Source organism: Cygnus atratus, chromosome 3 (assembly GCF_013377495.2).
Source record: "Cygnus atratus isolate AKBS03 ecotype Queensland, Australia chromosome 3, CAtr_DNAZoo_HiC_assembly, whole genome shotgun sequence".
Classification (NCBI taxonomy): domain Eukaryota; kingdom Metazoa; phylum Chordata; class Aves; order Anseriformes; family Anatidae; genus Cygnus; species Cygnus atratus.
This window is the reverse complement of record NC_066364.1, coordinates 47,365,248-47,630,769: the sequence shown is the minus strand read 5'-3', so window position 1 is coordinate 47,630,769 and position 265,522 is coordinate 47,365,248. Positions and strand designations below refer to the sequence as shown.

The window sequence follows — 265,522 nt, the reverse complement described above, 5'->3', positions numbered from 1 at the left end:
CCATCTGGGCCAGCTGGCCAAGGGAAGAGTTGCCAGATATGTGGGGAAGTGACAAGCATCCCTGCAGTGGAGGAGTAACTGTCATGGTCTACCATCACATGACAAAGTGCAAATACAGTGACACACAGTCACTGGTCAGCTAAGGTGTAATTTCTTTATCAACAACTATGAGATGTATTAGATTAACTTTGTGTCTATTACAAATAAGCAAAACTGTAGTTAAATGAGACTTTATAAGATTTTACACATCACCATAGAGCATCCCATATTCTTGTGTGGTTTCTCAGGTCCTGGCAATGCTCCTTGATTTTTTTGGTCCTGATCTTCTCTCTTTAGTTTTCTTCTCCACTGAGCTCTCCCTATCAATCACTCTTTACGTGCTACTATGTGCTATACTAAACTGCTTTTTTGCATCCTGTCACAGGTTTTATCACATCTACTCCAGATATTTGACTCTCACTTGGCATTTCTTTTTACTTGTTACGGTCTCCAAACCGCCTCGATCCAGTTTAAGTTCTTACAGAGCTAGGTTAAACACAAGCAAGACTTTTTCTGTTACAAGGTCAGCTTTTTCTCAGGTCCTTGCACAACAGTTTATCTGGCCAGGTTGTTTTGAGACCCATAATACTATCTGAATAACAATGCCTCCCTTTGCAGCTTGCTATGTACTGCAAAATCTTCTTTAGGAACCTCTAGGTACAGACTGTCCTGCAGATTTTGGTGCATTGGCCAGAAAGGGTAACAGACCCACATGTCCCCATGAAGTGTGGGAGGACACCTGATGTACACTGGCAGGGGATTTTTCACAATTGTTTTGTCTGAAAGGAGTCTATTTACATGCACCAAAGCTGTGTGCAGAGGATTAACTTTCAGAGCATGTAAGGGCTCTGATTTAAAAAGTAGACTCTCACAGTAATATCCTTAGACCTACTCCAGTAACCCCCCACCTGGACCAACACAAATGTAAGCCATTCTCCACCCTGATAATGCTGCTATATTAGGCCAGCAGGCAATATACCTAGCTCCTCCACCTTCCATGCTCTACGTTTGAACCTTCCCTAATTTATTAGCACACGGGGAGCAGCAGCATCCCTCCTGTGAACAATAAGTTTTCTCCTTGTCCTAGCTGTCCATGTCCCTGCTGTCCAGCCCCTCTTACCTTTTGCTACCCTGACAGGCAAATAAGCTCTGCTCACACCTGAGCTAAGTTGTAGCCCTCACACACCGGTCTTACTTTAGTCTTTGAGTTTTCCAGGATTTGGCTCTAAACTTTGGACTCTACTGTTGGTAACTCTTATCCTTGTTCAGCCTAAAAGCTGAAGTTAAACCTCCCACTCCATAGACTATTCAAATCACTTTCTCCTTAGCATAAACCAAATTCTTCACTCCCTGCTTTCCTAAATGCTAACTCTAAACTTAGCCCTAATCCCAGTGCAATCAGTCATCCTATTACCCCAGCCTGATCTGGTGCTGGCTTTATGCCAAATGACAGTGAATGTTTTTGGAGCCTGGTGCCTAATTTATTTATTTTTTTATTTTTTTTAAAGTACACTGTAGCTCATTGCATTCAGTGCCATTTCTTTTCTCATTTGTTGCCAATTCTCTTGTTGATGCTAATGAGAAAATAAAAATCACACATGATCTGGTCTAACAGTCAAGTTATGGTTGTGAAGGAACTAAGGTTTGGGGTGCGTTATACTTCAAAGCCAACGGAACCAGAATTTAGAGGCACAGTTAGGTGTCAAAAGTAAGGCTTCCACTACCTGGTGTCCAGATCCCATCCCATTTTGGAAGACAGTTAACCTAGCTGATGTCCTGGAAGATAGCCCTTCCTCCTTTCCCAACTCCTTATTTCCTTCTGGAGAGGCCCCAGCAGCTTGGTGACGCTACAGTATTGCTGAAGGAATGGGATGTCTGCATATTGAACCACTCACTGAGAAATGCCAAGGTGTGACCAGAACTGTGGACCAGATGAGTGGATGTATCTTGTTCCTTGTCACAGCCACGGCATGGTCACCACTGCAGCCCGCTACAAATCCCACTGTGCGGTATTTTTATTGCAGAATCTTGTCTAAGAGCATGTGAGGTGAACACTCCCTCAAGAGACACGGTAGCCATAATTATAATTTGCAGATTAATAATCTTTATTCCATGGTAGTGTCACAAGTGAAACATGGGCCTGAACAGTCTTCTTTCCACGAGGCTGCAGAAAGTTAAGGTACAAGGGCCTCCTTCATACTCCCTGTTAATTCAGCTGAGCACCTGAATCATGCATACCATGGGGTAGACATGAGCCAGCATAATGGGTGCTATTTAACATTGCTGTGGCATATTGTTTAACCTAAAAAACAACAGAACCTGAAATTTTCCTGATGTGGCAAGAGGCTTATTTTGCTGAGCCCAAAGGCAAATAGGTAGGGGTCCTGTGACAAAGAGAACCTGGCATCTGCAGTAACGGATGTCCTTAAAAACAGTCCCTGTCTCTGCTGGGAACTGTGTACAAAAAATTTATACAAACATATTAACATGATACCTTTTAAAACTGAATGCAAGCCTGTTGAAACATGTCATGTTGGCAAGGCTAGAGAATGAATTCACAAGTTATGTACAGCTAGCAGTAATTTATTTACCACAGCTTACAATGCAAGCCTGTGTGAAGGCTGAATTCGTCGTGGTGGGCTTAAAGGGAGCCTGCACACACCTCAGGAGCAGTTTGGTTTTTCTGAGTGATGACGAAACCAAGGATTTAAAAGGCAACTTCCATTTACGTTTCTATTTTTTCATATTTGCATTTCAGAATCCCTCCGCTGTTGATGGAGAGGGGGCAGAAGGCCGTGCTGTGAGGCTGGGTTTCAGCCGCGTGCGGGGTGTGTGGCTGTGTCTCAGCCCGAGACATTACATACAGTGTCTAATCCCGTAAACCATAAAAATCTCACGTGAATAGTGCCATTGATGAAGCTTGCAGGTAAGGGGCTGCTTGTGTGAATGGCTGCTTGAAGGGCAGAGTCCTCTAATTTCGCTCTATAGGAAACTTTCCTAGCTGTGTTTTGTGTAAAAACACCTAAAAATCAGATCCTAATAACATTCCTGGCAGACTTGCACTGTGGCATAGGGGGTCTTGCTGATATATAGCTTATCATGAAAAACGATGAAGTGATGAAGGTCCTGGCCAGGCTCCTGTCAGAGCTGATTGGTTGCTCCTGGAGCAGAAGCCGCTCCTAAATTTTGCTGGGCATGGACCCTGGGACTAGAAATAGGAGATAAAGACCATGCCTGAAAACACTGTGAGACACAGCAAAGCACACCTTCCAGTCCTAGTATTGTGCCCAAGGGAAAAGAAGGTGGGAGGGGGGCAAAGGGGAAAGACTGTTGTTAATGAGGTTGTCTGTTAATGACGTGAGTCATTCCTCTGCAAAGAAGCACTTAATTCATCTGCCAAGAATAAATTAACACTGTAACTGCTTTGCCACTCTAATTACCTTGTGAGCTGAAAGGAAATGAGGGTTTGTTGTTCCTTAATAACCTTTTCTTCAATGAACTGCTTCAAACATTTTGCACCAAAATTAGCAGGGCTGTGGAGGTGTGCGTGGAGCAAGATCTGTGTTTTGCTGTGAGTAGCAAGGTTCGTTCATTCTTACAGAAAGTGGAGGAAGGAAAGTTTAATTCTCTAAACTAAACAGGTACATTGGATCTACGTTGCAAACAAGTGTCTCAGGATAAGATACTGGGAGAAAATAATTTTCCTTGCCAAGACTGCTTTGTTCCATACAAGGAAGATTTTGTTTTCCTAAATATTTTAAATGAATATGAAATACTGATCATTCAAGACCAAAGATATAGATGATCTTTTATTACTATTATTATTATTAGTAGTAGTAGTAATAGTAGCATTCATTAACTTCTTTTGTGCAAGGCACAAGTACAGACGTAATTCATGTAATCATTGGGACTCATATTCTAATATAGCACTAAAGTTTTTGTCATTGAAAACTTTTTCTAGTGGCCTAAAGAAGGGAATACGAAAAACAATATATTCCTAGGAGAATGAATTTGAAGGATCCAGATATCCAAAACTCAAATTCTGTGTCTATTTGCTCTTCTCAGGAAGTTTCAAATGATGCCACAAGTGTGGTTGTGAACACTAACTATGGAGTAAGTCCCATAGTCTTGTCTGTCTGGCCATAGCATATGCAACTTGTTTTGAGGAAAGTTGAGAGGCAGTTGTTATACAATAACCTTATTCCTATAGGCTTCTCAGGGCAGAATCAAGCTCTTTATTATGGTTATAAAGACCTACGAATGCTCTACAGGTGAGTATTTGTGGGATTTCTTTTTCTAGGCTGAAAATGTCACAGAACTAAAATGCTACAGTGTACATAAAGGAGAGATGAGCTTATTTGGAGACAATAGTTGAAGAAGAAAGAATCAAGAAATGCCCTGTGGGAATATTTGTACCTGCAACTCCCCACTCAAAACTAGTATTTACTGTGAACAGGCTTTCAGAGACTGCCTAATGTGACAGTTGGTTGGATTAAGTACCAATTATTCATTACTTAGTCACTGAAATGTCTGACAGTACATCAGTTTCTTAGCAATTGTACAGCTGGTTAGGAAAAAAAATCAATATAACACCTACTCAACAGAATTTATTGACTTTTGTCAAAATTAAAATGTTATGTGGAGATGCTTCTGATTCAGTGGAAGCTGCAAACAGATATTCTCTCCCAGGACCACTGTGCTTGATGAAAAGGGCTGTTGCAGCTCCTCTGCCATGTGCTGCCTCCCAGCTGAGCTCCTGGCCAAGTGCTCCCTAATACCCTTCCTGCAAAATCTGTCCTGGCAAATTAAAAGTGTGGATGGGGATAATGAGTTTGATTGCTTAAATATGCTTTAAATGAATGAGAAAGCACTTGGGGAAGAAAATGCTAGGAAACAGTGGCCTCTTCCACATCTATGGCTGGGTTTGGTAAGGACTCCCAGAGGCATGAACGTGCCCGTGGTGCTTGGGTCCCCACGAAACAGATTTCCTCTCAATCCTCTTCTGACTCCAGACAGCTTGTTTTCCTGGTTCATCTGGCAGGTACCCAGGGCTTGGAAGTTTCCAAACTGCACAGCTCTGGGGCACCTGACCAAGCAGAGGCTCTTTGGTGCTATTTGGTAGATATTAAATATTTTGTTACTAACAGAGAGTTTTAAATTCTGCTGGGGATGAAACTGTTTTGAAAGGCTGAAGTTTTCTTCACAGAGGAGTTTCATATTTTAAGATGTCTTTGTTTCAAAAGTTATTTTTGGACCGAAAGTATAGGAGAAGACAGGCTAAAAAGTGCTGAAGACTGAGATATAAATTTGGTTCCCATGCAAAATGGGCAATTCCATTAGTTGACACAGGGCTGCAGGAAACTGAAAGGATGGAGATTGGAAACTCTTTTCAGGGACATATTATCTCAGTGGGCTTTTGAAAAAACCTATAGGCATTTAGAGTAGTCTCTATCACCAACCTTCTTTCCTTGTTATGTCTCCAAAGTAGAAATAGTAGGATAGAAGAAGGTTCAGTATGCAGCAGTCTTCATAAACCCTAGATGAAGAATTTACGTGAGGTGAAGAGTTGGGTGGAAGCGACATAACCTAGCTGATATCAGAATGGCTGGAAATATAGTTGTGTTACTTTCCTGAACAGCCCTTTTACTGAAAAGCCTGTTTGAAATATGAGGCTTTCTTGTATTATGACAGTAAGGTAATGAGTCTCCTGCCCCAGGGTCATATAGAGTGGGGATGTTGCTCAGGAAAACTTCTCAGTGTCTTGTCTTTCCCTCTTGTGTGTGGTTTCTATACAAAGACAGCGGTATATCACATATAAGGTGTTTTGTAGACCTTAGCGTTCTATCAGAAAAACAATAAGGCCAAGAAAATATCATTCTATCCTAAAATTTTTTATTCTTGACACTAATTAAGAAGGTTAGATATGCAAAATTTTGTAATTCAGATTAAACCAATTTGAAATCCTGAATTGCAGGGTAAAATTACTGGAATCTTTTAAACAAAATATAAAGAAAGAGCTATGTAACTGAGTATTTATTTAAGACTGTGCTTTCAATATGTGTTTAAAAACATTAAATGTTATCACCCAAGAAAACGTGTTAGTTTCATAATTGTATATTTTGAGTAAAATAGTGGTCTTGTTTAATATGTTTTGCTTTTGTTAATTCTCTTTCCAATTATTGGTTCATGTTCCTATTTAATAGGTTTTTACATACTTTCTAAAAAATTGTTTCTTGATTTCAAGACAGCTGACTGGAAGAGAGTAAAGTATCGCAGGAAAAGTAAGTTTTTTATTGATGGAGAAAAAATATTTTTGCTGTATTTTCTATAAGAGAGCCCCAAAAGTGAGGAGGGGATGAAAACTTTTCTTTGTAGTTAGAATTTTAATGACAATGTTCATATGCATTGGTTTTATTTCCCGGCAAATTGTACATTGGTCAGATATGAACTAAATTATCTCGTGTTGATACTGAATATGCTGGAGATTTTTAGTCATCCTTTCATTTTGAGGTGGGGAGAAGAAGGTAAAGTGCAAGAGAATTAAATTATAGTTGAGTATGATTGATTATGTCTGTATTTTTTTCCTTATTTATAATGTATTTTTCTCTTAGAATAGTTTGTCTTACGTGCTAAGATGTCAGGAAGATATTTGTATAGTAGTTATAAATCTTATTTTAAGCCTAGAGAAGGAGATGAATAAGTAATACCAAATCTGTCTTAACTTTTTATATATCCTCTCAGTTACTGAGGACTTCCATAAAAGATTAGATCTTCATATGCCTCAAAGATACATTGGTGTGTTATACTTTTAACCTTGTTACACGTCTTTAGTTCAGGGGTAGATGCTCAGTAGTGCAACTCATGAACAAGCATTTCGAAGATTGCTCTGCAAGCGTCAGACCATTCTACTCACCTGTGGAGCTGCTGTTTGTGTATGTTCAGGACCTCATTTCTCAGAAGACAGGAACAGTCACCGACTCCAGAGCATAAGGGAAGAACCACTGAACCGACTGCTTAGTGTCACTGAAATCCAGTTTCTTGGTCAAATGTTTTACCTTTGCAGAATAGGCAGGAATAAAGGTTTGTGTGTATTTATGTATTTTTTAATGACCGGAATGTGAAGAGCTCTGGATAGATATGCTGGGTTTATAAGGTGATACATTTATGAGCAGAATAGTTAAATTTTGGATGCTGAAGCAAATTATTTCCTCAGCTGCAGATTCATATAAGCTAAAATGAATATATAGGCTCAAATGAGGGCAGAGACTGACATGTAGGTCTCTCATTAGCTATGATGTAGAATAAAAAAAAAACAACAAAAACAACAACAAAAAAAAACAGGGTGAGCTTCTGTGATTCCTTTGCAATGAGCCCTAAAAGGCCGTCACTGTTGCCCGCAGGCAGAGCTCTCTCAACAACATTTGCCACTAAACCAGGGCCAGGCAGCTCCAGAAAACCTCAGCTGCATTTCATGCTGGAAGACAACTCCTTGCCCTCTTGGAAGAGGAGGTTGTCTTCTAGTCCACAACAAGGGATATCCATGGGTCCTCTGCAGCAGCTCCCTTTTGTCAGGAACCACCTTTGTATCCATTCTAACATAAGGGCAAAGATATGCATCAATTGATCAGTGTTCCTGGGAGAACAGAGGGAGTGAAACAAGAATTGAATGAACCAGAGAGAAAACATTAGTGAAGTTAGTCAAAACTTGGTAATTCATTACTACTCTATACAATATTGGTGGTATTGCACCTGGCACACTGGTTATAGCAAGTGTGTTGTCCAGAACACCTCATTACCTCATGGAGAGAAATTTTCTTATAATACACAGTCCTTCAGCTTAGAAGGTGGTCATAGGAAGGTCTAGTGCTGAAACTAGAAGAATTATACCAGAAATAAAATGTGTAGGGCCATTGAAAATGCTTACATAAGCATGAGTGGTTATTCAGTTATAAAAAGTCTTTAATTTAGTAAAATACCTGCTGTTTAGGAAGGGCTGGAATTCATATAAAGGTTGCTCTGGGACTTAAACTCTATTAAAAAGACTTGTGAATAATTACTTGCAGTAAATGTTACTGACCTCAACTCATAAGGCCTGAGGTACATTGGCTAAATGTTCCTAATAACAGGTCTTATAAATCCAGATACTTCTACTTTCAAATGTCCATAAAATCCTGAGAAATTAAGTTTTAGATTAAAACTTTGTTGGATTAAGATAATCCAATACAGGCTTTAGAATCTGCGTGATTCTTATAATAAAAGGCCAAGTACTTTACTCTTTACTTTCTTTCTTTCTTTCTTTTTCTTTCTTTCTTTTTCTTTCTTTCTTTCTTTTTCTTTCTTTCTTTCTTTCTTTTTCTTTCTTTCTTTCTTTCTTTTTCTTTCTTTCTTTCTTTCTTTCTTTCTTTCTTTTTCTTCCTTTCCTTCTTTCTTTCTTTCTTTCTTTCTTTCTAGAAATCACTCCAGAAAACTCATTAAAAATTTTGAAATTAATGTTGTGTTTTGGAAGACAGAAATAATCTGTTGTCTTGCTTTTCTATGACCTCTAAAAAATGGATTGGTTTGTCTTCTTTGGGCTTTTCCTTTCTTCTTGTAGCATCATCCCCTCTTTGTTCACAGATACGATATTGTTGTGCAGAGATGAGTGTGGGGTATTTGTTTTAATTCCTGAGTCTTTAGTGCAGTGTATAGACAGCAGTTGTTGCAGGGCATGGAGACAGCAGAGCAGGACAACCTGGCTGGAAGGGCTCAGACAGGGACAGAGGACTGCCACTGCCAGACAAGTTTCATGAGTATGTGGTGCTTTCTCTGTCACAGAGAGAGAGGGCATGAAAGACAAACCTTGTAGAAAAAGATATTGTGCTAACTGCTAATGTGATTTTCCTGCACAAGGAACAGTGCAGTAAACAGAGGTCCTCAGCACAGTGAGCACCGGACAGGCCCCTCACATGTAGATGACAGGTGAGAGATAGACAGGCAAGTTGTATTTACACCTCGTAGGCAAGTGGGTTGATCAGCCCTCTTACATGCAGCTGAACAAAAGTCAGAGCTGAGTGAAGGGAGGGCTTGCAGAATCTGCTAGCTCTGATCTGTGCTAGTGCTTCCCCACTACATACTGGGAGTGCGTGACCAGCCTCTGCTTATTTTCAGGGGCATTCCTTGCTCTATTTGTGTGTGATGTAAGTGGTAGTGGGCCAATTCCAACTGTGAGACTCCAGGTAAAGCATGCTCTAGTTACTGGTTAAGGATCTATCTTCAGTGTGAACTGTCTTCTCTGAAGACACTTGTCATCAGCATGAGGAGACAGTTTTTGGATAAAAACAAGAAAAATCTGTCTTCTACAGAAAAAGCTACTAAATCATGACTGAGGATGTCAGACTTTACCCATTAAATATTATATTATGCTACGCATCAGGTGTTGTACCTGTGCCCCCGGTAAAGAAATCTACTAGGAGGAAAACTTCTGAAAAGTTATATTAATTACTATGTAAATGGCAAACATAATATGCTTTATTGCAAAAGTCAGTTCAGTATTTCATGAAGGGTGTTGCACTAGAGTGTGATAGCATGCCAGTTCTCTGGCATGACATGGAAACTTCTGTGCAGAAGTCATAACACGGCTCTCTGGAAATGTTCATTTCGCAGCCTATAAATAGCAGAGGCCTCCAGCCCATAAGGAGTTACTGTGTTGCTGGCACTTTCTGAGCTCCAAGGGAAGTTGTAAAATGAGAGTTTAACAATTTAGTCATGGAACTGGAAAGAGAAAAACATTACTCTCGGAGCTCAGGAGAAGAAAGGAGCAAGAGTTCAGAAAAGACACGAGGGACAGGACGCCTTCAGAAGACCTGGAGTAGAGACTCCCTGGACGCTGTTCAAAGGCTTGTGTTTGAGCATGGAAGATCTGGATGGGCAAAGGTGAAAGTCTGGAAAAGATAGGTAGGGTTTTACTGCTCTGGAAAAGTTTTCTTTCTGTCAGACAGTGCCAGAAGGCCAGGTACCCCTCCTTGTTGTGACACAAAGTTCCTTGAGAGAGACCTTATTGCTCTCTACAACTACCTCAAAAGAGGTTGTAGTGGGGTGGGAGTCAGACTCTTCTCCCAAGCAACAAGCAATAGAACAAGAAGGAATGGCCTCAAGTTGCACCAGGGGAGGTTTAGGTTGGACATTAGGAAAGATTTCTTAGCTAAAATTGTTGTGAGGCATTCAAACAGGCTGCCCAGGGAAATGGCTGAGTCACCATCCCTGAAGGTCTTCAAAAGACATGTAGATGTGGCGCTTAGGGACATGTTTTAGTGGTAGACTTGGCAGTGCTAGGTTAATGGCTGGACCTGATCTTAGAGGTCTTTTCCAACCTAAATGGTTCTTGATTCTACAATTCTATGAAAAGGATCTGAAACTTCATTGATCTCACACCAAAGTATGTTTTAAATTGACTTTTGTCTCCAAAATAGCTATAGCCTATGTAAAAGACTAGAACCTGTGATTATGTTTAAATGCTTGAACTTCCAGGATCTGTGGGTGACTTTAATCCTATCTCTCAAGATATATTGATCAAGTAGAGTACTTCCATAGAGTGCAGGCTGATTGTGAAATAACACCATTTTGAAAAATCAGTGATATGTCATTGGTTTCACTAGTCCCTGTGGATCATGCCCACAACTACCACAGTAACATTTCCCCCAATATGTCCATTCATGTCTGTGTGGGAAGAGATGCTCTGCATTGCATGATACTATCCACTCTTCCTGAGCAGAGAAATTACTTTGCAGTGCATGTGCATGGACATAAGGCTTATCAGCATCTATAGAAAACATTTCTTTGTGGCTGTTGGGGTCTTGTCAGATGTAAAAACATGGGAAAATGCAATAGATCAGAAAAAAAATAATTTTAATAGCTCCTACAAGCAAAACTCAATAGGTTTTTAGAGAGAACAACAAAAAGAAGCACTGTAAAAGCAACTAACAACAATAGTACTCTGCAGCCATTCATATAAATCTCTTGATTATGACAGCAAATTCAATAACATTTTCTACCCATTTCTGAAGCAGACTAGCTTTTCAGAGTGAGAGCTTCATTTACTGTGAATAAGATGATCTTCTTTCAATTTAGAAAACAATTAAATATTGTGACTGCTGATGCCTCAAATCCCTGGAAATATTCAAATGTTTGAAATGTTTATTGTTGGGTAGGTAGAAAAGAATAATCTGCTCTGTAATTGAGTGTTTTCAAGACCTCAAAGAAACAGCATTATGAATATCTAAAAATTAAAAAATGTGATACAAACAAATTATATGGATTTTACTGATGTACTATTGCTTGCAGTTGCTACAGCTAATGTCTTATTTTGAAAACACCCTTTTCTCCATAAATTAGTGGTCAATAAGAAGCAATACTTTCTTCCAGCTAATTTTCTAGATCATAGGCAGCATAAATCAGGGGACAAACTTACTCCTGAAATTGATATAGCAAAACCGTTTTGATTGCTTTTCTGGAGATCCTCAGAACAAAATTTCAGAATCATTCTGTCAGCCCTCAATGCATGGAAACATTGAGGTACACCCTACTAAGATGTTTATCTCTCTAACCTGTAATAAACAGGATCTTAAAATATTTTACAGATCCTGTAAGTTATTTCTGCACATTAAGTAAGACTACAATAATTAAAGTTTGTTTATTAAGGATGATGAAGAGCTTCTTTCACTGATTGCATAATGCTTCTCTTTAACAGCACACCAAATGTTTTACGATAGCTTTAAAATTAAAATAATTGCATCTTGACTGTGATATGTTAGAAGAACTTCTATAAATGCATTAGATCATTAAAGAACTGATGACAAATATTTTGAATATGTGTACCCATACAAAAACACATCATTGCCCAGTAAGATACAAACACATTTTATGTGATAGTCTACGCTACCTCTGAAATATCTGACTTCCTTTCAATTTTAAGAAAGCACTGTCTTAGTTTAATTCAACCACTTTCTCTGGAAAAACTGTGTAGAGTTCAGAGGCAATTCTGCTGGTCACTAATGCATACAAACTTGACAGAAATTTGGGTACTGTGTTTGTGTGGTGAGTACAACATGCTGAGAGACTGGGGAGTTTGTGTTTACATGCTGTGGGAGTATTGATGTAGGAAATACAATAATTTCTTATCTGTTAAGCCTCATTTTCTTGGTTACTTAATAAAGTCTATAAAGACTACATTTGTATCTACTCCTGACCTGGTAGTTAAAAGAATATTTCCCCTGGGTAAACTAATTTAGACATAACCTGATAAATAATGATCGTACTGAGGTTAACTTTGAACTAATTTCTATTGCATGTATATGGAATAGATTTTTTAAAAATCTAAAATGGATAACTGTTACTTTAAGTAATACATATTTGTATTTGATAGCATAAAACACACACTTGCCAGAAAGCTACCAGATCTGTTGAGACACATTTTCCTAAAATCCCTCTTAAATAGAACTTTGTCAATGAGAAAGACTTTTGCAAAGGGAAATGAATGTTTTATTCTGTCTGGGGGAGATATGACAAGAAATACTTCTCAGATTACTGCAAGGTTAGGCAATGGAAAAGCTTTCCAATGGTAAAACTAGTGAAGTAGTGGAGCAGATTACCTGAGAGGTCTGTCAAAGTTTCTGGACTTCCAACTGTATAGAACAGATTAGACAAGTAGCAGGAATTAAATACATAAACTGGGTTTAACTCTGGAGGAGAACAGTCAATTATTTCCTGGGATCCTCTTAGCTTTCTTTTTTTATTATTATTTTTTTTCCTTCTCCCCCCTCATGTGGTTGGTCTTTACTCCTTTTCAGAAAAGACTGTCATCCTATACCACTTGCTTTCTACAGAAAACCCTGTGAAAACCCTGTGGCACTTTGGTTATAGCCTTGAGGTTTCCACATCACTAGCAATGAGTCAACTATTTAACCATGAGCTAAAGCACCTCATAGAGCTGTACTTGTTGTGGCCATTATTCATAGACATGCTTTCCTCATGCTCGAAGACTGAGTGTGGAAATCCCCAAATGGGGGTTTTCCTCCACAGTCTTTCAGCAGAGTCAAAACAGCTCTAAATGGGGCTTTTACCCTTTGGAGTAAGTAAACTGGGCAACTACTAGTAGTTCATTCCCAAGCAGTGCAGGTTCATAAAAACAGCCTTTATGGGCTATCTGGACTACAGATGGGTCCAAATAACCAGGATGAATTTAGCTGCTTCTTAAATACCAATATATAATATATGAAATATGTATGCCACAGAGCTATGTGGAGTCTCGTGTGCTCTTCTTAAAGGAACTTGTCTTCATGTGATTGTAATTTCAAGTGGAGAAGGGCTCATGGCTGAAAATGAATGTCTTGTGTTGAGAATTTCACTGGTTTTGGCAATATATCATTTTTAGAGTCATGGCCTCCTATCTCAGGATCAGATTTTAATCCATTTGTTTCTCTCTTTCAAAGCCCACCCCATTTGGGGTAAATGGGGCAAGCACAGTAGTTTTAAAATATGTTCTAAATAATTTTTGTTATTCATCAGTAAGAAGCCCTGTTCTTTGCCTGTGCTTCAACAGGTGGCATCTAGCTTTAGTGATGTTAACTTCTAGTTAGTTTGTGATTTGCTTTGACACTTCAAATTTTGAAATTATGTGGAGTGACCTATAACTTTCTCGGGTCATACCTGTCAACCTTCTTTAGCAATCAGGTAATTCACTTGCTTTCTGTGTGTTTTCTGCAGATTTTGAGACTGCTCTGTGCTTATCTAAACAGTGATATCTTGATGTTCCTCAGACTTTGTTTTAGTGCTTTGTGCTTGTTGCTGTTGCTGTTGTTGATGCTGTTGCTGTTGTTGCTATTTAAGTGGCATTTAACTAGTAGTAAATGCAAGCTTGTCTTTGCTCCATTATACTGTAAGTTAAGTCCCCATTACACCAGTACACCTGCACAGACAGAAAAAGGACAATCTCTTTGAAAAGACCAGAATAAGTGAGAATGAATGGAAGTTTACCAATTGATTTATAAGTGGGGAATTTATAGTTATTTTGTAAGGGCTTACTTAATTTCTAACTGAATGTAGTCAGTAACTTTCTAATAACAGCAAATATATGTATTAATATAAAAGTTAACAAATATAGTACAGGTGTTTAGGGATTTGTTGGTTAACCAGTATATTTTTTCACTTCAGGCTCAAAACAAATAACAAAATAAATGTTTTACAAAATGGCACTGCTGTAGGACTATTGATGATGGCAGCAGAGTGCTTAAAGAGATCAAGGGAGAAGATGGTTTTGCCTTCAGACTGGCTGCAGTCTGTGGTGTGGGTAATGCAAGGACTTTGGCAACTACTGCCAGTGCAGTCTTAATGGGAGACTATACTGGAGCAGAAATTCAATTCAGTTTGAATGTATATTGTATTTTCTCTCCCTCCTGAATATCCATACTGGAATCTGGCACTGTGTCTGAGAGGACAGACTCTGAAGGACTCAAGATACATATTACGGATCAATCAGATAAAATATAGGATGCAGATATAATTCACTGAAAATTAGTTATTTGAACTACAGCCATGTCAAGCCTTTCCCCTTCTTATAGGCAACCATAAATCTATAAAAATTAAACTATCCTTCCTTTCTCAAGTTTTGCCAAGAACTTTGCCAAGAAATTACACTAAACTTCCTGATCAGCATTTTTCTCAATGCTTTTCGCAAGACTTGGTGTTATAAGTCATCTTTATGTAAGCCTGGAACAGTGCCAGAAATGGGACTGAAGAATTGTACCTCGGTCATTTCGGGAGCCTGGCTGGCCTTCAGAAGCAAATGGCAAAGCCTGGCTTCTCCTGCTCCTCTCCTCTACTACCTCCTGCAGGTGTACCTGGATCCTTTGGTATCCTTAAAGTTAAAGGGAGCTTCTGAAGATTTTGCATAGGACTTTCCACAGTCGTCTTCAATGATTCTTGCAGGTCATTATAGTTAAGATTGATAACTGGGTATTCCCTGGTTTCATCTATTTTGATCAATGTAATTGCATCAGAAACTTCTGGTGCAGGAGGTGTGTAGCTGGGTGCGCAGCCAAGCTTATAACACTTAGCTGTGTGAAAAAATACAGCAGCACTGTGTGTCTGGGGTACACAAACCCATAGAAAAAAAGGCTAATAGTGTTAAAAAGGATCTAATTGTTGAGATGTGCAAGCCAAACAGCTCCACAGCTTTTTGGAGGTTATGTTTTCAAGCCCTTATATTTTATGAGTGATGCTTAGGCATGGTAGAAGTGGCCAGGATGTGAAAAGAACAAACAGTTCAATGTCAAAAGCAAATCATGTGGCTGCAAGTCAGCCTGCTCACTCGCTGCAGTAAAAGCGCAGCCAGCTTACAGCTGGAAATTCCCACTTGGGACATTAAATTGGAAACTGTTTTGTGCTGAAAACAGTGAGGCAGCAGGGGTACAGCCATCCATTACAGCAGGGGAACTCTCATGTTCTTGAGAGGGCTTTGAGAAGACAAAAAGCCGGGTTTGGGGATGAAGTTGAAGCAGCGCAGGCACCTTGAGGCTTTGCTGCAGTCCACTGAAAACCCTGAGCCTGAGCCAGCCATTGACTGCGTGGCTGCACCGTGCGGCCTGTGCCAGGCCATCCAGGCATCTCCCACCCAGGCACCTCCAGGCAGCTGCTGGCACACCAGGGATGGTCACCACGGGCCCTGGTCGTGCAAATTTAGTCGGGCCTGGCTGCAGAGGCCTGGCTCACATGGGCTCATGCAGGCAGAAGAAAGCCACAAAGGCCCTGAGTGGGGGTGGGGTTGGGGTTGGTGTAGATGTGCCCTCACCCTTCTTGCTTGTTTTTGGCAGAGGTGTCCCGTACGCTCTCTTTAGCAAAGGACTGATGACGTGTAGCGATCCCCTTCTGACGTTACGCCGTTCTCAGGGCAGCGGGACTCGTTTCTGCTTTCTCTCCCTCTTTAACAGTTAATGATCTGGAAAGAGAAACGAGGGGTAAGGTGACATTGGCAACACCACAGCTCCTGGGGCAGACAGGCAGGAGCTCGCACTCGGTCTGGACATGGGGGGCTGCTCGGGAGCCCCATCAGGAGCATCATGTGGCGAGGAAGGGGCCAGCACCCCAGGGCACCTGGGGGTGCTTGCAGCAGGATGCCTAACAGGCTGGGAGCTCTGTGGGGCTTTATTAGGCACAGCAGATTAATGAAGGCCTGGGCTACAGATCAGATCTTGCTGTTATTGTAATGCCACATACAGCATGATTTAATGTCGATACTCCTTGGGCGAAATCCCTAACGTAAACACAGCTGTTCTAGCACAATGTTGTATATCAGTAGGGCTTGGCCTGATGTTCCAAGGCATCCACAGCAGCACTTTCCAGCAGAAGTAGTCTTCAGTGCAGCCACACCAGAGGAAGCTTCAGCCCATAGAGGGCTCGGTCTGTGTGTTTTTGCCATCAGAAGAAATGATGGTAGCAGCATTGTAGAGGCAAGGCAGCTGCTCCCATACATGTGACCTCTTTTTGCTGTCCATGCAGTGGCAAATGTGGCAATGGCTAGAGGGGAGACTGGAAGCAAGCAGCAAAATGGCGACTGCTGAACTTGCTGTGGTAGCAAATAGCTATCAATGACATGCTGATTCTCATGAAATTAAGATACACTGGACACAGCTGCTTGATAAAGTTTCTATCCACTTTATGGAGACTCGGAGCTGCTTCAGGACTTGCAGGAAGAGCTGCCAAAAGCATGCTGTTTTTTGCAGTGAAAGACAACTCAGGACAGGTCTTGGGGTGTGAGAGGAAAGTCTCATGGTGAAGCACCAAATCTCAACACAGCATCTCTCTTGTCCAAAACAGATGCCAAAACTTTCAAACTCCAGAGGTCCAAATACATGTTCTGGCATGTAAAATGGAATTTGAATTTTAAGATCATATTGGGTAGTCAATAACTCCTAATGAGTGTATTTAATTACTCCTGCCTCACTTTTATGCACCTATGCTATCACTTTAAAGCAGCTGCTGGTGTTTCCAAAAAACAGACAGTTCCCATTGCATTTTTTATCCCTGAGACTGGGATGGGGAAGCAATACTAGGAATTGTAGAGTATCCACTTTGAAAACCATTACTGGACCAGGCTTGATTTTTTTGGCCATCCTGGACTTTCAGACGATCCATTTTCAGAGAAAAAATCTACATATGTTTATGAGATATAAACAGCCAGCTGTTGTTTTAAAATTGTCAGCACATCACAGCTGCTCAGGTATCAAGAATGTCAGCAATACAGCAGGATGATAGGAGCAAGGCACTCCATCTCCTGCCTTCGACAGAAACACCACATGAATAATCATACTTGTAATATTCTGATCCTTCAGTTTGTAGCTGAGAGCAGAATTGGAGGTGGCAAGGAAGCATATTTCAGTTTTACACTCTCAAATATATTTCCAGTGTATTTCTATTTTTGAGTTGGGTGAATTGCTGGAAGATTAAAGGCTTTCTTTCTTCCCTGAATCCAAGTAAATGTTCAGTGTTAAGTCAAGATTAATATGATTAATAAGGATTAATCCCTTTAGTCATTGTCACTTTAAAACTCACAGTGGCAGTGCTGCTTGGAGAAAGTGAACTAAGTATTTTACTGGCTTTTAAGTTGTGCAGCAGGGAAGATGAAGCTCCTCCTGCTCATATTCTTGATGGTGCACTGCAAAATGATATGATAATTACATCACACCAAATGCACGTTCACAAAGTCAGCAGCTCAGTTTTGCTTAGCTTGCAGCCTGCTGTGGGCATTTAGGGATGCTTTTCTATTTGCAGGTGGGACAGGATGTTCTGCTTTGGGACTTTAGTCTGGAGATAACCAGAAGATAACTGCATGGCATTTTCAGTTAGATCTCTCTCTACTCCTTCAGCCATATCATACATGTATGCTCTCAATGCTAATAATTTTGTTTTGGTGTCAGTCGTTTTTGTTCTCAGCTTGTTTCTGTGAAAAACAGTTCTACTGCATTTTTTCAGAGGGATGATCAAAAAATGCGGGTCCCCAGGTTCCAGAAGAGTAAAAATGTCGTTGGTTCAGGAGCTTCACTTCAGAAAGGTGAAACCATAGCAATCCAGGCTTCTCGTTTTTCCTGCGTCCCATCATGTGAGACACCTTGGGTCATGTTATTTGATCTGGAAGGGCAAAATGCTTGCACAACTGATCACGTGCAGGAGAACACAGTGAGGACTGCCTGGGCACAAGGACACACGGACGGGTATGCTGGCTCTCTGCAGCCCTGGGGAAGGGCCCGGGGCTCAGCAGCTCTTTCAAAACCATCAAAAGCTTCAGGAAATAAATCACCCTGTCTGTGGGTTGGCCATGGAAGAGGCAGGCAGTAACTTTTGATTAAAATGCAGCTCTGAAATGCAGGAACCTGCTCTAGTTTCACCTTTCGTGCTCCTTAGGACATGCCTACAATGTACAACTTATTCTGTTATGGCATGTCATGGCAGATAAAATGGTACAAGGTGGGTACAATAAAACTAAAGCAAGGTTTGCAAAGAAAAGTAACAATTCTTGTTATAGCAACTGGTGCACTGGAGAAAACAGACAAGATTTCAAGCACTTTGTTTTGTTTTGTTTTGTTTTTATGACAGACCAGTTTACACATGGCAAGTACACCTGGGTCCTTGGTGGCAAGCAGGATCTGAATGGTGCTTCAGGGCTCCTGGCTGCCGTGACACCAGGTTGGGGTGGGCTGGAAAGTCCAAGCAGTCTTGCTGAAAACTGATGAGTTTCTGCACAGTAGTAAAGAATTCATTCGTACATTTGCTACCCTGATGGCTCTCCAAATGCTTCTTGTATATTTTGTGTTGTGTCTAGGTTTTGTGCTTTCAGAAATGTTCACATTACCAGTTCATTCATGTGCCACAGGAGCTGTGAAGGATGAACCTGAAGGGTTTTGACCATTGACCAAAAAGCAACTGGCATGTAGAGAGGATACATTATCTCAATGATTTTAGTGTCATGACCAGTGATGAGACAGGTGGAAACCTCGTTATTCAAATGGTTGTCCACAGTTATGAGACCAAGCAGTCCATTGAAATGCGTGAGGCAGTTCACGCTTTCGGAACACCATCGATTCAGCCACTCTGCCAACTTTGGGAATTAGCACTGTAGCGATTTGCACTTGTTTCATGTTTCCATAGCCATAGATCTGGAGACTTAGATCCAAAAGCATAAAGAAGCCCTTAAATATTGGAGGATTTGGGAATCCTGAGCTCCATGGAGTACTGATGAAAGAGTATAAAGTCCTGGATCTCATTCAGACACGCTTGTTAGTGCAGCCTGTACATTTGTTCTTGGTGGCTATTTTCTAGTACTTTTTGTTTTGCCTTCCCCCCCCCCCCCCCTTTTTCTTTCTTCCAGCAGACTCGTAAGGAGATCTTTGAGACCTGCAATACCCTTGTGGCAGTATTGGCTTTGAATTAAATCAAGTTTCTTGAGGCATTTGAAATAATAAGGAGATCATTAAATGTGAGTTTGTATCGGGCTAAGCAAGCTGAGTAAGAAGTGGTTGCAGAGAATGCAATAAACATCTCCTAAGTAAGAAAATGCTTCAGATGTGGGAGGAAAAAGAAATTTCAGCTTTTAAAGTGACTGTATAGACAATGGTTCCTTTAGGACACTCATCTGAAAAGTTGCTTTTTTGATCTCCCAAGATGATGTAAGATCTCTCAACACAAAATGCTGAGCCATTAGAAGATTTGGATTAGGAAGGAATCATTTCTCCTCTGAGTGTAAGAGAATACTGCGGCTGAGATTTTTATTCTGCGAAGACATATAAAGGGCTAGAAGTAGAACATTGTGCTACTGTATTGGCAGGACGACAAGACTTCAAAGTGGCAAACATTAAATAAATAGGTGGAAGTGCAATTACTTTGAATAAATTGCTTTTTCTCTCTTTTTCTTTCACCATTTTTCTCACTTTCTTTTATTATTGCTGTTAAGTACTAATTACACTACGATTTGTATTACAGTCTGCAAGAATAATTGGTCCTGTTTTAAAGCACATCCTGTAAAAGAACCATTCTACAAGGCATTGACAGAAGATTGCAAAAGCTGTTCTCGTTCAATGTCCAATACATCTCAGACCAGAGGAGGTACTGATTCCAAGAAGCATGGGCTTCTGCAGCTTTGACTAATTGTGCAGGACAACCATCCTGATAAAATTTTGTATAATACTAAAAATCAAGGGACAAAACCACACTCATTAAAGACTGAATTTATGCACAATAAAACAATTTTATCCTTTAACTGGCCTCCAGTATTTCTAGGGACACTTTTCCTATAAAACAATGGAAACTAAGAGAAGCAGCCAGGATATGGAAACATACAAAGAATGGTTTTTGCTTCAGAGGCTCATTCGTGTCTGCTCTCCTCTGAGGTGCAAAACTACTCATGTGGCAGTGTGATTTATTTATTTATTTATTTATTATTTTTTAAGAGGGGAGGAGGAGGCAAAGCATCACATTGTCAAGTATTAACCAGAGTAACAACAGAAACCACTTGTGCATGCCTAAGAAAGCCTGCAGGCACAAATTCATACCAGGCAGAAAGGAGCAGCTATAAAATGGCTTCAAAGAGAGAATTTTTCAAGCAGTACCAGCATGAACCCTGGGTGTAGTATTAGAGTTGTTTTTAACGTCTCCTGGCTTTGTTTGAGGAAGAGAACGGAGGCTGCTCTTCTCTTCTCTGAGGTTTCTGAATGAGCAGGCAGACCCTGAGTGGGCCGGGGGAGAATCTGCTCCTCATTCCTTTTTGGGGAAGGGACCCACGGCTGCCAGCATGGGATCTCTGACAGCTCCAGCATTTGTAAAAAGTAAAAAGGGGAAACAAATGAGAACCCCCTTAGCCCCTAAACCATGCTCTGGTGAATAACACCAACCCAAATGCCCAAGGACATGATGAGGAGAAATTATTTAGCTGTTAAACTAATGTGAGGAGCCTAGATAATAAACAGAGGAACTGGAATTGCTCATTTATGAGCATAAATTCAATAGAGATGGCATTGCTGAAACTTGATGGGAATTTTTTTGTGACTGAAATCTCTAAATCACTAGTTATAACCTCTTTAGAAAGGTTTAGTGGGCAGAAGGAGATGAGAAATGGCATCCTGTACCAGAAAAGAGAAGAAGCATGATTTATTTACTAGTGACAAATGACAAAGAAATGATCTCATGGATTGATTTCCCACCATGAAAAACACAAAATGGAGTATTAGTTGCTGTCTGTGAGAGAACAGCAGTTTTTATGGAGGAACAGACGACTGGCTCCTTGAAGTACCATCTATAATGTATAGTAGGAAAAGGAAACATGCATCTTCGTGGGAGATGTTAATCCAAATGATATACACTGGCAGTCTCATGTGGCTGGGACTGAAGCATCTTCAGAATCACTAAATAGCACTCTTAATTTTCTTGTTTAAAAAGTATTGCACCAGAGACCAGTGAAACTCTAGGCTAGACTTTTGACTTAGCAGAGGGAATGAATCACAGTAAAAAATAATGGTATGAAAAGCAAAACTGTTCATAATTTGATTACATCTGTTGAAGGCAAACACAATGCAAATAAGTAGCTTCAGATGATGTAATTTCATAACGCTGAAAACAATTCTGGGCTAAGTCAGCTGGGAAGGAAGAAAATGTAAATGGTACTTAGAAAATGTCAGAATATTTTACAGGTTGCCTAATAAGCTGTAATTGAGGGGAAAAACAGGGTATGCTAGTTTCAACAAAAACAACATCCTGGCTGAGAGGGAGCTGTTAAAACAATACTCCTCCTCTCTGTGAATGCATAATAAATGCAAGAACAGGAAAGCTGATACTGAAAAACATAAAACAGAAACTTGTAACTGAAAAAGCTGATCCAGGTCTTTCCATAAGATAAGATACAAAACATCTGAGATAAGGTACAGCATTAAATACTTGAACCCTAAGCTTTCTTAAGAACAGAAATCAACCTTCCCTTCTTAGCCTAACCGAGCTCCTGGTTGCTTACCGGTGCCATTGGCAAAGTGGAAGTCAGTAACAGCAGGGGAAGGACTTAAACATACTTACAAATACAAAACAAGGATGCTATAAACTTGTCACATGACTGTGCAGTATCTTCTCTTCCTGTAATAATTTGGGAGAACACTAAATATGAGATAATCATTTAAAAATGTGCAGCTTCCAGAAAAAAGAGAGGCTTTTGTGAGTGTTAGTGTGGTCACTGGGGAAGTTGCAAGGAAGGAAGGAAGGAAAGAAAGAAGGGAAGGAGGGAGGGAGGGAGGGAGCTAACATGTTATTTAAATAGACACAGTCAGTCATAACCCTGTTGGGTCTTAGTCCCAGGAAAAATAGTAGAAAGCATGATGTGGGGACTGGATGGATATAATGCTTTAAAAATATTTAAAATTAGAAAAATACTTCCCATCAAAGTAATCTGAGACCTTTGTGATCTCATTATAAAAGGTGGGTAGTAAAAATAATGCTGCCATAATATATTTAGACATGTACAGGGATTTTTTTTTCTTGGATGGTATTTGACATGCACTAAAGTAAACATGGCTAGCTGGCCTGCTTCAGCAGGATGGTAAGAAAAATTATTTATCATGAAGTGATGCTGGTGTGGCTTCTGGGTGTTGTCCTTGTCTTTGTAACATTTTCATCAGGCTCCTGGAAGGCAAGCTGAAGTCTGACAGCTGATCAAGCTTTCAGAAGGGTGCAGAGAGGAGGACAACTGCTGATAGAAAGCAATTTGGATGACTTGGGAAAGTTGCAAACAAGCAGATGCTTTTGTTTGCCTTTTGCTTTAATTTGAATAAACATGGGTAGAAATGCAGTGGGAGGAAACTTGGTTTCCATAGGCAGAGGAGGAGGTGGCACTGACAAAGGATCTGCTGGATACGCTGTGCTGTGAGTGTTAGAGGCACCGTGTGTCCCCGGGCAGGTGAACAGAGGGAGATGGGGGTGGCCGTGTGAGGCTGTCACTGATTCCCCCTGTAGTGGCTTGGCACAAGAGGGGCTTTGATGTATGGAAGCTCCTCCAGAGCCAAGCTATGAGAGTGACTGCAAAAGAAGAACACACCTGCTGTGTTAAGGCAGATTTTGTAACAAGTCTACGAGGTGACGATCATTTTATGCAAGGAACAGGGCTAAAAGCTGTGACTGAACAATGGATCCCACAGGTGTGGAGGTGAGGTTGCTTTAGGGTACAAGATCAGGTTTGTATCAGAACTGCTATAATAGGAAATCAGGGCTCAGGTAGGGTCTCAGTTGCCATCTGTAAAATCAGGAATGAACTACCATATCTCTTTGAGCAAAGCACTGAAATGGGAGCCCCGCTGAGAAATGTCACGGTCTCATAGGTGAGACGACGCTGAACAGTCTTAGGACTTCTGGCCTTCTAAAACCCAGTCACTGAGAAAAACAGAAATAAGTACAAGATATTAATGTCCTTGCATGCCTGCAGTTGTTGCAGTTCAAAATGCATGTTTGTCGGTGAATGAACAATTTATCGAGCACATGGAAGGGGGCAGAACAGTCCTTTGCAGGGTAGAAGGTTATTGGATATGACAGTAAATTGCTCTCTTCTCCTGAGAAAGGACTGAAAAAGTAATGAATAGAGACCATCTCCCAATTTGGGACACTAGATTCAGTGCTTGGCTCTGCCACAGGCTGTGCAATTAATTGGAGTAAATCACATACCGACTCTTAAAACTCCTGCCCTAAGTACAGAGCTAAGTCACTTCTGAAAAAGATCACTTTGAAAATGGTATCTTTAGTTTCTGTGCAGCTGCTCTTCCTCTATAAAGCTGAGAAAAATTAGTGCCTCCCACCTATCCATATATTGAATAGAGGTATCCTGGTGTTATAAAAGTGGTATATAGGTAGGGACCTGATAGCGTTAGCCTTATTGAAATAGGTGGATATCTCCAAAGGCTATTCATGAATAATTAAACTCATTTTCAGATTTCATTTTTATGTCCTGAGAGTTTATAATTTTTCAATATTATTTAATGCCAGTGCTCCTTGATGGTAATTACAGATAAAGGTTACAGCTTGCAGCAGGTTTTAGAAAAAAACTTAAAAATGGAATAGATCAAAAGAGTAATCAAGCAGTATTTAGTTTTCCTGTTCCCCACCCATCCACTGGGCTGATAACTTAATATACTTAAGATACTTAAGGCAGCAATTTCTGATTGTGAGAAATGGAGTCTGAGATGGGTTAAATTCTTATATCTTAAATAATGTGGAAATACATTCTAAAATGGCTCCAAAGTGGTGTTAACTCATTAGCGCATTTACATTAGTAATACTAGGTAGTGTAGAAATATGATGTTCATTTACTGAGTTTGGTCATGAAAGCCAGAAGTGATGGTTTAGGGAATGTCTGTACTTTCTGTGCTTTCAGGGAGAACGGCAGGAGGAGATTTTTGGACACCTGTGTTAGGCGAGCACATACATTACTATGGTTACTGACTGAGAGACGTTTTGTCTTGTCAACAGCACATCCAGTTTATTGACAGTAAGTAGAACAAGTTTTCTTCTCACTTCTTCTCCACCATCTTGTCTGTCAACAAAATCCATGTTTATTGGCCAAATTCATTAGGAAATCTTATTTTTAAAAGGAATACACTTATTGGCAGTGAAGTGTCAGAGTGGAAGAGCAGTACTCAGAGATGGTCTACTTGTAAATTGCAGCTGTCACCCAGAGCAAAGCAATAGTTCCATGAAGATCATTGATGCTGTAATTTGTCAAAAGGTTTCACTTTTAAAGAAGAGGAAATAATTTAACCTGTAATATTGACTTTATTTTCAGTTAGGGTGCTAGTTCAGTGCAGGTTCAGCTCAGCTTGCTGTTAGCAGTTCATCTTAGCAACAAGGCTCCATTTTGTCTATAGGAGGTTTGGTTTTAGTGTTTCAGCATTTCCATTGTTCACAGCCGAGAGTACATCATTCAGGCTCTTATGTTTCCAGTGCTGTGGATACAAAGCAAACAGGCAGCTCTTGTTCAGAATAGTTTATTATCCTGGGTGTTTTATTGCTGTTGTTGTTATGGGTGGAGTGAGAGAAGGAGGGGTTGGATAGATGCACAATAGATGGAAGATCTTTCAAAAGGCAGGTTCTCAATATTCTTGAACAATGTTTATCACAGAGGGGCTCTGTTTGCTTGTAGCCTTCAAAGCAAGTCATAATGAAGTAGAGAGAGGACCAAAATTCAAATTTTTGTTAAGGGTGGTTGGAGCTCCTCAGCCTATAGCTAGGTGTTACCAATAGGCAGTGCATTGTCCCAGTCCATCAGGGCACAGGTGACACTTACAGAGGAGAAACTGAATTCCATTGTCCTCTGAGTCCATCGGCAACAATGGCTTGGAAAGTTATTGCAATGAGGTTAAGTTTACGGTGATAAGTAAAAGTGATTTGAAGGACACGTTCTTTGTTTCTGATGACATGAAGCTGGGAGTTACTGTCAAAACAGTGGAGAGTTGGACTCTGCAGGAAAAACTGGACAATGCTGTTAATATGAACAGCATTAAGGAGAAAGAGTGCAGGGTCGTGAACCTAGAGGTTTAATAATGAGCTTTCAGCTCATACCAGAAATGCTTATCCATTGAAAGTTGTGGAGACAGAGAAAGCCCTGAGTGCGCTGGTTAATCATGAACTTGCTTTGGGCTACTGGTCTACAGTCTCCCCAGTTTTCTGGGGAGGAACTTTTCAAGTGAGATGAAGAAATATTAAGGCCGTTGTGCTTGTAAAACTGCACCTGGAATCGTCTTTACAATACTAGTCACCCATGTCAGAAACAGATGAATTCAGCTGGAGCAGGTGCAGTGAGCGGCTATGGGGATTAGCAGGGGGCAGTCTAATACACAGGAGTAAACTGGAAGAGCTTGACTTATTCGTCCTAGCAGAATAAAGGCTAAGGAAGAATGCTACTGCGTTCTATAAATACAATAGTGAATTAAACACAAGGAGTGAGAAGGCATATTTAAACAAAAGAACAATATTGCCTTGAGCAAACAGGTGTGTGTGGCTTGGCTGCAATCAAAGTTTTTAACAGAAGGTTCTGGAAGGGAGAAATAAACCAGAATACTCTTTAGATTAGCCAAATTTTGATGAATTTATGGAGATGACTGCAGGAAATAGTTACCTATAAATGGAAATTTGGTTCACAGGTCCTTTTGCAGTGTGTTCCTAGGCTTCCTACTGTTGGCAATGTTTTCATTTTGATTTCTGTTAAGCAGATATTATGTGTACCTTTCTCAAGACAGTAGCACACCCTTTTGGACTAAACACTTGCAATGCAAGTCCTAAATGCTCTGTTCTTGGAGTAAATCAAGCAGACTGTAGTTCAGAGAGGTACAATTCAAAAACGTACCAACCTTCAAAGGTTTCAGCTTCGGAATGTGAAGCCAGGGAACCTCCTTCACCAGAACACTTCTGCTTCCTCATCCACACGCCCTTTATTTCTTCAATCTTCCTGTCCTAGGTCTCCAGCTTTGTCCCCTCTTCAACATGTTTTCTATTTCCCTGTGTTTCACAGTGTGCCTAGACAACTTTCTGTGTCTCTCTGTCTCCTCCTGAGCTGAAACGTCACATTTTGGGTGGCACAATGAAGTGCCTAACGCTTTTTACTCAAGCTCATGTCCCTGTTGGGATTAGCATTGACCAGTACAAGTCACAACCCATCAGCTGTTGCAGCCACAACACAGGACAGGAGATGCCAGCAGGTACTCGCCACCTTCCCACCACTGCTCCTGCTCCTCACTGCTGCACCTTCTGCACCTGCCTGCTGCGGAGCGGTGCGGCGAGGCAGGACACACCATTCCCACCACCAACCAATGTGTTGAGGTACAAGGACAGCCCTCCTGGCTAAACAGCCTCTGTTCCCAGAGCTTTGAAGGCCATTTCATCACATACTATGCCACATTCGCTTGCAACTCTCGACAGTCATACTGTAGACAGAGCTGTAAAACCACATGCAGGATAAGTCAAAGCCCCCTGGCTGGGTTCCTGCTTGCTCCTCTGAGTGCCCTGCATGGCTGAGCTGAAAAATCTTTTTACCACTGTTCAACAGGAAGCATAGGAGGATGCCCATGCTGGGTGGGGAAAAAAAAATCTTGTTTCAAAAAAAAAAAAAAAAAAGTTAGCTTGGAATCCCTTAATTGCATCTGGACATTAATCAGCCAAAGGTGTGGTAAGCTAATTAAGATGATTATGAGTGTTTTTCATTTCCTGCCTCTTTCTAACATTCATGTAATTGGATCCCTTCCTCTTTATTTGAGAGACTTAATGAAAAATAACAAATGTAGATAACCTTTTTTGCTCCTCTGACTTTTTCGCTTCTTTTTCCTACCGTCTCTGGTAGCATTCTGGTCACTAGTTTAAAAGGAAGTATGACTGTCATATAACCCTATCAGGGTCTCATATTTTTAGACACGCTGTGCACACCTCTTCATCCTTTTTCAGTGGCCCATATCCTGTATGAATCCAGTGTTATTGCTCTCAAAGGGAATAGTATTCTGGGGGGCCAGAGCTGAAGGGGGAGCCCCTGGGATGCCCCAGGCATTGGTGCTGGCAGGCTACAAAGCCCATTTCTCATTGTAGTTTTCCAGACCACGTGAGTTCTTAGGTGAACAGTAAAAGTGGAAAAATGATTAACAGTATGTAAGGGGAAGCAACAATGAAGTTGCAGTAACTATTAAGTGACCTACATCTCAAAACTGAGACATGTAGTAATAGCGAAATAGCTGCAGTCATAAACTTGTTTTGAATTTGCCCTTACTGTGAGCCTATTAAGCAGAGTGAGGAGAAAAACAGGTATATGGAAATTGCATGAACTGCAACACCAGATTGCAGTTGTATTTAAAAACACCTTACATGGAAAGGTCTTAATTTTCTTCTCAAAATAACTTCTCCACTATATAATGCCCTTACAATTTCCCATTGCCTGGAGGAAAAAAAAATAAAAAAAAATCATACTCCAAACATTTGAGCAGACTGCTTGTTTGTTAAAGTTCTAGCTTTTGTTTCCTTCAGGAAGCACTGGAATTATCCTCTAGCTACAAATCCTTCACAGTGCTCCCTGTGTGATAGAGCACCTGCTGTGGCTGCGCTACAGTGTCATAAAAGTTTCAACTCTATTATTTCAGCAAATTGTTTTTCAAGACAGCTGTAGGAAATGTTCACACAGGCCTATTTTTTCTCCCCAGACCTTCCTGTGTTCTAAAATTCCTCTATTTCTGTAACAAGGGTTTTTGAGCTTTTAATAACCCATCATAGAAACTTCACTGTTTATAATTCTGATGCCATGACTTCGCACTGGTAGCAGCTGCAGGAAGATCTGCTCAGAGATACTGCTCACAATCATTGCGTCATCTAGAGGTAAGTCAGGGTGTTAAGCTACTTCAGGAAATGCTGAGGGGCACAGCTACTTAGAGATGGTTTTCTAACACAAAGACAGCAAAAGGCTCTTAGACACCATGCAAAACTTGAGGTACTCACGCTTACATCCTGAAGCTCCTCAACCATGCTGGTTCCTAAGCTCTCACCTTTGGCTTGGTGAAATCCCAATATTCAAGAGGGGAGTGCAGAAAAAGCATCTGGCACGTGGTCCCCCAAACGACAAAACAGCAGGGAGTGGGAGGAGGACAGAAGCCTCGATGAGGCTGCCTTGAAATGAAAGGCCCAGAAATGTACCAATCTAACCAGGAGTTCTGTTTCCAAGTCTTTACAACGTCTAATTCAAAGAGATAGGTCTCAACCACTCACAAAGTTATACATGCCACGCTATTCAGGGTTGTAGGATGGATGTCTGCCTGACTTGTACTCTGCTGCATACTTCTCTGTATAGTTTCTGTATAGAAGAGTTTCCCTTCACCTGCCCCTCCTCTAGCTGCCTGGTGCACATAGGGTGAGGAATTTTGCCTTGATCCAGTTTTTCCATCAGATTTAACTTCAGGAGGAGCTTAAAGAGAAAAATTGTCTAGTATAAAAAAGCACTTTCCGCTGGGCCAGAAATCAGTCCAGAATTAGTTTCTCAGGGAGATCACAATTTCTTCTTTGCATGTTCTTTTCCACGACACTCCAAGGCTCCTTGTGTCCCTCCAGGAATACCCTCCGCAATCAGGATTTTATCTCAATCTCTCAGCAAAAGACACTGATCCTTGCTTTAGGAAACAGTAAGTAGGTGGGAGATCTGGGTTTAGGGCCTGACTGCAAATCAAAGAACAGGGATTCCAACTTGGATAGTGGATAATCTCACTGAAAGATCTGGCTCTTAGGCTGCTAGAGGATAAGACATGTACAGTGACAGAACAATTAAAACACACCTAAATTATTTAATAAGACAGTAGTTAAAGTAGTCTTTTGGGACTACCATTTATCATCACCCACTGAGGAAAAGCAATTTCCCTGAAGACTTTTCTATGGCAAGAAGAAAGATAGCACCAGACTAAAAACAAAGCATACCTTTTTAAATAATGTTTAGTATATACATATAAATTATTAATCACGTGGGAATTTTTTAATCATTCAGTACTTAATTGTGTGGGAAAGGTATTGGCAGAGCTGATGTTGGGGTTTGGAAAATACACCATCGTTTGTGATTTTTAGAAATGGAATAATGTTTTTTCTAGCTGTGACAGTATGGTATAAGGCCAGAGGTAATTCAGGAAGATTCTTTATGTTAGCATATTACAGTTATTTTCCCCTCAATCTCCACTCTGTGAAAGCTGTAAACTATGACTGAAAACAAATCTGATGCAAAACCAAATCTACAAATGTAACCCTCCATACTTTTTCCAACTTTGGAAAAATGGAAACTACAACATTGACAACTTACTAGTTTAGTAGATCTACCAGTATACTAATATTATGGTTTGGAAATCTATTTCAGACTACTATTGTGTTGAATAAACATCCATGAAGGAATAGCTGGTATTACCCTTATGGAGAATTACACACCAGAAAATAAATATTAAGTAAGAAATTAAGTGCTGATTACAGAGAACAGTGATGAAGAAGAAAATAGCTAGCCAGCTAATCCTTGACATGTTTCCCCAAAAGAAATCTGGAATTCATCCCTCTTATGATGGAAGTAACCAGAGTCATCTGCAAGATCCCTATACCTGGAGGTGACTTCCTCTCCTGCTAAGAGTTTGCTAGAAGAAAGGTGGGGTTGTTTTTTATTTTTATTTTTAAATGAACCATCTACATGTGATTCTCACAATTCTGTTGGTAAACGGACCCTTGATAACTTTGTTCCATTACAGCTTGTCTGGTTGTTTCCATTACAAAAGCCCACGTTCCAGAGGGAAGCCAAGCCCTTTGGCAACCATGCAGTTTTCACACGAAAGTTCAGGTTAGTCCTTTAATGAGCCAGATACCTTACATGCCCTCTGGGGATGGAAAAAAGCAGCTCCACAGACATAAGATAATTTCAATCTGATGTTTTTAATATCAGTTAGAAATGGCTTTTAGTAACACAGACGTGTACTTAATGATTCACTTTGCCTTAATTACACAGAAACAAGCTCTCATGATTCCATCCTGCATATGGTCTTCTCAAACTGAGTTATTATTTCTGCAGAAGACAGTTAACTGCAGAAGTACATTTTTAGACCATCCCTACAGCTTTCTTGCTTTAGCTGACCAGCAAGCCTCACGTTATGAAAAAGAAGCAGATTTCTGATGCTGAAAGACACCATAGTCATGCCCCTTTCACTTCTTCTAGCTGGATCATTGGGAATTTTACTTGTTTTTCAAACCACTTGGCTACAGTGAGAAGCTGCTTCTCCTGGAATGAACGCCCAATGAACTGGAGCCCAACTGGCAAGCCTCTCTCTGAAAGAGCTGTAGGAACATTTATGGCTGGCAATCCTGAAACAAAAGAAGTTATGCATACAAAGATTTACTATTAAAAAAATCCAGTTAGTCATTTTTGTAGCAATTATGAGAGAACAAGAACAAAAGTTACGCAGAAGAAAAAGACTAAAGATCATTTGAGTAAATTAACTACGGATACTGTCAGGTGGTCACAAAAATGAATTAGATCAACTGAAAGAGTCAGTATCCTCTCAAAGGAGAGCCAACTTTCCACAAAACGAGATTTTGGTCTCTGGTACCTGAATGAATTCACCTCATCTGTGACCCCTTCTCGGCAGCATTTTATAATCTAGCCTTACGTTTTAAAGCACTTTATAAATAAACTATACCTACCTGGTTATCCTTGGAAGATAATACAAGAAAGGGATGAGATATCTTAATTCTACAGAAGAGGTTAAAAGCTGAAGGGAATAGACATTAAAACTGACTAGGCAGGAGAAAACAGTTGAATTCCTGTCCCTACTCACCAGCCATATTTGCAGCCTGTGTTAGGATGTCATCTTGCGTGCTGCGGGTTCTGTTGTCTTCTTTGATGAATTCCATATACGGGACTGCATCGCTCAGAGTGGTAGGAGTGAGTAAAATATCAACACCGCTTCCAAAAACCTTCACAAAGTCATTGGCAATGAGACGTCTGACCTTCTGTGCCTTGACAAAGTAATTCTCATAGTTCCTAGAGAAAAAACAAAAACAAAAACCAGATGTGAGAGCAGGGTGATTTAATTCTGAAAACACTGAACATTTTCTCAGTTACCATAGAAAAGACAAGCCCACTATTCTGCCTGGTTAAGAGACTAACATCGATACTTGAGTTTTTGATATACCACTGTGCTAGTCATCAAATTAAGAAGTTTAGTGTTTATGCTGTCATAGCCATGAAGCTGTCAGGGAAGGAAGAGACATGGAAATTCTATTGAAAAAAGGTGAAGGGAAAACAAAACTCTAGTTTTAAATGCTCAACTAAGAATCAGGATAATACTTGCATGGCCTTTCTGAAACCAAACCGCACATTGAATTTCACAGCAGAACAGCACAACAAAGCCTAGAAATAATACAGAAATAAAGCAGGCTTTCAAAATAGGCATTAGTCATTTACGATTCAAACCAGCTAGAGCATTTGAAAGAGTCCCATCATCTACGGAGGTCTCTGAATGGACTGAGAACCAGGCATGTATTTCTAGCATACTTCTTCAGAGACCATTATAAAGACCTTATCTTTTCCTGATTTTTTTCCTCATGTAAATATGTGGTTTATGGCTTTCTAAACTGTCCTTATACAATCATGAAACAGAAACAAACTAGTTAGCTTTTATGTTTTCTTGGCCTTTAAACTTCACATGCAAAACTGGTAAAAGTGCAATGGAATCCTTAAATTCAGATAAGTTTGGTTTCAAAAGCAATCACCATCTACACCAACAGCTACTCTTAAAGAAAAAAGTGTGGGGGGAAGGGATATTAAAAACTATACCCTAAGAAAGTAGAAAAGTCAATACATACCAACATGTGTGTAGATAGAATAAATGAAAATGACCAAAAGCTTATTTCTCAGCGTAATCTAAAGATTTAACTTTCTGAAATACTGTAATGAAAATGGTTGCAATGAATAAGAGTCAGCAGATTCTAGTTAAGAAGTTACAGTATTGAAATTAGCCATTCTTCTAGAGTAATTTCTGAGGTCATCCTAGCTGTTAACTTTAGGAAACAGTAAAAGGAAGAAAAAGGGCCTCAAATAATACCTTAACAACATCGGAAATACTATTTCGGAAGTTTGAAAGAAGTGAAAAAATACCAATAAATCAAACACATCGTCTGTTAATTCTGATGCAATGTTTAGAAGCAATGATTATTTCATGAACAACCACCTAGTTATTTTATAGATTCCAAAAGCAAGACAAAAATAATCTGTAAAATGCAACATTTGCAGGAGACACAGATGTTTGTGCTTTACTATTTATACCAAGAATGCTTTCTGAACCCTGGATTACTTCAAAAGTAATTTACTGTCAACAGGAACAGGACTCTCTTGTTCAATCCTGATGGAAGCCAATCTTACGTTCCTTCACAAAGAAAAGTGAGCTGCGTGAATTTTAAAGCAGCCTTAGGAAAGTTGATCTGGACAGTTGTGACCAGAAGGAACACACTTGGCAAGAACATCAGCATTCCACAGAAGCTGGTTATTACATACTGACTGACAACATTCCTGTCTCTGAGAGCAACCAGAAGTCACTTTTGATGAATACTGTTGCTGACAGAGTTCTTTCTGTGGTGTATTTGTTTTGAGACCAATTACACGACCAGTTTTTCTGTTAGTACCTAAACAAATTAAGTATGACTCCTATTTTCTCTCATAAATTAGGACTGTTAAATGAGGGGTGAAAACTGAGAAAAAAATCAGAGTGATCAGATTCTCTACATGAGCTGGATAAAAACGTATTATCTATAAAAACATTAGTTCAGTACCTCTGCCAGTGCCTTTGCTTCCTTGTGTACTAATGCAGAAAGCTATAGTTAATTTAATTGCCATATCATCTGGCTTACTCTAGAAGATCTCAGTAGAATGTATCAGCAGTTTTTCTGTGCAGCTTTAATGAGATTAACACCTACAGAACTTTTAACTCTACAACAGGGATGGCTGCACTATGACTTCAATGTCATACTATGGGATAGATTTTTCCTTAGTTTAACTAACAGGTCACAATCTGTTGGGGAATAAAATTGCAAAGCTGTTGTACTTAATTCAGAAGGGTCACACTGGTATAACCAAGGGAAAGCATTTTCAGTCACTATTAACAGTTCACTAGGTATTACATAGGTAAAACAATAATTACATTAGAAGTAGCCACTAGTGTGAGGACATTAATTTGTTAAGGAAATGGTGATGAATTGCTCATCAAGACATGAAAAAGTAACTTAATAGATTTGGTTTTCAAGATGTGTTCCACTTACTGTTTCAACAGGAAGTAGTTTCCTGATAGAATTCTTCCTCTTACAACATCATTAAAGCCTTCTCGTCGCGTTGCAGCATACATACTTTCTGTAGACTTGTTCACATCAGAACGATGTCCTGTAAAGAAAAAGCAATTTAGAAGTTAAGATTTGTGATCCTTAATATTTAGTAACATAAAATAGTGATGCACTTAATAATACAATAAGCCACTGTTTGCTGCAGTCTGATATGCTACTGTTCTGGAAAACCATCAAAGCATCTTCCTATTTTATTATGGAGATATTAAAAAGATTTTAACCCCAAATACTCATGTGTTTACAAATGAAATAAAATATTTATGTATTTACTCCGGCTTTTATTTGCATTGGGTTTTTATTCTATTCCAACCCAAAGAAACAAACATTCAACCATGAAATGCGTATCTATCAAAGCTATACTTTTAAATGCCATTCAGCAAGGTTTTTATTGTCTGAGAACAACAACAAAAAATTCGAAGGCCTTACCATATTCCAGTCCATCAAACCTGGCCATATTTGATGCGACTTCTGCTGTGCACAGCACATGATAGCAGACAATTGAGTAACGAGTGTGTGGTAAACTCACTTCAATTACTTTAGCACCTGCATTCTTAAAGAGGTCAGCAGCTTTTGACCAAACAGACACAATTTCACTAGAAAGCCCTGGTGCGTTGTACTCCTTAGAGAGAAACAAGAATTAAGGAGAGCGATTTTATATACCAGTTTACTTTTACTGACAACCAACACAAAATATTTTTGCTAAATATTTTTGCTAAAAATACTTTTAAACTATTCACTCAGCACTATACGCTTTTTAATACTTATTATAGACTTTTGTATAATCCATTCCACACTAAAATTGCAGAAGTTCTTTTCTGGAGGAGATTGCCCAGTTATCTACTTGTTCATCTATTAATAGAGACCATTCTGTACTGCCCTGCAGTTCATGGGTAGAAACGCTTTGGGTTTAAACCCTAATACGAGGGCCATTGTAAGCAGGAAATATATTATATTTTCCTACGTTGTGCCTGCAGTACATCAGTTGCAATTAGCATGCCTCAGTTAAAGAAAAAACGACCCACCGAAGAACTACAATCACGAGGTTGGGATAAGACTTAGATAAGCTACACTCCTGTTTTAAGAGCCAAGTTAAAGACATAAAAATTCTCTACTTTTGAAGATATTTGCTTAGTTCTAACTCTCAATACGTGGGTCAAAGTACTGTCTGATCTCTGAATAGCTACAACTCTTGTTAAAATATGCATCTACCTATTTAGGATAATCTGTAGCAACAGAAGACAGCTGTCCAAGAGATACGAATAATTTATCCATGCCACTATTTTAGATTTGCCAAAATCAAAACAGTATGCAGCTAACTAATTTTCTAAAGATACACTGTTTGCCTTTCACAGATTCTGATTAATTAACTGGTCAGTGGGCATATTTTTACCATATTAAGTCTTTTGGTTTGATAAAAAACATTAATGGCTATGATAAAGTTCTCCTTCAACACCTCTTAGAGCTCTGTGAATCATGGCTCTTTGTGCCATTCAAATGCCTTTAAAATTATGTTTTAACACAGTGCCATGTAGACAAGGATTCAAAACACTACACAAACCAGGACTAACCTCATTGTATGAGAAGTCACCAAGAGCAACTTGTGGGAGGCTATATAAGTGACTGAAGAAACTGCCAGAGAGAGAAGCAAGAACTGAAGTCCCCTATTTCCCCTGGAATTTCCTGACAGTGTTTTCCACAACAATGACAAAACATTTTAGATGAAGCATTAGTACATGCTCACTCTGAGTTACCTACACAGGCAACAGAGCACATACTGCTCTTTTCCTGGAATTTCTCCTACTATCTTCACTATTTTAAATCATGAGACACTGTGAGGTGATGGTCAAGACACACAGATTTTGTTTTAGAAGTAGTGCTATTTGCTGTTCCAGTCCAAAATTGTTGACAGGATTTAAATGTTACCTTAGGAATCCCTATACAGAGCTTGCTGACATCAGGCAAACTGGGCAGCTCAAATGGCTGAAAGACATCCTGAATTGTGGTAGAGTCTTTAGGATCATGTCCAGCAAGTGAACCTGAAATATGACATGACATATGAAAAACAGGAAAACTTACATTGTCTCAAAGCAAACTGTATTCCAACTACACAATCTTTTGAACAAAGACACGTAATATACAAAGACATAGGTAGCAGTAATACCTAATACAACTGCAGCGTCATCCACACATCTGGTTAAGATTCCTGGCACATCCATGGAGTTCACTAGAGGAATGAGACCATGGCGAGATATCAGTCCATATGTTGGCTTTAAACCTACTACACCACAGTGAGCAGCAGGGTTTCTGGTAGATCCTCCTGTGTCTGACCCTAAAGCTCTATGGTTTCAAAAAGATTACCATTAGTAAAATGATTCAGAACATTTCCAAAAAAAATAATATTAATGTCTTTAAGATGCATAGATATAAAAATGTGTGAGCTCTTCCCAGACTAAAAGTCATAACCAGACAAACCATATTTTAGTCAGCTCCATTTGTCCACTATTTTTCATCAGTATTTTTCTTAGGTCCTCTGAATTAGCCATCAGGAAAGCTCAGTCCTCTCCACAGAGGTAAATATGGGGAAATTTAGGCACTCTGAATAAGGCCCTAAATACCTACTTCCTGCTTCTCTGTTGGTCTCTTCCAGTTCTGTGGTCTCTGAAAGATGCATCTCATGATGTAGCGTACAATTTCCAGATATTCACGTTCACTTATTCAGTAATCTACACACTATGAAGTAGCACATTCCAGCATACAAGGAAACAGTGACACAGTAACCTTTTTACCCCTAATAACAAGACATGCTTTCCAAGGTCTAGGATGCTTTTCCTGTTTCCAAGCCTACAAAACACAGCATCAGAACTCCCAGTTTAGAGCAGCTCAAGTGCAATTTTAGAACACAGCATTTTCTTTCCTTTTTTTTTTTTTTTTCTTAAGTTGGCTTCTTTTATTGCTCTTTCACAGGTGAAACCTTGTCCTAAACTGAATTTTTTATTTCAGAAATCACAATGAAATTGGAAAGCCACACTGAAATCAAAACTATTCTTTTGTTTTTAATGGACTTTAAACTCAAACACCATTTTAAAAATAAATCTGCATTTATCAAAATCTTTGACGAATCATCAAAATCTTAGCCAAAATAAAAGTCAGGAAGGAGATATAATTTTTACTAAGGTTGGTATGAGACTTTTCCCACAGGCATCCATTTCTGAAATGGCTGAACCTACTCCATTGACTTTGATGAAGCGGATTTTTTTCAAAGCTTTTATACTGATACAAAAAAAAGAGTCCTTGTTTTTGTAGCATTTCTGTATATCCAAATCTAAAACTGAAAAGAGAAAGACTGGCAGCATTTCTGCTGCTTGAAAGAAATCAATAGAGTGGATATACAATAGGTTTTAGGCAATAAAATAGCTGGACAAAGAATTGCCCTGATCTGACAAAATGCTGAGCAGTGCAAAATGGAAGTTTTGTTGCATACCCAGCAACATAAGGGAAGATGCTAGGCCACCTCAGGATCAGGCCATTCTGGCTCACAACAGGGACCAGCAGCCCTCAGGAACGGCTGCCCCAAGTTCAGTTTAAACAACATTAAAACTTTGAGCAGACTGCATCCCAGTGAAGGGCAGTGAGATGTAGAGAGGTATCATGGAAAGAAAAAAAAGGCAAAAAATCAGGTTTTGTATATAAAAAAAGAAAGCTGTAATCAACATGAGCAAAAGTCTTTTCATAAGATAGATACATATCTGTGATATAATATACATGGGTAAATGAAGACATAGTAACTAACGAGCATTTTAAATACCTTCCAGTTAAATTCACAGAAATGAAATCATCTTTTATAAAATGCACCCTACTATGTAGCTCTCAAAACTGCATAAAATGAAACATGTAAAGTTTTAAGTAACAGATTTCTTTTAACAGCAGGATGGGGAAGACGGCACAAACAACTGATTTGTTAAAGTGTTCTGCTCTTCCATGTAGATAATTGTTGTAAAAAAATACAGTTTGTTTATATATTATTTTAAATAAACTAAAACTCCACTCACTTTCTTAAAAGCTGACAAGTTTCTTAGTATCCTTGTAGTTGGCTTCCTTTTGTTAAGTCAGAGATTTGAAAGCTTTTAGATGCCAAATCTCAGGTATCTGTATTATTACATACTCTGCTATAAAAACAAAGGTGGGGAGGGGAGGAAAGACTACTATACTGTTACAAGTTGAGGGATCTCATCATTTGCTCAATTAAGTTTTCAGTGTGTGTTTGTGTAATGCGCTTAGTGAGGTACAGGATGTGTCTCAAGCCCCATGTTATTTTTAAGAAAGTACACGGGAATAACAATGAAATCGTCATTCCTTTACTGTCATTATCATTTTACTTCATGAAGTGCAAAGTGGTCATATCAGTATGCTGAACAACACTTAAAATGAGTAAGCCTCAATTTGCCTACAGGGAATTATGCTGGCTTCGTGCTATGCCATGAATAAACTAGGGATGTTGAAATAAATTCCTGCCTGCCAGTACAAATAACACTTGCATTTCAAACAAGATCAACATCTTTTTGAAAACCTGATCTATACGCTACATTATTAGAAAATTATAAAAAGAAAGCTTTGCAACATATTTCAAGACATTTAATTAAAAACAAATCTAAAAAACCTCTTACGCAAAACACGTGAAAGATGATACAGCAGCCGCACTGCCTCCCGAGCTCCCTCCTGTTATTACCCATTTGAACTCTTCACGCTCAGAATCAGATTTTGGTACAGATTTTTCCTTGTACTGTCTTGAATAACTCCACGGATTTCTGACTGGTCCAAATACCCCATCCGTACTCCCAGATCTGAAACAGCCAGACAGGACAAACACAGACAGAAGTGACAGATGGCACATTGCATTCACCAAGCTTTTCTTTATACAATTCTTCATCCTTCACCCTAATAAATCTGATCTCAACACAAAAAGACTGGTGTATGTACATCCTTGTGCAGTCAACTTCCACAATGTTATAAACTGTAAAAAGGGATCTTCATCCTTTTCTGCCAGAAAACCTCAGTTGTTCTTCTTTCTAACCTCTGTTAATGCTGCTGGAAAGAATGTGATCACTAAAATATAAAACCGAATTACAGTACATAACAGTAAATCTGCAGGTCTGCTACAAAACACAGGCCTTCTAGTTTCCCAGGCCTGCATTTGGAAAAGGCAAAAGATGACCACAGCGATGTGGGAAAACACTCCGTTAGAGGTGAGGGGAAAAGCTCCACAATGGCAGAAACAAGCACTCTTCTGTAAATAACATACTATTGCTTTATAGCCTTCTTCTGAGACCACAGTCCGTTGGTTGGGAGTGCTAGCCTGGCTCCTCAGAATCTGGTTTCAGCCAGCCTGTGGTGTGGGCTAAGCGTGGGCTGCCACCAGAAGGAGGGAGGGACTTTCCACCTTCCTCACAACTGCCACCTCATGTTCCCTGACTCCACAGCGTCAGTGTTATTAGCCAAATCACCAGAGCTGGCAGTTTACACAGCTGAAAATTAACCTAATTGAGACATTACTTCTAAGCTGGATCAGCTCCCTGATCAAGCTTCATGGCGCAGCCACGTTGGTGCTAGCATAAAAGAACAAGCAAACACACAGCCCAGAGATGAGAGGCCTGGGGTGAGAAAATATTTAGCAGAATCCGGTGCTTTAATGAGCTTAGACTACTTGTAATGCTGCATGATGAGTTTTCTTCCTGTGCTTTTTCCCTGCCCTTCCTCTGAGGCATGTCTCTGACTTTACCCAGAATGATCCAAGCGAAGTATTTTCACCCAAATATATCTCTTTGGCTTTAGCACAGGCAAATTAGTGTTGCTCTAAATTATCCTGTACACGGCAAATCAGAGAGTACTCATACAATACCACTCCAGCAGATGACTGGTCCAGCCAGTAACTGGCATCACGGGCATGCCGATAATTAGCTAAGGACAGAAACCACCAGTAAAGAAAGAGAAAAAGGCAACAAATAGCTGGTGTAGTAACCAATTCTAACAACACACTACTGGATCTGGAAGTCCACTTGTCTGTGGCCTTCTGCTAAGGCTGTGCCACTTCCTCCCTCTCAAACACAGCCACAATTGAACATTACGTTCATAAAAATCAACATTTATATCATTTATACAACAGTCTAAAAGTTTGTGAAACATTTGAGAAATTCATGGAACACTAAACACTTTTTGCAGATAAGCATTCAGCATTTTCTAACCTGATATAAAGAGGAGTTTAAGGACTACAGATAGATCAGAAAAGATGATGTGAAACCACATGTTGAAAATAATAAACGTCACTCACCCCATTGCAAATTCATCTAGGTTTGTTTTTCCTAAAAGCACAGCTCCCTGATCCTGTAATTTCTGAACGACTGTAGCATTGTAAGGAGGAATATAACCTGAAAACAATCAGAACAGTTAAGGGAGTGATTGGTGATATATGGTTGATTTTTAAAAATAGCTACTCCTCTGAACACTTCAACCTTGCCATTATTAGTGTACAAGAATTGTCAAGACAGTGCCCAAATTTTGCTTCGAGACAATATCAGTAATTCTCAAAATTTAGCCAAAACAAACCAACTACTGTTTTGTCTCCAGTGTCTTTATTCTTCCACAATTTATCATCCAGTAATTCTGAATTATACATTTCTACATTGCGGAGCTAAGACTTCACGCAAATGAGTTACCACAAGGTTAGCTGAATTACTCCATTCAGGCAATTTGCAGGAGCTGTCTAAAAGGAGGAGAAATGAGAAATAGCTCTTTACAGATGAGTGCTAATCTATCTTGAATTATTCCCATTATCATGAGATATAGGTGCATATGGTTAACCACAAGCTGAAATACTGACTATCCTGTGAACAAATGTGTACCCTTTAGCACTTTGACCTTATATAAACTACTAGGAGAATTGTGTCACTTACATGAAATCCTGGGTAGCAACCAATTCCTTTTGTGAATAGTGACAGGGATTTCTCCACCCCCACACTCAAATGGAACAAGGACATCACCACTCCTGATACTCTCAGCCACGACACTACAATCAGCCACAAAGGGTCTGAGAATATGCTTAAGGAAAAGCATCTCAGGTAATATAACACTATTTAAATGGCAATGTCATAATTTTGTTTCTTCTGCTTAAAAAAAAAAAAAGATAATAGACTTTTGATTTACTTGAGCTAATCCTATCTTCCTCAAAACTTGCCAGTTTTACTTTGTGCAGAATAAAGCTGATATAAGAAATGTTTTCTACTTTTCTTTTTACTATGGAAACATTAGAGTACCTTGAAAATTTTCATGGAGTGCTAAAACAAACAACAAGCTTAGGAAATTTAAAAAAATTGAAGTCTTACAGAACACATTTATAAGTCAGGAATGTAGAGAAAAAAATGTTACTATCTACTGTTCCTTCAGCAATATGAAAACACTATGTAAGTCAACAATTATAAATAGAACAAAAAAAATTGTCTGCATTTTGCTAGACACAATAGCAGCAAAAAGTACTGACTGCTCTTCTGTAAATCTAGAAGCAACATGAAGCAAAGTGTGAGCTATAGAATAATTCCATTTTAATATATGGCCTAGAATAAACATTGCACTGTTAATAACAATGGAATGATATGAAAGGAGATAATACACAAGAAAAAAAGATGTATCTAATACTAGATGACCTTGGCAGAAGAAATCAGATAAACACATTTTCTGAAATCAATTCTGCTTTTTTTTTTTTTTTTAAATATTTATATCTCTGGAAGACTCTATTAAACCTGTAAGGAGAAGAGCTAGAACTCTGAAATGAGATTCAATTTTACTTTAAAAGCTCTACTGTACCTTTTAGCATGTTTGATGCACATGTTGTCTCAATGCCAGCGGTATTAAAGTTGTCCTTTACTGCAATAGGAATTCCATCTAAAACACCAAGTGGCTGACCTGCATTAGGAATTAATGCAAAGAAAACAGAGATTAAATCACTGTGCTACATGCATAGTTGTCTCATCACTTACAATTTATTTTATGTGTCACTTCTGGTGTTTTTTGGAAGAATGCTATCCACTTAGCATTTGATGGTTCTCTATTACATTTTCAAGACCCATCATCTAAAACTACTATTAAGAATTATGCCTGCCCAGACCAGACCCGTCCCTGCAGAACACAGCTCTGCAAATGTTTCTATGCCTGCAGGCAGCTGCTTTTGGATAGGTTAGCTAACTCAAAGGAATGTTTAAATGTTTACTTCTTCAAAAGTGACCACACAATGCTTATTTCAGCCTTACGTGCCCTCTAAATCTACTCCATCCCTAGGCAGTGAGCCAAAAGTTCTGCCTACCTGACACCCACAGTAGATTTAACAAAAAATAAATAAATCCTGAAGCAGAGAAAGTTTTCTCTAAGTGATTAATTATCCACCATACAGGAGAAAAAAATACTAGGAAGCTAAACTTCCTGGCTGGCAATTTTCTTAAGCTGTCAGGGGATAACAAGTGTCAGGAAAAAAAAAAAAAAAAAAAGTACCCTATCAGGTGAAAAGTTCCCTTTTCTATCTTCCAGGAAATGCAAAGGAAAATGAGGATGGTCAGTGTGGCACCTCTCCCTCTAAATGCTGCAGATATCAGGATTTAATGCTGTTCTGTTTACCCAACAACTGACATTAAAGCTGCTTTCCTTTCATTTGCTTTTTTAATTTAAAATCTGCCAGGCTTAGGTGGATGTTTGTCTACCTCAGTCCTACAAAAGGACTACACCAGGCCTACAGAAGACCGCTGCACGTGCCTGCTCATAGTAATCACTGGCTACCAATCTAAACCAAACTTCTGAAAGGAAAGGCAACCAGTGGCAGTGCTGCCTGATAACTACAGAGCATATTTAACCTGCAACACCTGCCTTTGAACTAAGCTGCCTGCTTTGGAGCAGGTCTCACCTTTGGTTTTTGAACTGAACATGCTACTGGGTGCCAAGCATACACCCCCCACAAACACCCACAGAAACCTCAGCTGCAACCCCTGTCCCCTAACAGCCAAACAAGCTGCATAAACACCTGCGTTGGAAGGAAAAATCACTTTATCTACCACGGTGAGCTGCCCCACAAGAGCTTTTTAAAGAGTTGTACCAGCTGTAAACAAGCCAACGTACCTCTTCGGTATCTTTTCTCCGATTCTTCAGCCTGCTTCAGGGCGGTTTCTTCTGCTACAGTTATGTAGGCATTAAGCAGCTTGGTGCTTTTGATGAGAGAGAGGCACCTCTGGCAAAGCTCCGTTGGAGTGACCTGTCCTTCCTTCAGCGCTGCCGAAACCTGAAAGGATATTCGCCCTTTTCAGCTGCGCGCTGCCCGACCCGGGCTCGGCGTACTGGGTCGCTAAAACACCTCCCAACCACCATCATCGTTACGATTATTATCATCACCACGACCTCCCCGGGCCGCTCACCTGGCGGAGGGAAGCTCGCAGCATAGCGGCCCCGCTCCCAGCGACCACCCCTCCTCCAGCTCAGCGCCGCGGCCGCCGCCGCCTGGGCGCCGCCATCTTGTGGCAGCCGGCAGCGGCGCCATTGGCGGGGCCAGCGAGGCGCCGGCCGCGCATTGGGCGCGGGCGCTGCCGGGGCGAGGGAGGAGGGCGGCGGGGCCGGCTCCCGGGCGGGGACCGGGACAGGGTCGGGGACCGGGACCGGGACCGGGACCGGGACCGGGACCCCGGGGAGGATGGGGCGGCTCCCAGCTATGCTGGCGCGGGGGACACTGCGGGGAACGGGCGGGCGGGCGCCGGTGCGCGGCTTCGGCGGCTCTCCGCGGTCGCGGTCCGCCATGCCCTCCTGGGTCATCGACCGCTACGGCCGCAACGAGGTGCTGCGCTTCACCAGGGAGATGGCCTTCCCCGCCATCCAGTTCCCCAACGAAGTCGTTGTTCAAGTGCACGCCGCCAGCCTGAACCCCATAGACCTTAGCATGAGAAGTAAGTGACGGGGACGGGGCCCGGGGGGCCCTGCCCGCGCTGCTGCGGTGCAGCTTCGGCAGGGCCGTTAGGTAAAATGCCCTCGTGTGTCGCCGAAATGAAGCTCCCCAGGCAGCTCCCTCTGCTTCCCAGTGGCATCGTCACGGTGCGACTGGTTTCCTGGTTTTCTCCCCCGCCACCGGGGCGTTAGCAGGTGGTGGCCTCTCCATGGAGGCACAGGGCCTCCTCTGGGAGGCTCCCAGTTTCCCCTCTCTTTGGGATCAGTGAGGCTGAAGGTCAAAAGCACCTCAGTGTGGGTGAGCTAACCCAAACTGCGTTGCCTCTTCCCGTCATCCTCAGTTGGCATCTGAGTACCCACCGTGAACTTACCCAGGAAGCCCGTAGTTGTGGGTGAATTTGTACTTGACACGTTTCACCAGATTTTTCCTTAGTTTCAGGCTTCAAATTACAGGAAGGTTGCAGTGCAGAAGACCTTGTGCTTCATGCTGAGAAGCATGCTTATTAAATTAGACTCGGCAGCACGTGCAGAGATGCCTGGAGGAAGCCCCTTGATAGAGCTGTAATGTGTGTTTTGGGTCTTTAATAAATGAATTTTAAGACATCCTGCTATATAATTGTAGTTTTCTTTATGTGACATTTGCTATCTGAGGATTCCAGTTGTGACCCACGTGAGCTACTGGGATGCAAGTGGTATTTTGAGTTCAATTTAAATTATTTGGCAGAAACTACATTTTCATCCTGCTTCGCAGGTGTCAGCTTTTGAACCCGTTTCTTTTCATTTCAGTATTAAAACACTTTCTAGCACAATAGGTCACGTAGGCAGACTTTTCCAAATAACTTGAAAGGACATACATGCCCAAATGCAGATTTTTTTCATTTTTATTTGTTTAAGGCTGAGAGGAGTTACTGGATGTGTAGTTTCTGGACACCACAGCATTTAGCTATTGCATACTCAATAGAAGTTAAGATTACTCATCTTAGTATATGTTCCTTAAATTTTACAGTGGTGTTTATGTTGCTTTGTTTACAGTACTCTACTTGAAAAGGTGAATTGAAAGTTTGGAGTTCTTTTGGATTCCTAGCTACATGATGTTGTTGGAAAATGGAGCATGTCCAGCAGAATTTTTAGAATTTCTGACTGTTACTGCATATTAAGTATTTTTATAACAAAAAGCCATTTTGTTTACAGTGATTAAATCATGACAACAGTTTATTAAATTGTTATATGGTGATTTGTGTTCTAGCATGTACTGTGTGCTCTTCATGGGGGGAGGGCAAATAGGCCATAGTTGGGGTTTGCTCTTTATTAGTAAAATCTGTAAAAATACTGAATATTTTGTACATGCTTAAGTCTTAAAAGAGTGTACTGAAAATGAGGCATATTATGTACAGGCAATGCCTTCTAAACTGAATTGTCCAGTTACTGAATTAATTTCATGTTTTTTAGGTGGTTATGGTGCAACTGCATTAAATATGAAGCGGGATCCCCTGAAAATCAAAAGCACGGAAACTGAATTTCCACTAACGCTTGGTCGAGATGTCTCTGGTGTTGTCATGGAATGTGGACTAAGTGTGTCTTATTTCAAACCTGGAGATGAGGTGATGCCACTAATCTAATGTTTACTACAAGCATATAGTTAAAATATACCATGAGCTGTTTAGCTTTCATTTCCCTCTTATGAAAATTATTTTCTTATGTTGTTGCACTCTGAATGAGGATGGTCTTGCAATAAATTTTTAGAATGTTTTCTTCCTAAATTCTTTCTCTCAGAAACATCACCTTTCCCTGACTTGCTTCTGCAAGCTAATTTCCCTTCTGATTTTTAATTTTTGGTCGGTCTCAGTGGAAAAAAGAGAGGAATTTAAATATTTCTAAGTGCACTCAAGGTGTGGCTTCAATTATTTTTTTTTCACTGAAGTTGGAATTCTAAGAGGAAGGAGTCTTTTTTTTTTTCTTTTCTTTTTCTTGATTAATTTAATTAGTAAAGATAGGAACTCTGAAGAACCACTTCCTTAGTTCCCACACAAACACTGGTATTACTTGCTTTCACCTCTACCAGTTGTTCACCTTTCACCAGTTTTATTATAGCAAATTCTGCCTTCCTCACCCCTCCCCCCCCAGGCTTTCCTGCCATGGAAGTAGTTCATGTGTGTTTTTTTTTTTGAAAAAGTGTATTTTATACACAGTATAGTTTACTTATATAACTCAGCAATCCTTTCTTGACTTGCTCTTTTGATGTTTTTTGTTTAAAGAGTAAGCTAAACTGGCATCTGATAAGCAACAGTGAAGACATTCTGCAAATTGGAGGAAAAAAAAAGATTTCTGTAATAAATAAAACTTTTTGATATAGGTATAATCTTTTGCTAAGTCACAAAAGTTGATTGTTCTTTTTCTGTTTGTTTATAGGTATGGGCAGCAATTCCTCCGTGGAAACAAGGCACTCTCTCAGAGTTTGTGGTAGCTAGTGCAAATGAGGTAAACCTGCAAAAATGTGGCTAACAGACAAAAAGCCCGAACGGTGAACACTGGTGTTCTTTTCTTTTTTTCCCTTTGGTGCATAAATAACTGTTTCTTAATGCTTGGATTGATCTTGATTCCTGCTAGTTTTGAATCTTCAAGATAGTTGAAAACGTGGAATACATGGTCTGCAATTCAGTAAAGCTTGTTTAAATATTTCAGTGTCACAGAGGATGTACTGGGTGACTTAGATAAGGTTGATTTTATTTCAGGTGTCTTTTAAGCCAAAATGTCTCAGTCACACAGAAGCTGCCTCCTTACCATATGTAGGTCTTACAGCGTGGTCTGCCATTAACAAAGTTGGAGGACTGAACCAAAGTAATTGTAGTGGGAAGAGGTAAGTAACTGGTTTTGGTGCTAAAACTTAATGTTTCGTTTTTATACTGATTAGCAGCTTGTAAGACGTGTCTGACAGTGATGAAGACTGTTATACCGTGACATCCACAAAGATCAGATGACCTGAAGATGCTAGGGTCACTCTGTGCAAATGCTAAGGAAGGGGCTACTGTAGAGGGAGATTCAGATGTGGAGCCTAAGTGAAGTTTTACTAGTCATTTGGTGGTGCAGCCTCGCTTCCCCTGTGTAGTGACTTTGTACAAGTAGCCTAATGTATATGAACTGTTTATGACTATACAGAGAATTTAAGGATGGTGTCTTTAGGAATGTACCAGGACTTTGCCTTTCTGCTTGCTAGCACAGCTATCCCAAAATAATTCTCTCTCAGTTATCTTGACAACTCACAAAAGGCCTTCTCAGTCACAGTGCGGTTCACTCAGTTGCTCAGTTCCTACACGCAGGAACCGTTTGGGGCAGACTGTTTTTTCAGATTTTTAGAAAAGAACAGGTGACTGGGTCTCATTTGACCTGTGGGGCAGAACTTTAAATGAGGTCAGGAAGGTATAAGAGGGGGGGAAAACAGGCAAGACTAGCAGCCGAGTAGAAGAAATTGGCTTTGTTTATCAGCCTGTTAATCTGACAATGGCAGATGAAGGAGCGGAAGAAAAATGCATTGAAAAATTGGAGCAGGTACCATTTTTCTCCTGATAAGGGAAGTTTGCTGCTATTTTGGCCTTCAGATGTTTGTGTAAATAGATAGCAAAATGTTCTGAACGGAAAGAAGGGCAAAAGTAAAAGTACTGAAACTGAAAAATAATCATTAAAACAGCCATGCTGCATCAAAAGGTTAAGTCATAAAAGAGTAATTGGGCAGTAGGAGTCTAGTTATCTGACCTTTTATCTTGGGTGTTACTATTGTAATGCAACACAAGGATACTAGACTTACTGAAATTCTTCACCCACCTCTTTAGAAAGTAATGGAGGGAGGGGATGTTCATATATCACAGTAAATTTCATCGTGAAAATATAAAATGATCGTTTGGTCTACAGATAAGCAATGTTTTGAGAAAATAAATGGCAAAATTTGAAACAATTTCAGAGACATCACTGAAATTAACTTGAGCTAGTGATAAAACTCTGAATGTACCATCTCCCTTTTTATTTCTTAAGTATTTAGATTATTTTATCTTTCATGTGTAAATAGAGTTAACGTTGGTAGGCTAACCTTGTTTAAAGTATCTTTCCAATCTTCAGATAAGCATTTTGATTATTCAAAGTGAAATGCAAACTTCATTTACATCACGTCTTTACCCTTAACATTTACTTTTATGTTCCCAGTATTTAAACATTCTGTCAGCAAAAACATTTTTATGTACTTAAAAAATTATGGTGTTTCTCATCTAGAATTTTTGAGTTGTAAAAGCAGCAGAGAATGACTTACACGATGTTTTTTTTTCCCTGAAAAGTTTCTTGTAGGAAAATACATATAATGCAGTAAAGCAGCTATGCAGAAATGTATTTCATGAACTTTATATTAATTAATCTTGCAAGGCAGTAATCTTATAAAGCAAGAATTTACATCATGTTTCTTAATTTCTCGAAATAATTGAACATATTAGTAAGAAGTTACCTACATAAGTAATTTTATGTTGGTCTTTTTGTCTCCTGTAGGTGTATGTAAATAGCTATGTAGAAGGGTGTTTATGCACACAAGAGTGTGTCTTATATTGAAAGAGCATCTGTATTCCTTGATGAAAGCTCCTTCACTGATACTTTATTGCAGTGTTAAGACATCTTAAAACCAGCAAGTTTTTCTATTGGTGTGTATTGTTTTCTTTGCCTCTTTAAGGTGGAAGGGTGGGCTAGCTAGAAATACTGGTTGTCAGTTCAACACTGATTGTATTTTGGTCTGTCAGGATTACCTTCTGCATCTGCACACGCTTTCACAAACTCTTACAAGTTTTTACAAATTACCTGAAGTGTGCTCACATTGTTCGTTGTGTCTCCTGCTTCACTGCAGCTCTAGTCATTTCTCTATAACTTTTATCTTAAACCGCTGTGATATATGTAAATATTCTTGCACAAGGTAAAAGTGAGTGTGCTTGTTACCCAAAATGTTCAGAATGACTCTGTTGTTTTGAAGTTCTCTGTGGATAACAACCTGGAGAGCTTCTCGTGTGTGTGAGGGCCCCGTTTCAGTAGAAAGGAGATACGCTTGTCAGCAATGGCTGCTAAATCTTGCATGCAGAAAGCACGATAAAAACAAACCTGACAATTTGAGAAGTCCTGGAAAACTTTATGTTGATATGAAACAAGAGTCTTTATCTAAAATACAGAGTCAACATTTCATACATGTGAGTATGATGGGAAGAGATGCATTAGGATTCTGCTTCTCTAAACTATTAAAGTTACACTCCTAGTTTATATTTTTACAGTGAAAAAATGAATAATATAATACTCCAAGAAAATGTGTTTTTTTTCAAAGGCTTTTTGTTATTTCATCATTTTATCTGTTGAGAAGTACAAAGTGAGTGTAGGTTGTAATATTTCTTGATAGGGTGAATGCTTCTTAATACAAGATTAACTGTTAGGGAGATTTTGTTGGCCTAACCGAATGGAACTTGATTTTACATTGTAACAGCTCCTGCACCTTCAAACACTTCTACACGTCCTTAAGTTATGCCACGCAGAACGCCTTGTCCCCAGCACTGTAAAAACACTCAGCTGTTGAGCTGTGGCACACGATCTCCTGTTTTTACAAGGGCTTTTGAACTGAAAAAATCCCTGCATGCAGATGTGTGACAGCCACAGCAGCGCACGCGCAGGCCAGGGCAAGTGCTGTGGAGTGTGCTGACAGTCTCCTGCAGGTGACCTGTGAGCAGTGTGGGTGGCAGTCACTTGCCACTTGGCCTGGAGGGTGCTAGATTGCTCTGTGGGGTGTAGGCACAGTTTGTCTTGGAAGTAAAGAGCTTTTTTAAAGTCACTATGTTTGAGGGAGTTTTAATAATTAGAAATTTTGGTAGGAAATAGCCCATGTAATGTAGGAAGAAACCAAATCTGGACCAGATTTCTACCTCAGGAATCTCAAGCGTGTCTATTGAAGTTGTAGCCAAGCAGCTCCCCACAACTGTAACTATTCTTGCTATGTAAATCCTTGAGCAGAATGTATGTTTTGAAATTAGAGCTTTGGAAACACAGCTTAACAAGTTCTGTTTGTTTTGTTTGTAAGAAGTTAACTGTGACTGTCCTTTGTAGCATCCCTGGGTCTTTTCAAGGATAATCTGAACATAAATGTTGCTTCAGACATCTGTTGTTAGAAGCGTGCTTCTGAGCATAAGTACATTTTGGCACATTTTAAAGTGGCAGGCATTGTGGTTTCAAATTCGTAATCTGAATTTTGCAGTTTGGATCAGTGAAATAGGGAACAGAATCTGATGAGTTACAAAAGAGTATCCCTTTTAGAGTGGGTATTGTTACTAAAGCCAAGTCTCTTAGGTTACTTCAAAGAATTTTTGTAAACTGAAACTCCGGATTGTATAGCGCAATTTTGACTGTAAAAGCAATTTCCCTCAACATCCAGCACAGTGAGATTTAAAACAGGAACATCACCAGCTTTTGAAGGTACTGAAATTTTTCTGGCAAACTGAAGTTAACTGAGCAACATGACGCTTCGCCGTCCTATGCCAAGACTCCATCTTGGATGTTTCTTTTGTTCTGGAATTAGCAAATGGGTCCAAAGTTGAAGCACTATAGTGTCATCTGCAAGGCTTCCTTACTAATTCTCTGTCTGAAGTTTAGTTTATAAATTAAAATATTAATGAAATTTTTGAGCAGTGATTAGGCTGCTAACAGTAAGTTTCTCACACCCCTAAAGTTACATTCTTATTTATGAAATTTCGGATAGTATGTTCGGTTAAAAGGAACTCTCACTGGATAATACCTTGGTAATAAATGCTTTATTTTCTTGCTTGTGTACCTATTAAAACAAATAGGCATTTTATAGTGTCGTGTTCAGGTGTACTGAACTAGAAAAATTCTACTGCCTTTATCTGAAGAAAAAGACAGACAACTTAATAGAACTTGTTTATGGGGCTTCTTCACTATATTTTGTCTTTCTTCGAGATAAATATTCAGTGATACTGGAAAATTATGTTCCATATATTCTGAAGTCCCCAGTCCCTCTAAATAATAGGATACTAAACCAGTTTTTCTGTTAGATAACATCAATTTATGTAAAATGTTAGCAAATCTTTTTTTTTTTTTTTTCTTATTTAGGGAATATGTCAACGGAGTCTGGCGGATGGAAACATTCTTACTGACTTTGTTCTAAACTAAGGAATTATTTTTGGGAAAGTGTGGATGGGGACAGGATTTTATGGTGATAAATGTTACTGCTGACAGCTCCACTGCCTGAATTGCGTGGAAAGCATATATGAGCAGGTCTCTTTGGCTGTGCTGAGGTAATGCTGATGGCACAGGAAACAAGACCAGAGACATTAAGTCACACTACTAGGTGTCTGAAGAGTTCACTGTTAAATAATACTGAATGAAAAATACCGTCTTTTTGAATGAAAAATATAATCTTTTCCTTAGAGTAATCTTGGAGATGAATAGGAAGCATTAGAATATGTAGTTACTATGCCAAATATTTGAACTATGTAATAAATTTTAATTTTCTCTTACAGAGTGTTGATATTAGGAGCTTCAGGAGGAGTCGGTACATTTGCTGTACAGGTAATAGAGCACAGCGCGCACAGGGTGCATCTTCAAACTATTCAGTACAAACAAAATTTAACAGAAGGGAATTGAGGGAAGGAAAAATGAAATACCAAGCTACCGACTGATCCATCAGATCTCCAAAAGTGAAATATCTTGAAATTTATTCCTTTCCCTTTGTTATATTCTATTAGTTTAAAATAGGAAGCAGGGAGTTTCAAAGAAAGGCATTGTGAGTGTAGGCAGTGAAAGATTGCACTTCACAGTTCAGGAAAAGCAAATCTCTTGATTTGTGAAACTTGAACTATGTAGCCTGTTTTCATTATCCTTCAGTCAGCTCTGCTCCATAAATATGAAAGGAACTGGATGTATGAGGAGAAAAACGATGGAGAATGTAGATGATTGCAGTTGTGATTTTCCGTAATATCTTAGTATGTGTAGCTGTTGTGGGTGGTCAGACGATGTAAGGGCATGAGGCTTTTATGTGCAGTGTACATAATGGCTTAGATTAATGTTCCCTCACTCTTTGCCCTCCTGCCTTTTTGCCTTCCTTCATTCCAGTAGTCCTGAACTTTGGAGAGCCAACATAGTCTTGTATTGATCCATTAACTGTGGGACATCCTCTTTTCATGCTCCCATTTAACTGGGGGATTTTGATTCTGAGTGGTGTCATCACGTGCAAACATCTTCCTCTTGAGAATATGGAAAAAGTGTGGGTTGTGTGATTGCATCACTGTGTTCTGTGTTACTGGACCATAAGCAAAATGGTTTGAAGAGGCTCATAAGAGAATTTTTAGCGGTATGCTATTTGCCTCATCCATGATGAAGCAAGTGGCAGTAGAAAAGGCCAACCAACCACTGACTACTTGTGATTTGTACCTGATTAATGCTGGTTAAACTATGTAATTAATCCAGAGTAAATAAAAAAAAAAAATGATTACTGTGAACGAAAATGAGAATTACAGAAGAGATAAATACCTAGCAAAAGTCCTTACTCTGCTTTAACTTTGGGAGTAGGAGATAACCTGACATCCACCCTGTGGTAAATCAGAGATGACTATTTCTTACTATTAAAATTTTATTTATTTACAGTGAGATAGAGGTATGGAATACTTAATGAGCAGGTACAGAGATGAAATGTTTTAATCCCTACAGTGGTTGATCTGCTGACAGTTTTATAGACTGTTAGCTATATAACTGTATACTAAGAGTTACTGTCTGAGTTATCAGATTCAAAATGCGCACTGAGTATTTTATTTGAAGTCTTACTTATTCCGAGACCTAGTATTTTCAAGTGAAATAAAAAACCCTACCCTCCTCGCCCACACCAGCTCCTCACTCCTTAAAAGTGCCTTAACTATCAATAAATTCTAACCACATGAGAAGTCACCCCGTGTTGGAACAGCCCCCCCACTCCCTATTAAAACTACTCACTTACTATACAAATATAATGAGGTTTTGTCTTTGTAAGTTGTTTCATTGTTTCACTAAATTCTATACTTTTCACTCTTTTTCTCCTTCTTGTTTTTAGCTGGTGAAGGCCTGGGGTGCTCACGTGACAGCGGTTTGTTCTCACGATGCTAGCGCACTGATGAAAAAGCTTGGAGCAGATGATGTGATTGATTACAAGTCTGGAAATTTGGAAGAGCAACTTAAACCATTGCCCTTGTACGTGTTTGCATTGCTTAATACTGAGATGAAGGAACTGGCGGTTAGTCTTTCTGCCTTTTGATTTCTTGGCTCCAGTCTATCAGGACTCCTCTTTTCTGTTCTGTTTTTTTTTTCTCCGTTTCTAAAGCCTTACTTTCTAAAGCAAATTTATCCCAGCCCTTTTCAAATGTAATTTGCCAAGTGGCTATTGCAGGCACAGATTTCATTGTAAGGTTAAGCCAGTTAATTGGGATTGTGGAGGCAAGCTCACACTTTCGCATGCTTCTCTTCAAAGACTGTGATTTGAACAGTTCTGTCAGTTTCCATTCTAGGATCTTGGAGCACTTAAAACGCTTGAATAAATTAAAACAAGTCTCAGGAATCCTGTGTGATGTTAGTAAATAGCAAAATTGATCTTGCACAGGGAAGAACTGTGTCATAAAGCAGTTAAGTGACTTGCCTGAAGTCCTCTAGCCACTGCGCTACATAACTGGGAGTAAATTTCTCCCTTGTAACGTTGAGTACAGCTGCTTCTGATGAATAATCGCATTTATCTTGTCACAACAGTTTCAAGTAGCTGGGGGGTTTCTCTAGAACTGAAGCTTTTTTTTTGCTTTCGTAATCTTTCCATCTGTTTAAACGTAGTCTGCTGTGGCTTTTATTCGAAAATGGTACTTACGTTGCTGTTTTTAGCTAGATGGAATTAATTTGGGAGGAGAAATAGAAGTTGTTCAATCTGTGAAAGAATCTCAGTAATAACTGTGCTGAGAAGGCCTGTGCCCTTTATCTACAGTGTGATTGTTGGCAGGCCTGAGATCAATCGTGGGGATATTGGCGCTGTCCGTTTGGGCAGAACATGCAAAAATGAACTTAGCAGTTTGCAAGCAGTGCTAAATTGTGCTAGTCAACGTCTTAAATGCTAAACACCCGATCTAGCGAGCAACCGCTTTTAGGAGCTATGAACAGCACTTTATCAGGGTGCAGTTTTACAGTACAGCCAAGCCCATCGGTCACGTGTACTGTCGGGGATGGTCCTACAACCTTTCAGTTGTACTGACTCGTCAGGCTCCGTGGCAAGCTGCTTTTTTTTCTGGGGCATTAGTTTTCCCTGGTTTAATAGCTCTTTTGTTGACAGCTGTCAGGTTGACTGAACAATAACATGAAATCACACCCCTGGAAGACAGGCAGGAAAACTGCCTTTCCAGAGATAAGAACTTTTCTATTTATTTACATAAAGGATTTTTCCTCATGTTTGTGGGTTAGTTAAACGAGATATATGTGTACACACAATGTGTTTCTAGTCCAACCTGGAGACGGCTGGGCATTTACGGATGAGAATGAGCTGTGCACCTAACAGAATAGGTGCATAGCTCCCAGTCGCCATATTCAGCCTTTACAGGTTCGCGTGCTGGGATGGATGAGAATGAATGCTGAAACTCTGGCTTGTTGCCAGAGGCTGCGTATACCCGTTCTGTTAAGAGAAGGTTTGTTAGGTTTGCATTGTTAGGTTCCACTTCAAATAGGTAGATGCAGAGAAGAGAGCTGTTAGTGGAGATGAAATGTCAGTTGATTAATTTTTTTATGTAACTTTGGCCACCGCAACTGACTTCCATGTGACGGCAGCATGAACAGGAGATGTTCCCGGTCAGGGCAGGAGTCCAGACGAGTGTTTAGATGCACACAGCGTATCACTGAATGGCAGGACCAGACCTCAAGCCTGTTCCAGTGGTCTCAGTGGGAGGGATGAAGGGAGAAAAAGCTCTAGAGGGCTTCAGAAGGAGTGCATCTGTGCATCTAAAAGTCTGCTTTTTGGAGTTTAAGGGCAGTTTAATTATCTAAATAGCCTATATCTGCTGTGCAGTGAACAGGCAATAACCTGCAATTTTAACTCCCTTTCTACAGTAAAACTGGCATTTAGTTGAAGTCTTGAGACTTTCTTGCTACTGTCTTGCAGGCAGATTGTTTTAATGTATTGCAATGGCAAGTAGAAATGTAACATCTAATTTCTGATATGCCTTATTTTAATCATGATTATTTTCCCCATATCATGATTTTAAGCCTGTTCTTTACGTGTCTACAGATTCGATTTCATCCTAGATAATGTCGGTGGATCTACTGAGAAGTGGGCTCTCAATCTCCTGAAGAAATGGTCAGGAGCAACATACGTTACCTTAGTGACACCTTTCTTGATCAACATGGACAAACTTGGAGTAGCTGATGGCATGTTGCAAACAGGAGTCACGATTGGTTCCAAAACTGTAAAGGTATTTGACAAACTCCTATGTACTTGAATGTTACGTTGTGTCCTCATGGCTTCCCTTGTGGCTTGGATGCTAGTGAGGTGGTTCATCTGGAGGCATCTACCTTATTTTCCTCATATATCTTTAAACTACGGGTGCATTTTTATTCTTTCCTTCTTTCTTGCACCAAAAAAAAAAAATTGGGGATGGTACTGATTGGTATATGTGGTAGTTTGGGGTGCTTTGAAGTTCTGATTCCTTGTTGTGCTTTTCATTGTAGCCTTTTCCGTATGGCCTCCTAGTGAGTCCCGCTGGCAACTAGTGTTTTATAGTAAACAGAACAAATCCCTGCCTCATTGAAGTGAGGGAGGGATTTTGCTCCTTGCTTTAGGCTGGTCAGGGTTTCTCTCAAACATTGTTCCATGACTGATTCTCTTCATCCTATTCCAGCACCAGCCAGTAATAAAAGTGGTTGAGGGTGGCTAAAAAGTCTTTCATCTCTTTCATGTTCATGTGTCTGGATGGTGATATTGATTTTTCTAGTTTAAAACATTCTCCCAGTGGCCAGTTCAGCGAGGCTTTTTAGAACTTTTCCCTTTCTTCTCTCAACATGCGTACTTGCTCTCCAAATGAATGCTTTTCAAGCTGTTGCCATGGTTTTCCTGCGATGGAATGGCTGAATGAGATTCTGGGTCCAGAACCAATACTTTCAAAGGAAAGCTCAAAAATAAAATGAAAAGCCTGGAAAGAAATCATACAATGTAATTTATCATTTTGCATGTTTCCATGACGAGGAGCATTGTATGCCATTTATTAAAATCAACTCTCTTTGGTAGATGAAGACTCTTACACCTGTAACAACTTTCTCAGAGGAAGTGCTCTTGACTTGCGCTCGTGTGATCTTCCTAAAACGCTTTTCACGTGAGCTGCCATCTGTCATCAGATGGTGATGGCTTTGGCAGATGTGATGGAGGAACATTTAATCACTGGCACTGAGGTGGTATTGGAGGGTTTATTTCAACCACTTTCTGAATGTGCATAAACATAGAGCACCGTTTCTCTGTTACGTAAGAAATAATGCTATTTCTAGCTGTGGAGACAAGGTCGTTGTTTTTCTCAACTAGCTGACTTGTGCAATTGGACACAAAATTCACCCTGATCCTATTGCGGTAATACAACATCTCTGTCTGTACATTTAATCCATATGCTTAGGTAACATGGTTTTTTCAGACACTAGCAAATAATTTGTGTTTTTTTTTTTCCTTAAGTTGTTTCTGTAGTGCTGCTGTCCTTACTTCTAGTTCCCACTTCTGTTTCTTCTCATGATTTTTAAAATGTATTTGTGATTTTTCTTGCAGCATCTCCTTAAAGGAGTCCATTATCGGTGGGCATTTTTTATGCCAAGTGGCCCGAGTTTGGATGAAATAGCAGAACTAGTTGATTCGGGAAAGGTATGTCAGTTATTTGTGGTTTTGTGCTGAAAGAGGTACTGCTTTGACTCAAAAATGGTGTAATTCACAGTTGAGGAATAAAACGTTATGAGTCACAGTGAAGAAAACTAGTTAACAATTGATTTGTTCCAGTTTCTAATTTCTGCCTTCAGCAATGAATTTAGGTATTTATAATCCCTAAGGGTGTTCTGCCTTCTCCTTCTCCATCTTATCCTTTTTAAAAACACAGGAAGTTACAAGGAAAGAATGTCCAGTGATTGGGTTTAGTGCCAATGGGAGTCATTTAGCATGAACTGTTGAAAATTAAACTCTCTTAGAGGCCCCATTTGGTTCTTTTGGTCAGGCTGAGCATGACTGTGCGTATATCTGCATATGCAAAGTTCCCTAGGCTGGATGATCAGGAGCCTTGCGCTTAATGTGTGCAGAATGAGAATATTCAGGTTATTTCAGGTCATAGCCGATCTGCGTCGGCAAAGTGGTGTTGAATTATCCCAGTGCTTCGGAGTATAATGTTTGTGGTGATTCAGCACCTGAAACCTTGCGAGTGTTGGTAAGGTTTGGGGGCATCTCAGTGTAGTGGACTTGGGGGAGAGGCATGAAGTGGCAGACAGATTACTGCTTTTCTGATCTTTTCAGGTTTATGAGCTTTGTACAAACTGTGTGTGTGAGTGAGCACTTTATCACCTGTTCCTTGGAACGTGTGGTGCGGTCGGTCCTGGCAGCGTTCTCTTCTGGAGGATTCCATGTTGGCAAAATCTCTAGAGCAGAGAATATGGGCAATTGCTGGTAATGTTTTTATGTGGTGCCTAAGTAGAGGAGGAAGCGGAGTCTGCCCTGACAGCTAGGAATTCCAGTATGTGAACTGCCGGGCCAGCTTGTGCTCAAGGGCTGTGCATAGTTAGAAAAATCTAGCACTCTTGAAGACGCTTTGAGTTTTGATCTCCCTTTTCTCTATGCATTATGTTCCCAAATTTCATACAACAGTAAATATATTTCTGTTGTACTTTTATGACCTGTTTGCTTCTATCTCCCTCTCAGCACTGCTGGTCAGAGTGAAAATCCTGAATTCAGCCACTCCTATCCCTCTGTTGTGACTGGGGTGCTGCTGGAACCGCCAGAGAGTCTGCGTTTCATAAAAAGTTGCCTACTCATAAACAGAGGCTATAGCAGCAAATAAGCTGTGGTGAAGTTGATTCTGTTTAGTTTTACACAATTCTCCATTGCGCTCTGAGCAGTGCCTAAGGCCTTATTCCATAGTCTAGAAAGAAGCCCTGGAAGATGCTTCTCATCCTATGATCTCATCCAAACACACACTAAATTATGATTGACTAAGAAACAGAAATGTCCTTGTCTTCGTTCTTACCATTTGTCCTGATTCTTAGCCAGTCACAACTTGTTTTGTGTTCGGCTCCTACCTTGTATGCAAAACAGAAATGCAGAATATGCCCATGAAAGCCTCTTGGAAAACACCTGTTTATGCAATAGAGATAGGGCTTAATCAGTGTTCGTCTGCCTAATAATCTGGACAGGTGAATTGTAATGCCTTTTAAAATGTACGTCATACATACATGAATGTCCTGATGTACTTTTTGTTGTAAGATGATCATGAGGATAAAGATGTTTGCTTGTGTTTTTTTTTAATTATTTTTCTGGGTCTGCTAGAACAGGTCATAATGTCAGGCTGTTTATCTGCATAGCCATTGCTCTACCAGTACTTTCCTCAATTTTGTAAAATATTGTGAACACCTGTGTTGTCAACAGTCTCGTATCTCCCAGATGTGTTCCATTTACACACATGCTAGCAAGACTGAGTTTTATTGTCAAGAGACAAGAGTTTTCTTAAATGGACAGATCATCCCTCCAGAACAGCAGGTATTTGGAAAAAGGGGAGGTGAGAGATGTTGGAAGGAGCATACCATAATTTCCTGTAACTAAGTGATGAATAAATGTTTGTGTTTGAATTGGAGCAAAATAAATGAGGATTTTAGGGAAAAAAAAAAATAAACTGTTAGAATGTAGCAAGAAGACTTGGGAAAGCCAGCAAAGTGAGCTCCTGTAGTTGGACCTAGTTTTGAGTGAGTATAGACTTGAGTATTGCAGATTGGGTTATGTTGAAATTTCAGTGAATTTTCCTTTCTTCTGTTACAAACATCTTAATTTTGGGATTGTGTGATGTCTGAATAGGAGAGCTTCTGAAAGAGAGGCGTTTTTCAGGACAGCATAAATCATGAGGGAGGATTTGAATGAAGGAAATTGCAAAGAGCTGATGGTGTAGAGAGATGATGTTATGGTACGTGAGGCTTTGAAGAGCATACCCCTGAAGCAGCTGCAGATATCTGTCACGTTCTCTTTCTTTAGTCCTCTTGCACCAACGCAGATTTTTAGTTCTGATGTGTTCCATCATCTTCCTTTGTGAAAGCAAAAGGAATCCCTGTCCTTCAGAATAGGCACAAAGGCTGAAGAACAGGCACAAAGGGGGTATTCTGTTTGAAGGTACTTGGGTTTCACACAGGTGATTTTTGCAATAAGGAGTGAGAGATTTGCAAAATGCCAGCTATGAGGAAGAGTTCTTTGAGCAGCCTTTTTTAATGGGGAGGAGAAGGAAAGAACTTGATGAGCTGGTAGGGCAAAGAAGGAACACCATTTTCTTTTTTGTAATTTACCTGCACATCAGCTCAGTTCTGGGGATGGTAAAACCATTTTCAGCTTATGAGCTGTTTTCTCTGCCTTGCCGCATAACAGCTTGCCAAGAGACTGTTGTGAGACTGATGGACCAGGAAGTTGTTGCAACGGCAGTGGGCACGCAGAAAATCAAATATTTTCTTGTCAATTTTAGAGATACTGGCTACTTTTATATCCATTGAGATGTCTCTTCTGTGGGTTAAACTCAGCCAGTTAATTACAAGCCAGTAAGGATTGGCTTAACATGGGGTCCACCAAATCAATTGATGAAATGAATGTCAGGAGCTGGGGCTCTCTTCCCATGGCAGAGCATTCCTTACAAATTGCGAGGTTCTCAGCTCAAGACAGCTGAAATCAATAGAGTCTTTGGTTCAGGACGTAGATTTGCTGGCATACCATTCGCTGAAGCATTGTCACTGGTCTCTGCTGGCACCGTTGTCACTGAAAGGCTTGTTAGGGATTAGTTTGATGCATTTGTGATTAGTGTTGTGGGTTTGACATTGACAGTCTCGATTTTTGCTGCTTAACTTCTTGCTCCTTTCTGAAGTTGTGCCGTTTAGTCCCCGGAGAGGATATATCAACCTCATCTAACTATAGAAATTGGTAGAAAACCTGTAACTTATAATTGAGCGCTTACTTTGCCTTTTGTAAAGCTTGATGGAGGAAGGCAGGCTCAAGAGACTCATGAGTGTAGTAAGGGGAAAGTAGGTTGTTAAGTTCTTGCTGGACGATGGCTGAGTGTGGGTTATTCTGATTTCAAAGAAGGAAGGCTAAAGGAAGAAGTAAAGTCTCAGATCAAGAGAGGATCACCCTCTGTATTGTTGCCTTTCCAAATAAATGTTACAGCACAGGCACACATAAGGAAAGGAATTGCTTGTAACTTGTGTAACATGGGTGTGATACTGCGTATACTTTTTGCTACAGAGGCTAGATGTGTGACTTAGCAGCCTGCTTTTGTGGATTGAAGGACAGGATGCTCGCTGTTCTTTGGCCCTGCTGTGCCTCTTCCAGTGCAGTGCTGTACACGCTCATTCCAATGAGCATCCTTCTCCATGCTGAATTGCAAAGCTTGTAGCGTTTTCTTTAATTTTGTGTTTTCTTGTTGCAGTGCTTTTGCTTGCCAGGGTGGGTTGTTGGCTAGAGCCCAGAGTTGATAACCAAGGAGAGGTTGCCAAAGACTCTGTTCAGTCCTGCCTCTGTCTGCATTTAATTATGGCCAACAAAAACCGGTGATTTTTATTAAGCCGCATCTGCTTCTCTGCCTACAAATGATGTGGCTTGCTCATACTCTTTTTGAAGGTGGAGTGTGATTATGTCACAAAACGTCTGTGAGGAAGACTAATGGAAATCTTGCAAACTGGAGAAATAGCATTTGAGTATGTGAGCTCACATAAACCATGAGGAGGTCTGGAAAAAATTCAGCTGATACCTGGTATTTAATCAAATGTGCTGTCTGAGCCTGATGTAATTGTATATTTTGTAGAAAGTGAGTACCGGTGTTCTGGGCTCTCATCTCCTAGCATAGAAGGGAGCTATGCCCAGCAAAACAGTGAAATACAGGGTCGAGAAGACAGCTCATGTCTGTTGTGAGTTTAATTTGCTGAGGCTAAGGAGATGCAGGTCATAAGGGAATATTTTTATAAAATCTGTAAAATACATAAAATGCCTTTCTATATTTCATACAACTGCACTAAAATCTGTACTGTCTCATTCATATGGTGGCGTTGCCCCAGATCAGTTTAATTAGCAGCATAATTAGCAGGACACCTACTGTGAATGTGTGCGCTTGGGGATTCCAGAAGAGAGTTAATTTTTCCTTTAGTTAATGGTTTTTCAGCACAGCTCGGTAGTAACTAGACCTAGAATTGTCTTCCTCGCTTCTGCTGATTTAAACTTGGACTAAGCCGGCAAGCACGGCCCTCCTGGGCTTGTTCCAGGTTCTTACTGCTCTTTATTGTGTTGTGTAGAAGCTGTTGCCAGGGCCAGGTAAGGAACTAGAGGTTTTTAAACCTCTTCTACGCTCTGAACCATAGCCTGCTTAACTAGGATTCATCTTCTGGTATTTTAATACTTGTAGTTGGTACTCAGAGTTACTCTGGGCTACTGTTGAATGTTTGATATTAAAGAACCTTGGCTTGAAAAACTAACAAAGTTTGGTAACACAGTTGTTGGTAAGACGACTGTGGGAGCAGACCTCAGGGCACCTGCCTTCCACTTTTGTCTCTGCACCACCTCACCACCATTCTCCTTATGGGTGGGTGCCTGTGACAACTGTGTTGGCTCGTTTTTGCTTCTGTTAAGCATTTGTGTAAATATGCCCGGTGTCCTTAATGTGCTCATGGATGCAGGTGGGTGTTCTCTGAAGTGCAATGTAGTCAAACCCAGCGCTGGCTCCATGTAAAACTGCTCCTAAAACTTGTGACCAGAGTCAGCTGTTCCAGAAGATAGGAACCTCCTTTGATCTTTGTCATCAGTGAGTGTTGACCCTAAAACCTAATGAAGGCAAGCAGTATGGAGCTCAGCATACACGCTGTGTACCATTTTAGTGGGAGGGAAGGCTGAAGAAAGGCGTAGGGCTGACACCCAGAGAGCATGGACTGAAAGTACGCTAGGGAAGGACGTGCTCAGCTAAGGGAAGAAAGGCCAGGAACAGCAGTTTCTGTCAGAAACAGAACTCAGCATTTTTTTCCATGAGATGGCAATGAAGTATTGCACAGGTAACTAAATGTTTAGTTACAGGACAGGGGCTGCTCTTTGTGATGATTCAGGTCTCTCATTGACATTGAAGGGAGACTCCCTGAAGGCCAAAGCAGGTTATCAGCCTTTGCATTCATGCCTTGGCTCATGCACCACGTTTGGGCAAGGTAATTTCTTTACCTTCCTGCTCAGTTAAGTCAAAACGCCAGGCTGGCCTTTTCCATTAAAGGACGCCCTGGAGGATGTTGAGGTCCAGTGGAGCGCATCGCCCGGGCCATGACCGGAGCCATGCCAAGGCACAGCTCGTGTGCTGGGGGACAGCAGCTGGAGGGAGGCACACTGCTGAGCAAGGCTGCCCTTCACAAACCTGGGGAAGAGCCAATGCTCCGTCATTGCCCTTGCAGTCAGAGGACTTCTGTCTTTTTGTTTCTGAGCTAACCTTGCTCTGTGGGTCTCTGGGGGTTGGTTTTTCCCTCTTCTGAGAAGTTCAAGGCTCTAGGTCTCCCTCCAGCGGCAGGAAGCAGCTCCAAACTGACGAGCAACTTGTTAATAACGAGGGTCAAAGCCTTCGTCATTCCCTTCGTGCTTTCTTGCTTTTCCCCTCCTAATTAATTCCAAATGGGGCCTTGCTGGCACAGAAATGGAGACCTCCAAGGGTGGGCTTGCCTTTGCCATTAGGTGGAGCGTTTCTGCTGACCAGTCAGCTCCTGCAAGGTCTGCTCGCAGCCTGCTGTGTTCCCAGGGGGACTGGGTATGATACCACATCGGTTGTCTATGTAGGACAGCCTTAATCAGCATCAGCAATTACTCTGTTTTTCGAAGCACGTGAGTTTGTTTCAAGAGACCTAAGATTTATTCCTATAGTATGTTCTACATCAGAGAGAATGAAGAGGAAGAAAACACCTTTCAGTCCCAATCTGTTTTCAGATAAACATTTCAATGCGTGTGTGTGTGATCCTTTCTCTCCCAGACTTTAGTTTAATCCCTTTTCCCTGACCAAATAGGTGTCCTCTGGCAAGGAACTGATGTGTGGCTGTAAATAGGCAGTGTTTTTATTATCCAGTTAATCTCCATTTTTTATCGCACATTCAACAAACAGCAGACGCTTCCCTACTTGTTTGTCTGCTCACAGGAAGAAATTTTATCTTAGTCAGGGGATTATGGTAAAGGCTGAGTGAATCACTGTGCTGCAACACGGTCAGCCCTTTCAGGGTTATTCAAACAATGGGACTGAGCAGCCAGCCAGATAAAATGTTTAATGCTCTAGATTGTCAGGATCATCAATTCAGTATTCATGTCTCTCTATAGCATTGCCTACAGCCAGCGGTTAAATGGCGCTAGGGGTTACATCAACGTAGCAGATGGGCTGTCAGGGTTTGGTGGCTGCAGTGCGCACGGTGTTTTGAACTGCTGGGCTGAATTCGGGGTGCCTCTGAATCCCTGTGTCACCACTTTTCAGAGGTGGTGCTCTGAACTCTGCCTAGCACACAGAGTGCTCTCTGGGTTATAAGCTGCAGCCCACAGTAAATGACTGCAGGTAGCAGAACCCTGAAGCTGAATGGTCGTGTCTTTTTTCTCAGTTCCTGAACGTGTCTGAAACCAAGCCTCTCCCCCTGCAAGGGCTGCCTGTGTCCGTGCCCCAGCAGGCTGAGGTCCTGGATTCTTTTTCTGAAGTGAAGCACGGCTTTGTTAGCTGCCATTGACAATAACTGCTTGTACAGGCACTGCACTGGGGCACGGCTCCACAAGGTTATGAAGCGAAGGGTCGGTCTTCTTCCGAACAGTCCCTGCTGAGCAGCACGTGCCTCCTGCTGATGGTCATGGCGGTGGCAGCTGCCGTTCACTCAGATGCTCAGCTTACCCAAAGACATTATCTCATCCAAGTGTTTTTGCTGCCAGGGGGCCCTGTCCCTGACTTTGCTGAGGCCTGAGATGACACACTCTGTGCTGTACGCTGCCTAAACGGGATTTTGTCTTGAACTTAGTCAGCTCCCCCCCCATTTATTCTCCAGTTGAGCAACAGCAAGCATTAAACAGCATCTTTCTGGCTCCTCTGCTGCTTGTTCCTGCGCACTTTGCTAGCGGGCTGGCTGTGTGGCTGAACAAGGGGAAGAAACTTCCCAGCCTTGTGCACTGCAGCATGGCAGATTTGAGGCATGTGGTGAATAGATTTGCACAGTTGCATCCTTCAGGAATCAGGTGCTAATGCTGACTTTTTCTTTGACGGGATTCACGCCTTCCTACTGTTCTGCCACGTGAAGTTGGACATTACTGCTACGCATGTGTTGATGGAATAAAAAGGAAAATCCTAGAAATCAAATTAGGAGACATTGCAGTATCACAGTTTGATTGTTGTTGTGGAATACCAAAAATAGCAGCTGTTCTAGTGCAGTAAGTGGACTTCAAGGAAAACGGAACAGAGAGGCGGCACTATGTGAGCATAGACAACTACTAGATTGCATTTGTTGTGCAGCCCGGGGACTGCTGGGTGCTCAGAAGAGCTAGCTGCGCACCCGTCTAGCATTAATGTGTTCCTCTGGTAAGAGGATTAGGATCAGTGGCTCAAAGCAAGAGCATGCGCTGGGCTGATATTGGGGGGTCCGAGGTAAGAGACCCAGCTCTGGGTAGGGGCTGCGGGAGGATGTACGGGAGGCAGGTCCGTATACAGATCGTACGTTGGCCTCTGGAAGGATGACTCAGAACCTGATGACAGCCTCTTCTCTTGGACTGGCAGTGACAAATATTTTTCAGCAGCAGCTGGGATTTCTTCTCTCTCTGTGGGCGTACTGTGGTATCTAAAGAAAATGCTGGTAGGGTTTTCTGGCTCCTTAGTCAACAATGGGCACAGCGAATATGGTAGTTTCACCTTCATTATTAGAGATTGCTCTAAAACAATCCAGAAAGCTACTCTACAAAATTAATGCCAAAATAGCAGTTGATGCAAGCTGGGCTTAATGATCTATGGATCTGGAGTACACAGTGGCTGAGTTTTCAAGTGTATCTGAACGATTCAGCAATAAACATTAGTGTACTTTTTTTTTGTACTTAATTTGTGGCCAGGTCTTTTGAAGATACCAAGGCACGTACTGATGCAGATGGGCACTAGCTTCACAGGTATCTTTAAAACATCTGACCCTTTGAAAATTCTTGGGTTTAACAAGAAAACCATTACAGAAATATGAGTTTAAAGCCTTGCATGGTGACCTTAGAGTCCCAGGGTAGGGCTCTGAGCTGTGCTACTAAAGATGTTTCAAAACTTTGGCAGAGAGGGGGACATGGAAAACAAGTTAAAAGCTACTGACTACATCAAGCAACTTCTGCCTCAGATACTATTGAGAAACCTTCCCCTTTCTTTATACAGTTTTGAAGTGTGAATGTGCTACAGGTATGTTATTTTATTCCTAACGGAGTGACACTTTATTCTGCAGATTCAACCAGTTATCGATCAAGTCTTCCCTTTTTCTGAAGTTCCCAAGGCCTTTCTGAAATTGGAAGAAGGACATGCACGTGGAAAAACGGTGATCAATGTTGTTGATAAAAAATAAAATCTCTAATCATTGTACTGCCTTAAGTCATACTTAACTGGTAAATGACACTTGAACAAGAAGTGGTTTGTAGCAACTGTTCTTTCTTACAAAGCTCTTAAAGGATGCATCGTTTTAAAAAAAATCACCTCGTTTTAGAAAAGTCTCTGGTTCCTTCATACTTTGTTACTAACTGTTAATACACAGACCAGAAATACTGCCTCTTCAGGTGTTTCTACATGAAAAACATGTTGCAAATGTAGTTGTGACTGTTGCAGGACATTCCTCATTCTTGGGACATGAGGAGTACAGCAGCACTTTCAATTTGTAGGTCCCTGGAGCTTTTGTTTTCTAGGTGTTTTCAGCTAAACACTGAAATGGTGAGACACTTTCATTTGATTGTCCGTATAAAACTTGTGTTGTCTTTTTTTTTTTTCCCATTTCCTCACTTCTGTTCACCTTTGTTCATATATATAGTAATATACATTAATAATCTGTCCAGTTCATCCATATAAGCTTCTGTGTGAAGTAGCCATGTTGCTGTCTCAGGACTGTACTTCAAGCTTGATGTACTTGGACCAAACCTCTCATGACGTAACTAATCTGAGTAGAAGCATGGAACAAAATCAGTCTGTAACTGATAACTATTCTCGCGGTCTGCCTCACAGTACAGATTCAGCTGACTACAGTGTTCACATGGGTATGGTAGACATGATTTTGTCAGCAGTCAGACCCCGTTCCTTCCATGCCCCCTATCACGGTTGGTAGAGCTGAAGTGTTTGAGGGGTATGTGGTCATTGGTCTGTTTCTAAACTTACCTTCTTGTCAGAGATGGGAGTTACTTCCGTGCAGCTGTGCAGGCAGGTCAAAGGGAAGCGGTAACATCTTAGTTGAGACCTGCACATTTAATGTGGTGCAGCGATGACGGTGGAAAAAACACGTCACGCAGTGCTTCTACTAGGGGACAGAAGCAGCAGCCATGCGATCTGCAGCCCCATCTGCAAGTGCACTGAGCACCTGTTTGTGTAAGAGAGGCAGCCCTTCCTTCCTCAGAGCCCGCAGTTATTCCCCACCGTGTATTCATGCCTTGGTAGACAGCTGCAGGAGAATGATTACAGCCGGAGAAAAGCAAGAGCCAGACGCAAAACTGTTGAATATAAGTTTTTTAACTTAAAAATAATTTCAATGAAGTATTACCTAACTTTTATTTATTTATGAAATGCTACAATATATATATAGCAAGAGCACATCCATATGACAAAGTGCCACTGCTTGGAACCAATAACACATTTTCTATGAAGAACTAAAAGCAACACACGAGAAGGAACAAAACTTCTGTACAAAAGGAAGAAAATTAGAGAAGCTCTTCCTCTGTGGTGGTAACAATGAAAGCACCAGTATCCTTTGAGGCAACAGTAGTCACAAAAGCGTTACTTTCAAACAGACTTATGCTAGACAAAGGCCTGATGCTCCTAGGAGCAGCATGTAGTAACACTGGTCCAAGCCAGAACAAAACACAGCAGCGTGTACAAAAGTTTCTTCGTATTTTACTTTTCTGTCAACATTACTAAGGAAAACTAACAAACACAGGTTAGCGCAGGGCAACAGAAGAACGTCCAGGAGCCACCGAGTATCTCTCACTTGCCACAAGTTCTTTACTACACCTGCAATGCTTAACTTTGAACAGGCGCTGCCCCTGTACCCATGACAAGTATCCAAGCTTGGCGGTCTGAGGGTTCCTTCCCAGCAGAGACTGGGAGCCAGCAGCACACCGCAGGCACTCTCCAACACCACCCGGAACAGCAGGGAGTCTGGCATTCTCCACAGTAAGCCAGAGCACAGACCAAAAGGTGGTGGCTAAAAAGCGTAATAACCACTGTGCTTAGATGCTTTTGCAGTCATGTTTAATGATAGTTTCCTTAAGAACTCTTTTTTTCCTATATGGTAAATGATTCTAGAGTTCAGGAAGACTGCATTTACTGGAGGTGTTTTAAAAGGTAAAAATTTGACTTGGCAAAGTAGTAAAATACTTGTAACAAAAAAATCAGGCAGCCTAGGAAGTGGGCAGGCAAGTTCTTCACATTCTTATAAATTATTTTGTCAGCCCTGTATTTTTCTAAAAAACATCTACTCATTTATATCTTCTCTCTACATGAGAAAATTAGATTTTTTTTTCTTAATTTAGGACTTACTATTTTAGCATACTATTAGCAAAGATTTGAAGGCATATGTTAAAAATTCTTTGGATTTGCTGTGTGCTAGAAGTCTTTAAGCTTTCAGTAAACATAAGCTTGTTCCAGTGAAACAAATATATTAATTTTCAATAGTGAATATTCCTCTATACTACAGCCCATAGGCCTAAGTTGCTATACCCACATACACATTGCACTCCTGTCCTTTATAAAATAAGCTTTAATTATTTTTTTTAGCCCTTCTCTCAGTTAAAAAAGAAACTTTAAAAAATAATTTAAAATTACACTTACTGACTATTCTGGATTAACTACTCCCTGACATGATTGTAATTTGTGGGGTCTCTCCCACCTCTAGTTCTTCCACACCCGCCTGAGGCACGCCACCATTCTCTATCTCACTTTGCATTGTGATGATTAAAAAAAAGGTTGAGAGATACTCAAGCTTTCGTGGGGTTAATAATCTTAGCTAGAGAGGTGTGAAGTCATTCTGTTGCTTGTTCTTTTTAACTGCAAAGAAAAGACAGAGCTCTCGTTGTTGATCCTGCATCCTTCAAGGATGGCAGTGCCGATTCTAGTGTCCAGAATAGCGCCCGATCTGCACGTCATCGCTGCTCGTTTGGAGTTACACAATGAGTGGTTCCCAGCACTGCGTTAACCTTTCTTCGTTGACTGTGTTGACAACAACATGGTTGCGATCATATTGTGTGCCCCCTGCAAAGGAAAATTCAAAGAGTCTAGTCTGTCTTTGAAATAAGAGGCAGATCGTACTCTTGGTTTCAGGGCTGTTCTAAGTGCTGATGCAGACAGCTTCTCCCTCTCCCCGAGGCACTATAAAAACAAACTAATTTTTCATCGCCGCCTGCTTTTGGCATTTCTTTTGAAACAGGGAAGCCTGCCTGCTCCTCTCCACCCCCCACTTCAGAAAGTCAGCACTTCAGCGTCTTCAGCCTGAACAAGAAAGGAAGAAACCACTAATACTATAATAGAGTCAGGTCTAACTCTGTTAAGACTGCTGCTTCCCAAAAGTCAAAGTTCGGTTTCCCCACAACAGTTGTCACTTTGCTCTAAAGATGATGATTACACCATGAAGGAAGTCCTGCTGTTAACAGGCAGTATGAGCAAAACCATACAAAAAAATAAATACAGAACAAGCCAAGGGAGGAGGCCTGGTACTCATTTATGCATAACCACTGTAACCCTGCATTGTGACCAGCTGCATCACAAGTTGCTGTACACGGACTATCACCCAATGTCCAGCTGTTTCCACTGGTAGCTGAGCATACCTGAACGCAAAATACATACATTTCTTTGATGGTCTTAATTTACTCATTTTATGCAATGCCAAACATGTTCCCGTAGAAGAGCGCTGTTAGTATTCTGACTTCCAACTCAGAAGCAAAGGAATGTTAAACTAGAACTGAAAGTCAGAGGTGACCTTTTTTGATCTAGTACGTACTGCATAAGGTGCATACATCTTGCACGTAGTGCGGCGCAACTGTTGTCACTGAAGCAGCCGTCTACACAGAACACCAGGACACTGCCACAGACACCCTCCTTCCTTCTGCACCTTCTCTCCCGTGCCTCCCTATAGCCTCACCTTCCCAGAATGAGCAAAGGATGTGCCCGGCAGCTGAAAGCCTGCTCTGAGCATCACAAATACAGATTATAGCAGATCCCAGAGACATAAGCTAAGTACTGAGAGTCCTACTTGGTCAAGCACATTTAATAGCAGCTCTTCTGTGCGAAGGAAATGCCACCTCGGGCACCTTAGCTGATCTCCCCTTTAGGAATCTGGGGGAGGATTCCAAAAACATCACCATCCCAAATCATGAAGGGTCTCTGAGAAGGTTAACACCAACACGATTTGCCTCCTTCCCATCACCAACAAATTATTAAACAGCAGTAGAGATACATGGCAGAAATATTTGAAAGCTCCTCAGGAACAGGAAAACACTTTAACCAGCAGCTATAAAAAATAACGTTAGTTATGTAGCTCTGTTATCACTGCGAAGGCAAACAGTCTGTTGTAAGCAGTATCTGGTAGACTATAAACAGGTAATAAAGAGAAAAGATAAGATTTCTTTCAGTGGAGCGCCAGGTTCCTTTGATAGAGCCGTGCTCTGGGCAAGCCACTGCACGATGCCGAGTATCCACAAGGTGGCATTGGTAACGCATGGTCGAACACATTCATTTGGTGAAGAATTCATCAAAGCTCAGTTTGTGGTCAAGAATGGATCAGCAAAATTGGCAGAAACAGATGAAGTTCCTACTACGCTTTCTCACATAAAAGCTGAATGGAATGATTAGCAAAATTATGATCCTACATAAAATTAGGTTCCTACGTAACTCTGCTGAATGCATCTGTACTTTTGTCATCAGACCTACCCATTGCAAAGTCCTTCAATTAGTGCGGAATGTGTAACGTGCTTTTAACATGATTAACCAAAGACAAGTCGGTGCAGCAGTACTCCTGCTTTTTGGTGCAACTCAGAACTGACTTTAAAAAAAATTCATGCAGAATCACTGTGAATCCAGACTCTCCTTTGAACTGGAGTCTTTCTGATAAATTTAAAATTAATTGTCACTAGCTTTATATGGCAGTAAAGAGAATTCATAAGTATTAGTGTCAGTGTTATATCACAGTCAGACATCATACAGCCCTTGTCTCACAGTTCTGCCAGTCCTGTCCCTGTTAGTCCCAAAGTGCTGACTGTTGACTCTGGTAATTTTCTGTTATGTTTTGTTGCTGCTGTTTGTTTGTTTCTTTTGTAATTGTTATATTTTGTAATTGTTATAGCTAATGTCACAGCATCAATCCAAAATTAATATTAAAATTGCTAAAAAATTAACAGCTATAGGAAATGATTACTCTCCCCAAAAAGCAGAGTTAGGTAGGAACATCTAATCATAATTTTGCTAATCATTCCATTGGCTGCTTTATCAGACCTATGAAATTATGAAAGCCAACACAGTTCAGAAGCAATATCTACATGAAGCAAATTGCTGTGACAACAGCTACAGTAAAACATGCATCAAGTACACACAGACACTAGGCTGCTACGACAGAATCTGATGTTGACAATAAAGGTATAGCCATTAATGAACAAACAAAAAACTTTTTGCATCTAATCACATCAGCGTACAAGCCTGCCTTTGCTTTCCTAATATCCCTTGGCTATTGCATCTACAACTACTATATACGAAAATTTGCTCTACACAAATTAAAGTTAATGAAAAGCTAGGTAAGAGAAGCCTAGCTTCAGCATTTTTCAATAATTTAATTATATTCACATCACCCAGTGCCAAGTAAAATTAACTGAGGATATCTACCCTGAGTGGACACCAGGAATACAAGATAAGCAAGTACTGTGAGTTACTAAACTCTGTGTAGGAAAAATGAGAGTAAGTCCTAGGGCCTGTATAATTCAGGAGGTTAGACTAGCTAATCGGGTCTTTTCTGATTCTAGATTAAAGTAGCTCTAACACCATCCTTAATTTATAGGCACGTTTAGTGCCTATCCCACTGTAAATACCATGTAATTAAGAAACAATGTAATGAGATAACATATTTGCTTACCTTTGATATCTAAAACCAGCTTAGGCTTCATCTTGCTGTAAATCCTGCCATCAGGACTAATATGCCAATATTGTTTGTCTTCATTCCGCTCAAATGACAGACCGAGTTTAGAGCCAGGAGTTATAAGGTTTCCAACAATTGTCAAGCAGCAATCCTCTGCCATCTATATAATCAGAAAGGCAACAGCAATTACTCAAGAGCCCTTACTTCTAATATTCACTGGTTTTTAATCAGATAGGAGAGAGGGATGTAAGCAGGCGAGAACAGAATCTAAGAACTACTTTCCCCTAAAGGAATGTATTTTTCCCCTAAACTCCAGACTATTTATTTTTCCTTTTGTTCCTGTTTCTGCTGACATTCTCCACTACATAAGAATATTCAAATAACCATGTTGTATCAGATCAAAAGGTGCAATTAGCACCTGCCTCTAGCAGTGGCCAATAACAGATGCTATGGAAGATTACATTCACTCTGTTCTTGTATGTTATGTATTCGGCTATACTCTCTGTCTGCAGCAATTTCTAGCCCAGAGACTTTTCCGTGCAGAGCCGGTATCTTTAATACCTGGACGTTTTCTGTCCCATGTACGAGTTATTCACTACTCACTGAGATCAACATAACCCTTTTACCCATACACTTCCGTATCATAACCCTTCTGTAGCAAATAGTTCCACATCTTTGCTACTGCTATAAAAAAGTCATTTCTTTGATACACAGCTACGGGCTTTATTTGATGGTCTCCTTGCTGCACCGCCCCTTATTTTAAGGGATGGCTTGTCCACACTATGTGTAGTCATAGGTACTTAGTCTCTTCCTCGCATGGAGGCAATCCATCTCCTTTGATCTTTTTGTTACTGTTGTCGTTTTTCTTTAATCTTTTCTAGTTCTGCAATACCCTTTTGAGGTAGAGAAAGGACAAAACTGGGCACTGTATAAAGTGTCTGAATTTCAGAGAACCTCACAGTGGTATTTTATTTTTTGTTCTGTGATTCTTTTCCTAGGCATCTGTGCTACTGGATGTCAGAACTCTGCAGATTTCTTTATTGGCTAAAAAAATACTGGCAAAAATCAAGCTTACTTGACAAAAATGTTAAGGCTGTATTAGTAGTAAATTGTAGTGAATTATTTTATGGGAACTGGGATCTTCAAGGCTTCTCTTAACTTCTGAATTGACTTTAGTGGCAGTTTTAAACATCCAAGTGCCATTGTCAGTATGGCCCTAAATTATTAAATACACAGTTTTGAGAGAGCAGAACTTCCTACTGTCACAACCTAGAATTGAAATACAGCTATAAAGTAAGTCAATTTAGTTCTCATCTGTATCTAGAAATTTTCTCTACCTGGAGGACTCAAAGCTTGCACCTTACAAAGGTTCGTGAGGTGCCTACTTCATGCATCTCTAAGAAACTCATCATGAGTGAGGAGACCCGAATTCTTCCCTGCTATTTGTATCTGATTCTAACAGATGAGATGAATGGTTTTGATATCCTGCTTACTTGGTTACCCCACATACCTAAAAACGTCAGGCACACCTCAAGATACAGCGACCCCAAGTCGGTAAGATGATCTAACTTCCAGACACAAAGGCAGAAGTTCTTCCAATGATCTGTGTCTGCCTGTGTGCATGCACCTACCCTCCCATGAGCTTAATTTTTCCTGAAATGTGGTAAAACCACCTCTTTGTGCAAAATATGAAGATTTTTCTGCCATTCAACAGAGAGATGGCGGAACTCTGTAAGTGTTTGGTGATTTAAGATCAACGTTGCCATCCTGCACTCCATGCTCAGCTAACAGGACTGCCATACAGCACAAGCCGTGTATTTTCTGTGCACAGCAAAACTACACTATGGACTACATCTACAGTGAAAAGAAACCAAAGAGCATTTACCCACAATCATATAGTATCACACTGTTGCGATATGAATATACTATTTCCAACAAAATGTTTGAGAGAGACCATCACGACAGAAGTCTTTTTGTATGTGATATTAAAGCTTTTAGCTTACTGAGCACCATTTCACTGTCTGCATAAATCCCTTTCACCACTGCCTGTGTCCTGTAAACATGTCCAAACAATGCCTTAGCTTATTAACAGCAAGATTCTTCCCTCCAGCATAGATGACGTGGTTATAAACCTCTCCTTTGAAGTTATACAATCCTATAGAAAAAGTTCACATGATTCTTTGCAGTCAAGCTGTTTAACAGTATTAAAGTAACTTAATTTTCTTTGGCCTGCATCCCTACCTAAGACTGTTCATGCTTAAACATTATGAACTGCAAATACCTCTGCTCACCTCAATGACAATTCACACATGATTAGTTTTATGGACTGTGAGAAAAGTCGGACCTCATTTGGAAACTTGCACGGAGGAACAAAAAAAGGGTAGAATTTGACAAATACAGAATTATGAGCAACGGAGGGGAAAAAGTAGGATTTGATCTTTACGCTTACTGAATGCGGAAGAGGATATAACCTACAGCAGACTAATCTACCCACCACAAAGTACACCTACAGGTATGTGTAGTTCAAAAAGATTATTAGGAAGGTTCTGAATTTTAAAAGGTCTCCCTAGCTTTTATAAGTTTTGTGATATTTTCACCATGGAGAAAGTAGAAGGAGCTTGTGAAAAGCACAACAATGATCTTCCAGTGTTGACTGTGTTTATAAAGCTACAGTTCTTTTCGGTAAAAATAAATCACAACTAAAGTCTCAAAATTTCTATTACATCAAACAAAGGTATCATACAACTAGTTTATGTCACCTGAAAAAGCCAGAGGTCAATGCAAATCAAAACAAAAAACATGCCAAACAAGAACAACCAAAAACTCCATTAAAAAAAAAAGAAAAAGTTCTACAGCTGTAACAGAATAAACCTAGAAAAATTAAGATAATACAATGATGCAGTAATAATTGAATTCAGTGAGTCCTGTTACTGAAGAGCAAAAGAGATAATTCACATTGAACTTGAACCCTACCCGGCATCTTATGAATCCATCCTGATAAACCCAGATTTGATCTTCTGAGTCTGTATCTTCTGCAACCTGTATTCTGAGAAGATTCAAGTTGTCTAAATTTCCATCCGTTGACACAAATTTCCCTGTTTCCTTGTTACGGAGCCTGAAGTACACACGTTTCTGCATAGAAAATAAATAAATAAATAAACAAACAAAACCAGAACTCTAACCACAATCTCTTTAGAGCAGAACACATCCTGCTCTGGTTAACTTCAGAGCAGTTGCTACTCAGTTCTAAGCCTGGTGAGTTTCTTTCACAAAGCTTAACTTTTCTGTTTGAAAATGTTATTATTTATTACTTATTTAATTTTTATTTAATTACTTTTATTACTTATTTATTTGAGAATTTTATCTATTATCCTTAACTGTCTAAGGCAAGTCAAGCTTTGATAATCTCCCATTCTGCTCAGACACTTAGTTCTAAGCTTGCCTATACACTGGGATCAGCACACAGTGGAAAGCTAAGAAAGTTTTGAATTCAGAACAGCACCCACTTTACTGTGTTAAATTCCTGTGAAGTCTAAGAGCATCTATCTATACAAAGGGTGCACTTGTGCAGTGCTGCTTATGTCACTGGCAGCAGGTATTAGACTGCACATTCATGCTGCGGCTTGTTTCATATTCACATTTCTGTTTAGACAAGCTCTCAGCCAGGGCAGTCAAAATACATTATTCCTAACTCTGCTTACGGCTATACAAAGACAAGTCTGTGACAGTAAGCAAATGCCTTTGTTACCAGTGTAAATAATCTGTGAGTTATAAAAAGTTGTCTCCTCAACAAAATATAGCCCAGCAAGAACTTCAAATGTTAAAGCTCAGAGTACTGCCACAGCATTTGGACCAAATCACTTGGTCTCTATTTAGAGAGCAACACAAAAATAACAACACGAGAAGTTTTGCATTAGATTTGCAAATTGTTCTGCTACATAGTAAGCACAGAAGGACTTTTCATCCCCTAAATCAACGCTATCACTACTAATTGAAGTAATCCAGTATTATTGACCAATATTCTTGTTGCTCCAAAAATAACGTAGATAGTACAGAGAGTATGCCAGTGACCAGTTTGGGAGTTAATTATAAAACAACTTAAAATAATTTTTATGAAGTAGTTATATCCATTATTTGTTCGTTAGTTCAAATTATTTAGCCAATCCTTACATGCTGTCTTCAATATTTTGGTTTAAAGTATGCTTAATGAACAGTCTAAGCAGTAGAAATGCAAAACCATGTAGCATAATCAAATAACTTTTACTAAAACAAAACTGTAGAGTGATTTCTTTATACAATTGCCATTGCTGAAGCTTGTGACATGCATTGAGATTTTAATATTGCTTTCATCTGCATAACATCCCCTCTCCCCCATTACTAAATATAAATCAGTACTTCACAACTTCCCTTCAGAGCCTACTCACCTGCAGTAAAGGTCTCAGAGAACCTATCTGATGACAGCCACTCAGTTTATACCAATCTGGAATTTCATTTGGTGATAAAAACATCTGACGCCCCCTGTAATTACTATGCTCATAAATTATCCATCTATGAAGGGGGAAAAAAAAGAAAAAACAATGCTTTTGCTGCCAAATCCTGCTTTAGAATCAATAAATAGATGTAACAGAAATCTGTCCCAAAAGATAGTAGTTTTTAAGTATTTAAGCCAATGACCCATGGGACATTCCTTTTTAACAGGTCTTCAAAATAATAAAATCATGTTCTGATTTAGATCAACAGCATTAAGATGGGTACACTGGATTTCACATTTTAAAGTCTTGTTATTTAAAAATTACAAGTTGAATGAAATAAAACATTTTCTTGTCTTAAAGGAAGAACACAGATTTGAAATTTCATCTGCTTTCAGGAACATGCTCACCTTAATTTTGGAGCTTTTTCATGGCCTACTACACATCTATCGCCATATATGAAATTAAGAGAATTACAAATGGATCTCTCTTCACTAAGAGATCTCTCCCCACTCAAAATGGGGAGAGACATTAGGAACAAGGGCACTCGAAAGCCAGATAAACTCCTCCAGAGGTCCTTTCCAAACTAAACTATCCTGTGATTCTGACAGGAACTAGTCCAGCAACTGACACTACTATAATGAAAATTTTGATTTCATATCATAATCTGTACCTTCACAGCGATCAAACAAAAAAGACTTATGTTGACTGGACAGGAAGCATGCCCAATCCACAACTCCATTACCTGGAACCATGGTAACCATGTTCTTGGCAAAGAAACAACCTGATGTTTGACTTCATGTTACTTCCCCTTATGGAAAGTGAGAATCAACTACATTGCGGTTATGGTGAGAGATGCAAAAAATCTCGAAAACATAAAATCAAAAAAAATATATAATCAAAAATATCGAGCATGCATCTTCTGCACAGCTTTTCTCAAGACCTTTACGTTTCAAACTTCAGTTCAGTGAGCTAAGGAAACCCTTGACCCATTTATCCAGATGGAGAAAATGGTTTGTGCTAAAGACCTGGTATGAACTATCCACTTGAGGGCAGTATTAAGCTATCCAACAGCATCTCTCTTGCACGTGTTTCAGAAATTTACCTCTTCAAAAGAACACATTTAAATGCGAAGCAACATGAACATAACATGAAAAAAAGAAGCATGATTCTTCAAGTTAGAAAAAACTTACAGCAAGTATCCTGGAGGTAAAGGTTTGCATCAGAAAAACACAAGAAAAGAAATTTAACAGATCTGCTGAGGTATTAAAAGAAGCTAGCAGAAAAGTTTTCAAAATAATTCCAGACAGTTTTTAAATATCACAGATAGTTTTCTTAACCTGATTTTCTGGAGTAAATTTAGAGAACAAATCTGCTTTAAAACTGCTTATGAATTTAACTGATAAATATATAACCAAAAGTTTGACTCAATTCCATGAACTGAAAGGGATTATTACTAATGCCAAAAAGGGCAGGTCATGATCAGTGTCCATAACATCATAACATAACATCTGTCAGTATCAGTGTCCATAACATCTAGGAAAAAGAATGAATACAAAGCTTATTAAAACATTTTGAACTTATGACGTAGGATACAGATCATGAACTGCATTATTTGGTGTGATCAAGACCTAAACCAAGAGCACAGAAGTTGTTTTTAAGGTTGCTACCTATACAAACTACCTTTTATAACATAGCAGGAGAGATAGGACCAGTTCCCTTGTGAGCTTTATTCTAATTCATTGCAGCTTCTTAGAAAAGCACAGGGCACTTTCTTGTGAGTAATAATATGTTGTAGAAACAGGAGGAGAGTTTCTTGTAGTATGATGCGCATTAATGCACTGAGCACATTATCTTATTCCAATTTTATTTGTCTTAGTTTCTAACACCTGTTTTTTTCTATGGAGTAAGCACATAATTCTAAAGAATCAAGAAGTGTTTTGAACTTACATGCCACCAAGAACTTGAACTGAAGCTATTCGAGGATTATATCCCAGGAACTGCAGATTTAAGATTTCTGTACTGAATTCGATTTTCTTTCCTTGGAAATGCACCTTTTCAAAAAGAGCTATGCATGGCTCAGACAGCTCCTGTAAAAAGAAGATGAGCATTTCTATACGATGTTAAAAGTCCAAATGGTGACTGTGAACATCATTTCTCCATGCAACCCTTTTATATTAGAGTTTTCTGCTCGATTGTTTCAGCTCAAAGACCCTAAAAAATACTTTTGCTCTTCAATAGATTACTTAAAGGAAACTAACAAAAATGTCACAGAAAGACCTTATACAAAACACACAAGGATTCTTCTTCCATTCAACATAAGACTTCGTTATGACGACACATAAAAATGTCTCCATGATCAATTCTTGCATATCTTAATTATATTTTAAAACACATTTAAATTAATGCAGTATCCCTTTCCCACTGCACTAACTTCCATTCACTGTAGGAATTTTCAGCTTCACATCTGAAAACACAGTCAACTAATACTGATTTCTACAGCTTCAAATGATGACAGCCTTGTCAACACTGCCTATTGCAGCTTTCATTTTTAACTTTTATAGTGGGCTATGCCATATAAATCTCTCGCTAGACAAAAGCTTCAAGATTCATACTTCTGAGGTGAAATTCATGACTCAGGCAAAAACTAACATCTGAATCTTCCCAATGGCTCAGGGGTGATGATTCTTCTCCCTCTCTGTCAACATGCTTCTGGTTTCAGAGGGGTCCTATCCACATGAAACTCCCTGTATCACTGAATGAATCCATTTTAAATGCCTTCTGGATAACGAAACTGGGATTCTTTTCTGTGTGGCAAGTATCTGTAGTGGATTGGAAACAGACTCTTACAATTAAGGCCCTTACTTTGAAGCTGGGAGGTAAGGGTTTGAAATCCCTCAGGATGAAATTAATTAAGCTTGAGTGTCCTGGTGTCACAATTTACAGTCATAGATAGGGAGTGGCAGGGTCATTTCTTTCTCACAAGTCTTCCAGTCACAACTGAGTAAATCCAATGGCATAGCCAGAATAGCTCCTAACTGCTGGCATGTTTTCGGCATGCTTGAAACACATCAACTACATCAGGAACACCCAATGTGAAGCAAGGTCTCAGACTCACAATTGGCCTCACGCATGGAAACAGGCCATGCAGAGGCAGGGATGGATCCATATGCACACAGCAGCGGATACGTGTCTTTACCAGGAAAAATCTCATGTCAACCAATTTCTAGACATTGCTTAAATTCCTCTTTAACCTTCCTTTAGACGGCTAAGGGCTCAGCTGATAATGCTACATTAGCATCACCATTATCTCAGCAGCAGCCCAGGTTATCACACAGCAGCTGAGCTATGCTCCTGTTTGCGTGCATGTTATTAGCTTGTGGAAAATGCCAAAGAGGCCTTTTAGCTTACTCCAAAATCAGAGTAGACTAATCCCACCATCAAAGGTTAATGCGAGTTAGACTATTAAGCATCATCATGGGTAAAAAGCCCAACATGAACTATGATTATGTCCCAGTGTCTCTGAACCCTCAGCACCTGCCTTCCGTGATAGAAAACTGGTCAGACAGCAACCCTTGAGCCATATTCAATAGTTCAGAAATAACCTACTTAAAAAGAAAGCACAGAGACAGAAAAGGAAATCCTCCAATTTTCAACCACACCTTCCACTCTGGGCATTTTTTAAGATTCAGCAGTAAGACTTATATAAAAGCATTCCCCACAGCAAGAAGTGCAAGGTCAGCTTAGAGTTTTCTAACTTGCAGTTCTTCCCATGTTCTGTATTACACAGAGCTGGTTCTCACGTATATCTACATTTAGCTATTTCACAGAGTTGCTCATTAAAAAAGAGTATTTACAGCATGACTCCAAGTATAAGCCACACCCACAGTTGTTTTTGCAGTATGTTCAGGGAAAAGAACACATAGCAAGTTCAAGAAGGAAAAACACTCTTCCATCTGCAACACAATTAGTCGGAGCATGCAAAGCAAGCATAACGAAGCAAAGATACTGAGCTTCTGAACAAAAAATGTGCATCTTGTATAGAAATGGCACAAAGAAGTCATGGGAAAAGTTGTGGGACCAGCAAATGGTGTGGAGGAATTGAGAATGAGACTGCCAAAAAACAGCCACAAAATAAATAAGACAGGTGACAATGGTATCTAGAATAATAAGTTCAAGCTTCTGTTAAATCATGAAAAAACCAACAGTATAACATGACCATTTCCATCTAAATTCTTACTCTCTGTATTCTGGTTTGCTACTAAACCACTGAGCAAAGCAACCCATTTTCCTCTTCTCCTCAGGTTAAGAAGCCTCTGAAAAAGAAAGCACCAGCATATGACTTGCAGACAGACATCTCTGCACTACTATGGAAATGTGATAAATTGTAGGGCTAGAACAAGTTTCAGAAGCTTTAAGATCTTCAAGAAGCACAGAACTGACACATTTGGCTGTTTTACCACAACAGTCTCTGTCGCAAATAAATTTTCCTACAGAAAGCTGATCCTTCCAGCATGAAACAAGCATTTGAAACCCAAGAACTTGATAACGTCATGTACAGAAGAGTCTGTTTTAATACACGGTGATCACCCACCAAGTTTGGCTAGAACCACTTCTATTATTTTTAATATGATCTGTCTACTGGACAGACAAAGAATTCAGAAGGCAGACATACTTGATGCAAATGTTTGTTTACAGTGTACATCATAATGCTCCAGAGACTTGAAAGAGGATGACACATTTTAGTTCTCCTTCGTCAACTGCTACATCACTGACAGGTTACCAAAATTACAGTGGAGTGCAATACAGTTGCCAAATTCAAAGGAGAGAGTCAATAATGCAGTCTTCCATTTTTAAAATGAGTACCACCTCTTTGCATAGTTGTACTAAGTTCCTGGATTCTTGACTACATTTTGCTAGTAATTACTTGCAGATTCCATAAGCGATCTATCATAATGATTGGTTAAAGGCTTGAACAGACTCGTTTCTGACCACTGACGAGTTACAAAATATGTAAATGTTGCTAGATTTGTATCCACTGCACATAACAGTGTGTCTGATTTTGCCAAATGGCATTTGGGCGTTGCTTTGCTTTATCTAGAAGGGTACATTATTTCATGAGGAACACAAATTGCGTTTCCCTGATGATAGCAATAGCGTTTTATAATTACCTGCATTTCATGCAAAACTCCTGAGTTGAAGCCTGCTCTTTCTAACATGCACTTAAAAGCATGGACTATAGTATAGATATTACTTCACACTGTCCTACTGATACTTCTCAACCTATTCTAAGTGATCTCTCCTAATGGGAAATAAAACTTCTGACACATCCTTAATTTGTTTTACAGAAGTCCTTTTGTAAGCTGTTGTTAAGAAGAGCAATGACAGGCAGCTGCTTCTATGAGGTCCTCTCCTTTGCAAAAAACAGTACAGGGGTCCAAAACCTGACTGCAGATAGGACATTTCACTGCTACTGCATAGGAAAAATAAAAAAGTACTGCTCTGTTGTCTACCCGTCCCTATCATTTTTATTGTTACAAAAAAAAAAATGGGGAGGTCAGAGACATTGTACTGATCTGATTTACTTACAGTATTTATAATCCGTAAAGATTTTAGAACTGTTTGGGGTGAACAACCCATTGCCATCAGATCAGGATAGATTCCTTCTTCTAACACATACTGGTTACCAGAGAATTCCTCCTGGTCAAACACTATGCAGCTGCAGGAAGGAGAAAAAATTGTCTTTTAAGAAAACTGTGCAAGTAAAATGATGTTTATATTTCCCAGTCTTTGATAACAGATACTGACAGAAACAACGTTTACAACTTTCTGTCCTGACAAGCTAAAGGTTGATGTATATACTGCAAAGCACTGTCCTTTGTAATTCCCCATAGATGAAACCATTTCAGATGTTAGAAAGCTGTTTGCTTTTTAAAATCTTTTCCCATTTTAGTGATTTTACAATATTCATTTGATATAACTTACCTGCCACCTAAAACTTTTGAAGACTTCACTGCAAATGAATCAATACATCTTGTGTTTTTTCCAAATATTTGGCAGTTACCCTTGAATTCAGGCTCTGAAAATAACTGGACCTTTAAACAACCACAAACATTTAAAAACATTTTATTCTTTAACCTTCATTAGCATGTCTCTACCATTACTTCAATGACTAGGTTACAATATACTTAATACCCAGATTCCCTCAGCGACATACATTTTTTGTTACACCTTCAGTGTTGTTACCTTGGTATCTTGAACAAGGTTTGCAATACCAAAAGCTACCTCTGGATGTTAAATCGTTTAGTAAGATGTAAAATAATTCCAAGAACAATAACAAAGGTAGCTGCTTTGACTATCTTCTGGAGATTATTTTTAAATCCCCAGAGAATGGTCATAATTGGCACATCATTAGTAAAGGGTGATAAACTGTTCTGTTTTAGTTTCTTAATCCATTTAATCTCCAAAATGCATTCTCTTTTCACTAAATGAAAGATGTCTGTTTCTCAGAACATAAATGGTGCATAATCTTGGCAAAATACTCTGGAGCATGCCAACAGGTGTGGTATATATTCCCAGGACTGATGTGCCTGTTATAACTACAGTTACAGTCATGTCAGTTCTTTCTTTCTGTATTCTGAGAATGAGAGGGTATGAAAGGATAAGTCACCCGGAGTCTTTTGTCCTTGTTGAAAAGAAGAAAAAAATTCTGAGCAGCAAACCTGCTAATTTGGTTAGAGGATAATTAACCCTGATCACACAGAAGTCATTCACATTATCACATGCCTACCAGCTTTATTCACTCTTAACAGAGATACAAGTGCAGGCATGCACAGCACTTTCCAAAGAGGAACATGCTGACGAAGGATACAGTCTGTTGACTACAAGCCATTACTTCTTAGTTTCCTTAGGATAATGTCTTAATAGGAAACATAATATATAGATGTAAATATTTTTTCATGCATACAGCAGAAAATAAGCAGCCTTGAGATTTTTATTCCCCATAGTTTATACATCCCTATAAAGGACATTCCAGTGAGGCATGCTACTAATTAAGAATGCAAATTGAGACAGCCAAGGCTTTTCTCCTTGGTTTTTAGTTCCATGACATTTTTCTCAATTTGACAGAAAATAAAAGTAACTTTGCGCAGGGAAAAAGACAAAAAGGAAGGGAATTAAGAAAGAATGAAAAAAGCCCCCCATTACTCTCACTGTCAAAAAAAAATGTATTAGTTCTTGCACATAGGAGAAAGTCTAACATAAAGATACATTAACTCACTGAAAAGACAAGTTCTCTGTCACTCCCTACACTTCACTATGGACAAATACAACATCAACTTTTAAGCACACTCAGAAAGCAGTACTTGTGACTGAATGAGATTCACTTCAAGTATAACCACCATTAGCAGAACTGTTAACCAAAGAACTAGGTTCAAAACAAGTTCTCAACTGCACCATGTACAACAATGTCCAACTTGCAGAGCCTTCACCTCTGTAACAGACTCCAGGTACCTTCAGCTGGACACTGAAGCTCTGCATAGACGGGTGCAGACTCCAGCTCCTCAGAACAACTGCTGATACCCCCTAACAGCTAACATGCAGACCCAAAACATTGCTTGTGCCCCTGAAAGATACTGGGGACAGACTAGTTATTAAATCCCAGCTTTCTTGGAATGTGCCTTAGTTATGAGGTTCAGAAAAGCAGCTTTCCTTCTTCACTTAGGAGTTCTCACTCTTTGTCTGACTAGTCAATTATCTGTTCAAAAACCTGGGTGATAAAGTACATGAAAAGCCTGGTGCAGTTTATTTATTTATATGTTACACAGTCACTACTACTACATAGTACATTTCATGCACTTACAGAAGTATCTTACCTTGACTTTACCCCTTTCACTTCCAACAATATCCTACAAAGGTTTGGAGAACAAAAGAGAAAAAAATAAGAAAAACAATTAAGAAGCACTAAATTAACAAATACACAAAAGCTTGTTATTAATTACTGTTGAAAGAATATACATAAACTGGATTTGATAGAAAAGACTACCTAGAAATACTTCAGAGAAACTTGCAAAACAAGAATAAAATGAACTCCTTACCATAACAATGGGTTGAACTGAAGATATTTTGCAATTCTTCCCCCCCCATGCCTCGATGCTGGGATATAGCCCTTTATCCAGTATGTACTGCTCCCCTGTAAAGTCAGGATTCTCATATGCCACCCACCTAAGAGAAAGAGAAGAGAATAATGAGTAAAAGTTATACTACTCTTTCCAAAAAAAACAGAAGTATATATTCATTATTATCTTAATATAAGAATAAATTTCTCCCCTCAAATGACAAACTGTGATGCTATTAAAACCCTAAATAAACAAACCCTGATTGTTTACAAACATCTGACACTCCAGAACTCCTGCAAATTTCACTTCCATTAGCCCCACCATGTCAATATGAATCAGAGTGAATATGAATCATAAGCTAAAGCAGACCACCAGTGCAATGCATCATCATCTAGATACCTTTAAAGCATACTCCAGGAAGAATATTCTGAGATGTTTCACAGTTCTATTATTTTATCTAGATTAAGTTCTTCTCTACAAAAGCAGATAGATATCAGAATATAACTGTTCTGGATAAAATTAAATTTTGAAGTCATCTATACAATAAGGATATGTACAGGCAACATTAAAAAATAGTATTCCTAAACTTCAGTTGTTTTTAAGCAAATGCACAGAACAGAAAGTTAAGCTGCAGCAAAAGGTATATATGCTCATGAGGGCAGACTGTTCCCTGCTAGGGATCACAGACATCAGCTGGAAGAACATCCTTGACAGTTAAACATTAAAGCCATCAAAAATTTAACCAGATTAATGTATATGAATTCAAAGCAATTACTATGACTGCTTAGACCTCATGCCTGACATAGGCCACAAACTCAAGATTTCTGCATCAAACCCATAACTTCCATCTCAGCCAGTATACGCTTTTCTGAAAGATACTCAACTTTTGAGATAAACACTCTAGCTACTAGAAAATCAACCAAATCACTTAAATAAGTCTCTCCAACATTCAGTTGCCCCTGCAATGTTTTATTACTACTCTGAAGGACCCACTATCGGCTAGCCTTGCTATGCATAGTCTGCTACATTTAAGAAACCTTCTCTTACAGAATGCTTCTAACCCAGGGTCCATACTATAAGTCCAGATAAAGTATTCCTGCATCAGTACTACCTTTGCTTTTGCCATAACCTACAGAAATTCTGTTGCCTTCCACTTCTAGACTTCCCAAACGTTCCAATAATTACATTCTGTATCTTTTGGAATCTTTTTTTTTTTTTCTTGAGGAGTGTACAGACATCAGAACTGGCCACAGTAACAGCTGAGCTTCATTCACTATATTTATGCAGGGATCAGGACATCTTCCTGGTTCTATGAGAACAGCTGGTTGAGTACGAATAGAGTAATTTAGCTAATGCGTTACATAAGGAGTTATCCTAAGTTATGCCAAAACTCACTTTCAGCGGGATCTTCATACAGAATGTCAAAACTAACAAAAAATTGACATCATAAAGCAGTTGAACGATACTGAATTTAGAACGTGCAGTGTAGGCTACCTCTCACCATCTAAATTCACCACAAAAAGAATTACATGTGCTGAGCAACTAGATTCTATTAAGCTGCAGTTTTAGTCCAAGAACAAATGCTGGAGTCTCTGCAGATACAAAAAATGGGATAACTTCAAACTGAAATAAAGCTGCATCACATGTACATACTGCAAGGATCAACTTCATATTTGTCCATGGCAAGCACTCATATAGTGATTCACATTTATCACTACCCACATCTCTTGGTTTGCCTCAGATATAATCAATTATTCCAAATTGTTATGCTCTAATTACTTAAGGCATATTTCAAGGCACATTTCAAAATCACCTCACAGTAATTCATTAAAGAGACACTGGTATGTACAATAAATTAAGCAGAAAGTTCAAGTGTCTCAGGTATGTTTAGACCTGTATGCCACACATACCAAAAACTGTGAGGTTTCCTTAATCAATTTCTTGAGCAGATGCTTATTAGATTTTTCAGTGCACAGACACCAAGGTATAACTACAAGGCATGGCAGTTTAACTTGATTAACGTCTATGAAAATAAGTGTTCCTGATTTTAAGCGAATGATAAAACATGCCAGATCCCTCCCCTTAGACTCTCTCAAAAGCAGGAATTTATTTTCCTCCTACCTAAAAAGGACCCTGAATACAGAAGTAATGAACGTATTTCACTTTAAGCACGTTTCTGCTGAAAACAATGGGATTTAAATTAATAAGTACTGCTCTCCCATGCAAGTCAGCCCATGTTGGAGCATTGCTAGAGCCAGGGCTTACTGGTGAAATACTTGTGCTTCTCCACTTTGTTCAGAAGCCCATGCAAGCTGCCAAGAGTACTGGTAATGACGCCAGGGACAGGAAGCCGAATTCAGCAGCAGCTGAACCTGTCAGACCTCAAGACTATCCCCAGGATGAAGCGTTGCTTTAATCCAGCTTCTGACTAACCGCGAGGCCTGGAGAGCAAGAGGCAGCCTCCGTATCTGAGAGAAAGAGTCGCACCCCAGCTGCCAAGTACCACAAGAGCTCAAGTTTTACGCTGCAGTGTGGCGGCAACCTCCCTACCCCACAGGGAGCGACTTCTCTCAACACAATAATTTTGTAACCCCCAGCCCAACAAATTGCCATAGTCAGGCTTAGCAACAGCCTCAGCCCAAATCAATGCCGGAACTGTGCTAAAGGCTTCACGCCTCTGCACCTTCCATGCCACTGGAACTTGAGATGTAGAGAAAACTGTCAGTTATATACTGTAAGTGACAGTACACAGAGTATCTTTACCCAAAGCCTCTGTATGTGATGTCTCCTAAGAGCAACTCCAAACAGTGCCTGAAAGAACAGCCAAGAAGAAAACCCTGAGACAGATACCTTGCTAAAAGACAGCTTTTCCCATGGTCAGCTCAGGATTCATCTTACCTAACTTTGTCTTTTAAAACATTGGCTGTTTCTTAGCACATATGCTCTTCCTAACATCAGCTGAGAGGACTAATCCCACTTGTTGTGTTGCTCAGACTCGTCCTACAATAGGACAGACTACGTGCTGGAAGGACCTACTCTCTCTCTCTCCCCCCACCGCTAAAGACGAAATGGCAACACCTTCATTAAACCAAACGGCATAGCTGTAAAAAGTTAAGCTTTCAAGCACAGAAGCACTCCTTTAGGTCTGAAATAGAATCCATAATATTTAAACCTTAAATACAACATGGAGACAACAGATTTAAATCAGCCTACAGTAATCATAGACCATGTGAGGCCAGGGAGAAAACTGGCACTTGCAGACTTTTAGCATGACTAATAGGGAGGAAGAGGTAATAAAATTCTGTTCGTAGGAAAGAGAGGAAACAGGTTATTTACCGTACCCCTTTTTGCTTGTGATTTCTAGTACCACGGACCTGTGAACTTCAATTTTGTGACTCCTTGAAAGGTTCTCTTCAGTGTTAGCTCAGCTCAGTTCAGACGTGGAGGGAAGGAAGAGGAAGCTTTGTTTGAAATGTTCTCCTGCAGGGTACCTAAGGGCTCTCAACCTTTTCAAGCTTCTCAGTGGAGGTTTGTTCTTGTACACAGCGTCTCTTTAGTTTCCCTCACATTACCCCTCTGTGTGTATCTAGATTCAACACATTACATTCTGGCTCCTGAATAAGAACTACTCATCACCTAATGCTTTCCTCAATATCACTACAAATATATGCACTAGAAGCAGACAAATCTGCACTATGGACTAATTACTTGAAAATTGGAAGGAAACCAATAAGAATTACAGGACCACAGCAAAACAAACACCCAGGAAGAACACATATCTGAAATGTTCTTCCACCAAGTTAAAAAAACATTAAAAGACAGGGGCTTTTTCAGTATTTTTGGCAAAAGCTTTCTATGTTTACAGATAAAGAAAAGGCACATTTCAAAGCATGCAATTCCTGTGATTTTGATCACTACTAAATATAAGCTTGAAGAATTATTAAGAAAGAGAAAAGTCAAAATTGTACAACACAGTTGCTTTTAGTACTTGCTTAAACTTGTAAAGGGTGTTACCTGTTGCTACTAAATACTTTCATTTTCCACCAACAGTTTGCCAACCTTGGAGTAAAGATCAAATCCTACTTAAGAAAGGCCTCTCCTATTTTCAAGCAGTCTGAATTCCATTCTCCCGCCCCAAATGGTAGAAGAATAAAATACCCTGGGTTTTGTGCTCGTCCAGTTTCTGAAGAATGCTCAAGAGCAAGTCATTTATCGATTTAAAAGGAGTCACTCACCATCTTTGGATACATTTTTCAATGTGTCTTCACAATAGATTAAGCAAAGGCATTAAAATATTGCTTGGAAACATTCCTCATAAACTATAGCTGAAAATTGTAATGCAGCTAGGTTTCCATTACCCCAAAACGGAATATTCATTCCCCAAATGCAGAGCTAGGCTGGCTTCAGCATACAGTTTAGAGATGCAGTTTACCTCAGAACTTGTTCAGTAATATCTGTGTTCTGCACTGTAAGCTTTTCTTTTCTTTGATATACCCTTTAAATTACAGAGCAATCAAATTAATTATGTGGGAAACACAGATCATGGGTTATCTGTTACTGCTGTAACTGCTTACTACAGATACCTGTAGTTAAAAAAAAGTGTTATGGAAGGTTCGGTGCTTCTTGCAGTTTAACTTTTTTTTTTTTTAAATGAAGTATTTTCAATATGATACCAGGAAGGTTGCTTAGGACAAGCTTTTATTGAACCTGTAACAGTTTGCTATGACATCATATATGTTCTAGTCTAAATAGCTCTGGGAATTGCTCAATGGATTATTCATCACTGTATGACTGATAGGAAGGGAAGATATAAAATTCTTCTACCTGAACAGTTACTTATCACTTAAAATAAAATATTTTATTACCAAGCATGACTTAACATGATTCACTCAACTACCTGACACACTAGCATTTACTAAGACCACCACCACAAAACTCTAAAAGGCTCACAACCTCTTTGGAAACAAAAGGGTTGTACAAGACTGTAAAAGCTGAGTGGCGGTCACCGGTTACGAACAATACACCTAAATAAAAAATATTTTTAATGCTACAAATTACACCTTTAAGAGACTAGAAGGTGAGATTACGGGAGCAATTGCAGAGTCTGTGGGACAAAGATTTTGTTTGTAATAACTTCTAGCCACTTTTACCATCAAAGTATGGGAGTCACACTTAATTACTAGAATACTCATACTAAAGTACGATTCCTATCTCATCTGCAACAGTCACATTTACTAGAACAACTACACAAAGGGTGTGATAGGTGACCCACAATTTGTTTCCCAACCTTCGGAGGTGACTCTTTCCCATGAATCTCCCTTGCATATTACAGAAGACAAAAGGGCACACTGGCTTCAAAGGTCACCGTGCAGAAAAAAACTGCTGTCACACCATATTGTACACAAATCAAATGCATTCCTTTGGAATGCACTGAGCTTGATTCTGCAGTCTCTACCCAGGCAAAATTTGCAGAGATATCACACAGATAACACACAGAAAGATTTAGGGTGTGGCTGGGTAAGGCAGATCTTTCAGCAAGTCACCTGCAGTCCAGACAAGGAAAGAGACTGTATATCGCATACTCTTAGAGTTTGTGTATTGGGAGACATGATTGCTAATATTTGTTTATATTTCCAAAATACTTTGATGCAGTCTATAAGGCTGTGGAACTTAACCTGCAATTGATGTGCCCAACAAATCAAACATTAAGATTTACCAACTTATCAATTGTATGTGACAACGCAAGAGGCACCAGGAATAGGAGTAGTCTTAATCAAAAGATTTAGGAACCTCAATGTAAAAAAAATATATGTATACATATATATATATATATATATATATATATATATATATATAAATAAAAGGTTGTAGTAAAAAACTATTAACCTATGGGATTCACTGCAAAAGCAATGTTGCTTTTCAGAAGAAATCCATTTTACACACAACTCTGAGAAAAAGCAAGGAATTTGCCTCAGGTCAAACACGCCAAGCCTAGAATTAGTTCCATAACAATTTTGCTGTTATGGAAATGCTTTTAAAAACACAGCCACAAGAACAAACTATTTTTACCTCTCTGATGAGATCTTATCTCATATACTATCATACTTTGCAAGTCAGCAAGCCAACATTTCCATGTTGTAGCCAACATGCTGCAGTCAAGGGCAGGAAATTTAATCTGAAGTTTCCAGAGACATTAGATGTCTGAGCACAGAAAAACATCTTCAAACACAGAAATCCTAAAAAGTATACAAGAATATTTAAAATTAAACAACAGTTAAAAATATCACTTACACGCCACTTAGCACATTTATAGATTGCGTTCTCAGCCCATATCCAGTGTCTTTCAAATTGGAAATAATTCCTAACACATTAATATTGGAACCCTTTGATCCAAAGTCTTTTTCACTGTACATTATCATATGGGAGCTTGTGAAGTCCTGTTAAAAAAAAAAAAAAGAGAGAAGCACCATAAGGAAAATGCAGTTTCAATGCACTCAGGAGATCTCTACTACATGTTCTTGGAACTTACACCAACAACAGGTCGCAGTGACTGCAACTCTTCATCATAGCCACCCCAGTCCGTCCAATCCTGATAAGCTCCTTCTTCCAGCAAATACTGATGGCCTTCAAACCCAGCCTTCTCATAAGCAACCCAGCTAAACAACAACAACAACAGAGTCTGTGTGAAAATGGACAGTTGCCACTATGTCTTTTCAGGGAACAGAAAGATTTGTAAAATTTGTTCTTTTCCTCTCTTCTATTACGTATATAGGAGTCTCCTAAATACTTTTTCCATTGATGTTAATATAATTACATAATCCTTTCAAACAGGAAAAAAAGTCCACTAAAAATACTTGCTAGACTTCCCAGAGGTAAAACAAAAAAGTGAAGAGTGACATTATGTTGACCACTCTGGTAGAGAGACAAGGCACAAAAAAAAAAAAAAAAAAAAAAGCACACCACACCTTTCCTGGCTTGTTATGATAAAGAACTTCAAGTTAATTTGAGAAACCTTATATCCTTCGCTAACCAAAGCCAAATGAAATTCTGTAACTAATCCACACCTGAGGTTTAAAACAGTTAATCATGGAAACAGCACTACAACAGGAGAGACGGAAGTTAGCTGACTTAGGCTGCCCTGTCAGCTTGGCAGCCTTTCTACCCCTTCTCTCACAACCGTGAAATCAGGGTGACAAAGTATTGTCCAGAATGCAGCCATTGTTGTGAATATTTGCAAATTTAACCCAGACCCCTCCCTAAAAAAAATAATAGGAAGACAAAAAAGTAAACAGGTACTGAATTTATCCACTGCAAATTCCAATCTATGGAGTTACCACTTCAGCTGAAGGAGAAATATTGCTGGTGGTTTCGCACACTTACATTCCTCCCAGTACTTTCATGGATCCCACTGATGTAAGTGGAAGACTTGTCTTTTCTTCTGATTCCTTGTCACTGAGCATAAAGATCTCTGATTCTACTTCCACATGTCTTCCTTCAAAGAAAGGCTTCTCATAAATGACTACCTGTCACAGAAAGGAAGTAAAAGAAAAGCTGCAGAGCGTGATAAATTCTGACAACAGTCGGTTTCTTTTGTATGGGTGCCTAGAGGAAGAAGGCAAGATGATGAAACTAAGTAATGGGGTCTCTTTTTAAGACATCTTCCCTTAGACATGCAACATTGGGGCTTAAATGTTCACTACTTGTCAGCATTATCCAGACAGCTGTTAATACTGTCATGTACATGTGATAGATGCAAAAATTTGACAGAAATTACAGTTTCATGGTGTGGTCACATGCAGCATGACCAGCCGCTAAGCCCTCAGTAGTCAGTACACAATCAAGACAGATTTATCCACCCACACGTAGTTCATGTGTATGTGGATAATATACCTTTCAACAATCAAATAAATACTGATTTTTACCTTTGGCTCTCCAGCACATTCAACTTTGCGACCACCCTGTTGGCAAGGAAAGAAAAAGAAAAAAAAAAAAAAAGAGAAAAATAAGTAGTCACCTATACCAAGTTGTCATCAACTCTTCACAAGAAGCTGGAATTAGGATGAAATCTTTTTTGTAGACCACAAATGGAGAACAAGAAGATTAAAAGCAGAAATAGATGCAATCAGATGTTAAAAGTTCAAGAATTTTATAGGCTAAAATGTTTGTTTTTTAAGACTTACATTTCTGCGAGTCTTGAGAAATTTAGTCATCTTAACACACTATTTCTAACACATAAAAGGTGATGTAGCTTGCAAGTAATAACAACATTTTACCATTTTCAAGGGCCTCATGGACCTAATATAGGCTTCTTTCTTCTCCCAGAAAGCCAAATTAGGATATTCACCAGGCTCCAGCATTAAAGGGACTCCCTGGAAACCAGGTTCTTCATAAATTAGCCATCTAAAGTAGGGGAGGAGTGGAAAGCAAAAATTAAAATAAAAACATTTCTGAACAGTAAAGAACAAGACAAAGTGTTTACTTCAGAAAAAATATCATTGTACCCCTAAAAAAAAAAAACTTTGTTTCTTTGTCTTTACCACCAAAATTCCCAACTACAAGCTGATTTACTGGCAAACTTCTGTTTGTGTCTGTGCAGGAATCACTGACAATGCATGTTTCGTTTGAACAGGCTAAAAAAAAAAATCAAAAAAAAAATCAATACAGTGAACAGGCAGTTAAGAATTTGACTGTCTTATCTGGGGACAACATCAGTTTTAGACTGAAGTTTCAAGATTTAAAGTTACTGTGTATTATTTTTAGAATAGCTTTAAAATACTCGGAATAAATTTTCTAGAAGTTGAAAGATCTCTGCTACCCTAGATTTGGATTTATTGCAAAATCTGCTCAATATAGAACTCTAAACTTTTGTTACTAATTAATATGTTAAAAAAAAAAAACAAACACAGAACACCAACTTCTTAGAAATCTGCTTCCTTATGGTTTGTACCCACTTTTGAGTCTGCTTTGAGACACCATTTTCCAAATTACTAAATGGGACAGCAACAGAAGTTTTTCACAGGTCTTTTACCCAGTAATCACTTAAGGCATGTTCTGAGCTGATGTTAACTGGCATGAGTTAGCACAGTTTCATTGCAGACATATGGTTCCAAGCAACAAAGAACTTTAATTTTATTTGTATCTATAGCCAAATACTAGATGCATTATGTGCTTCATAGTTGCCCCCTGCTCAGTAAGCCCTCAGCTTCACTGCGAGAATTTAAACACATGGGAGACCACGGAGAGAGTACAATCAGAAGATAATGGTACATTGCCTCATTTTTGTTGGCAGCTTTTAATAAACAATAATTAAGCACACACACTGGGAAACCTTAAGATACAACCACACCCACATGGCAAAGTGACTCAGAATCAAAGCCTGCCTCAACTGCCAGTGCAGTGAACTATGTCATGCTTGTAAAGTAAAGGAAAGAAAACTTGCTGCTGCTTTTCTGCATTTTGCAATTTACTGAATTTCTCATGCAAGCAATTGGCAGAAGCGACATTTTGCTACACTGGACTAATGGGCTAGTACCTGAGAGATCATTTTCCAACTATTTCGTTTCCTGATTGAAATACTAGTCTTCTTTCCCTCAAGACAGCCAAATGCAACAGAGAGAAATTAAGACTTTAAGAGTTTACACAGATTTAGTGCAAAAAATACTCTCACGCTGATATAAAAATCAGAAATAAACTTGAGAGATAGATGAAAGGCTGAGAGGTAGAGGAAATCAGTTGATAACCAACCTCCAAATAACCTATATGCCAAGAGCAATAAAATCAGATACGTAATTTGCTTGCAGTTCAACACAAACTTCTGCCAGAGAACCAATTATATGAACATCTTAAAGTTTTCCTACATACCTGAGTGCTCCTTTTTTTTCCCCTCTTAAATCAAGATGTAAAAAATTAGTTAGATAAATGTATTTTATCTGATAACTAAAATGCCTCATCCATCGTGGGGCGTATTTAAATACATCTCTGCAGCAATTTGTAATATTTGTCTTTAGTCAGACAATTTTCAATAGTTAAATAAAACATCTGCAGAAAGACAAATGCTACCAGAGCCCAAACACGACACAGCCGACAAGTAGCAACCAATGTTTACACCTAGTAAATTACATTATAAATACATTATATATATATTATACATATATACACAATATATAAATTACATTACATTACCAATGTAATACACCTAGTAAAATGCTCTGCAGGAGCAAAGATTACTGGAAGTGGTTCCACTCTCTTTTTCTGAAAGAAATCTACCTCTCCTGCATAGGTTTGCCCATGCCACTTTGAGGGATATTTTCAGTACTGACTTACAGGTTTACTTATTAAGTTATCAAAATTGCCGCTTCTGCAGTACCTGTATTGCTTTTAAAGGTCTCTTTTTAACATAAAAGCTTGCTTAGTTCATGGTACACATTACACTCCTGATTTACATGGCTAGATGTTTTCAGGTGATATAACATGCATTCTTAATCATCACTATAAAAACACTAATTAAAATGCACCGTGAAATAAAAGGATGCTTTCTTGAGTCCACACTTGACACTATACCTTATAACATAACAGCTTAAAAAAATTCTTTTAGTACAATGAGTTCAAGTTTAGAGATGGAAGCAAGTAGAAAAGATGATTTTATCATTTCATTTCATCTCCCTCCTCTCATTTCTTATAAGTTTGCCTGAACAAGAAAGAGCAGCAGAGAAAAACTCATTCCTTTACTACAATTATTTTTTTTTTTTTTTTTTTTTACTCCATGCAAATAAAGGAAAAACTGTCTCTAACACAAAACATTTTCAGAGGTCAGCCTCTCCAAGAGTGAAGCATTACAATGATGTACTAACGTTACTGTCAACAAAAACTACCAAAATATATGACTGGAATTAAATATAGCCTGCTTGAACATCTGATAGGTGTAACCTGTGGTTTAAAACCAATTCCTTTCATAGCAGTACATGTTCACACAGAACTATGCACTTACATGCCCCAGTGTACTTTGATAGAACAAGTCTTCTGCGTGGTGCCAAACACCCCTGTTTCTTCGGTGTCGTCAAAAAAGGAAGTCACAATTCCCAGCCCTTCAGGTTCTGTGTACAAATCAATTCGGCTGACCCTGTAATCCTGACAAAATGAAGAAGATCGCAATAATCACTTCATCTGTGCTGTGAGTTCTGTAATTAATGTGGATAACTAAATCAGTTTTGTAACTCCTGTTTGTTTTAAATCGTTTCCCCTCTTGTCAATTACGGCTATTATCAGATACCTGTCATAAAAGGAAAACTAGGCCAGTTGCCTGTCTCTGTTTGGACAAAGACAGCAGTCAGTCAACCTTTCAACCAACATGTACATTGTTTACTTTCTGCCATCTAGGCAGGAATGCACCTTCTTTCACCACTTAGTACCTCCTCTAGCAAATTGAAACCTAACATAACACCAAGCAAGGCATTCTTGAAAACAATTAATTTAAACAAGAATTGTAATTACAAGCAATGCATATTCCTCCTTTTTTCTTTCCTAGTCAAATACCTTTATAGCTCATGCGTACTTTGGCGACCTGCAAACATACTTACTGGTAGGTTAAAAGTGCATGTAGGAAGGCTGCTCCACCATGTGTGAAACTCCCTGGTTAGTTTGTGCATATACGTGTATTTTTTGATATCAAAAAAGCTTTGTGGGTGTTTAACACTAAAGTTTTGTGTTGGGTGTAAGTTTGGTAAATACACTAAGAAAAACATGAGCAAAAATCCCTCACACATGCTTCTGAAATTAGAAGTCTGTGGAATTACTGATAGTTTTCTAAAAACCTTTTCCTACCAAACTAAAAAGCATATACTGTATATTAAGTTTCCGTAGCATTTTGGAGGCTATTCTAATGAACAACACTGCTTTCTTCCCGATGTATCCTTCTAGTTAGTTTTACCAGAATCTCTATTACTAAACAAACAAAACAACAACAACCACCACCCCCATCCACCCACATTTATTTTGTGATTACACAAGAAATTCAACCTCGAAGACTGAATTTTTATATCAGTATAAAACTTCACCAAAAAAAACTTCTCTCTTTATATAAGATTTTCTTCAACTACATTACTTGCCTTAACAACATGTCTTATTGAACCAATCACCACAGGCTTTAGAGATTTGCATTCATTTTGCTCTTCAGAAGTACTCGCACCCCAGATATCTGAGAGTTCCAGCTCTCCTTCTTCCAGAGGAACAGAGGGGCCTTCAAAATTTGGTTTCTCATAGAGTATCCAGCTTAAAATAAAAAAAAAAATAATCTCATGTCATTTTACCAAGTGCGATTTCCAAAATCATGCTCCCATTTAATAACTTTTTTTTTCCCCACAAGAAGTAGTATTTCTAGACCCTCCATGCCACCCCAATACAGCTAAATGACCCAACACTGCTGATGCAAGTCACTTCTGGTCTCTGTGATATTTTTAAAAGCAATGATAAAAACAAAAGATGCCTACTGCTGACTTTGTAATTTCATCAAAAACTCCTCCTCCACCCTCTTTAAACTGATGATCTGGGGCAGCAGGAGTGCTGTCTATGTATACCAGACTTTTGCATGAGATATTAATCAGAACCAATTTGTAGGTCAGAAAATGTTGACACTGCAGACTGCTGTGTCATGTATAAACAGACAAGATACTTGAATCCTGTGAACAGCAGCCTGGAGTTCTACACAGGCTGGTATAGATGTGCAGAAGGATGATAAGACTGTTCAGAAGACAAGTACAACTTCATTTTTAGCTGCAGGTTTCAATAGCTAACTAGATTAAAAAAAAACTATATCCATCTGCAAATATAAAACACTCCCCTAGAGCTCTCAGTTGCAGGTGAGGAAAAAAGAAATAAAAACAGCTCCTTAGTGAAACTGAAAACCATGCTGGACAAGAAGAGAGTCCTGGTTCACAAAGACCAAAAGACTTTCGTTCAGAAATCAGCACGCTTCCTAGTAAGTATCTCCTACTGCAGCTGGCCCTTGTTTCTCCAGCTTTCTATTGGATCATTCCTTTTGAGAACCTGCTGTTTGACTGTATTGTAGCCTGGTCACAACTTAACTTGCCATGCTATCATCCACGCCAGTAATGACTGTTCTTTAATTCTGCAGAGAAAGTAGGAGATGAACTTGTTTTGAATTACTCTCATACAAACTAGCTTTTAGAAAAAAAATCCCTCTGGACTCACCAGAGAAATAGTCTGTTATCTTTACAGCATCATTTCATACCTTTGCACAAGGAATTCATCTTCTGCATCCAGATTAACACAGCCCAATCCCACATCAAAACCTTTAAAGTCCTTTGCTAGCCTTTTACACCAATTCAAATACTACCCTGGAACCGCTAAAGGAGAGAGGAGTCAAAGGGCAGCAAAGCTGAACAGATTCTGTCTTTTCATCCCACCAGGGTAAAATGTTGCACTCCTCCAGATGGTAACACTAAATCCAATGATCAGCACAGTTAGCTAGCACAGAACTTCTTATTGCAGGAGAAAAAATAAATACCACATTTACTTTTCAAATGTGTCTACGTTACATTGCCATCTGCAAAGTAGGCCTATTATGAATTACTACTTGTACTGTTCCAAAGGATTTCTGGACAGATCAATGATAAAGAGTTAAAATTTATCTCTTACCATCCTCTGACGACTTTAACTAAAATTGTTGGTGACAGAACCCAAGAACTGCAATCCACAACGTCATGGAAAACTTCAATACCATTCTCTTGATAGTCTGATTCACAGTATATCACCAACTGTGTTTGAAACAAAACAAAACCAATAACATATAATTCTATCTTGGTATGCTTTTAAATAAAGAGAGGAACAGTGATGATCATAAAATTGATCTTACCTTTCCAGGTCTGGGATTGATTTTAGTTTGTCCATTTCTTGAAAGTGCCTAACAGACAGCAAGGAGAGAAAAGTCACAAATACAAAACAAACCATAAACCTATTCAATAAAGATGCTCAGCTATTAAAATAAGTTAGTGCAACAGAATAAAAATTATTCTGAACAGTAAAAAGTTGATAACACTTCACCTACACCTACTTCCTCTTCAATTCCTTCCTTCTGAAGAGCTATATATTACTATGAATTACACACTTCTTAATTTTTTTAAATAAACTCTGAATTATCATCTCACTGGAGACAAGTAATCTCAGATTTGAAATGTTTTAAAATCCTTTTTATCAGTTTTCTATATATTCCGGAAGCTTCAGACAAGAGTTGCAAGGTAAGTATTCTTCAAAAAGTACGAGACTCTATGCAACATGATAGACTAAAAACGCTGAGAACAAATAAAACACACTCAGGTATACAAAATCTAAAACAACAGTTTTTCATCGGTGGTGAACTATACGATACAGAATATAGGGAAAAAGTTGTGGTTGAATCATGTGATCTCAAAACAAGTAAATAAAGGGTTCCAATTATGTGTCCAGTTTTCTAGCAAAGACTGGAGTGCTCACTCTTGGACAGGGTCCTGCTCTGCTAGATAATATTCATACAAATGAAGAGAGAGATCCTGCCCCCCAAAGAGCTTACAGCCTAAGATAACCAGCAACACGTGCAGGGAATTAACAAGAACATTTTAGCCACCACGCAGGGCAAGGCAGCGGTCCCAGGACAGAGCTCCTAACCACCATCAGATTTTTGTAGGCATCATCAAGACAAGTTGAAGCACGACTGGTTTTTCAGCCTGTGCTTCAATTCCAGTTAGAACTTGCTCTGTGTTTTAAGGAACGCCAGAGTCATTGTTTTAGGCTGCCCTTACTTTTTTCCTTCACACTACCCCTTAGCCTCTTCATCACCATCATCTTAGTCAGTGGAAGATGTGCAGTAGGCACACATCATCCAAACATTTTTGACTCCTGTGTAAGTTGAACAAGACACTTCAGTGTCAGCAACAGTGCTGCAGAAGTCCTGAAACCCTACAGAGCCTAATGGGTTTTTCCCAAGAGTAGTCCGATGTGTGGATACACACCCTTGCCACATCAGGCCTCCATATTCTAATGAAATATTGCAACTCACTCTGGGACAACAATTTAAGTGACAAAATATCAGTATTAGTCATTTAGTTTCAAATTCAGGTTTTGAAATCCTAGCAGCACCATCCAGAGTAGGAACCCCTTTTTAACTGGCCGCATAAGCCACTGCAAGTAAACCCCCTAACTTAAATCCCCACATTAATTAAAAACTTCTCGTGACAGAAAATCTACATCCTCAAAACTGCAAGGAAGTATGGCTGATTTCTATCTGCAAGGCAAAGGAGGTAGAATTTATTTCTACTTCCCCATGCATTTTAGTAGAACTGTAACAGCAGATAACCATTTGCTTTGGGAAAGTATTTCTCAAGCTTATAATATGCTACTTCAATTCCACAAAATCACATTAATATCACTATTAAACTTTGGAGAACATATTTCTTCCCATGGTTCCTCAATCTCCTCATCGTACTTGTCCTCTTAGGCAACAGCAATGACCAACATCCGCAAAACCAGTGAATACTATAGCATGTTGATTCATAATTCTGAAGACAGAAATCAGTTATCCCACATTAGGGTAAAGTTGCCTCTGAGGGAGAATGCAGGTCTGCCTCTACTCATGACGAACTGGTGCTCAGAGTCAGACCAAGGGGCATCCCTCCATTGTAGCAGCACTTTCAACAAGCACTACTATTCAATTCTTAAATTACTCCTGTAGAATATATATCTTCTACCAAGTGTATGGGAATACTGGGAGCAGAAAGGATAGACTGAGAAAGTTTGCTCTGTTACTCATTTAACGGTGCAATGACTGAACGTCTTACTGGAGGAACAGAGGAATTAGTGCCAAAAGAAGTAGTAGATAGAAGTTTTCTGAAGTTTGCAGAAAGCATTCTAGCAATTTACAATAAAAATAGACAATTTATACTTGTGAAGAATCTCAGAATAAGGGCACCACACAGAAACATAATTCTGTTAACAGATGCCATCACATGCATCGCATTTTCATGTGTAGCAAACATCAAATAAAACTGCTACTATACCCATGCTCATTCTGTCTAGCTATAATCTATGCCTATCCCACTAAAAAGGGAAACAAAACAAAAACGACGTACGGACATTGTCTACAGAAAATATGTAAGTTGTTAACTTTACAGACAGACTTTAAATGACACGATACTTACATCCACATCTAATAAACCAGTGGGGACATTTGATTCATATCTGCTTGTCCCTAACCAGCTGGAAAAACTTTTCTCAGGGTTCCCATAATTAGGCATTGGCAAGCTTAGTTCTTTTTTTGTGCTATCTGGTTGCATGTACTTCTCCACATAACTTGGAAACTTCATATCTGAAAGACACTGAATTGCAAAATCAAAATTAACAGCTATCCAGCAGCTAAACAGAATCCTACATGGGTGCATTTCACGAATGATCTTTATTACCTCCGATTTTTGAGGCATGCTGAAGGGCCCAGGAACATCCTGTTGTAAAGAAGGCATCCCTGAGGACTCAGCTGTAAAAGCTGTTGTGTTATTTACTGAAGTCACAGAAGGATTAAGGAACTTTTCTTTAGATGTAGATGACAGCAAGCTTGAGAAGAGTGAGCTTTTTTCAAGACGGGATCTCTTAACTTCACCATCTGTACCATCATTGATCTCTTTTCCGTTTATTTCCTGAGTAAAGGCAGGTTCGTCTCTATTACATGACTGCAGGGCTTTAAATATTATGCTCTGCTCTGTCGATGCACGCTTGGGCCTCACTCTGGCTATCGCTTCCAAACTTTGCATTTTAATCTGTTGGGCTGGTAACAGATCCTGTGTTTTCTCCCTTCTCAGTCCCAACCCAAAGGTAAATACACTAGGATCAAATACTTTCTCTAGGTTGTCTTCATGAATTGGAGGCATTGCAAAGTGGGGTGCTGGGGACTTGGGAAGCTTCGACCTTTTCTTCTTCTGTGGTAAACAAACTGAGCTGTCTAAATTTTTTATTGTTTCAGCGAACTTCTTCATGTCAGTTGGGGAATCAAAAATACTATCATCTTCAGCAGAGCCATTGTAAGTTTTGCCTGGGCTCATTTGTGCATCGTTGTTGTGCTCTGACACCAATATATTACCTAGACTGCTGTCATCTTGCTGCAGTGCCTCAAAGCTCAAATCTCCAGGCTTTGCCTTTTTATCTCCATTTTCCATCTTCTGAGGTTCTGATTTAGAAACCTGAGGAGATTGTAGAGGACATTTATCATCATTGCTAGGTGATAAAACCTCTGTGTCTGATAGCACCTTTTCTTCATTTCTGGGGAATTCTGAGCCTGTGTTATTTCTCTGAGAGGAATTGTCTTGAGCGCTTTCACTTTTAACAGGTGAGAGCAAAGACAGTTTAAAAGGTGAACTTTCTTTTTTAGCTGTGGTTAATTCTGGATCAAGATGCTTCAGAGAGACACCGCTAGCATCAATTTTGCTATTTTGGTTAAAAAGGGATATTGCAGCCTTTACTTTAAGTTCTGTTGCCTTCCCAACATCCTCATGAGATGCAGAGACTTCTTCATTTTTGCCTTTTAATTCCACAGTGCTTTCTTTCTCTGATGTGCCATTCTCAAATATCTTCTGGCGACTGTTTTGCTTATTTAACGTTTTATCAGGCAATTCACTTTCCTTAGGTTGCTTTCCAAATTTCAGCTTTGCTCTGCCAACAAATGTGCTTGGTACAGTACTATTTTTTGAAGCAGAGATGTCAGGAGGCCTCTGGCTCTGGTTAGCGCATTTATTTTCAAACAAGGAGATTTTGTTGGCAATGCTGCTATTAGTTTTATTAACTGGTTTTTCAAGAGTATCCTGCTCACTTTCTAAACTGTCTTGATTTGTAGGCGCTTTAAAATTCAGTTCTACGTTCTTCGGCTTGGCTGGACTACAGGAAGCAAAGTGATATAAGTTTCAGTAATCTTGAAAAGACTTTTAACAGTTTTTAAAACAATAAAATGCAGCATTATAATGATTTTTTCCGTAGTCACATTCAGTTTAAATTTCGTTATCTCAAAAGGAATTTAAAAAGGAGCAGCTACGTGAACAACAGCAAAAATAAATTAGACGCTAAATAAGAATACATTTCAAACATGCACCTAATACTTTAATGCTCTGTAAAACAGAAACACAGCAGCCTACAGCATCTGCAAATGAGGCAGAGAACTACTTATGACTGACAGACATTAAAATTTAATAGTGAATAGGCAGAATAAATTATACACATGCAATTCCCTACAGAGCTTAGGAAACAAATCCCAATTCATTAAGGTGATAATGAGTTGGTTAACATTTGAATATACCTCTCCAACAAGTTCTGAAGACATCTGCTCAGATTCTTTGCAGTCCTTGTCCTGCAGAAGCAACCTTAAATCAAGTGAAAGACCTCTTCCGGATTCATTATTGCTGGTGGAAAAGATCATAGTCCCCGATCCACTGCAGGTGCTCAGCACTATTTGGCTAAGCCAACACTACATGTGAGGACTCTCCCATTTCCTTCAGGTAAAGTCAGCTAACAATTTAAATTGTGTAAACTAACCCTGCTGAATTTACAAGAATTGAGTTGGGAAACACTTGTAGAGACTTCTCCACCAGAGTGGCTGGAAAATGAGGGCACAGCGCAAAGTACTTGCATGCTATGGCAGAAGGCTGCTGATGCACGGGTGACCATTTTAAACCTCCTTCATCTGAATACCTAGATCCAGGAAAAAGCATTCCACTTGTCTGCGTCACCTGCTGCTGCAGGAACAATATGAGCAGCTGTGAAAAAGCAGGACATGTCTTCAAAATTTATCAGTCCGATACAAGGAGTGCCAAGCAGCCCACTGTCACCTCAAAGTCAGAGCTACTCTCCAAAAAGGAAACTGGAGGCATTCAGCAGCAAGAGGATATGCAGAAACAAAACTAAAAACAGTGGGAGATGATTAAAAATCAGCTTGCAGGGGCCTGATAAGCTCTATCAATGATTCTGGTATTCACGTGTTTTGTTCCTTTTTTTCCAGCACAAACTGTTCACGGAGCTGCCAGACAGCTCTTTAGCCTAATGAAGTAGGGAGGTACGAGTGAATTAACACAAAAAAAAAAATAGTACCGGAAATACTCCTTTCTCCTCTTTTTTGAGAAACGCAGCCCAAGCAAGAAATAAATCCTACCATTGCACAAGCTTCTTTTCTTGGGAAAAGCACAAGGAACAAACTTACCACCACACCAGGAGGAACCCAAAAGGAGCTGCCTAAGAAACTATACAGAAAGTAACTGTTACAATCTCCAGGTATTTTAGAAGACTTCCTGACAGCGCTCACTGTAGCTACCAGCCTGCTCCAGCTGGCAGGCTCCCATGAAGAACACGAGACCAATAAAACAGGAAAGAGCAAACTTACAAGGTGACTGACCGGCCATACCTCAAACAGAAGCTAATAAAAATCACTTGGAAAACTGAAATCATCCTTCTGAGAGGAGGAAGGTATCACACAACATAAAATTTGAGATATTTAGACCCTAAGTTTCATTTCCAATACGACTGTTTTTCCCTAAACTTTTCAAAGTTAAATTACTTTATGGTGTTTTTTTCTTTTCTGAAAACGTGTACAAGAAAGGGACCTCTAGAGGTCATCTAGTCCAGCTTCCCGCTCCAAGCAGGGGCAGCTTCAAGGCTACCGATGCCTTTGTCTGACCAAGTTCTGAGTATCTCCCATGATGGGTACTTCCCAAACTCACTAGAGGAGCACTGCAGCAGATCGGCCCCTCTGAACTATTCTTGCCTGGCATCCCACTGAAAGAGCATTGTTGCAACTTGCAACCACGGCCATTGTCCCTTCAGTGCATGCCAGAGAAGAAGCTGCTCTGCCTTCCTGATGCCTGTGGAGATAGGTAGAGACGATGGTAGAGTATGGTACCCAAATCCTTCTCCCCGCTGAACAAACCAAAGTGCTCCAGCTTCTCCTCACATGGTGTACCCCAGTGCCACCACCTTCTTAGCAGCCCGCCACCAGGCTCACTACAGTTTGCAATCATCTCTCTTGTGCCTGAGGAACAGATTTGGAAGGGGAGAGAAGACAGCACTCCTCAATGCGGCCCAAATTCAGCCTCACGAGCACCAAACCCCGTCTCCTTCGACCTGCTGGCTGTGCTCCTGCCAGCCTACACTTAAGCCTGCCAGTCCAGGCTTCACCTTCACCCGCCGAACAACAGACTACACAACGGTGGTACTTCTCCTTTCCTTCTGCCTGTACTTCAAGGGGTGTCACTAACAGCCTGGGGATCTGAACAGCCTCATTCCCACACCATCCTTTTGTCAGCCCATCACTTGCACCAATACACGTGTTTCAACGGACCAACACGCATCTTCCTAATAAAATCCTTCTTTCCTTGTACGCCTTGACACAAACAAGTGCAACAGTTAACACTGATAGTTATCAGCCGCACCTACAACTTATGGAAACGAGCAGCTGACACCTCAAAGGTATACTTTCGAGCTTTGCAAATTTACACTAACAACTGCTTCGGCAGCCTGTACTTTACGCGTCAGTATTTCTGCACAGCAGCAGACAAACAGCTGAGCCCGAAGAGCAGTGGAAAGCTCAGCCTCGGAGCCCCATCCAGCAGGGCTGGCCTCGTGTGGCTAAGCCTTTCATTACACCTCTCCCCACGCTGAACAACGCTGATTTACGATACAGCTGAAGGATGCATCTCTCAACTTCTAAGACTGTTTAAAAGGAGGGCAAGCTGATTGAGTAGCCTTTAAGTCTCCCATCCAGTATGGGGGGAAAACACCGAGAGATGGATTCAAGTAATGGTACAAACACTCCTACACACCTCCTGGTGTGGCTGATTCCTGCCACCCATTGCTGATCTGCAAACTGTTTGCTAGCCAGGAACAAGCAAGAACAAGAGGAATACCAATGTCCTTCTCTTAGGCTATACCTTGCAGTTTACCTGTGGAAGCAAGCAGCTAACCCTCTTCTAACACAGTCAGAAACGGAAGGTGACTCATATCTGAAGCTTTCTGTCCAAACGACCTTGTCAAGCATGTAACTGATGCCAGAACATCAGATTGAGGCAAGCAAAGAAAAACGGCATGTTAACGGAGCAGAAAAATTCAACAAGTGGGCATAGACACAAAGGCAACTAAAAAAACATGTCTGAAAATCAAATATGACAACTAAAGCCAAGAATTTCGTGAAGCACATCAAAGTAACTACTGCCTGAGGTTTTATGTGCTGAATAAGAGGTAACACAAACCTAAGTTTAATCTCAGACCTGGTAAATTCTGCTTTCAAAAGCTAAAAGCAAAGCATCCTGTGACTTCCAAGTCCCACTTTACACAGACATAAAAGGAGAAGAGAGAAAATGCTATCACTGCTTGCAGAGAACCGGCAAAACCAACTTCTTTTGAGAATGTCCCTAAAGTATTTTGATGCCCAGAATTGGCACAATGTCATCAGTAACAGACATTATGTATTTTTATTTTAAGTGAAAACTACTTTGGTTATTCCATTTTATAGGAGTCAAATGAGCCCCTGAGTAAATCAGTGTTTTTCAAACTGAAAAGGTGTGGAGTATCTAAGGGTAATTTTTAACCTTTAAAAATGGAAAGAGCAGCTGTTCTCTAGTTCAAAGCAGTAAGAAGAGAACACAAACAAACCTTCTAGTAACGGCATCATTACACTTTTCCTTTCCCATTTTATAGCAGTTTAGTTCACATCCAGGTTCCTAGTTCATGTGTTCTCAGCAATGACCACAAATTACACCGGGTAATTGGGCCGTATCAATTCCTCTGGCTAAAGAAACTGCCAAGTACTGTGCAATAGTATCTACTGGGCGCATCAGGAACCTTGAAGCGCCAGGGCAGTCCCCACCCTGGGCTAAAGTTCTTGTAGCAGCAGCTGAAGTCAGGGCACCAAGTGCCACACAGCCCACAACACCAGGTGAAACACAACAGGCTGTTTGTTCATCAGAATGAAAGCTGTCAGAAGGGGTACTCGTCTATTACCTTAAGAGCACAGCAGAAGATAATTCCCTGTACAGCAAGCCACGCAGATACTCAGGAAAACAAAATCCAGCTATGCGAGCACTGGTAACTTTATCAGCACTAATGACAGTGACACAAAGAGAAAAATATGCGGGCTACTTTCCTTCAAAGCTGTAAAGGTACACAACTTCAGAGATTAAGATGTGTGGTCTCTGCTGCCAGATGGCAAAGCATCACCATGCACAAAAGTACCACAATTAAACCATCAGAATGAGGTGGTTTTAATTCAGTTAAAAAGGAGCAAAATAGATGTAGGGTTTCACAAATTGTGCAAAGAATATGTTCCTATTTTTCCTAAAGCTTCTATACTTCACAGATGTGAGAAGCACAGCTGGAAGCCTGTGTGCTTCTTAAGCTCTAACATTGAACTCTCCTGACCCTCTAACACAAGAGGAAGACGATTCTGAACACTCCGTGTCCCTCAGGTGGACTCTGACAGGACCTACAAATCAATACAGCAGAGAGAGGACAGCAATCCTGCTATTACGTACCCATGAAAGTCAAACAACAGAAATAACAAACGCAGTAAGATGATTCACCGTAGAACCAAACTATAATGAACCCAGGAAATCAATAGCTGGAATCAGACTATTGATAACAGCACAAGCAACAAACACATCCGCCTTTTTGTAACACTAAGGAAAGCGCAGATCACATCTGCTTGACAGAGGACAACCTCTTTAAAACCAAGTTCTGCAAACTAACAGATGCATAATTCTGCAAATACCTGATGTTATGCCCATGCGTAAGAATTTACATGCTTCATCCTGCACATCCATTTAGTCGCTGTCATAAGTATTCAAATTTCTGGAGTAGGATTTACCATATCATTTGAAGTACCAAGTAAGTTCTACATTGCATCCTACATTTCTTCTTAAAATAACAGCTGAGCAGACCTGCTGCTGCTTCAAAGCATAACCTGAACACATTCCTAATTCGGGGATTTTAATGTACAAAATCTTCAACCGGATCCTCAGTTGACTGGAAACAGCAAAACCACATTAAGGTCAATGAGAGCTGAGCTAATCCGAGCAACAAAAGGGGCAACAATGACGACAGCGCAGCTTTTATGCTTATTACATTATTCCATATAACAAAACTGACATAAACTGCCTCTACATGAAAGAATTATTTTTCTAACACATGCATATTACAGTGTTTGTTAAGTGGTAACTGTAAATATGATCCAAAACAAACAAACAAACAAACCCCAGTTTTTAATTAGTTGAAAATAACCTAAATAGCAAATACATAGCCAGTGCTCCTATGCAATCTTAAATACAAATATAGGCAAAATTACAGCTACGGTGAGAAGGTAAACTGTAGTTTATGTTACTTACAGGCTAATTTTTGTCGTGACTATTTTGGAAGCATCCAAACTCTTCAGCTTCAAGCTGTCTAAATCAGAACTTGTCTGTCTCTCAGCTGACATACATAGGTCTCCATTTTTAATCCCATCGGTACGCGAGAAAGCTCTTCCATCAGAATCATTACCATGTTTTCCTGTCTTGGTTTCATTTCTGCCTTCAGCAGACGCCAAGGCATTGTTTTCTGTCTTATCGGCCAAAGAAGCTTTAGGAGACTCCATGCTGTCTTCCCCAAAAGCCCCAGGTGTAGTTCCCTTTTCCACTGAAGTTCTTTTTGTCATTGGGGTACTCTCCGTTGATGCTAAAGGTTGCCTTTTTGAGGAGTAATCTTTCATCTGACTCTTCAAACCAGTAGGGGAAGTGGGAACAGCATCCAACTGGTTCTTTTTATATGATCTTCTTCTTGCGGGGGTCGTGGTTGAGATCTGCTGTTTACATTTGTCAGTTTCGTTTTTGGATGTGCCTTTGTGAGAAGATACAACTTTTAGGTCCGGGTTATTACCTGGGGAAAAGGAATTCCTTTCAGGAGTCTGTTGAGGAGACTTCAGTTTTCTTTCCGAGTTTATAACCTTGTCTGAAAACACCTCAGAAGGGACATCATCCTCAAAAACGGAATCTTCTCTTGCAGTATTCTCAGTCTGGTTTCTCTCTCCATTTGGAATATCACTAGATGACTGAGATTTTCTTCTTTTTCCAGATCTTTTATTAGCAGATTTCTTATCCATTGTGTCTGAATCACCACAACTTTCTTCTGATATAACAGTCACAGGTTCATTAAGGAGTTCGTCTGTTTTTCTAAGATAGATATCAACTGTTAGCACTCTAGCAGAATGTGGGCGTTCACTTGCCACAGTTTCCAGCTTGTATGGCAAATCCTTTGACGTTGCATGCCCAGGCTCCTCAGACACCCACGTGTTCACTAGCTGCTTGTGGCTTAAGATACTCTTTTCTAAATCTTCACTAGACAAATTCCTCAAGCTTTTTATAAAATCTGGAGTTGTGGAATTATTTATATCTGTGACAGACTCCTTCTCTGGTTCCAACGTTTCCACATTCAGGCTACTCTCAAAGAAAGAGTTTTTAATGGTTTCACTGCTGCTGCTCCAATCTGGCGACCACTCGCTGTCAGAAGAGACTCCTCTACCACTCCATTCTGAAATCGTATCGTGATACAGAGATCCTACTTCCCCACTGAAATTATATTCCTGTGTCTCAGAGACGCCACTCCCGTTTCTCACTTGCTTCTGTACTGGAAGAGCTTCAGGTCCTTCTTTTATATGTCTACAGTATATTGGCTGCACTTTGTGAGGCAAAACCAACCTCTCCCCTTTCCAATGTGAAGTGTGATCTAACGAACTTTTGACATTTTTCCTTTTCCCTGTACCAAACAAATTTCCAAGTCTTTCCAAAACCGGTTTCTTTTTGTGCTCTTCTCTCGAACAATCTGGAAATTGTGAGGTGGACTATAAAAACAAACAAACAAAACATTTGGTTAATGCCAAACGCGTTTCTTTAATAAGTATGTATGTGTTAATACCACCTTGAAATTAAAAGGATATGATAAATGGGAAAGCAAAACAAACAAGAAAAAAACCTACCTGCTTACTGAAAAATATGAGTTCTCAAAACAAACAAGCCAATTCAAGAACAGTTAGAATCCCAAGATTCAGTAGGTTTTAGCCTGTGCTTGTTTACAGGTATGCTCACCTTGCCTTACAACACCAGCGTTATATGTCCCAGATCTCAAACTAATGCACAATTTAATTAATAACATGCAAAGTAACAGAGGAAAGCATCTCTGAGTTTGCAGGATTTGGGACACATAACGCTTGGTCAAAGTTTTACGTGTCGGAAAAAGAGCGGGGAGCTTAACTTTTCTTTCCACGCTGGCTGTTAGATCTGAGGCTTCTGCTTATAGACAGGAGTTTCAAAGGTGTAAGCCGTGTTACACTTTTTTCGTTTTTCCTTAATGAAGTCCTGTACGCATTTGGTTTGTGTTTTGGGTTAGAAAGCCGAAAACAATAAAAGCCACTGCATCACTCAACGCGCATTACTGGGTCAAACGCTGCCCTGCATTTCTCGCAGCGAAGTTTCCCCTTACAACTTCTAATTAACGCGGTAAACAGGAAACACGCAACAGCCCAGCCGAGCACACAAGGGCATTTGCATTTTAATACATTAGCACTTTTTAAACGCCGCCGCGACCAGCACCGCCTTTCGAGCCGCGCATCCCCAAGCAGGGATTTGGAGAACCCCTGCAGCAGGGGCCGGCCGTGCCTCCTGCCCCGTGCCCGGGCTGCCCCAGCGCCTTCCAGCCGCCCCTCAGCGCCCTCCACACCCGGTGTTAGCAGGGAAGGCTCCCCCCGGCTGCCGCCGCCCTTCCCCGCCCCGGCACGGAGCCTCGGCAGGCTTCACCCCCTCGCAGCTCTGCCTCGGCCGCCTCTCCCCTTCGTCGCCCGGCTCCGAGGCGGGTGCCTGGCCTCGTTGAGCCGAGCCCCACCACTCACCGCCCGGCCCGGCGCTGCTGCCCCACACCGCGCCGCTAGCCCGGCGCCGGCCGTCTGCCCGCTCCGCTCCGCCTCGCCTCGCCCCGGCCCGCCCCGGCCCGGCCCGCCCCTACGCCGCGGGCAGCGGCTCCACCTGGCCGGGCACGGCGCTGAGCCTTCGCGGCGGGGCGCTGCCGAGCGCCTGAGCCGAGCCGGGCCGGGCAGGGCCGGGGGAAGGGACACCTGAGGGCGGCCGAGCCCGGAGCGCCGGGGGCCGGGCTGCAGGGGGTGGTGGCGGGGGCGGCCCCGGCCCGGGCGGCGTGAGAGTGACTCCGCGGCCTCGTGGTGCCGGCGCTCTCCCCGGGCGCTCAATTAGTATTGAATGTTTAATGAGGGCTGAACTAGTCGTCTTCTAATTAAAGCTTAATGACTTCTGTGAAGTGGAACAGCCTCGACAGGAAGGACCACGCCGCTCTCACGCGGGCGCTTCTGAGGGCCCCGCGCGGGGGCGGCGGAGACAACAGGTCAACCGCCCACAGCGAGTCTGGGCCTCCGGCTACTGAAGAAATCGGGCGTTTTTTACCTTCCTCCTCCGGGTGAAAAAGCAGCAGGTTATTTATTTTTGCATCATCAGCAGGCCAACGACTGGCCTCGAATAAAAACTCCTCCAAGCGGGAGTTATGAAACGTGGTCTCGGTTCCTGGGGAGCCCCTATCTACTACTGGCGAAGCGATGCGGAGCAACTAAGCTTGCCCAAGCACATGAAAAAATGCAGAAAACCTCAAACGAGGAAATTCATATGTATAGTTAGCATATCATACTGCAACCAAACAAAAATACCTGTGATCCTTTGTCTTTGCCCACCTTTCTTAAGCGTTTTGCTCATACAACTGGTAAGCAAGTGTACCAGCAACAACATCTTGAGTCTGCACGTCAAGGTCTTGTCCCCAGTGCCTGTCAAATAGCCAAATCAATGACCATAACCCCGACTTCAAGGTTGTTTCTCCTAATTTGTTTTTGTGTGTATGTGTGTTTAGAGTTGATGAAATAATCTGCAAATGAGAAAATTTTGTGTCGTTTGTTTCCCTCCCTTCACTAATTTCTTTAAACCAGTAGAACCAAAACACTCCAAGAGGGACGTCAAGGACTGCATAAACTTCATACAGCTCAGACAGTTAAAGTGCTTTTGTGATAACAAAAACAACTACAAATTTCCCTATATCTGATACAACTATCATGAGTAATGCAGCCCAATTACTATCTAATTTCTTGACTCTACGTATGTATTGCCAGTACTAGCTAATTATAGAGAAGGCATAAAGAGACAGTAATGAACATTGCTAGCTAAAAAACAGTAATAATGTGAAATTTGCACAAACACTTAACGCAAGCCAATAAGCAATGAGTAATACTGTCTGAAAATTCATAGTAATTGCAAGTGTGAGGAGGATGCACTACGTTAGTCATATTCAAAACTGCTAAAAATACCAAAATAGAGGAAATTTAACTTTATTATGGTGTCAATCTGCATCTTAATATTTGACTGAATAATAGTTGCCAGTCCTCTAAATTAGTTGGGATTGCATTATCAACGTGACAGTCATTACACTTGCAGTCAACCTTTGGGCTTGCAAGATTACACTTGGAAAAAATTAGTTATTTGAACTGTGGATCTGGATTTCTTGCTTCCCAGCAGTTGATTTTCATAAAGTCCATGGGAACTTAATTATCTTTGAGACGTCTCCCCCTTTCAAATGTACTTTAAACTGTCCAACAAGTTCAAAAGGTGTTGGATGGAAGGGAGGAGGGACACCCAGCCAGTCCAGTCACATAAGCCTTGTTTCCTCAGGGAACGAGGCTAGAAATTTTTGCTTGATCTTGAAATAGCTGCCCTATGTAAACTGTTTTGAAGTAATTTCTTCATACAAAGTACTTTAATTATATACAGCTCTTTCAAAACACATAAAAGGCCAGGCACTTGCCCTGAAGAGCTTGTATTTTAACTGAGATAAATGTAGATGAGCCAGTATTGCCAGTGCAAGAGGGCACAGAGACCAGGGTTCTCAAGATGCGAGAACATAGGGCCCAACCTGACAGAGCAGAGCACATAAATACTTGATTTTCAGAGGGCGAGAAGTATCCTTTCGCTGCTGAACAGGCTTCTTCAATGTGTTTCAGCTTAAGCGTTCTTAACCTTGAGAAATTAGCCATTTCAGAAATCCCTGATCAAAGGCTTTGGCAGTGGCAACTTTTAAAAAAAGGAGAGAGAGAGAGAGAGGAGTTGCCTACTCTTTCCTTGGACAGAATGCAGGAAGGTGTTTCAAGTATACTGCATGAATCTTTAAAGCTGTGTTCTAATCTGAAAGCAAAATGCCTTCTTAACCAAGAAATGTAAATCTTGTTTGTATTTATATTCATACCTGTTTATGTTAGCATCAAAATATTTCCTCTGTTTTGGGCTGGTTATTTTTTCTCATTAGCTAATGTAAGCTGCCACAACCAAACCCCTAATTTAACAAAGTAATTAAACATGTGCTTTGCTGGTCTCCAACGGATAGAAAGCATAAGCAACTTTGACTGATTTGTTGAATCAGAACTTCAGGCTGTGTCTTGAGGGATCAATTGGTTGTTAGTTTGTCAGATTAGTTCATCTGAGTCAATTGAGTATGACTGAAAACACTTAGAGCATGTGTTACTGAAAAAAAAAAGTATTTTTACTAGTCATTAGAAATTCTGTGGTAGCTAATAGGTGGAAATACCTAGTGTGAACAGTTCTGCAAATTAAACGTGCGTTTGCTAGCGTATGTTCACTTTCAGAAGGAAAAAAAGCAACAAACAATATTTAGTGAAAAGTAGGTTTGACCTCTGTTGTTCACTAGAAGACCATACATAACTGGATTTCAAGTAACGTGCAAACTTTAGATACCCTTCTATATTGAACAATTCTAACAATGTAGGAGCCTTCCAATTTCTTATTGGAATGCCAGGAATTTTGGATCTCTTCAAATCATAGTGTCATAATTCTCACAATCATGAGAAACAGAAAGCCTGACTTCTAGCAGTCATGTGATACCCCAAGAAGTGCATTAGCCAAAAACATTTAAATAAATAAGCTATAACTCTTCAGGCTCTAGCATTCTGCACAGTGACTGAGACTCAAATATTCAATGCTTGCAGCGCCAGGCTTCGTTAGGCTGAAAATTCTGCTGGAGTATTGCTAGCACAATGTGCTATGAAAGTAGTAGGAAGAAAATTGGAAAGAAGTCTGTACAAATAAAAGCTAAGGGAGAAAAGTCTGAGCAGCACAAGATCCAGTCAATTCCCTGCTTCCAGTCCTACAGAGAGAAGATTTCATGCCACTCTCCCACTTCCCAGGTGAGTGCCCTAACTACTGAGAGAGGGAGCTGTAGACAGAAATAAAAGCTTGCTGCTTTTGCTTGTGTTCCTATATAAAACGCCTGGGAAAAAAATAACAAAGCATTTGATCTGATTTTTTTTTTAATTTACTGAGGGGAAAAAAAAAGAAAGCAATTTATTTCAAGTTAACCTAAGTAATTTCTACTCTTAGCCAGTTACCTTACCATCAGTAAACTAGATTTGAGTTAGTTCAGTTCAGTAAAATATTTCTCCTGGTTTATGCTGACCCTTCACAACGCCACAAAAGAAAGCTTACTTTCTTTAAAAGTAAGACTATGTTCCTCTAACCCACACATTGCCTTCCTCCAAGTAACAAAAGCTTGGCACGCACACACTAAACATTTTTAGAATTTCTTTTAATGTATCAGATTTCAGGTTGACAGTTTCCTCCTCAGAGGCAGAGAAAGAAATGCACTGCAAATTTAACAAGTCCATCTGAGCATGGAATTTACTCCCTCCCTCTTCCAACTCTTTGACTGGTATGCTTATATAGCATAGAAACAGCAACAGCTGGATTTTAAACAGTTTCACTTTTACCTGAGCTCTGTATAAAGGGAATGTAGTTAAATTGATTGGGGAACTTATCTGAATAACCAAGGAGCTATAAATACAAGACTGCTGAGCAGAGTGAAGTGAAATGAACAGAATTTTTCCTAATAGTCATATTTTCCCACAAACTATTTATGTATCCTATTTTCCACTAAGGATGTTTTAGCAAAGCAGTTCATGTATTCAAGAGAAGAGGACCTATTTCCAATTTATTTTTTCAGTGTATAACTACATTTTTAGTTCAAACGCAAAAATTGACCATTTTGTAACAGCATACAGAATAATGAGAATACCGAGCCTACGAATTTAACTGATTTTTTGAAAGAAAATACTCCGCTCAGGAAGCATAAATATAAGCGTAAGTCCCGTATTATTTCTTAGGTGCCAAAAGGAGAGATTTAGAACAACAACAACAACAAACAGTAAGCCTGAAAGAAGCAAATCATGCAAAATCAAATAAATAGAAATACTTCTACAAAGCTCAGCAAAGGCAAAGAAACACAAATAAAAATTGAACAGATCCTTACATCAGTATTTAGAAAAGGAATTTGATAAAAAAAAACAACAGACAGGCTTGTCAGAAAAGACATGCCTGTTCCCATCTCCTCTTCCCCAAAGCTAGTTATTTCCATACACTAAAATCCTTACCCCCTCCCCTTCTGTCAACAGCAGCATCTGTTATTTAAAGAGACACTCTATAAAAATATTGGAGATCAATTTGATTTAATGATTTTAAAAAATTAATCGTGTAGGAACCCAAAGATTTCTAGTGGGGTTTAAGGGAAAAAAGAAGAGTACCGTTCGCCTTACCATGATGATGATAATTCTTTTTGCTGTTTACAGAAGAATAAACAAACTATGGTGTGTGAGATGCAGTCCTGTGTGTCATTAACCAAACCCTTTTTTTTTCTCAGCAATCCTCCCACGCTTTAACCCCTTCTTTCTTCTGGCAGCACTCAGTTAAAAACAAGCAAAAAAGGAAGTAGTGTCTGAAATGAGTCTTTCCAACTGATAAGTCATTTGGCAGACAAATTATAGCTATGAAAGGGACTCAATTAGAGGATAGTAAGAAGAGCTGCAGAGGGGTGGCAGCAAGTCCTTCAGCAAGCTCCTCAACAGACGCAGAGAACCTGTTGCGAAGAGCTCTGAAGTTAGTGTTGGGCAAAAGCCTCACATGCATTAATTAACATGCAATACTAGAAGGTAGATATGCAACAGCAGGAAAAATATACCACACACGTTGGTTCTCACAAACTTGATTCAAGTTTTCTCATCCATGTTTAAGATGGCTAAAGAAAAAAAAATCACTTCTGCCTTTATTCAGATTCAAGAGATTGATTTATACAGGCATCCCTGGTTCTCCACCTTCCTGAGCTGGTATATTAATTTTGCATTTTTCTAGGATATTAAGAAAAAATGAAACTAAGAAGGGATTTGAAAAAGCAGAAAACAAGCAGCACCAAAAGTACAAGCAGGAATTATTCAACATTAAAGAACTGAGAGAACATTTAAACTCTCCTGAACTTGGAAGGCATCCAGAAATAAAATTATATGCAAAAAAAAATAGCATTAACATAAATTATAGTAGTAGTAATTCTTTGCGTTTGAATGTAGGAGAAGGTGAGAAAGCTTGATATTAGTTAACCTCACATCGGTGCTCTCAGCATTTCTATCCTTGGTGCTGGGTCAGAGCTGTACCATTAGATAATCAGTCTAAAGACTCAGAAAGACATCACCTCTTTTGAGGTAAAGAGTGAAAATAAACCTATATTATTTGTGTTTCATTTTAAGATACAGGAACTTGAAAGTGCCTGTCTGTTAAGCAATAGAGGACAAATGGCAAAAGCATTTTGGAGGGGAACAGACAGTGGCTTGGAAGTCTCTTTGGTCTCTGGAACCAGAAGACACAACTAATAAATACAACCCGTTTCCTTTTGTTTCTTAATTCTGAACGTAGTTCAGAAATATAATGAATCTGATGTGTAAATGTTTTTGCATTCACTGTAGGTCCCTTTCTCCTGTTTTGTGAGAAGGCACAGTATCTTGTCACTAACTCTAAATAGTTTGTGGGTAAGTATGGGTTTAACATAAACTGTCTATTTTAGACCGATAGCTCACCATAACACTTCCCAGTTCTTTATAGATTAACTATTTATGTGTAATTACTGGAGATAGGAAACAGGTTTCTTTTGCTCCACATCTAAGCGTGTCTGTGTGACAGACTAAGCTATGAATGTCTGGAAATCAGTTCTTTCTTAAGCACCATCAAATGCTGCTCTTGATCTCTTCCCCTTGCTTTCATGTAAAATTGTTGCTGTCAGTAGGAGCTTCACAGTTCTGAAAGTAAATGGCATTTGAACAAGCTTTGCAACATTTCAGGGCATGTACAAGAATCTCATAAAAGTATCAGTAAATTCTATGGGCAACCAAAAGTCAGCTACTTTTTAAAAATGACAAAAAAACCCCTGCAGTTTTCACTAGTGCCACCAAGCTTACAGTCGGTCAAAAACCCGCAAGTTAGGTCAGCTAAAAATGCACAAGTGACAACTCACTATGTTTTCCATTCTGTATCTTGCTAATCAAAGAAAAGGCATTTTAAGTAGCAGTCTGGATTTCTTTGCTAAGCACAGAGTAAAGTTTATGTGTATTCCCAGATAGGGAGTCTTACAAAGGTCCTGGAGACCTACAAAACTGGACGTGGTCTTGGGCAAGCGGCTCTGGGTGTCCCTGCTTGAGCAGGGGCTTGGAGCAGGTGGCCTCCAGAGGTCTCTTCCTACCTCGGCCATTCTGTGTATGTGTGTGATTCTGAAATCAGGCACACTGAAAACACTTTCTCAGGAGAGTTTATACATTTTTACATTAAATGATTATTGGGCAAAGAGGAAATAATCCTAAGGAGCCACAGATATTATTAGCCTTTGCCAAACACTGCACTGATGTGGCCACCCTGTGCTGGCTAACTGAGCTGGCTCCTCCTGGGCTAGCATAGGCATCTCAATGCGATTCTGCATGTAGCTCCATTTCTAATGCACTCCCATGCTCAACCTGCTGTTAGCTAGCCCTGAGTGCTCAACAGATGAAGGATTTAGGTTGGCTCACTCTCTGCTTGCACTATGTAGGAAAGCTAAGTCCTTGCAGTTCTAATTCAGTCTAGGGAAAATGTGCCTAGGAGTAGTTTAAGTAAAACACCCAAGTGTTTTAGTCCTTCACTGGCACTAGTCCTGAATACCTAAAGATAACTTGTGATGTCATTTGGAACTTGGAAAAATGGGGTTCCTTTCACTGTGTGAAATGGTCTGAAACAATACCTAGGAAACTGAAAGTCCTTTTGCTAGCATCACAAGGTTTTTCCCCAGCTCAGGCACTGTAGAAAACAGGCTGTCAGAGGCACACAGGGCAAGAGACAGAAAGCTGTCCTACTAAGCGCTGCTTTGTTATTGCAAGGCTGTAAAACTGCAAAAGAATAAAGACAAATTGGACTGCAAATTGGACTGCTAATCTGACCAAGCCCAAATTTCATAAAGCTAACAACAAAGAGAACCGCATGTTTGGCATGCTTGCTTTGGGAAGTAGATGTGACGGTCCTGAAATAGGAAAAAGTCACTGTATGTATGTTTACGACTGAAAATGATCCAGGAGGATGAAAAATGACAATATTTAATCAAAGTGTATTTAAATATGAAATTAATAGAATCTCTCTTCTCCACAGACAGTCTCATTAAATAGATAAAAATCATGCAACGTAACTTCCATTACAAATTATCCCAGGGTACCATTTGGGATCTTTAAACAAACAGAACCTTTCAACTGAATTGTGTCTCAAGTCAACCCCCCAGTATGAAGGCACCCAACGTAGCAGGTGCTTTGGAAAATCTGGGGTTGATAGTCCATGTGCTTCAAAGAGGCCTCTTCTAAAACGTAAGAAGTGTTTACATTCCTTGATAACTTCTTTGATGTACAGAGTTTTCATCTTGCACAGATGAAGAGTATTAACTGCAGGGAACTATTATTACTAAAATACCTTATCCTGACTTTATAAAAGTGGCCGGACATCTCATTTTACATTTGAATTACAATGTTATAAATGTTATAATTTAGTGTTTATTCTAAATAACAGTGTTCACCTGAGGCTCCCAGAATTCCCTCAAACTAATTATTATAATAATTGTCACAGAGAATTGCCTTATTATTAATTACAGTAAACTTTATAAAACCAGTACAGAGAAGATAGGAGTGACTCAGGACCCACTGGTTCCTTGCAGTGGGCAAAAATTAAATCAAGTGGAATACTCTTGCAAACTCTTTGCTCTTAATCCCACGATTACATCAGTATCACTTAATATTTACCATTAAGCAACAGAAACTTCTAAGAGAACTTTTTAATGAAATGCACTTATATTCTTAGGTATGTTTATATTAGGCTCCAAACAGATGTAATTATTATATAAAACATTAAAATAAACAATATGTACCTGTCCAGAAAACAGATTTATTATTACTTCTGAAGAAAAAGGGAGATGCGTGTTTTCCTGCTATTATGGATCTGTTATTACAGACATGCTGCATTAACCTACTGTGCACACAGGCTACTAAATGTTAACTGCTAAAGAGATGTAGCTACAGCAGCATTTGAATCTCACTGGTATTACCAGTGGATAATTGGATGAGTGTTCAAATTCCTACCTGGTATTCTTAAAAAGAGGAAAAAAAAATCAGGTGCATGTATATTTTTTGATTAAGAATAATGTAATAGGGAATTGCATCAAGCTAATTTAAGCTCTGCAGGTCACAAATACCAATGTTTCCAGGAAATGTCAAGAAATACACAGGATTATTGATTCCACACTTCAATTTCTGAATAAAGATATTAGTTTGGACACTGGCCAATCCAGCACACTCTGGGACTGCATTGGTGCCTGTGGCTTAGAACAAAGAGGCATTACGAAGAGGCACTTTTTGAGTTAACCATTAAAAGCAGGAGGGTTAAGCAAATACAGTTTTAACTACCAGAGTTACTGTGTGCGGCCCAAACTGATTGAGAACCTTTCTAAATAGCGTCTGGTAAAAGCACTGCTCCCTTAGCAGCTCTGGGAGGACCACTTTGCACGAGCCCACTCCACTGTTCCTCAGTGCCTGAGGCCACAGGAGGCACCTGGGACAGCCTGGTGAAAACCTGGGAGGCTGCAAGTGCTTCCTGTCCACAGAAACAAGGAGCGTGTGTGTTCTCTCCTGTTCCTACTCCACCACTCCCCTCCTACGCCTTCCTGGCAGCTGGCTGGGAAGGGGTGGGAAGAGAAATCTCTGCTGCACCGTGCAGCTTCCCCCAGCTACCTAACCTTTTTGTCTGCAAGTGACTCCAGCTTCTGTCTCTGCTGCAACTCGGGCTTTCCCAGCCAGCCACACGAGGAGCCTGATGAGTCTCTTCTGAACAGCAGCCAGCAACAGGCAGGGTGAGCTGCTCTGTCGCTGGGCAGCTGCTTAGAAAAAGTAGGACACAAAACGTATATACCTTTCTCATGTTTGGAAAGTTTTTTTTTTCTTTCTTTCCTTTTTTTTTTTTTTTTTTCCCAGCTCCAGGAGCCGTAAACTTATACGTTCAAAATTAAGTCCTACATGCCAATGAAAAAACCAGACCCTCAGCATTCCCAGAAGCAAAATAATCAAAACTCCTCTGGAGAAGAGGGGAGGTGCATATTCAGAACTACCACTGATAAGCCTTCTAAAAATCACAAGTTTCTCAAGAAGAAATACCAAAAAGTAAACAGATCTGGATGTCCTTTTTATCTAAATACTGGTTTCTAAACATTTACCATGTAGTTTGTTCAGATTTTTCAAACTTCTCAACAGCTAGGCTCTTCAATCCCTATATTCCTCCTAGACAATGCTCTTTTTCAGCAAATATACCTTAGAAATCAAATAGGTAAAATGAGAAGAAAAAAATGGGGGGAGGTGAAGATGGGAAAAGGAAAGAGGTTGTACTTTTGCTTGCATGTCATAAGGTGTAATTTAGAGGAAATTACCTTGTCATGTCCCATTTTAAAAAGCAACGTTTGTAGAGTAAAACATTATATTCTATTTAAATTTTTAGATACTGTTTGCAACCACAACAAACTCAAAACTTATCTGTTGAAATGTAACCCACTCTGCTTTTGAAAATTATCTGAACAAAGCTAGTTTGTAGGAATGGAATTATTTTTAAATCTCTAATTCTCACTGAAACAGATTAGGCAATTCTTTATTAAAGTGGATCACTCTTTCCACTGCAGATCTCGAGCTATGGCAGACTGAGTGCTTGTTTTAAAGGGATAAGTGAAGAAGCATTCCAGCATATTCACTGTAATTCGGTTCTCAGGACAATAAAACCAGAAAGATGAAGTTTTTCGTGACTGCCCTGTGCAAACCCATTATTATACTGCAGTTAGAACTGCAGAGCAGTAAATTACACGTGTATCATTTATGTACATACACACACTTTCCTAGTTGTCCCATACACTATATAGAGTATAAAAGAGCAAGAGCCTGGTCAGGAGGAGTGAACTCTTACTAAAAGCTTTGTGTTGCGATCTTTGCAGATCTGAGGGTGCACAGGTGTGCTGTGGATATGCTGAGCCACCTGATCACGTACCATGGCAAAATGGAAATACGGTTACACCCTGAGAGAGAGCACAGCTGACTGCCAAGGTCCCGAAAACCTTTCCAACACATTGCACAAGTGTGGAAGTGGTACAAGAAAAGCATGATGCAAAGCAGTCTGCAGCTCTCCACACGGATCACTACACAATAGCCTCGCATGGAGGCCGGAGACAAACTCCCAGTGATTCAAACAGCAACTTCACAGGACTGTACTTACCGAGGGAGAGAAAAGGGAGGAGTATGCCCTTTGGGAAGAAGGTGGAAAAGCGCCTGGTGTCATCCTAAGAAAGACTTACATGGTAGCATGAGCAACACCAGTGGGATGTTGAAATGCTACCCAGCTGGGTGTTTGGCATGATGATACACGAAGGTGGGGTAGATAAACGGTGCCCGCTGATAACACTGGACTGCCCAGAGTGTGCTCCCGCGTCACCATTACCAGGCTCATTACGCACGGTCCATATTTGATCACTGACGACAGACCTCCTCACTGCTTTGCAAGGCATGAATGGCTCACTGCTTAGGGACAGGCTGCATATTATTCAGTGCTTCGGTTCTGAAGAACTCAGCACTATCAGACATACAGGATGACTGCTCGTGTGGCTGTCTTTTAAGCAGTCGCTAACCATCTCTAACACATTTTCACCCATTGCATCTCCTAAATTTCTTCACAGCATTACATGGAGCGTGTAATAACTAAAATGAAATTAAATTCCAAGTGTAGCTCAACACAAAGACTATGTGTGATGCAAGTCTAATGTGAAGTTGGACATGGCTTCTTTATAATTCTCTTGTTTCAAGGCAGATGTGTTTTAAGTGTTTGGAAGGAGAGTGCTCTCAGTGACATCTGTCTTAAGTTGCCAGCCAAGAGTAAATAAATGTATGTTGTCTGATACATGTTAATGTTTTTTTTCTTTTAAACTGCATGTAAGATGTTTTCAAGGACTCTCTCAACCAGCTGCAAAAACTGGACATAACCTAGAGGTTATTTTTAGGAAATAAGAGAGCTGGTGTCTTAAGCCAGGTTGCAAATAGCGAAATGAAAACCTTTTAAAGTTAATACAGAAATGAATTTGTGGTTCAAATGGGGATAAAAGGTATAACAAGCTGGGAATATGGAAAAAAGTGGAATGACAAGGAAATTGCAATGATGCCATCCATCTAGTCAGCAGAATGGTATTTTATTAAGCAGAGAAGTAATTGTGTTGAGCAATGCTCAGAGAGCTTCTGTCACAGATAGCTGAGAACCTCTCTTGTGCTCTAATTACCTCTAAATTTCAAGAGTTTTTGGAAGATAAAAGGATGAGCAAGTCTTCAGTGTGCTGTGTTACAAAGCCAATTCATAATAATCAGATAGTTTTGTAGTGCACCTGGTGTCCAAGCATTTTGATATCTGGAATTCTCAGAATTTTGGTCTCTCCCTACACAGTACACATGACTGAACACATATAACTGACTGCTGGATTCCTCTGCCTTCATTATTAATAAATACAGTTGAATAGAGGGCACCTAGCCATTTTTTCTGTGAAAGAACCATAGTTTTGTATCCAGAGCATCTCTGCTGCAGTGCTATCTATGCTTGCTGTGTCCTGGGAAATCTAGGCAGAATGATGCTTAACCAAAAGCACATATTATTATGGATACACTTAACTCAGTAATTCTTAACTCTGTTGTATACCTTGCATCAGTCATGCTTGAAGGAAAATTCTAGTATGCATGGCTTACATTTCTGGGGATGCAATTACCACAGTAGTTCTAACCAGAGACGTAAAATAAATCAGATCTGCATTAAGACCCCATTGGTAGAGTCCTAGAGAAGCGTAGAAGCTTACTGTGTCTTCTGAACACTCCTGCTTTGGTTTTGGTTTTGATATCTTTCCTACCTGCTATGAATTTAATCTACAAACAAGTAATTACTGTTACTTTGGTTTGGGCGTTCTTTTGGTTCCATCCTTTCTTTCTCTCCTCTCTGGTATCCCTCTTGTGCCCTCTCCCTCTCTTACTTAGGCCCTGACAAAGCGCAGACACAGATAAAGCAATGAAGTGCAATCATCAGAAGCAAAAGTGCCTAATGTACACAAATTCATAATGTTTATCTTTTTTTTCTTTATTGCAGACATGATATTTGAGTTCCGCCAGCCTGTGAAGCATTGCCAGTGTTGACTTACAGCTGCAGGTGGCTGTCCTGCAGGTACACTGGTACCCATGCGCTATGAGAAGTGTACAGGGGCTTTGCTACTTCTCTAGTTTTTAGTGTGAATGCTAAGAAATATTCATATTAAAAGACAGTACCATAAGTTATTTAAGCTGAAAGAATTAACAAAAACGTAGTTCAGTCTTCCTCAGCTACTTAGCACTGTTCTTTAGGAAGACCTGGCCAACATCCTATTTAGGAAGAAGAGGACAACATGTGGGTTCTTGCTAGCAGGTGGTATTACATAATGGCTGTCGGTACATGCTGGGGCCAGTTTTGCCTTGTCTACATGACACTGAGCATCCCTTTCTGTCAGATATACTCATGGTAGTCAACACTGCTATTACATCTGTAGACCATGCTCTTAAATATTCCCTTAATGGAAAGCCTACTGACAGAACCTATCTCCAAGTTACTCTCCCTGCAGTCCTTTGTTGATCTTAACACTTTACCAGATCATTTCGGGTTACTGGTTTATGACACTACTCACCAAATACTGTTGAAAAGTAATTTAAGATACAGTGGCTTCTCTGAGCACAGGTGTCTGTGGGAGACATCGGTGTGACTTAAGTGGTCACCTTTTAAATTTTGTCCCAGTTCTGTACTTTCTGGCTTCCATGATGACTTCAGTACTATTTACATTTTGTTTCTTCTTGGTTGTTGTGTTGTTGGTTTTTTAATTATGAATTGCATATTTATCAACTAAATCATTCTGAAAGGATATTTTAGTATTAATCATCTCGAACTATTGCAAAACATAGCATGACTCAGAGCTAAGCATCCTATAAAAACTTTAAAAGTTTAAACAACAGACAGAGCAAATTAAATATTTGCCAAGTGTAGTATAAATCCTTTGTCAACCATATAAGAAATGCTGGCAGGGCTAGGACAAAATGAGGCATTCTTTTTCCCTTCCCACATCTCTCCACCCTACTCAACTGGTTTGGTTTGAAAATTTGATTACTTTTTTTTTTTTTTCCTCCATGAATTTCAAAGCAAAGACTTCAGTGCTCTTTTCCTATTAACATCACTTTCTTGCCCAAACAACAGTATGGTTGAAGCCTAAGAATAGGTACAAATTACATAGATAGGATAAAACGAAAAAAAAAAAAAAAAGCAACTCAGATGAACTTTTATAACTTTCTCATGTTTTCCTAGACTTTTTGACCACAATAAGGAATTATGTGCTGGGCAGCCAGCACAATAACATCCTATTAAAATCCATATTATAAGCCACACAGACAATGAATAATGTAGCTATTCTAAATTTTGTCAAGAGAACTCTCATGTGATCCATGCTTCACCACATTTGATCTTTTTCCATTCCCTCTGTACACTGTTCGCTTCAATTCATATAAATACATCAGGAGGGTGATCCCAAATCCATGGCTCATGGAAAACTTCCCCCAGATTTTAATAAAGTCGTACATACATGCAAATATATATAAATCCATCTACGTATATAAAAATATAAATAAAATTCTTATATCTACTCTAGCCTATAAAAAGCTCTATTGCTGTATTTTTGGTTCACTTAAACCATAGGAATTTATTTCTCCAGGTTTCCCATAAATTAGTGCCTTAGAGGCCCACTGCATGCAGGTGGCTGTCACAGACAAATCTGGTTATTTACAGAGGTTAAAAGTTATGCTTTAAAATTTAAAACATGGGAGGCTCTCTTCTCTGCCGGAATGACATTGGGGAGCATCATGATTAAAAAGTAGCCCTACTGGAGTAAGTGCAAGCATGATTATTTGAAAAGGGAATAAGTAAATGCCAGCTTTTTGTTGAAGAATATTATATGGAGATTGTCATGGGATTTTGTACCTATCTTCCTAGTAACAGGGGTGGAAAAAAGAGGAATATGATTCAACTCGTTAAGCCTTGGAGGTAGAAAGTGCCATTATTTCAAGGAAATAAGTCACACCCGTCGGGAGGAGGGTGACTGGAAGCATCATGTGGCAGCAATGAATTATCTGCACTGAACACACAGTACTAGTGAGGCGTGAAACCCAGATTTAGTGACCCCTGCTATATTGCCCACACTAGGAATGACAGGAGTTCTACAAGGTAGAGAACACAACGGTTATACTGAAGAAGAGGAAGGAGAAAACAAACAAACACACACAAAAAAATACAATTAAAGTACATTACTTGACACAACAGTTGGACATAAATGTAATTAAGCTGATAGAAACTCCAGCAAGAATTCTGACGTCCAGCACAACACTGAGCAGAATATTTTCCCTGATGGTGTTTTTTTTACTTTGTTTTGGTAATACAAACAAACTTTGTCCTGCTGCAACATTTACTCCGCTAGGAAGGTATAGCTTATTCCAAAGAGTTGAGGACCTATCCAGATTTTAAAAGAGAACAAAACAAAACCAAGAGCAAGCCCACCTCCACCTTCCAGTCTCCTCCTTAGTAACTGCCTTGCTGTACCTGCCCTTTAGCTCAAAGGAAGAAAATCCTAAAATGTCATGTAACTTCCCCTTCCCTTTTCCCAAGCGTTTGCACAAAGTAGGTTGAGTGCTTTCTTGATTTTTTTTGTTCTCATCTAGAAAACATAGAAAAGCAAATACTCTCGGCCCCTGCATGACTCACTGGTAGGACTTTGGCTATAGGATTTTGTTTAGCTTTTTGATTCCAGGCTGAAGAAGGATTCCTTTTCTTCTTTCTGTCTGAAATTTTGGGAGGAGATTGGTTAACTACTGAAAGGACTTATCTGTTGAAAACTGTGGTGAACCTTAAGGCAAAGACTTGCTCTCCTCAGGGCAGGCTCCTCTCACCTATCCACAGACTGATAATTCTGTTGTCTTACTCTTCACCTGCTTTCTCACTTACTTGGTACTGGACGTTTATCAAGCGGCAGTATAAAATGCTTTGCTTGCACAATTTATAACTGGCAGTTTTGTTATTTCTTGAGAAAATAAAGCACTGTAAGGAGAAACGCTATGAGGACCTGGGCTGGATTGCTCACATTACTCTGAGCAAGGCAGAAATGAAATTGAAAAAGTAGATGAGGAATCCCAAACTGAAAATATCCTAGACCTCGACTAGCTTATCATCTTGTAGGACGAGTTAAAGAGCAGGAGGACTTTTGGATCTGTATATCTGCTGTCTCAGGAATATGGCAAAGGCAGTGATAGAATAAACTCATTTAATCCAGTAATTTGACACAGAATCAAAATGGGCTTCCATAGCCACACCTGGGTGTTAGAAGTACTCCACCCAGTTTTCTTAGTTAAATATTCATGTCATAGGACTGAATCTTTGTGTGAAAGGCAGTGGCTGTGTTCAGGTAGCAAGTAGGTGTGAGAACTCTTATCTAGATGGAGAATCCTGAGAAACCTTTACACAGATACCTGGTTATAGGACTCAAAAAATGACTAATCGACATCTTGATGTAAGAGGAGAGACAGTGTTAGAGCACACATATGGGACTGTTAGAAAAAAAAGCTGTTTAGACCTAAATATTCTGCAAGAAATTTGAAAGTCTAGATTTTTTGTCATCATTGCTCCTAGTGAAGAGGAAATGTACAAATAATGAAGGAATAAAACATTATTTACATTCACTCATTTTACTATCAGCAGAAGGCGATCTAAATTTAAAATTGTTCTTTACAGGAGCAAATACATTTCAGCCCAACTAAATGGGAACCTATCAGCTTAAAGCCTATTTGTCTGTAAACTACATAATTTAAGGTCATTTGAGTTTGCCATATTGCAAGTAGGACTCCTCTATTTGTATTGGCATCCATTTTATCCCTATTAAACTGTATGACTACAAAATACACATTTATCTGTGTTTTAGTCCTCAAATTGAATTATTCATTTGAAGAGAACCGAATGCAACAAACATTCAGGAAGTTGCTTCTTCATCCATAGTAAGAACACTGGCCACATTGCTTTATGAATTTGAGCAGCCTTAAAAATATATAAAAAACCTGTCATAAAATCATGGCCATAACTGTCTCCTTCACGTAGTATAGGCAATATGACAGCTCAAATAATCTTCAGTGTGGATCTGCAGACATTCAAACATAAACAGGAATCTAATCAAGCTGTTTTCCTTCATTTACAGACAAACTCAAAGACATAAAATATTCCTCCTATATAGATCCTCTGAGCAAAACTCGATTGTGCAAACATAACCAAGTACAGAATGCATTACTTGGATAAATGAAAGGAATAAGCTGTATTTTATAAATCTAGATAAAGAGTACTTTGCAGAACTAACATCTACAAATGTTTTGGCTGTTTTTGTTGTTGTTGTTTCTGTTTTGCTTTTAAATATTTAATAGTGTTAACAAACTTTTATTTGCCAAAATAACAAAAGGCAAACTGCTAAACTTAATTTCTTTAAAACAAATGTTTTGCATATTAGAAAGGACTGGAAGAGTCAAGAAAATAAAATGTATTTTTTATTTTTTATAATTTATTGATTTCTCATAGATCTAGTTGCCCCCAATGATTTAATGAATATATGTATTTACATATTTGATAAGCGCGCTTAAAAAAATGTTCTTGATTGTTATATAGCTGTTATTTTCAGTTGTTCAAATCAGAAGCTTACTATAAAACAATGTGATATATTCCAGACTGCCTTGCAAAGGGAAAAAATGGTGGAAATCTTTGTACAGAACTAGAAATTCATCTGAATCAGCATCAAAGGTATTTGATGAGAGAACAATATTGATATAGAATGACGTAGCTTTTTTTTTTGAAAAAGGATGTAGTGAGACAAAATATTTTATCCTTGCAATTTTGGCAATGCAACACTATCAAACAAGTGAATTTAAACATTTTTTAGTTTCTACTGCTTAACCACCACTATTTGTGAAAGTTATGTAAAAAGAGAGAGGAAGAAAGGTGCATTGTATATCAAGAAAAGTTGCTGTGAAGAACTAGAATGGGTAAGATGAAGATTTGTTAAACAACTCTGGAAGAAGATGAAAGGTGAAAAACAGGGTATATTATGATAGAAGTTTATTATACACTAGTTAATTGGGTGGAGAGAAGACTGTTTTTTGATCAAGCAAAGGAAGCATCCAAAAGGACAGAACCTGACAGCTTTAATTACTTCTTGGAATTAATTTTATTTTTTTTCTGCTGGAAAAGAAATACACGACAGAGACAGTCCAACAAGTTCTTGGAATATGCTGGGGACAGCTTTTTCTTCAGAAGGTGAAGAAAACTATTAAGGGAGTGGCTATTTTAGATCTTCTGCTGACTAGTAGGCATGAACTGGCTGAGCGGAAGGGAATTTAGGTGAAAGTGAACTTTGTCATTTAGCGATCACTACTGCTAAAAGAAAAGGGAAAACAGCAATATATATTTTTTTTTTTTCAGAAAAAAAAATAAAAGTAAACAAGCTCCAGAGACAGATAAGCAAGGTTTCTTAGGAAGACTGTTTAATTAGTAAAAGAATGCAGGAGAGCTTGTCTGTTTAAGTCATTGCTAGAGTCAGGTCTTAATTATCTGAGGTAAAGGGAATAACCTAAATTAGGCAAAAACAGAGGATAATACAAATTAGGCTGTGTAAATTAGTCTGCAAGACTCTTTTTAGTACATTCACCTTTAAAAGGCTTATGAACAGATTTCTGTAGAGAGGAAAGCAACAAAGAGGAGTCTGGTGCAAACAGCTCTGTGTCATGCAGTTTTCTACCACTCTCCCACAAGAAGTGCTGAGGGAAGACAGGGTTTCATTAAAGCCCAATCCCCATAATTCATCTGTCATCATCAGTGACTCTACATTATTATACACAATACCAGATTATCGCAATACAAAAGAACTGCTGAATTTTCTCTCTCTCTCTCTCGTTCTCCACCCTGATTCCTATGAAAAAGGAAATTAATTAATTAAAAGAAAATTAATTTCCTTGATTTTTTGTATTTATCTGACAACCAGACCTTTGTGAGAATTCCTTGCAAGGAGTTAATACACATGTCCATCAAAGACAGTGACACTGTGAAGAGAAGCTTGTTCTATTGGAAAGCTAAGTCCTCAGCTGGCTTCTACTGTAATAGAAATTTCATCCCATTTACAGTACGGTAGCATTTTGCAGTTACATAACTGTGAAGAACTGTGCTCTGTTCACGGGCGTGTTTCCACAGTATCAGTGGAAACAAGATGCTGAATGAGACCACAAGGGATGTTTGGGGTTTACATTACTTGTCTATTCAATTAAAGACCAATGAGTCTTTTCCAAAGGCTTCGTACACAAATTATTAGATGAGATTTCCAGGCTTGACCAGACTAGACAAGACATTTATTTGTTTTGAAGACAAAATATTTTAGGTTCTCATCATATATACTCAGATGAATATTAGTTCCACAACCAAGAAAAAAATCAGCTTTTACAATTACTGCACTTTTGTTAAAGTGGAAAAAAAAGTATTTCTCTCTCCATGGTAAGATTAAAATAAAGACAAGAATGGCATTGCACAACCGTGTCTGCAATCTGCAATGAAGTTCTCACATTAGAACAGAAGTAATTAGCATTTTCCCTAGCTTGCTTCCATGCAACAATACTGCTGCCAAGCAAATGAGTAACACTACATGAACTACATCAACACTAGAAAACTAATGCATAGCCATTTCTCCTTCTCTGGAATAAAACTTTACATGGGAAACAGTACAAGTTAAGTGAGAAACTATGAAAGCGTTAAGTGCTGTTCCTTTATTATTTGGCTTATATATATTTTATGAACAAAAGGAAAAAGGCATATGGTTTGTGAAAGCTTGTGGAAGATCTCCTCGAGCCATTTCCTTTGTTGGCTGTTCTTGCCAGCTATAGTCATTATATACCTTCCTTATTTCCGTATATGATATTCATTTGAAAAATTTCCAGTACTTCAAACATAGGTCTTTCAAAGGAGGATAACAATTATACCTAGTGTTAAATTCTGTTTTCAGGTTAGTTGTCCTTTTTATTATATATATATATATATATATGTATACACATGCTTTATGTAAACAGATCCTTAGTAGTCTCTTACCTTTCTAAGTGCTGCTGGTAATGAGGCAGTAGACATTGATATCGCTGGAATAACATAAGCATGTGGACAGATTACTGATGGTAGTTGGTTTTCTTGTACAGTATAGCGTCTGCCTGATATATCATAGTACCTGAAAGGAGAGTAAACATTGTCCAATTAATACATCCTAGTGAAATAAAGTCTGAGCTAGTATCTATTGTATTTCTTGACAAAACACACTAAGCTGTTTTCTCCTGTTGTAGTAGTTTTGGGCCTCCAGTACTTCTGAAGCGTATAGCTTTTTTTTTTTTTTTTTTTTTTTGGCCATACTACTCACTGGTTTTATTTAGATATTAATTCATCCCAGCTGCTTCAGCTATCTGAAACTCTAACTTGTCAGCTTTTTCCTGATACAAAACCAAATGAAACTGATTACAATATTCAGCAAGGTAACCACATCAGAGCCACAAGGCAGAAAAATTAGTCCTATTATCTTATGACACTCCACCTCTACAGACACAGCAGATTACAACATTTGGGGTTTATAGTTCCACATTACATCACACATTCTGCTGACCTTCCTTCTTGAAGCAGTCTCAATAAAGAATCAGTTGAATTGACAAAACAGAAGGTCATTTATTGGAAAGACACTACCACAATGACAGTATCTTTTTTTGCTTATTTTTTTTTCAGTGTCAGTTTTGAAATTTGGAATGCAAAGAATGTAGAAAAGTTCATTTGGTCTCCTCATAAGTGAGAAATAAACAAGTAAAAACCAACCACTGACAACTTATCTTTTTAACTTGTCTTGCATTTCACCATCTGAAAAAAACAAAGCAGCAAGAATACAGAATTCTCTGAAGATACGGTTTCATTAAAAAGTTTGATTTAAAATGGCATTTTATATATTTAGTCCTTTAGATGAGTCAACAGTTAGTTAAAATTCATCTTTTTTAAAGGATGTATTTTGATATTTTTATTTCAAAATCGGACTGCATTTTTGCATGGATCATATGATAATTCAGGTTGGAAGGGCCCCCAAGAGGTTTCTTTCTGGTTCAACCTGCTGCCTGAAGCACGGTCAGCTATGGGATCAAGCCAGGTTGCTCAGGGCTTTAAACAGTCTTGAAAGTTTACAAGAACAGAGACATCACAATCTCTTTGGGCAACAGTGAAAATGCTTTCCCTTATGTCCAGTCTGACTCTCTCTTTTCTCAATTTTTGCCTGATGTCTCTTATCCTCCCACCATGCACCACTGTGGAGAGTCTGTCTCCGTCTTCTTGGTGACCTCCCAGGTGTCATGGGGCCTCCAGGTTCCTCCTCACCTCCCCAAAGCTGCCTCTTCCCCCAGGCTGAATGAGCCTCAATCCTCCATCCTCTCCTCATAGGGCAAGTGCAACCTTATAGGCAAACCCCGACTGTATCTGTGTCCTTCCACTGAACTCACCCCAGTTTGAAACACTGACAGATTTTTAGGTATAAAATAACCTCAGCAAATTGTCTTCAGAAAAAAAAATATCAAAATGTTTTTGTTTGTTTTGTCCATAAAATACATGTGTTTTTCATTTCAGTTAGATCAAAACTCCCTTTCCCGTAGGCTTTTCCTCCAGACTCATCAAGGTCCTAAGTCCAGCTGTTTGTACAGCTCTAGTTGCAAATTTAGTTTTCTACCTGATTGTCATACTGTTTTCAAAGAGTAAATAAGGGAGCAGAGAAGCCTCAGGCTTATTTAGAGAGGTGTTCAGTTTATTGCATAATTGTGGTAAAAATGTTTTGACATTTTAACACATACCCCAATAAACATGTACATTATTTTGTTTATTTGCCTATTTTTAAGGAAGAAACTGCACAGCTCTCAGTGGCTGGTTACCTTCTCCAAGCCACAGCTGACTTTAAGCTGTCCATCTGGTTTTTCATTTTCTGCCTGTCGTCTATACAGCCTCTGCCAATGGAGGATGCTTTGGGGTGGTTCCACATAAATTATAGATGAGATGATTCAATTGTCACGTTAACCAGCTGCTCATCTAATACTGAAAGATTGTGTTACATCCTTCCTCATCAAATATGTATACCGGAAGCTTCTGTAGGAGTGCTCAAGGGAACAACAGCACATTGAGGACTATCCGCTTGGTGACCAAGTGATTTTCCCTAGCTTGCTTCCATGCAACAATACTGCTGCCAAGCAAATGAGTAACACTACATGAACTACATCAACACTAGAAAACTAATGCATAGCCATTTCTCCTTCTCTGGAATAAAACTTTACATAGGAAACAGTACAGGTTAAATGAGAAACTATGAAAGCGTTAAGTGCTGTTCCTTTATTATTTTGGCTTGTATATACTTCATGAACAAATGTCATGACCAGCAGGACCAGGGAGGTGATTGTCCCCCTGTACTCAGCTCTGGTGAGGCCACACCTCGAGTACTGTGTTCAGCTTTGGGCCCCTCACTACAAGAAGGACATCGAGGTCCTGGAGCGTGTCCAGAGAAGGGCTACAAAGCTGGTGAGGGGCCTGGAACACAAGTCCTGTGAGGAGCGGCTGAGGGCACTGGGGTTGTTTAGTCTGGAGAAGAGGAGGCTGCTCAGGGGAGACCTTATTGCTCTCTACAACTACCTGAAAGGAAGGTGTGGGGAGCTGGGGGTCAGCCTCTTCTCACAGATAACTAGCGATAGGACTGGAGGGAATGGCCTCAAGTTGCACCAGGGAAGGTTTAGGTTGGAAATTAGGAAACATTTCTTCTCAGAAAGAGCAGTCAGGCATTGGAACAGGTTGCCCCAGGAGGTGGTGGCATCACCATCCCTGGGGGTGTTCAAAGATAGGTTGGACTTGGTGCTTAGGGACATGGTTTAGTGGGTGACATTGGTAGTAGGGTGATGGTTGGACCAGATGATCTTGAACGTCTCTTCCAACTTTAATGATTCTATGATTCTGTGATTTTATCAGAGCAGTGGAACAAGTGACACAGTATGGGCAGGAGGTTGGGAAAGTTCTTGGTTGAAGACTGGCTAAGAAGGAGGAAAATGCAGGACAACATGGGAAGCAGGTGAAAGCGCAGCTAGGCGCTGAGGTGACCAAGAGGCCGCCATTTGCTATAGTGCTGCTCAGCCAGTGTCAAGCTTCTGCACCCCAAGAGCTACGTAATGTACATATGTCAGAAAACAACATGCCTCCATCTTGCACATCAAAATGCCAAAAGGAGGAAGCCAAGCTGTGGGAGAAAACACTTCCTGGGTAGGAACTAATGAGGTCTTTCAGAATCCCCCATGTCTGCTGTGGAAGGGGGCTGTGCCAGAAGTTTGGGAGGCTCCCACTGGCTCACCTCCAGCATTGGAGGCTGGGCCACCCCAGAGGCCCCTCTGAAACCTCACCCCCATGGGCCTGCTCCTGGCCACCTGCTCCTGGCCACCTGCTCCTGGAGCCCAAGGGCCGGAGGATGGGCTATCAGGTCCTGAGACACCATTTGACCTCAGGGTACCACCAAAAGTACGGTGCAGTAGCCAGCAAGCCACTGCTTTCAGAGCATGGTAGAGCAATACCATTTCTTTCAGATACCTTTCTTTTAAAGAATGCAATTTCAGGCTGAAAAACGGAGCTGACAAAAGCAGCACAAGAAGTTTCAACCCAAGGACAACGTGCTGTCAAACAGCCAACGGTGGCACTTCAGATTTCCAAACGGGATAGCAGATCTTTAAATTTCTACACGATTTCAGGTCTATCCTTGCAACAATCTACTGATAGCTGAGCTCACAAGAGCCTCCCAAAAGCTTTAATTTAGAGCAGGAGGCAATTTTCCAGGACAGCGCTGCAGTACGCTTCCTGCCTCAAGGCATGGGCATGCAAGCAAGCTGCCACAGGGCAAGCCAGCTGTGAAGTCTGCGGTAACTGCCCGTGTAAATTCTTGTGTTCCGGCCTAAATGCAAAGAAGCTCACCCCGATCTGCCGAGACACTCACCGTGGGGTGAGGGCAGGCCGGTGGACAGTTACCGTGGGGCAGCTGACGCACTGCAAATCCACACCCTTGCTTTCCTCACTCTTAACTTGTTTGTGTAACCATACCCACTCATTCAAAGCCCGGCAGGCCTGGGGGTAAAGAGTGTTTGCAACACGCTAGGAATGTTATGAAACCCTCCCAGACATTTTGCAAGGCCCATCAATCGTCTGAGGCACTTGGAGAGGAGGTTGTCTGTGGAGGTAAGAATTTTTACATCAGGAGAAATGGTGGGTTGAATATTTATGATAGACTGAGTAGTTTATTGTTTCTTATATGTTTGGCTACTAAATGGTGCAACTAATTATGTCCAAAACACTCAGAAGATGTTTCCACAGCAATGACTGTCTGGCGTGTTTTCACGTAGCTAATGAAAATAATAACTAATTCTACAGTGAAGCAAAAGGAAGAGCAGAGAGAAGGCCTTAGAAATTACCAAGCTTTTGAATAGAGAGTGAGGATGGAGAAGCTTTGTAGGTAGAAGTCTTCTCCTCACCAGTACAGAGATGCTCGCTCACAGCAGAACTACTGACTGGAAGAGTAATCATAAACCATTAAACAGAAATTAAACTGGGAAGTGAACTTTCTATGATACAGACCACACACCATAGACATATCACTCTTTCTTGTCCATGCCTAAGTCCCTCATAGTGACACAATGATATTCTATTAATTGTCTTAAAAATTAATCTTAAAATATTAAGACAAGTAGAAAGCATTTTGAAGGGAATTAACCTGAAGACAAAAATGCACAAATAAACCATGTTAGAAACAATAAACAAAACTCACAAGAAAAAAGTAGAAAAGAGGAGATTGCCATATGTTTTAAATTAATCATGCTTACTAAACTGACAGCCTTATAATTTTACAGCCATGGCTTCCCTCATCATCCATCATATTCAGCCCTGATATCCATCTACAGTCTGCTGTTTTTTAGAGCAGTCTTCAGTCTGTACCCTGTAGATGATTCTTGAATATTAATTCTCATTTTCAATCAACACTTTTACACAGGATGAGATCATTCTTTAAAAAAGAGAATGCATGTATGAGCAAGAACAACTTGATTAAAACAGAAAGATATTCTGTTTGTTTATTCAGATCCTCTGCCCAGTCTCCCACCTCCCATGCCATATCAGCACTTAATTTTTTTCTTTGGGACCAGCAATATCAATCTGATCAGTAAAACCTCTGTGCTAAAGATTTACTGCAAAACACACAACAGCATTAAGAGCAGTAGGAGGCTTTCCCCCCACTCACCCACCAATATATGTGCTCTTGACTACGATGGGTCTACCTACACTGCCAAGTAATTTACCTCCCTGGTTCACTCCCTGGTCCTGGTCCCCTTGTCAGCCATACTGCACATGCACCACTTTGTGCCTGGGCTCTCTGGAGGAAACCAAGTTCTTCCCTCCGAGGAGGAGCCCAAGCGCAGCTCTGAGGATGGACTGCCCGAGGGATGACAGAGCAGGGATGGGGCTATGGCAGCTTTGGCTCCTCCTGCCCTACACCACCCCAGCTAGCCTCCTGCCCTCAGACACCCCCAGCGTGCCCCACACCACACCCCACACCATGCAGCATACCTTCGGCATAATGTTATAAAAACACCAGTCTTGCAGGCAGCAAAGCAGCCCTCACACTACCTCAGACACTTTGAACTGAAGCCACAAAAATATAATTATGGTCGCAGAGCCACAGGGGCATCAGGCCCAGGTCAAGTGTTATGCAGCACAGACACAGCCAGTTCACTCTAGAGGCGTGTAATCTGGAGAGGTGTGGATGCATATATAAGGATCGCTCCCTGCGGCAGATCCTTTAGCAGTGCAGACTATTTTAAACAAGTTTTTTTTATTGCACATTATTTGAGTTGCTGTAGTTACACTTTTAATATATTTTGAGCATTTCAAACAGCCTGCTCTGGGCTGAAGTTTTCCATACAAAGCTTGTTATTTCTTCTGTCATCTTTTCCACAAAACCTGTATGTGGACTTCCTCAACAGTCTGTAGCAAGCTCCTGTATTTACATCATCTCTTCCCACTGCCTCAGCATTCCCATTATTGTATCCCTGGTTATAGCTTCTTCTTTTCCCTCCACTACAGCACTGTTCAGACTCCAGCTGACTTCAGCTCCCGTATGAAGTGGTTTTGTCACGCTCGGGTAACGTAGCACCTCTTGCACCTCCCTACTCACACACTCGTATCCTGACAGGACACATGCGTGGGACTCAGTGGTCCTATTAGTGATGGGCTATGTGGGTGTGATTTTTAAAGGAAAACTGAGCACCTCCAAATTCCAGCCGCTGGGACTGATTAGTGGCCCTGAGGTGTGACACTGACAGCAGATGGACAGGCACCCGTCCTCTCATACCTGAACCCTGCCATCTAATGGCCGGATCTCAGATTCACAGCTGAATCAAGCTTTACATTTCTGCCTCCACCTTTCTTGATGGTAGAGATACAAAGTCTGTTTCAACCACCTTAGGTCACATCTTGTCACGGCAGATGTATTCCTACTGGGTTACTTAGAAGCGTCTTGTCATACACCTTAATAATAGGGTTAATACCTCACCTAAAAGTACCCTTTGTTATAGTTACTCCATTCTGCCTTATTATGACAGCCTAAGTAATTCATTTCTTTGTTTGGCAAATTCACACCATTTAAATATTTGCAGTCTTCAGCTATATCTCTCACTCAGTCATTATTTAGCATAATCTTCCCTTTTGTAAAGGAATTACTGTGTTCTCCTCTCTGTTTCCTTCTGACAACATCTCTCTGGCAAAGATGTGTCCAAAGCTGGACACAACATCCCGGTTCCAGCCATACCAAAAATCCCAAACAGCAGGTCTGCTGTCTCTTTGCTTTGTTCCACGATACATTTGCACACACAAAGACTGCATAGAGACTTTTCTGAGCCACTGCAACACCACAAACTTGTCATACTTGTTGTCCACTGCCAGACCTATGTGTATTTGTTTTTTCAGCCCTACTGTTTTCCCAGTACAATATATTAATTTCAGGTTATTAAGTATATTTGTTTTCATTTGGCAGTTTGTTGAAGCTCTGAGCAACTCCACATGAGATGAAATGGTTTCAAGCTTCTGGCTTTCTTGTGCTTCAAACAACATGCAGTTGGGAATACTACATTCATTAGTCCTTCAAAACATGTTTTTCTGAGTCCTAATACAGATACACAGTGTAGCTCTGTAGCCAAATCTTTAATACACTGAATCCAAGCAGCTTTAGGTTTCTTATTCCAAGTGACTTTTTTCTGTTTTACAAGATCAAAAAGCCCAGCTGTCCCAGAAATTATTGCAGTTATTTATTATGCTTAAAGGTATCCTGACCTGGACAAGGGGATCGAGTGCACCCTCAGTAAGTTTGCAGATGACACCAAGTTAGGTGAGTGTGTCGATCTGCTTGAGGGAAGGAAGGCTCTGCAGGAGGATCTGGATAGGCTGGAGCGATGGGCTGAGGTCAACTGTATGAAGTTCAACAAGGCCAAGTGCCGGGTCCTGCACCTGGGGCGCAACAACCCCAAGCAGCGCTACAGGCTGGGAGATGAGTGGTTGGAAAGCTGCCTGGCCGAGAAGGACCTGGGAGTACTGGTTGATAGTCAGCTGAATATGAGCCAGCAGTGTGCTCAGGTGGCCAAGAAGGCCAACAGCATCCTGGCTTGTATAAGAAGCAGTGTGGCCAGCAGGGCTAGGGAAGTGATTGTCCCCCTGTACTCGGCTCTGGTGAGGCCGCACCTCGAGTACTGTGTTCAGTTTTGGGCCCCTCGCTACAAGAAGGACATGGAGGTGCTCGAGAGAGTCCAGAGAAGGGCGACGAGGCTGGTGTGGGGTCTGGAGAATAAGTCTTACAAGGAACGGCTGAGGGAACTGGGGTTGTTTAGCCTGGAGAAGAGGAGGCTCAGGGGAGACCTCATCGCTCTCTATAGGTACCTTAAAGGAGGCTGTAGCGAGGTGGGGGTTGGTCTGTTCTCCCACGTGCCTGGTGGCAGGACGAGGGGGAATGGGCGAAAGTTGCGCCAGGGGAGGTTTAGGTTGGATATTAGGAAGAACTTCTTTACTGAAAGGGTTGTTAGGCATTGGAATGGACTGCCCAGGGAAGTGGTTGAGTTGCCATCCCTGGAGGTCTTTAAAAGACGTTTAGATGTAGTCCTTAGTGATATGGTTTAGTGGAGGTCTTGTTAGTGTTAGGACAGAGGTTGGACTAGATGATCTTGGAGGTCTCTTCCAACCTAGACGATTCTGTGATTCTGTATCTATCTTCTTTCCCACCTCTATTGACTGAAAATAAACCCAATACAAACACTTGAGACTGAGAATAGCTTCATCTCAATTGCAAAGTTATCTTCCAGATAATCTGAAAACTTAGCGAAGAATGCTTTTACCCACACCAGAAACCCAGCCATTATATAGCTGTTTAAAATCTTCATGAATCCACATCAGCTCCATACCACATGCTCATCACTGTTTCACTCTTTTGTCTTCTCACAATATCAACTAAGGAATTTCATAATTGTAATAGTTTTCATTTTATATCTTGCTGGTATCATAAATATCTTACAGCAACTCTACTTTTTTCCTTTTAACATCTACTCTCCAGAGTATCATTCTATATGAATGTCACTACAAGGAAATGCATCTTAAATTTCAGTTTACATCTACCACAGACATTCACCTTTCTTTAGTTGTACTTCTAGCTCTTGTTTGCATAGGAAAAAAAAAATCTAACCAAAACAACACAAATAGCACCTTGGTTTGGTACAAAAGTACCTGAACATACTAACACAATTTCTAAAATGAGGTTTCAAAGACATATTTTGTCATTTGATTACTTGGAAACTATTTGAATTAACTGAAGCTCTTTTTTATTCTGTAATTTGACGGCCATTAAGCAAACTTTGTCAGTTACTCCTTTTCAAGAAACTGGAACCCCTGTTGTTTATGTGCCAACCATTAAGTGTAAAAAAAAAATCCAAACAAATTATTTAAAATATTATTGTAAGATGCTCTCCTTCACCAACTTTTTTTTTTTTTACTTAATTAGTCAGAAAAGCTCATTATTGCCATCTGGCCACTGGGTGGCACCTCTGCATGTATGCCAGATTTGCCCCGACAAATCCATGTTGCCTGTGATAACCACTCCTCTCATTCCACAGCCAAGTCTTGACATTACACCAGCTCCACATATGTAGCCATGTTTGCAAGACTGATAAAGTTTATTACTAAAAACTGACTTTGCAAAATATTTCTGAAGTTTTCCATTGTATTTTTTCTACTCACCATTTTTGGGAATATGAAACTGTATAAAATAACCTCATGGCGAAAACTTCATTTCTTGAATATGTGTAAGCATTGGGAACTTTTGAATGTCTGACATTTAACTGGCAGATATGATAAAAAAACTACATAATGATCTTTTTTGCTGTGTATTAATATAACATAAATCATGTCTGGCATTGTGATAGCATTCAGAGACTCCCCCCCAGCAAAGTCAAACTTGGGTGGCAATGAACAAATACACAGTACTGACATCCTCAGCCCCAGACACTATTTGTAACCATGCTGCACTAGAGTGTCTCACTGAGCACAGAGCTAATCTTGATATTCATATTCTAGTCTAGCTTTAAAGCATTGTATAAACAATAATCATCACATTCACTTGCCAAACAAAGGTAGTATCTCATTTTATATAGTAAGAAGCTCAAAGAACCAGATGAAGCTGTTTGAGGAGATGGAAAGCCAGCATCACTCATGTCTTTAAACACATGATGCTTTTATTTGTTCACATTGACTCACCTTGACTTGATGAACAGAAATATCATGTTACCACGTAATTTTGCTGCTTTCCTGTAACTACATTGAGAGATACAGAGCAGTATTTACAATTTTAGGAATGTGAAAATACTTCTGAACATAGATTCATGCTTGCAACATTTTTTCCCTTGCTCTTTTATGCGAGTATTAGCATTTGGTTCAAAGTGATAGCTGGAAAAAAAATTAGCAAAGTCTTTGCTCTTGAAAGCTGTGTGCATCTAGTAACCTGCTTTAGACTACAGTTCCACTTTGAAAAGTACAATTTATTTCTAACTGCACTGCCACTGCAACAGCAAATAGGAAAGTCTTTAATTCTTAAAAGAAAAATATTCTGTCCACAAGAAGGGATGAAACAGGGATGAGACACCAGAACAGGCCTCTCAAGTTCCCAGGGGCCAGCTGCAGGAAAGCCTGCGCAGGATGGGTACAGGGGAAGCAGGGAGGCACAGCCTGGCAAGCACACACCATCCTGTGGCACGGCCGCATCCTGCCACACAGAAGCGACCACAGCACTGGGCTGACGGCTGCACCTTCCAGCAAGATTCCTGCATGAGGTCCTGGAGGATTACCCCACCATAGAGCAGCCCAGCTCTTTGCCTCAGCACTACTCCAGCCTCTCCTGTCCCATCAGGCCCCAGATCCCAGCCCCAGCTGTCCCACACGAGAGAGCAAGGAGCAGGACAAAGCCAAGAAGATGCATGCAGGACAAGCGAGGTTTGGCTAGTGCTACATAAACTCATCGATTTATCTATTCATCAAATTCTTCATAAACCACACCCTGCAATTACAGCAAAGGAACTCTCCTAAAACTCTCCTAAGCTGATTTCATGAGCTGAAATTAGCCCACTGTCTAGAACAAAGACAACCAACCAGTGTGGGACCAGACCTTTTACATTCTCATCAATTATGCTAAGTCTAATTGAAACTCAGGCTTTTGGCAGCAAAGAGCTGAGCCACATTTTGCTCAGAAAATCACACCGGGGCTTACATTCAATGGGGATTTGTGATTACAAGTAGCCTTGATGTGAGAGTTTATTATGTCATTTCTGAATATCAGCAATCTAAACATGTAGGAAAACTAGAAAACAGTTCCTAACATATTACAGAATATATATATATATATATATATATATATATATTTAAAGTGTCACTATAAACAGAGGTGCCAGTTAAGAATGTAGACTTGGGGATTTAGCTTTGAAATTTGGTCATTAAAATTTTACTGAGCTTTAAGTAGAAAGGAAGAAAAATGGTTGACCAACTGTCCTTTGATGCCAGGAGTGGAACACTGAACTAAAATGATATATTTGGAAATAACTAGATATATATATATAAAGTCATACTCAGGTAAGTCATCTCCTGTAATGTGAGATGTTTTGCTGTTTCCATACTTAATAAGGGACTGTATAATTTCAGGTTTCAAATAATGATAACTTCATTGCAAAAGATACTAATCTGGATTTTCTCACCTGCCTAAAAACAAGCACCTGCAGATATTTTAATATAAATCTGAACATTTAAAAATTTTGGTTTAAGAAACCACTGATTAGCCCCACTCAAATTCTCTGCATATTTCTATGTTGACAACTGAGTGAAGTTGGAATTGCAATTTAAGGTAATAGGATGATAATACTCAATCACAATTTATGAATGTGTTGAACAGGCTACATCTGTGACTCTCATGTCTTTGAGCAGACAGTCTAGAAGACGTGTGCTTACAGTTGTATTTCTGGAAACAATTTTAAAATGCTTTAACACAGACATATTTTAAGATACAACTTTTTAAAATCTATTTTCATACTTCCTATACCCTTTTAAGTTTACTTAAAAAGCTACTTTTACTAAAAGTAGTTTAGGGAAATCTCAGAAATTACTAAGCCTTCAGACAGGAGAACAATGGAGAAGGTGAAAAGCACAAGCAAGACATATCAATCGTGGTCACAGATGCAGCATAAGAAGTGGTTTTGTCACAAACTTGAGCACAGCACCAAAATGAGATGCTATCCATTTCACAGTGCATTCTGTAGCCTGACAGATTATCATCACAGCTCTTCATTTTTATTTTTAAGAGCAATAAGTGCATATATTTAAATTCTCAAAAGTTGCACATCAAAATAAATACATAGATGTGGATGGGCTCTCTTCATACCCCCACATGGAAGAGGCTTTCTGCCAGCTCAGATATCATACAGATTTACATTACCAAGTGCTTCTTTGAAGTTTTATTGGCTTTGTAGAAAGGACTAACTTATACAGCAAAAAGCAGCAGACTTCAGGATACAAGCTTGCTGCAAGGCAGCCTGCCTGCATCTCTGCATCCTAACGCTACAGTCAGAAGATCACAGACTTTGGTTTCAGACTTTGTTTTGCTTCATCTTTTGAGGAATGTCTAGTTCTCTCCTGACAGCGTTTTTGCCTCTTGTCAAACCTATTTATCACTCCCATCTTTCACTTCCTTCTCTTTTCCACAAAAGTTAGAAAAAGTCACGTCGCAGGCAATGAGGGAAGGTAAAAGAAGGGATGTAAAAAACAGAAGAGGCAGAAATGAGAACAAGCAGATCCTGGGAAAGGAGGTGCAGACAATCTAGAGAGAATATTTTTTTAATCAGGACATTGACAGCCCAGTTAATGTTGTGCAAATCTTTGCTATTTAAAATTATGAGCATTTTGTTACAATTCAGTACACTTAATACTGCTTCATTAACAGCTCTCTCCTAGGTAACTAGATGATGACACCTTCAACTATTGGTTACAGACAGCTCATCCTCCAGCCTCATTGCTTGTTCATCCTAGGGTGCTTAAATACCTCCTGAGCAGGAAACACCTTCAAGTTAATTATACTAAATGTCTGGGATGGAGCCTGCCAAGCGGTCCTGACCACAGGAAAGCCGGCAGAGGCTCCTTGTGCTCAATGACAAAAATGTCTTCTTACAATGAGATCACTATATCAAAAGAAAAATCCTGTGAAAACCCTCAGTTTTTAACTTTGAGGAAGCAAAGACACTTTTTTCGTAATTTCTATCTCCTGCACTGATCTGTGGCTACAGCACCATAAAAGAAATGCCCATATCTCGTCTCTTAGTCAGAGCAGAGGTGGCTATCTCAACACATATGCATTTCTGAGTGAAAACAAGTCTGATTTGTCCACCGTAAGCATTAACTCTCAGCCACACCTACTCTTCTAATTCAGTCAAGTCTACTACTAATGAAAGCTCCCTCTCCACGTGACAAGCCAATTTAGATGTAGTCCTGCTTATCTTTGACTAAGGATGTCATACATAAAATTATAACATTACTAAAATTGTGCTTGAAGCTGAATTAAGAAGAAAAACTTAAGGGAGTGAACTTGCTCTCTTACTAGCCTGCGGCTTATACCATCACGTATTCTTAACGAGTCTACCTGACCTGGTCTGCACCTAGCAGCAGTAACCTCCATGGCGTTTGCTGAAGGAAGTAATTTTCGTGTCTCAGTAAGTGTCATGCTTCAGTTCTCTGTCATCATGAAATAAATTATTTTGGCAGGGTGCTAGGTGACAAACTATATTGTTCAAGTGAGCCTGCATACTACCTCAGTGATTCTGATGCTTTATGTCTTTCAGTGTGTGAGCTCCTGATGCTTGTAGTCTTGAAAAGATCACGTAGTCATTTAAAAACTAATAAACAAAAGCACCACACGACAATGTTTCTAGTATTCCTTTGGAAGAGAAGGGCTTTATACCACCCTATCTCAGTAGGCTTATTTACCTCAGTTTGGATCTAGGTCTTATGCTGCCAAAGATGTCTAATTGACAGTTGAGTACAAAGAGTAATTAAGTAAACATCTGAAATCACACCAAATAATTCTACGACAATTTCAATCACATTTTAATTTTAAAATAGTTCACACATTAAACTTTATCCTAAAGCATCACTTGGTACAAATGTATTATGAGTCTTGGACTTTATACATGAAATACAAGTCATCCTGGAGCCAGTTCAAAGACTGACTTAAATCATCTAGGATGTCCTATTTACAATAGCTTACTACAGAGTCATCTGCCAGCAACTCTGTAGTTACCTGCTAAAACCTTTTATTTTAATTTCTGTATTTGCCTACTTTCAACCCTCTAAGGTCTAGAACCAGTTTAACAAGGCATTTATCTTGTCATTTGTGACCCAGTTGGGGCAACATCTTCATAAGGGATAAAGAAATTACCATCTCCCACACATAAATCCTCTGGATTTGGGAGGAAAACATTTTTGGTACCGGGTTTTAGACTGCAGGGACAGTCCCGATGGACAGTCCTTTATTGGCTCCTGATGATTTTTCAAAGTGTAAGATAAACGCTTCCTTTTGTAAACGTCCTTCTCACAACTGAAGGAGCCATAGATTTCTTTTAATACCATAGGTAATCCATCCTCCAAAAGAGAGCAACAGGAAACAACTGAAGTAATCAACGCGATTACTAGAATAGGTTATGCAAGGGCAAAAAAAAAGCAAGTGGTCACGTTTTTATCATATTACACATGCAATGAAACAGATGACAATTTCAGTCTTTGGGCTCAAGTCTCCAAACTCAGTCCTTCAAGCATTCTGAAAGTCTGCCCCCGGCTGCTCTGTACAGTAAACACACATTTGAAAACAGTTAATCTGGCAGCAGACCTTTGGGGCTGCAAAGCTTCTCCCTGCAAAGATACAGGCTGTGAAATCTCTGTCAAGAGATATTCATTATTCATTATGCTGAACCGTATTTATTTCTGTCTTCATATAAGATAATACTTCAAAGAAGCCAAAGATCAGGAGGAGGAGGCAACTCAGGATGAGAAGCAATTACTAAATACGTGAAATTTATTTTCCAGATCAAGAGATCATTTTATTAGTTTACATGTTGTAAGTCACTAAATTATAGATATAAAATTACACGATTTTACTGAAGTATCATAAAGAAATGACATTACTAGAAGACTCGATCTGTACTCTGTTTTCATAAAAAGGCAGCATTGCATCCTGGTCTGTACATCTGTTAATTACAAATCTTTCTCATAAAAAAAAAGTTAATGAACCATCATTTGCTATTAATGCTTCCATTAATTAATGGAAAAAAACAGTAGCTACAGAAACAAGAGGACACTGGGGTGTTGGTTTCACTAATTAAAGCTAGTTCAACATCATTTTAGTAACTCAGTCTCACTAATTAACATGTGCAATGACATTTTTAGGAACTTCAGAACAGCAGTGGCTGGACCTGTAAATACGACCCTATCATTCCCAGGGAATGGTCTCTGGGGTAATGTCCAGCTGTACGAAATAACCTACACAAGCATGCCTAATACCCTCCTCCCTTAAAGATGTGTCACAAGAGCTAATGAAAATGGAGGTAATAAACACTAATCAAATGTTATGAATTTCAACACAAAAATCTAGAACTAACAACTTTCATTTTACATACCCATCTCACTATTGAACCAGCTCTTTCATGAAAAGTTTATTTACTTACCACATTGGCCCGAATAGTTTAAGTATTACCCCAAATATCTTTTATCCTCCCAGTACTGATATTTCATCAGCAGTCACGTAAGATGTCAAAATGCAATGTCAGACTCCTAAAATAAAAGGTATAGCCAACATATAGCCAAGGTATAGCCAAACACCTGTATGTGTTAATTGGCAGAACACAAATCAATAAAAGCAGTTAGTGTTATTAATACAGAAGAAAAGATTGAAGACCTCAACTAATAGATAAATGCAGGAAGAAAAGGGGCAGAACAACCTGATTATGTTACTCTTGTGTTGTTTTAGCTTAATTCTATGTCCTCGGTCATTCCTTTTTAACACTTTGCTATGCAAATATTCAAGAGCTGGCTCAAGAAGTAGTTTTGCTACAGACACCTTGGCAGGCACTTATAAAACTGCTTTGGCTAAAAGGCTCTGCTCGTCCCTCACAGAAAGCCACAGAGCTCTCATTAACGAGCAGCTTCAGTCCACCTCTGTTTTCGCAAGCTGTACACAGTGGTATTTCTGCGCCTCACTCTGTACACAAGTCCAAGGACACAAACAAGCGCCCTGCAAAGCCTGAACAGACTGAACCATAGACCACAATAACAGAAGATGCAAGATGACTGAAGGGTTTTGCTTTACAGCTAACTTTTGAAACCTCTCCTCCCCAGCCCTCACCTGCATTATTAAATTGTAATTTGGTCTAGATTAAAGGACAGTGGAGCGGCATAAAAGAAGAGGTGGACAGCTAACCAAAATAAGCACATTTGTAAAGAGACTTAGGGAGACGAGAAGATTATTAGCAGATGAAAATAACAAGACTGTTCCAGGCATATGAGACATACAGAAATCAGAGCGGAAGAAGTAAAACACTTCAGAAGGTATAAGAGATGAGAAACATACTCTAAGAAAGGAAAAATAAAAGAGGGTGAGAACTTTTTCAACAATGAATAGAAGGTCTCCTCGAACCATGTTTTAACCACGCATTTCTTACTCTTGGAGGAAGTGGAAAGTAGTTTCAGGAAAAATGAATTTGTATAAACATTACAAAAATCCTTGTACTGGTCAAGCTTTTGAGATTTGTTATTCTGTTGCATATGTGCTCTGCAGACACCATCTAAAAACTTTGACCCAAATATTAGTCAATACAATGTAATCCTGTATTAAAGACCAAAAAAAGGATGTAGAAGGTAAGACCTATCATTATTTGCACTGCAGCTATGCTGAGAATCTTCAGAGTCTCACAGTGGTAGGCCCTGTCCTAAAAAGCAGGTATATCCAATAAGCTGGAAGGGAGGTGACACAATTATGCTGAAACATCTGCAATTATACTAACACTTTCAGAACAGCAGCTGCGTTATCAGATTTATAACCACCAAGACCCAACGTCTGACAGGGAAGACTTGTGGCATCAATACCGGGTAACTGCAGGTGCAAACATCAAAGCCAACTGATAGGATGTGAGCAAGCTCCTGGGAGTCATCCAAGATATAACATAACATATGTACCTCTATGGTCTTTTGGATGAAGATCAAAAAGACAGTAGTGACAGGCACCCAAACCTGATGGCATTTCCAGTAACCTCCACAGTAACAGATGTATCAATGGTACCGCTCCATTACCGGAAAAGTAATGATGCAGGACAGCAGGCAATGTCACAAAATGTTCATAAAGTTCTTTGTTTGGACATGGAATTGCGTTCAAATTCATGTTTACATGCAATGCATTAGTAACCACAAACATATCAAGTCACCATAAAATCTTCAAAAAATAAAAAGTCTACACTCTCTGCAAGGAACAAAAGGAACAATTCCACAAGAAACAGTTAAAGAGATTGAAATAATACTAGGTGAGCAAAACTGCATTTCAATAAAGCATTATAGAGACCATATTTAATTTATTTTGTAAATAAAGTAGGGGAAAATCTCTTCTACATAATTACTCAACAGAGTAAATACTGGGCAAAAATAGTATTTCCTGTCTTTACTAGGCTATCTTATTAAACCCTGAAGTCTAGGATTTATTTTTTCTTATTGTAAACTTACTAACTACAAATGTAGTCTAATCTGTAAAAATTATCCAGGACTTTTCTAAAACTAAGCTGCAGCATTTCACCTCATATGCACCCCAAGCAGTTCATTTCCAGAGCACTCAAAAGAGAATGTCATGTATTCTTCCCTTAAATAAAATAAAATAAAATAAAATGCGTTATATTTCCTTGAATAATTTGGTGATTTTTTTCATTAAAGATTCTGTATGGGTTTTAAACAAGTATAAAACAACACTGTTTATCATATTGATAAAGAAGAGATTAATGTTTTCACCTTTCCTTTGATAACTTGGGTTATTTCATAGAGACCTTTCTGATCTTCAGGTTACAGCTATTCGATTTTTCTCAGTCTTATGAGCTACGTATGTGCATAAATCTCATCATGCATCTAATCACTGGTGCTTCCACCAACCTTTCAGTCCAGTCATGACTTTAGTAAGACAATCCACAAACTGATATAATAAATAAGGATTATTTTTTTTTTGGTAAGAGGACAAAAAATCACTAACTATGGATAAGCACCTAAGAGTGCGTCCTGATTGAGACAGAGCTAATTTTCTTTGCAGCACCATATGGTGCTGTGTTTTGGATTTGTGACCACAGAAGTGTTGATAACGCACTGTCATTTTAGCTGTTGCTGGAAAGAGCTTGCACAGCACCCAGGCTTTCTCTGCTTCTTGCTCTGTCCCCACAGCAAGTAGGATGGGGTGGGCAAGAGGTTGGGAGGGGACACAGGTGGGATGGTTGCCCCCACCTCACCAAAGGGATAATCAATGCCATGTAGTGCCATGCTCCGCAATAAAAACTGTGTGTTTGTGGTGATGGGGGTGCCTTCCCAAAGCAGTCCTTACTCAAAGACTGGCTGGGCATCTGTATGCTGGTAGGTGTTGCTGAGTGACTGATTATGCATTACTTGGTGTTTGTTGTGTTTTTTTTTTCCTTTTCCTTTGCTTATTAAACTATCTTTATCTTGACCCAGAAGGTTTTTTCTCACTATTGCTTTTCCAATTTTCTCCCCCATCCTGCTGTGGGGGTAGTGAGCAAGCAGCTGGTGGGTGCTTAATCGCTGGACACGGTCAACCCCCCACAGAGTGAAATAATTTCTGTGGGGCTGGGATTAGGATTCCTTCACAGTAGTCTGTCCCCAGGAGAATCCATGTGTTCAGAGGCCTATTTGTGAAATGTATAGTATTTTTTGGTCATCATGCATAAACTTAACATTGATCCATTTATAATTTACTGTCCTATCGTGTTGCACTATTTCTTTCACTTAAAGCAAAAATGTTGTTTTAATTCCATCCTGTGTGACTCTTCCACACAGCAAAAAAGAAGCTACCTGAGCTAAATCAGTACTGGCCATACGCATACTCCAATGCAAGTGCATGCACCATAAATACTGAGACTTGATGAGCTTGTTGCAGCAGTACCTATGCACTTGATGTTCTCCGTATGTAGCTTAATGTTCTTTGCACCAATGTCATAAAGGTCAGAGCATGCCCAAAATTTCACTTTCCTCATGAGCAGCAAGCCCAACTTGGGCTATCTGTAGAAAAAATGGTTGCAGAAGGTGCATATGGACAACTTATCTTCTGGAGAGCTACATAACACATGCTAAAAAAAAATCATTTCCTTTATTTGTGATTGTCCACTGGCACACAAATGAATAATTACAAAGGAATAAACAGTCAACTCAGAGGTGGAAAGTAGAAGGGAGACTTAAAGGACTGTTTTGCTGAATATACCAACAGTTTTGGATGCCCTGAGAAACCATGTAGTGTTTTATGACTGTGAAACTATAAAACTGTCCTTTGGAACTCTTAAATAAGATAAATACAGTTTTTAACCGTGCTGGAGGCACTACTTCCGGAGCTCTGGCAGCCTTGGTCAGTTTGACAAATCCATTATCCAGAGGTCATTTGATCATTGGCAGACACCATTCCCAAGGCTGTTTGCTGAACTTCCAACAATACTGGCTGGCTCTTTGATGTGGTGATATGTTGCTACTCCATCATGTCTTAGACATTAGCTCTCTAAAATCTTGTCATTTGCAGGGCAGTCATCTACTGACAACCACTTCATCTTGAGAGGATGAGGTGGGAACAGGATTTCTAAGACCTGTGAACTCAGTCCCTGTCTTACAAACATCTTCTTGCCCTGGGGACTGCTCCTGGGTGCATGTGGGGCTGAAGGTTCCCTCACTGCGCCACCCTGTCCACCACAAATGCCCTGCATCCCTACACTGTCTCAGAAACCATATTTTCCTTCCAGCACCCACTCACTTCAGCAAGGACAGAGAATATTTACAGTCAGAGTTGGAAATGAGAAGTCATAAAGCAGACTTCAACATTTTTCCAAAAATGTAGCTCTAACCCTTCAAAGAATCGCAGACTGGTTTGGGTTGGAAAGGACCTTAAAGCCCATCCAGTCCCAACCCCCTGCCATGGGCAGGGACACCTCCCACTAGACCAGGTTGCCCAAAGCCCCATCCAGCCTGGCCTTGAACACCTCCAGGGATGGGGCACCCACAGCTTCTCAGGTGGGCCTCTAGTTCTTCTAGAGAAGAACTCCTTCCTTATATCTAATCTAAACCTACCCTTTTATTTTGCTAAGGCCATTCCCCCTTGTCCTGTCACCACACTCCCTGACCAAGAGTTCCTCCATATCTTTCCTGTAGGCCCCCTTTAGGTACCAGAAGGCCACTATAAAGTGCCGTAAAAGCCTTCTCTTCTCTAGGCTAAATAAACTGGACTTTCTCAGCCTTTCTTCACAGGAGAGGAGTTCCATCCCTCCAGCCCTCCTGCAGGAAATCACAGAAGGTAGATTGCCATCCCCGTGGCTCTTCTGAGCCTGCTCTCCGTTACTGACAGGAATGGTCTGATTCGATTTTACAAGGTCTACCTGCACTGCGTGAGAGACAAGGTACAATGGCTAATTATAAAAGCTTGGGGAAACAGGATGAGAAGCGTCACGTCCTCCTAGATTCCTACAAATGGTGAGGAGTCATAGAAAAAGGGAACACCCTTCCTTCACAGTGATAGCCTTAATGCCAAAGTTAGCACGGACATCACGCGAACTGAATGCCCTGAATGAAACAGCAAAGCAGTTTCAAGTTCCTGGATCATTAGTCAGTGCTCCCAGATGCTCAGATGCCCTGAAGTATCTCACATTCTCCATCAAATATACACTAGCACCTTGGGTTGTGCCAGCACTGGTACTGGTAACAAGGGCCTGATAACAAAATGCCACAGTGAGGGTCAGTGTCCAACCTGTTTCGTTATCATCATTCAACTGTGATCCAGCCCTGGGAGAGAAGCAGAAGGTGCTGGCAGTGCCACAGCACCTCTTCCTCACCCAGGTTCTTTGGAAGCAGGTCACTGACATCAGAAGCTGCGTGAGCACTACTGGAAAATATTCACAGTTATAGTTTTGGGAGGTGTCTGCTACTCCTCCAGATGCCCCTGATCACTACCTAAATTATTCATGCATCCTTCTTCAGCTGTGTAAAATCTGTCACAAGGGACCTAAACCAATGGGCCCAGGCTGATAAAAATCATTGAAAACTGAAGACAAAAGATCCCTGAGAACAAGAAACTTGCACCAAGGCTAAGAAGTGACTGGAAGGAAGGATAAGAACTGCTGAATCAAATAAGCCTGTCTACCTTTCAGTATCCACTTAGTATTAAAGTTCATGACAGTCAATATGCTTTATTTCACAGCTCTTTTCCCTCACTCTCCTTACATTATAAAATAAAGTTTAGTGTTAAGAAATAACTCGGTGTGGGATTTTTATTTTTTTAATAGGCATCCAGGCCATCACAGAAAGTGAATTTAAAGCAAAGGAATATACTAACACTACCAACAATACTACAACTTAATGTGAGAGATGAATATGCCCACAGAGAGATCAAAGGAAAGCTGAACATTGTACTGCCTCAGAAATATGGAAAACATGATTGAAGATGTATAGTTGTGGTTTGTGGTTTTTTTGTTTTGTTTTGTTTTGTTTTCATATTTTATTATATATCTTCTTTATAGGAAGAGGTGTTCTTCCTATAAACTGGGTAAGATGCCACTTGGAAAAGGGTTCAAAACTCTTAAGGTAAGAATGACTCAAGCGCTAGATGCAGTATTCCCCTGCCCCGTAAAAGCACCAAACAACACAATCTACTCTTGGAGAATCACACCCTGATTGCTTTTCAAAGTAAAAACGTAAGCATATGACTTCCACACACACCATGGCCTGCTGTTGCCAACACATGGCTGGTGACATCTGCTTCACTAGATGACCTGGACATCTCATTTGTAATCAGCAGCAAAAATTATTTATAATCATCTTCAAGTGTAAAGGACATCTTGCTAGTAAGAAAATACAGTCATTAAACCAAAATGCATACATTAGAATGAACATGAGTATTACACTTTTGCCTATAGTGTTGCATATAAAATTCATTTCCACATTATAGATTTATATTCAGTAAATCTACCGTACACCTGTGCTACAATATAGACTATACATTGGTAAGTCTTCTGGAAGTAGACAAAAATATATTTCAAAATTATGAGAAATAGATCAGATGGTGGACAGCCTGGGAAACAGTTCAGAAGAAGAACTGAAGGAGTTGTATGTTGGTAAAAAATAAGTAGCATTAGTGATGAAAGAGAAATCCATCTGTCTTAGTTACAGAGGTGCGCAATTGGAAAAAAAATGTTAAACTCAAACAACTCTGTAATTTTTATGGAACAAAGCCAGAGCTGATACTTCTGAGTGTGGGAAGAAATGAATACATGATAATATTTTGTTGTTTTGGCAGCAGTCCCAGGGTAATGACTGGGGGATTGAAATTCAACTGGAAAAGCACATTCAGTCCATTACTCGAAGAAAAGCAATTCCATGAACTGTAATAAGGAACAGTGGGAGTAGAGAATTTCTGGACTTTGATAAATCTTACAAACCACAAACCAAAGGATAATCAAAATATGGATTCTTCAGATTGTAAAGGACTTGCTTTAAGATGGATGCAAGGAAGGAACTACTTCTGCAGACAACAGCAACAACATGGTGGGGGGGGAGATGTTGTTTAACACCATTACAGCATGGAAATATGCCAGAAGTTGACAAGTAACTCTCATCTAACTGAAAAAAAGATTAGACATGTCCAAACAGTTATACAGAGGTTTCTTCTTCTTCTTCTCTAAAAAACAAAAACAGTAAAAACCCACTGTAGAGTATAGCAAGTTAGTCACTTACAACTGTAGTGATATTAAGGAATTGCCATGATCATATTTCATAAAAAAATAAAAACTATTGCAAAGAAACAACTGTTGAAGAAACCTAGGAAGACAAAGTAGACAAACAGCAGCTGGCAGTGAGAGGTGATTTAGATATCTTTCCAACAGCAAAAACAAGAATCCCTCGTGGACTAACTGTATTTCATACCTTTAAAAGAAATTTGCATAATGCTCAAACATGTATACCCATCACAAAACCAAACCAAAAATAAATGCTTTAATCAGGTGACACTACACTGTCATCAAATAAATACTGTTATGCTCAATATTTGAAATTGCTAGAACTCATTTAGATACAGAATTTGAGAATGTAAAGCTACCGAATTTTTTGGGGGAACTTCCTGTTCAGTTCCTTCCCAGCAGTCACACCAAGCATCCATGCAACGTGCAATCAGTGCTTGAATACCTGCGTGGAGCTATTATTAATCCCTCTAATGCTGCCCCACTGGTTTAGCAGCCAGTGGGACATTCCTCAGTGCGAGCACCCTGCCTGCTTCAGACAGTCTCATGCACAGCTTCTGAGCACAGTGTAACAAAGTGGGAAGAAAAAATAGATGTTCAATTTAAAGAAGATTAATTTAGGATGCAGAGGACTTCTAAAAATGCTCAGGGTGAAATTATTACACAATTTCACAAGCTAATACATTTTTACAATTGAGGTCACTCTGCTCATGTTTTCAAATTAGAAGTCTTACTATCACATTGTATTGAGTATTTACAGGAAAAAAAAATGGGATTTTTTGAATAACAGAAAAGACAGTCACCTGACTAGATTTATTTTTACCAAGAAGTTACTTTATTAACTATGTGCTGATTTTCTACTTTTTTATGATTTATGAGACAGTCTTATCACACTGGCACACATGTAAAAGTTCTTTGGGATGACTCTTACTTGTTTTGAACCGAAGTTTATAAAAGTTAGACATTTTCTAAAGTATGCTTTGATCCAAACATAGTATGCTTGCACTAACAAATGCTTCTTGAAAGTTGAGGTGAGAAGTACGGTATCTTGGCAGAAAAAAATGCATTTTGGCTTCAAATTTTTTTCATTACGTTAACTGTAACAAGCCAGTAGAGAGTACTGTCTTATCTCTAACCTTTTTTTTTTTTTCATTTCTTAACGCATTATAGTGAAAACGTGAAAGGTCTCCCTCAAAATTTGGCTTACTCATAATCTTATCTCGTAAAAATACCAAAAATTCAGTATTAAAACTATTACCTCTACCTCACCTCAAAGGTCTTATAAAATTTTTTGTTTGTCCCAAATAAGAAAGATATCATCTAGATCGTATTAAAGAACTGGTTAGTTCAATTACCAGTCGCTCCAAGCCACAGATACATGGCATAAGATAGTGCAAACAACGAGGTAGACTCCCATGAATAATAGCACTACTGTGACTGCCTTTGGATTTCTGCTGTACCAACAGAGCAACACAGGAAAGCAACCTCCACGATGCAGATTTGTTAGTACTTTCTAGAGACAAGCATTTTCCTGACAACATCAGCAGGTTTGATCCCAAATACAGGTGGTAAGAGCCTCCCTGAAGTCCTGGCTATTCTCAGTTTCTGCCAAACGTGACAGGAATGGGGATCAAGCTATTCATTGGGAACCAGGCAGACACCCTCACAAGAACAGACTTATCATCTGCAGGACTGTCACCTATACTGTGTTTCAGATACACCCCTGTGGAACTTTTATGGGCCTCTCAGCCTCTTTTTTATCTCTTCACCTCAAACACACCCTTTAAATTACACAAGGACTATAAAGCCTGATGCATTCCATTCTGAAATTTCAAATGATATGCATTCATTCAGAGCTTTTGAAAGGTGCCAACTGTTTTTTGGTCTTTTCTTCTGTTACTCACTATTTGCATATAGAAGCCATAGTCAAAATCTGACCCCATTATTCCAGACATTTGATAAACACACAACCCAAGCCTGGGAGAGATCAGACAGGAAACTAACAACACAGACAAAAGGTGTGAGAAAAAGATTTCTTAGTACCTAAACTGAAGACAGACAAGGCTGCCTCCCATTGAATAACCTAAGGAGTCCAGCCTCAAATCACATGAATCCCATGAGGTTAACTAAGAAACCATCTCTGAGGTGGGGTCAGACAGACATGTCTTCAATGCATCCAGGTTTAAGCAGCCGGGTGAAAAGCAGGTCTGGTTTGCAGGCCATGTCACTATGTTCGTAAGCATGGTGCCGTGCCTGCACACTTGACCTTGGAGTCTGAATACATGGGCTTATTCTCAGTGCTGCAAAAAACAACCAAGCAGCCAACCGATCAATAAACAACCTGCCTCTTTACATGATGTAATAGTGTAAGCACAGACCTATGTCATACAATTACAGAATATCCTGAGTTGGAAGAGACCCACAAGGATCATCAATTCCAGCTACTGGCTCCACACAGGACAACCCAAAAACCAGACCACGTGTCTGAGAGTGTTGTTCAAACACTTCTTGAACTCTGTCAGACTCAGTGCCATGACCACTGCCCTGGGGAGCCTGTCCCAGTGCCCGACCACCCTCTGGGTGCAGAACTTTTCCCTAACCCCCAGCCTGACCCTCCCCTGTCCCAGCTCCATGCCGTTCCCTCGGGTCCTGTCGCTGTCCCCAGAGAGCAGAGCTCAGCGCCTGCCCCTCCGCTCCCCTCGTGAGGGAGCTGCAGGCCGCCATGAGGCCTCCCCTCAGCCTGCTCTGCTCTGGGCTGAACAAACCAAGGCACCTCAGCCGCTCCTCATAGGTCTTGAATCTGTGTTGCTTTCACAGAGGGCACTCCTCGGCCGCTTCTAACCCAGAAAGACTGCATATGCACAAATCCACACCCCCTTCTGCAACCTAGTCTGTGCAGGTAAGAATACTGAGGCTACAACAAAAGTAGCACAAGGGCTGCCATTTCAGCAGTTCCACTGAAGAATCTACGCTGCTACGTTCAAACATAGCTGTAAAACACAAGCTCAACTATTTCTCTTTGCCAAGTACAGAAACACTCTTCAAAAAGAAAAAGTATAACATTGGTAGGTAGGTTTCCTTTCATTACCAGTTCTATTTGCTTCCCCATTTGCTTCAGCTTTTGCACATAGCTAAAGGAAGTCACAGAGATGCTTCAGCAGAGGACAACAGGCAAGTTTCAGCAAGTATCTACAGGTGTCTCCCCTACACCATGCAGTATGAATTATTTGTACTTTATCTGCAATCGGTAATAATGCGTGAATCATTAAAACACCCTCCTTAGAGACAAATGTGGCCCTATAATGGTATAGATTTTTCTTTATTACTATTCACACGGTTTGGTTTTATGCCAAACATGCATTACTGTTCCGAAATTCTGTGAAATTCTAAATATACATCCTGTCAGAAGAATTACAGGTTACTTTTTAAACGCTTTGTGAATGGCAAGATTCTCAGCCAAGGGTAGGAAAACATGTCAGCATTGCTCATCACAGAGTGCCTCCACGGCTGCTGTGGAATGTCCACTGTGAAATTCCAACTGATGGTTTCAAGGAATTACAACGATGGAAACCAAAACAAACAAACAAACAGATCTGTAAACTCTTCTGGGAGTCAAAGAATAAGAAACTAGACACTCCCTCTTCAAAATCCTCAGGTTTACAATGACACTTGGAATTCTCTTGTACTTCTCAGTGCCAAGTATCTGCATGCCCATAGTTTTCACATTACTCTACTACCAGACATTATCAGCAGTGGGCCCTTGTGACAATGCAGGCTACCTGCATATGTCCAGTACAAGAAAAGTGTTGACAAAATGCAGTGAATATAGGGAAGAATCACCAAGATGTTTAGATGCATGGGCAAAAGTTAAGACTGACTACCTAATGGGAGGCAATTTCTCCTTGGAGGTGCACAGGGACAGACCGAGAGGAGATGGATATAAAGTACAACATGAAAAATTTTGATTAGAACTGAGGAAAAAATTTCACAGTCTTCACAGGGAAGTTATGGAGTCTCAGACCCTAGTCAACACTTGACTAGACAAAACCCTGAGCAACTCCCTCTAACTTCAGATCACAAGCTAACTTTGAAGCTGGCTCTACTTTCAGCAGAGTTGGACAAGATAAACTCCAGAGGTTTCTTTCAACTGAAATCAATCTATTTTGTATTTATTATATAATGAGGAAAGTGTTCTGCTAGTTTCTTGTCAGGAAAGAACATCAAACTCCCTCACTTCCTAAAGAGCAGCCTCTCCTCACAAGTAACACAAAAGCTTCCACTGGAGGTTCTCTCCACCTCTCTTAGCATTAATTAGAAATCGCCTTTGACTTTGCATGAGGCCTGAGAGCATGTGTTGTGGCACCTGCTCCTGCCCACAGCAGAAGGAACAAATTTAAAATGATGGTTTCCGCCAGGTCATGCGACTTAAAACTTTTTCTGCTTGGCTAATTCTGCTTGGCCTCATCAAGCTCTGTGAGCTGAGGCACAGATCCTCATAGATTTCCAAGGAATTGGGCAGCATTCCTGATGCACAGCCTTGTCTCAACAGCACTACTACAGCTGTGGCAACAACAGCAGTCCACTCAAGATAATATAACAGTAGCTTACAAACATGAAATGGCAACTATAAAAGGTCAGTTATAAGATGCACTATGGCCCCTCAGCCTTCCTACAATTCTCAAAGTACTTATGGAGTTACTCTAATGGTAGAAGGAACTCTGTAATTAACATAAAGAATCACTATTGAGGAAAAACAGACTCTTGTCAAACTAGCAGTTGTGCTTCTGGTATTGGGCTTTACCTGAAACATGAGATTGGGGAATTCATCAAACACATCTGTTTTACAGATTTGCATAGTTCAGGACATTCTTTTAAAAACTTAGTTTGGTCAACTTTACAACTGTAAAACCTAGATGACTAAAGGATTCACTTACCCAAAAGTTCTATCTTACTGAACTAATATTATTTCATTTTCATTTCAGAATTTCCAAGTACAGTTCCAAAGTGAGGCTAATGAAAAATGACAGAAATTTTGCACACTTGGGAATGAAGGATATATAGAAGATGATAGTTTCTTTTCTTTAAATTAATTAAATACACATTTTTTTCAGATGGCACCAAAGGAAAAGAATATTCCCTTATATTGATCAATCTTTACCCCTTTCCCTTCTTGTCTTGAGGGAGCATTGAATGATGAAATATTTGATGATAGATTGAGTTAGCTCACAGTATGTGGCTGCATGAACAAACATGCATGAGAAGGAAAACTGTACAGTAGAAAGTCAGCAAGGTGTAAGAAGTGACTAAAATAAGAATAGTATGTACAAAGATACATTGTTATCTGCTACATGATATGTAGACAAGCCACTGTATTTTTTATGTTTGCTTTGAAAGCTAAAGGGAAGGGATTTTTCATATGCATGGGAAGTTCTGATCATGGAACAGCTCCTCATGTTTTTATTTTATTTTAAAATGCAAGCTGCTAACAGAAGAGCTAACTACTGTTAACAGTTCCCAATCCTCCCCATTATGTTCTATTTCCAGCAGCCTTAACATTTCCTAAACATTGCCATTTTGGCTAAAATTTTGCAAATCAGACCCTGGGTCAAGGAGTTTCCTCCTCCCTCTCTCTGCTTCCCCTGTTCTCTCTCCACAGTCATCTATGAAAGGTTTGTTTCCACAACTTTCCCACGACTTGCCCAGCTTTACCTAGGAAACACAGCAGAAGCAGGGATCAACTGCGTTTCCTTAAAGACACTTGAAAACTCCTAGCCAGAATCAACTGAAAACACAGAAATTATGTGGAAAAAGCATCTTCATCAGGAGATTGCTCGCAAGGAGAGAAGGTGCCTTAAGGTTGCACAGGAAAGATAAGAACACAGCTTTTGAAGCTCATGACTGACTCCACACTGTAACATCCTGCACAGAGCTATCAGTTTGTGGACTCCTCCTTACCAGGTAACACAGATGGCATTCAGCTGTCCAAATTCAGATGTTGGAGCCATGACCTTCAGGTGCCTTTTACAGCCAATGAGGAAAACCTGGCATTTCCAAGCTGCAATTCATTTAGCCTGTTTTAGACGCTCACCCTAGGGTAAGATGAATTGCACACCAGACATGCCTATTTGTCCTCCCTGATTATAAAGGGAGTAACCAGTTCAGATGTAGATATCCGAAATTAGAGGATATGGCTCCCATCTTGTATTTGTATATGAAGTCAAACTAATTATATTCACCGTTTCAATAACAGATATTAATTTTACCTACCCCTGGTATTTAGGATCACCAAAAATGATGGAAAATGTCATCTTAAGAAAATCACTGCTCTTTCAAACAGATTTTCTTACATTCTGAATAAATTAATTCCTTTTTTTGTTGTTGTTGTTCAAAGGCATTATTTAGCAGCATGTGAAAATACCCACTGCATTTTGATTTTTTTTTTCTTTCTAATGTGTTATTTCCATAAATTCAGCAAAAACAGCATGTTAAGAGAACAAAATAATCCATTTCTTCAGGTCTGCTCTTCTGTGCCAGAAAGCTTGTCTAATTTTTCTGATTATACCAGCTGATCTACAGATAACACTTCTATCTACAAATGTTGTCCAGCAAATGTCCTGAGGCCATCTCAAGTACAATAAACTATCACTCTTCCAAATGCTCAATGCAAGCTGGAAGCCACTGGAGAAAGAAGGCTGAATTGCTTGATGCAAATCTCAAGAGGTCAAAAAGGGAGGGATAGATGGGATGGACAGTTGTAGGAACAAGGGAACATGACAAGAAGAAAAGGAGGAGACAATTCAGCAATATTAGGAAAGAGTAGAGCATGAAAACTGTTGGTGGTTTATGCAAACGGTACTCACTGAATAGGAATGCACTCAATATTTAATACTGCTTTTAGCACTCCATGAATTATTATGTGCCAACTAGATGCATTCAATATGAACTTTTTTTTAGTGGATCTTCCTGGATGCTTTTCATAAACATTTGACATTTTCATAAACATTTCATAAACGTGTTTAATTTCCCAACGATTTCTCAAAACACCTTTATATTTTTATTTGTCTTCATTTCAAAGTGTGCATCTGACACACTAAAACCAAAGGTGTCACAACTGGCACCTGGTTTGAGAAAGCTAGAACCTGATTTTTCAGAACAGTCCTTGTTTTAATAGACATTTATTTCTTCAGGACAGAGCTCATATTGCCTCCGTGGTACTCGGCACTACTATGGATCAGGTTCACCTGAATACAGAAGAGTACACTGTCCCTCCAGAATATACATGCAGCAAACATAGAAGCACTCAAAAAATTAGGAATATTCTTTGCTTTGTGAATGGCATGAGCCCATTGACTCATTTCACCTGAACAAAGAAAGTGAGCGATTCTTCTGAAACAGGAGTCAGGAATGAGACACCACTTTTCTCTACCAGGATGTAACCTTTCACTGCCACCCAAGCAGGCTGACCAGGGAGCCACTAGCATTCTCACTGGTTCAGATTTTTTAAGCTGGCATTTGTGTTTTAAAGTGACAAAATGAAAATGAGAGCACTCTTCTTCACAATGGTGTTTTCACAGCCACCAAAACTGCAAAATCCGTGGCAGAGAAACAGCAGCCCACGTTACCTCACACAGGAAAGTCAGATTATTACTTCCTTGGCACAGATGTCATTCGGCAGGGTTTCACAGAACACTATTTTTCACTTCTTGAGAATGCAAACAAAAGTGAACGTTTCAGCACACCACCCCTCTTATCTTAGTACCTTTCTAGAAATGTATTTGTTTAATAAGCAATGATATCTTCATTAGGTCACACTATAGATAAAATTTTGAGCAAAAATATTCTGCATTTAATTATTTGATCATGATAGTTTAGCAGAACTTCCTTTCTGTATAAAACAAGACTAATAAATCTTTATACCTAAGGCACTATGCTTACAGTACAGATTACCAAGAATTATACTGCAAACATAATTACCCTTTTTCATTTTCATCTCCCACAAAGTGCAACCAGCAACCCTTCTAGACATCCACATTCAATCTTGCAAAGAACAGAGGTGAACAATTGCATTTTTCTTTCTTTTACTTTTTTCATAAAAGTAAAGTTACATGGATAGCCAAAGTACATTGAATCAAGTGCATTTTCGAGTCAAGTACATTTTCTATTTAACACAGCTGACTGTATGACAGTTTTCTACATTTTGCTTTTGTCAATCAATCAAGATACTAATGTTCTGTGGTATTGCAAGCTCTGTTTTTAATAGAGTGAAACATTTGCTCTCAATCTTTCTGTAAAACATCATGTCACATATGGGCTGTGAAGTACGATTTCCTCACTTCTTCTTACACAGGAGTCAAAGAAGGATATGGTTCCACCACCACTTTCTCCTCCTGCAACACAACATTTCTTCATCCTTCTCCTGAACATGCGTGTTCCTCTCTGAGATAGCATCTAATTATTCCACAGTCTAACTATCCTTGGATGTAGCCTAATACCAAGTTTCCCTTTGCTTATTTTTATGTTATTAGTGAACCCTAATTCATTATTGTCTCCCTGCCAAATCATTGTAGAATAACGGTCATAGAGGTTTTTTTGCCTTCACATATTAGCATTAGACATATTTAGTCCTAGCATTCTCAACACCAAGGCTGACAATTACCAGTGATTCTTCAAACTGAGGAAGTAATAAGTCGCAAAAATGTTTTGACATTGACATATTTTTGGCAAGAACCTAGCTTTATGTGATTTGTGTATTAGCCAACCCAAAACTGGACTGAAGTAACATGTCTGGTCTCCACCATCAAATACCAAAAGCTCCAGATTCTTAGTGTAGCATACGTTGTGAGAAAGGCTGTTAAACAATCACACCCCAAAGACACAATTTTCTTTGTCCTCCTGTATCCAACTTCCTCCTTCAAAGTTCAAATCTAAGTCATTGTCTTCATTTTTATAGCTGCTCTTTGGTGAAGATCATTCAATGTCCATGACATGACAGCTCTGTAACCTGATGTTTGGAAATCACAAACTTTGTGACTTCCAAGGGACCAAGTAAAATCAGGTTTCTTTATATGCTGCAGTTTTCCAAGGCATGGTAACAACTGTCATTCTTTCCCATTCTTCTCTTTCACCACAGCTTCTTCTGTTTAGAGGCTCCAGTTTGTAACTATTATCTCTGGGAAAGAGACTCTACCAGCTTTTGCTGCAAAAAGAGATCTGGGCATTTCGTCTGCAGACACCCATGAACAAAAGCAGTATACCACAAGTTTCACTGAGCTGTAAGAATGCACACTTGTAGCCTCAAGTTGAAAGGAGTTGAGCTGCTTGCTTATTGTTTTATGGTAAGACATCTTTATGCCATATTGGCTACTGTTCTTCAAGATAAGTAACCTAACAGCAAGGAAAAGTATTGGCTACCTCAAAAAAACAGCATGAGAGCTCATCAGATAGTTCTTGAACTGGAGTACCATTTAGATAGGTGTCTTCAAACAGCTGGCTTTCATGCTAATTATTTGCCAATCTATGTCTCCCTCCTACCAGAAGGTGGCCATTAAGCACCTCAATTTTTCAAAATCTTCACTGTTAAAAGTCTACTTTTATTTGTTCTATATAGCATTCTTCCAACCATGCATTGCACCCTACCATTCACATAATAAAAAAATAAAATACTTCAAACAAAGTCATTTCAGAAATGTCACTATAATCTTCATTATGAAGAAAAAAAATGCACTGAGCATTTTTGGCTGTGTATTTTTGGCTGGTTAGGCTTTGTTTATTCCATTTGTAAAAAAAAAAAATAAAAGACGATGGTAAAAAGCTACACAAACAAGAGAAGCTTGTACTCCCCGAAGATGACAAACTGCAGGTAGTGATGTTAAGATAAACATGTATTTCCATGTGCTGAAGTGCAAGCCCAACCTGTTACCAATAATGGAAGTATTGGTTCCCTGTCCAAAAAGCAGGAAAACAGTTATTTCGTTATGAGAGTTACAAACCCATCATTTCAGAAGCCTTGCAGTTAATAGATTTCACTCGTGTTTTTAGCACAGAAATTGATAATAATATTATGCAGCAAAAACACCTTCCAGTTTTTTCAGGTGTAACAACTGAATCCCAAAGCCTGTACAGCATTTCTGCTTTGGTCTGGCACTACAGAGCTAGCAAGACATCCGGAAGGACAAGGAACTGGCACCTAGATGAAGGACTTTTTCCCTTTTTCTCACCATGCATTTGACCACATCTAGATAGTCTGTTCAGCTTTGGGCCCCCTCAGCACAAAACAGATGTTGATAAACTGGGATGAGTTCAGCATTGGGCCCCAAGACGCAGGGGGCCCGGATGAAGCACTTATGGTGAGAGGAGAGGCTGGGGGAGCGAGGCTGGTTCAGCCTCAGGAGAGGTGACCTCGGAGGGGACCCAACAGCTGCCTGCCAGTACCATGAGGGGTCACCAAGAAGAGCCATGAGGCTCTGCAGTGGTGCACGGCAGCAGGAGAGGCCATAAACTGTGCGAAGAGACGTTCCACCCTTGTACCAGGAGAAACCTTCTCACATGTAGGCAGCGACACGGCTTGTGCAGGGCGGCTGCCCACCCTCCCTGCGTTCCAGGAAGATTTCAGAACCCCACTGGACATGGTCCTGAGCAAACTGGGTCTGAACTCAGAGCCGACCCTGCTCGGGGTTCCCTTCAGCCTGAGTTACACTGCGATCCTCTGATAACAGATTACTCTGCCTTCTGTCTTATCCAGCTTTTGGAAGACAGAAGAGGGGTCTGTTCCTGGTTGAGGCCACCTGCAGCACCACCCTGAGCCTGGCCACTCAATGGCATTGTGAGATACATCCTTTCCTGGCTGAAAAGCAGACTTCACATTATTTTTCTATACATATGTGAACATAAACTCACTTTTTTTTTTTTTCCATCATAAAAGATGTTGGTGTTTACAGTTCTCAAGAGCACATTTCTACACCAAATGCAAGCATCGTTAGACTGTACTTTAGTCTAGTCTGCCCACCTATGTGAAGTCCATTTTAGGCAAATAGTGTAATTTTCTGTAAAACTACTATATAAATATGAACAATAACAAAAGCGCACACAGAACTTCTGCAATTTATAGGCTTCCCAGTTTGAACCAAACACCAGAGAGACCAATAACTTAACAGTGTGCTTTTCTAAAGTCCAGATGGCACTGACACCTTCTCATTGCCCGGGTCTCGCCGCTCAAATCCGAGGGGCACCAGCCAAGCCAGTCCTTCAGGCAAAAGCCCGAGTTGCCCGTGCCCAGCTGGGAGCTGCCTTCCCCAAAAGCCAGGCAGTGCTACCCGGCCCCCCCCCCCCCGGCCCCAGCGCGGCGCCGCAGGCTGCAGGCACCCGGGGGAACACCTGCATCCTCACGGTCATCGCCCGGGGGACGCCGGCGCGGGCGCTGCTACTGCCGAAAAGCGGCGTCGAGCCCTTTTCTCCCTCCTTCCCCACAGCCCCAAAAAAGCGAGGGCAGGGCAGGTCCACCGCTGCGGGAAGCCAGGAGGGCACTCCGGCTGCGCTCTGCGAGGCTGCTCGGGGCTGGGAACCCTCCTTGCCTCCTCCCTCCCTCCTTCCCTCCCTCCCCGCCGTGCTCGGGGCGCAGGGTGCCTGTTACATCCCTGCTCTTCGTCCCCCCCGGGGGTGAGGGTCCCCCCCTTACCGCGGCGGCTCCGGCGGCGGCTCCTTCCTCCTCCTCCTCCTCGGGCGCCACGGGGGGAACGCGGGGCGCCGCTCGGCCACGGCGGCGGCCGCCCCCTCGGGCTGGGGCTGGGGTTGGGGCTGGGGCTGGGGCTCGGGCTCGTCCTGCTGGCCCCGGCCGAAGAGGCGCTGCAAGCGGCCGCGCCGTGCCATGCCGGGCTGGGCGTCCCGGGGCGGGGGGCCCGGCCGCCGGCACCGAGGGCAGAGCGGGGCGGGGGGGGGAGGAGGAAGAGGAGGAGGAGGGGGAGGAGGAAGCGGCGGGCTCTCCGCGGGCATGGACGGACGGTGGCTGCCGCCCGGCTCCGGGTATGCGGGTAATAAGGCGATCGCCGCCCGGTCCCTCCCCGCCGCCGAGCCCGCAGGAAGGGGGCGGCCCTGCCCGCCTGCCGGCCGTGCCCGGGGGGCGCCGAGGGGGGCATCGTCCCGCTGCCAGGCACCTCCAGCTTCGCTTTGGAGGCTTTCCTCTGCACGCCCTACACCCCAGTAGTCTGCCCTACACCCTAAAAGACGTGCCCGCCTGCGCCTGCAGAGCAGAGGGGCGCTAAAACAGCGAGGGGGGGTTCGTTCGTTCCCGTTTTGCTTCCAGCTGCTGGGACGCTCAGGTCATAGCTGTCTGCCCCGAGCTGCTGGAAATGTAAAGAGTCCGTGTGCTGGGAAAGCTTTACGGTCACTGTGAAGAAATGGCCGTAATCGGGTGATAACTGACCCACAGTAGGTACGCTGAGGTGGCCGTCACCTAATGCTGAGACCTTCACAGCAGGAGAAGGCTTGGACAAGCCTTGAACAAAGCTTGGAAAACAAAGTACAGGAAGAGTTTGGCTGAGCAGCCCACGTAGATTACTGTTTTAGGCAAATAAATACAGTTGTTTTGGGGGTAAAATCAGTTATTTTCCTGAATTGCATATAATTGACTTGGCTAGTGGTTAACTAAACAGACTAATATATGAAGAAAGTGTTTTTTCCCCAAATTAAAATAAGTTGATGAATATTATATGATATGTGTCATAGCAAAATTGGCAGAACCAGAAAGGTGGACTGTTGTGCCCTCAGGAAATACATAAGGGATCGAGAAAAATTGCCCATTTTAGCAAAGCAATTTAAGTACGCAGGGACATCACTGAACCACAGAATGGGTGGGGTGGGAAGGGACGTTGCCCAGCCCCCCTGCTCAAGCAAGGGCAGACCAGTTGCTCAGGACCACATCTAGCTGTGTGTTAATTATCTCCAAGGATGGAGACAGGAGAGCTGGTGGCAGATAATGTGCTGTCCTTGGTGGATGCCTAGGAACAAAGCAGGAGCTCTCGTTTGCTGAGCAAGGGTGAATATATCAGTGCTGGTGGGCCATTTCAGCTAAGCAGCACCGGGAAGAAAGAAGCCTGGGCCATTCAGCCCCAGTTTCTCCTCTCTCTGCCACTGCACCCGCTGGGAGAAGGAACTCAGCAGGAGCTGCTCAGGCACCAGCCTGCAGATGGGCACGCTATGATCCACCAGGGTGGACACAGAGCATGCAGCATCCACCTTACGATGGTGGGCAGCAGCTGATGACCCTCAGTTCTTGGCACACCAGATGGCCGAGGGTATGTTCAGCAGACTTGTGCTGCTTCATTCCTCAACAAAAAGATTTATATGACCTGAAAACATACAGTTTAAATCACAGAGCAGAGAAAAAGAAGAGTGCAAAGCACACATCTTTTTAAACCCTTCCAGATCATCTGAGCAGGTTTAGGATCAACATTAGCACCACAGAGTATGTTTTTCCCACCCTACAGAGTTCAGCATCCCTCTGGAGTGACAAATGGAAGAGAGAAGCCTGCAACATCAACTTTGAGGTCTCCAGCATTTGTGCTACAGTGCTAACATAAACTGCAATATCCTAATACACAAAAGTAGATGAAGGGGATTTGGTTGATACTTGTTCAAAGTTTGGCCAAAGTTAAGTCTGAGTGTTAGACGTGGCAGTATCAGAACACCTGATCTCAATACAAAGAGATTCGTGGAGGGCCAGTACTTGTACTACTTGTTCCTAGACTCATGTAGAAGATACGGACTTCTTCTTTCAGGAAAGACATTTTAAATACCATTGGTTAAGATAGAAATACATTAGAATTAGCCAGCCATTTAGGAAACTTTAAATGATGATCATGCTTATGTCAGCAGTCTTGACACATGTAACAGAACAAGTCAGTCTAGTTTTTATCTGAACCCACTCAGTTTTGCAACAGTTCATAGTAATTCGTATCATAGAAAGATATTAAGCAACCGAGCCTTCTCCTGTTTGGTTTCATTCCAACATGGTGAAAAAGAAGATGATCGGATATCTAGATTAGACTTAACGTATTCAATATCCATCTAGCTTGACAGCACACAGCATGTGAGATTTACAAAAAACAACAACAACCAAAACCAAAAAATGGTAATTTTGGAATGAGAATCAGACAAATACAGACTCAAAATCTGCAAAGTTGTTACAGAGTTTAAATAGCGCCCAAGTTAAGATAGTGCTATTTATTCAAATTATTGTTCTTCTTATTTTATTATTTCAAAGCAGAAACATTTTTCTAATATAAAGGTGATCCAATGTATGACACAATGTATTAAAAACCAACAACATCAACAACAAAACAACCAAACCAATCTAAATCCCACAAGCAAATTATCGAAGAACACATTTTTGTTTGTAAAGTTTACATTTAAGGTATTGTATGTGTATATACTAATAGGAAAGGACTGTCATCAACTTTGTCACCAAATATTTTATCTTCTCTTCCAGTACAATAGAGGTTTGAAAATTCCTCCAGAAACAGTACCTGCAAGCTAGCATTTGAGATTCAGATAACTCACTGTCAGAACATATGAAGAGTGTGTTTGACTTCCCACACTTTGGAGCTGCAGATAAAAGAGCAATAAAGCACCCAGGGTCCCACATAAAACACACAAGCCCCAAACTATGGTCCTGAAATCCCACATTCATTTGACACCTCACCCTAAGGGCACCTAAATTCCAGAAGTGCCTCCCTGTTTGTCTTGAAAGTGCCCCAGGTACTTAGGGACTCACCTCTTCCCATGCCCAGAACTGCCTCAGACTTCACAAGACTGAGAGTTTGGTGGCTGGCTCTTGCCTAAGTCTGACAAGGAGCTAAAAACCAGGTATTGCTTGGCCTAAAGTTCCGCAGGAACTCCCTGTGGTTTGCAAATTTAGGTCTTGTGCACATAGTAACACCAGGCTTTGTACAAAATGTCATGCCAGCTTCCTTTTTTTTTTTTTTTTTTTGAGAGTTCAGTGGCTATCCAAGGTATGATGCAGAAATAGGGGCCCTAGTTCAGGAATATCCTGCCTACAAGGTGGATGCCTCACAGTCATACCACGGTTCTACCTCACAGTCATATTAGCACTGATGTTTTTCTTTCTGGCCCAACATGACTAGAGGTTCCCTGGCTACACTTAAAAAGAGAAGGAGTGAGTCCCACTTCATAGCTTGAAAGAAAAGGCATAGTTACATATCCTCGGTAAATTATAAGGCATGGTGGGATGTGAGTGATCGTTCCTGGTGGTTAAAGACAGCCTGGAACCAGAAATGGAAAATGCAACTAAATATTATGACCAGGGAAAGCCAAGGCTAGGAACTCAATTAGCTCAGGGGCAGCCCAGCCAGAACTGCAGCCACAGCAGTAGGTAGGAAGTCAGAGAAGCCGGGAGACCCTTAAAACAAACAGCAGGACAAAACCCATATATGTCAGCAAGTCCATGTCACTGGGAAGGGCTCTGAAAAATAGTAGGCAGAGACCAAGGGACTGGGGGATCTGGAAGCAAGACCCAGTCATTTCAGCTTCAAGCAAGAAGTAAGTTTAGGAGCTAAGAAGAGTTTTAGGCATTGCATTATGTGCCTGATAGGTGGGGCAAAACATCTGCCAGGCTCAAAGGGCAATATTCTGGTAGTAAACGTTACTGCTGTGCCAGCTGCCATGGTTTACCCTGCTCTGTCCGGTGGCCATATGGCTGGATTGCCATGGGGGCACACAGGCGAGCATACAGGCTCCGGAGCTGAAGCAGGTGGAGACACCTCAAGCTCTGAGCGAAGTTTTGGAGCGGGGATGAATTTACACAACCTCGTGCTTTGAATTTCTTCTTACTTGCATGAAGACTTCAGATAGTCCTTTAACTTTGTGTGTTGGGTGGTTTCAATCCCTTTTCAAGGTGTCTAGTTCCCCTCATGGTCCAAGCCGGGATGTTTGGCATTCAACTCCATCTGTGAGCTGGTGCCTTTGTTGAAAGCATGCAGTGCCCTTTTCTTGGGTGCTAGTTATTAATTAGATCACGGCCAAAACTCCTGTGGCCCTTAGACAGGTTCAAGATTTCACCCATTATGTTTATTCTTCTTGTAGCTTGGACTTAATTTGTAATCCAGGTATTCAGTGATAGTTCTGCCAAACCCACTGGTACCCACTGATAAAGTAAGATTTTTATTCCTACAACAATGTAGTCCACAACAGATAAAAGCATGTAGAATTTGCAATGAAAAATTAGCATAATCAATTATTCAATTTGATATTCATGTTTTCTTATTCTTATCAGTGCTGTAAAATGCAAGCATTTATCTGAGCCTTTGAGTTGCATATATTTTCACAAAGATGGAAGATGTCATGTAGCCCAACCTGCTATCCACACACCTCCTCACGGCTACTCAGACAAGAGTCCCTCAACCCATCTCTGGGCCTTTAAAGAGGATTTTGCATTAGAATCCTACAACCCAACGGAGGGAGACAAATTAAGTCAATATGTAGTTCATGGGGTTGGATAACTGCAGTGTTTACCCATTAGAACTGTCCTCCAACATGGCCAAGGTGTAGCCTGTCATCTTTAACTACAACATGAGGTTTTACAGTGCCACAGCCATCCTGGTTTTTGGTCGTGGTGGGATTTATTTATTTATTTGTTTGTTTATTTATTTATTTATTTATTTTACTGCAGAAGTTAACTACTACTGCATGAGTTACTACCTCCATATAATGCTCCCATCATGATCCTAACAGTGAGAGTACTCTGATTTTAATACCAACTAGGTACAGCCCATGAGTCCAGGCAGATAGCCAAATAGATTTCAGTGATGAAATGTTCAGGAATTACCGGTGTAGGACATTAATTCTTGCTAACACAAGCATGGTAGTAGTTTTCATTCCTTCTCCAATCAGTTCACAGAAAAAAAATGTTCCACAGAAAACATTTCTTTGAGTGGTTTTCTTCTGTTACTTTCTAAGTGCTTTACTCGCTCTGTTAATGATAATCCAGTGCTATTTTCTCTTAATGATAACCACATTTCATTGAAGTGCTGTGTCAAGTATCATGCCAAGACAGCACATATATCTCACTCCGGCCTTGCTCTAAGTATCCAATTATGTGCTTCTGCTCCCCTGTAAGAGACTGATTTTTCCCCTGTATGTTTTTCAGCTCACATTTTATTCAAAGCTTTCAATCTCCGGACTTGCCAGTTTGCATAAAGAATTTACATAGAGATTCTGTGCCTTTTCTCTGGCTGAGCACTGAAATATGTAAAACACTGTATGTATGCTATGTTTTTCATACCATCCTCTTTAATGTCAACATTGATTCACTATGGCATTTGTTTGGTATCTGAGGTTTTTCAATAAGTAGTCATTCCTTCCCGAAACTGTGACAGGCAAAGATAAAACAGCTATGAAAAAACAAACTCTGAAACTAGACTGAAACAAATGCTGTGGATGTTTTTCAGAGAAAAGAACACCCCATGTTGTGTCAAATTATATCTTTCTTTCTCATCTTAGAAACCAAATGGGAGGTGGGAGATGCTGCTTCACAAGAGGGCAGGGTGCCACTGATTGGCAGTATTGTGCTGCTCAGTGCATCGGGGCCCCGGGCTCCCCTAGAGTTTGATTAAAAATAAATAAATAATAATAATAATCATTCTATCACTCTGCTTTCCTGTAATCATGTAATTTAAAGGTATACTACTAAGACTGTAAATCAATTCAATTACAAAATACCAAAATTAACATATTAGGGAGGCAGTAGGAATATAATACCAGCAAATTGTTGATTTACTGCATAATGTCAAGATGTGTACATGTTTTCCTGAGTAGGCATAACTTTGCTGAAGTGTATGTATTCCCAGGTTAATATTTTGTAGCTCTGTTTCTTTTTCTTTCTAGTTTTTCCCTAATTAGAGTACTGCTACATTATGTTGGTTGCTGAAAAGCAAGGCTAGATCGTGTGTTCTCATTTTGCATCCTCATATACATATTTTAATTATTCTCTAAGTTCAAAATAATTTGGAAACCTGTCACCCCAGAGAATATTTTTTATTTAAATTTGACTAAATCAGCAATGCTATTCTATCATATCTTTTTCATTTTTTTCACAGAAATGTGTTAACCAGCATGGCTTAAGTTAGGATATGACCTTTCTGTTTTAGCTTTTAAGTGAGGCAGAAGCTACCATGAAATTTAAAATGACTTATTTTATATAGATTCCATGTACGTTGCTTTCTTAGCATTACTGGAAATTAAATACGTAATTATCAGTTATTTATTATTATTTGTAGTGACTAACAGATGAGCTGGGAAATGTGCAAGCATGCAGGAAGGTAGGTCCCTATCTTCAGTAATTTACAGTCTAAAACCAAAATGCTAAAGATTGAAGCGTAAGCATAGCTGATTAAATTGTTAAGGGAAATGAGTGTTGTGTGACAAATCCAAGAACTATCCAGTCTTCTGTAACCTAGTTAGGTGCTAAAGAATCTGCAATTAAATATTAAGCTGACCAATTGTAATTAAAAGCATAACTGTTCCTATATATCCACAGATAATACAGGAGAATTACTAGGAAATTGAAACTCTCTGTTCATAGTTATGTTTGCACAGTCACTTCTTCCTCCCGGTCCTTGTATGTTAAAAAACCCTTTCATTTGTATGGAGACCTTGTGAAATCATCAGCTGTCAGCTCTGTACTCTTCTCAGATCAGTCTAAATCTTGCACTGTCCCATTAAAGTTATCAAAAAGAGGATGTGTTGAAACAGCCTGATGAAGCACACCAGTTATTGGGAGTCCCAGGGAATAGAAGGGTGAAGTGGCAGAGCTGCTCATCAGCATTTGCTTTTCCCATGATAATCAACTGTGATCCCAGAGAATATGGATGTAATATTTAAAACAAGTGCTGAGAGTGACTGTGAGAATGCAGGTCTGGGAAGTTCTGCCATTAATAAACAATAATTAGGGAGTTATCTACTAGCTGGTCTACAAAAAAGTAGATGAAGGAGAATGAGTAAGCTGAAATTTATTCAGACTTTATAACTATGTCCTTCCCAGTAGGCTATCAATGAAACTATATAGTTACAGGTTGAGACAAAAAAAGAGCTGTCATAAGCCGATAGAAAGTAAGAATAACCACTCAGTAATCAATAAGAACTCAAACAAACAATGGAGTTCCTCAAACATCTCCAATAAGATTGGCCTTATTTAAAATATTTATTGATGAGCTACGATAAGTAGAAGCACAGTGAAATTTACATGGGATAGAAAGTTGGGGGGGAGAGGTAAAAATAAAGAAGTTTATGGGGAATTCTAGGGGTATCCAACACAAATTGCAAACTGACTGTAACAGCCCCATAAGGGTAGAGCAATGGGTAACAGTGGCTGCGACTCCCTTCTTCAGGGGCCAAAGCACCCATTTGTAGGTCAGCCCCACAGTGTGCCTGGGCCCAGATGTGGGACACTGGAGAATGATTGATGAGGTCTTTGGATTAATATCAATTTCTCTTCGCCCAGCTTGGTACAAGCATGGCTGCCACAAGAGACCTTGAGCAGATCAGCAATGACTACTGTGCTTGAGGAGCTGTGGTAAAGGTGTGGGATGATGGTGGTGGTCTTTTTGATCCAACCAGTCAAGGAGCTGGCCTCAGGAGGAGAGGATGTATCCTGCAGATCAAAGCCTGGGCATGTGGCTGGTGTCACAGGCAGGGCCTGTGGCTTCTATGACCATGGACTGACCTGGGGGAATGAGGACTCCTGGAGAGTGATGACACCTGTGTGAGAAAGAGAAGCAAGAGCATCTTTCCCAAAAGGCTTCCTAATCTACTGAGAAAAGCTTTTAAGTAAGTTCATCAGGATATGGGATCAAAGCCTAAAAAGAAGTGGAGAAACAGGTTGAATTTAAGATGCTAAGGGGAGTGAGGAAGGTACGCAGCAGATTAAAGACCTGGACTTCAGAAGAGTGGACTTCAGAGTGGTCAGGAAACAGGTAGGTAGGAATCCCTCGGGAGCCTGCCTTGAAAGAAAAAGGAGCCCACTAAAGCTGATCTGCAAATAAAACCTCTTTGAAGCCTGAGAATTGTCCATTACGATTGCACAATAAGATGGGAAGATATAGCAGGAGGACAGGCTGGCTGAAGAGGGAACTTTTAGCTGAGCTCAGACACAGGAAGGAAGTATACGGAAAGCAGAGGCAGGGACAGGGTACCCGGAAAGCTAGCAGCATCACCTAGGCATGCAAGAGTCAAATTAGGAAAGCCACACAGGGCTGGGATTAAAAACAGAGAATGTGAAAGGCAACAAGAAGAGCTTCTACAAGTAAGCAGACTCAAAAGAAAGATGAAAGAAAATGTAAGGTCACTGCTAAATAGTGCAGGCAAGCTAGAGAAAAAGGACCTAGTCACAAACCCCTGGAAAAAGCTGAAGTACTTAATGCCTCCTTTGCCTTGCTTTTTACTGGCAATGCCAGGTCTCTATGCCTAGTAGCAAACAGGGCAATGAGCTGCTACCCACTGTATAGGAGGATTAAGTTAGGGAGAATTTAAGTAATTTTGGACAGGTGACCAGATGAGATACATCCACAGAAGCTGAGAAGGCTGATGTCTTTGCAAGGCTCCTCTTTATCATCTTTGAAAGACTGTGGCAATGGGGGGAAGTTCCCAGTTCCCAGTAAAAGGCAAACCATTACATCATTATTTTGAAAAGCCAAATAGAAAGACTTGGGTTACTACAACCTGGTCAGCTCCCGGGAGAATTATGGAATGAATTCCCCCCATTTCAGGCACATGAGACACAAAAGGATGACTGGAATCAGCCAACACAGACTTAACAAGGTCAAATCATCCTTATTGACCTGATTGCCTTCTATGATGAAATAGGTTATCTCTGTGGATGAAAGGAGAATTACAGATGTAGTTTATCTGAAGGAAGACTTTCAACTCAGCTTTTCACAGTATAGTAATAGCCAAACTGAGATGCGAAATGGATGACCATAGTGCCACATGGATGAAAAACGGGCTGGACTGCTGAGCTCAGAGTAGTTGTTAATGGTTCAAATTTTAACTGGAAGCTGGTTACCAGTGGTATTCCTCCAGCATCGATACTAGGGCCAGTGCCATTTAATATTTTCACCATCAACCCGGACAATGGACTGGAATGTAAAGTTGTTGCATTTTCGGAGGATATAAACTGAAAGGGGTGGCAGGGTGGAGGGGGTTGATACGCTGGAGGGTTGGGCAGCTCTTCACAAGGATCCCAGCACATGAGAGGAATGAGCCAGCAGAAAACCCATGAAGTTTAACGGAGGCAAATGTGAACTCCTACACCTAGGACAGAGTAACCCCACTCATCCATTCAGGGGTTTGGGTGACAATAAGCTGCTTGTGGGTTACAAGTGCACCCAGGCAGCCATGAAGGCCAAGCATGTACTGGGCTGCATTAGGCATGGCACAGCCAGTAAGTCAAGGGCAGTGGTTGTTCCCCTCCAGACGGCACTGGTGAGGCCACTGGTAATTACACTTGCTAAGGAATCTGACAGACTTCAGATCATTTATTTTTCCCACACCAGCACTAACATCCATCCTCCTATTTTATATTCAGTTTGCTTATGTTTTTCCTCAGAAATCAGAGTGATTTAACAACTAGCTCATAAAGCAAATGTTTTGCCAATACAACAGAGAGAAAAAGAGAAGAATTCACAACCAATATTGATTTTTAATTCACTAAAACTCTTTGTAAATATAAACAACCTTATTCATTTCATTAATAGAGAAACAAAGATATACGAGAGCTTCAGAACTGGAGTTTTCAAGACTTTATTACTATGAAATAATCAAAGTAAATTTGGAATCACTGAGAAAAATTCTTTCCCTGGGTAAAACCACTGATGATCACCCAGTCATACCATAAAAAAACGAATTTGTCTGGAATGGATAAATCCTGTATGAATGAGCAGTATTTTCTCTCAGGAAACTAAGAAAAAGCACTGTTCTAAGCAGTTATAGTCAGATGTAATAGGCACACATCGTTAGGTCCAGTGGGAATAGAAAATGAATTTTCTGAAGCTACAGTGACTTGTACCAGCATGACAGCTGGCCTACTGTACCTATGCTACACTTAGCACTCTGATATTCATGAACCCATATGATATTTGACACTTCATTGCAATAGCATGTCACTTCATAAATTAGCCAATAGATTAGATTGTAATGGATATCTGTGAATAACAGCATCTAACTCAGATGCTTCAAATTAAATAATGCAGCAGAGAAAAGGAATGAAATTCTTATTTGAAGGACTTCAATATAAAGCTATACAGTAGGTAGTTTTACCAAAGTATATGAGATTACCTGTTGGTAAACAGCAGTTCTGGGAATTCTTGAGTCCTAAATGACTTGTGGGTGCTTAGTGGCTTTGTTGTACTTATGAGCAGATCACCTTTATCTTGGAAGCTGACATTGCAACAAAATTAACAGGTTTCCATTCAGATTAAGGGTGAAATATCTTCTTGCCACCCCCTCCAAAAACAAACAAACAAACAAACAAACAAACAAAAAACAAACAATAAAAGACAACCTAAAGACTATTCAAGTAGCCAGACAGCACAGGATTATTATATTATTATATTATCCTCCAGAATTTTTGTGTTACTTCCTGGACATGCTATGATTCAGCACTAAGATAGTGGTGATCCTGGGTCATAAATGGCTGTATTTATGTATCAAACATAGATGGAGCCTATCCTGTCACATACTGAGATAGTACTGACAAAGCCACTAACTTCTATTTGTTTCAGTCTTCCCAGCAGAAAACAAATGGGAATCACCAGAAACCATCATTCTAGTACCTTTTGAATACAAGGAACTCCTCCTGATAAATGACAATACTTGACAGACTAGGTGCTACTTAGTTAAGCAGAAGGGTGAAAATCTAGGTGAACAAATGTCTGTTGGCATTATTTATAGCTAAAAAAGAAAGCTTCTGATCTGATCTATGCTAATAAGGAATATCCATCCATACATACTGTACAAACTTTTAAAATTTTATTTCCCTGCTCCTCACTAAGACCAAGATGCCTTAATGGGGCTACTACAAAGCAGCAAACACGAGAAATTTTGTTCAAGGTGAATAATAACCAGCAAACATAGAACTAGGAGTTTCTAATATCCAGTCACTTGTCTTAGCAATAACAGATTACTTTGATAGTCTGAAATACAATTTACGAATTTCAAGATAGAATTGAAACAGGAAATAATTGAATTAAAACAGAATTAACACTGTGAGGTAAAACTAAGAGAGCTGTCAGCACAGTTCAGTGATTTAGACAAGGAGTTTTAAAACAGTCTAGAATATTTCCAAAAATATTCATGTTATAGAAGGCATACATTAGTAGGTGAAGAGGGCATGAAAGGAGAAATATATACAGGTAAGAGTGACTTTTTACTACCACAAGCATATCAACTGAAATCATCTGGAAAACATTATGTGCCATTAGACATGGTACTTCTGTCTTGTAATATTTTCAGACAGGTCTTGGATGAGTGAATCAGCTTCTCATGTAATTAATCAAATTAATTCTTCACTGTGACTAAGCAACAATGAACTATTTAGCTAGATATAAATAGCAGCATTATGAGTTTCATTTGACGCTTACTCACTGTTGCATGTTAAAAGGCGCACATAATTATTCTCACAATCTGTTTTCATTCACATACTCAAAAGACAATAGCTAGGAGATGAAAACAAAGTATGTTTTGCTTGCTATTGAAAACTGTTAGAGAAACGAAGGAAAAAAATAACAGCAACTGCTGACCAGTTCCTAATAAAGCAACACTGCAATAAGTAAAAATTCACCTATCTTTGGGAGTTTTGACATTAATGGAGTCAGGATGTTACACAAAGAGGACACAGGCCTGAATAAAAGGAAATTTTGGTCAATCTGCCAGATTTCTTCGTCCTAGGTATGAACGATCATAGAACAATCGAGGTATGAATGATCATAGAATATCCTGAGTTGGAAAGTACCCACAAGGATCATCGACTCCAACTCGATTCTTACTTTGTGTTTATGTAGGTGCCATAAAATATCAATTCTATAAAACCAACATTAAACTTGTTCCATTTGATCAAAGCAATGAATGTCAGTTATGCCAGTTACAATGAAATATACATGGTAATACTTTTTCACCTTTTATTTCAGGTAACTTTTCATTAACCAAATGTTGGTGTTACTTGTCTTCCCCAGCATGATCTAACTTTGTAGCTAGCCCTGCTTCAAGAAAGGATGTTGGTCTAGAGGTCAGGAGAGGACTCCACACATCCTTTCCAACCTAAATTACATGGTGATTCTGTTTACAGATATTCATCTCCACTACCATTACACAAAAACATAACTACCCACAAGTATGTATAGCATCTGTTCCATTTCTCTTATTTTTGTTAGAATTAATGCATCTTTAATTATCATCTTGCCTTTTACGAGCATCTTCACATTCCATACGTACTCGCTGACAGGTGTTTTGGTTCAGCTGCCATTAGGCAATGACTCACCATGTGTTGTCTGATGATGAAGTTTAAAATAGGGAAATACTGCTTGAGGATCTCTGGAATTGGAAATATGTTGAGCTCTGGGAATCTCTTCCCCCTCCAACTCAGGCTGGTCCATTCTGCTGAGTGATGATGCAATGTGAAGCGTTAGATAATAACCTGGGAAACAGTATGACAAAGGAGGTGATTCCTTTTTTATTGTACCTCTTTTGACATTCCATCTTAGCTATTATTTTCAATGTTCATTATTTATAGTCATTATATTAAAGTTAGCATTCACTGAAGGTTTATTTTTTCAATAGTTACACTGTATCTCATGCATTTGTCTACAGCCAGATTCATCTCCCCAGTAGCAAAGCAGCATTTGCCTATGAAACTGTTGCCTTTATAATCTCATACAGATTTTACAGTGTCTCCTGCTGCATCTGTGTCTGGTAACTACAGCAGCAGTTTGCTAGGAAGGTTAAATATAAAGATACTTTAAATAGCAAATTATCACACTTTAGGACTTACTGCGTTTCATTCTCTACTTAATATCTTGTATGTAGATCCAGCAAAAGATTTGGGCACTTTGATGGTGTTCAGTTTTCAGCCTATAGAGTGGAATCCATATGCCTGAGTCAGGTGCCTACGTTCCGTATATTCAACATGAGGGAATAATACAAAAGTAAACGTTTAATCTATTTGGTAATTGTCATTAGTAATCAACAGGATGCTGATTACACAGTCCAGCTGGCCAATGGTATGCTTCAAGAGCAGGTAGCAGTAGAGGTTAAGTATGGTGTCAGGAGATAAGTGCAAGGAACGGGCAGCAAAGGCCACATGCTCAGGACGTGCTTGCCATCAGTATTACTGCTAATAGCAGTACTGGCAGACTTCCTGCTCGTGAGAAAAAATGAGTGGGAGTGGTTGTGCCAGTGGATGTTTTGGGGCCATTTTCTTTTCAGTATCAGCTGGTATTAGCTTTAGTGATGATGCCACAGTGATCAGTCAAACCCTTTGGCCCTACCAAAAAATTCCTTTCATATAGAAGAACCCTGAGGAGCAAAGGGCAAAGAATAAACATGTGGTTCTCCTTGATTTCCTGTAGGAAAATCCATATGTGTAAAATATTTTTATTACTCATAACCAGGGCAAGCTTTCTTTCTTTTGTTAGCATCTCACAGCAGCTCCAGTAGTCAACACACCCTCAGGAGACTGGTTTCAGTGGACCAGTACCAGCAGAAGGGAGGCCGTTGCAGAAATCTGTAAAGCCCATAGCAATGACCAAGGCTTGGGGGACGCTTTTGTGACTGTGTGATCAGTTCTGTAGAGATCTTCGTGGAAGGAGCCTCCTGCATCCAGAAACTTCCACCATTCCAACTCTGCAAGACAGCTGCTTCCACACCATCGATGCTAGCTGAACTGTTCTGAATGCATGAGGAATGCTCCCAGAGAAACTCCTGCCCTTCCATCCCCTCAGCGTAAGCAATGCCCTTCAGAGGTGCTGCCCATAGCCCATACCCAGGGCAAGTGAAACTTGTCTGTATTTAGGAGTGTAGGGGAGTCTCCATCCTTGCTCCTGCTGCCAGGCAGCTCTGCGTGTGACTTCTCACTTGAGAGCCTTTGCGACACGGCACAAACTATGTGCCTTCTTTCCCTATGCTTTGGGGTAGACCATGCCAAACACAAAGTTTACTTCAGTTTTACTCCTTGAGTTTACCCGTTTTTTGAATTAATGTGTCCTAGGCCTGGGTCTCATAAGAACCCTCATAGAACCACAGGTACAGAAAGTTTCACTGGGTACGTCCTGAACCACAGAAGTACCATGGCTAAACATTTTGCTTAGAGGCTGTTGACAAAGATGATGTTATTTCCTCCTCTGATAATTTGTAATAGGGCTCTGTAGTGGGTTTTCGTGGCAAGGTTTTGATAGCAGGGGGCCATAGGGGTGGCTTTTGCAAGAAGAATCCAGCTGCTGCTCCATGTTAGGTAAGGGCCCCACCACCAGCAAGAGATAAGCCAATAAGCAATGTTGTTTGCACCTCTGTGAGAGCAGACTGAAGAAAGGGGAAAAAAAACTGCTGGGGAACAGCAGTTGGGAGAGAGAGAGGAGTGAGAACCAGCCCTGCAGCCCCCCAGGTCAGTGCAGCAGGAGGGCAGGAGGTGCTCCAGACATGCAGCCTAAGTTCCCCTGCGGCCTGTGGAGAGGCCCCTGGTGGAGCAGGCTGTCCCCCTGCAGCCCATGGGTCCCACATGGAGCAGATCTCCACACTGCAGCCCGTGGAGGAGCCCCGGGTGGAGCAGGTGGATATGACCTGGGGGAGGCTGCGGCCCATGGAGAGCCCCCGCAGGAGCAGGCCCCGGGCCGGAGCTGCAGCCCGTGGAGAGGAGCCCACGCAGGAGCAGGGGGTCTGGGGGGAGCTGCCGCCCGTGGGGGACCCATGCTGGAGCAGTTTGCTACTGGGGGATGGACCCGGTGGTATGGAGCTATGTGGGAGCAGTTCTTGAAGAGCTGCTGCCTGTGGCCAGCCCCTGCAGGCTCAGTTTGGGAAGGACGGCATCGCGTTGGAGGGACCCCACGTGGAGCAGGGGCAGGGAGTGACCGTGAAGGAGTGGTGGAGACGAAGCCTCAGTGACTGACCGCAGCCCCCATTCCCCTGTTCCCCTGCGCTACTCAAGGGGAGGTGGTGGAAGAGGGTGGATATGGGGAAGGTGGTTTGTTTCTTTGCTTTGTTTCTCACTTCTCTAGCCTGTTAGTAATAGGCAATAAATTTTATTATCTCCCTATTCTGAATGTTTTGCCCATGACAATAATTGTTGAATGATCTCCCTGTCCTTATCTCAACCCTTGAGCACTTTCCATCGTATTTTCTCCCCCTTTCCCTTTGAGGAAGGTGAGTGAGAGAGCGGCTAAGGTGTAACTTGGTTGCCCACCCGAGTGAAACTACTACGGGCTCATGTTCAGAATGTTATTTTTTATCAATAAAAAATATGAATCAGAATCAAACAGACTCATAAAAACACCGGTCCTTGAGGACAAAAAATAAGACACAGGGAACCAAAGCGCTTTATTTCTGCGGGACGCCTCCAACAGCAGCAGCCGCTGCCTGACACCTGCCGGCCATGAGGCAGCGCAGCACTCCCCGGCCCGCCCGCCGCCCGCCTCCCCCCTCAGCTTCAGCGGCCGCGCCGGGTTCCGGCCCGGAGCGTGGGGGCCGCCCAAAGCCGGGCGGAAGCGGCGCCGTGCCGGAGCCGCGCGGGCGGGCGGCGCATGCGCGGGCGGGCGGGGCCGCGCCTGGGTTCCTGCCTGGCGCCGCAGCTCCGGCGCGGGGCGGCCCGCAGGTAACGGCCGCGCCGCTCCTAACGGCCGCGGGGCCCGGGCGGGGCCTCCCGGGGAGGGGATGGCCGCCCTGAGGCGGCTCCGTGCCCCGCCGGGCGCGGGGCTGCTCGGCCCCCCGCTACGGGGACGGGGCAGCGGAGGGAGAGGGCCTCCCCGTCAGGGCACGGCGCGGGGCAGGTGCGGGAGGTGGGTGTTCGCTCCTCGGCTGGTCTTGGGGTGGCCCTGTGGGGAAACGGGGGTTGGACGCGGTGATCCTTGGGGGTCCCCTCCAACTGTTTGTGTTCTGTGATTTTCTACGCAAACACGCACATAATGTAGTGACACGAGAGCTCATACTTACAGGAGAACCTATAACGAGGTGTGTTTTGCTTGCAGCAGTGCTGACCTGTTTCTTTTTGGGGGAATGGGGTTACAGTTCCGGCTGAAGAAACGAACTCGATCTACATGTGCTTCACTACTCCTTGGAAGAATGACAGATGACAAAGACGTGCTTCGAGATGTGTGGTTTGGCCGAATACCAACCTGCTTCACGCTGTATCAGGATGAGATAACCGAAAGGGAAGCTGAGCCTTACTATGTGAGTATAACAACGGCAGCATGGATGCTCTGATCACATACGTGTGTTTGTTTTGTTTAATCTCATCATGCATGCTGCTAGATGTGTGGATTTTTATTTTCTTATTCCTGGTACCTTTTGGATGTACCTTATTGCCACACTGTGTGAGTCACCTCTCTTCAGAGCAGGTTCAAAATTTTAAGTTTGTTTCACCAGTGAGTTTAGGTTACAACAGATAACTAAGGCTTAAAAACGTTTATGAAAAAGTCAACAAATAAACAAAAAGCAGAGGCTGTGTGTACACTCATGGTGAGTTTGTATCTTCTTAGAGATTCTTCAGAATAAGGGATAGAGCTTGTATGTTGCCTGTCTACACTAAAATTGTTGAGGCATGTAGCATAAATACTGCAGCCAGTGTTTTTCATGAATTTCCTCTGCTTGTGGATTTCTACTCATTTTCTTCTCTTTAAATGCTAGCAGCTATGAGAGATGTAGTAGGAAAGGCAGCTCTGATGTCTTACCAGTACAGTGCTTGGTAAGCTGATGATGCAGACAAGGGTGATGGGTGGATTTGAGCTGTAAATTGAAATGCTTTCTGTAATCACGTGGATGTTGATTTATAGCATGCTATGCAGTTTTCATCCTTTCTGCATTTTACAGACATTTGGTTAGTAGACAATATTGGCTGTTTTAGAGAAGCTTAAGTTTAAAAAGTACCAAGTATGTGAGAGGAAGAATCTTATGCTAAGAATTTAAGTGATTCTGAAATCCTTGGATCTTGTCATATTTTATGCTTTTTGGAAGATATTACTGGATAGAATAGTGTTCAATTAATAGCATCTTTGGTTTCTGATTTCCCTGTGTGTTTTGTGTGGTTTTTAGTAACTTAATAAAGCATTAATGCTTTTCGTTCAGTGATGATAGTGTTCAGCTCTCTATGCCTTAATTTCCACTGGTGAAGCAGAAGTACTTTTATATTGTGCGCTTGACCTATTGCCAAATGTTTCTGAACTGTCTAGAAGTCTCTGATCTAACTTCTACAAAATATATATATTTTAAAATACATATGTGCATAGTGTGTAAGAGTTACATAAAAGACACAAGCCTGAGTTTAGAGACATGCAATCTTAATCTGTATAACATCAGCGTGAAAACCCTGAAGCCATGTTATCTTCACAGTGAGGCCAAGTTTCGAAGCCTAGAAAATAGCTTTAAGATGGTAGTGTTTCTTTTACTTGCTCCTCTTAAAGTGTGCACAGAAAATCTCAGGGCTTAATTCTCTCTTTTTGCAAAACCTTGTTATTCATAGGTCAGAGTTCTTAAATGTTAGATTTTTCCCTCTTGCAGGTCATGTTGGAGCTGATAGTTGAAGTTTTGCTGCTTGAAGGGACCAAAGATGAATAATAGTAAAAGGTTGAATAGCAATCAAGGTTTTATATCTGGATTGAGTTCTTGTAGTTTCAGTGTACATCTGCATTAATGTTCTAGTTTGGATCTGGAGTGTGTTTGTGAAGCAAGCCTATGTTATTTCCACTTACTCTGCCAAGGTTTGTATCACACATCTGTCTTGGAGCGCACAAGCTGAGTCTTTTTCCGTGCAGCTGAAGCAGAAGATGTACTTTGGGCCTGTGATCAATGTGTTCCAGCTGCTAATGGGTGGTCAGTGTATGGAATCAAACTGGAGCTGAATTGAAATGAAAAACAAACAAAAAGCATATGTAGTGAACGTTCCCAGCCCTTGACGCCAGTCGTTCTACTTCATACATCTCTTATCAGTATTTATTGAAGTAGATAAAACCGCCGTGTTCCGGATTGCTTTCCTTGAACAGGGAGGAAATTCTGGCGTCATGAAGTTAAGAGGAAGAAAACTTCTGTTCTGAGAAACTTGCTTTGTGAAGGCAAAGGAAGACATAGGGAGAGAGGTTAGAAAAATAAACTAGAATCTGCGTGATAGATTTCAGTTTGAGTTGTGTGGTAGGAGACCCTTGGCTGCTAGATACATTAGAACAGCACAGGAATGAGATGTGCTTCCAACACAGTATGGCATTGCATAGGGATAGCAGAGCTCATTTAAAACGATCCATTTTGGAAAGTAATGACATCAAGACTAAGCAGCTCAAGTCAAACACTGCTGTTTCTGCCAGATAGGTATCTGCAGGGAGTTCTTTAATTGTGCAAGAAATAAAGTACTCATTGGCTGAAATTGATCAGGTGTAAGGAACGAAATTACCACAGAAGGCAGTAAGGGTACTCTGCCCCAGGGACAGCCTCTGCTGGGTCACTCTTTACTCTTTCCAGTGGCAAAAGAATTGTTTTATTAAGAAGTCTGTAACAGCAATATGAAGCCATTCTGGGCTAGCATGCTTTGTTTCTTTTATCCTGTGTGCACTGGTGATCAAACCAGTCCAGTTCCTGTTAAATTGGAGTTGTGATTTTACAGTGTTTTGCATGTAAAAAAGTGTTTCCTTCTGCAGCAAACCCCAGGAAGATAGTTGGGGAGGTACTGTTTTTACATGAAGAATATTTTCCAAGCATTTACTTAGGCATTAGAATTCCTTGCATGTTATTTAATTTCTGTAGACAATATTCCTGTTATTATGATTAAATGCTGTAGCAATACCTAGTGTGCAAAAGGAAGGTGTTGCAGCTTGTACAATTTGGGAGATAGCATGTAGTAAACTAGTGGGTTTCATTCTGTCTTGTCATGTTTTTGAAGATTTTTCTTTTCTTAAGATGATGAGTTCTCATCATCTTATTATTTCAGTTTGCCTTTTTTCCCCTCAACAGTTTTGCATTGTTATTTGGAGTTAAGCTGGGTGTATGTAAATTACGTGCATGTTTTTCACAACTCCTTTCCAAAATGAAGTTAGAAATCATAATCAAAAGCAACTAATTATTGTTGTGTCTTGGTTGTAATCAAGATCTAGTAATTTATCGTTTATTTTAAAAGGCACTAAATAATTCTGTTGGTCAGGGCCACTGACTTTTGAATTAAGATATGAGTATGAATTTTAGTTTTTTTTCATGTTCTCAAATGCTAATTTTTTAATTGTTGGCACGGAGTGATCTTTTTATTCAATCTCCATTACTGTTGCAATGCTCAGCCTGATCCTGACAGGTCATGAACGTCAGCTCAGATTCACACCATGTACTGTACTTAAAAGGAGTTTACACCAGCTTTTTGTTTCTATACCAAGTAGGAGAAGACTTGTGAGGAGAGTAAGGCACCAAGTCTCACCTAACATTTTGGGAATTCTTACGCACACTTAAGGAATTTACCCACTGCTTTAGAATTCCCTTCAGGCTTCATAAAAGTTGATCCCTTCTATAGCACAAGACATTTTTAGACCCTCTGAGCCACAAAGCTCAACTGGAAGCAGGGTTTTCCATTCATATGTGCTATGCAGCACAGTGAGTGGCAAGTGTTATACCAGTCTGCTACTGATCAGCAGGCGGCATGGCAGGGTCGATTGCTAGACGACTTGAATCAGAACAAGGATTCTCTTCTGTTAATTCCCTATGTGTTATCATGCATTTTCCTATTAGATGTTTTCTATTGTGTGCTATTTATGTTGCTGTCTGTTGATTCTCTATGCTAAACCTACAAACAGTCTATTCATTAGAGACTTTATTTTGATGCTACCTTGTCTGCATATTTGTCTATGCAGTACTATAGGTCACTTAATTTGCTCTGAGCATCCTGTCTTTTAGGGTATTATATAGTGATGTATCAGTCTCACACTCAAATTGCAATTGTTACATTGCTTGCAATGTGATGTGAGTTGGGTGTGTTTGGTTTTCATAGCTTTATTCTAGCCTTTAGCAGGAAGGCTGCTCATGCAAGGTTATTTGTCACACATATGCTAAAAAAGCGATTAAGCAAATCTGACCTAGTGGAGCGAGCTTAATTTGAGTTAAAATGTCTTGTCATGAGATCACGTGTTGTTTTTAATGCATTAGGTTTTACAGCCCTATACTGAGATTTGCCTTATCACTGAACCATGGCCATTCATTCCCAGCATCCAGAAATATTGCTGTAGCATAATCAAAGGGTGAAGGGGTATGGGCTCGTTGACCTTCATGGACTGGCTTAGGAGTCCATGGGGGAGCAGCAAAAGAATTTGTGGAAGAGATGTCATTCTGGTGAACGTGACTTTGCCTGAAAGGAAGGCTCCTGTCATGTGGCTAAAGTGTTGGAAAAGCTTACAATAATCTAGGAAGTAAACAGTTTTGTAGAATTCCAGTTTCTATATAGAGGCCTCTGTAAAGGATTTAGTGTGATTTGGCTGTTGGAGAGATTGACTGAAGCCCAGCATGTTGTTACATATATGAAGTTTTTTTTCCTAAATATTTTTAGTATCTTTCCTCTGGAAATACTCAGTAATTGCCTTTAAAGATTACAGGATTTTGAAGAAAAACGTTTTGTGTCCACTGATGTCTTTTACCAAGTCCATACTGGTAAAAACTGCCACAACTAGTGGCAAAGGGATATTAAAAGGGGTAACAAAATGAACATGTCTTTAAATTTATGGTTTTAAAGTTTTTTAAACTGATCTAATATGCTTTTAAATCTCTAGGATAATTAAAGCTAGAAAAATGTGAAAGAATCCAGTTCTATTGTCTCCTATGGAAGGGGAAGACTAAAGTAGAAGAGGTGGGAAGACCAAAAAGCCCCCAAAAGAATACCGTTCTGAAGACTTAAGCTGCAAGGGGATACTTGTAGTTTGAGAACACTACGAAATCTCATGATGATTGGCACTAAAAATTGCTAGCTATATTACTTTCAGTTGACATAACTTAGGCATGTGATTTAAAAAGATGGACAGAAATGCACTGTTGAGATAATGTTGAAAGTATTTAAGTACTGATCTAAACATTATCAGTATACCCCTTTGGCAGGGGCACCGAGAGTTCAGAAGGTGCTGCAAATCATAGGATTATGGAATGTCTTGGGTTGGAAGGGACCTTAAAGATCATCTAACTCCACCCCCCCTGCCATAGGCAGGGACGCCACCCGCTAGATTAGGTTGGCCAAGGCCCCATCCAGCCTGGCCTTGAACACCTCCAGGGATGGGGCATCCACAGCTTGGCGAAAAATGCTCAGCATCTCTGAAAAACAAGTGGTCCCTTTTAATCCAATTAACTTGGGTTTTGTGCTTCAAGTAGGCACACTGGGAATGTTGGCAGCGTTCTGTTAGATTCAATGAAATGCTGTTTAATTACTGTTTGTGATCTCTGATTATGTTGAAATAGAAACTAAGTTGTTCTTCCACGCTTCGGACTGGATTTAAATATTTTACAAAGGAAGTGGGCTATGCAGTTTGAAGGCTTATGTCAAATACTATCGCAATCACTAATGTTTTAATAATGGATTTATCCATTCCCGTATGGCTGTGCCACCCGCAGCATGCTGAAAATCTGGTTTTGTAGCTGTCCAAGTGGGTCTGTCTCTCATCAGAATATATCAGTATTAATTTAACTGCAAATATATCCCAGAAATAACATGGATTTATTACCAAAAATACTTGGTTTTGATCACAGTTGCCTGGATTATGTTGCCTCAGGAACTATCGCTGTAGACCTGTAGAATTAACTTAATAAAGTATAAGATTATTGTCATTCAGGTCTTTGAGGTACTGAACAATTCTCGTGTGTGTAAATGACTTCACTGTATTTATAAAGGTTGTTCACCTTTTAAAACCGAAGGCTGTGTTCCATTAATTTGCTGAATTAGATTCTTTTGAAAGAAAGTAAAAGCAATATAATGATGGTAATACGAACAACAGAAACTTTTTGAAAAGGGAAAAATGCTGACTGAATTTTGGTTATGAAAATGAGTACTTGTTACAGATTTATTAATTTAGTAAATTTTATGTATACTTAAAGCTTCTGTGTTTTTTTTTTCTTTCAGTTGCTTTTGCCAAGAATAAGCTACTTGACACTGGTAACAGACAAAGTGAAGAAACATTTTCAGAAAGTTATGAGACAAGAAGAAATTAATGAAATATGGTTTGAATATGAAGGTACACCACTGAAGTGGTGAGTTTAACTTTGTACCTTTACTCAATTTATTGTGTAAAGAGATATCAAGTTTAGCACAGTGTCAGCACTTTCCCTGAGCTAACCACTTCAATGGGTTTCAAAGAAGGCAAAGGAGGAGAAAGGTAGGAAAAACGTTGTTCAACATTAAACATTCTTCATTTTTTCCCCCAAACATACTTTTAATTATTCTGATTGTACTTAACTGTATATATAAAGACAGAGGCGGTGCTGCACCAGTTGATTTTTGGATTTTGTTCTGGTTGTTACTGTAACATGAAACAGCTGCATTTTTGGCTTTACTATTTCTTGCTGTAGAATCACCAAAGAAATCTTTGTTTAGCTTATTCTGCATGCTTAAGACACATGCTAACACAAAAGTATTATTTCTGGAGTCTGAATACAAACAGGATTTTCTGCTTACAGATAAAATGTGTAAGCTTCACTTTTCACTGCTGTGACAAGTGCTTGTGCTTTAAAACAGATAAAAATCATGCTGACGCGTAGGCTCTTGTCTGTTTAGCTTTATCGAAATAATTGCTGTTAATTCTATTTTTGTTCTGTTGTGTGGTCTATAACAAATATGTCCCTTTCTGAAGGGCTAGAAAACCAGACTGCCATTGTTTAATGTAATTACTTTTTATAAGTACTGTATGTCAGATTTTTTTTTCCTATTTCTGCTACAAGTTCTGAAGAAAACATTCTGAGAGCTGCAGTGTTGGCTGGGCTCTGTATACATAGTGTCAGTTCTCCAGCAAGTACTTAGTATTTTGAATCTCTTTTAATTTCCTGTATCATAATAGGAAAGAGAACTAACAGTGACTGTTCTAGCTTCTTGAAATTGGGTAGAAAAGATTAAAACTTTTTTAGTTTCTACATGAATTTAGTGTGTGTTATCTTGTGATTAGCAAGCGTTATTACATCTTTAGTGCGTTTAGACTTGGTGGTGCAGGAATTTCCTTCTAGTCTTTTGTTTCTTTGAAACTAAACTACTGTAAACTTTGAAAAAGTGTTGTTTTGTTTTATTCAGAAAAGCATAAAAACTAGCTTTTTTCACATTTTCAGAACTGGCTGGTAAAACTAGCTTTAGACATCTTTGTAAAATGTTTGGAATTTAACAATAATTGGTTTCTTTGGGTTCCATAAGCAATCTTGAGTTGTGATGGTTACTGTCTAACAGCAAGGTACCAAGTTGGTCCCGGCGTGTTCATAACCTTAGGTAGGTAATGACAGGTAACCTTAAAAATTTTCACTGAAGCTGTCTGCAACAGGAAAGAAAGGCTTTTTATTTCAGCCAAAATTAGCTCTGTGTTTTCATGTTTTCAGGTACCAGGATAATTTAATTAAAAAATAATAATAATTGCAGTTATGGAATATAATTATAGAATAAGAATATAATTGATAATTTTAGAATTAGGTAGAGTTAGTAAACTAAAGGAATGTTGAAGTGAAAATAATATAATTATTATCTCCTGTGCTGTGATCATTTAAAAATAAGCATGTGTTGCCAGGAGCAGCTCCATTGATTTCTGTAGAATTGCTTTCCTCAGGAAAATTTTGTCTGCAAACCATTCTTCTAGAATGTGGTAATCCCATGAGTAGCTGAAGTTTATTCCATGGAAGACAGAAATATCAGAATGGAGAATTAGATGGAGTTAGTTTGTAGAGAAAAAATAGCAGGTCATTAATGCTTGGTTTCTTTAACTTCTGCATTCAGAATCCAACAGAACTTGATTGTAGCATTTCTTATTCTAATTACTTGGTTTACACCATATGGTCATACTTCTTGCAATCTGTGCTGTTTCAAACCTGACTGGGATATAGTGCATGTCTTTCTAGCTGCAGCTCTTCTGTTTTGCAGCGAGTCTGGAATAAGTCTGAAACAGTTTCAACTTCATTCTCTGAAGCACTCAGAACAAACTTCTGGAAGAGGGTGCTGCTCTCCAGGCCCGGAGTTGCAGGGGGTGCCTGAGACCTCGCACCGAGGTTGTTAGGGGTAGGGGAAGATGGGTTCATGTGTGCTGATGGAGGGTCTGTGTCGCCAGCTTAAGGAGTTGCAGGGATTGGTCAGCAGACTGCATAGCAGCAGAGATTACAAAAAGGAAATGGATCAAATCTTCTCAGACACGGTGCAGTTACATGAGATTAAACCAATAACTACACTGAAGAGGGTGCAGGCAGAATCTGTGTTTATTGGATTTGGAAAATAGTCTCCCAAGATGGGAAAGAGCTAGACTCTGCTTGTCAAAAAGTTTCAGATAAGCCTCCCCAGACAGCGAGTGAGGTTGGCAGATGGAGGCAGGGCTCCATCCACTGTAGGAGGGAGTCTCTAAACACTATCACTGCTTCCTTTCATTGTGGATGTGCTGTTCAGGTCACTCTGATCCTTCATTTGGAGCTTCCAGCCCCTTGTCTGCAACAGCAGGTGGTGAAGGAGCCTGGATTTTCCTGCAAGAGGAAAATCAGGCCTCTGATTTTCCCAACGTTGTTAGTCTCCATTCACCACTCCAGTGACTCATCTTCTGTGCAGATGGGAGTACAGGCTCTTATCTCTGCAAGGCCTTGGTGAAGATGCCATCAATCTTTCATCTTCCCAGTCCACTGGCCTCTTCTTGCAGCTCAGATGGGTGACAGCTCGTCCATCAACACATGCTTCCTGTGGGCAGGGACATCACCTTTGCTTGCACCAGCCCTCAGGAGAGGTCCCAAGCACTCCTGGCAGCTTAAACCTGGGGAGCTGCATCTTTCCCCAGGAGCTCAGCCTGAGTGGAGGCCTCTGATAGAGGTAGTTTCTTCAGTGGGTGCTGGGGGAGGGCATCCTGTACTTTATTACTATCCTTGAGCACTTGCGCATGACTTAGCAGAGTGTCTGTCACCCTTTCTGTGAATTGTGCTTTAGGCTTGGCAGTTGCATGGGTGTCTCTCTAGTATCAACTGAACGGGTGCTTGACCCTGCCTGGTCAGGAATTGCCTGAAGACAAAAGGCCAAAGCACCATTTGATGAGGAATAGCTGGAATATTGTTTGGAAACGGTAGAGTTTGCTTAGAAGAAGTGTGTGTTTCTTACTGAGTGCTAAAGAACAAGGAGAGAATATTTATTTTTCTATGCAGGCATTGTTTCCCTCAATGACATACACGTTAGTTCACAGAAATACCCAAACACAAGATGCGGGGCTCTTGATACGTATAACACCCCAGTTCTGGAGCATAGGATATCTGGTTTTTGGTTTTGTCCTGGATTTTATCAGTTTGTGTGATGCAAATCTTACTGAATTACCACTAAAAATTATTCTGGTATGAAAACCACCTGCCAACTCATGCTGTCTTACTCTATTCCTGTAAATACTGTCCTGGGTCCAGAAACAAGTTTTTAGAGGAGTAGTCATTCATTGTCCTTACTACCCATCTATCACTTTCAAAAGGTTTTTATGTTCTTGAAGCTGTGTTTTCCAGGGCACCTCTCACACCTTGAAACCACCTTCTGTGTAATAACAAAAGCAGTAATAAATTGACAGTGGCTGGAAGTCAGTGCTGTTACACATTTATAGATTGAATACTTTGCAGAACCAATCGTTATTCCATCAATTCTTTTCTTTAAACAAGGCTAGTGGTCTCTTAGACGTTTTCTCTTTGTTATTTCCTCCCTTTTACCTCTGGGAAAGTTACAGACAGTCTGCCTGTCCTTGGCTTCCACTTCAGTTAACACCAGTTTGATTTCAACAGTTTAGTTGGTTGGGTTGTTTGTTTTTCTAATATTACCTTTGTGGGCTGGATGTTTCCTTTAGCTGCTGTCCTGTTTATTTTCTGTTTTCTTTGGCAGAGGCAAGTCTTTAAAGGCCTGGGTTTGTGGATTATTATTTTTAAATTTTCTGGGTTACTGTAGGTTCTAGAAAGCATTTCCTTGTTTCTTTAATTATAGTGAATATTTTTCAAATAGAAGTTCAGAAACAGCATTGAAGCAGTACCACTGGAAGCAAGACGTAATGAGGGAATACTGGCCCTTGGCACAAGGTAGATGTGCCCTTAAGAACAGGGTGAGGGAATGTTACTCTTTTTCATTATATCTACAAATAGACAAGTCCTCTTCTATTCCCAATTTCCCTCTTTGTGCTTCCCTTAATCCTCTATTCTGGTCAAGAAAACATTTTATTATGAAGGATATATTAAAAAAAAATAGTTTTGGTATTATATGGAGTGCTATTGTTTCCAGACGCTTAAAAAATGCTTGTAACTATATATCAAAAGTAAGCGAAATACAGCGTTATGTACTGTAAGGCATTACTTAAGGCTTCTCTTGGCTTCAGATTAAATGCCAGCGCGAACTGGAGTTCTGTACCAGGGGAAGTCTTACCTGTCAGGACTGCTTTACTCCTGCTGTGAACCTTACGCTTAATGGAAGGCTACACTTCCGAATAGAAAGTGATTTCTCTCCTGGTCTACTGTCATCATGAATCTCGGGTGTTCAGCTGTGGCGCAAAGAGAATTTAGCACTTGCCTCTTTCAAAATAAAAAGCATATCAGCTGTGCGAAACACAAGCATTTTACTGAGGAAAGCTTGAGTACATTAACTTTATTTTGTAATCTGTGCTGGGTGGAAGATACAGATGTAGGCCAAGAATGGTTTGGTGTCTTTTTTGTAGCTATTTTGTTGTATAAATTGGAAGTTATTTTTCATGTAAATCTAATTGTCAAAGAAAATCTGACTTTCATTAAGTAGTTCACCTGGAAAACCACTCTAGCTGAAACCCTGCAGAAGAACTTAAGACAGGATTGACAGTTAGTAGTAAAATGTCCTTGAGCGCTAGCACTGGGTCTGGATAAATGTGGATACACATTGTTTGTATTCTTTTGCCCATTGTAAGGGGAAGACGGTTATAGATCCTTTTTTGATATACTCTCCTATTCTCTTAAAAAGTTCTGAATGACTAAGTACAAGAATCATGCCGTTATTTATTTTTTTTTTTTAATTTTGCTGTTAAGTGTCTTTGTCGTAGTTTTTGGTCTCACCAGTAGAGGGTATTAAAGCACTGTTTGTGTGAGGGTTTAGCGACTCAGGAAATCAGCTCAACACAGGTGCTTTCAGAGCAATACGCTCTCTGTTACTGTTTTTACGGATTTTTGAATCTTATATTCTTGCTTGGCTCTGCGTTCCGTGTTCAGTCCTGTTTAATTCAGTGGACCTACTGAGTTTACAGCTGTGTGCTTATCTCTTTGTAGGATCAAAAAACTAAAGGCTTTTTCAGTTTGAGACTTTTTGAAAGATAATGGAGCTTTTTAAAACGCCTTTGGAAGCTTTGTGTATGTAATATACATGACTTACATTGCTGGAGACTCTGTCCCCTTGAAATTCATTAAAAGATAAAAGTTTACATTTGGAGGGAGCAGCTTCTTTGTATTTGTCCTTTAGTTCAGAACACCACTGAAATAGGAAAAAATAAAACCAAACAAACTGTAATTAATGTTTTTCATCCCCGTAATTTGATAGGTTAGTGAAGGTGAAGAGATCATCTTGATCAACCCACTTTTTAGCCCTTCTACACGTCATTTTAAAATTCTAATGCTTATCCTCTATGATGACATCAGGCAGGTGGGAGAGGGAAGAAATGTTAAAAGTCAGTATGGTATAAACTTCTCATGTCTTTACAGTGTCTGAACATGTCAACTCTGTCAGACCAACTAGTCCTGCTCTTGTTGAGCGTTATGATTGAAAATGCTGTTTTGAAGGATTCCGCAGAGCAGCTGTAGGCTGGTTATGCTGTTGCAAAGCTAACAGTGTTTTGTGGGCACAGCTTAGAGATCACTGGTTTAGATACTTAGTCTGTGAATTCCAGGCTTGATTCTGCTGTAAACTTTAAGTCAGTTATACCTGCCTGTATAATTTTTCTGAATAATAGTACATGTTAAGTCTAGGAGGAAAACAGCTAATTAAGTTGCAGGCAAGCAAACTGTTATATGTAGAATAAATATAAAAGCTGTGCATTTAATTTAATACCTTTTCATTTTCTAGGCATTACCCGATTGGTTTGCTCTTTGATCTCCATGCATCAAATACAGCCCTTCCTTGGAACATCACAGTGCATTTCAAGGTAAAATTGAAATACACCTTAGGTTAAGATTAATTGAGCATTAGATTACATGAGAATTGAAAACTAGGAAAAAATTTCATAATTATTCTTATTTTACAAGGAGGAAGATGGTAGGACTTTTTGAAGAGGAGAGTGTGCATTCTTTAGGAATCATCTCATTTTTTTTGTAAATCTCCACCTATTTTCCCTGAGACTGTATGTGCCTTCAAATTACCTTCTTTTGAAAATGATTCTGTTATGATCTGAAAATCCAAAATAGTTTTTCAAGATAAGTTATGAGATCGTCGGTACAGTTGAGTTGATAAAAGGGAAGAACTTGCCATAATGTTTTTAATTCAATCATCTCAAGTTGACTCAGGATTCAGGAGACTGAGAAGTGCTCATCCCTTTAGGCACATTAGCATAGATGTGAGATACTGCAGAAATCCTTGAAGTCAGTGAGTGCTATCATTCTTTGAAGTTGTACTTCATGTGTGTCCCCTTTAGAGAACTGAGTGAAATTTTTGGTCGTGTGACATTGCTTTGATTACACATTGTAAAACCATTACGTATGACTTAATAGCACTACTGATCTTTGCTCAGAAGAGTACTTGTGCAGGGTTAGATCTGGTGCGGTATTCTTTCTCTGACGTGCAGTGAGAAGGTGATGTCAGGTATGTTTTGAAGTCAAAACCACAAGCAGAAATCACGGTATCTAACTGTGAAACATTATTCTTTTTGTTGTACTATAGAGAAAATGCAATAGGAAAACTGATCCAAAAGAAAACACTAGGTTAACGAGCTTTACTGTGTGAGATTTGAGATGAAATGAAAAGCATACTGGGAAGCAGTTATGCTGAATGTTCTTGTTCAAACTATTCCTCTGTTGAAGGTGTTTCAGGAAAGATCTTGCAAACAGGAGTAGTCTGATTCTTTTTGGAAGTATGTGTCCTTATAATATGTGCTTCTGTGTGTTGAAACTTAAAAATGAGTGAGTTAATGAATCTGAAGACGGGGATGTTTTTGGAACCATTATAATTGCGAAACTTCTGATATATGCCAAAGAGGTGAGATGAAGAAACTTTCAAACTGTTTTGAAGAAACTGCAGGGTGGCTAGTTTCATAGATTGTGATTTGATTGTTGCACGTTCTGGGAGCTCTGGAAGATAAACTGCGACAAGAAAATGTTGCCGTCCCAAAGCAGAGCTGTCTTGAGAAATAAATTGCACCACCACAGTGATTTTCAGTTTCATGTAGTAATGTAAACTGACCTTAAATGTCCCTATATTGCTGTTTGCCAAGACATCAGCTAATTTAAGTTTGTCTCAAAGGTGTACGTTAAAGATCAACAGAAATAGTTTACTGCTAAGGAAGTGTTATTTTAAAAGCTGGTGTAATTTAGTTTTTAAAAATATATAACACCTTGGATTAAGCACCTGCTTAATCTCTCTTCCTGTTTTTGATGTAATTTGAAAGTTTATTTAAATTAACCCACCTTAATGCTTAAAATGAAAACAAAATTGAAATGTATCAAAGTATGTCAAAATGTTAAAGACACTTTCATGTGTTATAATTCCTTACAGTTTAAATAGTTTAGGTGTGGGATTGCTACCTGGATTATTGTTTTCATTTGTGTTTAGTTACTCTTCAAAGAGACATATATTTTATTTAACTTTATTAAATAGTATTAGATTTTTCTAGGCTTTAATTTTTGCTGTCATGGCTTTCTCCTTTCTTTTACAAAAGTATACAGTCTACAACAGATAGCTCAAGAACATCAGTGAAGAGTGTTTTTTAACTTTTTGTTTTCCTATCAGTTTTATTTGTTTAAAGTTAAAGATATGACGAGAAAAGATGACAAACTTTTTTGTTCAGCAGAGTTTTGAAAGTTGACAGAAACCTATGGTTTTCCTCATGGGTATGATATGCAGTCCAAATAAAGAACGCAATTATTGTTTGTACTTAGGAAGCAATTTATTCATATCTACTTCTGGTATGCAATAAAACATTCATTTGTGCAAAACAGCATTCATTTATATCTCTAGTATGAAGTTGAAATGTAGTTGCCTTAAATAGTCATAGATGAATGAACTTGAGCAGAGTGCTAAGGTCTGTGAGAATTGTGAGAAGACGTAGTCTGGGAAGTTGCTTTTGTTACTGGGGTGTGGCTTTGTGGGAAAGAGGGAAACTTTATCCCTTCCTGTTAAGTCCATCTCATGGAACCCTGCAGCATGCTTAGCACTGTTCCTGTTCTCAGCAGGCTAGCCAGCTCTCCAGATTTTGGGCAATTGGCAGGAGGTGATGAACTGCTCTGGAAATGCTAGTGCTATAGGAGGAGGGAAATCAGATATGCCGGGTGAAAGGCTAACATTTTTCCTGTGCTGAAACCCTTACCTGCTGACCCCTGCTTCTCTATGCATGACCTGATGTAGAGGAGAAGAGACTCCCATCTGGTTTTGTACAACATCAGCTGTCTTCCTTTCTTGGTTTTCTTAGTTCACAGTAGGGTCAGGTGGAGTGAAAAGGGAGTAAGTGCTTTTCCATGTATTACATAAATAAATTGTGGAGCTGCTAAGAGACATTGTGAAAGCCAGAAGTATACGTTGTTTTTTTAAAAAAGAAAAGGCTACTGAGGGGTAACTAAACACAAACACATGGATGCTTCCCCTGCTGCTGAATATGTTTCTTGCGGTCTTTAATACCATATTAGTGGTGTAATTTTCTGTAAAATTACCCTAATGCTTACTGTCACAGTATAAACAGGTGTTTTGTGAACTAGAACTGATACATAAGTTTGGGTGGAATGGAGTTATGAAACCAGACTGTTGAAATTACCTGCTATGTTTTTGGAACAGTTTGATGTGAGAAGTTACATAGTGCTCCTGTCTGTACAGATGATACTTTCTTCTTTATGACTAAATTTATGCTGTAAATGTCTACTGATACGTGAAGCAAAACCACTTCAGCTTTCTAAGAAAATCCCAGTCAACCCATAATAACTTTTCTTTTAAAGATACTGAATTTGGAGGGAGTAGGACATCAGTAATGAGAATACTTGAATTAACGCTGCCTATGGGATCTGTTAAAACTTTTTGCAGATCTCATCCTTGCATAGCCAGAGGTGGCTACCAGCTTGCTTACAGTTGTCTCTTTCTTCAGGGAGCTGAGTCAAGTTGTTTACATTTCACTTCTATTTCCCAAATAAGCAAGTAGAATTCAAAAACAAACAAACAAATAAAAGAGCATGTGTTATATATTTAAATACATTTTTTTTCCTCTGTGTCCTAACTTGTATCAGTGGGGATGCCATATTTTTTGTTGGTAGTCTCATGTGGATGAAATAGTTTGCTACGTCCCTAAATAGATGTAGCAGTGTTTTCTGAGTTGGAGTTTCTACGCTCAGTTTTTTCAGCTTCTACTCATAAAACTGAATAGAAATGTGCCAGTATTTTTCCTCTACAGGAAAGAGACAGCACTAAAATCATAAGAATGTTTTCCAGTCTTCCAGTGGTTTATCCTTTAGAAGCTGGGAAAACGAATCATCCTATACCTTTGTACTACTTTCCTCTAGCTTAGCTAGTTGTGATAAGTTTCAGGTATCTCCTTGCTATTCTGCAGACCGCACTGTGTATGTTCTCTGGAACACCCCCCCAAGGAGTGACGTTCTCTGTCATTTGAAATTTGTTGGAGGAAAGTCAGCATGTTGATAGAAAAACTCGTATATTTAAAAAATAAAACAAAAAACAAAACCAAAAATAAACCTGCAGTTCAACACTTGGACACATGTAACAAAATAGTTCTTATATTTATTGTTTTCTCAAAGTTAGCTAAACTTTAAGCTTTAAACTGAAAGTCAGTTTCTAGGTTCCTGTATTACTTGGCTTTAGGTACATTCATTGTTTTATCTTTTTTGAGGGATGCCAGTGTCTTGCTTTAAATTTTACCACGTAAAGAACTTTTTTGATCTTGAAGTGTACTATTTCTGACTGTTTTTTTTTCTGGATTTGTTACCAGCATTTACTTTATTTGAGCAAGTTAGTTAAACTTCTAAAACTATTTTACAGGCTTTTACAGATGTCAGCTGGCAACTAACAATCCCAGTAATGTGTTCCATTCATCTTGGAACCCAATATGCTTAAATACTCAGCTTTGTAGGAGAGAAAGGGAGTGAGCTCTGCTCTGGAAAGAGCTTTTATTTCTTTTCTGTCCTCTTTAATGGCTTTATGGGTCATCCTCATATAAGAAACAAGCTTTATCTACATCCTTAGATTTCTAGTCAACTGTGTCCATTAGTCCTAGGTAACAATAGCACTCCTTTTGCAAGTCAGGCAGCAGCCCGTGTATACTTTCAAGGAAAAAGGTATTGGCAGTCTTCTTTTCCCATTACATTCCTGTTTTTGCAAGATAATTCATCCTTTTGATTCCAGAGTCTGGGTTTGCTATCATAAAGAGAAGCCACTGTATGAAATGTTCAGCCTAGAGAAGAGAAGACTTGGGTGGGGAGGTAAATGCTTGTAAATACCTGATGGGACGATGCAAGGAGGATGGAGCCATGTTCTAGTCAATGGTGCCCTGTGTCAGGGCAGGAGGCAACGGGCACAAATTGGAACACAAGGGGTTCTCTCTGAACATCAGGAGACAATTCTTTGTTGTGAGAGTGACTGAGCACTGGAACAGGTTGCCCAGAGAGGTTGTGGAGAGCTACAGAACTGGTCTTGGGCAAGCAGCTCTGGGTGTCCCTGCTTGAGCAGGGGGTTGGACCAGATGGCCTCCGGAGATCCCTTCCAATCTTATGATTATGTGATTATCTTGTGATTATGAAATTCCATTATTTAATTCCTAACTCTGTTCAATAACCTAATGAAGGGGCAGCTATTGTTCTTGTCCTTCAGAATTCCCTTCAAGTAAGGCCATTCCCAACTCTTTCATATTGCCAGCTGTTAGTAGTTTTTAGATATTTTGAGTTCCCATAGTCTGAAGTAGTCTTTCTTTTTTTTTTCCTGATTTTTGTGGAGGAGGGAAGGTATGGGTTTCTCCAGCAATATATTGCTCCTATTGCGACTTGTTAACTGTGTTGTAAAAGCCTTTGAAAAATACCCCATTATATGTATTTTTAAAAAGGTTTTGATAGGCCTCAGAAAAACTTTTCTAAGTAGCCAATTTGTACTGGGTTAAGAGAAAAGGTCCTCTTGTGCAATAACAGATGAGAAATAAAGTATAAAAGTATGTGGCAAGCCCATGTTACAAAGGGGAGTACTAATGATGCCACTCTGATTTGGTTCTGGGGGTTTGTGCTGTTCGGCACAGTCATAAGCAGCTATGAAAAGGGGATGAATAAGGAAGGGATAAAACAAGATGGGTTTTTAGACACTTGAAAACTAAAGACGGCAAATTTGTGATACTGAATGCTTGTATTATAGGATGGCAATTGATACTGTCAATAAAAGAAAAATCCGGGAAAGAACAACTCTACAGTATATCAACACCATGATATTAGTTAATATCCAAAGGGATCTGTTTTGTACCTGAACAAGATTTAGTACTATAGTTTCCTAATAAATGAATTAGGAAAGGTAGTTAGCATTTACTGAGAAAAAAATTGCCTCAGGAATGCTAATTCAACATTTGCAATGTTGCCTGTAGTGCACCGTTTTTAATTAAATAAAATGGATATGGAGTCACATCACATGATGTAGCAATAGACATATGTATTGGGTAAAACTGGAGTTGACAAGGATTTTCAGCATCTTCGAGGAAAAATGTTTGTAAATGGCATATATGCTATAATTCTTGTATGTGGATGATGATAATTGGAGGAAATATTTTTCAAAGACCTACATAAAAATGTGCATTAAACTTTCAATGAGAGTTGATAGGAATTGCTAGCGAGTAGAATGTGCACTTGAAAGCATGTTAAAAACTCTTCATTTCCTGAATTTGGGAGGTAAGGGCCTAAATATACCCACTGATGTGTTTAAACGTAGTTATCAAGTTGAGGTTGAGTGATTTAGAGTAACTTCTGGTTTTACAGAAAATTGTTCAGCTTTAATTTTTTTGGAACATTTTTCACTGCACAGCATTTCTTTTCATCCATGAGAGAATGGATATTATCTTTAATAAGTGGAAGATCCCAGTGTGCTTCTGTTGTATAAATATAAACCAGATTAAAATAATCTTTTATTCCTCATCTTCTAAGGTCCATGATATATTTATTTCTCTTGATCTTTCTCTTTGTAGAATTTTCCAGAAAAGGATCTTCTACACTGCCATTCTAAGGATGTGATTGAAGCTCATTTTATGGCTTGCATAAAAGAAGCAGATGCTTTAAAGCACAAAAGTCAAGTCATCAATGAGATGCAAAAAAAGGATCATAAGCAACTGTGGATGGGGTTACAGAATGGTAATACACTGCATCAAATATTAATTATATTTAGGACTAGCATGATAATAATTTTCGTCATGATACCAGTTTAAGTAATGTCATGGAAAAGAGCTTTTTTTTTAAAACTAAAAAAAATAAATCAGTAATGTGATAGTCCAAATGTAGCTTGAGATATTCAGTTTCCTTGAGTTGGGTCGTGACTCTGTTTTAACAAAACAAAAACAGCAATAAAACATAATACTGTTTATTGTACTTCTGTGCAACTAGTAGTCTCTATATGGTAGACACCTGGGGTGTAAGTGGTGTTCAGTATGAACTATCTTAGACTCTAAAAGAAAAAAGGGTCGTCTCCTCTAGTTTATGTTTAAGGATTGTCACTGATAGACAATACACATAGACTTTCAAAATTTGCCTAGTAGATTAATAACTTTACTCCCTCCACCCACGCCAAATTTAATTTTTTATTCCTGGTATTACTGTTGCTTTTGCAAAGATCTTGCATAGATCAGAATTGACTTGGAAAAATCAGCGATATAATTCAGAACAGAATGTTAAAATGTTCTTCCATTGAACAGAGGGCATTGTAATGCAAAACATAACCTTTTTTTGTTTTCCCTGTCTATTTGTACTTGTCATAGTTCTTAGCGGCATATAAGTTGAAAAGCTATGTAAATATTTCAGAAACTGCTAGCTGGAAAGGGTGGTAACATGAAAATGTGGTTTCCTGATCTCCTGAGTTGTTGTATTATTACTGGTAGTTTTATCTTATGGAAGCTGTAAGTGTGAAGATGTTTAAGTCTGTTAAGATACGAAACAGTTAAAATTAAACTCTTCCCATGTGTTTATAAGGAAAATTAAACAGAACAGGAGAAGCTGTGAATGCAAGAAGACTTGAGGCATATGTTTGCTTTAGACATGAGATGTCACATGAGTTTGGGTTTAGTGTGCTTATTTAATGAATATGTGGGTTTTCTATTTCTTTTTTGTTGTTAAGCAGTGCTGCCTTTAATGGTAAAGTAATGAATTATTACTCCTGTAATAATTTTGAAGTCTGAGTGTTTATTAGAAACTCTGGTCTCTAATTGACCTTATTGGGGGAGAATTATAAATTGAGGGGTTATCTTTATTTGATATTTGACTGGTAAGATTTAGAGGGATGCAGTAAATATGTACAAAATTTACTGGATACAAATTTGCATTTTATCTGGTTCAATTCAAAATACTTAGTTGGACTGCTTGAGGGATTGTTTTGTATAGATTATTAGTCAGCAAACTGACTGACAATATATCCACTCTTGTGAATTAACAGTAAATAATGGAGTTCTGGTCCACCAGGAGCCAGAATCCTTGTAAAGGGAGATGTTTCCCTAAAGCTTACATTGTTACAAATCAATTTAAACCGTGTTTTTAATAATTTTGCAAGAAAACTGTGTTCTGCTGTAATAGTATTAGTCTTGTAAGCAGTTTAGTTTGAGAGAAGCAAAATGCTGTGTCAGCATAATTTTGTTTTCTATATCGAAAATAATTAGCTTTATTGGGAAATGAAGCCCCGCGACTTAGTCCTGATATTCATGTTTCCAGGAGTGCACTACATGTGCTCTTTTTATTAATGTTTGTTACAATTAAAACTGCTAGACCTCTAACATGTGAGTGAATTATGTTAGCAGCAGAACAGATGAGTACACAAAGAAATGATATGAGTTAAGTTTTTTTTTTTACTTAAGCAGAAATTATAGAACCTCTAATGCATACCCTCAATATGTAAGGTAAGAGAACAGGTCTGTAACGTGTTTTTTCTGTACTCATCTGAGGCTCTATCTCTTAGCTGATTGTTTGTCTGTCTTCAGTTCTAGGCAAACAGAATTTTTGGTTAAGAACAGAGGCTGCCTGGCATGGTTGATTTCAGGAAGGTTTCACTGTATTTAATGAGAAATCGCACCTGTGGAATCTGACACCTAAATGTGAAGTTTAAACAATCTTTTGAATACTTTCAAATGCTAATTTTAATTTCTCAGCTCTTCATAAAAGAGAAACAAGAAAAGCTTGTGAAACCAAGAAAATTCTTTTTAAGCATGGTGTATCTTTCAGTATGTTTTTATAGGCTTTCGTTTGAGATGTAATAATTTTAAAGCTCTTTGTGAAACAAGAATGAATGACCACAAAAAAGAAAAGAAAGTAGCATTTGCAATAACTGCCTTGTAAGTAATGGTACATCTGCAGGCTTTTTTTCCTCTCAAACTTCAAACAATTTTCTTCAGTTCTCGAATAAAGGAAGTGTTATTTCAGTTTAATGAATTATGGTAATACTTACGGGGTTGGAACTAGTTGATCCTTAAGGTCCCTTCCGATCCAAACCATTCTTTATGTTACTTTAGTATTAAACTCGCTTTGGGGAAAAAATCATTTTTGCTTGTTTGGAGAAATGTAACTACTAATTACAAGTATAATTTGATAAAAATGTCTCTGAGGAGAAGGAAGTACTTGAGCAGGTAGCATGAAAAGCTTTTCAGTTGCCTATAGATGCCTTATAGGGGAAGGGCTGTGACAAGGGAAAATCTTGTGCTGGTAACAGCTGGTAAGTATTCATAAAACCCTTTATGTGCCTCCTCCCACTGTTTCTGGTTTTGTATTGATCTTCTATGAAATCAGGCATATAAACATACTTTTCTGCCTATTGGTTGTGCTGTGGTTTTGCTTTTTCCTCAAACTTCAGTTCATAGAATCACAGAATGGTTTGGGCTGGAAGGGACCTTAAAGACCACCCAGCTCCAACCCCTGTGCCATGGGTAGGGACACCTCCCACTAGACCAGGTTGCTCTGGTGTTGTTAGTTGATTTTCGTCCTTAATATCTATTTCATAACCAGAGCACTTCTTTGGGATGGGTACATCTGTGCTGTCCTAATTTTGATCAGCATTGTGGATGCCTGAATGTGGTAGGGAAGCAATAAAGCAGGGTATGTAGCTATACTGTCCTCTGCTCCTTTGTCAGAATTGTTAAAATTCTTTGGTCAGAACTGATGGAAAATGTTACTACTGTTCTTGCTATAATAGTGTTATGGCTGTTTTTATCGTGGATAAAGAGGATTTTCAAGTGGGTGGTTTTTTCTTCTCGTCTTTTGTGGTGGAAAAATAAAGGCTCTCTGCTTTGAAACATTAAGACTAGGCCTAGTGATGACTCGGGATCAAACATGAAATTTCCTCTGTTTTTAGAGGGAGAGCTGTATTTTTTGCATGGTTCAAAGAATTAATGTTTATAACTTCAGCATATAATAGTTCTGATAAAGGAAGGAAGGAAGGTTTTTAGGTTCAGCACAGCTGCTTTTCATCAGATGTGGAAAGACAAGCAACTATACCCTGAAGTTTTCACAGGCGTCCTTTATATCTGGTGAAGACTAGATTTGGTATTTCAGATACATGAGTGGAGGAAATAAACAGTAAAAACTCATGACCACTTTTAAGGCTTCTTTATGTATTATAAAATATAATGAAGTCATTATTTTACTGCAAATATTATGGAAAAAGAATGTAATGCTTACTCATACTGTAGGGCTTACCAAAATTTAAATGGCCATATTGAACTGTTCTTATTAAAGGAGAAAAATCCTATAAACATTCAGAATATGCAATATTTAGTCTTTTAATTTGTGATCTTTTTTCTCACCTTAGTGACAGAATAAGGCCTGTGTTTTCTTTCATTTTTTTCTCAATCTCACATTTAAAACAGTCCTCTATTTCTTAGGGGCAGAAATCATGTTTTTCTAGGTTATCACATTCCTGTTTAGAACTGTTTTTCCAAGGAGTGATACTGTCATACATTATCAATATCTTTTTTGTTTTGCATAACCCAGTCAGGTTTGATATGCATGTTTATCCTCTTTGTAGGGAACTGGTAGTACTGATGCTGTTCTTTATCTCAATACAAGATACGCATGCATTGGTAGCAGAACAAATCTGTCATCGTAACTGGTCACTTGAAACTTAAATTAGGCAATATGTACTTAGAAAATCTTCAGGAATTTAACAAGAGAATGAATGAACAAGCCATCAGTTTTTAAATCACAAAGCCATCTTTTTTTTTCTTTTTCCCTTTATCTCTACCAAAACAGGAATATCTGTCCTTATGTTTGCAGAAATTTGTTTAACTGAAGAAAGATGAAACAACTCTGAGCTTTTAAAATGTGTGTATTGGTTAAGAGGATTTTTGAAAAAGTCATTACGTTCCTGGGCTGGTCATTAACACTTTCTTGGTGTGCATCTTTTTTTCTTAGAATTATGGTCAATACCTAGTTATTCTGGAGTTAAGGGAGCGTGACATACCCCAAATGGTGAAGGTGTTCATATTATGCCACCTGATAAAGCTGGGTTAAATGTGTTCACAGAGCTCTGCACAAAATCTGCCCAAGTCTATGTTGGTGCTGAGCTAGGGCTAATAAACCTGACTGGATTCAGACAGGTTGGACTGGCAGAATGAATCCAAGGCTTTCCCTGGGATTTTTGGGAGGAGGTGATGTGTTTTTACTTTTTCTGATAGTGGCTTGTCACAGACTTCAGTGTTAGTTCTGTAGTGTTTACTGGCTTGTTACCCTTTCAGCAGAAATGACTAACCCAACGATGCGTGCAGATAAGGGTGCAGTATTGTGATTCTAACGCACCCAAAACACCCATGAAAATGCTATTTTACTTGCCAGTGATGTAGAACTTTTTTTTTTGAATGCCTCCTGCTTCCTTTGTAGCACCCCCCCTTCAAAGGATGCCATTTCCTGAGGTATGCTGAAGGACACAAGGTATATCTAAATGCCTGAGTAGACCATCTCTAAAAAGCAGACTTTATTTTGGAAAAGAATTGTCTTTAGTTGTTGAGGGTTTTTTGCTTTACAGTGTGAAATCATTCTAAGTTACTTTCTGCCAGTAAAGTCATGGCTTTTTGTGACAGACACATTAATAAAAGGTTCACTAACAAGAAAAGGTGTATTTCAGAAAAAAAAATACTGTGGGGGAAAACAAAGCAGTTTAGAGAGCTATACAGAGATACGCCACTCCATTTTCTTGTATATAATACCTTCTTTGCCCCTGAGTACCCTGTGTAAAGTATGCAGGCTGTCTGGATTTGGAGCAGAGGGCTAGAGATAGGTAAAATTGTCAGGATTCATTTTCCATTTGACTAACCCAGGGAAGTCTAATAAGCCCTGCTGCTTGGTTTTTACACAGTCTATGAGATGTGTTTCAAAAATGGGTAACAGTTTTTTGTTTAATAATCATCAGTGCTTTCTTTTTAGCTTGAGTCACGATACCTACTGAGATCTCCTGCTTTTAGGCTGCACAGAAGGCTTAATTTAAGTAGGAAGTGTGCTTTTTCACATCTGAATAATGGAAAGAAAGTAGTCCCTCTTGGTTTTCTTCCCCTGAACTTTTTCCAGATAAATCGATGACCTAGAAATGAAGGGAGGTAGTGTTGAGGAAATAGTGCACTTAAAGTGAAACTTTTCTTAGGGAGGATGTTTAATAAGTGAAAAGAATGGTGGTAAGGTGTGGTTCCTTTGTGGAAAATAAAAGAAAAGGGGGAGGAAATGCCTTTTGGGGTCTGATAGATAACCTGAAGTATGAAATGCTGCTTTGTCATACAGCTTTCAGAAGAAGTTAACCTGCAAAACTTAAGCAATGTGCTTTGAATCTTTAACTTTAGAACACTACTTTGCTTTGAAAACTCATGGAAAAAATACAGCATGAGAGTACATGCATTAATAACACTGATCTCAGACCTAACTGTGTAATATTAGGGTAGAGATCCCCCCCTTTTTTTCCTTGGATTTAATCCCTATCTTGGTTTATAATGTGGCTTATAAATTTGCTATTTTTGTAACTAGAATTTACAGTTAACGGTACATGGGGAAGTTTCTCCTGATTGTTCTGTGCTTGTAAACACTGGTGCTGTAGTGCATGTAGGCAAGGTGGGGTGAATTAGTTTAATTAACATACATGGTAACGTACAGACCCAGGTAGCCAAACCCGAATCTCATCCTCCACAAATCTTGTACTCCACTGTACTTTACTGTTACTGCTCCTTACTTTCAAATTTTACAATCTTTACTACTTTTCTGTGGTGTTATATAGTAAAGTGCCAACTGAATGAGAATTTGGAGGATGCATAAGATTTCTGAGCAACTCATCCTATGGAGAAGTTTTTTCAAGTCATGACTGTTGTGCAGTTGTACAGCAAAATTATGACTACTTTAGATGTGTAAATTCATGTTCAGTGTTGTTACTTCTCTGATGTGAAGAATATTTTCACATTTCTGTAGCTAGCTTTAGCAACATTAAGCAGAGCAGTTACTAACTTCCTCTCTCTCCGTATCTGATAGTTACTCTTGTCTGAAGACAGCCTGAAAAGACAAGTAAGGTTGTTTGCCCTCTTCAGTGGTGGATTGACGTTATGTGCCATGATCTGTCAAAATATGCAAGTAACCTAAAAGTCTAAAAGCAAGCGTATTTTTTAAACTGGATGGTGGCAATGTGTAAAATTGAAAACAAGAAAAACATCTTAAGTTTTAGGGATGCCATGCCAGTATTTGAAATTGTGTTCCTTTAGGGCCAGCACTAAACTGTAGTTGTCAAGAAGAGTTTAATGTGTATTTGGGTCTTCCTGAAGTCCTTGATGGTCTTGATTATCTGTTTTTATTGTATGGGTAAAAACAGTGAGTTTAGATGGCCAAAAATCATTTAATGAGAGGTCTTTAAGTATCTGAGAAATTAGAATAACCAGCTGTACATAATGTTTTTAGATAGTGCAGATGGTTTTGAAGCATTTAAAATATCAAAAAAGCTGCTTCATGGTTGAGGAATACTGCACAAAATTTAACTTTTTATAAAATTGGTTAAAATTGCTCATCAGTCAGCAGAATTACATATGTATGTGGAGTCTAGGCCTTTCTGGAAACCATACAGAAATTGAATTGATGCTACATTTTGAGAAGGCTCCTTTCTAGTTTTAGCAGTTAAACACAGTGTTTTTAAGAGCGCAAATCAGTAGAAAATACACTTAGTCTGTAGCATGGTGTTGCAGAAATGAAGATTAAACAGTGAGCTGCTTTAGCCATCGTCCCCCTGCAGAATATAGCCAGAAGGTGAAGTAATTATTCCCCTTGGCTCAGCACTAGCAAAGATGCAGTGGGAATGCTGTGTCCACCTTGGGATCCATGGAGAAAAGAAATGCTGGCAAACAGAAGAGAGTCCAGAGATGCTGCTAGGGTGACTAGGGGCTGGAGCGTATTATATTAGAAGAGACTCTGTTGTTTAGCCTGAAGAGGGGGCTGAAGATGGATCTAATAGCAGCTTTCCACTACCTAAAGGAAGGAATTTTAGAAAAGATGGAGTCTGACTCCTCTTAGACATGCCTCCATTGGCAGTGGAGTTGGGCAAGTGGAAGAGATGGTTTTGAGTTGCGACAGGAAAAATTCTGATGGGACATAAGCAGGGGGAGTGAAAGTGGTAAAAATGTGAACCCATTGCTCAGAGAGCTTTCTAACCTTGGAGACAGTCAAAACTTGCCTGTATAAGGCCTTGAGCAAACTCACTCAACTTTTTGTTTAGGCAGCTTTATTTTAGACAGGAGCTTGTATTCCAAAGCTCAGTCTCCAAAAGCACTTCCAATCTAATTTTTCCTATGATTCCTATGATGTCCATCAGTTGGAATCTTTGTTAATATTATGGTTGGTTCTGCCCAAGTGCATCTAGCTGCACATCATTTCTGTAGTTCATATGGTTATTCCACAGTGGTGAACCACTGAGAATAGACAAGTGCTGGGTTGTTTTTTTTTTTGGACTCAAGAATTGGACACTTTTATGTAAGCTGTAAATTGGTATTGTTTGCATGGAATTAGAGCTACAGCTCAATTCTGAGCATTTTTTAAATTGTACAACTAGATGGCTTTAATAAGCAGCCCTGAATAGTACAGAAAAAATCATGCATATATGCTAGCCTGAGGACTGCACCTACCTGTTCAATTTTTTGACTTTTTAAAAATGATATTGGAAGAAAAAAGCCCAGAATTACTATTTCCTTTTTGAATTTAAAGAATAATTTTTCCCTCATTTCTGCATTTAATTCTTTTTGTTATTTAAATAAACCTTCTCCACAACCTTTTTGAAAAATATCCAGTTTTGGAGTCAGTATCCTGATAACAGTTGCATCAGTATTGAATACAGACACAAATTAATTCCTAATTATTAATATTTTTTCTTCTGATAAATTTAAAAGGTTTGTTCTTTTGACTAACTTTCTGCAGTAGGAACTCGATTTTGACTGGCCATATACTATGACCACTGATTTATTGGAAGTTACTCTAGATATAATTTGTTGTTCTGTGATAATTACCCACATTCAAGTTGTCATTTGAAGCATGACAGTACTTGAGTTTAAGGAATGACTCTAAAATATTAACATTAATGAAGACTTTTCTGAATGTCTAAAAAACCTTGCACCCATGTCTCAGCCTGAGAAAGAAGCCCATCCTTGGAAATTTCAGTCTGGACTAATCCTTACTTAAAGTTGCTTAATATTAACAGATTAACAGACAGTAGCTGCTAAACAACAACAAAGGTATTTTAAGCTATGACTGGAGTTACAGACAGCTTTTTAATGCAACTGTTACATATTTAGATTAATTTCAATGACTTTTAAAGTATCTCCCATTTTGCTTAATGAAGGAAACTGCAAGTCTCAAAGTATTTTCCTGTAACTGTCTTAAACTATTTTAAGGAGAACTTTTAAAGGCTTGAATAATTTCAGTGATAGATTTCTGAACACTAAATGCATATGTAGCTTGCTCTATTTGTAAATTTTTGAGTTCTATTTAATTTGTTGCTAAGTGTATTTGTGTACTGAGACTGTTGTTATGGATGACATTGTTCTTTCGGTTCTGTCACCTCTTATTTCTATATATGTAAATACATATTTTCAAAGTTTTTTGTAGATTCTGTACATTTCTTTAGTACTGAAGACTAATATCTGGTGTTTAGATGTGTACTGACTGCTTTTCAAATAAATTAATATTTATAAACATCAGTGACAGCTGAGATTTTTCAACTGGATCTCTTTTCCATTATTTGGTTATTAACTTTCTGATCTTTCACATAAAAGTCCAAGAGAAGTTTTTGTATATAACTTTAGACAAAGGTGTATAAAGCTCTTGTTTAAGAAATATGATTACAGTCTTCTAAAGCTTTTCGACTATCGCTAGTGCCATATTTCTGTTCAGATTTGATTGCCTTTAATTTAAATATTGTTTTTCAGATGTGAACATCTGCCTTTTGGGAGTACAGTTTTTTTTGTTTTTTGTTTTTTTTTTTGCTAATACAGAAACTCTGTAACACATTGGTCAAGCACTTTCTTGAAAACAGATCATGGAAAGCAAAAGTAATCAGACGACTATTATGGGAGTGTAGATATCACATAGACTGCACAACCTTTTCAGAAGGGAGGGAGATGAGTGTGCCAAGTTCTTTTGCTGATAGATACAGAACTCTTCCGTGTTCACGGACTTGAAAAATTGGTTTGGTTTTGATTGTTAAACTTCCGGCCAGTAACTTTCTGTCTTTAAGTCTTTCTTATCGCTTTAGTAGCGTTAATAGCTTCCTTAAGTCTCTTTCCTATAAATAGGAGGTACTAACACAAAAAAGTGGGAGAATGAATCCTTTCACTCATACTTTCAAGAGGATTTTGGAGGAAGTTTTTTAGTGTTTTTTTTGTTGTTGTTGTTTGTTTGTTTTTTTAAGCTTTGAATCTTAAGTTTTCTGCCTAAGCATCTAATTTGGATTTTGAATCTTTAGAATTCTGGCATTCAGCTGATGAGCCTGATGCTAATAAAAGCTCTTGCCAGGTCCTGTGTATCTGTATGCAAACTGGATAGCCTTTTCCTGATTTCTTTAAAATTTTGTGATAATTTCTTACACCCAACTCAGCTTCTGCATTAAAAATATTGCATATATAGAAGGATGTTTGGAGGACAGCAGTAGATGGTTATGAGGATAAATTATCTTGGATGTCTTCAGATAGTGCTATGCCCACAATGGAGAGATGTCTTAAGATGTCTGGCTCCATTGTATGTAGCTAACTTACTAAGAGGTTTTTCATTGTCCTGGATATCAGGTGCATTGGCAAAGCATACTTGATTATTAAATGCAACAAGTTCATCATTCAACTGCTATAGACTTGTTGCTCTTCTATTTAGAAACTATAGAAGCTATTAGAAATTTAAACATTTTGGTAAAATGAGCTTGTCTTGACCGCAGCCCAAGTGTTCAGAGAAGAATATGATAATTGTAAATAGATAAATTGACTGCCTTAAATAAGATTATCAGCAACTGGCTGGGGGAATAGAGGGAGGAGGAAGTATTTGTGGATTCTGACACTTAATGCTTTTATGTTAGAGAAAGTAGGTGAAATATTAAATATTACATAACTTTCTGAATTATATGCAGGCATTGTAGGAAAAAATACCAATGCATTAAATGCAAATGCAGGTTTGAAAGAGTAGATTGAAGAGGGACAAGCTGAATCTTTGTTAAATAACAGAATCACAGAATGGTTGAGATTAGAAGGGACCTCTGGAGATCATCAGGTCCAACCGCCCTGCCCAGCAGGGTCACCTTGAGCATGTTGTGCAGGATAGCGTCTGGCCAGGTTTTGAATATCTCCAGAGAAGGGGACTTCACAGACTCCCTCGGCAGCCTGTTCCAGTGCTCTGTCACCCTCACAGCAAAGAAGCGTTTCTCGTATTCAGCTGGAACTTCCTGGGTTTCAGTTTGTTGCCTCTTGTTCTGTTGCTGGGCAGATCTGAAAAAGAGTCTGGCCTCATCCTCTTGACATGCTTCCTTCAGATACTTATACACATTGATAAGATCCCCTCTGTCTTCTATTCTCTGAGCTAAACAGGCCCAACAGAGCTCTCAGCCTCTCCTTGTCTGTAGCTGCAGTGTTGTTATTTTTTTTCTCAAACTTGAAATGAGAAAGGATAGAGAATGTTTCTGGGATGATCTATTTAAATAGCGATGGCTGAAAACTGATTCTTTTTGAAGAAAATCAGTAAGTAAAAAGTGAGAACCCCCATATTTACATGCTGAACTTGAAGCACTATGATGCCTTTTAGGACTTTCTAGCACCTCTATCTTCAGGTAGTTTCTTGTATTTATCATCATCTCTATGGTTTCCTCTGAGGTGAAGAGGCTGGAATGAAGAAGAGAAGTAGGCTGACTGCGTATGGCCTAAGGTCAATTTTTTGTCCTTTAAAGATGCGCTTGTTTGCACTACATGCCACAAGGGACAATATACTGAAGTTCTTACCATAAGCCTGTTGCTTGCTCAGAATTTCTTGTTCTTCCGATCTTTAAGCTATGTTGATCATCTCTGTTGAATTTTGAAGATAAGCTGTTTTATTCAACTTGACTAGTTACTGTGACATGAGTGTTGAACAAGTAAGTTAACATCTATTTTTGTTGAGGTAGGACTTCAAGTATTTAGTTTCGTTATTTAAGAGTGTGCTGAAGCTCGATAGCTTAAGTAGATCTCAATTGTTTTGTATATCAGCAAACGTATTTTTATGAACTGTATTTGTAAAGTATTGTCAGTAGTGTAGTAATTGTGGTGTAAATTGATTAATACGTACCCTTGGATGTCTGTCCACACAATCTCTACTGACAGCTGTAAGCCACTCTCTGAGCACTGTCTCCAACTCTGAGGGAAGTGTGCTAGATCTTACCTTCATACTGACAGAGCTCATGAGGAGAATACAGTTGTTTTTTGTGATAAACGCTTAATGAGTAAACGTCTGGCTCTGCATCCAGGGTTCCCAAATGCAGGTTTGCTTGGGTACGGCCAGCTCCAGGGCCATAGTTGTCACTGCCCCTGGCTGAGATCTGCAGCTGGTGAGCCCGAGGGTAGCACCCTGCATCCCGGCAGCTCCGTGTCTGGTGGGTGCCATGCAGTGGTGCTGTTCAGGTAAATACTTGTCCAGAGGTGCTTGCTGCTAATCAGTAAAAAAGGGTGTGGAAATACTTCGAGATAAACGTCAGGAAATGCTGCTGCAGAATACCTGGCAGAAGTTTGTTTACAGTTTCTGTGAAATTCCTGCTTTGTGTCATATTTGGTCAGGAAAAACAGCATCTTACAAGCTGCACTAAGTGTTAACCGTGTCCTTTAGCACACTGACAGGCATCTGTGCTCTATGCTCAAGTGAAGCAAATTTAATTCTTTTAATTTTTGGCAGTTGCATTGTTATCTTTGTTCAGTGAACAGGTTTCTCAACTTGACCTTGCTTCACAGTGACTGAATTCTGTAACAGTTATACCGTCAGTTGTTCTGAGATTCACCTGAACATTGCTTTGAGGAGAGAGAATCAGAGACTGTGTGTTCCTTCAACCATCCACTGTATTTTGACTTGAAAGTCTATTCATCATAGCTCTTCATGCTCCTTTGTCACTTTTTCTATTGGTTGTTATCTTGATTTGAATAATTGATTTACTTCTGTAAAAGCATTTACTACTTTGGCCCTGTGTTGTCCTTAATAAATTTTAAGCACAATATCTATTCAGTTCTTGTATTGCCTGAACAGGATGAAATTGTGTGCTGTCTTGGGCTGTTTTACCAAACCTAGTTACTTGAATAATACAAAACTGTTTTTCAAACAAACTTTTATTTTCAGGCTATGTCATGAAACTGGCAGTATACTTTCTGATTAGATCATACATCACTGCAGATTATTTTAAGATTTACACATCAAAATATAAACTCTCCAAGAACTTTTTCTGCTGCTTTCTAGTTCATCTATGCTTTGCACCTATTATTCACCTATAGTTAGGAATAGTTAGATGTTGTAGATGTTTTTAACAAGCTGTGAGGCAATGTGGACCAGTAGTAGCAGAGAGTGTAGAAGAATGCACTGTTAATTGAGGTAATGCAATCCATAATTCACGGCCTGTTAATTCTTTAGCAGGGGGAGATGCGTTATGACTTCAAGTTGCTTTCTCTTTCAGTTCAGTAAGTCACCATATCACTGTTTTTGTAGGAGAACGCAGATGGCTTACTTCTGCCTTGAGGCTAAATAGGGAAGAGAAATGTGGGGAAAAGAAATTCATACAGGCCAAATTGTTGTAAGAAGTTTGCATTTGCATGTTGTTCTAATCATGCCTCACTTACCTCTTCTAGCTGAAGAATTATATATGTTGTTAATATTAACAAAGTCTGCTTTTACCTTCACAGATAAATTTGAGCAATTTTGGGCTATAAATCGAAAACTCATGGAGTATCCTCCAGAAGATAATGGATTTCGATACATCCCATTTAGAATTTATCAGGTAGGACGCAATGAAATAAAACCAATTTTACCAAACTGTTTTACTAAGGTGTCAAATATCATTGTCTTGGCTTTTCAGAATTATACAATCCCTTTTCTAACATATGGTAAAAGTTTGTATGAATTAGTAAAGACAAGGTGGACTGTATTTATTCTAATAGGTAATTACTATTCATTGTGTCATAAGTGTGTAATACATGAAAATGTGATAAAGCTGGTTAGAAAATATATAAAAAATGCAAATTCTGTCATTAAAAGTAACTGCTAAATATGGAGACTGCTTTGAATGCAAAATGTGCTTTGAAAAGTCTAACTCAGACATTTGAAGAGCAACACTTTTTCACTTAACCACTGTGTAGGCTGCTTTTCTTGTTGGCATTACAAGGCAAAAGATAATGGCGTAGGTCTTGCATCTGATTCCTACCTTTGTCTTCTAACTGTATACTTTAAAATATCAAACTAGCTTTGAATGTTTTTTCCAATTTAATACACCAGTGCTGTTTTTCTTAGTAGTCTGTTTGGAGGCACATTCCTTGGAAACCTTAAAATGTTTTGATGTCCCTTTAGTTTTTATAGCATTATGGTCACGATGCGGTTTAGAACTAAGCATGTTTAGAAGCATGTACAGAATATCAATTAAACAATTCTTCTCTGATCTGTCTTTGAAACATTTTCGTCAATTTACACTTAAGTTTTGCAACTGTCACCATAAAAAAGTCTCCTATTCATAGCATTAAGTGGTGTGATACTGCTTTATAACAGGTTTAATGACTCATTAAAATATATAAAGCTATACAGTCTTACTGTGGGACTGAAATAATTTTTAATGTTAGATATAAGATATTTACTGTCATAGTGAAACTTTAGATTGAGAACGGAAGTCAGTTATTCTGTCAGAGATCATAGCAGATGGCAAGGTTAGTGCAAGTATCTAAAGATGTATCTGGAAAAGCAGTTCACTCACAGCATTTTGTTTGCTTGACAACTAAGTTGTTTATTCTCTGAGATTTTTTTTTTAAAGTCTGTTTATAAAAAACACATACATGGGCATGCAAAGTGGAATTTTGTTGTTTGAATAAGGTAGGAACTTCTAAGCCATGGGGGAAATTTTCTGTAATATCACGATTTCGTACTAATAAAGTTTACTTAAAAATATTAAAAAACAGTAATATCCGTGCCTTTAGTCAGTAGTACTTATCTTTATTCATGTTGCCTTTTCAATTGGAAACCCTTACTTGCTGTAATTTAAACCCCAAATGCCTAATTAAGAACAGAAGTGCAAACATAAATAGAGATGGTGCTGAGACAACCTTTGAGAAGGTTGGTGTATATTATTTTCAGCGTTGCTGTTCTTAACGTTTCTAAATATTTTCAGTGATGTTCCCTTTTAAAAAAGGTGGATGCAGGTGTTTCTAGCATTTTTTGTTTGCTTTGTTGCTTTGTGCACTGGTTACTGCTTATCATAGAAGTCAGTATTCAGAGAAAACTTCAGAAAGCTCTGAGAACAATGAGATTATAATGACTCCAAACAAGGAGCTAATTTCTATAGTTTTAACATAAATTTACAGTACTTAGTGAAAGACTTGCATGTGTGGAAGTAACTGAATCAAAAGTACTCTTAAGATGTGTTTAACCCTTACCTCGACAGCATTTACATTCTTTTAATGGTGGCAAAAATCAGCTTTTCATTCTAATTGGTTGCTTGCATATTCCTACATAAATACCCAAAGATCGGGTTAGCCTGGGTTTGTAATAATTAGGCTTTCATTCCTTATGTATTTTCACATAACATTTCTGTAAATAAATAAACCTATGCACGTGGGCGGCAGGAATTTAGTAGTCGTTGCCTTCAATGGGGAGAGTTCCTCCTCTTATTCTCCACACCTTCTATTATCCCCAAAATATTAGAAGAAAAATCTGTGAAAGGAACTGCCTGCATTGTATTTCTTGGCTGTATGAGGCAGATGAGTTTGTTTTCCTTCAAAGAAATGTACTTAGATAATGGTATCTAAGAAAAACGAGTTTTTGCAGCAGTTAAAGACATGCTGAAAACGCATGCAATAAAATGATCTGACATGCTTTTCAGTGAAGGCCTGATATTTTCAAAGCTCTTTCATTTGTAAAGCTTGTGTATTAAAATACATTTCTAAAGAATAATATGAATCATACCTCGTGTGGTATCCAAATCTGATGGTATGTGGGGGAGAAAGAGGTGGCAAAAATATGAACATAATACTTGAGTAAGTCAGAACTAAACTAACCACAGGTAATTTTAAGCCTATGTCCAGCACCTCTTTTTTTTTTTTTTAAGAGCAGAAGCTAAGATTGGACTGGAATCCTTGCATCTACCATAAAAGATGAAGAAAAAGACAGTATCACCTATGATCAGTTCAAATGCAATTTTAACTTAGCTATGAGATTTTGGAGATTTTACCACCAGCTATCGTAGTCTAAAGGAACTTGCACCAGATGAAGCTTTGACATAGGTGGAAATTTTTTCTACCAGAGATGGCTTTAAAATAGTCATTTTTTGGTGACACTCTTACTTAAAGGTGTTTAAAAAAAAAAAAAAAAAAGTGCCCCACATCATCGCTTCCGAGGTATAAGCTGCTGTCTTCAAATGAGTTTGCACAAAAACTCTTCTCTGATAGTACTATTGAATAAAGTGCCTTTTCTACTTGTTCTTTACTATTATTTCTCTTTTATTATACATTCTTTTATAATATTTTCTCTTTTAATGTTTTCTGTATATTATGCATTTGAGTGCTGCTTTTCTTCTACAGTATTATAGGTAGTTTGACCTGAGGACTTCTTCCCTGTGTTTAAGACTGGTTGGTTTTGCACTTTGTAATTGGACAACCGATGTGCTGGTAGGTGGCAGGAAGTTTTCATTGCCCTGCAGTTGGACCTCTGACTCCAGGCACTGGAGCATATTAGTCAGACACTGGGGAGAAGTCTGGTGCTGGTGGAGACTACTCTGGTAAACCACGGTGTGCTATCTAATGCTGCAGATGGGAGTGCTCTCGGTCTCGCTTGTTGTTGTTGTGTGCCTGGTTTGTACTCATCCCTGAGTTTTGATCTCTCTGTCACGGCAGCCTGCCCGCGCTCTCCCTGAGTCGTGCTCACCCACTTGTTCCTGGTTGCTCTCTCCCTGTCACTTCTTGTCAATCTCTCTCCCTCTGGAGTCTGTCCTGCAAGTGTATAGGATGTAAAGTTGAAATAGCATTTCATTCTTGAGAGTAAAATCACAGAAATATGGAAGAAAATGAAATAACTATGGCAAGTCCTTCTGAGCTTTTCTAGACTGTCACTTGGCTTAAGGCAGGCTAGTTACTGGCTGCTCGCCAGCCCAAGAGGAAATCTGGGATTGCCTGATTGTTCCTTTATTTGGGTACTGGAACATGGCATGATATTGAAATGACCTTTGCCTCTGTTTTCTAAGGATTTTGGTTAGGTTATTCTTTTTATTACTTAATTGAGTGGTAGGCTTAAACTTTGAACAGATTTTTCCTATCTTAAGTCCCATAAGGTGTTGTGATTAAACTTTGCAGTAATGAATTGTTATGATATATAAGTGCTTTAGTAATGTGCCTGAAATTCGCCATACTTAGTAATACACTGGTTAAATCAAACACTTTGCTCTTTGTGTCAAAATTGCAGCTCTGAGATGTCTAAATAGATTTAAGTGTCTACCATGTCCTCTAAAAATAGCAAGATGTGAGGGGGGAATTAAATACTTAAAGACCTTATTAATGTCTGGCTCTATAAATGAATTGGAAGCCCAAGCACAGCCCTTTCCAAACAAGGAAAAACTTTTTATTCCTATTTCCACATAAATTGCATAGCTCAAATGATCAGTTCAAAGCCATTAATTATACAAGTCAGTATCACAGTTTGGCTTATGTAATGACAAGCACCCGAAAATGATCAAAACCAGTATTTTGGAAGAATATTGGACCCACCTCTAAAGTTTTCAAGTCAAGTAGTAATAAATCTGTCCTTCTATACTAATTATTTAATCTTTTTCTTCCTTTTGAGTGAAAAACCTCATTGCATTTCAGGGTTGAATTTCTCTGACTTCAACACCAGTTTCTAGATTTTGCTTTGCCTCTCAGCACTTTAAAGCCTTTCTAACCTCTACGTTCACTAACTTAGGAGCAATTCGAGTAGCTTCAGTTTCCTTTGATAAAGTGAATCAGTGGAGGTCTCTAAGCCTGTCATCACGAAGCTTGCTTACCAGTGCTGAAGTTTTAGTCTTTTTAATCACTAGCTAATATTTTGATAATCCTCAAGATTGGTGTTGAAGTTAGGGCAAAATAGGGGCCGTAAGTAAAGTTTATTTCTGCAGGACTTTCGATCATAAATACTTCAAGTGTTGGTAGGATGGAGTTAGTTGCTACTTGAAACGGCAAATCTGAAAAAAATTGTGACAGAAGGTGAAATTGCAATGTCTAGTCAAGCAGAAGAACTAGAAAATGTAACTGCTGTCAACCTGAAGAGGGCAACACAACACAGCGAGTTTCAGCATCTTGTTGGCTAATGCAAAAGTCTCTTGATTAGACTTCTGTGTAATACCTTATTGAGCTTTTTATCTTAAAAGTAATCTTCTTGTAAAGAATCTGCTGAAAATAGATCGATCTATTTCTTCAAAAAATTTATTTTACAAAGATGAAGTTTGAGTAAGCACAAAAATAACGTGAAATGGTGGTTTATTTGTGTAACAAGACTGCTTGACAAAATTTCTGTGCTGAAAAGAAACAACACTGGTTCATCAACAGCTGAGTACACAGAGAGACTTATTTTAATAGCTGATGGTTCAGCACTGAAGAAACAATATCATATTTTCACCAGTTTTAAATTTCTTCAAAAATCAAAGCTCTATGAATGAGAAAGTTTTAAAGCTTTGATGGATCAGTCTTGTGTCTTTAAGAATCTGCGCAACATGGGGGCTGTCAATCAGAGTAAAAGAAAAATTTTGAGATTATAAACTGCATTTGTTTTCAGATATGTGCATAAAGTTTACGTAAATGTGCCTGAGTTGTCTGTAAAACTGTCAATCTGACTACTTCAGAGCTATTGTAGAAGTTGTGTAGAACATAAGGAGGGAGATGCGGAAGAGAGGAGGCTATAAAATCTCGATCTGGGCAGTTGCCCTGAGCCATGGCTCAACTGTTACCAAGCTGGATAGTTTTAAGCTAGCTCAGGCTTGTCAGGAGGAGCTACAGTAATACTTCTGAGTTGAATGTAGATTTAGTTTGTATACGAATAATAAAGAAGCTTTGCTTGTGTGAAAAATAGCTTTTTGAGGTTCTGAATTAGATAACTAATTTAAAAAATATTTAGGAATAGGAATATATTCTTCATATTGGGGAAAAACGAACGGTATTTAAATCTCTTATCAGATACTCTATACTCTTAGGTTTTAGAGGAATCTAGGTGTGTTGGAAATAAATAGCATCCCAACAGTGAATAAATTTACTTTGTTTAAATAATTATATAGATGTTTTTGTTAGTGGAATATAGGTAAATAACATTTTGAGTTGTGATGCAATAATTAACACTTTCGGTAGGGGAAAAAATGTATATTTCTGATTTGAAAATGCCTTAATCTTTCCAAAATGTCTTATGCACTTCCTAATCGTAAATCGGTAGGTTACCTTTTTTAACAAAGTGGTTTTGCATAAAACTTAATTTGTCATCTTTTCTCGGAGTTGGTTTATGATAATGAACTCATAAATAAAGAAGTTCATGTAAATGTTCGTGCTGCTAATTTAAACTGAGGTTTGAATTGTTGTGGCTCTATTTCCCTAAACTGTTTTATTAAAATAGAGTGCTTGTATATTTATGTATCATCCTAAATTTGTAATGAAAGTTAAACGGTGCATGCAGTTAAAATAAAAAAGAAGTTGTACTTCACCTTAACTTTGAGTAATAATTCTTGAAAATAGAATATATTGAGAGGTTGCTATGAAGACAATAAGTGAAGCACTAATGCAGTTGAATTAGGTCTGTTTAGAGTTACTATTGGATCAGCATTTAAATGCAATACTTTTTAGTATATTACTGCTTTTTAATGATCATTAATTCTGATCGTTTTACTTCTGTTTCACTTTTGTCAACACAAACTGATTTGCCATTTTCACTATATACTTAAAATTATGTGATCATGTTCTTATTTTATAACAAGAGGAAATTTTATCTCCTGAAATTTGCAATCTGTAGCCACATTCCTTTACGATTGTCACTTGTACTATGAAGTAATACCAGGAAAAAAAAAATCTGATGAACTGCTTTGCATTCAGAAAATGGGAAAAGCATGTATGGTTCAGAGGGATGAAGAACATAATCTTCAAGGAGTATTTTTGTGGCTGTGCAGTGTATGCCGTACCTATTGCTTAGGAATAAAGCTAAGAGCCTGATGATGATGCAGAAAGTTAACTCTGCATTTGTCAATGTCAGTATGCCATCTTTTTTTTTTTTTACCCTTTACTTTAAAGAAAGAAAAAAGTAAAATTTACTTTTTTTAAAAAAAAAAAAGGCAGGTTAATTTTTGCACAGAATTAAGGATCAGGAAATACAGAAAGTGTTCACTTCAAACTTCAGAAAGCACAGAGATTTCTATTTTTACTTTTCAAAATTCTGGAAGTAAGCTGTACACAGATAAGAGTGGAATGGAACAAACCCATAAAGAACTGGGATATGGCACCATCCTCTAGGAATACATTATGAATTAACAAGCAGAAGTGTCTGAGAACTTGCTATGCTTGATGAAGAATTTATTCTAGTTAATTGTTATCGTGGAAAATTGAGGAGAATTGCTGATTTTAATGCTGTAAGTAGATTGACAGTATTGTGTGAAGTATTGTACTATTCAGTGCTCTTAAGCAAACAATCTAACATTTGCTTTTGTGCATGTGAATCCATTTCCAGAGTTGTTTGCTTCATAGCTAGTCAATACTCAGTTGCTAACTTTTATGTGAGGCTTAGCTCTGCATATGTGAAATCACAGTACTACAACTGTGAAAAGCACTATCATTCAGTTTTTGTCACTGATGCTGCAGATATTTTACTAATTGCAAAGATGAGCCCTTTTCTGGGCAGGAGATTTAATACTTCAAGGCCATACTTCATTGTAGAGGTCTGTCTGCTCAGCACTCAAAACCGTATCTTGGAGCTGCTTCTACTGTTTCCTTTCTGTTGCTCTCTGACCTTATTGACTGTCGCCTGCTGGCTGTTGTATGTGAAATCACCCTCTTGAGTCTTGACTTTCTCCTTCTAGGAACGGTGCAATTTACTTAAGGTTAAATACTACAAATTCATTTGTTTAGAGAATGTAGAGCTGCACAAGCAAACTTTATGGATCGTTTGAAGGACCAAGCTACACACAGAATGAATGGTATTCAACCGTGATTGTTAGGCATCCTGACATGAATATGAGTGGCACTTCTTGTAACTTATTGTATGGGACTGGTAATGGAACTTCTGGTAATACATATACTCTTGCTAAAAATGACCCACAAGGTGTAACAGGACATATGCTTTGGATAGTGCTTGTCCTAAAAAAAACCCTTATGATTTTTAGGACATTCTGCACCTTGATTTCAGTATCCCAAACTGCGTCTCTTTTTCTTAAACCCTTTTTGTAAAGCAGCTGGATGAACATCATTTTTCAAACCTTTGCTCCCTTTTTCTTACAACACGTGCTGCATAGTTTTTATAGCATTACAGATGTGCTCTTTCCCTGTCAGAAATATTGTAGTGCAGATGACAATAAAGTGCCCATAAAAGACGAAGCAGTTTGGGGTTTTAGACCATTGTGAAGCAAAGCTGCTGTCTCTAGGTAAGAGTATTTTGGACTATAGCGTGTGCCCCTTTTAGTTCTAGAAGTTTTCATCCCCCTCTGGCAAGGTTCAATTAGTTGGATATATTTACTCTGTCTGCAGAGGAGTTTTTCAGGGTTTTTCATCTACTTTGCTACTGATAGGTAGCTTAGAGATGTCGATCCTTTCCCTTTGGTAAGAGATATGTTTCCTCTATGGAAGTCTGTGGAATGAATGAGTCTGTTCGTAGGGACTGCGTGAGGAAGGCCCTTTAGAACTTGTTTTTATCTACTATTAAAGTTCCAAGCAGTGCTTTACACCAAAAAGACTGGACTATACAAGCTCTTACAGCCGGTCCTTTTTATGTTGCTGCCTGTAAGAATAAGACCAGGTTTTGGGCAATCCTAAATGCTTAGGGTTTTCTCAGGTCAGTACACAACATACTGCATTGTCAAAGTCTGGTTTGTAACAGAATGCATCCCAGATTGAATCTTTGCTGCATATTTTGTGTTATTGTGGTCTTTATCTTTTGACATTGATTGGGGAGGGTCCTTAGGGAGAGTTCTTCATCTGTTCAGCAGAAAAAAAAAAACAAAGGGCTGGCCACTTCAGAACAGTGTTTTTAACAGCATAGTCAGTTACAAATCTTTTCTGAGTTGTTCAGGATACAAGTGAGTATTGATAAGGGCTGAGTCTCCTTCAGCTCTTGAATTATGAGGGGACATCTTGCAGACTTAGAGGAGCTTCTTCACACTTGTTAATTATTGCTATGTTACTGAAGAAAGAGTAAATTTTGTTCTTCCATTGGTGATTTGGTAGTTTGCAGAAAGATTTTTTTGTGGACGTGAAACACATTTCAGAGAATTACTGTTAAATAATCCATATTTTCCAACAGCAATGGAATTTGTCAACCAGCTGCAGACTTGCTCGGAAAGAACAGTTTTAAAGCAAAGTGGTTCTGTTCGGGCCTTTCCTAATTTACACAGTTTGCAACCACTCTTACACCAAGTAGACTCAAGTGTATCCTGTGGGACTGAGGTTCTACGATGAGAACTTTTTAGAGAACACCTGCTTCAGTTGAAAAAGAATATAATCACTGAACATCTCGCAAGATTCTCTGTTACTTTGCACATAAAGGTTCCCCTAAATAACCTGTAAAGTCAAAGAATACAGGAAGTTCAGCAATGGGCCCTTGCAACAAAGAAGGCTACGTGGTATCCTGAGCAGCATTAGGAGGAGTGTTGCCAGCAGGTTGGGAGAGGTGGTCCTTCCCTTCTGCTCTGGTGAGGCCACACGTGGAGCAATGGGCTCTCTGGTGTAAGAGAAACATGGAGCTGCTGGAGAGAGTCCAAGAAAGGGCCACTAGGATGATTGAGGAAATGGAGCATCTCTTTTGCATAGTGAGATGGAGTGAACACAGAAACTATATGAACAAGATGATGCATCTTTAGAAAGTGTTATAGAAATGGAAACTAAGTCTTCTATCCTGAGATGTTAAAATTAAGCAAATCGGTTAAATTTTGTATCACCTGAGTTTGGTAAAAGGTATCTTCTAAGTAGTCATATCTTTTTCTGATTAGTAGAACATGTGAAAGGAGTTGAGCTTTCAAATGGTTTTCATGGTTGTAATAACTGATTTTGTTGCTATTACGTAAAGTTTTTTCTAAAGGATTTGTAAGGAAGCATTCTGCCAATTTAAATAATATGGAAAAGAGAGGTATTTTAAATGATCCTTTCATCTTTTGGAATGATGAGCAAGTAAAGGGCCTCAGCAATGCGTGTGGGGAAAATTAACCTAAATAGTTGCCATATTTCTCTGTAGGTTTGTAATAATGCTAAATTATTGTTAATTGTGTAGGAAGTTAGGATAGAACTGCGGTTGCTTCATGCCGTGTGCTTTGTTCAATGAAAGGCTTCAAGGAAGCTATGAATTGTTGCCCACATATTATTAGGAGAATAGCCCTTAACCTGTTCCTTGACCAAAGCCTGTTCAATATTGTTTTCTAGACATAACTGTAATATGCCCTACGACGTAAAATTTTGACTTTATTTCAGATGTGTTTATGATTCTACTTGTGGCTTTAATTTAACTACAGTCTCAGCTAAGATACTAGTTAATTTTGACATAATTATTAGTTGCAACAATTCCTGTCATAACATTTGCCACATAACAGACCATAACAAGTTTAAACTTCCACCAAAGGAACACACTGTATAATTGCTCTTGCTTTTAAAACCATGATCATTAATATTCAAAAACTAAAGGTATTACACAAGTTGTAAATACTTTGAGTGTTCTTAAGAATAATAAAATTTTCAAAAAGTTTATTGATATTATTACAGGTTATAATTTTAACTGCAAGTTTATATTTTCTTGATCATTTGAATTATGCAAAGGTAAGAAAATCAATTTAGAGATAATTTGGATACATGCTTTTATAGGGGAAAAATGTTGATCCACTTAGTAAGTTTGTATGTCCTACATAGTATGTATTCTTTTAATAGGCTATATTATCTTCAAAATTTCACCTAGAGACTTAGGAATAAGAAGTTTTAAAAGTTGTATCCAAATATGTTTTTCAGAACTATATCAAAGTGTACATACAGGTATTCGTAGAATTATCTTTAGCTTTAGTCTAGTGATGAGTTTCTGCACTACTAATATCTATGACTGTGAATTGTATATACAAAGCGTATCCCAAATGTTTAGTTTTTTGACTTTGTTGCATACGTCTTAAAACTTTTAGGGAGTTTAAAGTTCCTGTTCATCACCATAAAAATGTCATGAGGGAAACCAAAGCTTTCTTTTCACTATTTAACTGCTGAAATCCTAATACAAACTTGAGGGGGGGGAAAAAAGAAATGATCTATTTTTCCTATAGATTGTAATCAGGAATATACTGTAATTTTTACAGCCACTGAAAATAGGTAATTTTTTAAAAATGTATTAGGGACGGGACAAGTAATTTGATTTATTCTGTGTGTCAACTTTACAACTAGTCCTGCAACCCCTATCACATCCTGTCAGTGAGTCAGTTTTTCTGGTAATTCTAGATAGATGTATGTTGAGCACGTTTGCACTCCTTCCTTTCATCTTACGGTTTTTAGTTGCATTCTGGACATAGAAAACCATTACTTAGCTCTTGAATTCAAAGAATCTTAATTAGCTGTATTTTGTAATGTGATGTACGTTACACTTGCAACTGTGACGTGACATTGCAGGTTGGCAGTACAAAATTTTGAAATCTAACAAAGCAGATGAGCCTGATTCAAAGCAAAAATAATAAAACCAACACCATAAATAGGAAATGTATTAGTTGAAGTTTGCTTTTTGCAGAGACTACTTAAAGAAATACTAGAAATAGTCTTTTGGTTTTTTGTGGGTGTTGTTCCAGTCCTAATAACTTAGAGAGCAAGTGAAGTAGAAAAGTATGCAACAAAACAACAAGGTGTCTGGGAGAAGTCCTGTATAGCTTGGAAGATCTGAATTGTGGGACAGGGGAGGTATGATTATAGTATAAAGATAAATCATGTTATCATGTTGTGTCATAATACAAGTTCAGAAAAAATGCTGATGAAATTTGAAACATGACAAATTTCAAGCAGATAAAAACAATAGATCATTTCCTTTTTCTTTTTTTTTTCTGTGCATACTTTAGTTTGTTGAGCTGAAAAGCAAGGGTCAGCTTGCTGCTTTAGGGAAGAAAGTAAATTTATGGGGTTTAATAGATGATTCAGGAAGAGCAAGTTCTTTGAGGCTGCTTGCAGTGTGTGTACATATGCATGTGCGTATAGGTATTTCTTACTGAGTTTAACTTTAGCCTGTTGTTCTTCATATAATCATTGACTGCTTGTGGTAGGACTTGATTTTTTTGTTTTTTTGCTTTTATTTTGGAGGAAAATAGTTGTATCTTTCATTTAGTGTGTTTTACAGGGGCTCTTTGGATGCCTGTTGCAAGCTACCACTTGAATGTTGAGAATGAAGGCTAGCTGAGGCAAATGGAGGAGAATAGTTACTCATTTGCAACTAAGTTTGTGTAAATTTCTCAGCTGGTCCAGGAAAGGAAGGTTAAATCTTCCTGAAACTGAGTAATCAGTTTGTGATGTCTATTTATTGTGAGAATGTCTTTAATCCAAACTGTACTAATATGCTTCCAATGCAAATGATACATTCATTTTGTCAAAGAAACTGGCAAAGGTAAAATATATGTTCTAGCAACAGCATAACATTAAAGTTGTTTTTAATAAATAACTAGAAGAGAGGCTTTTAATATGTTGCATTTTGATCCTGGTTGAGCATTGAGTTTCTTTGAAGGTAAGCTTATTTTGTCATCAGAAAGTAGCTCGTAGCATGAAATTCCGTGCTCTGGAATGGCAGAGGCAACCGTAAGCTGAAGTTGTAAATTAGACTTGAGTTTAGAAAAGTTGTTTTCCCATTTCTTGTAAGTGGGACAGGCTTGTAGAAATGTCTTGTTTCAGCACTCGTGTAGGATAAATGTTATCAGCATTTAAATTTCTTCCTTTTTGTGTATCTGTTGCCATCAGAGTAGTGATTTGCAAGCGTACTCTTAAAGGGTTAGTCTAGAGTGTCGCGTAGTCTTGAATGTTTTAAGCAAGTAGAAAACGGTTACTTTGGGGTCTTCTCACAGACAAAGCCAAAAAGAAAGCTACAAACTTGACTCCATGAAAGTCTTTTGGTTTTCACACTAGAATTGGTTCATCTTAAGCCTTTGGAGGTAAGTGATAGAACAGCTTTGCTTGAAACAATTTGCATGCCTGCAGCTTAAGAGCTTATACAGAATCCCTGGAAGGAACAGAGATAAAAGTTAAAATGGTTTGTAACAGGATTACACTTACAGTAACTAAAACTTTCTTCCTTTGGAAATCTTTGTAATAACAATTTGATTCCAGTGGAAAAGTCTCCGTGTGACTGTTTCAGAGATCGATTTGTATCAGAATTTTCATCTAAGTGATCTTGCATTTTGCTTCTGGCAGGTAACTTGCTTTGAGTTGCTTTAATAGATATATCTGAGGAAATTTAGTTTTCTGTATTAAAAAAATCTGTAAAAATCTGAGTGTAACTCAGATTTTTAAAAGCCAAAGTTGTTGTTTTGGGTGATTTAAAAAAAATGTATTGTTGTTTTGCCTGGAATAGTATTCATTTTTGGCTCTTGATCACTTGACTGTCATACAAGCTGTGAAGTGGCAAGAAACATATCACTTCCATATTTATTTTTTTCCAAACTTTACAAACTTCTCCAAAAATCTAATGAGGATGTGAGAATCAAACAGGTATTTTTTGGTTTAGATGTCTCTAGTATCAAAGATTTTGTTTTTGTTTTTTTCTTCTGCTGCTTCTCAGACAGCACCTGGAGTAATGGTAGATTCTTAAGAAAAGACTTCCGTCATTTGTGTTGAAATTAATAAATGACCTTTGATGGAATTCTTTGGGAACTGGACACAGCTTTAATATTATTTTTTAAGTAACAAGCATGGATTATCTTACATAATTTTAAACAACTAAGTGTTTGCAGCTGCTTACTAGAATATACTGTATGTACATAGTATAATATATCTATGATATAGTAGTGAAAATGGACTTCATTGATGTGTTTTGCCATTTAATGAATTTCAAGTTATGCTGCAGCTTGAGTCTCTAGTCTTAATGAAGTATATTTCTTAACATATTTTGAAAATAAAGCATTTCAGGGTTATGCTGGTTGAAGCACAAAGTGATTGCTTATAAAATAGATGAAGGAGTAAGAGTATAATCATTTTTGGAAATAATTTTTGAAGCAATATTATGGAGACTCCAGCTGACACACAAATCTTTTATAGTGTGTTTAATTAGAAGCATAAACTAGAAGGTACGTTGGGAAATAGCAGCAACTGTGAATTTGGAAATATTTTCTGGTTAAAAACATGAGTTGGTAATATCAGACCACAGGAGAACAAATCAATAAGTAATGCAGTGTCACCTGTGTTTTTAGCTTGAAATTACAAATGAAACTGAAATGAAGAATTTGTAGTTTAACATAACAAGTCTGTGCTTAAGATAATCTTGGCTTCAACACGTTTGCCTAGCTCTTCTTGTAAGCTTTTATTAAGGGAATGATGAAATAAGAATCACTCAACAAGTATCAGTTAAGCAATATGGATATTTTTAGTGACATGTTCCCTTTTACTCTGTTGTGGGAGCAATTAAAATGAGTATCACTAGATTATTATGACTCCCTAGTGTAAGTTTAAGATGCGATGGGGGATGAAACATAAATTATAAAATATTCAAAATATTAAATACATTGAACAAGAAATATACAGGAAACGGGGGAAAAAAAGACTGCTATAGCTATTGACATGTTATTTATACAGAAATATATTGCAGCATTTAATTTAACTTATAAGAGTGATTAAATCTGAGTTACACTGGTCATTGCAAAAGCAAATGGTTGGTTTTTAATATTTACTTTTATTTAGGAAGGAGCACGACTAGAGGTAGAAAGCATAGAATAACAGCACTGAAAGGTAGGGGTAAGAATTAGAGATCTAGGCACACAAGCAATTTTGCTTATAAAGCATCACTGTTTTCTGCTGTGATCACCAGCTTGTGTGGCGTACAGGCATCCCAGTAATGCAGAATAATAACCAGGAGTTGGGCTAAATCTACTGTGAGATTTTTTTGTTGTGTAGTCAGTCACCTGCTTGTGTTTTCTGGACGATCATAGTCAACATTTGCCTTGCTGTTCAAATGTTCTTCTCCTTCCTACCTCACTGATGCTGTTTGTTGCAGACCGACTTGCTGGCTTGTTTTGGCCACAAAACAATGGCTGTTAGTGGATGTAAAAGCTCCCCGTTATATATCTTTTAAAATTTATTTTATATTATTATTTATTTCCTGAAGCCTGTCAGATGTTTTTATTGGCCTTATTCCACAGATGTCAGGATACATGAAATGAGTTTGAGTTAGGTAACATCTCTTAATCTGTGACTAGCGTCTGAATGAAAGTCAAAATATGTAGCAGTTGAAACAACTATAGGTAACATTATTAAAATCAGAAAACCTGGGAAAAGAGGCACAGCAAGTTCAGGAGCATCACCTTACGCTAGGTCCTCAGGACTTGCATTTTTACACACACACAACTATTTCTTTCAGATTCTGACACATACTCTTTCTTACCTGAGCTTAAATGCCATTTCCATTTAATCTTTCAGTCTGATAACGTGCCTGGTTAGTTTCCAGAAAGTAATTGTGGGTTTTTCTGTTTGGTTAGGGTGGTTTTTTGTTTGTTTTAAATTAATACTCCTCATGCCTTTTCCACAACGAAGGGATCAATCATTTTAGTCTTAACAGTAGAAAGCAAAAAAAAAAAAAAAAATCATTCTGAACTAGCAATTCTAGCAAAAAGGAGTCAAAACATAGACCCAGAAATACCAGCAGAAAAAAATGTTTTCAGCACCAGTGAAAGAGCAGTATTTAAGATGGGCCTTTGCAGTCTCTTGCATTCAGACAGGCACTGTACAGGATAGCTCTGTGACTACAACAATTTGTCATCTTTTAAACTAGCCACTTTTGCACTGCCTATTAAGATTTTTAATTGGAAACATTTCTACAAAACAGAAGACGTGTTAGAAAATTATATCTAAAACGTATTTTTGACTGAAAAATAAAATTTGTTAAAATTAATTTTATTTTCAGGGAGTACTAAATGTTCCTGTACTTTCCCTTTTACATAAAGTAATTTGAATCCCTGTACAAACTCTTACTGCTAATTTGAAAGCTTGGTAGACTTCAAATTGATTTAAACAAAATGATAAACTGTCAGATCTTTTTTAGTGGAAATTGGTTCATTACAAAGCAGTACAGCCTATGAACTTGGCCAATTTCTGAAAATACAGAGTGTGTAAGAAAGTCAAGTTTTATGATTTTAGGCTGCCAACTTATGTGCATGTGGGAATTATAAGGAATTTTTTTATTGTGTGGGTTCAATATGTATGGTAGCTTTTATTTGTTTGAATACAATTAGAGTAGCAGCTGAATAGTCAGAAAAACTACATCTATTCCTTCAGTTGGAAATAGTGGTAACTCTGTGATTTTTCCAGATTAAAACCCAGCAGTTCAAGAGTTATGTTTTTCATTTTAAGATGCATCCTGTATAAAATGTCTGACTAATTAAATTGTGGATTTCATGCAGTGTTTGATGTTCTGTTGATTCTGAAAAGGACCAGGCAAGCTGAATACTCTTTTTGGCAGGAAGATAGTGAAGAAAGTTATAATTGCTAACACAATATGTAACTATATAGCTTGTCTCTGATCTTGTGGGGTTTTACACTGCCTTAAAGGTCCTCTTAAAACTTTACTTCACCTATAACTCCTCTCAATGCGAGTATTCCCCCAAAAGTAGTTTTAATGTATTTCTTCTCACTGTGGTGTAATTTTGCTTTTCACTGCCACTTTGTTATCACTGTTACACTTTATTCTTTCTTTTTAAAAAAAAAAAAGTCTTTGTTTCTGTAAAGCACAAGATTTGTGGGGCAGTGTAGGTAGTATAGAAGAATGATAGGTTTCAGATGCATAAGTCCAGCTTCTTAGGAGGTATGTTAAGAGTTGAATATTTGCTTTCATCAACAGTTGATTTGTTACTAAATTATGGATGTGATCAGTGTAAAATGCATTGCAAATTTTGGGCGAGGTGATTATCTTAAAGTGTTTACGTACTTGAGGGCATTTCCCTTGTAGATTTATCATTAACAATTACTGATTTACTCACCCTTTGAATGCATCCAGCATCTTTTGAACAGCTCACAGATAAATTGGGGCTGTAAAATACAAAAAGCACTGTATTCTGTTGAAGCTATAAAAATCCTAATTGGAAAAAAACCCCAATGGATACTGTAGAAATAACATGCTTTAGACCTGACATAGATTATGACAGTTACGCAGTGATGTCTCTGTGGGTTAGGTTACAGGCTGTTTTGCATGATTGATTAAGCAAATATTGTACAAAATATAACATTATGTAAATGCTTACTCATGTTGGCTATGTTGTTGCAGTAAATACTAGAGTAGAAAGCTGTAGTCAGGTTGGGTTTGTATTACTAGCTACTACACTTCAAAAGGGGTGACAGTAAGATTTTTTTCTAAGATTGACTTATGCTGCTGTATGACTAAGGCACTTCAAGAAGTTCTCCTATAAACACTCTAGATTGTAGGATGGGACTTTTCTTTTGACTCTTTGAATGCATAAAGCATCCGCTATATGGGAGGGAAGAAATGTAAGCATGCTGGGGTAATATTCTTCCTGTAGAATTACATGCGAACCACAATCTTTGTATAAACAATTAACATGCAGTTACTTTTATCATTTTAACATTGATGGAGACCAGTGATTTTTATTTACATTACCACATCTGCATTGCTCAACACTTAAAATATAAAATTGAATTCATTTTCTATAATGTTTCAATATAACAGCTGAGGGGTATTACTTCGCAGCAGTCAGCAGCTATGTGGGAGATCCTTTAGAAAATACCTTTTGGACTTTTCCCTCTTGCTGTAGTATGGCATTAAATTATTATAACTAGGAAAAGTTCTGATTTATTAAAAAGCAAAACAAACAAAAGAGAAAATGGAATAAGCACCTGGGAAATTCGTACCGTAAGCGTTTGCTGATGATAGCCACCTCTGCTTGCCGCCGCCTTCTGGTGCTTATTTCCACTTCTGTTACTTCAGATGGTAAGCACCTGGGAGCTGTGATTAGACTTGTGTGAAAAATTAATTCAGAAAAGATAGAAACTCATGTGTGAGATGAATCCTGCTGGCTGTGTGCCTGCCATCACTTCTCAAATGTTCGGATGGTTCATTAGTGCTGTTTATGTCCATACTCTGCTACCCTGAGGATGGAGAATTGACTCCAGCAGCTAGGCAGCTCTGTCTGATCGGTCTTCATAAGGAAAAGTGGAAAAAAGATTATTTCTCCATTTATGGAGACTGCTGGCAAGAAGCAGCAAGTAGCTGTGTGTCACCCCTGCAATTACTTTGACGTAGTTTATCACTGCTACAAAAAGACTCCTTTCCTTGCTGTTTCAGAGAGGTGAATGACAAGTTGTTATCATTAGTCTGCTATTTCTGGCTTTTCATGTAGATAAGTAACACAGACCATGTCGTAACTTCTATTGAAATCTTTTTTTTTAATCTTCAAATTTATTAATATGATTACTTTTTTCCTCAAAAGCTCCACCACAAGATAAAATACTTTTTAATGTTAATTTTGTATTTATTTATATTGTTGAATTACCACAGTAGGTCAAGAACAACTTTTGAGGGATAGGAAATTAAATTTGGAGGTGGGCCCTGACTTGCCTTGCTTTTTCCCTTTATGATGGTATGTGATGAAAGTACAGCTTATTGGAGGTCAGCCACCTGTGATGCCAGCAATATGAGCTGCTTTCTAGTATAAATTTGTCAGCAATAATTCTGGTTTTGTTTGAATATGGTGTTTTAAAATCCTGTTTTCTAGCTGAGGTGCCAAGTTCGGGAGGAGAGATCAGGTTATCAGGAAATAACTTTTCCTATACTTTTAGTATCAGATCCTTGTTGACCCTAAAGTTGTGTACACAGATACTCAGAGAAGAGACTACCCTAACATAACTGCAGTTCTTAATAACTGCGTCTGTCAAAACACAACACAAATTTTTAAAATTTATGCTGTTTCGTGGGGCTGTAATAGCTTGAATTTTTCAACAAATCTGGAAAAAAATCACCTATTTCGAGCTGTAAAGGTATGTTTGCCGTTCAAAGTGCTTAATGTATTTCTGAAATAAGACAGACTGTTGGAGAAGGTATTGGATGTTTGTTACAGTGTTGATTTGACTTGGGAAAATACTGACACAGGCTGTTCTCTGAAGTTTGTGTTCACTGCACATTTACTCAAATTAAGAATGTTTAAATGCTTTGCTCAAGCAGATTCTATTCCCATAACAGAAGTGTTTAATAAATAATTTGACACTTTTGCATCTCCAGGACACTGTTTATAAATGATTTTCACAGTTTCCTGGAGAGTCGACTTCCTTGAAATTGTTAACAAAAAAAAAGCCAGATGTTGCTTCTGCTGCAACCTCTTGTTCTGTCCTACATTATGCCTGTCTCAGATAATGGTACTAGATATTTGCATGGTCTTTAAATTGTTGGTTTTGCTAATTTTGTTATTAAAACAGGCAACAACAGAGAGACCTTTTATACAGAAGCTGTTTCGACCAATTGCTTCAGGAGGACAATTGCATACTTTGGGAGATCTGCTAAAAGATGTGTGTCCTAGTGCTATCACCCCTGAAGGTACTGTAGAAACAACTTTTGTCCAATAAAATATCTCTATATATTTATTATTTATATATTATATATATAAATACATAATATATATAAAATAAAAATAAATGTTATATATTATTTTGAAATATTTTTTGGGGAAGCAGAACTCTGTTTCAGTACCAGAGTTTCAGATTTCACTCCTTCTTGGCCCACTATAGTGCCAATTATATATTACCTGCAGTGAGGATAAAATTTAGTACTTAGGCACTTGTGAAAAATTAATCTGAGGAAATTTTACTTTAAAACACATGTGTGCCATTGCCATCGTGCTATTCTTAATAAAAACATTCACATTTTATCTTCTGCGATTTTAACAAATATTTTTAAAGAAAAGTCAACAGAAGTTTTATTTTAAGTTTTGTTTAATTTTATATTGCATAAACTTTTCATAAGGCTAACTAAAATGAGTTTAAATTGAAGATATTTTCAGAAAACTTTTTTCCCGTTGAAGTCTGACCTTTAAAAATTTACTAGAAAAGAGATTTATGTATGGTTACTGAAAAGTACTGTGTGCCAAGAAACAAATCTTTTCATCATAGCATCATATCATTTCATAGAATAGCATTTGTTGATCAGCACTTATTCAGATAAATATTGCTATGAGGGTTTTATATTAGCCTCAAAGATTACAGCCATTGGAACACTGATTCATGTTTTCAGGTGGGATAAATCTCGAAGCAATGTACTCTGTAAACTGACATCTAAATAGTTTCATATGAAATATTTTCCATCTTGTTCTTGCTGTTGTGTCTTACCAGTCCCTATAAATGGGTGAATTTTCAGTCAGTAAACCACAATTCATTTTGAGAAGTGTATGGTACTATAGAGAAGATTGTGGCACAGAACTTACTGCTGTAGTATCAGCACCTTTTTACAATGGAGCACTAAATTTGAAATCACTGTAAAAATCTATGAAATGCTGTACGCAAGCATATTTCAAGGTCAAATAGTTGTCACGGATTTCTTCAAGAAATGTGGTGACCTCAGAAATCTATTAGAACATCAAAGTATTTTTAACTCCCGTTTAATACTTAACACGTGGAAACAATTTCCAAAAATAACAAAAGGTAAGAAAAATGTAGAATGTTGCTAGCCATGTGTCCCTTTTTTCTGAAACAACAATTTTAGAGCATAATGTTAGGTAATACTTTCAACTAACTGTCCAAATGATAAAGCGAAATACAAGTAGATACTTGAATGTTGGCACAAGCAAGTTTAACCATCTTTAAGTACTCAAGTTTCAGGATCCTACAAACACTAGTGAAAACATACAAGGTGAATTTAAATATATGGGTAAGAGACAATGCGTGTTGATTTGGAAGACAGTCAAGAACACAAATTAAATGAAAGAAACTCGATAAGCATGTGTACGGAAATTATTCCAGGTTATAGTGAATTGTTATCTTTATGTGGGTTTGCTAAACCTGCAGGTGGGGAATGTATAATTTACAGCATAGAAACGGCATCACTGAGTGCTAATTGCTGACTTCATTCAAAGAATAAGTGTAATGTGATTTTATAAGAGTACCAGTTACATGTTACACGCTTCCCGTTAGTAGGCCTTTTTTGCAGAAATTGACAAATGCGCCAACCTTCAATGTCAGGATAGAAATTTGCTATGTTTCGTTTTTGTTACAGGATAAAATAAAAACTGTACTGTTTACTCAGCGGGAGCAAAAACTGATGATTACTTGGTAGAAAAGAAATGAAAATAGGTACTATTCCTACACTTAAGAGGGAGGATTTGAAATTTGTATTGGAATGTACCTGTTTCCGTATAAATCTGCTTAGTTTTGGCTTACTTTGATCCTTAAGATTCTACTGTGCAACGTACAAATTGAAGGGTTTAGTAACTTTTGATTCTTCACACAGGTGTGAGCTATCTGGGATTCAACAGAACTTTTCCTGTGGCACAGCCTTGTGTTGTTGCATTTGATTGTTCCTCTTACACTCCGAGTGTTCCTGTCTAGGAGGTAGCAGAAGGAAAGTTGTCTGAGCTTAATGCAGAAAGTAACGTGAATACTTTAGATACAGAGGTAGACTGATACAAAGAGCCTGTGGAGGGAGAGGCACACTGACTAAACAAGTAGTCTGGGAGAAAATGACAGATCTGGGAGTCATTAACTGTGGTGGGGAGAGCAACTATAAACAATGTGGTAGGATGAAAGAGATTGGGGCAAAAGCCAGAACATGACATAACTGTGAACACCTGGACAGAGTAAGTAGGTTATGAGATGATAAAAGGATGAGGGAGAAAAAGAAGCACATTTCAAGTGGATCGTGTACTGAGATTGAATAAGGCATCTGTGAAAGAATGGGGCTGGAGGCCTTGCTGGTGACGTGATTCAGGTGGCCTAGAGACCTGTTTGGAGAACCAAGTTGAAATCAAGTTGAGAAGAGTGTCCCGTGCTGGCTGGATGAGAAGATAAGGGTGCATAGGCAGTCAGATGTTGAACTATGGAACTATGGCAAAATTGAAGAATGACAGAGAAAGGATCAGTTACGGAAAATTACCTGAAAAGTTGGATGCCTGTGACAACATAGTGATGGTGCATGTGATTCTTACTGCTGAGGAACATGCACAGGGAAGATCAGTGCACAAAAGAGGTGTGAAGAGCAGCACCGGTTTACGCTTGACTGCTTCAGTCCATCATACACTGCTCACTGGAGATTCAACTTAGCCAGTAAGTGAGGAGAGGACCTAAGAGATAATCAGCAATCTGCTTACTTTAGCCCAATGAGAGAAGGTAGCTGATGAGGTCAGAAAGAAGGGAAAGAACAGAAAAGGCTGATTCATCTGGCTGATCTTTTCTGTCTAGTCAGCAGATTCCTTTTCCTACATGCACCTTGGTTCAGTCTGATCTGGCTCCTCTGACTTCTGATAATCATCTCTACAACTTCCTTCAACTTTTACTGCGTTCCAGTAATACACGGTCTCCAATGACTCTCCTAGTGTTGCTTCCAGAATGCCATTCATCCTCATTGATATAAGTCTTATGTATTCCTTTAAGGCTTTTTTAGCCTTGGCCTTACTCTTGCTTCTTGCTGTTCTCTACACCCTTTAGACTTAGCTCTGCACAGTTCTTTTAGTATGTCCCATTCAGTCTGCTCATCTTAAAATTCATTCTGCTAAAAATATTCATAGTGCTTGCCTTCATGCAGTATCTTATCAGTTTCTAGGGATTCTCTCCTGATATGCCAGTCACCATTAGTGTCTTTCCATTCTCAGAGTATATGATCAAAGAGCTTTGATTATTCTTGTGGCTTAATCTACTCATCCCATTCACTATTCTTATGTGACGTGTACCATATTAAATGGTCATGCTGTACTACAGCACTGAGCTATTAAATAGAAAGAAAAAAGCACTCAAACCACTAACTCACCAGACTGCATAGTGTCACTTTTGCATTTTACCTGTAGAAATGTTAGTGCCCATAACATGGATGAAATTATCCCTTTTCCAGCAGGTGGAATCGACTCCTGAGGCTGCTAAATCTCAGCATGTCTGTGCTGCTGCAGTCTCCATAAAACCCACTCAGTCAACTCATTTTCCCTCTGATACAGATACAGTGAGAGATTAACAGGCTACCTCTGTCAGTACATGTCCCATCAGCTCAAAATGCAGAGGAGATTGTAGGGCTGAGTGGCTTCTGACCACTTCATGGATATATGAGAATTTATTTTGCAAGCATTTTTGGAAACCGTGGGTGCTATGCACAAATGTTTTCCTTCAAATGTAGTTATATTCATTTGAAGTTGAATCCTTGAAATTTAGGAGTTGTCAAAATTGTGGACTGCCTGTCCAATCTTAATTTCCGCATACGTGCCCACTGATCATTATACAATTCGTAATTATTCTCTATCACCTCTCACCTTTTTTTGTGAGAATTTTGTCTTCCTGAACAGGCTAGGCACATCTTATTGTCCAGGTTGTGTAGTGAAAAATAATTTTCCTGATTGTTGCAATGATGGATGGGGAATTAATGTACTTCAGGAAGCATTGTGATTAAGGCAGCTGAATACTGCCCTTGGGAGCTGGATTCAGTTCTCCCCTAATGAATTCATTCTTATGTGATGCTAGGCAAGCTGAGTTATGAAACCACCCATTTTACAGATGGGAGCACCAGAAAAGTAGTGAATAACTTGAGTGCTCTACTGAACAACTTGATCGCTTGTACTTGGAATCAGTGAGAGCTCTGGGACTTTGACTGTACAAATGCCAGGCAATCTCTGCAGTCAAGTTTTAGGCTTCTCCTTACTTTTCTGCTCTTCCTCCAAAAAAATGTATACTTCTGTCTGTAATGTCTTTTTTACTTTAATATGTGATCTATAAAAAGATAATGCTATCTCTTGCCACAGGAGAATCTTGATGAAACAGTTTCTGAAAGAAAAATAGCCTGTGTTCAAGATTGTTTAAATTTCACTATTTAAACATTGTCCTTCTTGGACTTTTTTTGATATTTTATAATTATTGATCTTGTAAACATGTTTTGTCTTAATTTATAATTTAAATTTATTCCAGTTGAGGCATTACAGTAATGTGATAAAATAACATAACTGTCAAGTGTATGTTAAAAAATGATGGCAAACTTTTTTCCACATCTGTATCTTCAGAATTTATTCAGTATTATCAAAGTTCAGAATCTACCTGATTCTTGTGAACAAAGAAAATATAGTAATATCTAATCAATGATATTCTTGAAGACAGTAGGTATTGGTGGAGCAATTTTTCAATCTTTCTCACTCTTATTTTCAAAAAGTATTGAATAATTTTTGATACTTTTTTTTAAACCCCCTTCTTTAGTAAATCAGTGCATCAGTGACATTAGCTGCATCTTCTTGTCCCTGCAACACAGTCTGTGTGAGCTTTTGTTTCTTTCCATTTTCCTCCATCTGTTGTACTTTTTTTCTCCCTTTTTCCTCTATGGTTTTGTCTTTTCCAATGACTTTTCATTCAACTGGAAGCTTCATGGTAATTGTGGTGATGGCCTGTCTATGGTGACATCCGTAACTGAGCTTTGTGCCGTGGGAACACAGAGAATATATGATTTTCAGACTCAGCATTTGTAGCCATATATGTGAGCTGTTCCTGCTGCCAGATACTTAAGGACCACCACAAGAAGAGGAAAGGAATGGTTTCAAGAACCACCCATGGTGTCTATATGTCTTTGCTTTAGGAAACATGGATGTAATTAAGTCTCTCTTTCAACTGTGCTGAGAAAAAATATTTCAATGAAAATAACGTATTTATTTGTATGTGGATTTAATATATACATTGATTATCAACTGTTGAAAACATTATGTTTAGAACGCTGTCAGGAGTAAAACAGGTTGCATGGTGACATTAAAACACTCATAGTTAAAATGTTACTTGGAAAATACCGTGTCAATCAAAGTACCGTGCTTTGGACTGTTACAGGCTGTGGATAATTGTTTAAATACTGCATTTTATTTAAATTAGCTTATGAAACTATTTATTCAAGGCTTTTATTGTATGTTGAAGTTGTCTAAAAAATAAAAACTTGAGCAGTTATTATCCCCAACCCATACTTCCCTGTCTCTCCTCAAGCTGGTCCTTTATTCAATTATGTGTATATTATCCCACTTAATTAATGCTGTATGGTGCACACCTCTCTGGGTTGCTAAATAGCTTAATCTCTGTCATGGAGAGCACAGCAGTTTGTAACCCATTTGTCAAAACACTATCAAACAATTTACACATTACTAGTAATGATGAGAAAGTGGGAAGAAAAGCAGTACTTCGAATTAGAACAAGCACCAGGAAGCCAGTGCATTTCTTAAAACTTTTTAAAATGACCTTAAGTTGACTAGTTACCTGCAGTTTCTGTGAATATAATGAGGTTAGATATGCACATTTTTGAGGTCAATGACAAAATCCTATTCATTTTATCTCTGTCTCGTGGAGGACAGGTAAAATAGCTTGACCCTGGTGGTTTTTTTCTTTTTCTCATCTGAGCATACTGTTTCAAGTATAGATAGATTTGTTTTAATTCTCAACTTGAGACGCCAAAACTTATTTACATCTTCAAGCAGATTAATTATCTTTCCCCAGCCTTCAGTCATCCTTAATTTTTTTCTGGAGGTATAATCAAGTCACTTACTTCAACCCGGATCTTGAGGCAAATATAATGCAATTTATTACACTAAAGATGACATGTTTTACATCAGCTGACTAATTTTCATAGAAGCTGTATAGGTAAGTTGAATAAGACAAAATTATATCGTGAGCAAGCAAGTCATATGGTATCCTAAAGATGAACAGTGTCCTAACAATATAGTGTGAAAACTTAAAATCTGGCAATTTAACGAGTATGAATATTTTCCACTCTGTTCAAAATAGAAAAATAAGTTTTTTCCTATGGCTTATGCTCATTTGTGAAAGCTGTCCAATTATTTCATAGCAGGCTGCATCCCACAGAGCTCTGCAACTGAGAAAAGAACACTGAATAGCTAGGAAGCAGGGTGGGTGATGTTAGGAGACTGCTTTGAAGAATACATCTTTCCTCTAGAAAAAGAACTACTACCTTTACTGGTAGCAAACGTCTTTAAAAATAATACAATGTGGAGAAGACCTTCAGAGAAGACACTTCCTTAACCTCACGGTACAATAGTAGGAGGACAGTCCTTTCTCCTGGAAAACTAGGTTAGAACTGATCTAGCAATGCTTTCTATTCTTCTGTCTAAATGAGTATTTAGACACCAAATATGTTAAATCAGTTGTTTTCTTATTAGTTGAGTAGTCTTTCTTTTTCCTTGGTGCATATTTAGCTGGTTCACAGGCAGCAGTTGCAGTTGTGGGGCAACAGAAACCGTAAGACCAAGTCATGAGGTAGAAGAAAGTTTGGGACTGGCATCCTGTTCTTACACTGAGATTGACGTAGTGTCAGACCACACGCAAACCCTCTTCCAGTAAGGTATTTTTTGAGAGCCACCTTCTATTCTGATCTAGTCAGCATTTGTATTAAGCGTGGGTTGTCAGAATGGTTCATCAGTTCTCACTCATGCGTCTGTACAATAGTGTTAATGCTCTGTTGCTTCCGAAAACGTCTTGCCTGAGGCCATCCCCAAATTTCAGTTTGAGTTTTTAATGGCCATGTTTTTTGGTGGCTCTCTGACAGTTGGTAACTGACTAAGGAAGGTGGGTCTCTTCTGCTGTTGCCAGCTGTTTAGCTCCTTGGTTATACAAAAATGTTGATTGATCACCTTGCCTTTAATATTGATGCATTCTATTTAGTTCGGATTTTTGTTTTTTCTTTGTCATTCTGATCGTCCTATGTTGACAACAAGTTTGGGAAGCAATGAAGTCCTACTTGTCGTGTTTAACAAATACTGACATTAATATTCTCAACCCCCAAATTAATTAGCTAATCTCTTCTTCCTCCCCATTGCAGCCTACTGTAATATATCTAAGACACTTCACTTTCTGTTTCTTAGTTATTGCAATAATAAGTTATAATTTATCAGTTATGTTGCAGGTCATAAAAGAAAGACATTTCAGCCTGAAATTTTGCTATGGGTACTCTGTGCTCTATATTATTCCATTTGTTTGTTACTAAATTTCCATAAATATTGTTTACTTAAATTCATCTAAAGGCTCTGTTCAACTGAGATCAAACTTGGGAGGTCTGTGGTTGTCTAGGTAATGTTTAAAGGTGCTAAGTTGCTGTTCCTGCACTACTAATTACTGACTCCCTAGAACTTATTAGGAAACCTTACCAGAAGGTAAGCAATTTAACTTCGTCAAGTCTTTTGAGGTGAATATTCACAATTTCTGCAACTTGAGAATATTAAACTGTTTGTGTTTAGTTCTCAGCTGTGATAACCTCTTATTAAGGTGGGGGATGCTTTGTTTTTGGTTTTGCCTTTGTTTCTACCTAGTTGTTCATGTAATGAAAATAGATCTAGATATTTCAGTGAAGTAGTTAGTCATTATCGGTTCTGCTTTATTTCTTTCTTCTTGCTTTCCATTCTTATATCCTGTGGTGTTCAATTATCTATACTTCTACTTCAGTTTCCTAGAATTTTCCAACATTTTTTTTGTGCTATTGGATATGAAAACCTAAAACGTTTACCTGGGGATTCTCTCTCTATCAGCATTCTTCCATTTCCCAGTTTAGATTTCTTGTTTTTTTTCAGCTTCTTCCAAGAAATCAAATGTCCTAACTACACAGGGTAGTCCAGAACGAAATACTCCAGTGTCTCCCTTTCTTCCACTATTTCATAATCCAAAAATTTCATGAAGATCCTTTCCAGACAGCAGTCAAAAACTTCCTAGTTTTACTTCTCATGACTGTGTACCATGTCTTTCAGAATCTAAGCTCATAACAGATGTCTTTTCTAGTTCAGCTTGGTTTTCATGAATACTTACTTGGAATGGGTATTCATGAAAACTCCAGGGTTAGAATCAGATTATTTTGATTAGTCATGCCACAGCTTGTAAATTTTTCTCATTTCTTTTGCTGTACTTCTGGATGCCACCTGCACAGACAAAAGTGGTTGTATTAATTGGACAGTCCTTGTGAAGTTAAGTGGAGCTGTCAGCAGCAATTTCAGTTCTAGAAAGGCAGTCTTTCTTTTTTCTTTTTTTTAATGTTACTACTGTTCGTAACAAAATTTGGTATATTATGGAGGCTGAGATGAAGCTTGATATTGCCTGTGGTCTCTTAGACTGGTTAGTTGCAGTTTGTATTCAGGTAAGGAAGAGATGATAAAGATCATATTGTTGCCTACAAATCTGGCATAAGATCACGCAGTTGATGTGGTAGAGCATTTTATTTATGGGTATTCTAGTACAGCCAAATGACAAAATTAATTCTCTGTCTGAAGGGAGATTAAACCATGGCTATTTTTCCCTACCCTTTCCTTAATTTACTGCTGTCTTACTGAGATTAGGTAGATTAGACTACCATGTTTACGGTGTCAATGTCATTTATGTCGGATAAATACAATTGTTATCTATTTGTTATTTTCAGACATGATTATAGGTTTTACAGCTGCTGATTAAGGGACCTTTGTTTTCAGAAGTAGTGACACGAGTTCTGTACTACAGAGTTTATCAAATTGAGGAAAAAACAACAACAAAAATATGTGAATAACTCATAGCGATCAAAAAAAAAGTGCATGTTTACAAGGTTCCTGTAAAAGTATTCCCAAGGGTTCAGTTAAAAATTGTCTCATCTTGTTAGGGGAAGGGGATGTACAGGGTATGATCTTAACTACAGAACAACTGCAAGAGGAGACAGTATTTAATTTAATAGAATGAGTATGCAAAGGGTTAAAATGATAGCAAACAGAATTAATCTGGGGGAGGGAAAGACTCTTTCCTCTTCCCCACCAGAAACTTTAGACATTGTACATGATGTGAAGATAAAAATTGTATGATGCAGAAGGAAACTGTTTTCTTCCATTACTATCATGTCTAAACAATTCTGGATACAATTTTAATTTGCCAGTGTTGTTGAAGTCTTCGTAAGAGTTGTTTTGATTTTTGTCTCATGCTTCCTTGAAGACCCAAATGGTAAACATTTGGACATAATGACGCAAACAGTAGGCTATCAATCAATCCCAGTTTTCACAGCATTGTTGTTCATTCAGAAAAGCTGTGTGAACTGACCTCTTTCTACAGCAGTGTCATTAGTTCTTTCAGAAATAAAACAAGGATCAAAAAGACTTCCAGGATTTTTCTCTTAAGACTTGCTGTACTGAATGATATTGTAAAATTAGTGATCGACTGTTTTCAATTAACTCTCGGCTTTTTTTAATGCATTTTGTATGAGAGACTACATATTAATTGTTTTTGTTCTCCCCCAGTTTTCTAAGCACTGACTTCCAGTAAATTAGTCAAACAGAAAACTGAATTTTGATTAGATTTGCCGTGTAGGCTCTTAATTTTGAAGCAAGTGACAAACAGTGTAATAGAGGAGTTAAACGTATGCAGTGTGAATGCCTTTCATTTGAAGTGAAATAAGCGTCTGAGGTCAGAATTAGCAGGACCATGGGAGCTGTAAAGCAAGGAGAGCAGTACAGCAGCATCCTGATCCTGGCTGCTTCTTGGGAACTGACTTAGGAAGTTTTTGCTCCACATGTCTAGCTAATAAATAAGTCTGGGTGCTTTTGCTGTTTGCAGGCTGGTTTCTGCTTTTCAGTGCTATTGAGGTGGCACTGTTGAGGTACTTTTCCAGGCCACCTAAATATAGAACTATAGCTAGTCCTGCTCAGTCTGAGGCAGTTTAATGGCCTACTCTCTTTCCCCACGTGTGTATAACAGTATTGTGAAGGCTTAGAGGCCTTGTAGTGTGCAGACATACTGAAAGGTGTTTAGAAGCTCACAGTCTTATTACTGCTAATCCATTTTTGTCTCACCATTAGCTTCCAGCCCACTGTCTTTTCTACTGTGAGAGTCATTAGGTCAGAGCTGAACTTCAGACTGCTATTTAAACTATTCCACCTCCTTGTGTCCTTGAAAATGGCACTCTCCGTGTTAGAGGAGGTCATCATGTCTGTCTCCTTGTTGGTGTGAATCACTGTTTGTTCCTGTTTTCTTTCCCCAGCCAGGCCATCAGTTTAGATTATTCATCTGTATCTGCCTTTCAACTGTCTGATTTCCTATTTTGTTTTGCTTTTTAATTTTTTTTACCCCACTGCCTCACAGCCTCCCCATACCTATCTGGTCTTGTTGTTTTTTTTTAAAGTTCAAGTGGAAAGATTTGTGGCTTTTTTTTTCTGTGTTAAAATTGCATACCTTTGATTTAGTAGGCCTTTTTGATTCAAAGGGGATGGAAGTCCTGAGGTTGGCTTGAGGTTATAGAACTAATAGCTATTAGTCATGACTATGTGTAAAGGTGCAAATAATCTAAGGGTTAGCGCTGTGGCAGCTCTGCTGTTTATGTGGCTTCTTATATTTGGGGAGGGCTTCTCTGTCCGCAGGATGTTCTTGCCCTCAAAATAAAAGGGGGGGGTGGGGGGCCTGGCGCTGGTTGTGGTCCTTTGTATGGACGTTCTCAGGAAACAGTATAACTTTGTTTTAAGGTTTGATCCAACTTTACCTCAATCAACCATACATGGATTATCTGCTTGGTAACTCGCGTGTTCTCGGCCCCTTTCCTAGTCTTTCCTCTTCCATCTAGCAACTTTTCTAATATCTCAGGAATAATATGCTTGTTGAATGTGACTTAGAAGTGGTTTCTGGGCATGCACATTCAAAAGAGCAGAATGCAGGAAGAGGTACAGCAAATAGGGAAATAATCCCGTTTCTCGGACAAGCCTCTGGAAATTTGTTAAGCTTCAGCTAAATTTATTCTGTCGGCCACCCAATAAGTTTTATTAGTATCAGACTCCAGACTATTCTCTTTAAATTTGTCAGAAAGCCAATGACTTTATTCAGGCACAACAAAGTTTTATAAGTCTATTATTAACAGTAGTAGTATGAAATGGGGAAAGTAAAATCCTCCACAGAGCAGAATTTTTTTTCAAAATTGAGTTCATTCTGTTTGGAAACTACAAGCCAGCACTGCTGGAATTCTCTGCAGAAGAGTGGTGGTATCATTGCAGAGCAGCCTGCTTTGTGGGCTGCATTAGAGCTACGCTTCCTGGAAGCTTGGAGGTCTTACCCCCAAATTCCTGTTGGAACGCTATGGATCTCAAAATCTAGGCAGTCGGACTGGGAAAATTACTAAGAAGTAGGCAAGTTTTTTGTCAGTAATCTGCCACACATATGGGTTTTAGTAGGAAATCTGTTGGAATCAAAAATATCTTGACAAAATGTTTTGATTGTCATGAATTTCCAGTTTTAAAAGGAATATTTTTTTGTGTTTTAGGAGGAGACCTCAGGTTCTTTATGCACTGTATGGACATTTCAGTGTGTTCCCACAGAATTTATCACTTAGACAAAAGATGAGTGAAGAGACAAAAAGGAAGGAGAAATTAGAGGCACAGAAAGGGGATGTGGCTTGCACCTGGTCACACTGAGGTCAGTAGCAGAGTTAAGAATTGGATTTTTTTGAATCCTAATCTAAATCAGTCTGTCTTGCCCGAAGGAGATCACAGTTCACATGGTATGAGAGACTAAGGCATCAAAAACTTCACAGAGGAAAATAAAGCTTTCTCATGGCTTCTCATGTTTTCCTGCTTTCAGAAACAAGCATGTCAGCAACAACTAAAGTACACAAAGTATATAGACTTATGAGGTTTTTTATTTTTATTACAGTAAACTTAATAGAAACTGTGAGAATGCTCAAAAATACTTTTTCAGTAGGGGCATCATCCTGGTAAAGTTGATTTGTTGTGTAATGCATGCTGCCTTTAGTGCACCACCAGTTACAACTGGTGAAAGCGTAACTGGAGATTCAATGAGTCTACCAGAGCTCTCAGAAGGTAGTAGTCAGCCTCTAAAGGTTTACAACATGAAGTTCTCAACCCAGGATACTACAGTGACAACAGGGTTTTGTCATTGGGGTGCCGAAATTTTATTTATACTTGTAAACAAAAGAGGGCTAGAACATGTGGTGTTTGTACTGTATGACTGTTAGCAGTTCTTCGGCATGATTGTGCTATAGGCCAATTAATGCTCTCCCAGAAAAAAAATTAGTGTTCATGGTTTAACAGCCTGGTACCTACTCTTAGTAAGCTATATAGATAATAGAATGGTTTGGTTTGGAAGGGACCTTACAGACCATCTATTTCCAAAACCCCATGCCTTGGGCAGGGACACCTCCCACCAGACCAGGGTGCCCAAAGCCCCATCCAGCCTGGCCTTGAACACCTCCACGGATGGGGCACCCACAGCTTCTCTGGGCAACCTGTGCCACTGCCTCACCACCCTCTGAGTAAAGAATTTCTTCTAATGTCTAATCTAAATCTGCCCTCTTTTAGCATAAAGCCGTTCCCCCGTGTCCTATCACAACACTCCCTGTGTCCTTCCTGTTGTGGATAGGGAGATAATTTAGCTGATTAGGCATGAGCTGTTCTGTGAACGCTTGCCCTAAGGTTGAGAGAATATGTCCTGGTCCATTTCATGAGCTACATCTATACCTTTAAGTTAGATCTGTGTACTGTAGCCTTATGATGAGGGGCTGAATAAAATCATTCCTGTCTTCCTTGATTGCCTTTTGTGGTCTTTTTGTATTCTGCCTTTGTGCGTATACGTATGACCTGATTTTCACAGGAGATAAACATCTTAAGGGGCTGGAGAAAAGAGAACCTGCAAAACTAAAAGACCTACAAAAAACGAGGAGAACAGTAGTAGCCTTACCAATAATGTAAAATGAGTAATCCACTAATAAACACTGTATTTACTCTGTCTTACTGTCCTCTACGAGGATTCAGCAGCACTTGTTAATAGTGGTTGCCCCCTTCTTGAATAGCTCATCAGAGATGTTGGTAACTTTACATTCAGTGGATAAATTGTATTTTCTATCTTATTTGTGATTTGGAGAATATTTGTAAGAAAATAAAGGTAAAGCTTGTTCTTGTATCAGAGCCAAAGTTTTGTGCAGCGGCTTGGTATGTGGACAGAGGTGCCCTAATCATTGAAGATGTGAATGCCTCTTTTGCCCCTTGCCCTTTTTCCCCTGACGGGCATCATCACCGCACTTACCATGGCAAAATGCTGTGGGTGTCTACACTATGGGACGTGTCACTAAGTCCAGTATCTTAATGTAAACCGTTACTCACTGGCAATTAAAGCAAAGAAGCTACATGTGTACCAGATAAGAAAATAGATCCTATTCTGCCACTCTTGATGTTGGGGATCTTGATGTTGATGATGGAAGGGTGGCTGCAGAGCCAGCTCTCTTTAAAATCACAAACTAGTGCAGCAAAGTGAGCTGTAACTTATTTCAGAGTTGTGTGCTGCGGTGTTTTGTCCGCATAGCTAATGATTCCTAGTAATATTACTAATGATATTAACTTAGTAAATTCTGTTTGCAAATACTGTATGTATGCGGTTTATGTTTTATGGAACTACTTTTTTGCTTTAAAATGGAAAAACTTTCTGGATTCTAAAGAAAAACAGTTTTCAGGATTATAAAGAAAAGATTAGGTTACCGGACAAACTCTCTCTAAAAAGGAAGAGAATATGACAATCATCTGTGAAGCTAATGTTTCTGGTATTTCGTTATGGACAAATTAAAATGAACTGAATATTACAAATGAATTTTCATCAAAACTCTGAACAGGTAGCTATTTTGTGACTTTATTAAAAAAGTTACTGTTCGGTGTAAAGAGCCCTGCAGGTATTCCATTGCTATTTTATCAACTCTTCCTAAATTTTTTCAAGACTAAATTCTTTAATTGTATTGTATTAGAGATCTCTAAATACTTTAATCTACTGTCTGTTCAAAAGAACTTATAGTATGTGTACAGAAAAAGATATTTCATGTGTGCAAGCTATATTGCCTGCTCATTAAAGAATTTATTTTTCAATGAGTAAGGGCCCGGAAGAAGCTAATGTAAGTATTTTAGCAAGGGTTTGTATTTCTCTGATAAACAGCACTCCCCTTCTGTTTGTGATCACAGGATGAAAGCTCTGTAAGCTTGTATATGTACATTTTTACTGCTACATCATGTAGTGTGCTCTTAAGATTGAGATCTCATTCCCCAGGAAGCATTTCTGTCTAAGATTAATTGCCCTTTTAAAATCAGTGTTTGATGTATTTCTTTGGCTATATCCTGACTCACTTTAACCCTCTTTGACCTGACCCCACTGACTATTACCGCCATGGCTGAAGCAGAAATCCTTCAGCTTGATGTATGCAGTACAGACTTGAGCCTGTGGTTTTTCACATCGATGGATTCAATTAGCTGGGTTTTTACTGATCAGCTTCGCAGAGGTTGAAGAATTTGTCAGACATGGAACAAAATTGTCTGTACTTCTGGGTTAATTGGATGAAAGCTCATCTACATTTTCATTTTTACTTTGCCTGTGAAGTTTACTTTGTTAAACATCATCATAATATTGCTGGAAGTAGCATTAAAAAGGCAAAAACAATTTATTTTTCTCCAGTTAAATAGTGAAAGGTGCAAAACATAAAATAGCAACCATTAGATCTCTGATCTGTGTATATCTCCTATCAGTTCTCAAGCAAATGTTTTTAAACTATAATTATGCCTGAATGTCCACTTCTGAGGTTGATTTATTAAACTGGGCAGATAAACTAACAATTATCGTTATGGCTTGATGAAAACAAGTGAACTTACTGGACTTCTCTGTATTGACTGTTATTTTACAGCAACAGCAATCCTTTGCTTTGTCTTGCTAGGAATAGTTTATCATTTGAGTAGCCGAAAAGTTCATTATAAAAGATGGACGATCACTAGAATTGAAGAATATTTGCAGGCATGATGTGAATTATAGTAACTTGTAGTAACGTAGAGGTTGAAAGTTCAAGAATGCCATTAAAAAATTTAAAAGTATATGAATGTGCATATGCATAGGGAATATATAATATGATTGTATAGAGAATTTAATAGTTAATTGTTTGGGAAAACCATATTATTGAAAACAATGACATTATAAAAATCCTCATGAACTATTAGCAACAAGAAGTCTTTTTACAGCAAATTGATTTGTACCAATCTTTAAAGAGAAAAAAAAAAATCTTTATCAGCCATTTCCATTTTTCAGGGACCATCTTGGTTACATTTAGCTCCCCATCTGTATACGGAACTAGCTTTAATTTCTGAAGGTCAGCTGTAGAAAGTTTAGAGGGAAGGGAAACCTCAAACTCAATTAAGGGCATGGTACATGTAAGGGTTAACTCATAAGTCAATGTGTCTGCAGTTTAAAAAGCTGCCCAACTCCTAAAAGTGGTTTGGCTTTCTCTCAACAATGGAAAACATTATGGATGAGTTGGGCTCAATTTGTCATGCATTCAGATGCTTGTCTCTTAATGCACACCTTGTTTGTTCCCGGTATATAGAAATGTTTTGTACGGTAAATGGACAGTAACACAACTTACATTGAACTTTGCTTCTTTGTTCACATCTGCATAGCCAAACTTAAGCATATTGCAGGAAAAAAAAAATCAAGTTTCAGTTGTGAACTTGAGTATATGAAGGCTGAGGTGTGGATGCTGAGTGTGGGATTCATTTTTAGGAAGAATATAAGATATAAGAATATTTTCCAGTGGTTCGCTTATAAAATATCTCCCCCTTCCTGGGGCTTAGGTGTTTGAGAAGCATCTCAGGCTCAGTCACTGTCAGGTCTTCTAAAACCTTTTAAATGCTAACATGTTAGTGGTTCAAGAAAACCATTTTTGGGTTGTCATAGATTAGCTTGGAATTACTTGCAACATCCCCATTAAAAGTTTCTATTAAATACACAACATTTTATTTTTTTTAATTAAAGTTAAGCTTTCAATTCAGTACTCTAACTGCTTTTCCATTCCACTGCATGGACTTCTATAGAAGGAAAGATCCCCTTGACTGACTTAGATAGTATTACTGTTACTGTTTTGGACTGCATGGAGAATAGTTTTTTTTAAAAAACTAGTCTGCTCATGCAACCTGAACTTACTGGTGTTTGAGGATGAATTTATTCTCTAAGACCATTTAAATGGAACAGAAAAATGTTTTCTAGTTTGTTTGCATACTATGTGGCTGCTACGATATTTGAAGCATAACTTGCGTTATGCTTCAAATAACTGCTTTATAACTACTTCTAAAGTTACGCTTCATAACTGCTCTAAAGCATAATAAACATTTGTGTGGGGTGACTAGCTTAATCCACATTGTTATGTTTCAGAAACGTGGCTATCTAACCTGGGGTTTGACTTGAGGTAGAAAATGGCAGGACACTGAGAGGAAAAATTGCATAAAGAAAATGATTAATAGGGGTGATGCCAAATACTTGGTTTGTTCAGAGTATTTGATGATACTTAATGTAGATGATAATGTTGTATATTCAACTAATTTCATTTTGAGGATGGAGAAAGCCAGGACTGCTAGAATATAATCCAGGGAATGTAATCATACTAATAACGGTGACAAGGAAACTATTTCCTCTCCTTTAACTTACAAATGTCGAAACTCTAACAGGGGATGCTTATGCCACAAGATCGCATAGAGATAAACCAACTGGCCTGTGTTGAAACTATGTAAAGAAATAGCTGTTTAAAACATTTAAAGCTCAAAATCAGTGAATGTGGACTTCATGGTAGTGTCACTGTGGAGGAATACTTGAGATGTTTTGAACAGTTACTCTTTTATAGTCAGGTACTATGCAAGAACAGCCTTCTTTGAAGTTAATATAGGTCCAGTTCTGTCCTTTTGGACTAAGATGCCGTAGTTCTTATGGGGAGCTCTGGTAAGATCAAGGCATGAAGGATGAAATTGAGCCAGATGGTGTAAATGTAAATGTGATGTAAAACAATCCGTGATGGGGAGAGAGTGATATTTTGAACTGTTTATTTTGGAGCAGAACAAAATAAAAATAATGAGTTAGAAATTATCTGCATGAGGTTGTTCAGCAAGTCCATTAAAATTTAATGTTCCTTTAAAAAGAGATTTTTTTAAAAAATACACAGCATTGGATTTTATTTACCATTAGCTGTCTTCGAGGCCAGGAACTTGCCATAGTTAAAAGCAGTCTGAGATACTTGTGTAAAATATCCAGAGCTGTGAACATATTTAGAAAGACTGCAACCTTCAATTTAAGCAATTGTACTCATGTTACTACCAATGGTTAAAATGAGAGAGAGATTGCTGCTGGTTAACAAGATCTACCCAACTGATAATTTATACTTGTACTGGGCAGTTGGATTATGTCCAGGAACTGAAGTTCTTCTCCAAAATGCTTCTTGTATTTGAAACAACGTTTATTCCAGATACAGAGTAATTTTGAGGAAGAGGACTTGTTCTGACTAGTGTATTGAACGTGTGTTTTGTGTGTGAGTTCTTCACCTGAATCAGCATCAGTGGCTTTCCCCAGTGCTGGCAGGATTTGTTGGCAGGAATGACAAGTCAGTGCTGTGCCATCGTGTCACACATCAGCCTCTAAATTTTTGAGGTCAGAAGGAACCTTTTGTTGTGGCTAGGCTATTTTAGAGGTGGCTTCTCAGATTTTTTTGCGTTTTCTCATTCTTGGTCAGAGTCTACTGAAAAGCATATCTTGCCAGTTGTGACCCAACGTATCATCTGTATTTCTGTTTAAACTGATAATTACCCCCCAAAATTAGGAGATGGGAAGGGAGTAAGGGTTTTGTTAGCTTATGCATCGTTAAGGCAAAGTGGAAAGTATGTTGAGATTGCTGTGGGAATGAGTCACTTCTGGCAATGGTACCTACTACTGTGAATAGCAGGGTCCTTTCTGCATTAAAGTCATTTGCAGAGAGTAAGAAGAGCCTTTGATGTGATGGTTGAAATAGACTAGTGTGAAGCTCCTGAAAATTGAATGCAAAGATTTTATTGGTTAAAAAAAATATATATTCCTATTTAAACAATTTTAAAAGTAAAAAGCCCTGCTCAATAGAATGTGTGTAGTGACTTTAGACCTTGAATTTATCCTTGCTTAAATATTTTGAATCTCTGAAGAAACCTTTAGGGTTCCCTGTTTCAAGGACTTGTGCTGAGCTCATTCAAACGAGCACCGATCGTTTGGCCCTGAGACCAACCTCAACTTTTTTTTTTTGTCTTCACCCCATAAAATTGCATAGGTATTGGGTACCTGTTAGTTGCGAAGGTAAGATTTGTTTAAAACATTATCTTTTTTTGTAATTGAGATGTTTATGTTGAGGTCATTGCTGCTGTGCAGTCTGAACATCTTACCATATTTCTGTACTGTGGTTGGTATTACACATGCACTTGTTAGAAATTGATTGCAGAAATGTTCCAAAATGATTTGAGTTTATAATTGGACAAAGTTGAAATAATGTTTTAACTACTAATTTATTTTTAAAAGGTACTTAGGAAAAGCAAAGCATGAATATTTGATTTATAGACGGGTTGAATTCATTCCGTATCTAGGTTTGCTGGCTGAGCAAAGAAATAGTCTGCTATAAAGGAAAAAAAGATACAATATCAGGCTAAAGTAAATGTTATAAAAATAATGTGAAAATATTAATAAATACTCAGATTATTTTTTAAGTTTACAGATTTTAATGAGCATATGTGATTTTTGTAGCACATGCAATGAAAACAATTACTTTGCTGTAAATGGTATCTAATCATTGGCACTTTAAATTTCAGATGTTGGAGTTATTTTCAGTTTGAACAGGTTATTGTTGAAGAGCTAAATGCTGTTCATTAGTTTCAGTGGTAATAGTTGAAAGATCCATGTATCAAATTGAACCCTTGCTGCCAGTATTGCAGTTTTGGGTGCTACCTACTTAAAAGCACACAAAGTAAAGCATGCTTATCAAATGCTTGTTTATTTATATATTTATATTCTACTTCTGGTTCACAAGTCACTGGAGTACTTCAGGTCTTTAGACCACAAGGCTTGTCTGGGGCTGCCTCTGTATATCCTGAAGTAACCATCCTGGCCCCCCTAGAGAGAGGAGGGGTGACTCCAACCACTCTCCAGTTCTTTCTTACCACCTGGGATTGCAGGTTAAAACATAGAAGCTTTGGATTTATTTGCTTGCTGAACAGTGTAGTCTTTTGGAAATCATCGTGCACAGTTTCATATGCAGTCCTTTGTGCTAAATCAAACATCTAGTGGTCAGAAGGAAATTTTCACCTTTGCCTGCCAGGGACTTACCTTCAGTTTTGGGTTTAGGTTTTAAAAATAGAGCCAGTAATATCTGTCAGCGATGGATTTAGTTGCCACTATGTGTGAAACAAACTACTGAAGGTTTTCTGTCTGTAAATAATTTCCTAAGAGATGCTAAAGAGATTAAAGTCTTTCCCCATTAAGATGTCAGTCTGTCTCTTCAGATTCAGAGATGTCTGAGACACCAGCTTCAAACTCATGGTCAAGGAGTGTTCTGGCTGCTCAAGACACCTGCACCTAAAGGTCTGTGCTGCTGCCTGGTGATCTGAGGAGCAGGAGAGGTGAAAAGGAAGGTGCCATAGCACAGCTACAAAAGGAGAACTCTGCTTCTTGTAACACAAACACATGATGAGTTTTTCTACTGTGTGGTATAACCCATCGGTGGGAATACCTTTAGTATCATGTAATCCAGAACCTATGATGTATTTTGAAGATAAGCAAGCAAATGTTTATGCCCATTTCACAGCTGAAAATGCTGGGAACTAATTCTGTTACATTATTCATAGGGCTGCTACTGCATGACATTTTCTTTGTTTATTCTTAGTCCCTATACTTTTCAGTATCCTTGTCCAATGTATTCCTGTGGCCAAGTATCATGCAAGAAGCACATTATTTGAATTTCTAGTTTGAAGTACAGGGTACTGTTTTCCCTTTTCGGGCTTCTAAAGCCAATTTAGAAAATGATGCAGCCCTGAATAAGAAGCTGGGGGTTCTGCATTGTCCATCTTGATGACTGCAGGCAGGTTCTGGGACTTGCTATGCAGAGGACTTGCACGTGGAGGATTCTAACTGAAGTACTCTAGGGAAATTCTTGCTAAATCCAGAATATCTTGCAGTGTCTATCAGTGAAAGAATTTAAGCCAGTTAAATTACCCTGACAGGTGCTTGCTAAGAGGCCACAAGTCCGAACAGAGGCGTTTCATGCCATTGAGGAATTTTAAGTGGTGTATCACAGTGATGTAGGTTTGCTAGAGAAGCTGACCTTGGGTAGGTAAAAGGGAGTTTCTAGCTGAAGCACTGGTGGTTATTATGGTGCTAATGTGGGTGAAAAAAAGGCTGAAATACACACCTTTGCCAGAAATTGTTCCTTCTCACCGTTCAGTTCCTGGGCACTTGAATTTATCTTGGAAGCAATCTTCTTTTTCTTCCCTCCATCATCTTTATTTCTTCCTTTCTAAATAGAAAGATGATTCAGTAGAAAAAGTGTATTTAGATTGCATCAGGGGTATGTATAACAATCTGAATTGATGCTGAATAAGCTAATTCTCGTGTTCTAATTTTGAGTGTTTTAGTTTGCAAGTGATAATTTATGTGGTTAAAGGAAACAGAAAACCTTACCCTGTGTTTGTTACCATGACATTACACGTCTTCCTACCTTCTCTGAAGATTGCATATTTTCTATTCTTCTTTGTCTACTTTCTTCCCTCCTTCCCTCTTCCCGTCGTTATTGAACCCTAAGGGTTTTTAGAGGAAGCTTGGGATCAGCAAAAGCAAATATTGCATTAGGGCTTTCCCCTTAAAGAAGGGAGAGGGGACTTAAAGCTTCCTCAGGACGGAGGAGCGCTTTGAGCCTCTCTCTCAAGGACTCTTTTGAAATGCAACAGCCACCATCTCCTGTTTCCTTCCAGCAGATGCCTATCTGCAAGAGTCCTATACCAGTGCTTTCTTTGGCTGGATCAGGGTGGTTTCCTGATCAGGAGTGCTTAGGCAGACATCTGCTTCTCTCCTTTGCGTCTGAGCTGCCAATTTCTCTCCGCTTTCTATACAGAGTTGGAAAACTTCTGACATGGCATGCTTTATTAGCCTTGGTCAGGTACCTACTTTGTGTTGCAACACTTGAGTTAAGGCATCTAAATTAAGTGATCTGAAATGTCCCAAGAACCTGTTAGTATGCAACAGGTAACCATAGTTATGTGCCTGTGTGCCTTCTGCAGATGGAACATTGTGAAGTTTTACCAACAAGCCTTATGATCTCTGCTTATCATTTGCCACTAGTGACTTTCAGGGGCTTATAGTGGCTTCTGAATTCTTGAATTTTCACAAGGAAAGCAAAGGAAAATCAGTTACTCCTCTGACGGTTGCTCTGATAGAATGTGACTTAATTTGTCTTGAAGCTTTTCTGTAAATGCTAAAACAACATTTATCCCGTGTACATCAGTTCAGTAATCTAAAAAACATTCTGATCTAAAATTAAATAGTTACTATGTACACACACTGTAAATTTTTCTATGAAATATTTATTGCTATGCTTTCATTTTTCCGATATTTTCACTTCATCTTCTTCCTTAATTTGCAACAAAATAAAAGAAACCATCTGTAGGTCATATGATACCTAACACGTAACCCAGTTCTATCTTGACATAAAAAGAGAAAAGTCAGTGGGATGACTAGAAGATTTTAATTTACTGCTTTTAAGAAAATTCTGTTTTGTTTTTTTTTTCTATTACATTACTGCATATTGTAAAATGAGTACTGACAGTTATGATCCTACCAGGTCTGAATCCCATGCAGTACAGATGAGCGAAGCTATTAGCTCTAATTTTTATAGGCCTGGTCCGATGGCATGGCATTAATCTTCTATGTAATTAAGTCGTTTAAATCTTATGCCACTCATTTAAATATATTTTGTGTTCAGCAACTTGTATGTGGGGTAGGGAAGCAGAGGACAATCCTTTGTATGTCAAGATGCATACAAAGCGATCTACAACTCCTAAAAGCCTACAAACAGTAATGGAAAGAAAAATATGATGCAGATCTGTTACAGATATAAACCAGGTGGATGAAGCTTTCATGAGAAGCTAACAAGTCAACCAGAACCCAAATCAGACTGGTAATGGTCAGTACTAATTAGGCAGGCGGCCATTGAGAAAATGAGTATTTTTCAGCAGTTTTTTAAATGTATTTGCCATTGACAGTTTTTTGTTACACAAGATGGAGGAGTCATCTATGGGAGAGGCTCTCTGGATGTGATTCAAAATGGGGAAGTTACTCACAACATGGAAGTTGAAGAAAGTTTGGGTAAATGCAACTTAAGTGAGAGTTTATGGTCCAAGGAGGGGAGAATACTGAAGTAAAAACAATAGATTTTGTGGAAGAAGGCTACAGTAAATACAGAATTGGTAGATAAGATCTCTTTAGTCAAGCCTCAAGGGGAAAAAAGAATTAAGGAGAAGTGATGCTTTCTCAGAGGTAATACTAAGGCACAAACAGTGCTAATGCAGAGATGTAGACTTTAATTACACCATAAATACTTCATTGACCTCAGACTTTCTCAGTTTGCTGAGGAACATAATAAAAGATTTGTATGAGAGAAGGACAGCTAGGTAGGGAAAGGGGAATGGGAACACCCAGATGATCTGCATTTCATTTTAAAGCAAGAGGCATCAAGTTAGTGCACACATGTACAAGCATGCAAAAATGTTCTGTTACATAGTAAAAGAAGTCAAGGAAAGAGTTCATAAGTTTTTTGTACAGTAACAAGGAAATGATGGTCAAATACTTAAGTTTTTAGTCCATTTTGGTGCAAGTTTTTGCTAAAAACATTCAGGTACATGTAAGTGGCTAGCACAATCTGGACCAAGGCTAAACTATTCATACACATCGATTAGTTAACAAGGACATGTGTAATAGCCAATATGCGTTTGAACAGAATGATTTCAAATGAACAGAATAGTTTCAGAATGGTTTCAAATTAATCTTTTGTTTTCTCTTAATCTTCTTTTAATTTGTAAAAATTCTGGCGTTACATTATAGTGCATCTTTGAAAGTAGTAAAGAAGCCATTTTTTGGTGAAACTTTAGAGGTACTAAATTGACCAGATAATGTCTATGTGCAGAGTGATTGCAAATGATTCACTGTTGAAAAGGAAGAAAACTGAGGACTCTGTCCTGACCATACTCTTAATGTTTCCATCATTCAGCCCATTAATAAGAGCATTCTTACTAAATTTACAGATGAAAGAGTTGTGTGAATAATTACAAGTTGTATTTAAGGACAGGATTTGAATCTGGAGGAAGTGGAAAAATATAATTGTTTTTAAGGAAAGAATATGCAGAGTAACATGTTTAAATTTTAATATATGGTATATGATCAAATTTTGCTGTAATGCATTCCTTATATTGGCACGTAACACGAAATTCTATGCTCTGTGATTATAGTTTAACTCTTGTTGAAACTTTCTCCAGAGCTCAGCAGGTTTTCCCCCATTTTACAGTGGCAAAGTCACTGTAAATGAAATCTGGAAACTAATACCATTTTTTCTGCCATCTCTGTATGCAAATTAGTTCTTTCTGGCAATTAACTAATATTATGGAATGCAAATACCTGTTACCAACTTTGTGGCCAATTTATGGAATCCCAAAATTTGATTTTATTTTAAAAGTGTTAAATATATATTTTTGGCAATTACTTTATATTGAAAATATTTGGATGTTGCCAGCTTCTCAGCATAAAAACTTGGTTGCTGAGATCTTTTCTTTTGGCTTTTAAACTCCTGAGTGGTAGTTTTTCAGCCCAATAAATACCTGGTTTGGTTGGAAATACCAGATGTTTATTTTACATGATGTGCTGTGATTTCTGTCCTGTCCGCAATAAAACCAGAAACCAGCAATCGTTTATGCTTAATTTAGCATGATAACATATATAACTATGCCATCTAGAGAATCAAGAACTTAATCAAAAACTTAATCAAGAACTTGTACAGAATAGGATACTATATGTAGGTAACCTGTAACTAATGTTTAATGCTGTATTTTAGACACACAACTGTCAGCTTCTGCAGTAGAATTTATTACTGGTATAAAGTCAACAGCGTATTCAGGGATGATTGTTCCTAGAATAATGTAGGCTGTGCTGGCATAGGTAGCCAGTTAAAATACAAATACTTTTTCAGGCAGCTGTCAAATCATTTTGGCTACCAAACACAAACAAAATTTTACCTCTGTTATAAAACAGGAATTACTCTATAACTGGAGGAGCTGAATGACAGAGCCAGTAATGGTACTTCTACTTCGTAGATTCTGCTTTTCCATGCAACTCTTGGGCAGCACAGTGGTTTGTTCTGTGCTGTAGATGGCAGGGGTATAAAAATGCCAGTTAGGGAAGGCAGTGATATTTCTGAGCACTGACTGTGGTAGGTCTGTGCGAGAATGCCAGAGTATGGTATAAAAACAGAAAAAGGTCACTGCTTTTCTCCACACACCCCCCACCCCAACCATTATTTGGAGCATATTCTAAATGCTCTTCTCATATCATGACTCTGAAATAAATTTTATTTTTTTTTTAGTTCACATTTTGTGACAGTTGTGTCAGCTGCTTTAGCTGGTTCCCATCATTTGAACCAAAGGATCAAAGTACTTGCATCCTCCGGGACAAATATAAATAAAAAGAATTGAAATATTCTTAGAATATATTCTTGTCATACTGGGAATCATTTACCAACATAGCTTTTCCGAGAGATGAAACTAAGCGAGAAAAAGCTGGTGCCAACTCAGTCTTCTGAGTAACTCTCAGTACTGTTGCTAGAGACTTTAGTAAATTATTCTTAGCAAAGCAAAATTACTTCAGGAATATTACATATGTTATGTGTATGACATAGTACATGTAGTCCATCTTTTTCAGCAGAAAGCATGTAAAGTATTAAAAATACAAGTTCCCTGGTAAGTTTTAAGATGCCTAATATCTTAAGTATGGTCTGCATAAAATTTGTATGGCTTATATCTGGGAGAGATGGGTATGCCTGAACTGTGTTGACACCGAGCTGCAATCACTATAGGAAAAAACTTGCAAGTAATGAAGAAGAGAGATGCTTTCGTTAAGTTTCATTTTTACCCAACTTTTTCTTGGAATTATTTAAACGCAAAGTTTCTGTTTTAGATTATACAAATCTCAGCTTTCTCCATACCAATATTTCCTGCTTTTCGTTCTGTTAAAGGTTGAAATCTGTAACACCAACTAAATCTACTGTAAATTAAGTATAAGTAAATGTTTAATATTTCTGTGGATTTTGAGTGGTATACTAGTGGTTTCTCTTTTTTTGAATTAGATGGAGAGAAGAAGACACAAATCATGATTCATGGAATTGAGCCGATGCTGGAAACACCAATACAGTGGCTAAGCGAACACATGAGCTATCCAGATAATTTTCTTCACATTAGTATCATTCCCCGACCTACTGATTGAACCTTGGCTGTATTGGTATGAGGATCATTCTCAAGCTGGAATTATAAGGACACATTAACTTCTTGCTTCAGTCAGTCTTGAGAGAGGCAGCCTGACCAGAAAAAAAAAAGAAAAAGAAGCAAAACAAGAAGTCCTCACTGCTGCAAGCCAAACAGGAAGAGAGATCCTATCATCAGATAAGGGCAATTGGGCTGATCTTATTTTGCATCACCACTGCTTTTCTTCACCGCTGTAATTAAACTTCAGTTGCGATATGAAAGAATTTACAGGACCTCTGCAAGTCTGCTGTTTTCTTGTAAAATATAATGAAGCTGAAACTGTCAGCCGAAGAGCAAATGGAAATATGCCACTCGATTGTATTTCTGATTAACAAATAAACAGGGCTATTTCCTAAAGCGGTAGTGTTTCAACTTTGAGAGTGGAAACATTGGTTTAATTTTCTAGAAAGTTAGACACTGAGAGATTTAGTTACCAATAGCTTTTTGTAAAAGATCAAATTACTGTAAACCCATCTTTCCTTAATGAGAATTTCATGTTTACAGTATGTGTATTCGTATGCAAATGATCTTTTAACTTTGATAACAAGCAGTGAGAGATTTTAAAAGTAAACCCATGGCATGTTTTGTCATTTAAAAACATGCACAACTTAATAATTTACAAATACTTTTGATTTGTATGCTGTCACTGAGTACTCCAGTGTGTTTATTATTCCAACCAGTTTTCATAGACTAGCAATGATGTGGGATAATTTGTCTCAGGATTTGTCATGGCATTTCTTTGTTTTCATCTAATTTTTTTCTGTGAGAATATTTTCTTACATTAGTTTAAAAAGTTTAAAAAAAAAAAAAAAGTAAACGGATGTTGCAAACTATTGTATCCTGCTGTTTATTCCCATAGAACAGAAAACAGTTAAATCATAGAATGATGAACAGATGTATTACTTTTTAATAATTCTGAGTTTTGGAAAGCTGAGACTTTTCCAAGCTAATACTTCCCTGCATCTGAGTTTAGTTTTCTACTGTGGTCCCTGGGCAATCAATCTGAAATTTGAAAGGTTAGAATCTCATTGCACAGATTTTTACTTATTTTAGCAGATGTATTTTTAGGTTACTGGGTTGCTTTGTTTTCTAAATGTTTCTTACCATTACAGCTGCTACTAGGACCCTACCGTTTTTTGTGTTATGTTGAATTCATCAAACTATGTGCAGTGTTGCTTTGTCTGCAGTTTCTGGTTGTTTGTGGCACGAGACTATGTTTATAGTAGACATATTATCAAGTATGTCAAATATTATCAAATATAAAGAAAGCATGACATTTCTCTATCAAAAAGAGTAGCTGTTGAAGTACCTACTTAAAATTTTGGCTTGCAAATGTCACGATAACTGCCACTGTTATTCTCATTCTGCTTTCTTTCTGTTCTCCCTTTATGGGAGGATGCTTACCTGTTGCTGAAAAAAGAACAAAATGGAAATCAATCAAACAAACAAAAACTCTTTTAGAAGCATGGGGGAGGGATCTCTCTGGGTGAGGATAGAACTGAGGCTAGAAAAGCCCAAAGGGCAGAAAAATGTCAATAGAATAGATTAGATCGTGTTTTAAATGTAAATGAGGAAATGGCATTAAGGAAAAGGAAGGGAAAAAAAAAGTAATAGGGAAATAAACATATGCTGTATTCTGCAGGTCATGAATAACCTTTTAAAAGAAACGAAACATGCTGATCTGTGTTTATGCAGAATTGAAATATAATATTCTTATAGGGGGGTGATTTGGTTGAATTATTCTAATTTCCAGTTCTGTTTGGAATTTCTGGTATGGTGCTGGATTGGCATTTATAAACTTTCATAGGCAGGCACATCTAAATATTCTGGAGAATCTCAAAGTCCTGCCAGTGGATAAAGCAAATATTTTGTAGTCTTCATATTGAGGAAAAGAAAGTCTTTTGTAGAATTAATTTTTCCATTAATCAGGATGATGTTATAAGAGGCAGTGCATTAAAAAGCGTAAAGATTGTTTCCTTCATTTGAAGGTAAACTGGGGTAGGTCGCTGGCTATTTTAATGCATGTTACACCAGCAGTTTAAGTAGAGAGTGCTCTTCTCGTGGCCCTTATTTGCTAGTAAATCCAACTTTAAAGGCCTAGCGTGAAACAAACAAATAGCTTGGCTTTAAAACATACTCGTTCCTATTAAATTATTTAAACTTTATTAAAAAAAAATAGAACAAAGTTTGAGTCTGTCCTTATTTCCAGCTAAATAAGGATTCTTGTCATGGGGTGACAAAGCATTTAATTAATACTTAAGAAGCAAAAGCTGCTTAAAGAGCTGGTTAGGTGATGTGTCTAAACAAAAGGACTACATCACAAAAATGAACTGGAGTCTTTGCTACCTGATTCTAATCACATTTCTATACTTTCTGCTGCTTAGTGGGTGAATAACAATAGCAACAGGAGGTGCATTGTGGCTTAATTAAATACTTCACTTTGAAATGCTGCAACTTCAAGAACAAAACAAAAAAACAGATCTGGTCTAAATTGTTCAGAAACTGAAATAGTGCTCACTAAACTTATTTCAATGCTAATGAATAGCGCCAGGTACACACACACACACATACATTCCTCTACCTTGAGAATTTAAGCGCATCCAGTGAGTCAGTTAAAGCACAATTTTAGAGCAAGAAGCAGAGCTTGTTGTTCACTGTATTTCACGTTTGGCAATGGCTACTTCAGTTTTTGAATACTCGATGAAGAAAGAGTGAATTTTCCAGTGCTTTCTTTGATCTTTGATACCACTGACTGTCACTCAGCATGCTGTCAATCAGCACACAAAACCATGCCTTTTCATTAAAAGCTAGAAATTGATTATTTTACTTTTATTTTCCATGAATTCTTTGGCAAAAAAAAAAAAAAGTAAGAGCACAGAAAATAAATTCATACAGGTAAAAAGAAAAAATCAGAGGACCTTGCCACTACTGGGAAGAAATTGTACTTGGTATTTGAAGGATGGATAACTGTGAAAAATGAAGAATTAGGAAAGGTGCACAATTGAATATACAGACAGTGCATAGGGACAAATAAGGATTTCTGCTCGAAAAGGCATAGCAAGAACTAGGTAATCATGCAATGTTGTGTTATGCTGCTAAAGCACACGTAATTCTGGTTTCACATTAAGCACAGAAAAATCAGAAAAGGGGGGAAAATTATTTGTCGGCAGGGGCAGTAGTTCTCCAGTGGGATATTGTGTGCAGTTCTGAGCTCCCATGGGCAAGAAGGATAAATTCAGACTGGAATAGGGACAGTGCTGCTTTAGTGGCAGAAATGCAAATACTGCTGGGAATACATAGTGGTGTGATTAGGGAATCTTGCAGGAATGTGAAGAAATAATAAGTCTTAAGGACAAATAAAACAAAGGAACATGCACTAGGAATCAACCATTAATAAACTTACAGAAGGGAAAACTACTGAGCTACTTCCAGTTACTTCACCACCACAGGTTTTAGGTGCGGTGGAACAAGCCAATGTGAGGTTAATTACAAAAATGGCAAGAGACTCGGTGACTGGGAAAATCCTTTCCGTTCTGTGTCGTGACAGCCAGATATCTATCAGCTGATGAAGACTCTTGATCATCGCTTCCAGTATTTATATGCTGCACAATTATGGCATTTTTTCATTTCCTTTCATGATGAGTGAAAATCCATGTCTGTGCAGTGATGGTAACTTGTGTTTTTTTTTTGATTTCGATGTTTTGGAAAACGCATGTCAGCTGCAGAAGTGTATTAGCGCCCTCTTTGAAGACTTTTAGGACTAAAAAGTCACCCTGCACTTTAGGGAGTGTTTTAAGCAAATATCACAACTTGCCAGTGGTAGTTTAGCAAATCAAGGGGCTTGATAAGAAGAGAACAGATGAATTCCTTTTGTGGGTGCTTTTCAGATTGAATGTTATTTGTAATAATGATTTTAAACTCTTGAAACAATCTAGATGTTTGCCTGCAAATTCAGCAGTAGCATAGAGAATGTATTTACTCATGTGGTACTCCATGCAATTATGCAACCAGTCTGAACATCTGCATCAACATAATACTAATATTGATGCAATCAAGTTGTGCTAGAGGGGGTGGTTGAGAGGGCTCCTGTGAGTGCCATTGTTCTGGTGTTGCACACAGATCGGGTGTGGAGTTTGAGTGCCTCTCTGGCTTGTGCTACTGCTTTTTCCAAACTTTGGCCTTCTAGCAAAACCGAAATTACTCTGTAAGATGTTTACTGAGAAAATAACGTTTTTCAGATCTGTTTTAGCAGTCCCTGCTTATTTGGATGGGAAGGAGATTCCCGAGGTGATTTGCACAGAGGCTTTTACAATATGGTATCACACAGAATGCATTTCTGCATTAAAGCAGGTAGGTATCTGTTGTGTGCTAAAATTTCTGGTTTTGAGACAGGGATGGTGACATTTCAAAATGTCATGCTAACCCTGACTAATATCTTCTTAGAGAGGTAAAAAAGATGTGAAGTTTCAAATGCTCAGAAGTAGATTTCAGATCTCTGTACTTTTAAGTCATACCATCAAATTTGCTTGTAGAAGAGGAGTTTAAAGTGAGATGTTTTCTTTCTTTCCCTCACCGTTCATGTCTCCAAGATTCAAGTAATGAATTTAACTGTGAAATGAAACATCAGCTTCTCTAAATGGTAGATTGAAGAACACACAAGAATACAAAACTTTTTTCAAATACAAGTATGCAAACAGATAAATGGAGATAAGTTTCGTGTAGTTCAGGCTTTTATGGGTATAAGACTGCAGTTATATGAAATTTTTCCACATGGTTTTAATAATACTGGATAAAAATGCTGAGGTAGAAGAGAGGTAGTCGTGATAAAGCTGGAGGTTGGCGGAGCTCTACTTTACTGCACTTGAAACTGCCAAAATGCGTCAGATTTTAAAATAGCACTTTCCATTGAAGATGTTTAAAGCCTTAATCCTTGCATCATTTCACTAATATAGGTCAACAGATATAATAAAATGAATACGTTGTGGGAACAAACGTGTGATCTAGTTACTAACACACATTATATTCTTAGTCTTCATGGTAATTGTGAGTATTGTAAGGTGGAAAGGGTAAAACTGCTACGTGATTTATTTTGCACCTCCCAGAATTTGGAGGATCGCTTGTAGGACTGTGTTTTGCAAGTTCACATGCGCGTCGTAACCGCTACTAGAAGTTCGATCCTCCTTCAAAGAAAGCGGAGCTGTGCTGAGGGAAAAAAAAACAACAGTAGTATTGTTTGCTAAACCTTCCCGTCCACCCCCCATCCACCCTGTTTAGTTGCCCTTTTCATACACACCAGGTGATTTTAAGAGAGAAATAGCATTCTTGTTTGCTTTGCGATTTGTTACAAAAACACAAAACCTGCTACAGGATTTTTGCACCTGCTTTGATGTGAATGAAGCCTTCGGTGGGTGCCTTACAAGCACAAGGCAGGCGGAGAAAGTGCTCGTGTACCAAATGCAAAGCTGCTGGTGGCTTAGTGCACGCATGCCATAGGTACGTGCCATAGGATATTTTGGGTCTGGTGTGGCTCAGTGAATAGGAGACTGGGGTGAGAGCAGGGATGTGGGCTGGATTCCCAATGCTGAAGCTGCTGTACACTTTTTTTTGAAGTCTTTAGGGGATCTCTTGAGGGTTTTGCAAGTGAAAAACAATATATAGAAGCCAAATACTATTTTGCATTATGTTCTTTTTGTGTGTAATTGGGTTTTTGTTGCTTAGGGTCAGTAGTGTCCCACCTGCCATTTAATAAAAAAAAAAAAAAAAAAGATAATTTGTAATTCTTTCAGTGTGGGAGCTAAATAGAGGCACTCAAACGTATTTTCATCACTACAGAATTAAAGATCAGAATGGAAACTCTCTGGCTGAAACTTGCATATTACATGCTCTTCTAGCTTTAATTAAAATAATCTGCACTTCAGAGGTTTGATTTCCATCAGTCATGTGTGCACACACCCTCACTGGATTTTTTCCACACTTCAAAATCAGCGAAATAAGCTGGTGTTCCTTCATTTTACAGCTTATCCATGCCTGTACAAGGCAAATGAGAGGCCGAGATCAGACGGTGGGAGTGGCCCTTTGAGCCCTCAAGTGCTGCTGTGACCCAGGAAGTTATATGCAGGTTCATCTTTTCCACTGTGACAATTTTATTATACGAGTTTTGTCCCTTGCTTGCAAACACTTTTTTTTCTTAATTTGCAGGTTCTCTTTTTCTTTTCCAGTTAATCCATGACCTCAGCTGAACAGAGATTAGCTCGAGCTTACCCCTTGCTCTCAGGTTTTCTTTTCTCCCTTGTGTTTGTTATCGATAACTGTAAAAGCGAGCGTGACTAAAACCCCGATCTCTGGAGCACTCTGTGACCATTCTTTCACAGCTTCTCCTACACCTGAGGCATGACTTGGTTTCTGCTGGTGGTTACCACAAACTGAGTAGCCCCGCAGGAAAACAGCGAAAGAAACCTGCGGAGGAGGGGAGAGGGAAACAAGAATTAAAAACCAGTGAAGGTGGGGCTCGAGAGAAAAATAATCGGTGGGGAGAGAAATGACAGGGCTGAATTCTTCGTCTCGCCCAAGATTTCTCGCTCACTCATAACCTTACAGCTTCCACCATGCACCTTCCTTTCCATGAGCGCGGCCTTCTGGCTTTCATGTGTGAAGCACGGTGTCTGGCACCTGCAGTGTCACCGTCTTTCACGCCTTGTTCCTGGGGCTGAGCAATGCAGCTGAGGAGATGTGTTTGACCTCCTTATTTTGGCCTGTTGTTTAAGAAGGCCTTCGTTTACAAAAAGTCTTTCAGAGCTGCTGCTTCTGCTGCAGGCCCTAGACCTGGGCCGTGTTCAGCTGCCAGGGGGCGGGAGATGGTGCCCAAAGGGTAGATGTGGTTTCACATGAGTGCTTCTGGTCGCTGCTCCCTGAGACATTGGTTCAGTGTTCCCCAACACATTGGTGTTGCTTCTTGGTTCAGGGGATGGATGGTGGAGTCATCATGGAGCTCGGTGCCACGAAAGCGCCTGTTCCGAGCTTCTGAAGCTTCACTTCACGCTTTTATGAATATTTCACACACAGTAGCAGAATGAATTTTCAACGTGTGTAATAAATTATCAAAACCGGTTTGGGTCACAAGCCATTTTTTGTTTAGTTTGCTGGTCAGAGTGAGGTTCCATTATATTGGGATTAGTTGTGCAGGAAGATGTAAATATTCATAATCCGGCTATGTAAGCAGCAGAAAGAGGACACGCTGCTTTTAATCACTAGCGCTTCTGTTCTCTACATTTTGACACCTTTAAACAGGAAAACACACAAGGACTTTTACCTTTCTGCCGAGGCGTGTTTTTGCTGAACCACCCAGGCGGTTTCTCTGCCAATCTGGGGGATCTGCTCCCTTATGGAAACCAGCCAGTTTTGTTTTAATGCGTATAAATTTACATTTGACAGCTGTTGAGGAAATCACTGTAGAAGAGCCATAATGGCAATTAAAGAATCAGCTTAATTTATTGCTCTGCTGTCCTTCACTAAGAAATCATAGTCAGTTTTTAGTGAAATTAGCGATGCCCCACTTCTGGTCATGCATTCAATTATTTCAATGGTAAGAGGGGCGAGAACATAATGGGTCAGCTTAAAAATTCCTTGAAATATAGTGTCTGTGTTTCTTAATATGCCAATAAGAGGAACTGCTTGGTCTTCATTTCATCCCTTACTGAAGCTTGAATGCCCCCAAGGGCTCTGCTGTGACTGGCTTCCCCTGGGAGGCACAGCAGGACTCATC

General features: G+C 39.2%; 4 protein-coding genes and 1 long non-coding RNA gene across 11 annotated transcripts; 3 read left to right on the top strand and 2 right to left on the bottom strand.

Moving 5' to 3' along the window:
* Positions 1–30,488: 30,488 nt before the first annotated feature.
* QRSL1 (glutaminyl-tRNA amidotransferase subunit QRSL1) lies at positions 30,489–43,535 on the bottom strand. 2 transcript variants are annotated; one of them, XM_035564827.2, is made up of 11 exons: positions 43,410–43,535; positions 43,117–43,276; positions 41,818–41,916; positions 40,289–40,385; positions 38,628–38,804; positions 36,125–36,300; positions 35,887–35,999; positions 34,390–34,582; positions 33,886–34,003; positions 31,407–31,612; positions 30,489–30,933 (listed from the first exon to the last, which is right to left on the bottom strand). In XM_035564827.2, exons 1-11 carry the CDS (start codon positions 43,431–43,433, stop codon positions 30,764–30,766), a joined length of 1,533 nt encoding a protein of 510 aa, XP_035420720.1. In that variant the 5' UTR covers positions 43,434–43,535; the 3' UTR covers positions 30,489–30,763. The 2 variants fall into 2 exon arrangements, with proteins under 2 accessions (XP_035420720.1, XP_050565743.1); XM_050709786.1 differs by lacking the exon at positions 43,410–43,535 and adding an exon at positions 40,911–41,023 and having other exon boundaries at positions 43,117–43,264.
* Positions 43,536–43,573: 38 nt separating this feature from the next.
* Positions 43,574–65,792, top strand: RTN4IP1 (reticulon 4 interacting protein 1). 2 transcript variants are annotated; one of them, XM_035564830.2, is made up of 9 exons: positions 43,579–43,931; positions 45,379–45,530; positions 46,339–46,407; positions 46,662–46,786; positions 51,471–51,519; positions 53,033–53,169; positions 55,232–55,415; positions 56,750–56,842; positions 65,650–65,792. In XM_035564830.2, exons 1-9 carry the CDS (start codon positions 43,682–43,684, stop codon positions 65,764–65,766), a joined length of 1,176 nt encoding a protein of 391 aa, XP_035420723.1. In that variant the 5' UTR covers positions 43,579–43,681; the 3' UTR covers positions 65,767–65,792. The 2 variants fall into 2 exon arrangements, with proteins under 2 accessions (XP_035420724.1, XP_035420723.1); XM_035564831.2 differs by lacking the exon at positions 46,339–46,407 and having other exon boundaries at positions 43,574–43,931.
* Positions 65,793–66,897: 1,105 nt separating this feature from the next.
* CRYBG1 (crystallin beta-gamma domain containing 1) lies at positions 66,898–164,254 on the bottom strand. Of its 2 annotated transcripts, XM_050709784.1 has the most exons (23): positions 164,053–164,254; positions 129,805–129,934; positions 107,497–108,986; positions 100,552–102,013; positions 100,291–100,467; positions 97,974–98,021; positions 97,757–97,875; positions 96,208–96,370; positions 95,091–95,230; positions 92,377–92,503; positions 92,026–92,061; positions 91,484–91,626; positions 90,633–90,759; positions 90,395–90,540; positions 84,083–84,209; positions 83,861–83,893; positions 81,972–82,081; positions 81,576–81,705; positions 77,937–78,076; positions 75,942–76,065; positions 74,491–74,649; positions 71,515–71,677; positions 66,934–68,648 (listed from the first exon to the last, which is right to left on the bottom strand). In XM_050709784.1, the coding sequence occupies exons 1-23, from the start codon at positions 164,241–164,243 to the stop codon at positions 68,560–68,562; spliced, it is 5,574 nt and encodes a 1,857-aa protein (XP_050565741.1). In that variant the 5' UTR covers positions 164,244–164,254; the 3' UTR covers positions 66,934–68,559. The 2 variants fall into 2 exon arrangements, with proteins under 2 accessions (XP_050565742.1, XP_050565741.1); XM_050709785.1 differs by lacking the exons at positions 129,805–129,934; positions 164,053–164,254 and adding an exon at positions 110,031–110,109 and having other exon boundaries at positions 66,898–68,648.
* LOC126913247 (uncharacterized) lies at positions 113,242–121,316 on the top strand. The gene is made up of 3 exons (XR_007708041.1): positions 113,242–113,384; positions 115,983–116,045; positions 120,548–121,316. It is a non-coding gene; the product is annotated as an uncharacterized LOC126913247 (long non-coding RNA).
* Positions 164,255–180,147: 15,893 nt separating the features above from the next.
* On the top strand, positions 180,148–263,357 carry ATG5 (autophagy related 5). 4 transcript variants are annotated; one of them, XM_035564815.2, is made up of 8 exons: positions 180,148–180,240; positions 180,654–180,815; positions 186,706–186,833; positions 192,841–192,919; positions 199,136–199,298; positions 212,534–212,628; positions 231,662–231,779; positions 257,586–263,357. In XM_035564815.2, exons 2-8 carry the CDS (start codon positions 180,708–180,710, stop codon positions 257,720–257,722), a joined length of 828 nt encoding a protein of 275 aa, XP_035420708.1. In that variant the 5' UTR covers positions 180,148–180,240; positions 180,654–180,707; the 3' UTR covers positions 257,723–263,357. The 4 variants fall into 4 exon arrangements, with proteins under 4 accessions (XP_035420708.1, XP_050565722.1, XP_035420711.1 ...); XM_050709765.1 differs by lacking the exon at positions 257,586–263,357 and adding an exon at positions 233,685–237,355; XM_035564818.2 differs by lacking the exons at positions 180,148–180,240; positions 186,706–186,833 and having other exon boundaries at positions 180,736–180,815; positions 257,586–260,433.
* The last annotated feature ends 2,165 nt before the right edge of the window (positions 263,358–265,522 follow it).

Coding starts and splice junctions, on each gene's coding strand:
- QRSL1 (XM_035564827.2), bottom strand. CDS start 43,433: ATGCTGCGAGCTTCCCTCCGCCAG. Junction 40,386..41,817: donor TGCATCAAACATGCTAAAAG/GTACAGTAGAGC, acceptor GATTGTTTTCAG/GTTATATTCCTCCTTACAAT. Junction 34,583..35,886: donor TCTGTATAGGGATTCCTAAG/GTAACATTTAAA, acceptor TTTCTCTCTAAG/GAGTACAACGCACCAGGGCT.
- RTN4IP1 (XM_035564830.2), top strand. CDS start 43,682: ATGGGGCGGCTCCCAGCTATGCTGGCGCGGGGGACACTGCGGGGAACG. Junction 51,520..53,032: donor TCGGTACATTTGCTGTACAG/GTAATAGAGCAC, acceptor TCTTGTTTTTAG/CTGGTGAAGGCCTGGGGTGC. Junction 55,416..56,749: donor TTGGTTCCAAAACTGTAAAG/GTATTTGACAAA, acceptor TTTTTCTTGCAG/CATCTCCTTAAAGGAGTCCA.
- CRYBG1 (XM_050709784.1), bottom strand. CDS start 164,243: ATGGCACGGCGCGGCCGCTTGCAGCGCCTCTTCGGCCGGGGCCAGCAG. Junction 91,627..92,025: donor AATGTGCTGGAGAGCCAAAG/GTAAAAATCAGT, acceptor TTTCTGTGACAG/GTAGTCATTTATGAGAAGCC. Junction 83,894..84,082: donor CAGTTCAACCCATTGTTATG/GTAAGGAGTTCA, acceptor AAACCTTTGTAG/GATATTGTTGGAAGTGAAAG.
- ATG5 (XM_035564815.2), top strand. CDS start 180,708: ATGACAGATGACAAAGACGTGCTTCGAGATGTGTGGTTTGGCCGAATA. Junction 180,816..186,705: donor GGGAAGCTGAGCCTTACTAT/GTGAGTATAACA, acceptor TTTTTCTTTCAG/TTGCTTTTGCCAAGAATAAG. Junction 212,629..231,661: donor TCCCATTTAGAATTTATCAG/GTAGGACGCAAT, acceptor TTATTAAAACAG/GCAACAACAGAGAGACCTTT.